At 42.3% G+C, this 242189-nt stretch overlaps 14 protein-coding genes and 3 long non-coding RNA genes across 46 annotated transcripts; 7 read left to right on the top strand and 10 right to left on the bottom strand.

Annotated features, from left to right (window-relative positions):
• Positions 1-10598: 10598 nt before the first annotated feature.
• si:dkey-100n23.5 (cyclic AMP receptor-like protein A) lies at positions 10599-96344 on the bottom strand. Of its 4 annotated transcripts, none has more exons than XM_058081675.1 (13): positions 96189-96344; positions 92698-92750; positions 91941-91995; positions 89535-89591; positions 89359-89419; positions 83433-83520; positions 74876-74965; positions 74384-74422; positions 68914-68992; positions 62391-62438; positions 47687-47769; positions 25067-25214; positions 10599-12035 (listed from the first exon to the last, which is right to left on the bottom strand). In XM_058081675.1, the coding sequence occupies exons 1-13, from the start codon at positions 96267-96269 to the stop codon at positions 11997-11999; spliced, it is 921 nt and encodes a 306-aa protein (XP_057937658.1). In that variant the 5' UTR covers positions 96270-96344; the 3' UTR covers positions 10599-11996. The 4 variants fall into 4 exon arrangements, with proteins under 4 accessions (XP_057937658.1, XP_057937655.1, XP_057937657.1 ...); XM_058081672.1 differs by lacking the exon at positions 10599-12035 and adding an exon at positions 12045-17608; XM_058081674.1 differs by lacking the exon at positions 10599-12035 and adding an exon at positions 12045-17608 and having other exon boundaries at positions 89535-89588.
• A 4582-nt stretch (positions 96345-100926) lies between these two features.
• On the bottom strand, positions 100927-102288 carry LOC131135900 (mid1-interacting protein 1-B-like). Its single transcript, XM_058082318.1, has one exon. The coding sequence runs from the start codon at positions 101900-101902 to the stop codon at positions 101435-101437; it is 468 nt and encodes a 155-aa protein (XP_057938301.1). The 5' UTR covers positions 101903-102288; the 3' UTR covers positions 100927-101434.
• Positions 102289-105272: 2984 nt separating this feature from the next.
• On the top strand, positions 105273-120214 carry LOC131135794 (uncharacterized). The gene is made up of 3 exons (XR_009131653.1): positions 105273-105412; positions 119969-120001; positions 120125-120214. It is a non-coding gene; the product is annotated as an uncharacterized LOC131135794 (long non-coding RNA).
• tspan7b (tetraspanin 7b) lies at positions 110728-122965 on the bottom strand. Its single transcript, XM_058082084.1, has 8 exons — positions 122796-122965; positions 116819-117007; positions 115256-115330; positions 115075-115170; positions 114835-114990; positions 114653-114736; positions 112949-113034; positions 110728-112852 (listed from the first exon to the last, which is right to left on the bottom strand). Exons 1-7 carry the CDS (start codon positions 122859-122861, stop codon positions 112966-112968), a joined length of 735 nt encoding a protein of 244 aa, XP_057938067.1. The 5' UTR covers positions 122862-122965; the 3' UTR covers positions 110728-112852; positions 112949-112965.
• Positions 122966-123511: 546 nt separating this feature from the next.
• LOC131135792 (mid1-interacting protein 1-B-like) lies at positions 123512-126531 on the bottom strand. Its single transcript, XM_058082085.1, has 2 exons — positions 126119-126531; positions 123512-124708 (listed from the first exon to the last, which is right to left on the bottom strand). The coding sequence occupies exon 2, from the start codon at positions 124568-124570 to the stop codon at positions 124139-124141; it is 432 nt and encodes a 143-aa protein (XP_057938068.1). The 5' UTR covers positions 124571-124708; positions 126119-126531; the 3' UTR covers positions 123512-124138.
• On the top strand, positions 125907-130651 carry LOC131135793 (uncharacterized). 2 transcript variants are annotated; one of them, XR_009131651.1, is made up of 3 exons: positions 125907-126061; positions 127251-127991; positions 129220-130651. It is a non-coding gene; the product is annotated as an uncharacterized LOC131135793 (long non-coding RNA). The 2 variants fall into 2 exon arrangements; XR_009131652.1 differs by lacking the exon at positions 125907-126061 and adding an exon at positions 126076-126353.
• On the bottom strand, positions 127087-133120 carry katnal1 (katanin p60 subunit A-like 1). Of its 3 annotated transcripts, none has more exons than XM_058082081.1 (11): positions 132984-133120; positions 132417-132590; positions 132186-132349; positions 131575-131740; positions 131383-131492; positions 131205-131310; positions 129655-129813; positions 129436-129562; positions 129228-129362; positions 128062-128188; positions 127087-127986 (listed from the first exon to the last, which is right to left on the bottom strand). In XM_058082081.1, the coding sequence occupies exons 2-11, from the start codon at positions 132576-132578 to the stop codon at positions 127788-127790; spliced, it is 1455 nt and encodes a 484-aa protein (XP_057938064.1). In that variant the 5' UTR covers positions 132579-132590; positions 132984-133120; the 3' UTR covers positions 127087-127787. The 3 variants fall into 3 exon arrangements, with proteins under 3 accessions (XP_057938064.1, XP_057938066.1, XP_057938063.1); XM_058082083.1 differs by having other exon boundaries at positions 132952-133106; XM_058082080.1 differs by lacking the exon at positions 132984-133120 and adding an exon at positions 132691-132850.
• An 859-nt stretch (positions 133121-133979) lies between these two features.
• Positions 133980-136792, bottom strand: zgc:101559 (Ras-related protein Rab-33B-like). 2 transcript variants are annotated; one of them, XM_058082822.1, is made up of 2 exons: positions 136532-136792; positions 133980-134872 (listed from the first exon to the last, which is right to left on the bottom strand). In XM_058082822.1, exons 1-2 carry the CDS (start codon positions 136778-136780, stop codon positions 134429-134431), a joined length of 693 nt encoding a protein of 230 aa, XP_057938805.1. In that variant the 5' UTR covers positions 136781-136792; the 3' UTR covers positions 133980-134428. The 2 variants fall into 2 exon arrangements, with proteins under 2 accessions (XP_057938805.1, XP_057938804.1); XM_058082821.1 differs by having other exon boundaries at positions 133982-134878.
• A 100-nt stretch (positions 136793-136892) lies between these two features.
• Positions 136893-140816, bottom strand: kbtbd7 (kelch repeat and BTB (POZ) domain containing 7). Its single transcript, XM_058082820.1, has one exon. The coding sequence runs from the start codon at positions 140516-140518 to the stop codon at positions 138629-138631; it is 1890 nt and encodes a 629-aa protein (XP_057938803.1). The 5' UTR covers positions 140519-140816; the 3' UTR covers positions 136893-138628.
• Positions 140817-141387: 571 nt separating this feature from the next.
• Positions 141388-151157, bottom strand: slain1a (SLAIN motif family, member 1a). 5 transcript variants are annotated; one of them, XM_058083144.1, is made up of 10 exons: positions 150450-151150; positions 150133-150374; positions 147645-147784; positions 147037-147153; positions 145810-145947; positions 145531-145680; positions 145124-145456; positions 143812-143997; positions 143397-143733; positions 141390-142825 (listed from the first exon to the last, which is right to left on the bottom strand). In XM_058083144.1, the coding sequence occupies exons 1-10, from the start codon at positions 150600-150602 to the stop codon at positions 142750-142752; spliced, it is 1872 nt and encodes a 623-aa protein (XP_057939127.1). In that variant the 5' UTR covers positions 150603-151150; the 3' UTR covers positions 141390-142749. The 5 variants fall into 5 exon arrangements, with proteins under 5 accessions (XP_057939128.1, XP_057939125.1, XP_057939127.1 ...); XM_058083143.1 differs by having other exon boundaries at positions 150133-150377; positions 150450-151149; XM_058083142.1 differs by having other exon boundaries at positions 141389-142825; positions 150133-151152.
• On the top strand, positions 145197-146398 carry LOC131136357 (uncharacterized). The gene is made up of 3 exons (XR_009131734.1): positions 145197-145467; positions 145580-145700; positions 145817-146398. It is a non-coding gene; the product is annotated as an uncharacterized LOC131136357 (long non-coding RNA).
• A 250-nt stretch (positions 151158-151407) lies between the features above and the next one.
• Positions 151408-166875, bottom strand: scel (sciellin). 6 transcript variants are annotated; one of them, XM_058083149.1, is made up of 24 exons: positions 166656-166875; positions 163427-166385; positions 160893-160927; positions 159566-159674; positions 159384-159446; positions 157785-157847; positions 157659-157691; positions 157534-157563; positions 157407-157439; positions 157267-157332; positions 156697-156753; positions 155832-155903; positions 155733-155762; positions 155538-155600; positions 155389-155442; positions 153899-153967; positions 153773-153820; positions 153647-153697; positions 152641-152709; positions 152470-152571; positions 152318-152392; positions 152135-152243; positions 151839-151941; positions 151408-151730 (listed from the first exon to the last, which is right to left on the bottom strand). In XM_058083149.1, exons 3-24 carry the CDS (start codon positions 160906-160908, stop codon positions 151714-151716), a joined length of 1332 nt encoding a protein of 443 aa, XP_057939132.1. In that variant the 5' UTR covers positions 160909-160927; positions 163427-166385; positions 166656-166875; the 3' UTR covers positions 151408-151713. The 6 variants fall into 6 exon arrangements, with proteins under 6 accessions (XP_057939132.1, XP_057939133.1, XP_057939134.1 ...); XM_058083150.1 differs by lacking the exon at positions 166656-166875 and having other exon boundaries at positions 163427-163500; positions 166026-166476; XM_058083151.1 differs by lacking the exon at positions 163427-166385.
• A 44-nt stretch (positions 166876-166919) lies between these two features.
• Positions 166920-223991, top strand: mycbp2 (MYC binding protein 2). Of its 13 annotated transcripts, none has more exons than XM_058083129.1 (84): positions 166920-167572; positions 169629-169704; positions 174454-174669; positions 175718-175871; positions 175961-176157; positions 177261-177503; positions 177797-177868; positions 177995-178091; positions 178368-178441; positions 180227-180365; positions 180436-180512; positions 181713-181917; positions 182023-182187; positions 182261-182419; positions 183234-183438; positions 183530-183675; positions 184098-184184; positions 185891-185995; positions 187199-187318; positions 187852-187933; positions 188018-188135; positions 188632-188990; positions 189111-189283; positions 189377-189502; positions 189621-189748; positions 189838-189929; positions 191028-191162; positions 191242-191325; positions 191385-191481; positions 191567-191759; positions 192332-192606; positions 192794-193015; positions 193156-193347; positions 193773-193979; positions 194056-194193; positions 194674-194852; positions 194930-195072; positions 195184-195284; positions 195434-195652; positions 196415-196637; positions 196736-196854; positions 196961-197048; positions 197118-197167; positions 197243-197415; positions 198148-198292; positions 198375-198590; positions 198674-198729; positions 198804-198919; positions 199047-199144; positions 200547-200663; positions 201225-201365; positions 203555-203632; positions 205326-205550; positions 206626-206758; positions 206841-206966; positions 208799-209020; positions 210502-210606; positions 211755-213386; positions 213462-213631; positions 213760-214007; positions 214087-214254; positions 215294-215451; positions 215530-215729; positions 216367-216516; positions 216588-216748; positions 216823-216979; positions 217054-217278; positions 217361-217426; positions 217769-218008; positions 218088-218177; positions 218266-218346; positions 218426-218692; positions 218802-219182; positions 219254-219373; positions 219470-219571; positions 220045-220173; positions 220263-220395; positions 220460-220563; positions 220914-221102; positions 221187-221294; positions 221731-221940; positions 222001-222108; positions 222335-222500; positions 222735-223991. In XM_058083129.1, exons 1-84 carry the CDS (start codon positions 167289-167291, stop codon positions 222848-222850), a joined length of 14394 nt encoding a protein of 4797 aa, XP_057939112.1. In that variant the 5' UTR covers positions 166920-167288; the 3' UTR covers positions 222851-223991. The 13 variants fall into 13 exon arrangements, with proteins under 13 accessions (XP_057939112.1, XP_057939117.1, XP_057939111.1 ...); XM_058083134.1 differs by having other exon boundaries at positions 184074-184184; positions 205326-205361; XM_058083128.1 differs by having other exon boundaries at positions 184074-184184.
• A 1430-nt stretch (positions 223992-225421) lies between these two features.
• On the top strand, positions 225422-230983 carry fbxl3a (F-box and leucine-rich repeat protein 3a). Its single transcript, XM_058081172.1, has 5 exons — positions 225422-225714; positions 226878-227249; positions 227349-227471; positions 227708-227879; positions 228075-230983. Exons 2-5 carry the CDS (start codon positions 226878-226880, stop codon positions 228713-228715), a joined length of 1308 nt encoding a protein of 435 aa, XP_057937155.1. The 5' UTR covers positions 225422-225714; the 3' UTR covers positions 228716-230983.
• Positions 230984-231030: 47 nt separating this feature from the next.
• On the bottom strand, positions 231031-233805 carry cln5 (CLN5 intracellular trafficking protein). Its single transcript, XM_058081173.1, has 4 exons — positions 233550-233805; positions 232287-232461; positions 231981-232206; positions 231031-231772 (listed from the first exon to the last, which is right to left on the bottom strand). The coding sequence occupies exons 1-4, from the start codon at positions 233717-233719 to the stop codon at positions 231285-231287; spliced, it is 1059 nt and encodes a 352-aa protein (XP_057937156.1). The 5' UTR covers positions 233720-233805; the 3' UTR covers positions 231031-231284.
• Positions 233806-233894: 89 nt separating this feature from the next.
• zgc:162944 (uncharacterized protein LOC569993 homolog) lies at positions 233895-235519 on the top strand. Its single transcript, XM_058081174.1, has 4 exons — positions 233895-234209; positions 234367-234538; positions 234770-234968; positions 235046-235519. The coding sequence occupies exons 1-4, from the start codon at positions 234015-234017 to the stop codon at positions 235239-235241; spliced, it is 762 nt and encodes a 253-aa protein (XP_057937157.1). The 5' UTR covers positions 233895-234014; the 3' UTR covers positions 235242-235519.
• Positions 235520-236231: 712 nt separating this feature from the next.
• Positions 236232-240700, top strand: uchl3 (ubiquitin carboxyl-terminal esterase L3 (ubiquitin thiolesterase)). 2 transcript variants are annotated; one of them, XM_058081175.1, is made up of 9 exons: positions 236304-236360; positions 236538-236549; positions 237161-237289; positions 238203-238359; positions 239577-239662; positions 239736-239783; positions 239856-239931; positions 240430-240488; positions 240553-240700. In XM_058081175.1, the coding sequence occupies exons 1-9, from the start codon at positions 236319-236321 to the stop codon at positions 240634-240636; spliced, it is 693 nt and encodes a 230-aa protein (XP_057937158.1). In that variant the 5' UTR covers positions 236304-236318; the 3' UTR covers positions 240637-240700. The 2 variants fall into 2 exon arrangements, with proteins under 2 accessions (XP_057937160.1, XP_057937158.1); XM_058081177.1 differs by lacking the exon at positions 236538-236549 and having other exon boundaries at positions 236232-236360.
• The last annotated feature ends 1489 nt before the right edge of the window (positions 240701-242189 follow it).

The following is a 242189-nucleotide window of genomic DNA, read 5'->3' as shown; positions in this document are numbered from 1 at the left end:
GGAACAAGGGGTATAATTGGTGCCGCCATGAACAAGTGTTGGACTAATGGTTCAAAACGTGGCCCCATGTTTGATGACCTGGACTGGCATAGCCAGTGAGCAAGGCTTCCAGATGATCCAGTCGACTTTTTTTTTTTTTTAGCTTTTTTTGGTCCATAATTGAGACCACGGTATCCAAATAAAGTGTCACTTTAGTGTTTTTCCAAGCCGGCAGATCTGTGAAGCATGAGGCAACGGAGACGAGGAGTGGGGGGGTGGGGTGGACGTGGGGTGGTGGGGGGGTGTCCGCTCAAGGCTGGGGCACATCTGTTAAGGCTCCCATGTCAAGTGAAGAAGGAGGAGGAGGAGGAGGATGAAGCCTGAGGTGTGTGCGCATGATGTGGATGCATGTTGGTGGAGCAGAGAGACAGGCTCTCGGAGAGACAGACAGGAGCAGAGTAGGAGTCGGAAAAGAGGAAGACTTGGCAAACGGAGGGCTGTGGCTGCTTTTTTTTTTTGCCACAGCTGTGGAAAGTAGGAGTTGCAGCAGCAGCAGCAGATCCACACAGCGCTCTCCTCTCACGTGTGCAACAAAAGAAAAGAAGAAGGCAGCAAAGCCAAGGGCAAATTGTCCAGAAGTTTATTTTGTAGAAACGTAAAATGATCTGCGCAAGAAGAGACGATTAGCGAACAAAACCCACATTTTGCATTTTAAAAAAACATTTCACATACAGATAACACACATTCTCAAAAATGACACCAAATGTTGTAGTGTGCATGCCAGGCCAGTAGTTGGCAATGTCACATTAGCTCAACTGTGCCATGTTTTTGCTGTTTTTGTTCCAAAGATACTATCCTTTGGGGAAAATCATATTCCAAGATTCCAAAATCATTCATGTGCTTGACAAAGTGTTTCAATGAAACTGAGATTTTCACTGTGAAATGTAACCACTACTGAGAGCAAACGCCCCGGGTTCGAATCTCCATCATTGGTATTCATCAGGAAGGGCATCCGGAAGTGTTCAAGCCAAAATCAGTATGCGGATCAAAAAACTCCGTAATCAGGAAAAAGCCGGAAAAAAACAAAAACTACGTTTTCTTCGTCATTTTAAATACAAACACAGTCAACTTTGTCGGACCGCAAAACTTTAAAATGTCTGATTAAATACGCTAGTAATGAAAACGTGTAGCCTTCTAGCCTTCTACATAAGAACAAGGGAAAAGGAGATCTATGCTAGGCTAGGCTAGCTGGCGTTTCTTTCGCAAACCACATTAATCAGGTTCTTTGAGTGTTGCATTGTGGGAGAACCTTTCTACTTAAGTAACTGTTTGCTATCCGGTGTCTTATCCGAAAACTGTAATGCAAGGGTCTCAAACTTGCGGCCCGCAGGCAAAATGCGGCCCACGGGATGCTAGTTTGAGGCCCCCACTTGGATATGAAAGTTTAACCGCGCAAGTTTGATATGGATGCTGCATGGTATCATGTACCCGGATTTTGACGCGATTTTGCAAGTTACGACGCTGCGCCCAGATGTAATGATGCTAATTTGCTAATTGGGTGAAATGGTTAAGTTTCATTAATGTTCATGTTAAAGGTTAAATAACTGTTAATATTGTTCATTTGAATCTGAAAAAAAAATTGTCTACCCACCAACTATATGTGGTTTCATTTATTTATTTATTTATTACGGATTGATTTATTTTCTTTATTTTGATTTATTTATGTTATCATCTTATTTTATTGAAGACAGTTTTTTATCTTATTTTTTCTGTTTTTAATAAATAAATGCGTTTTTTGTTTGATTTATTGATTTATATTGATTGATTTTCTATATTTTGATGTATTTATTTTTCATCTTATTTTATTGAAGATTGTTTTGTTATCTTAATTTTTTCTGTTTTTAATAAATGCGTTTTTTTTGTTTGATTTATTGATTTTTATTGATTTTCTTTATTTTGATGTATTTATTTTTTCATCTTATTTTATTGAAGAGTTTTTTTATCTTAATTTTTCCTGTTTTTAATAAATAAATGCATTTTTTGTTTGATTTATTGATTTATATTGATTGATTTTCTATATTTTGATGTATTTATTTTTCATCTTATTTTATTGAAGATTGTTTTATCTTAATTTTTTCTGTTTTTAATAAATGCGTTTTTTTGTTTGATTTATTTATTTTCTTTATTTTGATGTATTTATTTTTTCATCTTATTTTATTGAAGACAGTTTTTTTAATCTTATTTTTTTCTGTTTTTAATAAATAAATGCGTTTTTTTTTTGTTGCTGTTTTTTTAAAACCTGATGCGGCCCAGCCTCACCCAGACCTTCGCCCCAGTGGCCCCCCAGGTAAATTGAGTTTGAGACCCCTGCTGTAATGTGTTCATAATTGGACATCATAATAATTTGACGTAAAATATCCAATGTAGCCACTTGACATCAGTACGTACTGTAAGGATAATAGGTGGAAACACAACCAGGAAATCTTTCAGGCGCACAGAACGGTTTTCAGGTCAAAACGGTAAAGTATTTTATAATTTCTGACTTTCATCCAAACGAAAACGTCTTGATTTCTTTGGTTTTCGAATGAATACGAATAACACAATAAGTGTGAAAGTATGAAAGTCACACATTTTATGAATCTACTTTTTTGAAAATAGCAAATCACGTGTCAAAATGAATTATTTTCCCGATAAAATTCAGCAATGAAACACTTACCTCCTTTTCCTCACGTCCGGTCATAAATTGTCCCTCTCGTGCAAGAAGAATAGTCACGTCGTGTGACATTTACAGTCACGGATGGTTAGCAATGTCTGCACAAACAAGTGCTGCACATCTACAGTGTAGCCATGCACACAACAACGTTGTCGTTCACTGTGAAACACAAGATCCGTTTTTTTTTTGTTTATGTTTTTGAGATTTATGGATCCTGGAGGCCATTTTTAGGGGTTGTAAAAATGCTGACCTGGTGTGGACAAAGTGTTGTTTAACAGCGTCATTCCTTTCTTTTTATTTCGCTTTACCGATGGTGACAGTCAGAGTTTTCACTTCAAAAATATGCTTTGATCGGCCAAATAGTCCAAAACTTGGAAGCTCCAAGGAAAGAGTTCAGAAGGATGTTTTTTCTTTCCGTCTAGATACTTGAAGCCAAAGCAGCCCTTCACGCGGTTCAAAGTTTGGCACCATCTTCAGGCCCTTGGCAAGGTGTCTTCACACTCAGTCATGTTGGACCTCGTCCCCGCTTCCCTTTGCACCGACTTTTTACACATGCAAAAACCCTGAGTGTTAATTTGTCACAGGTGTTTGTGGTGTCGTTTTCAGATGCAGTGGTTGCAGCCATGCCACTGAACCTGGATCTTCAGGGTTGGACGTATAATCAAGTCCATGAAAATTATTCTTAGGTGTAGGTCCATTTACATGTTGAGGGTACTACTTGTTCCTTTTGCTACAGGTGGTTCGAAAAGGGGAATGGCTAGCAGGGAGGCTCTGGTCTCGGTAGGGGATCCATGGTGACGAGAAACAACTACCCTCGTTTCTTTGGCACATTCAGTTCATATATGGTGTCAGGAATTTGAGAATCATCTGCAGACCACTTAGAAGAAACCCCAAACATAAGCAGGAAACTGAAATACTGTGGTAGATCTGGGTGAGACTTTTGTTGTTTCCACAGTTAGATCTTTAGGGTTTTATAGTCCGGTCCCCAAGTCCACTCGTGAGACTCGTGGGTAGAAGGGGGGCTCAGGTGTAAGGACCTCTTTTACCACAGTTGTGTGGTTGAATGATCTGGCAACCAAAACCTTGTTGGTACCTCATGTCTTTGGGACTACCTTAAAGAGGGTGGTTGAAGTTCAGGTGAAGGGACCAGCCTCGGACACTAGTTTGAGGCCCCCGCCTTGATATGAAAGTTGAATTTTAGTGCGGCCCGCACAAGTTTGATATGGATGCTGTATGGTATCATGTACCCAGAAAAAAAATTATGTTTGATTAATGTTCATGTTAAAGGTTAAATAATTGTTAATAGTTATCCTCCCTATCCGTGTGGAAGTGGTAAGTTTTTGGCTATTTAAGTTTAAAGGAAATAACTTGAAGGCTAGGTTTAGGTCGCTAGCTCTCCAGTTTGCGAGTTAGCATGTGTCTCAAGACCCTGCAGTTGCGCGATATGTTGTAAATAAAAAAAAAGTATAAATGTGACTATAGTCGTGTTTTGTCATGTCTACAGGGCTCTAATAATGCTTTGTTCATTTTAATCTGAAAAAAATAATTTGTCTACCCACTAACTATATGTGGTTTCTTAAGTTTTTATTATTTGCTGTTTTATTATTATTATATTTATTTATTACTGATTGATTGATTTTCTTTATTCTTGATTGTTTATTTATTTTTCATCTTATTTTGTGCAGAAAAATAAAAATAGTGGAATGTTTTATCAGAGCTTTTATTGTAGAAAATCGGAACCAAAGCACTGAAAAAGTTTGTATATTTTTCTGTTTTTAATAAATGCGTTTGTTTTTTTTTGGAAAACCTGATGCGGCCCAGCCTTGCCCAGACCCTAGCTCCAGTAGCCCCCAGGTAAACTGACTTTGAGACCCCCGGTTTACAGTGTTGTTTCTGTCTGAGTAGATGGTACTAGTATGTTCCGTTATTTTCTCAAAACAGCAAAAAACCATGACGTCACCGATAAAAAGATGTCTTTCTGCTGTCATCACGCTTCCTTTTAGAGCTAAAATCCCAGGAGACTTCTGTTTTCAGCAGATCTTTTTACATTTTGACCTCTGGGCAAAGCCCTCCTGGTCCTGGTTCAGGCCCCCTGGAGAATACTGCACCATAGAGGCAAACCATTACTCACTGGAAAACTGGATTATAGAATGACTGCGGCTTTGTGCGGTGAAACACAAGCAAAAAGACAGAAAAAAGGAAAAAAAAAAACACCTTTGCCGAGAGCTGGACGGAGACGCATCAACAGCTGCGCTTTTTACGACCGTGAGCGACCGTCGGCGGTTTTCAAAAAGCCCGCACGTGTCTTTTGAGCCGGAGAGCGGCGAGGAGGAATGCACTTAAAAACCCACCGTCCGTCCCCATCCCCCCATCCCCCCCCATCATCTCCGCCGCACATGTGTCCTCCTCTCACGGATTCAGGTGTTGTAAAGAGCAATGCACCGTGATATAGACGGGGGAGAAAGAGGGCGGGGGTGCGTGCACCCCGGCGAAGGAGCGGCGCCCTGGGAGGTCGCAGCGATTCCGCCATCTGCTGCTGCAATCAGACTGGAGCGCTGGACTGGCTCGCACAAAAACACCCCTTTGGTAAATATACGCATGCTGTCCTCAAAAACACACACACACACACAAACGCACACAGTCTGACACACATTCAGGAAGGGCTGCCTGCCAACACGACACCACACACACACACACACACACACACAGAGCGAGCCAGGCAGCAGGCTCAGATTGCAGGAAGCTCTTTGCACGCAGGTCAGGCCGCAGCAGCCGGGACTAATCAGCGCCATCCACCTGCAGATTGTTATGGATCGCTTAGTGCAACTCACACGAGCGCAAAAGCGACGCACCAAGGCCTCTCTCTGCGTGGACCGGATCAACAAAGCCTCCTTTGGCTTTCTTCTAACTCACTACAGACGTATGTCACCGAGACGGCGGGACACAGTCTCAGAGGTGACCTTGAACAAGATTTAACATCTGACCTTTATTTTCATTTCATTCTTTACCAATTTGTTTTTATCTTAAAGGGGACCTTTGTTTCTTTGACCTATACATTTTTTTTACAATGAATAGTATTATCGTGTTAAACCAGGGAGCCCTGAAAAATGGCTCTGAATGGCACCTTTTTTCTAACACCGGCTCACTGTGACATCACAGTGAGACAGACGTCCTTATATGGGCGTTCCCGGGTAAAAGCTCTTTGCTGTACAAGCCGAGTGGGACCAATCACAGCAGCGGAAAGTGTGAAATAAACTAAAACAGATTTTCTAGAAATCCAAGGAAATACAGCTGGAATAGGTGTAGATTCTGGAAGATCTATAATAATTCATTCATTCATTCATTCATTTTCTACCGCTTTTTCCTCACGAGGGTCGCGGGGAGTGCTGGAGCCTATCCCAGCTGTCTTTGGGCGAGAGGCGGGGTACACCCTGGACTGGTCGCCAGCCAATCACAGGGCACATATAGACAAACAACCATTCACACTCACATTCATACTTATGGACAATTTGGAGTGGCCAATTAACCTAGCATGTATTTGGAATGTGGGAGGAAACCGGAGTCCCCGGAGAAAACCCACGGGGAGAACTTGCAAACTCCACACAGAGATGGCCGAGGGTGGAATTGAACCCAAGTCTCCTAGCTGTGAGGTCTGCGCGCTAACCACTAGACCGCCGTGCCGCCCATCTATAATAATAATAATAATACATTTTATTTCAAAGCGCCTTTCAGGACACCCAAGGTCGCTGTACAAAAGATATAAAATACAAGATAAAAGATAACAAACAATAAATAAGAACATACAATAAATGGGGGGGGGGCATGTGATGCAGTTAGAGGGAGTAAGCTAGTTTGAACAGATGAGTTTTGAGTTTGGATTTGAAGATGGGAAGGGTGGCAGAGTTACAGATCTAGAAAGCTTTCTGTGCAGGTTATTGTGTGTAGCTGCTCTATAGGAGTCCACAACACAATACAAAGGGCCGGAAATGAGAATAATAGGTCCACTTTACGACCAAGTAACGTTGAAAAGGCGTAACTGATCATTTTTTAACTTGTCTTATGTCTCACTGTGACATCACAGTGACACAGACGTCCTTATATTGGCGTTCCCGGGTAGAAGCTCTTTGCTGTACAAGCTGAGCTGGACCAATCACAGCAGCGGAAAGTGTGAAATAAATTAAAACAGATTTTCTAGAAATCCAAGGAAATACAGCTGGAATGGGTGTAGATTCTGGAAGATCTATAATAATAATAATAATAAAGGTGGCAGAGTTACAGATCTAGAAAGCTTTCTGTGCAGGTTATTGTGTGTAGCTGCTCTATAGTAGTTCACAACACAATACAAAGGGCCGAAAATGAGAATAATAGGTCCACTTTACGACCAAGTAACGTTGAAAAGGCGTAACCGATCATTTTTTAACTTGTCTTATGTCATCTTGTGTGTAATGTAAGTCAAAAACAATAGGGTTCTTGGCAAAGAGAGCACAATAAGAATCAATTGTTAAATATCAGTTAGTGCAATTTGACCTCTGAGCTTAGCTATATTGTGTCCACTATAAGACAGAGGACAATAATCCCTAAATGTTGAAAGACGGGTGAAAAGGAGCATTTACTGACCTTTGACCTTGTCCACTATGTCTTTTGGGAGGTGACATGACTGCTTAGCTTTGCTTTCAAGTCATTAATGGACGTTAATTAGCTTCCCTGGCTCAGCTTGGTGGTTGGTGAAAGGACATGCTGAGGAAAAAACAACAACAGCGACCACTTCCTCTCTTTTTTTTTTTTTTTCTTCTTCATCTCCACACGTGCACACATTAGCGCACCGCCCCCGCATCACCCCACCTTCCTCCGGTGTGAAGCTAAGCGGTCGTTCCCCACAGGCGCGACCACGCTGAGTTAGCGCTGCCTCGCCGGGGATAATTACAGGCAGGCTTGGCGGGGTGAGCGAGGCTCCCAGCCAATGAGAGAGTGAGAGAGAGAGAGCGCGAGAGGGGCCTATAGATTAGGATGTAATCAATAAACTGCTATTGGTTCATCCATGCAATCAATCAAGGAGGACGAACACGCCATTAATCTGCACATCTCCACGTGCAGGGATCATAATTAGTGGCGCTGATGCTGACTTCAGCCGTAAACATGCGGTTGTTTTATCGGAACTTCACTATTTTTTTTTCTCGTAAAATTACGATATTACTCTGAATATTATGAAAAAACATTACGACTTTTTCCAGCGAACACTACAATTTGATCCACCTAATGAAGCTTTTTTCAAGTAACATTACGACTTTTTCCTACCAACATTACGATTTTATTCCGGTAACATAACTTTATTTTTGTGACATCAAGATTTTGATGTAATATTAATTTTTTTTGCTGATAACATTCCGACTTAATTCCTTTGCGATAACGACTTTTTTCTCAGTAAGATTATGACTTTATTCCTGTAACATGACTTTATTCTTGAAAGGTTACGTTCGGAAGAACACTAAGATTTTATTCTCGTAAAGTAACTTTTTTGAGTAACGTGAAATTACGACTTCATTCTCATAACATTATGACTTTTCCCTATGAACATTACGATTTTATTTTCGTAACATAACTTTATTCTTGTGGCATAATGATTTTTATGTAATATTACAGCTTTTTTTTGCTGATAACATGACTAAATTCTCGTGGGATAACGACTTTTTCCATGTTACATTACAACTTTACTCTTGTAACGCGACTATTTTCATCTGACATTTCAGCGTTGTTACTTGTAACAGAACACTTTGATTTAATTCTCGTAAGCTAACTCGTGCGATAACGACTTTTTTTCCCAGTAACATTACGACTTTCCTCTTGTAACGCTACTTTTTTCATCTGACATTTCAACGTTGTTACTTGTAACAGAACACTTTGATTTAATTCTCGTAAGCTAACTCGTGCGATAACGACTTTTTCCCCAGTAACATTATGACTTTCCTCTTGTAACACTATTTTTTTCATCTGACATTTCAGAGTTGTTACCAGTTACAGAACACTTTGATTTAATTCTCGTAAGCTAGCTCGTGCGATAACGACTTTTTTCCCAGTAACATTACGACTTTCCTCTTGGAACGCTACTTTTTTCATCTGACATTTCAGCGTTGTTACTTGTAACAGAACACTTTGATTTAATTCTCGTAAGCTAACTCGTGCGATAACGACTTTTTTCCCAGTAACATTACGACTTTCCTCTTGTAACGATACTTTTTTCATCTGACATTTCAGCGTTGTTACTTGTAACAGAACACTTTGATTTAATTCTCGTAAGCTAACTCGTGCGATAACGACTTTTTTTCCCAGTAACATTACGACTTTCCTCTTGTAACGCTACTTTTTTCATCTGACATTACAGTGTTGTTGCTTGTAACAGTCAGACTTTATTCTCGAAACATTACGTTGCTAAGGACACTGTGGTTTTATTCTTGTAACATAACTTTTCTCGAGTTACATTACAAACACTACAATGCTATTGTCATAATGTAATAATGTCATAATGTTTTTCGGGTATCATTACGACTTAATTCTCGTAAGAGTATGACTTTTTTCTACGAACGTGACGATTTTATTCTCGTAACATAACTTTATTCTTGTCAAATAACATTTTCGATGTAATATTACAGCTTTTTTTTGCTGATAACATTATGACTTAATTCCTGTGCGATAACAACTTTTTTTCCAGTAACATTACGACTTTACTCTTGTAACACGACTCTTTCCGACAATACAGCGTTGTTGCTTGTAGCATTCAGACCTTGTTCTCGAAAACGTTCCAGATTTTCTTGTAATGTAACGGCTTTATTCTCATACAAATAAAGATTTTTCTCGTAAAATACATTATTCAATGAATGTTACATTACAGCTTCTACTCGTTCGTAACATACCGTTTTATTGTCGCAACATTACAGATTCTCACATAAGATAATTCTCCTAACATTACAACTTTTGCGCAATGTTGACTTCTCATAAGATTACATTCTCATTAAGATTCTCGGAGCGTTACAACTGTTACAACTTTATTTTCGTAACATAAGGACTCTCGTAACATTAGCGTTTTCTATTGCAACAACGTGACTTTATTCTCGTGGAATCGTAGTTTATTTTCACATAACATTCCGACTTTATTTTCAGCGCTGCCTTTAACACGCTGTCTTCATCGTAATCAATCATCGCACCTTGACGTGGCACAGTTCGTCGTTCGTAAGCGCCTCCTTAGGATGTCGGAAAAAGCGGCGTCGTGCTTATTTGAAACGCGGCGATAAAAGAGCTTCAAACGAGCGTTATCAGAGAAGGAGCGGCGCGGTGGTGGCGGCGGCGGCGGCTCTCTCAGCGCAGCACAAGAAAGACTCGCTGCACACCACCCCCCCCCCCCCCCCCCCCTCCGTCATCCTCCTCCCCCCTCGCGTCTGTCGGCCTCTGTCGAGTTCCGCTCATAACCTCGCCACCCACCCTCGCAGCTCCCCGCCTCTCCCTGCCTGCTTTCCGCTGCTCTCTCTCTCTCACACACACACACACGCACACACACACACAGCCTCTCTTTAGCGCTCTGCTGCACGCACACACACACACACACACACACCTCACTATAGCGCACACACATTCACGCACAGTATTCCACGTACATACACACCGTCTTTAGCACTCGGCTTACACACACACACCCCTCACACACAAACCTCTTTAGCGCTCTGCTGACGCGTGCACACACACGCGCGCGCGCGTCAATAAAAAAGCCCAGCGATGTGAGGAGAGGCCGCCGGCGCTTCGCTCCCCCCCCGTCCTCCCCACCACCACCACCACCACCCCCCTCCACCATCCCTCCCCCCGCCACTGCGATTAGCGGAGGCAGGCTGGCGAGGCGCCCCTCCGTTATCTGGGGCGGTGGCAGGCTGTGTGTGTGCGTGTGTGATGAATTTAACTCTTTCCAGGATGGAAGTAAAAGAGGCTAGCTCGGTCTTATCACACAGCAAGCAGGACACGCGCTGACGTCACACAACCTCGTGTCCTCATTAGAATGATAATAGGGATAGTGATGTTAATAGGATGGTTGTGATTGGTTGTTGTGTGATGACGTCACCACCCTGAAACCTGTTGCTCCTCGACATTTTCAATCTGTACAATAGCCGCTATTTTTTTAACGTCTTTATGACACTTAAATAGAAGATGTTTTATGATTTTATTTCGACATTTTTCACCACTTTTTAAAACATGTCTTGTATAATAATAAACATTAAAAACATTTTTCTTACAATTACTTCTTAATGTTCCATACAAATATAATTTTATGTCCATAACATTCCGTCAAAATTCTCGCACTTTTAAAAAAAAATATTAGCTACAATAGTTACAAAGATGCAACGTTTTGCCAGAATGTTTACAAGATTAAAGTCGGAACATTTTCTACGCCGCTTGTCCTCACGAGGGTTGCTGAGGTATGCTAGCCTATGCTAGCTGTAACGTCGGAACATAGCTTTATTATTTTCAACTTTTCTTGCTACATAATGACTATATATACTATTATATAACGTTGTCGTTTTTTCGCGTAACTTTACGACTTCATTCGAATGAACTTGTGACTTTTTTCTTGTCGCGTTAAAGCGTTTTTCACGTGATATTACGACTTTTTTCCAAGTTCAACAACATAATATTACAGCTTTCTTCAGATTCTTATTCTTTCTTATGAAAATGAATTCTCGACACGTTATCATAGAACATTTTTTTCGACATGAAAATTTTCTCGTAATATTGCGATGTTTGTCGTCATGGGGACAATTTAGCAGTTTTGTGGCTACTTGTGTGACTACACGTCACATACTGTAAATCATATTGCGTCTGAGGCCGAGTAGTCATGTGACACATGGTACATTTTTGCCCGGCTGATTTAATGCCGTCAGTTTTGTGCGTAACGTCGGAGGTGATTATGCTAGCTTTGCAAAGGGCAGCTCCTCACGGAGTTCAATGCAAACAGCCTGCAGCCAAAGCAGCTAATTGAACTATTTGATGTGAGGGGGCTCCTCTTTGAAGACATCATTGCGTGCGGGCGGTTCGCCTGTGATCTCGCCATTAAAACGAAAGCGGCCGGTGATGAGGGATATACGGGGGCGGTCGTGCTGGCGACCGCACCACTATAAATACGGCGGGGCTGTAATAAACAACAGGTGGCGCTCAAACAGCCGTCAGGCCCGTGACACACACCATGGCTGCGAGGTGACAAAGCTCCACCTTGTTTTGTTGCCGCTGTCGCCGTTCCGCCTGGCCTCCCTCCTCCCTCCTCTGTGCGTCAATGGCCGGACTCCAACAATGGCTGGGGTTTCTGCTGCTACACACACACACACACACACACACACACACACACGCACGCATACAGAAGCACACAAACAGAGATCTGACAAATGATAGGCTGGCGAGTCGAGGACAGCTAATAGTAGGCCGCGTGCCTGCCGACATGCCCGTGGGCCGCGGCTGTTAAATTGTATCCAATTACGAAGCATGCAACGATACCGAGGAGTGGAGGGGACAGGGGTGGGGGGAATAATAATTCTTCCCGCATGACAGGGAAATTCGCTTATTTCCTCGGCTCCAATGGTGCGGGTCTTGAAATGTTTAAGCATCTGTATGGGGTCCTTTTGTTTTGGCTAGAGGGCAAAGCTAAAGTCAGGTTTTCTGCTTTCTTTAATCAAAATCCTGTTTCGCATATGCACAGACCAACGACGACCAGCAGGGTGCAACTGGAATTCATATCCGTCATTTAAAACCAAACACCGAGCAAGCATCTTAATGCCGTCCCCATTCAAATGGCCGTGAGGCATGTTCAAATTAGGACTGCAACTCATGATTATTCAAATCCATTCATCGGTCGATTATTTTTCAGATTAATTGAATTAAAAAAAACACTTAATTTCAGGTTTGTCGCTTGAATATTCTTGAATATTTCCTACTTTTCTGACCTATAAATGTAGAATGTAGAATGTTGTATTTTCGTGTTAAACGATGCCTAAGTTTCAGATGAGGTTTGCGCTTTTGGAAGTGAGCCCTGAAAGATGTTTGGGATGACTTTAAAACACTCTGTTTCAGAGGGCGTTGCAAAACTGTTCTCTTGTGATGTCACAGAGGAGCCGGCTTCCTTAGGCGCGATACGCTCTCTGGTGCAGATTAGGTGCAGATTCTGGAAGATCGAGAAAGTATTCTGTGCGGGCTATTGTGTGTAGCTGCTCTATAGGAGATCATAACTCAATACAAAGGATCAAAAAAAATAATAATAATGAAATAATTAAAAAAAATATATTGAAAATGGCGTCAGCAAGACAATAAATGTACACAAAAATACAATCATGATTATTTTCTTTGTCAATTAATCTGAAGCTTGTTTTAAAATAGTAGAGTGATTGGGTAGGCCATAGATGGTCAAGTTAATATGAAGCTAACGCATACAGTTAGCTTGGGTCCACAACATATCAAAAAAGAGACAAAAATATTGTTCTCTAAAGTTAAAGCTGATATGTGTGAATATTTTGTTTTGGCTAAAATACAAATATGATAGGTCTGCTTTCATGGATGACTAAGGAAATCCCATTTGGAGAGGCTGAAATCAGAGGATATTTACATATTTAAATGTCAAAAAAGATTACTAGATTATGTAAATAGTTGTCAATTAATCGGCAAATTGATTAATACGATTAATTGTCGCAGATCAAGTTAAAATGCAATTGCAACTTCCTCGTAATATGGACTTTCTCTCATGATGTTACGATTTTATTAACATGGTAGTACATAATGTAAAGTTACTACTTGAGTCATGTAATATTCAATTTTTGTCTCATCATCATATGAAAAAACCAGCATGGCCACTTTTCTTAAAAAACATTATGACGTTTCTCATCATATTTTGACGTTTTCCACTGTTTTCTCAAATTACGACTTTTTTCTCCGTACGGGTTTATTGTCACAACTGTACAGCTTTTTTTCCTTAACAACGCCACTCTTAGAATAGAACTTTTTCTTCAGAATTTCGACCGTTTTCTCATGACATTGTCGTAAAATTAATGTTCATTTTGCCTTTCTGGCTCATCTTCGATTTATGACTTTTTCTTGTAATCGTCACATTTTTCTCTTTACTTTTTTCTCGTAACATTGAAACTTTTTTTCATATGAATCATTTTTCTCGTAACTCTACGACTTCATTCTCCTAAACTGATAACTTTTTTCTTCCAAACGGTTGACCATACTTTTCATCGGAAAATTACGACTTAATTTGCATGACGTTATGCTTTTTTTCTCGTGAACAATAACATCCTTTTTAATTTTTTAAAACTAACATTATATATATATTTTTAAACATTGCAACTTTTCCTCAGAATGTTATATCTTTTTCCCAAAACCTTATGACTTTTTTTTTTTTTCGGGGATTTTTGTATTTTCTATTCAATTTTGAAGGTGGCTTGCTGGTACATCACCCACATGCACGGTTGAGCAGCCTTTGCAAAGCAAGCATCAGCGTGCAAGAGAAATAAACACACCCAGGCGCTGCTTTGTTATGAAATGTCTCTGCTGCTCATTTATTTGATGGAGTGCAAGTCAAGTCAAACCAGCGAGGCTGCCAAAAATAAGGGAAGGGATGCACGCCTGCGTGTGTGTTTGTGTAAGATGGTGGCAAAGCGCCGTTAAAGTGCTAACTCAGTCGCACTGTGGTGTCACTGACACCCGGCGGGAAAGTTCAACAGCTCTGGGGGTTGGGGGGGGTGAAAAGGGGGTCAAGTGTCAGGTCATTAGTTCAACTTGTCAAGAGAGGCCACTGACAGCGGTCACTTCACACAGGCCGCTGAAAAAAATGGTAAACAAGAAGAAATTGGGCAAGGCTGAATTTAAATGGACGCTATTATGCTGCCAATCACATCTCATGGCGCCACTGACACGTGCCATGAGATGATGAACTGTCAGAGACTGTTGCTAAGCAGCGCTAGCCCTCTGCCATAATTTACCTGTTTGGACCTTCGGGGGGGAAAAAGTGTGTGTGTGAAATATTTTTGTTGTTCACAAGGCTGTGCAGCAGGTTAGGACCATATAAATATAAAATGTACATTTAAATATACATATTATAAATACAGTACATAAAAGAGCACTAGCATTTTTACATATTAAAACAACACTAAATCTTTCAAAAAGACCCATCGTCTCTGCCCAATAGGAAAAACATACGCCTCCAAATTTTGAGTGATTTTGACCTGAAATCCTTAACAAAAAAAATGTCATAACTTCACTACAATTAATGAGAGCGATACAATTCTCGAGCCACGTTGAGCTCTCACGTACTGTTATAATCACGCAAAATTAGATCGTGATGTGAATAAAACTGTGACCTGTGTTCTGCGAACAAAAAATGTCGGACACAGCAGATGGACAACTTGGTTGGTACAAAAGCAAAAAAACAACAAAATTTCGAGATTCATGCTTTGCATAGGATACTATGCGTCAAGGGAAACAATAATACTGTCATGTACAATAGAAAAAAAAACGTAAACAAGCATCTCCAAATTTTGTACATTGTCAATAAATGATTTTAGCCCATGTTGACTTCTATGAAATTTGGAGATACAGTCGTTCTTCGCAATATCACGGTTTGATCATTGTTCATTTGCTCTATTGTGTTTTTTTTTCCAAAATGAATGACTTAATCATTGATCGCTGTTTTGTGGTTGACTATGGGCTATCAAAGACAAAACATCGTATTCTGGCAACTAGTCATCATTATTGACACATATTACACATATTAGATTACAGTCACACTGCCATGGAATGGCATATCCGACGAAGAAGTTGGTGTGGAAGTGGTACTTTTTGGCTTGATATTCCTTTTACCCCACTCCGCTTTAACCCCCTTCTTAAATTTAGAACACAGTAAATTAATTGGAGGCCAAATAGTTAGCTTGCTAACAGTTAAAGCCATGGCCGTCTCTTGTATCCCTGTAGCGAACGCATAGCCTGAGCATTAAAGTTGAGCAATGTTGTGTAAACAAAGAATATTAGAGTATAAAGTATAGTATATAAAGTATAAAAATGTTTCATTTATTAAAATGGAATTCTACTTCATGGAAATCAGGGTTGGGTCTGGGCCCAATTAACTGCAATAGACGAGAAATGACTGTATAAAGGTGTACAACATTATGTGTAAAAGTAAACAATAATACTTTAGTACGTTACTGTACTATAGAATTTTTTTTTTTTGCAAACTCACTCATGTGCATTCATCTATACGGAAAGCAAAGAAATGAATGACCGTAGAGTTCCACTCCACATCTCACAGGACATTCTACATTATACATAATACTGGATATACAATGTATTTTCAATGTTGCAACTTCATCAAAAATGAAGCATGCGAGAACAATTTTGACCCATGTTGAGATCTCAACGAAAATAGAGATATATCATTTTCACAGAATACTGCATGATTATGCACAAAAGTAAACAATAGTATTGTCCTCTGACTGATAAAAAAACATGCATGTTCATTTTATGACGATTAGTTATCAGCGTCTCCAGATATAAAAATTGCTGATATGACGATACCGTTGGATACAGATTGAACGTTATGGGTTTGTTGCCAATCATAAATAAAGGTCGAATTTGGCCAAGCTGAGTCGGATTGATGCATTCGGGTCAAAACGGGGTTGGCTACGTTAGCCATTAGCCTATAATGACAGTGATTGTATTGTAAAATGTCAATGCCATACTTTGCGAACATGTTGTTTATCCGTGCTATGTCATTTGTTACAAGCCTGAAGGAACATGAACAGAGGAGCTTTCTTTATCGGAATTCGTAAGAAAAAAAACGTTAAAAAAATGACAAAAGTAGCGTAAAATAATGATCGTAAAAATGATTTTTTTAGCGATGTTTTGAAGCAATTGAGGCAAAATGGAGTGTACTACTAGACAGCAACCAGCAGAGGCGCTGTTGATGATGGAGGACATAACATGAGCTTCGGGACGTTAGCTATATAGCAAGTCAGCGTGATGTTGGCATGGAAAGAAGAGTTCAGAATGACAATCAATTAATTTTTTTTCATAGTTAATCACGTATACTTAGTCAAAAAAGAAAAAAAAACATTACGTAGATGTTTTTTATCAGAAAGTGACAATACACAAAAGGCAGAAACAAATACTGTCCAACGCACACATATTTCCTGCTATGCATCACCTCCTTAGTGAAAATAAGCAGGAAGAAGAGTGGTCATGTTCCAGCACACACATAAAAAAGCCCTGCTTTTCTCCTCATCTCCTGCAGAGAGGTGAAAAGGTAATTGCTCTGAATGCTAAACTAGCACCTTGTTATGATTGCCTTTCAGCGGTTCTCTTCTTTTTTTTCCCCCCTCCTCCATCTTGGTGGTATGCCAAAAGTGCAGATTGAAGGAGCCGAGGGGGCAGTGATGAGGAATGTTTTAAGACCTTCGGGATGCAGCGGAAGCCTTTTTAAACACGAGGAGGATCTTTAGCGCTCCGCTTGTAGTATTGCAGCCCTGCTCAGTATGTGCATGTGCGCGTCTTTAGGATATTAAATAGTAAAGGATGGGGATTAATAATGGAACCTGACAGCTCATCTCCGGCTTCTATCTGCCTGACTTTCCCCCCAATCTTCCCTTCCATTCTCTCCCCACCTTCTTTTTCCCTCCCTGCTTTCTAATCCGCCGCATTTTTCTTTGTCAGTCCTCGCCGTCCTTTGTCTCCCCCTCAGGGCCCTCGGTCTTTCAGGGTCATGTGCGGCGCATAGAAGAGAGTGTTGTCCTTATCGTCCTCGTCGTCGCTCATCTCGAGCAGGTCGGCTTGGGTGTAGCGCACGGTGCCGGCATGGTACTCCCCGATGCGGGTCCTGTCGCATAGCCGTGACTGCAGGGCCAGCTGGGGAACAAAAAGTTCACAGTCACTGGAGACAGCAAGTCCCACGTCGCTTTTCCGCTACATAGTACCGACTTGGTGGTACTTAAGGGGGCTCGGCAGCTGTGCATTGGAAAAAAACTGTTGAATTGGACAAATGCGTCGGAACATAATGGCGAATGATGGTCTCCTGTGTTTACTTCTCATTTAGAGACACATTTTATCCATCAGGAGACTGAGGGCAGCAACAAAACGGACTGCAGGTTTGAGTATAGCTTGAAGGACAATGGGATTTTGGTAGTTGCCATGGTGACAATGAACGACAAACAACAGCAATGGAGGAGACTGAGGCTCTGCATTTACTTCTCAGCATGCGGAGGCACAGGGATGACTTTTAAAAAGGAAGAGACTTAGGGCACCAAGAAAACAAGTTCAACTGAACAGAACAAAGTGCAAGAAAATACTGGAGGAGAATGACTGTATCTCCTGTACCTACTTCTCAGTAACATTTTATCCAAGGGGAGATTGAGGGCCAAAAGAAAATGGACTGAACATTCACGTTTAACTTGTACGTGAATAAAGTCAGATGAGAGACACAAACATAAAATGGAAAACAAAGATGTCCTGTATTTAAGTCTCAATAAGGAGACAAATAAGGAGATTGGGGGCAGCAAGAAAACAGACCTCACGTCGAGGAATAGGTTTTTGCTATTGTTGCCATATAGTGACCCCATCAGATGGAACAAGAAATGCCAACAATACAAATTCTCACAATATAACTATTTTATCCAAGAGGGTGGCAAAAATAGTGGAGACTATGGAGTATAATGCTGTGGCCTTCACCCGTAAGGCACGGAAAGCTAATGTTAACAAGTGTCTCATGTGTTTATTATTTTGAACTCAGAAAGGACTGAAGGCAGAACTAAAACAGGAGCGCTGCAGTACTGAAGAGACTATGGGTATGCCTGACAGTTTTCAAGCTGTCTTCAGCTACTTTCATTCATCAAAGAGGAGGCATGAAAATAGGAGTGATTCAGCAAAGTGGACACTGTGGAGTATACAGTAATACTGCTGTGTCCAGAGCTAAGGCAGAGCAAGAGGGTTAGCTATTGTTAGAATTGTGTGGGTCTCATCTTGGAATTTAAGAGACAAATTTCACCCGAGCGGAGACTGAGGGCAGCAAGAAAATGGAACTCTGCAGAAAATGGGAGAAAGTGGAATATAATACTAAGGCAGAGCAAGAAATGTAGTTGTTTAGTATAGTAGTATAGCAGGAATATCAGGAGCTGAATGGAGCAATGTCTGCCACCTTTGGCTTTCCTCCAGCTAGAAGACGATGACAGAAGGCCCAGAAGTGGTGGCTCCTAATTAGACTCCTGATGGACGATGATGTAGTTGTCCAATACTTAAAGTCAAACTTCTTTATGATTGGATTGGGGCAGGAGGGGGGAGCCACTTCATAGCTTTCTACAGAATGGCCAGTGACAACATCGATTTTGTTTTTTTTGACGAAAAAACAAGAGTGAGAGTGAATTTGTATGTTCATCCGAGATGACTCATTGTCTTTTGAAAAAAAGTAAGCTACTGATTTACCGCTGTGTCTTTTTAATTTACCCATCAACGCTACAAAGCAATACCTGTCAGTACCCTTAAAAATGTGTCTTTTCTCATGCAGTTTATTCCTTTTTTTGCCCCCATCCTGAATTTACAGATATATACCTTTAACGGGGACCTATTAAGCATTTTTCCACTTTTCTGACATATAAATGTAGTTAGAATGTTGTATTCTTGTGTTAAACTATGCTGAATGCTGGTTTCAGAGAGTTTTTTCTAACACCTAACACTGTGACATCACAGTGAGCCTTGTGAGAAGACACCAGCTCCATCCAGCTGGTAACTTCCTTATACGGGTGTGCCCGGGGAGGCGGGCTGTGGGTAGAATCAATTAATACAGACAGTTATGAAAGATTCTGGAATATCTAGATACAAGATCTGAATACAAAGGGCCAAAAATTAGCATATTATGCTAGGAGTCCACTGGGCCAGAGCCAGTTGATGCCAGTTCGCTCCAAAGATTATGTGATTGGCGCATAGTGGCTCGCTGTGGCGCCGAATTAATGTTCGCTCGGCATGTTGCCATTATTCGCCGCCACAGCAAGCCACTATGTGCCAATCACATAATCTTTGGTGCGAACTGGCACCAACCGGCGCCGGCCCAGTGGACTCCTAGCATCATTGGCTCAACTTGGCTCGCACCATTACATTCCAGTGGATTCCAACAGGCGGATTGTTTGAGACATTTGGTTCTACTTGGTGGATGAAGATTTTAAACATTTTGAAATTTTCTTGCCGACAAACTAAATTTACGGGCCACCACGAGCCAGTTGGGAGGCAGTTTGAGCCACTGCACGCCACTAGACACCTTATTGCTGACACTAGGCGCCACAGCAAATTCCACTGCCGCCAACTGGCACCAACCCAGCAGACTCTTAGAATTATGTCCCCTTTTAATAAATAGCCAGCTCCCTGACATGAAGTTCTCGAACGCAACACTATTCTTGATGCAGTAGCAATACAACAGGTCTATGAAATTAATGACAATAACCCTCTGTAAAAATCTCAACCAACAGCTGAGCAGCAACATTTTCAATCGCATGCAGAGGTAAATAAGGGTGCTGTATGCTGATCATTCATGATACTTGTAATGAAACTGTTGTAATGCCAATTGGTCCCATCAGAGATCCTGGTAGTTATTTGCTTTAACAGACCACACACCGGTTATACAGGAGACTTTATGGTTAATTGGAGCATTAAGGGCATGTTTTCACAATATGGGAGGAAACTGGAGTAACTGGAGAAAACGGTTAGCCAAGGAGAACATGCTGGTGTCCTTTGTCAAGCTGAGGAAAGCAATAAATGGACTCCTCAAACTCAAATCACAGAGAAGATCTGAGGTCAGCAGCCAGGATTTAGGTCTTCTGAAAGTGACTTGGACTATATCACATTGCAGTAGGATACAATAGTTGGCTGACATTTAGATTTGTGTATAAACTTGGTTTTGGGATAACACCAATGCCTTCCATGTTAGTGCATCACGATCATCACCACAGCAACTGTTTTTTTTTTTTTTTTTTAGACTGGTGCTACAAAACCAGATTGAAAAACAAAAGGGACATTATATTCCCTCTGAGAAAAAAAAGTCATGGTCCAAATAACCGCAGACACGTGGCCGACATTTGGAAGCGAATGACGAGCCAGGGAGATGGCTTGTGGCTGCTATGACGGCAAAGGGTGTTTCGCAATAGCCACCAAATAGCGTGAAAAGGTTGACGCTGACTCCCATGCAGCTTTAAATGAATGAAATTACATTCCTGAGTCAGATTTTTTTTGTCAAACTATTTATAAATTTTTCTCAGAAAATAGGTCATTTTTCCACATACTTTTCCACAATTAGTGAATATGGCTCTGTTTCATGATTATGTATGCAAATGACATTAGATGATTCTGATAATTATTTGAATTTCATGTTGTAATCAATCAATCAATCCACCAAAGGGAACACAAACTGCCATGTTCTTGAACTTGAACACATATGTATAATATATCTATAGTTACATTTTGAGAGCCTCTGTTTTAATCACCATCGCCATCGATCTAACATGTACCAATATTTAACCGTACTGAGCATTTCATTCGTTCATGTTAGCGTTTGTTGTTACCAATTTTCAAACGAGCTGCCAAGATGCGTTGTTTTGATGTGATGTAATAGGTCAACTGGAAAAGCCATACATTTCTGACCGCTGAATGTAGCATAAGTGCCATCAAGCACTTCCGAGGTACACAGTGAATGTATGGAAGACCATCGAATTAGAAACAGTGCATGTAAACAGGGACTTCATAACATAAGTGCCATCTAGCACTTTCGAGGTACACAGTGAATGTATCGCCGACCATAGAATTAGAAATAGTGCATGTAAACAGGGACTTCATACATATATGTGTGAAAATAGAAGAGACTGATTTATTTGGGGAATCCGATAAATTGAGTACATGTAAATATACTGACTGTTGCTTGAAGGGGAGTTCCACCAAGCAGTACAGTCATGTCCAGTATAACAAGAAGAAAAGCTAATTTGATGCCAGACCCCCAAATATAAGACAAACCGTGTTCTTTAGACTTCTCTCCAGGGAAAACCCTTTCCCCACCCTCATGTCTATTTATGATTTGTGTCAGTACAATATTTTCACTGCTGTTAGTTGGTTTGTGTGTTTGTTACACCACCGATTCACTTTCAAATGTATGGAGAGCAAGAACCCATTTAGTTTTGGTGCGCACAGTATACATTTTTGGCCTGCTTCCATTTGTTTGGAAGTGTTTATCGTGTGGAAATGAGACTGTACCATGTGCATTGCTGAGTAAAGGGTTTGTTGGTTGAGAGCATTTTTATGCTGATATTCACCTACACAAAGTTTCATAAGATTGGTGTTGCGTAATCTTGCTAACGAACGAAGAGGTATTGACTTGAACATAAGATTATTTTTACCATACCATACTGACCCAAAATTTAACAAGTATTTTAAGTATTTTTCCCCCAAGAACCATCTTATCCATGTATTCGGCATCTAAAATGTATGCAGAGCATCAGCCAAGAAATATATGTTTTTCATTGATGATTTTCTTTTTAATTCTCTTAATAATATGTGACCAAAAACAAAGGGTCAATATGGTAATACCTTGCACGTTGCCTTTTGTGCCACATGTTTACAGATAACATCAGCATGCACCACCGCTCCGTGTCGTGTTTATCGTCTTTGTTTATGTCTGGGTGCTACTGACGTCATACTATTAACGTAGCTGTAACGGCTATCCCCATCCCCACCTACACTCTAGGTACGATGGAAACACAAACCCGATTAACTGAACTGGTGGAAACGTGGCTCACGTCCCGTGGAACGTGGCAGCCAAGTAGTTTGCTAATGAGAAAGAACCTGCCTGGAAACGGCGAGCATGAAGGAGGCAGACAGAAAGGAAGCGAGCGAGCCAGTGGCTGCTAGGAGGCGGTTGTGATGGGTGAGGTTGGGGGGGGGGGGGGTTTAGTTGGCGATGAGATGTCTGATGAAAGCGCAGATTCGTTGCGCCGAGGCAGGAATGTTTTGACGCTCTCACAAGCGCCCACCCCCGCCGTCACCACCTCCTCTAGTCACCCGCGCTCCCCTCCCCTCCGCCGCCGCTGCTGCCGCCAATCTCGCACCTGATGTGAGGGGGCTGCTGGGAGTCGCATGCCAAGATGAATAACAACCGGCTGTTAGTCACGAACGCACACGGAGCCTGTCTGCCTGGCGCGTGTGTGCATGTGCGTGCACGGAGCTGACGCTGTCGTCGATTCCCGTAGCCTCTCCCCTGGTTCCCTGACACAAACATCATTTCCGCTGTGATTTACGAAGGCGCTGCGATCCTATTTCACTTGTGTTGTCTTCGTTCTCTCTCTTCGTTGCCCTCCCTGCTTGCCACGCCGGAACATTGACATTTGCGTTGAAGGTCATAGCACATATTCCACTCTTCCAGTTTGTGCTCATGGCCCGTCATCAGCCTGGCTGGCCATACTGAGTGGGTGACACGACAAGAGACTATTTTACCCCCAATCTCACTCCCACCCTCGTGGTTCGATATTAGCGGCGGCTCATATCCGCAAGTACTGTCAATGTTGTAGATTGAGACAAATCAGTGGGGGAACTGTATCGATCGTGGTGTTTATCGAAATGCAACTCGGCGGTTCCAATGTGAAAACATCTTCCAGCATCACGCAAAAGCTGAATTTAGGAAGAAGGTGAAAAGTTAAGCTTGTTATTTTTTTTTAACTGACAATAGAATATAATGCCTGAAATTATATCGACATCATGATTTCATGTTGGTGGTATAACTTATAGGAGCGGAGGAGTTCTACAGTTGCCATGGCGACCTAGGAGTACGACTTTGTGAGTCGTGAAAGTGGGAAAACCGTGCCACATGGAACACATCAGTTGGAACGACACGAGCTGAGAAACAACGCCAACAGAGGAGAACATGGGAATGTGGCTGCTGACAAATTTTATCCAAGAGGAGACTGAGGGCAGCAAGAAAATGGAACGCTGCTGCCAAGTGGAGATTGGGACTTCGGTGAAAGATCATACATGACCTTCGAAGGACACTGTGAATCAATTACATGTTAAAACGGCAGCTCCTGTAGTTGCCGTGGTGAGGCATTCAAAATAGTACTGCATTTGCGGTGGTAAACATCCAAAACTATGGTGTGTTTAAAACATCAGTCAGAAGTATAGGTTCTAACAAACAACAAGAATGGAGAATAATGAGGGTCTTGCAATGTAAATAATAGATGGATTTATCCAAGAGGAGACCAAGGACAGCAAAATAAAGTCTGTAGCAAAGGTGGAGACAAAGCAAAACTTCAAAATCAAACTGATGGTTAAGTTTATATCAGAAAAGGAGACCTATAGATGTTGCCATGCCGACCCGTCTTAGTTATGGTAAACTTTGACAAAAGTGTGTTGTAGTGAATGCATCAGTCGGAAAGAGACAAGCTAACATACAACACTAACGGAGGAGAAGGATGCTCTCTGTGTGTTCCTTCTCAAGACAAATTCAATCCAAGAGAAGAGTGAAGGTAGCAAGGAAGCGCAGCGCTACAGCAAAGTGGAGACTGTGGAGTATACCGATACTGCAGTATCCAGAGTAGGCTACAGTTACCATGTGCGTTTATTTTGATCATTCCTAGCTGCGTCCTTTAATGTTACAATAACGTATCTGCTCGACCAATGAGGTTTCGTCACCCTTATGGTATCGGCTAAGTACACTTGGAACCCTGGCTTACCAGACACTAGGACTAGTAGCTAGAAAAAGAGACGTCCAGTGGAAAAATATATCGAGGCCTGCAAAATTATTGTTTGTATTTTTATAAATCGTGCGTTTAATTGATTTATTATCGTGACAGGTGAATGTCACACTGGCTGACCAGCATGCCGTGCGATCAACCAAATAACTCACGGCAAAACAGGAAGGTGGTGTTGTAACATCAACATAACGGGCACCTCTCTAAAAAACCTCTTTGGCCAGCTTGCTGCTTTCATCACTGACTCGATTCATTTTGCCCATGTGCAAACAAATGGCCGCCCCCAAGAAGGATGCCGGCCAGCCATTAACCCTGGCAAAATTATTGTTTGTATTTTTATTAATCGTGCGTTTAATTGATTTATTATCGTGACAGGTGAATGTCAGACTGAGTGCCTAACATGTCAGTGAAGTGAATGCCGTGCGATCAACCAAATAACTCACAGCAAAACAGGAAGGTGGTGTTGTAACATCACCACGATAGACCGGTTGAAAGTGATCTTTTCCCCGCTGTAACATACCATGGCGTGCTCCGGTGGTGCTCGTATGAATGCTTTGTAATACCCTGATACGTGTGTGCAGGTGTATGCTTGTACCTGCATGCCAGTAGGGCTCAGGAGGCTCCACCAGTCCCGATCCAAACCAAAGACAAAAGCATTGGCCAAACCGTGGAGGGGGGCAGTCAGGACGTGCAACAGGGTGAGGGAGAAGGAAGGAGCCTGCGGGTTGAGCGCATTATGGAGCCTGTGGGGAGGGACAAAGTGGTAAATGTACGTTGTAAAAAAAAAAAAAAATAATAAAAAAAAAAAAAAAAAAAAAGAAACAACCTGCTTCAAAGATAAGGATGCAACCATTGAAGTGGCAGACGGAAAAAAAACGTGGGGGAAAGGCGGAGAGGTTGACAGATGAACCGGAAGAGTGAGGAAGAGGACAAGTGAGTGACAGAGCGAGAAGGAAGGGTGAAAACGAGCGGTAATGAGAGCGAGCGTCACAGTCAGGGGGTGGGGGGTTGATTTGGGGGGAAGGGGGAGCGAGGGGGGGGGGGGGGGGGAGCCGTAGGGGGAGGGCGAAAAGGAGCGAGGCGAGCTTTATATCAGCGTTTAAGAGCCCATTAGGCAGCGCGAGACGTCTGGGCTGACACATTCTTGGCTGCCGCTTCGACAGCACGCAGCACTTTACAAGGACGGGGGGGAAAGAAGCGAGGAAGCCGCGTTCGCTCCATTCTGCTCCTCTCATCCACCGTCTCCAAAATTCTCACCATAGCATCCTCCCTTCCGATTGACACATTTCTCCTCTTTGGCCAGCTTGCTGCTTTCATCATTGACTCGATTCATTTTGCCCATGTGCAAACAAATGGCCGCCCCCAAGAAGGATGCCGGCCAGCCATTAACCCTGGATTAACCTTGTATTAAGGGCTCCTCGCAGGGGTTAGCGTGCCGCTAATGTTTTTTTATTGATCTATTAGCCAGGGAATCAAAGCATATGCTGCTCACAGTGACTCCCACGAGCCGGAGCCGAAAATAAGAGGCTGCCACCGCTGCTGCCTCCGTGGTTGACCTCGGCGCTCGGAAAGTCATCCCCAGGCTACTTGTGTGCCACGGGGGAGGAAAACCTGACCGCGCTTGGCAAAGACCAGCGGTTGTAATGTGAGACGCTGGAAAAAAGCAGCACTAACATTTAGACCAGGGGTCTCAAACACGTGGCCTGCAGGACACTAGTTTGAGGCCCCCGCTTTGATATGAAAGTTTAGTGTTAGTGCGGCCCGCGCAAGTTTGATATGGATGCTGTATGGTATCATGTACCCAGAAAAAATTATTACGTTTGATTAATGTTCATGTCAAAGGTTAAATAAGTGTTAATAGTTATCCTCCCTATCCGTGTGGAAGTGGTAAGTTTTTGGCTATTTAAGTTTAAAGGAAATAACTTGAAGGCTACCGTTTAGGTCGCTAGCTCTCGAGTTTGCGAGTTAGCATGTGTCTCAAGACCCTGCAGTTGCGCAATATGTTGTAAATAAAAAGAGTTATAAATGTGACTATAGTCGTGTTTTGTCATGTCTACAGGGCTCTAATAATGCTTTGTTCATTTTAATCTGAAAAAAATAATTTGTCTACCCACCAACTATATGTGGTAAGTTTTTATTATTTGCCGTTTTATTATTATTATCATATTTATGTATTTATTACTGATTGATTTTCTTTATTCTTGATTTATTTATTTATTTTTCATCTTATTTTGTGTAGAAAAATAAAAAGTAAGATATTTGAGAACAGTGGAATGTTTTATCAGAGCTTTTCTTGTAGAAAATCGGAACCAAAGCAAAGTTTATTCATTTTTCTGTTTTTAATAAATGCGTTTTTTTTTGGAAAACCTGATGCGGCCCAGTCTCACCCAGTGGCCCTCAAGTAAATTGAGTTTGAGACCCCTGATTTAGACATTTCTCTCTTATTTTCTGGCATATATTTGCCCCTCTTGTTAAATAAACTACATTGACACTCTAAGACTAAATATATATAAGATTTACGCCAAGTCAGCCTAACCCACGTAAGACTGGACTGGTTGTCAGTCACAGGAAATGTTATACAAATGCTAAGGGGGCTACATCTATTTTTTCTGGACAGAACATTAGGTACAGTATTAAGGCGTAACTGCCTTTGCAATATAGTCACACCTCTACTATGTAAACAAATACAGTGCAGCCCCGCCTTTGGCAAGTGGGAGTCATGGCTAGTGATCGTGCCAACCAGAAGCCAGAAGCCAAAAGTGAATTGTGTGTGTTGAGAATGTCTGTTGACGGTAAAGACGGCCCTGTCATCTTTTTTCACTCAGACCTTGCATGACGTCAGCGGGCATTGTCAAACGATCTCTTACATTAAAGCGGTAAAACACAACACGGTGTAAACAGCCTCAGTCGCACACACTAAAGGGGCTGTCCACAGGGTGGAATGTTTTCAGGGGGAAACGGACAAGTATTTTATCATTTCAGTCTTTCATCCATGCCCTGAAACTGTATTTTTGAAACTGTATTTTTTAAAAATGGCTTCCAGAGTGGGAAAATCTGATGACGGCGGCTTTTTGTTGCCATGTAGACAAGCAAACCGCGATATTCTGAAAACAATGACGTTAACGATGTCAACGAGGATGTTTACCAGAAGTGACCACTGCTGACAAGCCAACTAAATATTTGAATACTTCGACTGGCATGACTCAACCCAATCGACATCCTGATTTTTTTTTTTTTTTGGTCTTACACTCCAAAAAATGACCTGTAGAAGTAATTCAATTTCGGCGTCGGTTTTGACTTGCGGTTCTCAACTGGTTTGGCGGCGGGACCCACCATCAGCCTTCAATGTAAAGCGTCGACCCAAATTGTGGAAATGTTTTAATGTAAAGCTTACACTTACTTATATGGCTGCCATGAGAGCGCTAACCAGTCAGAAAATTAAAATAACCAAAAGTGTTTTATTGTTTTTTAATTTTATCCATCATTAACTATTTTTGTGGTGGATGGAAATGATAGTTTTTATTGACTGTAATGTCTATTGTGCTAATTTTTCACCCTTTGTATGGAGTTGTGGACTCCTATAGAGCAGCTACATATGAAAACCCGCACAGAAAGCTTTCTTGATCTTCCAGAGTCTGTACCTATTCCAGCTGTATTTCCTTGGGTTTCTTGCTTTCCTGCCAAAATAGTCTGATTTAATTTATTCCACCCACAGCCCACCTACATGCATGCCCACTACGCTGCGATTGATACACTGTGACTAAGGGCTCCCAAGGCCTTCTGGACAGCTGCCGAATCTCACTTTCTAATTTGGTCGGTTTGGAGTTGATAATGAATGCGTTGGATATGTAGTGGTCCTGTGTTTAAAAAACTCGGGTAGGCTATGCTAGGCTATTAACAACTCCGCGGGCATCAGCAACAGTTTTGGTGAACAATACAGCTTCATATTGGCCCATGTTCACAAAAAAATCTGAAACCAAATATTTTGAGCAATCCCAAATTTCTTTGGGATGTAAACCTCATTATCTGAAACTTTGGCAGCGTTTAACAGGACAATACAACATTTGAACTACATTTATAGGTCAAAAAAATAGAAAAAGCATAGCAAGTATCCTTTAATGATAACCACCACATTTTGTTGTAGGAATGATTAGAAAAACTGTAATTCCCAACTCAAAGTCCATGGCATATTATGAATGACCTTGTGAGAGTATGGTCTTAAAGTCTGTTTTGCATCTTTTCCATAGGTCAGCCCTAGTTTTACTTTGTCACGCTTGGTTAAAAACAGCTGAGGTTTTTCTCTGTCAAACCCCAAGACAGAACTGCAGGTGTGCGGCTCGGAAGATGATTATGTAGATTTGTTCGCAAATCTGCTTATAATCCTCTCTTATCCTCTTTTGCAGCAGAAGGTTGGAAGGTTTATTTTCTATTAATCTGTCCACACTTAAAAAAAAAGTTGTGATGGTAAAAAGACCTTCTTGCCAGAGGGCTGGCATGACAAAAGTTTGGAAAACGAGGGACCTTACTACTCCATGAACCGACCGAAAGCAGACCTGTCACTTGAAAAGTGTTCTCCCCCATCCCCAAAATAAATGTTACATATATCTACAGACACAGCTATGTCTTATTATGAATAGTTTGAATCAATAATTCCACTTTTTCTCACTATATTATGCTGCAAGTCACAGGCCGCAAATGGCCCCTGTACCTCACTTTGGACACACTTACTTTTATGGCTCTTCATCTGGGAATGTGATATCAAATCTGTGAACAACCACAACTCCATCCATCCATCCATTTTCTATGCCGCTTATTCTGACTAGGGTCGCGGGTATGCTGGAGCCTATCCCAGCTGTCTTTGGGCAAGAGACGGGATATACCCAGGATTGGTCGCTAGCAAACAACTCTCATCAACGATTTAGCTTGTTAGCATCCTTCGTCACCAGTGAACAATTAAAAAAAGAGAAGGCGAATGTTGCAACTGGAGCTAATCAATGCGTTACAACAGTCACAGTTATTGCAAATGTTGATACAAAATTCACAAAGTTCACATAGATCAACTGTTTGCTCTCTAAATCATTTGTATACATTCAGGAAGTAATGTACTGCAAACCAACCAATCAGCAAAAACACAAGCGGGGTTTCAGGGGAAGGTGCAAGCCTGTAGCGTACGCTAGAAGTATAATCCAAGTTTCAGACACTGAACCCAAAACTCAACAAAATGCGTTCCTGGAGAGCAACGATGCATATCATCGTATTCAAGGGTCAAATTGTGTGAGTACAAAAAATGCGTATATGTTGGCAGGTCTGCTTTAGGGGCGAAAGCGTCACAATATAAAGTCTCATTAAATATGGGCGTTGCAACGACGGACGCGGGCCGTCTAACAGCTGTATCTCTGAGGAGCACAGCAGCTGCTGCTCACATTCATTTCACTTCCCATTAAAGGTGAAATAAATCAGAAAGTCCCTGCACGACCTCTTTGGCGCTGCAGGACACACACACGAGTCCACACACACACACCCACACACACACACACAGAAAGGTCTGTGCGTGCGAGGTCACATGCTTCGAGGATGTCAGGTGGAGTGGAAAGGCGGCGAATGTGCATTTTGTGTGTGTGCGCATCTCTTAGCGAGCTGCCGTGTGTGTGCTTGTGTGTGTGTGTGCATGTGTGTGTGAAGGGGGCTATTTCTGGCATCTCATTTTTTTTCCCCCCTCCTGCTGCCGCAAAGAAACGCGATCGGCGTCCGGGAAACGAGAGCTGGCAGCAAGCAATCATCTGCCTGCCACACGCACATTCACACGTGCGCGGACACACACACACACACACACGCAGACACGCACACATGCACACACATGAATGAGCGCGGCACCGAGCAACATGCACCATGGCAACGGAACAGCCGCAATTAGAGGCAAAGAGCCTTTACCCTCCATTGAGGGAGAGCGAAATGAAAGGAAGAAAGCACGGGCAAAGGGAGAGACAGAAAAAGAGAGAGACATGGGTGGGTTTGGAGTGTGGTGGGGGGGCGATTGTGGAAGATGCATGTCAGAGAAACAGCCCTGAACGGGAGGGGGGGCGGGGGAGGGTGGAAGAGGAAGAACACAGTAAAGAGGTGAGAATGTGCAAGAGCGAGGCAGCGAAAAGGAGAACGAGGGCCCTTAGTGAGAGGAGAGGGGGAGGTTAGTGGGGGTGAGGCCCGGTGGGGTGGGGGGTGGGGTGAAAGAGAAGGGTGACGTGGCGAGGGAGGACGAAAGAGGCGAGATATCAAGAAAGACAGATAGCAAGACACGAGCGAGACAAACCGGGAGATTACGGTCGCAATGCGATAGATGGGTAAGGAGGGGAGGTGGTTACGTCGTGTGTGTGTGTGTGTGTCTGGGTGCGCTGCTTCTCTCATGAGCGCTGCGCTAATGAAAGATGAATGAGGGAGGGCGGGAAGTGTGTCTGCGGCCGATGCCTGGCTGGGCTCGAGTGTGTGTGTGTGTGTGTGTGTGTGTGTGTGTGTGTGTGTGCAGTGAAGCGAGCCTCACACTCGGCCTGGCAGGTGTCGGGACAACGAAGACCATGCAGTGCACACCAGAGGTCGGCCTGGCCGGCAGCGATCAACAAATGCCACCTTTTAATCAGGCCCAGAAGTCAAATCGCTGCGACCGTGAGCTACTTATTTGACAAGCGCTCCATCGGTCGTATTCCGTCTCTTGCCACGTCTGTCTGCATCAAATCCAATATCCTGCCCTGCCAGTCTGACCGTCATCCAGTCATTGCTTGCCCCTCTTTTGGATCTGCCTTGAACGCCACCCCCGTTGACAGCAAGCATTTTTTGAATGCATCCCACTTCTGACACCAATTTCAATGTAGCTTTAAAACTTGATTACATACCAAAAAAGGATCAGTATTGGTTTATGATGGTTTCTTTTGATGTTTCCTCGCATCAGTACAGTTTGCTTCATTTTTTGGTGCATTAACGGTAATGCTGGGCGGCACGGTGGTCTAGTGGTTAGCACGCAGACCTCACAGCTAGGAGACCAGGGTTCAATTCCACCCTCGGACATCTCTGTGTGGAGTTTGCATGTTCTCCCCGTGCATGCGTGGGTTTTCTCCGGGTTCTCCGGTTTCCTCCCACATTCCAAAAACATGCTAGGTTAATTAGCGACTCCAAATTGTCCATAGGTATGAATGTGAGTGTGAATGGTTGTTTGTCTATATGTGCCCTGTGATTGGTTGGCGACCAGTCCCGGGTGTACCCCGCCTCTCGCCCATAGACAGCTGGGATAGGCTCCAGCATCCCCCGCGACCCTCGTGAGGAAAAAGCGGTAGAAAATGAATGAATGAATGAATGAATAATCCAAAACTAAAAGATAATTTCAGAAATAAAATAGTAAAATAGATATTAAAATATTAAAAACAAGAAAAAAAGCAATAAAAGTATAAAAAATAAAACCAATTATAATAAAAACGAAGAACTAAAAGACACAGGACCATACGACTCACTCCGAGTTAAAAGCCAGAGAATAAAAGTGAGACTTAAAGCTTTCGATGTTGGGGGCCTTTTTTACTTGGGAGGGGAGAGAGTTCCATAGTTTGGGGCCAACCACAGAAAAGGCTCGGTTCCCCCTTGGTCTTAAGTCTCGTCTTAGGCACCACAAGTTGGAGCTGGCCCTCGGACCTCAGTGACCTCAGCGCTGGAGAGTAAATTCGAATTAGGTCCGAGATGTATTAGGGGGCCAGCCCATTCAACGACTTAAAAACAAACAATAAAATCTTCAGTGCCCTGTTTCGCAAAGGAGCAGGGCTTGCTTCATTATTGGGAGCAATTGCAGATGGTATCACGACTAACTACAGGTATTCCACTTCTGACACCAACTTCATAACGTCTTAAACCCTGAAACCACAATTAGACTTAGTTTCCAAATAGTGTAAGAGGTCCAATTAATACAGATTTGCGTCACTTTTAAGTATCGGTTGACAAAGAATCATCACTTCTACTCAGGATTGGAAAAGGAAGAACAAGATCACATTTTAAATAAATGACACCCACAGTGGTGAGGTATGGTAATGGAAGGATGGTAATTAGACACAATGTAGTCTGTTGATTGGTTGGCAGAATTGTCACTTCTTTGTGACATTAAAACGGGAAGAACATGTAAATTCTATGACAAAAAGACAGCGAATTGAAGGATTTGTCATTACAGATTGCACATTGGTAAGCTGAGCCAAACCTTATTTCTCGATGAAAACACGTATAAAAACGTATTTGCAGCGTCCACTGCAAATGGGGAGGCCGCTTGTTGCATGAGAGGCTCCTTCCTGAGACTCAAAGGCGGCCAAGACAGTCATCCTGACTCTGATTGCACTTCCTCTTCTCATCATCTGACTTGCTTTTTTTTTTCCCTCTTTCACTCCAGGCGAATCACGGTTCAAAGTGCCAAAACAAGGCCCTTGTGGTGCCCGCAGTGCTGCTTTTAAGAGACAACCTGACCTCTGGGAATGAAAGGGTCTTTTCTTCTGCAAGGCATGTCAACTCTTGACTCTCCCTTCCTGACTTCCGTGACTCCCTCACAACACGAATAGAATACGTTTTACAACATGGAAACGAAGATGTAATGTTTCTGAAGAAATATGATTCCCAACCTCTACTTTCGAACAGGACATGTTTATTTTAACAGGACTTCATTTGTTACACCTGATTAACTGCCACAAAAAACGACTCTCTCATCTGCTATGAACCGGTCTGCAAAGAATAGGAAATTGAGACTACAATTAGCTCGAGCTAATAGAAGATTGGAAAAAACAACTTGAGTCAAGGGACAAGATGGGCACATTATTGTCAACAGCGAGCATTGTTAAAACTGGGGGTCTAATTCCAACAAGGTGTATTCAATTCAATAAAGCTTCCAATCGCAGCAAACCACAAATTCAAAAGGTAAACAATCCAAATGGAGCGCTTTTTAAGATATTCAACAATATACAACATGACCTTTGATAATGAGGCTGAGTGCTAAAAAAAACGCCTCAAAGCGACCATGAGACACCATAACATCCGCAAGTATGGGACCTCTGATGAAAGGGAAGACTTGTTTCAGAATAAAAAAAAAAAAGTTATTTTCTTGACGTTCTCTTTTTTTGGTACCAAAGAGGAGAATTCTTTCTGGTCACGTCCTCTTAGGGAACACGTGCAGCCATTCAATAGCCGTGTCCAAATTCAGGATGTGCATCCTTCACAGTGTGAATTTGTGGGACAAATGTGTCCTATCTTGAAGTGTTCATCAAGACTATCCTTCATAGTCACTTCCATATCCCAAGATCCTTTGCATGCCCAGCTTTGATAATTATTTCTACATGGCGGTACTACGTGGACTGAAGAGCTACTTTAACTTTTATTTTTAATAAACTGAAAAAAGTAATAAACTAAAGTAGTCACTAAAGTAATCATTCACAAACAAGCAGATTTTTTTTTACTTGTTTTACCGTTTTTTTTTTACCTGCCACAAAACAATGGACAAATCAAATGCTGTCAGTGTTACCACTAAACCAGAAACCAATTTTCAAAGACATATGGACATGCTTTGTCGCTTACATCACATTTATGGCCACAATTACTGGACTGAGGAATGCCTGACCTGAGCCCTCACTTTCCCTTCTCTTTTTTTTTTGTATGCCATTGTTTTATGAACCCTATTGCATTTCTGTTGTTTGTTATTTCTATGCTATGGGGGTTACTTTTCTGTTCATAGCATTGTACGCCGCTTTAAAACCAATGAAAACATTAATGCGGTTTCATCATCGCTCCATCACTCTCACTCGTTTTTTCAAAAAATTAAGCCGCAAAAACCAACAAAAAAAAAGCCGGCAAGCACAAGTGATACAGAAGTAGCTAAAAAGTTTGGCTTAACTTTAAAACATAAAAAAGAGCAGTCGGAAAAGTCCAAGCGTAATAAAAATGATTCTGGTTTGCACCCTAACTTAAACCAACTTTTATGACCCATCGGAATCCACAATCGTTTGGAAATGGACTTAAAACGAGGAATCAGAATCGTTCATAATATTGTTATGGTGAAAAATATATGGTTTAATGTTGATTCTCTGTGAGCAGAAGATAAAACTGCCAATGGATGGCTTCTCTTCCAGCAACACACAAAACATTTACAAACCCGACGACCATACTGCAAGAAGGATGACGATGTGAGAGTGACGGAACCAAAAACGTTTCCGAAGGATAGACCGTCCCAATTCACATCTGGAGGATTCTCTAAACAAGCTGGGGCTGGGTCCTTTGGAGGCTTCTGACCCTAAGCTGGGACACAGGTAAGACTAGCAGGCTAACATGTTATATTTTCTTGCATATATATATATTTTTTTACATATCAACAATCATGTTGAGGTATTCAGTCTAAGATATGCATGAGCATGTGAAAAACAACACCCACTGGCACACATAGATTGATTTACTGACCAGAGGGTTCACTCACCCTGTTCATTCTGCTATAAAACCAACATGCCCAGGTATTGAGACAGAGGTACAATCCTCTTGTCATCCATACTGTTTGGTAGAGAGAGAGAGAGGAGGTAAACAAACAAGCATGCATGTCAATTTATCAGGCCTGGCAAAATTATTTAGTTTGTTTTTCCATATCGTACATTGAATGGATTTATTGATTATCGCGACAGGCCTAACTGACTATCACACTGTGAGCCTGGAAAACTCGCCATACATATTTGTTATTCAAATACCTTATTAAATTGAAGATACCCCCCGTGAGATATTTGTGTGTCATGTGTTGGTAGATAAGATCCACGTGACAGAGATGTTTGTTTTTGTTTTGGCATGTCTGTGCAGTGTGAAGGAAGGGTAGGCGGGGGACTCTACCTAAGATGTTAGAGCAAGACATTACACTACACGCCGTGATCTTTTCAGGCTTCAATAATACGAGCCACAGGTGAATTTTGGATTCTTCTGGCTTTTGTGGTCGGCTTTGAAAGGGAATTTATCGGCATATGTCGATCACATGCTTCTACTCTGTGATAAATGGCATCATAAGCGGGATGGTGAGAACATATGTGCCACTGGACCCTTTGGACAGATTACCTTGCTGATCCGAAATGGAATTAAGTACTAGGATGAAACCTGGGTGGGACATGCAGCCGCTCCCAGAAGGGGGCGATATCCAGTCAGGGATTTTCCGTGGTGTCAGAAATGGGATGGTCGTAGCTATAAAGTAAGGTCAGTGTATGGGGTTTCAAATCCAAACCACAATATAGTACATGGTGGGTTCAAATAAAACTGTGTGCACTACTTTTTCAGAATTCAGTGACAAATGGTGTCAGAAGTGGGATGGTCAGCTGTGAGATAAGTTTTTTTTTTTATTCCAAGAAACAATAAATTCTAGGTTCTAACTTAGGTTTGAACTACTCCTTATAGTTGAATGGTGTCAGAAGTGGGATAGTTCGCTGTGATGAAAGGTTTGTCAATCCAAAAGACAGTAAATGGTGGGTTCAATATTGAGTTGAGGGCACTTTGAGTTTTGTGAAAATGGGTGGAGGGGAATTGCAACCTAAACAAAAAGATGTCCCGGGTCCCTGAACGCAACACTCATTGTCTACACTGAATCTTTTCAAGGTGCCTGATTTATGTCGAGTTCTTAGCGTGTGTCCAGCCTGTACAACCATGGGCTAGGATTCTGAGTGTTTATGCACGTGAGCGTAGCCTTGTGCCCGTCCGTGCTTCAATATGTCTGCGAGCTGAAATGGGAGAGAGAAAGAGAGAGAGAGGAGGGAGGTAGAGCAGATGATAGAGTAGGCTTTAGCGATTCCCCGGAGTGTGAGGCGGCGTTTACGGCACTCTCAGAGCAGCCAGAGTGATGAATATTTAAAGACGTGCCTGAAAGCGCGGTGGGGAAGGGGTTGGTGGTGGTGGAGTGGATGCTATAGCGGACTGTGTGTGTGTGCGTGTGTGTGCGCGTGCATGTGCACGTTTGCTTGCATCTCACACAAAAGTGTGTGCAAGTCCACAAGGCTATCTCGTCTTTGCATGCATATTCCCTTTACATGTACATGCCTTTATGTACACGTATGTATAGAACATATAGTATATCCATAGTTTATTTTCTGTATAATAATTACCATCATGCATCAGCATGGATGCATTCAAGTGCAATATAAAAGTTTTTATACGTTCATTCTCATTCTGCCCACACAAACTCGCCTATTTGTGTGTGTGCCCAGACTGGGCATGGCCGCCCCCCCTCCCCTTCCATCTCCCCACCACCCCCCCCCTGCCCAGTAGGTGCATGCTTTTTCACTCAGCCCCGCAGGCCAGCTCCGTCTCGCTAAATGGGGATGAATAGCCGAACGTTACCGCCGCTCAACGGGGGGAGACGGATAGCTACAGGGCGCTCCTGTTACACACCAACCGCTACCTGACACGCTACATCAAGCGTACATGCACAGACACTCCACACACAAGGGCTGCAGCTAAAATGTCATTATTATCATTATCTAGGAAATTGGTTGGCATTTTGGGACATTTTTATCCTTTAATTGTCAGATAATTGAGTGTATTCTGAAATGTATGGTTGGAGACGACGGCAATGCATCCCACCAGGCATTCTTCAACAATTTTGATATTATATAGGTTTATGTTTCATAACAGTTGTACAAATAATCATAAAAGAATCTCATTTGTTTTGTTTTCTTGAAAAGTTTTACATCCAGACTCCAAAATTGTCAAAATAATTTCCTGCGGCGCACAAGTTCGATTCCACCCTCGGGCATCTCTCTGTGGAGTTTGCATGTTCTCCCCGTGCATGCGTGGGTTTTCTCCGGGTACTCCGGTTTCCTCCCACATTCCAAAAACATGCTAGGTTAATTGGCGACTCCAAATTGTCGATAGGTATGAATGTGAGTGTGAATGGTTGTTTGTCTATATGTGCCCTGTGATTGGCTGGCAACCAGTCAAGGGTGTACCACGCCTCTCGTCTGTGACCAACCATAGCAGAGTGGGCGTGCCAGGAGGCGGGTGGAATACATTAATACTGTTTTCCAGGAAGCAAAAAAATCCAAAGAAATACAGCTGAATAGGTGCAGATTCTGGAAGAACTAGAAAGCTTTCCGTGTTGGTTATCATGTGTAACTGCTCTACAGGATTCCACAACTCAATAGAAAGGGCTGAACACATAATAGCTCCCCTTTAAATGGCTCCAGTGTTCCGTCAATTTTGTTTTGAATGTGCCATATGGTAGAATGGACACGTTTTCATATCCTAAAATGTTTGTTTTAGATGTTCATTCATTCATTTTCAGTACCGCTTATCCTGAGAGGCGGGGTACACCCTGGACGGGTCACCAGCCAATCACAGGGCGCATATAGACAAACAACCATGGCAACGACATGGCTCTTGGCAGTGGAAAAATAAAACGGCTAATGGAGGCACGCAAGTTAAACTAACCATGTTGTTTTTGGTTGAAAAGGGGTAGACTAATGGTGTGACTAATGGTGTCAGAAGTGGGATCAATAATTGTGTTTTAAGTGTAGGTTAAATGGTGCCTACATTAATAATATGCAGGGGACTCTGACACACGTGCCCCCAACTCCATGATGCCAGATGTGGGATTGTCAATTTTTTGGCATATTTTCAATGACCCCTATATTAATAGGCAGGGAATTCTGACTTTAGTGGCGGATCATTGAAAACCAGAGTTTGGGAATCACAATTGCAGATCAAAGTGTCGCACTGAAGTCCAAAAACAAAACAGCAAAATACATCATTGGGCTTCAAAATGTTTTTTTGTTTTTATCGTTGTTCAATCACTCATTGTGAAATGAATGTAAACAAACATACAAAGACTTGCATCTGACACGCTTGCTCGTTAAAGTAAATACAGAAAATATACCAAAAGAGGCCATAGAATACAAAACCCGCAAAAGTTATTCCGAGAGGCAGCGAAGAGAGCAAAGGAAAAAGAGGGAGAAAAAGAACGAAAGAACACATCCTGGGATGCAAAATACAAAATACAGCCAGATAAGCGTTAATGTATCCCGACTGCTACTACCCCCCACCACCACTACCCCCATCTTCCCTCCAGTTAGGCGCTCTCTTCCTTTCTTCCTCCCTCCATCCTCGCATCCTCCCCTCCTCCTCCTCCTCCCACTCCCCGTTCTCTTTGAGGGATGAATAATAACTGCTGCTCTGAGATTTCCTTCCTCGTTTTTCAAAGTGCCGAACGGAGATGGGGAAGGTCTGCCTGCGCGCAGCATACACACACACACACACACGCGCGCGCAAAAGCACGCACACACACACACACACACACAGTCGCGCCGTCTTGTTTTCGCTGCTTGCCTGGAGCAGGGAAATCAGATCTCCTCCAAAGAACGGCGGGGTGGTGAGGTAGTGGAGGAGGTGATGGAAGGCAAGGGGGGGGTTCAGGCCTTGTAGGGAGCCCATGGAAAAAATCCCCCGCAAGCACATGTGGACCGACACATACACAACAAGACAAAAACAACAAACAAACATCGAGGCACGCCGGGAACAACGAGCAGGATGGCGGATCCATCCTGCGGCGACAGGGTGAACTCAAGGTTATGCAGACACATCGCCAGTTCAAGCTCCCCGCCGCCAGGACCAATCCATCCCCTCTGAAAGAAGGAGCACAACCTCAATCGCTCACAGGCAACGAGTGTGCCTGCATTGTGCCTCGCAAAACTTGCAGACAAAGCCTTACGGGAAAAAGAAAGGAGGGAGGGGGGGGGGAATAGTCACAGTGTGTTTCCGCCACTACGGTACGGTTTTGAACAATAAACCCCGATCTGGGTTGTCTGCGTGGTGTGGGCGGGCTGGTGATAAACGTAGCTGGGTAAACAGCGTGACATCAAAGCCAGCGTATCCTGCCATTGAACTCAATAAAAAGGGGGAATGCAACAATGCAAACGTGAACAGATAAAAACTAGAATGTTGCATAGTCACACGGACACCTACGCTAAGGCTCAACAATCCTAAACAAAATCCTTCTCCTTCGGCATGACTCACATTCCTTGGAAACGTTTTGTTTTCACAAATCTACAAAATTCGCAACAGAAAAAGAAGGCAAGATATTATATTTCAGACAATTTTTGAACACTGCATGTTAAAATTATTTTCCAGTATGTGGCAGTAATGCGTGCTACAAAGTCATTCCTAGTGTAAAAGTTATTTTAAAGCCTATCTGGCTTATAAAAGTAATATATAATGGACAATCTCCTTACGCATTGCTAACTGCATTACCATGACCGGCATATGTAACAATGCCCCTGCTGTTCCGCCATTCTCGTTTTTTGCGGTGTTGAGGTTTAGTATGTAGGAAATTCTCTCTTTTGTGCCTTGCAAACGAGAGTTTGGGAATCGTGATTACGAAACAAAGCTGTTATTGTTCACCACAGCCCCATCTGGCGAATCTGGTGGGGCACTGCCCCATGGTCATTCATTGAATACCTCGACTAGCAATTTATGAATCACATGGTGACTTACTAGTACAGTTCGTCTGGTCGTCTTTTCCAGTTTATTTTGGGTAAGTAGAAAAAAGGTATGTGGGACCCGGCCGGCCAGGCTGAAGAAGCCACACGGGACAGCACATTTAAACATAAGGATGTTCACAAGTGCTCGACACCAGGACACTATAGGCCGCAGGTCTATAATCGACTTTGTTGTTGTATCATCAGACCTGCTCCTGCAGGTGAAGAGAAGGGCTGAGCTGTCAACTGATCAGACGGCGGGAGACTCAAACGTGTAGTGTGCTGGGAACATCTGGCAGAGTCTACCGTCCGTCAAGTATTCAACTCTCACGTCTGGCAGAGCTTCGCCTGCATCCCGGGGGAAAACAAGGATATCAAATCCAAATGGACCGATCAGAACTGCAGCCGCGTGGCTGCAAGCCCCAAACCTTATGTTGGACACCAGAGGTCAGGGCCGCCATCAAGCTGAAGAAGGAGTCCTATTGAGCATGGATGGCTAGTGGGACTCCTACAGCAGCTGACAGGTACCGGCAGGTCCAGCAGCACATGGCTTCAGCGGTGGTTGAGGCAAAAACTTTGGGAGGAGTTTGGCGCGGCCATGGAGCATGACTTTTGGTCGGCGTTCAACAGATTCTGGTAAACCATCCGGCACCTCAGAAAGAGGTAGCAGAGCCTTGTCCACACTGTCTAAAGTGGGGATGGAAGCCTGCCCACCTGGACCAAGGCTATAGTCGGCCGGTGAAAGGAATACTTCCGGATCCTTCTCAATCCCACATATGACCAATCCATATGCTATAACATTCCTTCCATAGAGAAAGGGAGTCTGAGGTCTCGACCGTGCAGTTTTATCACCATGGATGAGGTACTGTATCTGGGGTAGTCAAAACACTTCCCAGACAGGGTTTTGGACCGAGTTCCTCAAGGCTCAAGATGACAAACTGTTTTGGCTAGCACATCTTTGGACCTACCTCTGGATTGGTGGAATGGGTCCCCCTTTTTAAGAAGGGTGACTGGAGATTGAGTTCCAACTACAGAGGCTGGAGAGAAAGGCACGACCGTTTGTTTTAAACCTCAGCTACGTGAGGCGCAAACACTGGACCAGTACTGGAGGGTATATGGGATTTTGCCCAACGGGTCTACATGTGCTTTGTGGACTTGAAAAAGGTTTACTGGGACTAGATTACAGCTGATGGTGAAGCTCCTGGGATGAGACTCAGTACCTCCAAATCAGAGACCATGGTTCTCAATTTGGAAAGGGTGGACTGCACCCTCCGGGTTGCGAGTGAGGTCTTGCCGCTTGTGGGGGAGTTCAAACATCTCGGGGTCTTGTTCACAAGTCAGGGAAAGTTGGGAGCTTGAGGTAAACAGAGTGTCTGCAGTAATGCGGTCACTGTACCAGACCATCATGGTGAAGAGAGAGATAAGCCGGAAGGCGAAGCTCTCAATTTACCCGTTGATCTATGATCCCACCCTCACCTACGACCATGAGCTTTGGGGCGTGGCCGAAAGAAGGACATCAAGCAGCTGAAATTAGTTTCCTCCGTAGGGTGGCTGGATGGTGATACGCTAAGGAGCTTGGTCATCCAGGAGGAGCTCAGAGTAGAGCCGCTGCTCCTTCACATCGAGAGGAAACAGTTGAGGTGGCTCGGGCATCTAGTCCAGAACCCCCCCAGGTGAAGTGTCCTGGGCATGCCGAGCCGGGAAAAGGACATGCTGGAGTCCTTGGGGTCTGGGCTTCCCTACTGACACTGCGACCTGGACCCGGATAAGCAAAAGAAATCCACCAAATGATCTTTCAAAACCTAATGAATCCGGATACTGTTTGTAACTGTGTGTGTGCTTTCACACAGCAACAAAGAATTCTACAATTACAAAATAAGATGTGTGACAAACCAAGTGTGAGTGAGTATCAGGTGTTGAACTTCAAACCCCCGTCCCGGCTTACTGTTATTCCCTTTCACCGCAGTCACCATCCCACCTCTTTTACACCTCTCACTGATTCGGAAGCCCAGCATTCCATGCCGGTGCTATCCAATTGAAACACCAGCCCTTACAGGCAGTGTGAAAGGAACCTTTCTCGTCCCCATTCTGTGTTTTTGCCTTTTACACAGAACAGTGAAAATGAAGAAAATGGTAGCTCTTTTACAAGCTGTGTGAAAGGGGCCGCCGTCGAAGACCGCCGGACAACCGGGTGTCGACCTCGAAAGCCTTCCGTTTCCGGGCCAAGCTGTCTGCACTTGAGGGAACGAAGGCCCGCGAAGGGCCTGCAACAACCCCAGCCGCCGCGGGAGTGTAGGCCACCCTACAAGCTGTGTGAAAGGGGCCGCCATCGAAGACCGCCGGACGACCGGGTGTCGACCTCGAAAGCCTTCCGTTTCCGGGCCAAGCTGTCAGCACTTGAGGGACCGAAGGCCCACGAACGGCCTGCAACAACCCCAGCTGCCGCGGGAGTGTAGGCCACCCTACAAGCTGTGTGAAAGGGGCCGCCGTCGAAGACCGCCGGACGACCGGGTGTCGACCTCGAAAGCCTTCTGCTTCCAGGCCAAGCTGTCTGTACTTGAGGGGACGAAAGCCCGCGAAGGGCCTGCAACAACCCCAGCCGCCGCGGGAGTGTAGGCCGCCCTACAAGCTGTGTGAAAGGGGCCGCCATCGAAGACCGCCGGACAACCAGGTGTCGACCTCGAAAGCCTTCCGTTTCCGGGCCAAGCTGTCAGCACTTGAGGGACCGAAGGCCCACGAACGGCCTGCAACAACCCCAGCTGCCGCGGGAGTGTAGGCCACCCTACAAGCTGTGTGAAAGGGGCCGCCGTCGAAGACCGCCGGACGACCGGGTGTCGACCTCGAAAGCCTTCTGCTTCCAGGCCAAGCTGTCTGCACTTGAGGGGATGAAGGCCCGCGAAGGGCCTGCAACAACCCCAGCCGCCGCGGGAGTGTAGGCCGCCCCGGTGAAAAGGGGCTTTTCTTTGATGTTCTTTGTTGTTATTTCCTTTGATGTAATCTGTCAACCAATCAATCAAGCAACATTGTTTGTGGTACCATACATCAAATAGCGGGGTGCCCCACAAATCTCGGTGCTTATTTTTGTATTGTTGTTATATGTTTGACAAGAGAACCCCCCCCCCAAAAAAAATTGTCAACCACGTCATGTGTACTGTTTGGTAGTGAGGCTCCTTTTGTGAGGAGCAAAGAGTTTCCCAGTGACAAAAAAACACACGAACGCGTTCGTCCGGGAGGAGCACTCACTCGTCAAGCGGCGACGTGCCACCGGAATCGTCGGCAGCGAGGCTTCCGAGGAGAGGGCTTATTTATGCAAACAGGCGTACAGGCGTGCACAGTAGGAATCTAGACAAGCCTTGTAAACAAACACACACCCACACTAAAAAGCACACAGGGGAGGCGATGTGAGAAGCAGACTGTGAAAACTGTAGTCGGCGTGCCCGGGCAGCTCACACACACACATGTACGCACACACACACACAGAGGGGGTGAGCGAGGAGGAAAAGTAGGAGCGCTTTCCCATTTCAATTCGCAACAGCTGGTGTCGAATTAACACATTTACCAGCGTGCATTTGGAACAGATTAAAATTGCTTGTGTGGCGTGTGACTGTCTGCGCATTTTATGTGTATGTGTGTGTGTGTGTGTGTGTGGCGGAAGATGAGGGCCAAAACAACAGTGTGTTTGTGTGTGGGAGTGCCTGCGTATTAACAGGATGGATCAGGCCGGGAGAAAATGGCAAAGCGAGAGAGAGAGAGAGAGAGAGAGAGAGGGGAGGAGAGAGGGAGCGCTCTAGCCGACAGCTTTAGCTGCTGCCCTGGGCCGTCTCTCTAAGCCCTGTTTAGGAGGCTTTGGAGCTCAGATAGAAATAATCCCCCACTCAGACACACACACACACACGCACGTACGCACATGCGCGCGCACACACACACACACACAGGACGGAAAAGCCGTGCGGCCGTCAAGCCAGACAAACAAGTGCACACACACACACGGCAACAAGCGGCGACAGCACATTTGCCTTGACACGAAACCAAGCAGCCGCCTACGCACGCCAGCGGGGGGAGAAAAAAAAAACACACACACACACTGAGGCTGTCTTCCTGTGCGCTTGCTTCCTTCCTTCCTTCCACGCGGCAGCATCGGCACGGCACCGTGACAAACACTTTACACACTCCAGCCCCTCAGCTGAGGGGAGGGGAGGAAGGAGGGGATAGAGGAGGATATGAGCCAGGGGGAGGCAGGCGAGTAAATAGGAGATGGAGGGAGGGAGGGAGATGGAGGGAGGGAGGCACGGAGGGGGAGGCTAACAAATTAATAGGAGCTGGGGAACGGCGGGAGGCGGTGGAAGACGACAACGAGAGAGCAATTCATTCCCGTTTTATCCCCCCGTGCGCTCTCGGGAGAAAGGCAGAGAGTGTTTGCTCAAGACAGGCGGGGAGAGAGACGGAGAGATGGGGGGGGGGGGGGGGGTGGAAGCTTTGTGTGACGGAGGGAGGAAAAGAGATTGGCAAATTAGGACGACAAACCTGGAGCAATTCAGACAAGAGATGCCGGCAAAATTGCCACCTGTGTCTTTCACACAGAACCCAGCAAAAGTGGGATATTCCCATAATTAAATGTGCCCCATTATAAGAAATTGACTTTTTAATGAAGTTCTCAGAGTAATGTGTGTCCCTAGAGCTTGTTTATGAGCACCAAAAAATAATAAAAATATGTCATGTCACTCAGTTGTTTGAGAGATGAAGCACTCAGACGGTCCCTTTAAAGGAAAAAAACCTTCCTTCCTCGTGGATGTGATACCGATTCTGACCCACCCCTAGTTAGACCATCCTGACCCATGTATATGTCCATGTGAAAAAAAGGCTTCACTGCACAGCTTAAAATAAAGCCTGGAGCGCTTCAAACTATCTGTCAGTCAGCTACGGATGTCTGAGCTGCAAAAGCTGGTTTATGCTTCTGTGTCAAGGTGGCAGTAAATGCAACGCTGGCTCATTGCCCCCCCCCCTTCCAAAACTTTAGGGCATGCATTTGTTTGGTATATTATTTCAATAGTTTTTAGCTAGAATTTGCTGTCTGTTTGTTTTTACAACTTTTCCACTTCCGATCCAATACCAATATTCCAGCCTTGAATATCGCCCCATTCCGATATCAGCACAATTCACACATACTTTTATTACTTACTTTGTAATGTGGAATGTCAGAAATGGCTTAATTGCTATAGCTCAAACAGAGAGAGAACAATAATCAGCAACAGTATGAGAAAAAGGGACCCACTTACTTAATATGCCGACATTCGAGGTGCTTAATTAAGCATTTAAATCTGACATCTCATCTGTTGTACTTGTACTTGACAAGTGTTGCACTCAGCTGCAATGTCATTTTCGGACTTCAACAAATAATATAAACGGCTGCACGGTGGGCGAGTGGTTAGCGCGCAGACCTCACAGCTAGGAATCCAGGGTTCAATTCCACCCACGGCCATCTCTGTGTGGAGTTTGCATGTTCTCCCCGTGCATGCGTGGGTTTTTCTCCGGGTACTCCGGTTTCCTCCCACATTCCAAAAACATGCTAGGTTAATTGGCGACTCCAAACTGTCGCCAATTAACTAGGTATGAATGTGAGTGTGAATGGATGTTTGTCTATATGTGCCCTGTGATTGGCTGGCAACCAGTCCAGGGCAACGGATTTCGCCTATTTCGGACAAAATCTCCAGTCCCGTTCCAATGCATTCATTCATTCATTCATTCATTCATTTTCTACCGCTTTTTCCTCACGAGGGTCGCGGGGGTGCTGGAGCCTATCCCAGCTGTCTTTGGGCGAGAGGCGGGGTACACCCTGGACTGGTCGCCAGCCAATCACAGGGCACATATAGACAAACAACCATTCACACTCACATTCATACCTATGGACAATTTGGAGTGGCCAATTAACCTAGCATGTTTTTGGAATGTGGGAGGAAACCGGAGTACCTGGAGAAAACCCACGCATGCACGGGGAGAACATGCAAACTCCACACAGAGATGCCCGAGGGTGGGATTGAACCCTGGTCTCCTAGCTGTGAGGTCTGCGCGCTAACCCCTAGACCACCGTGCCGCCCGTTCCAATGCATTTCCATTAAATTTCCCTCGCATATATCGGATGGCCGCATTGTGGCGCTCCGATTCGCCGAATCGTGACAGGCCGCTATACGACGTCATTTGCAGCGTTTGCAGCGTTGCCTGCGCGTCCAGGTACATTGGAAACATAGTCAAGGAAGGGCCTTTTTATAACGGATAAAATCCGATTTATGCATATACCGGATATAAATCCGATATATGCGTAAAACGGACATTTTCCGGTATACACATATAACGGATTTCGCTTATATCGCACAAAACCAGTGGGAACAATTGAATCCGATATATCCACAAACTGTCGCCAATTAACTAGGTATGAATGTGAGTGTGAATGGTTGTTTGTCTATATGTGCCCTGTGATTGGCTGGCAACCAGTCCAGGGTCTACCCCGCCTCTCGCCCGAAGACAGCTGGAATAGGCTCCAGCATCCCCCGTGACCCTCGTGAGGAAAAGCGGTAGAAAATGAATGAATGAATGAATGAATCCGCTACTCATTTTTTTGCTGATATCAGCCGAATATGCAAAATCAATAAGAGATATGGACAGCCATAGTTTTTACTGTTTTTATTATGTATTGTCTTATGTCATTGTCTACATCGGTTGTTTTAAACGTCCGATAGTTTTGACTTTACTTGACTTTAAAAAAAGCACTTTTAAACCGTTTAAATTCAAGCTTCAAAGAATACCCTTTCACTTAGAACTTGATTTACTGCTGCCAAATTTTTCGTCATTTCACAATTTCACACAGCCGTCGTCCCGCCTCTATACTTTTCACACAGACCAGCGACACAGGAAAAACGCACAATTATGAGGGAGAGAAGGGAAAGTGACATTTCCGAAGGGGAAAAAAAAAGGGGGGGGGGGGTAATTTGGGTTTTCCACAGGATGCAGTTTGTCATCTCCATCAGCCGACAGCTTGGAGAGAGGGGCGGGGGGTGGGGGTGGGGTTCCGTAGCGGACGATTGGAATGGATGGAGAGGTTAAGGAGGGGGAGGAGAAGGGCGAGAAGGGTTGTTGGGGTGGGGTGAGATGTGGCGTCGGAGGGAAGCCTTTGAGAGACTTTGACCCTGTAATTGACCTGCGTCTCTGCCTACATCGCCGTGGCAACAAGCAGAGCCGCCGCAGCTAATCACTTAGTAACCCTGACCTGTCAATCACACCCGCTCTACATGGAAAGAGGAAGGGGGGGTTTGATGGAGGGAGAAAGACAGAGGTAGAGGACGTGAGGGTGGGAAGTGGTGGTGGGGGTGCAGAAGTAATAACAGGGCCGAGGTTATCATTTACTGGACCTCCCGCCTCCTCCCTGCCAACCCTCGCCTGACAAAGCCCCGACTTTAAAAAAGCCAATAAAATGCTCCATGCAGCCAACACACACACACACACACACACACACACACACGCGCACACACACAGAAATTTGCACGCACACAATCTTGCCCGGCCGCTACAGGGAGAGCGGTGCTTCTAAGAGTCCTGATAAGCAAGAACGAGAGAAAAAGAGGAGGCGCCGGCTAAAAGATAAGCCGACATGCAAATAAAACAAGAGAGTTGGGGGTTGGAGGAGTGGGGGTGGTTACTAATATAACACACACGAGCGTGTTTTGCCCTACCTGTTGATGAGCGGGAAGATTGACACCAGCAGGTAAACAGATGGATACCACTTCAGAGGCTTGATCTCTTCAGCCAGGGATACCTGCAAAAGAGACAATGGTTTATGGCAACAGTCTCTTTCAGACAGAAATGTCACAAAATTGCAGTATTAGTGTGGGAAAACAAAGATCTGATGCATGCATTTTACACAAAACACCAGGGAAGTGGGATATGACTGCAACTGCGTGTGCTGTCACACAGGGAAATATCAAATATTAGTTGCAAATCAACAATTTCCATTATTTCCATCCCGCCTCTGTAACTGATACTACCACTAATGCCGGTGACACATTCTGGTGCTTCAACGTTGTCCAAACAAGCTAATTTGGTCCAAAAACGATGCCTTTTGTCATGTATACAAAACTTTGTAACACGAAATTTGAACAGAATAGTACAGTAAACCTCGGATATATCGGAAATTCGCTCACAACGGACAGATAAAAAAGAACCAATTTTTCTGTAATGCATTTCCAATAAAAATTAATTGCATATATCGGATTTTTCATAACGGATTTCACCTATTTCGGACAAAATCTCCAGTCCCGTTCCAATGCATTTCCATTAAATTTCCCTCGCATATATCGGATGGCCGCATCGTGGCGCTCCGATTCGCCGAATCGTGACAGGCCGCTATACGACGTCATTTGCAGCGTTTGCAGCGTTGCCTGCGCGTCCAGGTACATTGGAAACATAGTCAAGGAAGTGCCTTTTTATAACGGATAAAATCCGATTTATGCATATACCGGATATAAATCCGATATATGCGTAAAACGGACATTTTCCGGTATACGCATATAACGGATTTCGCTTATATCAGACAAAACCAGTGGGAACAATTGAATCCGATATATAGGTTTACTGTACATAATAAATTCAGGGTGGCACGGCGGTCTAGTGGTTATCGCACAGACCTCACAGCTAGGAGACCCACCCTCGGCCATCTGTGTGTGGAGTTTGCATGTTCTCCCCGTGCATGTGTGGGTTTTCTCCGGGTACTTCGGTTTCCTCCCACATTCCAAAAACATGCTAGGTTAATTGGCTACTCCAAATTGTCCATGGGTATGAATGTGAGTGTGAATGGTTGTTTGTCTATATGTGCCCTGTGATTGGCTGACGACCAGTCCAGGGTGTACCCTGCCTCTCGCCCGAAGACAGCTGGGATAGGCTCCAGCACCCCCGCGACCCTTGTGAGGAAAAAGCGGCAGAAAATGAATGAATGAATGAATAATAAATTCACCAGAAGGAAACACAATTTACAACAAATGGTCATAATTATCACAACTAAACCATTAATACTAAGGAACACAGAAAATGTACAAAAAAACAACTGGCTTGTGTTCATACTCAAAATTCTGACGTGCGGGAATGCACCTCGCTGACCTTGACAATGATTGGTGGATAATGGGGAAGAAATATGTGAGCGAAATGTGTGACAAAGTTTAGAAAGAGACTGAGGCTCTGGGTGCGTCCATGGATGAGACATGACTTGCAAATCGTTATCACTCACAAAATCACTTGTTACATGTGGCTGAGTCTGTATTAGAAACATCGGGTTGAAGAGTGAAGTCAAAGCAATCTATGACACCAAAAGGTCGCGAATACAAACGTACAAACAAACTCGGCAATGCTCTCATTACACGCCAACATCGTACTATAGCGTGATGGTTATTAAATCAACAAGTTAGCACCAAAATAACCCTTTAAAGCAGGGGCCTCAAACTCAATTTACTTGGGGGCCACTGGAGCTAGGGTCTGGGCGAATCAGGTTTTCCCAAAAAAAAAACAAAAAAAAAACGCATTTATTAAAAACTGAAAAATGAATAAACTTAAATATAACTAAAGCTCTGATTAAACATTCCACTGTTCTCAAATATCTTACTTTTTATTTTTCTACACAAAATAAGATGAAAAATAAATAAACAAATCAAGAATAAAGAAAATCAATCAATCAGTAATAAATAAATAAATGTAATATTACCAATAAAACGGCAAATAATAAAAACTTAAGAAACCACATATAGTTGGTGGGTAGACAAATTATTTTTTTCAGATTAAAATTAACAAAGCATTATTAGACCCCTGTAGACATGACAAAACACGTCTATAGTCACATTTATACTCTTTTTATTTACAACATATTGCGCAACTGCAGGGTCTCGAGACACATGTTAACTCGCAAACTAGAGAGCTAGCGACCTAAAGGGTAGCCTTCAAGTTATTTACTTTAAACTTAAATAGCCAAAAACTTACCACTTCCACACGGATAGGGAGGATAACTATTAACAGTTATTTAACCTTTAACATGAACATTAATCAAACGTAATATTTTTTTCTGGGTACATGATACCATACAGCATCCATATCAAACTTGCGCGGGCCGCACCAACATTAAACTTTCATATCAAGGCGGGGGCCTCAAACTAGTGTCCTGCGGGCCACATTTGGCCCGTGGGCCGCAAGTTTGAGACCCCTGCTTTAAAGCCATAACAGCCACCAATTGGTTTTGAACTGTTAATATGCATTATGATGGATGACATTTGCTGAACGATACAAGCACTACTTTTGAAGCAGCGTGATTCAGGAAGTCTGACACAAGCATCAAGGCTTCAGGCTCATTTCACCATCTCTAATGCCAGCTGATGACAAAGGATGACAAAGGAAGAGAAAAAATAAGATGTTGCTTGAACAAAGCAACATGTGGCCGCTGATGTCAACAACATCCATACATGCATTCCAATGTCTGACAGAAACAACACCACCACACCGCAGCATCATAAAGTTCAGCAATGGCTTTCCTGAGAGAAGCAAGCTGAAAGGAACACACGTCTATATCAGTCAACATCTGACAAACGCTCTGCCGACATTGCCAAGAAAACACACAACTCGACGAAGCAGGGGAAAATTCAACACACTTGGAGTGCTAACTGCAAAATCGACAAGACGAGACCGTAGGAACCCAAGTACTTGTTGTCAGTGACATCAAGAAACTGGACAAATATTGAAGATGACATCAGCGTGACTACAAGGAAAAGAGACACAACTCATAAAGACTTAATGCAGTTTGAAGTCATCAACATTCGACAATATTAAGCAATATAGGTCATACATTGAACGTGACTAGTAAGTTCTAGTAAGTCAGTTCAACATCCAGAAATTACTCATGAATTGAATGTAAGTATGTCAACATTTTTACAAGAGTACTCAATGTCCTCACTTATCATGATTTATTTTAATAATAATAATAATACATTTTATCTGTATAGCGCTTTTCAAAATACTCAAAGACACTTTACAGAAGAATGGAGTTGAATAAAAGCAAGTAAACAGAGTAGAAGACACACCAAAATACAACATTAATTCATTAATACACAGTTAAACATGAGTAAAAGCAGGGCGGGGCAGTTTTTTTGAAACTGGGAAGGTCAGGGCAAGCATGGAGTGAATGGGGGCAGCGATGGAGAAGGCTCTGTCTCCCCAGGTTCGGAGCTTGGTCTGACAGGGGAGTGCCAGGAGGTTAGAGTCTGAGGAGCGAAGGGGACGCGGGGGATTGTGTGGATGGAGCAGGTCTGTGAGATATGAGGGGGGTCAGATCGTGGAGGGCTTTGTGGGTTATGAGAATAATTTTGAAGTGAATGCGTTGGGGAACGGGAAGCCAGTGGAGGTTTTGGAGGACAGGGGTAATGTGTTCACGGGAGCGGGTGGAGGTGAGGAGGCGGGCAGCGGAGTTCTGAATATATTGTAGTTTATTGAGGGTTTTGGATGTTGTACCGTAGAGAATACTGTTGCAGTAGTCGATTCTGGTTGTGATGAATGCATGGATCAGGGATTCAGCGGCAGAGAATGTAAGTGATGGACGGAGTCGGGCTATGTTCTTAAGATGGAAAAATGCAGTCCGGGTTAACTGTTTGATGTGGGGTTCAAATGAAAGGGTGGGGTCCAAGGTTGCGGTTTTAGTTACTTTTGACATTTATTTGAACAATACAATGTATTCCTATTTTATTACTTTCATTACAATTTAATCTTATTTTTAAATTTTTTAAGCTACGCTTCTTTCTACTCCTTTTCGAACATATTGAATTGAACATATGGAACCATGTGATGTTCCTTAATGTAACTTATTAGGCATGTCTGAAACAAATCACACCGTAGCAATCCATACCACTGCCCAGCGCCATAGAAAAAAGGCTTTCCAGTTCCAGAAGGTATCCATTCGCTGGTGCCTTTTACACAGAAACAAAGGGAAGTTACAGCTCTGATACAACCTTGAAAGCTGTCAAATTGGCTGGTTGACACCTGATTATATATCGGTGCTTTTCCCACAGCAATTTACCAGCTTTCAGCTCCACTGTGAAAGGGCTTTTCCTTTGCCTTTTACACAGAACACTATCCTTTTCACACAGGCAGCCTCCTGCCTCTGCTACAGCTCTGATACTACGTCCGAAGCAGGAAAGCCGGGTCCACAGAACAGCGTGACAGGAAAAAAGAATGCTCTCCTTTAAGGGCAGTGTGAAAGGGCCAATTGTTTTGTATTTTCCAAACACAAACACACAAAGGCACACAGGCGGCAGCGGCGGCACGTTCACAGGCGCAGTGGTGCGCTGAGGCAAACAACAAAGGCCAATTAAAATCTAATAAAATATTAACGTGCTGATAATATGCAATATCCACACCGTTATGGGAAGAAACGGGGCGTCCAATTAAAGCGAAAGCCAATACGTAATTGGAAAGGGATGAATTCAATATCTGGTGGACAAGCAAGCAGGGAGGCAGGCCGGGAAAGAGCAGGGAAGAATGGAGGAGGAGGAGGAGGGGATGTGACGGCGGCTGAGTCGAGGAGGGGAGCGTAGCGCCTGGCGGTGGAGGGCTTTTACAAGCTGTTATCTAATTCCCGGGAGAGGAGGACTCTCGCGTCCGGAAAGAGGCTGAGAAGCGAGGCCCCCGGATCGATTTTCTGCGCTCTGCTCGTCAAAACCTCACCCCTCCTCCTTCCCTCCATTCCTTCCCTGCAGGCTGGGGCGCAGCCAGAGCGAAACCTCCCTCCTCCTCCCTCCTCCTCCTCCTCCTCCGCCTCGCAAACATGCAGCCAGTGGCAGGAGGCAGGCCCACGAGCTCTTGGCCTCTAGCCCCACATGCTGGAAATTAATTAGTCACCAGAAAGACCCCGGGGGGTGGGGGCTTTTGAGCTCCCAACGCAGGCTTTGCAAAACAATCCAAACGAAAATCACAAGATCCCCGCCGTGGTGGCGTTTTATCTCTTCACTGGCGTGTGCGCTGGTGCGAAGTATTTCAACGCCAAGTTTCCGCGGAGCAACATATGCGTGCTCGGCAGGGAGGGCCACAGCATGACCCCCACGGGTCCCAACACAAAGCTTAGGCCTGTTAGTGTTGAGCTGTGACATCATCGTGAGCGTGCGTGCGTGCGTGCATGCGTGTGCTTACGTGCACGCCCCGGCAGGAATGTCTCATCGGCTGACTGAAAGGGCAAACCATGAGGCTGACGGATCCAACATGATAGAGGGCATTGCGGGAATGTCAGCACCAGTGAGCCTCCAGTGCAGTGCATGGGGGGGGCGGTGGGGGCGCGGCGGAGGACGAAGCTTCCAGAAATGACACAACGGAGCCAGAATATAACATTTTTGGTGAAGCATAGTTAGAAGCATTTGAGGAATTTTGGTGCGCTACAGACAGGAAGCCAAAGAAAGGAGTAGGAGGAGGAAGGGTTCAACTAAAGAGCCTCGTGTTTTTAATCAAAACGATGCCGTAAGCACGGACCTCGAAGCAAGAGGGGGAACGAAAGCACAAATATGCAAAGAGGGGCGCAGCGGTTCCAACGTTAATGACACACATGACACATGCTAGATTAGAGGCATGAATCAGGGGGTGGAACCATCAACTACGGTGGCTGGGCTGCACAAAACGTTTCCCATGTGTCCACACGTACGCGGTATTTTAACCAATATCAAACATATTCTGATGCTGTTCAAGTTGTAATTAAAAAAAGAGGAATTGTAAAAGGGAAGTATAAAAAATGTCAACAACCGTATAATAAAACAAAAATTAAGTAAAATGACTAACAAGTTCACAAGCAATTCTTTGCAAAACAAATTTTAAGATTTTAATTTTAATGTTCTTTACTGGCCGCATGGTGACCGAGTGGTTAGCGTGCAGACCCTACAGTCAAGAGACCGGGACGATTCCCCGCTCGGGCATCTCTGTGTGGAATTTGCATGTTCTCCCTGTGTGTGTGCACGTGGGTTTTCTCCGGGAACTCTGGTTTCCTCCCTCTCACCCAAAGACATTTGGGATAGGCTCCAGCATACCCCTGCAACACTAGTGAGGATAAGCGGTCTAGAAAATGGATGGATGGATCATTACTTTCATAATGCTGTGAAGTTAAGTGCCATATAATAAAACTACAGTAAACCTCGGATTCAATTGTTCCCAATGGTTTTGTCCGATATAAGCGAAAACCGTTATATGCGTATACCGGAAAATGTCCATTTTACGCATATATCGGATTTATATCCGGTATATACGTAAATCGGATTTTATCCATTATAAAAAGGCACTTCCTTGACTATGTTTCCAATGTACCTGGACGCGCAGGCAACGCTGCAAATGACGTCGTATAGCGGCCTGTCACGATTCGGCGAATCGTAGCGCCACGATGCGGCCATCCGATATATGCGAGGGAAATTTAATGGAAATGCATTGGAACGGGACTGGAGATTTTGTCATAAATAGGCGAAATCCGTTATAAAAAATCTGATATATGCAATGAATTTTTATTGGAAATGCATTACAGAAAAATTTGTTCTTTTTTATCTGTCCGTTGTGAGCGAATTTCCGATGTATCCGAGTCCGATATATCCAAGGTTTACTGTACAATAAAGTAAAATGACTCATGTTTTGAAGATGCCTGAATGGGAAACTTGTTACCAAAGTGATGCTTTTACCTCCTTTTTGGGTTTTTGTTTTTAGATATTGCTAAAATCAATACAGCAGAATGCTAACAGAGTTAAAAAAAAAAAATTTTAATTAAAATGTAGGGACTTTTTCCTCATGCAAGACTCCCAAGTTCAGCTTGACTTTTGAGGAACTTTTTCCCTCCAAAATTTTAATTGAACAAATATATATTATAGGGCTAAGATAATGTGTAGAACGGGGATTAAATTTTAGACTTGAGAGTCGACTCCAGTTCTTTAATTTAAATATCTGCATTTTCAAAAGCAAGACTACATAAGAAATTCAGTTTTATTTTGAAACATGACTACATCATACTACAGTGCAACATAAGCAGAAGGCTGCACAGACTAACAGCAGCCAACATCGGAGCAGATCAACTCAACTCTGAGGTAGCGGCCATAGAGGCAGCGACACCAAAAATTATTTAATTTGGGTTTAAGGATTATCTTGTCGATGACAGTATTAGGATGAGATCCCTGGTGTTGATTTTATCATGGCAGATGCTGCCTCATTACCATAAATTATAAGCCGGACCCATTCAAAAATAGATTTGTGCATATATAAGGCGCACCAGTGTATACTGTAAGCTACACCATGTCCGTGAGGACCAAGTGACTCTTTATTTTAACACAAAGCCAATCATGAGCGATGAAAAAAACTCACAACAAGATTGTCAACCCATTGGAAATCACAGGAGGTCATTACTCAATATAACGCAAACAACATTCAACTCATCGCACAGCAACTTAACAAATGTATCAAGGACATTTACCAACACTATTTAATGTACCAATACAAGTGTGTGTATTTCTGAGGCATACTTTAAGTTAAGTTGTTGTGTGATGAATTTAGTGTTCAGTGAGATGATACCTTGAGCCAGACTGTTATGTTATAATGTTATGTTTAATGACCTCCTCTATTTCCAATGGGTTTCCAAGTTTGTTGTGAGTGAACTCATAGCTTGTGATTGGCTCCTGCCAAAAAGTTACCTTTGAGCGGCACAGTAAACAATTAGGAGTTCTGAACGTACATCTGCGTATCGTTTTATGCGAGTACATACATACATACATACGAGAAAAAGCTTCTTTCACATTAAAAGCATTAGTGCAGCGTCGCGTATTCCCCAGCTCTATCGCTCCTTTGCTCATTTTTGGAATACAGCTGTATTTTACTAATTTGTCTCCTACAACAAAACAAAATAGACATAGCATTCATTGGGTACTTGGTGCGAGCGAAAAACAAAATGACACGCAATTATGTGAAGTTAATTTACTGGCAATATCTAAAGTTGTTGATATTGAGCACCATGCCTGTTCTTTTCTCGGGTGTTTTGAGTCATATGAAAGGTTACATTACTCAATTGTTTAACATTGTCTTTGTTGCAACGATTGCTGGTTACATAATGCAGGGTCTTTCCAGCTTTTATTTTGCGCAAATTTATTTTGACACCAGAAGCTGTTTTCCGGTGTTTTTCCTACTAGTATGCTGCGGAATTTACAAGTCAACGTTGTGTCGTTGACTCGTTGTAAAAACATGACGTGCATCGGACGAGCTTGTGTTGGCCAGCGTGAACTAATTAAAATAGAAGCAATTTGAAAGCGATTTTAGCGTTACTCCCACCTCTGGCAACAGGTGGCGTAATAACGCTGAGACGTGACCATTTTAGCTAACCAATAGGCTCAGGAAACAGATCATTAGGAAAAGAACACCAATTGAAAATCCCAATAAATAAATAAAAATCTTATTTACAATACCCTACATAGGCTCCAGCATACCCACGACCCTCGTGAGGATAAGCGGCATAGAAAACGGATGGATGAATGGATGGATAATGGACAATACCCTACCGATGTCAACATGGCTTCCTCCTTATTCCATCTTAAGTACTTAATATGTCACATGCACATCATTCATATTAATTGGAATAATCTATTGTTGTTTAAATACTAATGAAAAATCTCATGACATCTTTCTGCAATCTGACTGAAAGTTTTGCAGACTGTCTCGTTTCCTTTATAAAGCTGTTTTCGCAGCTGCGGTCTCCAAGGTCTCCTTTCAATGTCAAACATGTCCGACAACAGGGACGAGGACTCTTGCCGAGAAACAACAACAACAACAGCAAGAGCGGCGGTGGTGGCGGCAGCAAATGGAAATTGTCCAAGTGCAACCGCGGAAACAATAAAAGGACACAGCTGAGCGAGCACTAATGCTGATTACATACTAGCTGCAGGGCTGATGCCCGTAAAAAAAGACGTGTGTTGTCAAAACCACTCATCCTGTCTAAGAGGCCCGCCGAGACAAACTGGGCCTGATTTTTAAAACAGACCTGTTCAGACCTGATCACGAGTGGGTAGCTTTGAGGTATTGACATCCATGTCAGCTTCTTGTATGGTAAAAAGTGGAATACGTGGTTTGGATCAAGTTTTTAGATCTGGATAGGGCCACAATAAAGGCCATGTATAAACCTCCTTGCTATTCGGAAAAAAAAAAACGAATTTAAATGTGACAATAACATTTGAATAGCCAATGAAAAACATGACTTCATGGTTTACAAATGCAATAAGAACTTCTTAGTTCTTTAGATGCGGAAAAACCTGGGTCAAAATTATGATTAAGACAAAAAACAACATTGTAGCGCATGAAATGTGTCATGTGCCTGCCAAAGTAACTAGTGGCAAAAAGGTTCTTGGTTCTTGTGAATGGAGATTGTGGACGTCATGTAAACCCTAGATTTTTCCCCAAAATATATTTTCAGTGATCCGATGTGGGCCGAGAAAAAATCTACATAAAAAATAGCAGCATTCCTCTTACTTTAGTGGGACACCAGACTCTCAGACATTAAACACAATGTAAGGGTAACTATGATACAAATGATATGTCATTATGGTTAATCAGTAAACCTTTACAAAATGACATCACCAACTAGTGGCCTGGCATGCATATTACAGCATTTTCGGATGGGGTTTTCTGCATGTCAGTGTGATTTAACAAGTTTAAAGGGATAGTTCTAATTTTTTGACATGAGGTCCGTCAAGAGCGACTCACTCCCCACTTTGTGTCCTCGGCCGAGTTCTGGTCGGACTTTGGTGCTGAGGAAAGTACTTCCAGCTAATTGCTGGAGGCAGTTATGTAAAGAGATTGGCTTCTAAAGACAATATGCGTTCAAAAGAATAAAACATTTGCATCACAAAACTGCCTACTAGGAAAAAAATCAGACCTCACAAATCGCAAAACAAGTGATGACATTCCTTTTAGCATGAAGGGGTATCTTTAAGAACCGGAATACATGGATGCTGAACTTGGTCAGATGGAGTTCGGTGCTAGTGCAATCGAGTTTGTTGACAACAACAAAGTGCTAATGGGCAAAACAAATTAGCTAATTCTTACCTGTGGTACTGAGACTCTTCAAAACACGTCTCAACCCATGTCATGGGCGTGTAGGAACGTAATCGTCCTCGCAAAATTGTACAAACAAAGCTGCCCTAGCCACTCAGGTTTCCACATTATAGCCAATGGGAAGCAGCCAAAGTTGTCTAATAGCAATGTCCGTGACAGGAAAATGATGGAATTTTATAGGGCGAACTGTGAAACACACAACATTGGACAGGCAGGAGCCCAAAGTGATACGACAAAATACGAAATAACGCTTTGTGAGTAGGCATTTTTGTGAAGCAAATGTATTATGCTTTTGAACACATTGTTTTGAGAAGCCCAACTCTTTACTGTCCCCCAGCAACGATCTGGAACTACGTTCCTCAGCACCGAAATCCGACCAGAACTCGCCTCAGTTGACGGATTTGACTGCTTATAGGGTTGTCACACAACTTCATGTAAAAAAAAAAACTATCCCTGTAACTTGGTGTACATAACCCTAACCCTAACCAGTAAATTTTCAATTACCCAAAAATACAGATTGAGTATCAAATTGAAATTTTTGCATTTTGATTGCACATCAGACCCTGACCCTAACCCAGACACTGAACACAGTAACACCGCGTTTTTACAATGGTGAACATGATAAATTATAAAAAATTATGAAACTGACCGTACATCATGTGATATCACCAACTAGTGGTTTGGCATGCATATTACAGTGGAGGTTTTTATTGCATGTCCATGTGGTTTTTCCAAGGTCGTCTTTGTGTAAACTCAGTAATCCCAAAATACAGACGTGGACATAAGGCCAAATCTGAGCAGTACAGGGTGTACCCTGCCTCTCGCCCCAAGTCAACTGGTATAAGCTCCAGCATACCCCTGCGTTCATAATGAGGATAAGTGGTATAGAAAATAAATGCATGGATAAGAAGTGGATGGATGGATAAAAAAAACACTTTAAGAATTACAAGCATTTGAGTGTTACGTTTAAAAAGAATGCATTACGCTGTGTAGCGCGTAGCCACAGTGATGCAGTCCGCGTTTGTGATGTCGCTGAAGGCAAAGTCAGTGCGGATCAGGGAGCAAAATTCTCGGGAAAGACAACGAGCACGACAAACACAAGCGAGACACTCGTTTGCACGGCCAGCTTTTTTCCTGCTAACCCGACGGAGGCTGTGCTGCTGTGTGTGCGCTCACGTAGTGTGTGTGTGACTTAAACAGCCTCCGCTGAATATCCTTTCGCTGGCCTGTCCTGTGTGTGTGTGTGTGTGTGTGTGTGTGTGTGTCTGTGTGTGTGTGTGCGCACACGTGCTCAAGCGTGACCTCAAACAAATCAGTCAAGACACACACAGATGTGCGGCGGCCATGTGACTGACGGCCCAGATAACTGCCGACACTTGTTATGTACGTCATCGCTCCTGCCTGACACACACACACACACACATGCAGAGAGGGGGGGGGGGGGTGAAAAGGGGTGAAGGAGGTGGCAGTCTGACTCAGAGAGAAACAAAAACACGCAAAGCAGCGACGTGGAGGAAGACGTGTTGACGTGAAACGGAAATTGCCAGAGACCGGTGCGCCCAGCCGGAATCACTTTCTCTAGTTTACACCTGCTGGTACACACACACGCAAACGTACATGGAAACACACCGGCACACGCGTGTGCACACACACACACACACACAAACAACACACACACAGCGAGGCCTGCCGTCTTGGCAAGCACAAACGGAGAGGCTGTTGTTGTTTTAAAGCGTCGCAGCGCGTGCATAAATTCTCATAAATATTCATGTGCATGAACCTGGCGTGCTGGTTTATTCATGCCGGGTTGCGAGTACAAGAGTGACAGAAGCGGAGGAAGGAAAGGGGGTGGGGTGTGGGGTTCGCTGTAGGTCGAGTGTGTGTTTGGTGGAGAGGGAGGAGGGGGGGGGGGAGAGAACGAGACACAAAAACCCAGCGCCGTCTTATTTGCACTATGCCCTGTGTGTAGCGTGCGTGTGTGTGTGTGCGTGCGTGCTGTTGACACACAGCACGGTTGAGCGTGCAGTAATTACAACTGCCACTTAGGGGCAGCATTTACATAACCTTAACCCTATACTTGCCCTCACTCCTGCCTTCACCCTGCAGGGCGAGGTGCAAGAGGTAATGAAGCGAGTGAGTGAGAACCGACGGGGCTGCGCTAACCATGGAAAGACGCTTTGGAGTGAGAAGCATTCACCTATTACTAGTTGTTTCATATAGGACAGGGGTGTCCAAACGGAGGGCCGCATCCAGAAAAATTTAAGGATGCAGGGGCCACTTTGAAACATTTTGTTTGATTTTTAAAACAATCCAATGTAGATCACAAAGTCATAATGTCTTGATGGCAAAGGAACGCGGTCAAATTGTTGCACTGCAGAGCAAAGTAAAAAAGCCATTGTAAACTTCTTCAAAGATGCTGGGGGTTATGGAACAAAAAAATAAATAAAAGTGATAGACCGAAAAAAAATGTCACTGGAGGATCCCATTGGCTGGTTGTCAAGACATGGAATGATCCTTGGGGCAAATGAAGGTCATTACCGCAGTACAATAACAATCAGACCGCATCTGCGAGAGAAGGGTTTAGGAACCAAAAAAAAACATTGTCTCCTTCGACGCTATAAGACTGCTCGTTTGGAAATTGCACAAAAGCACCAAAAAAGGTCACTGACCGCTTATCTACTGACTAAACCTTGAGGATATCTGGAATACATATCTTTTTAAAGCCTTTTGACCACAACCCACAAGGGGCATCCATCATCTATCATCATTTTGGGAGGTGGGGGAGGTTTGCTGGAGCCTATTCCAGCTGAATTTGGGCAAGAGACAGGGTACACTCTGGACTGGTCACTAGCCAATTGCAGGACACATATAGACCATTCATACCTATAGAGAATTTAGACTCGCTGATTAACCCCACATGCATGTTTTTGGAAAGTGGCAGGAAACCAGAGTAACCGAGAAAACCCACACAATGACGTATGACTTTGGGGTCCCAAACGAACACACCACATATACAACACATAATTCAGTGGAAAGTCTAAAGCAGGGGTCTCATACACGCGGCCCGGACACTAGTTTGAGGACCGCGCAAGTTTGATATGGATGCTGTATGGTATCATGTACTCAGAAAAAATTATTACGTTTGATTAATGTTCATGTTAAAGGTTAAATAACTGATAATAGTTATCCTCCCTATCCGTGTGGAAGTGGTAAGTTTTTGGCTATTTAAGTTTAAAGGAAATAACTTGAAGGCTACCGTTTAGGTCGCTAGCTCTCTAGTTTGCGAGTTAGCATGTGTCTCAAGACCCTGCAGTTGCGCAATATGTTGTAAATAAAAAAGTATAAATGTGACTATAGTTGTGTTTTGTCATGTCTACAGGGCTCTAATAATGCTTTGTTCATTTTAATCTGAAAAAAATTATTTGTCTACCCACCAACTATATGTGGTTTCTTAAGTTTTTATTATTTGCCGTTTTATTATTATTATATTTATTTATTACTGATTGATTTTCTTTATTCTTGATTTGTTTATTTATTTTTCATCTTATTTTGTGCAGAAAAATCAAAATTAAGATATTTGAGAACAGTGGAATGTTTTATCAGAGCTTTCATTGTAGAAAATCGGAACCAAAGCACTGAAAAAGTTTGTATATTTTTCTGTTTTTAATAAATGGGTTTTCTTTTTTTTGGAAAACCTGATGCGGCCCAGCCTTGCCCAGACCCTAGCCCCAGTGGCCCCCAGGTAAATTGAGTTCGAGACCCCTGGTCTAAAGTCAAACCTCAGATTTGTTCGAATTTTGAATAACATTTTCAGCAATGAAAATAGAATTAATCTGTTCCCGAGTCAAGCTGTCGCTATCCTCGAAGCCTCTGAACTCATTTTAATTGCGTTCAAGGGCTGAGAGGCACGTGTGAATCTTAAAGCGTTAAACTGGAGTGATACGACGCATTTAAACATACCAGCTATTAATTCAAATAATTTTGCCCCTCAGTGGTTCTTCCCGTCTGAATGAATCATTTACGTTATTCACCGTGCCCGCCTCCTACACTGCTAATTCACTGAGGTCAAAATGAAGCCCCACCGACCTCCGATTTTGAACACACGTTTATGTGCACATCCGCATTTATATACATGCAAAAGCACTCTGCGCGGGAGGCGTGTCAAGAGGTCAAATCACTCCCTGCTGCTTTTTTGAAACTGGCTCAGCGTGACTGCAGCAGCTAATCCCGCACACGCTCTGATCCTCACGTTCTCCGTGTGTGTGTCGGGGGAAAGCGGCGGTCAGACGGGTCATTCATTACCTTTCGTCTCTCTCGCTCCGGGTTGAACGTTCCCAGCCACGACTGCATCTGTGCAGGAAGGACACAAAATGGAAAAGGGAGGATTTTAGTTGGACGCCCCCCAAAAAAATTGTACAACAGTCATGTGACACTGGTGGACTACCAAATTTCCAAACAATTTATCTTTTAAGCGTAGGTTCCCAATGTGGGGTACGTCAACTGTAATAAATGCACCAAACATGGTCTCTGCTATTGTGGAGTTGCATCATCACCTCTTTGCTTTTTGCGCCCAAATATGTAAAATACGTCTTTGGGAGCAGGCGGTCGAGTTAACACATTCACTGAAAATCTCAGGTATGTTCATATCATACTAAAGTCTGAGTCAAGTTCCGGGTTGTTGATGTTAAAGTCCAAGTTGAGTTTCAACTTTTGGGTGATACTGTCAAGTCGAATCCAAAGTCATCAATATGATGACTTGAGTCTGACACAAGTCCAAACCGCGTGACTGGAGTCCATATCTCTGCTCTAGGGAATAAATTAATACAATTTCATGGTACAAACACTACAGTTTCAATTTCTTTTGATAGTTTTAAGGCTGGCCCAAACAGCACACCACTGCAGGTTCAACAATAGACCAGTTAACTGTACTGTACTTTCTAATATCGCATTAAGCTCCACGTCTGATTATATGGTTATCGTCCCACATTTCCACTTTTCCATCACATGAAAGCCAAAGAAAAAGCAAAACACACTCCAATTTATATTATATTGATTGACTTCCGGCGGCACGGCAGTCTAGTGGTTAGCGCGCAGACCTCACAGCTAGGAGACCAGGGTTCAATTCCACCCTCAGGCATCTCTGTGTGGAGTTTGCATGTTCTCCCCGTGCATGCGTGGGTTTTCTCCGGGTACTCACATTTCAAAAACATGCTAGGTTAATTGGTGACTCCAAATTGTCCATAGGTATGAATGTGAGTGTGAATGGTTGTTTGTCTATATGTGCCCTGTGATTGGCTGGCGTACCAGGGTGTACCCCGCCTCTCGCTCAAAGACAGCTGGGATAGGCTCCAGCACCCCCCGCGACCCTCGTGAGGAAAAAGCGGTAAAATGAATGAATGATTGACTTCCGGGGCATCCAGTGTGACAAACTGAGACAAAAATAACATTGCTTGTTCATGCAAAAATCCCTCACCCATTCATGAAAAAGCCAACAATTGTGCATCAGAGTATGGAAAAAGATGACGGGAGCGCTTCCCCACCCTGCCGGCATCTCGACTCAAAAGTGTGAAATGATCAGCAGCCGTGCGCACGACATGACACGAAGAAAAAAGGGAGAACATCTTTGAAGAAAAAGGAGAGACGGAGGGGGGAGCAAGAAATTGAAGCAAACATGGCAGACAACTTGAGATCCTCCGGAGAGAATATGGGAATTCTTTTCCTTTTGTCTCCTCTCGGGGAAATACGGGGGTGGGGAAATGGGGGGTGGGGGTGGGGGGATGTCAATATGCAAGTGCATGCCCAAACACATGAGTGGTGAGCTGGAGGAAGGGATGCTGGTGCTGGTGAAGGAGGAAGCAAGAAGTTTTATGTAACACAAGACATCAGAGACATGTCCCCGATGGGGTTCGGGGCGAGGGGCACTGACACACATGCACACACACACACACACACACACAAAAGAGGCAACAAATGACGCGCACAGCTATTCATTTCAGCTATTTATTAAATACAGGTTGCCATGGTTTCTAACCGTCACTGCAAACGCATGTGTGACCGCGGCGTGTTTACGCACGGGGCCAAGCGCTGCTATCCATCAGAATCAACAAACGCCACCATCGTTGAGTCACCAACGCGCCTGCCTGACCTTTGCTGCAATTTCTCTTAAGCCATGACACGGCGAGGCGAGCACATCAGCAGATTAAGTGTCGAGATGTGATGGAGGGGAGGAAACGGGCACGGACAAATCACGTCCGTAAACACTTCACTGCACTATTGGACCACCATGCCAGGCCTGATAATGGCTGCCTTGCTGATTTTCCAGCAATGAAAGGGAAATAAATTAGTGGTACATTTGAAATAAACTGGTGAAAAACTTGAGGACCACCAAAAACAACTGAAAACCGGCTGTAGTATGCATGCCACCCCAAAAGGTGGCAGTCTTGCTTTGTTAGTCGTTATCCAACAAATAATCGTGGAAGACCCGAACTCTGCACTAATATTGCGATTATGTAATAGGAAAAGGTTTAGATATTATTACACAACTAATGAGACTTGACAAGCCGACTGGGCTAATTTAAAGCAGACTGTTCATTCATTCATTCATTTTCTACCGCTTATCCTCATGAGGGTCGCGGGGGTGTTGGAGCCTATCCCAGCTGTCTTCCCAGCTGTCAATCACAGCGCACATATAGACAAACAACCATTCACACTCACATTCATACCTATGGACAATTTGGAGTCGCCAATTAACCTAGCATGTTTTTGGAATGTGGGAGGAAACCGGAGTACCTGGAGAAAACCCACGCATGCACGAGGGGAACATGCAAACATCACACAGAGATGGCCGAGGGTGGAATTGAACTTGGGTCTCCTAGCTCGCCGTGCAGCCCTAGTGCAGACTACTTTTTAACCAAAAAAAAAACATAAAAAATGTGTTGGTCATGTTATATTTTATGGGTGGCACGGTGGTTGAGTGGTTAGGTTCGCCTCTCGCCCGAGGACAGTTGGGATAGGCTCCAGCACCCCCGCGACCCTCGTGAGGAAAAGGGCTAGAAAATGAATGAATGAATGAATGTTACATTTTATGGGTGGCACAGCGGTGGAGTGGTTAGCGCGCAGACCTCACAGCTAGGGGACCCGCGTTCAATTCCACCCTCGGCCGTCTCTGTGTGGAGTTTGCATGTTCTCCCCGTGCATGCGCAGATTTTCTCCGGGTACTCCGGTTTCCTCCCACATTCCAAAAACAGCCTAGGTTAATTGGCGACTCCAAATTGTCCATAGGTATGAATGAGAGTGTGAATGGTTGTTTGTCTATATGTGCCCTGTGATTGGCTGGCGACCAGTCCAGGGTGTACCCCGCCTCTCGCCCGAGGACAGCTGGGATAGGCTCCAGCACCCCCGCGACCCTCGTGAGGAAAAGCGGTCTTTGAAAATGGAGAATGGATCTATCGGGAAGTACGTTGCATTCAAAACAATGGTGGAGTACGTAGTGGTCTCAAATTCCCAAGCCAATACTCCCGCTTTTACTGGGCTGTTCTTGTCGAAATGTATCCCAAGTAAGATAGTAAATAATATTAGCAGTATAGAAAATGGCCGGACATGGACGCATGTTTGACTTCCATCAATCGTAGTGCAAAGTAGAGGTTAAATTCATGCCAAACAACAATCTCAAAAGGCTTGTAGTTTGGAGGTGGCTAAGGAATCCTAAATTACAATCAATTTAGCTCTCCTGCTGCACACAGCCCTTCAATGTTTATTTCTTTAAAGCCACGACCCGCCGTGACGCATGCTTGGAAGACTAATGAGCTACGCTGTAATTATCGCCCGCAATCTCGCTGCCTCGGCCTGTCGAAAACACGCCGCCTTCCTTCCTCCCTCACTCGCTCGCTCGCTCACTCCTCGTCGTTGTCTCTCCGCCGAGCGAGGCGCCACCTACCTACCCCCGCTTTCAAAGCTTTTGGAGATTCTTTCAAGTGAGACAGCCTGCAGCGGAGAGGGAGATAAAGGCGCAGCTCTTCATAAATGTGATAGAGGATGCAAAACGGCGGAGTGAAGGGCGAGACAGGTGGAGCGAGACGGGAGAAGAGCGGAGGAAAAAAAAAATGATTTGCGTATAGCGAGACGGGAGGGGGGTAAGACAGGTGGATACTGAGAGATGATGGCGTTTTTTTGTCATGCCAAGTGGCTATATTCAGATATTAGGACAGGGTGTTAGCTTCCTGCAAAATCTATCAAGTGTCAACATTAAAGATGGCTGCTTAATACAAGTCCTTCATTAAAAGAAGCACACCAAAACATATCCTAAACTCCAGGTAGCTACCAGGCCTTCTTTGCTTGTGCGTGGTGTTGTCATATCGGGGGAATGTCAGCTATGCAGACCTCGCGGAATGCCGCCTCCGGGCTTCTCGACTGCACCCTCGCAGTGGAAAAGCACACAAAATTTATGCGAGCCAAAAGGGACGTCCATCCACTGGAAACAGGCTGTTTTTGTCCAAAGAGCAGATGTATTTTTGTTTATCGAAAAAAGGCAATCGGCAAAATGTCACATTAGTAGTCGTGAGTAAGTGAACAATGGTCAGGAATAAAAGGGGTTTGGATTGTGTGTAAATCTAAAGGGTTATGATCCAAATGTTCTGGAAGACATGTTAGCATCGTGTAACAAATGGTCACTGACTTATAGGTAATTACTTGCCAAGTCCCCTGAAAAGATGTTGTGCTTGTGGCGGCTGTGTTTTTCAACCAATTAAAAAATATATATATATTTACTTGTCACTCCCCAAAATCAGTGTAAAGTTCGTGTTCATTCGGCTTCACACAAGCCACCGTGCAAAACCACAGTGACATCCAAAATCAGTGTGATGTTCATTCATTCATTTTCTACCGCTTTTCCAGGGATACACCCTGGACTGGTCGCCAGCCAATCACAGGGCACATATAGACAAACAACCATTCACACTCACATTCATACCTATGGACAATTTGGAGTCGCCAATTAACCTAGCATGTTTTTGGAATGGGGGAGAAAACCCACGCATGCATGGGGAGAACATGCAAACTCCACACAGAGATGGCCGAGGGTGGATTTGAACCCTGGTCTCCTAGCTTTGAGGTCTGCATGCTAAACACTCGACCGCCGTGCTCAGTGTGATGTATGAAGGCAAAAAGAAAAACAAACGTAAGATTTTCATGGGGGATTTGCCCAACTGTGTTGCTTCACTTTGCGATGATGAACAATGTGTTTAATGTGCCCGCGTACGCCACTGTGATTGATGGATCAGTTTTATGTTATACTATCCGAGCCAAAGGAAAACCACCAAGTTCAGTGTACAATACTTGTATTGCCCAGAAAAGAGTTCTTACTGGTTTTTGATGTGCTAACTTCAGCGCTTCGGCGACAAAAGAGCATAGCAATGTTCTAACCTGGCGTTCACAAGCGGCAGTTGGGACTAATCTCAAATATAGGCAAATGCGTCTGTTCAAGGCTGTTAAAAAGCAACTTTTTTTGTTACACATCAGTCATTTGATCTGCCACAATTATGTGATGCATTTAAATTAAAATACCAAAATCTGAGGGCTTTTATCAGCATTTTCTTGAGGTGAGATTAATTAGATCAATTAATTACAGATCATAATCAATTAATCTCTCCATTTTTTAATTACTTGACAGCATAAGAAAACACGCAGGGTAGCTACAAAAACAGAACTGAATTTGAAGCAGCACAGCCAAATTTAAACCACATACACTAGACAGATGGGTAATGCAACATTTTTAGCTTTTTCATGTGTAGGCGGCACATGGTGGACAACTTTGGCAATCTGCCGTGAAACGCAAAACTGTAAGAAGTCCGCTCCCATATTTCAGAGTTGGAACAGATGATTTTCCTTCAGTAGTCACAGTGCAAAACTGTGGTGAGACCAGCAATGTTGTTTGGTCTAAAGACCGTGCCACTGAGGAAAAAGACAGGAAGCAGAACTAGAGGTAGCAGAGATGAGGATCCTGGGGTTTTCATTGGGAGTGACCAGGATGGATAGGATCAGGAATGAATCCATCAGAGGGACATTACATGTTAGAGACCTTGGAGATAAAGTCAGAGAGGCCAGACTGAGATGGTTCGGACATCCAGAGGAGAGATAGTGAATATATTGGTAGAAGGATGCTGCCAGGTAGGAGGCGTAGAAGACCAAAAGAGGAGGTTTATGGATGTAGTGAAGGAGCACATGGGGGGAGTTGGTGTCAGAGAGACAGATGCAGAAGACAGGGTTGGATGGAGGTGATTGATTTGCTGTGGCGACCCCTGAAGGGAAAAGCCGAAAGAGAAAAGAAGAAGTCACACTGCCACGTAGTGGATGAGAGGAAATACAATGTCCTTCAAACTGTACTCTAGGGTGTATTAATTGCTGCTTGCGGCTTTAATTTAGATTGGAAAAAAATTATTTCCATTCAAGAAGCGCACAAAACCAAGGTTGCAGAAATGAAATGGAATGCAGCAGACTTTGGACAAACACAATGATCTGGGGGAAAGGTTCATTGCCAAGATCTGCAAAGGCTGCAGCTTCGACAGACAAAGCGTCGGATGTTAAAAGCCTTCAGGGCAGGTCAGACAAACCTGTTGGAAGGAGGCAACAAAGGCAAATTATCCAAAATGCCAAGTATTTATAGACAGACTTCCGGACTTTGACCATGGCAAAGTCAGAGTGTTATGAGTGCTCCTGTTTTTCCCACTCGGCAAACTCCCTTACTTATTGTCAACGTTTCACTGTTGATTTGATGCTGCTTAAAAAGGTCACAAACCATATGGATGCAGCCTAATGACCGTGCACTCACGCGGTTATTGGCCACGCAGATGATCCTGGCGTAGCAGCAGATCATCAGCAGGATGAGAGTGAACAGCGGCACGTACCATCTGCGAGGTAACAAAATCAGAAAAGACAATGTGAACAAAGCATTTGAAACACATACTGTGATACATAAAGCTTGAGCCGCATGTCTTAATGCGGTTTATTAATGCACAGCATGCATTTGTTTTCGGCATCATGTTTTGTTTGTGTCCGCAGGACTGAAACTTTGTACCTTTTTTGGTGCCAAGAAAGTGAAACATGCTTGTTCAGTCAAAGCTTTTCAAAAAAATCCAGAAGAAAAACAAAGTGTTCTTAACTGTCTTTTGCCACTTTGTGTCATTTTGAGCTATTTTGACCAATTTAGCCAATTAATTAATTACATTAAAAAAAATCACTTTAACTTGGCTAGGATCCAACAAATTTTAGGCCGGTGCTTTACAAGGCATGACTGAAAAATTCAAGCGCTTTTCAAAAAACCTTTTGAATGCAACGTGACAAATGACGCACTGTCAAGAAATTCAAGCACCCTGCAAAGCGCTCCTTCTGACCACTCACACTTCACTTTTCTAAATTCAGATAGGCGAGAGTCGTGGGTTAATTAAGCTTGCTGACGTGCGACTCCATAGTTCCAGCGAGCCGAGGCGAGGCGAGGCGACTGTCTAAGACAAAAGGTTGCAAAAGTCAGTCACATCAACGGAAAACGCAAGGCCTTCCTGTGTGATGAGGTGCCTGACAATCAAGGGTAGGGTGCTGTGGCGAGGAACATGTCAGGTATTCCTGACCAGATGAAAGAAAGAGAGACGGGCGAGAGAAGCGTGGCGAGGGGAACAGGAAGGGAAAGGGGGGGGAGAGGAAAGAGAAGGGAAGGGAGAGGGAGGTTGGCGGCAGCGGTGATGGCTTTGTTGGAATGGCAGCTTTGTGTTATGCAACCTCTCGGGAGGTGATGTAAGCCCAGAGGTGTTTCAACCTCTCCCTGTAATCACAAAACGGAGGCCTTTGTCTTGCTTTGATAGGCAGGTCTGCGGACGCTGCTCGTTTGTTCTGTAAAAGCAAAGAGTAGCCCCCCCCCCCCAAAAAAAATACTGCTTCCCTAATGAGCCTAGCCTAATGCCGCAGATTATGAACAAACATAAAATTGCAATTGAAATTCAACATATAGTGATATCTCCATGGTCGACGCCATTTTTGTTTTGGGAAACGTTTAGATTTCGACAAAATAATAGCAATACAGAAGCACTACTATGTTTCTGTTTACGTCACGTAACTTCCTGTGTATTTTCTTCTTGTCGTCTTACATTCTTGTCTCTTGTTAAGACACAAAAACCTATAGAAAAATAAGCAAAATGAGCATAGGTACACCATTGATGGCCGTAAAGGATACGTGAGGTCATCCATGACGCAAAAAATAAACTATTGTTACCCCCTTTCACCGCCTTTTTCCCCAAGTATCGCTCTTCAAATTATAGCATATAGAGCAATCCCTATATAAAACCACTTAGCATAGCTATTGTTATTCATTTAGCTATCCAGCATTATGGTCATGTTTTGCTTACTTATGAGACTGACAAGATAATAATCGGTGAAATGGGTGGTTCCCCGTGGTGATATATTTTTGTTAAATATAATCAATAATTACCGTCATTAATTATTAATTGGGCGGGACGGCGGTTGAGTGGTTAGCGCGCAGACCTCACAGCTCGGAGACCAGGGTTCAATTCCACCCTCGGCCATCTCTGTGTGGAGTTTGCATGTTCTCCCCGTGCATGCGTGGGTTTTCTCCGGGTACTCCGGTTTCCTCCCACATTCCAAAAACATGCTAGGTTAATTGGCGACTCCAAATTGTCCATAGGTATGAATGTGAGTGTGAATGGTTGTTTGTCTACCCCGCCTCTCGCCCAAAGACAGTTGGGATAGGCTCCAGCACCCCCCGCGACCCTCGTGAGGAAAAGCGGTACAAAATGAATGAATGATTAATTGCGTCTCATAACCTATTTTGAAATGATTCACCCGCCAAAGGCGAAAAGTTGGCGGCGACACGATTTTGCCACGTCTAATAGATCTAAAAGATAAGCGCTCATGACCAAAAACTGCCTCTTGAAGCAACAACTACAAAGCTAAATCTAATTCTAGTAGCATTAAAATGGAAAAGCGCCTTTCACCAAACAAAACCGAGGGAAGCTGGGATTATCGGCGCTAGTTTCACAGCAGGAAACGTGCCGCAGAGAAGCCACACTGTTTTTATACGCGTTCCCCTCAAGTCTGCTCGGAAATGTCAATAAACAAAGAAGAGCCTCTTTGAACGTGTGTGTGTGCGAACGTGCACATGGGTTCAATAATGGCAAGGGACAATGATGAAAGAATTTCAAGGGGAGGGGGGAGGGGAGGGGGGGCGGGAGGAGGGAGACCTGCACGAGCGTCACCCCGTGTGATTTAATAACCCGTTCTCCGGAATAAACAGCGTCCAATTACGCCTGCGCGCGTCCTGTTAATGATGGAGGGACGGGGTGGGCGGATGGCGGGAGAGGGGAATGGGAGGGAGTGGGGGGGGGGGGTGTAGAGGGGGTGGCATTTTTAACGATAGCGAGCGGAGGGGGAGGAGGTGGCGGCGAGGAGGAGAGAATGACGGGCGGCAGCTACAAAGTGCTCTAATTAGCATGATAATGATCTGCCATTAGAGTCCTGCTCTACAGCTGAGCGCTACCCAGAGTCGGAGCGAGAGCAAGAGCGAGATGGGAAGGGAAACGAAGGCAAATAGAGGCGGGGAGAAAAGAGGATTCGGAACGAGGCAGGGGATGACAAAGATGAGGAATAAAGGTGAAGGGGGACTAGAGAATTGTATGGGTTGGGAACAGAAAGAAGAGAAATTAGAAAGAGGGACAAGGTGATTAAAAATAGAGAGAGAGAACCTGGCAGATACAGGAGATGAATGTCTAAAAAGACGGCGTTGGCAGGAAAGACTACGCCGCTTGGAACTTGGAAAAAAGATCTTCAGAGGCACGCACAGATTGAATCCCCCCCCCCCCCTCCCCGATCACCACCACCACCACCACCCTGTGAAGTGAAGGACGCTGCTTGGATGAAAGAAGCCTTAATGGAAGCGCTCAGCGGAAGATGAGAGTGCAGCAGGGACCTGTCGTTTCTGGTTAGAGCTCCACCGCGGTGACTCAACTTTGACCTGCCGGATCCTGCCTGCACCGACAAAAAGATCACGACCTACCTGTTCAACCACTTGCCGGAAAAAACTAAGAAGCTAAAAAAAACTGTCGCTAGTGCAAAGGTTGGCTGCTATATAAATATCATTCCTTATCCGATGACATGTAGAACGGCACTAACTAATCAACAAATTTCGGAATTTGAGGACCGATAGTGGCAGTAAACAACACTCCACTTTTTTGTGTTGTTGTCATTCTGCAGGGTAAACTTTTGGTGAAGCCTTGATGGAGTTACTTTGCATGGCGTTGCAAACAGTGACAATTCCGGCGACCAATCTACTGACTTGCTGCTCCAAACCGCTACAGACGGCAACAAACATAAGGGTACTTTTAGATCGAAACGTGGCTTTCAGGTGTTTATTGCCATTGTTGCGGAGGAGTCAACAAAGTGCATTTGCGTCTACTGTCTCTAAACCACTACAGTAAATCTCGGATATATCGGACTCGGATATATCGGAAATTCGCTCACAACGGACAGATAAAAAAGAACCGATTTTTCTGTAATGCATTTCCAATAAAAATTCATTGCATATATCGGATTTTTTATAACGGATTTCGCCTATTTCGGACAAAATCTCCAGTCCCGTTCCAATGCATTTCCATTAAATTTCCCTCGCATATATCGGATGGCCGCATTGTTATGCTAATCTTGTTGATGTCACTAGCTATTGTCTTTCTCCTGGCTCCAGATTTAGGACAAATATAAAAGTGAGTGACGTCAATAATACTAGCACAGCAGTGAATGAGATCTTAACCTCACTATTGGAAATAACGTAGGCCTGACGGGCGTAACAGGGCCTAGCTTAATTAACAATTTGTTATGCTCAGAGTCCAATAAAGTTAAATTGTCATTACCTTACGTCTCTTTTCATTGCCCAGTCCAGGTACATTGGAAACATAGTCAAGGAAGGGCCTTTTTATAACGGATAAAATCCGATTTACGCATATACCGGATATAAATCCGATATATGCGTAAAACTGACATTTTCCAGTATACGCATATAACGGATTTCGCTTATATCGAAAAAAATCAATGGGAACATTTGAATCCGATATATCCGAGGTTTACTGTACTTAAACTTCCAGGGTCAATGAATGTTTCATGTCCACAGATAAACGCCTCGCCCATCGTGGTCATTAGCATTCATTCGGGAACACACTTTTCTCATCTCGTAGCACGGCGGGTTCGATGAAAAAGGCGATGAGATCGGTGACTCAGCACAACTCGCGCATACGCTGAGTCAACCCTTGAAAGTCCTCCTTCGTCTCACGAGAGGCCTCATTCCCGCCCATTCCCGCCTCAGCAGCCATTCGCGTCTGCGCGCTTTCAGATGATGAAGACACACTGCGCGGCGTGGGCTACGAGACGAGGGCCATCCATTTCCCTTACGCTCATCTCCATCCCGCTACGCTCCCCTCCCTCTCCCGCTGAGTTACGCCCGGTCGCTCTTGCGCCTTTCCATCTTTCTAATTTTCACCTTTAATGCGGCAACCTTTTGCCCCCTGCTTTCCCCTTCCACCTCCCGCTGTCTCGCTGGCTGGTGAGCGACGGCGTGTTTTTTAACATGTGTGCAGCTTCCTCGTTGACGGGCGCTGCCTTGGCCTCTAATCTCTCATCTGGTTTGATGTAATTAGAGCTAATGATGATTCCCTGATCCTCTGAGCGGCTCGTCCCCCTGGGCCACAACAGCGAGGAAAACTAGAAAGAGCCGGGGAGCAGAAGAGCGCTGATAAAAGAAACACAGGCTCATTTAGCACAGCGGATAGCATGTTGTGTGTGCGCCTGCCTGCTTTCCTGCCTGCTTGCCTGCGTGCGTGTGTGCGCGCTTATTTGTTTAGAAAGATTGATTCCCTGCTGATGCCGCGAGCGGCAACGCAATTACCTTGGCTCGCAGCAAAGCGCTGTCGTGTGTGTGTGTGTGTGTGTGTGTGTGTGTTTAAGTGTCTTGCACAGGGGCGGGGGGGGATTGGCAGACTTAGGACCGGTTGCAGAAAGCGGCAGACAGGAATAATCCTTCATAGCCGTCCTGAACACTTAAATACACAAAAGTAGCGACTCCTGTAAATCTGACAAGCGCACACACACACTAAAAAACACACTTTTTAGCCTTACGCCGAGGGTTGGAAGAGGAGGGGGGGGGGGTGGTGGGGGGCGAATAACCCGCAGGCTCCCCTGATACGCAACCCTTCACATTTCCAACCCTCCACCAGGCTTTGATGGCGGCGCTGAAAGGGTCTACTTACATCCCAAATCTCCAGGCTACGTGATCGTCTGTGATCCAGCTGGAGGAAGAGAGAGAGAGAGAGAGAGAGAGAGAGAGATGAGGGGGGGGGTACAAAAGAGAGAGAGGCTTCTGACTGCGGAGGGGGAAAAAACGGCGCGCAGCTGTGGCTATTAATAAGCCAAGAGTGGAAAAGAGAGCGGCGAGCCTGGGAGATTAAGCCTCCGTTCCAATTTTCATTCCACGTCCGGCTCTCCTTGGCCCCCGTCGTCTTTTCCCTCGGCCCCTTAACGACTCTCCAAACAAACAATGATGCCTCTCCTGCTCGCCCCAGAGAGAGAGCCCAAAGAGCAGGCGCTTCCAAATGTTTAAAGATGAGCTGATAATTGCCTGCTTTTAGTTTTTAAAAATATATATATATATTATGGAGGGAAAAGGAGCCTGCCGGGAGCTGGAAGGGGGCCAAAACTGCATCTCTACTTGATGTGCCGCCTGACAAAGCAAAACAACTCACCACCAGGGCCCTGCAGGGCCATAGGAACCTTTGAGCAGAGGCAGGGAGGCCATGACCAAGGGCACCCCCCACGCCGTCAGATGGTAGATGCTGATAAAAGCACAAAAAAAAGGGAGACAAATGTTTCATTGTGGAAGACAACAAGAAGGAGTATTTTCGGAACTAGATTCGACAAAACTTTGCATTTTTACCACGTCTTTCAATGCTGTGTGTTCATTCACTGAATTATGAAAACTGTTCTGAACCCATTTCAACGAAATTTACTAGTTTCGCCAATGCATTTACTATAGTGAAACTTTGATGAAACTCAATTTTTTTTTGTTTATCATACAAGATTCAGTCATTCATTTCTACTGCTTATCCTCACGAGGGTCACAGGCGTCCTGGAGCCTATCCCAGCTGTCTTTGGGCGAGAGGCGGGATACACCCTGGTCTGGTCGCCAGCCAACCACAGGGCACATATAGACCAGGGATCTCAAACTCAATTTACTTGGGGGCCACTGGAGGTAGGGTCTGGGCGAGACTGAGACGCATCAGGTTTTCCAAAAAAAAACAAAAAAAAACGCATTTATTAAAAACAGAAAAATGAATAAACTTTGCTTTGGTTTCGATTTTCTACAAGAAAAGCTCTGATAAAACATTCCACTGTTCTCAAATATCTTTTTATTTTTCTACACAAAATAAGATCAACAATTTAAAAAAATCAATCAATCAGTAATAAATAAATAAATATAATAACAATAAAACGGCAAATAATAAAAACTGAAGAAACCACATATAGTTGGTGGGTACACAAATTATTTTTTTCAGATTAAAATGAACAAAGCATTATTAGAGCCCTGTAGACATGACAAAACACAACTATAGTCACATTTATACTCTTTTTATTTACAACATATTGCGCAACTGCAGGGTCTTGAGACACATGCTAACTCGCAAACTAGAGAGCTAGCCACCTATACGGTAGCCTTCAAGTTATTTCCTTTAAACTTAAATAGCCAAAAACTTACCACTTCCACACGGATAGGGAGGATAACTATTAACAGTTATTTAACCTTTAACATGAACATTAATCAAACGTAATCATTTTTTCTGGGTACATGATACCATACAGCATCCATATCAAACTTGCGCGGGCCGCACTAACATTAAACTTTCATATCAAGGCGGGGGCCTCTAACTAGTGTCCTGCGGGCCACATTTGGCCCACGGGCCGCGTGTTTGAGACCCCTGATATAGACAATCAACCATTCACACTCACATTCATACCTATGGACAATTTGGTGTCGCCAATTAACCTAGCATGTTTTTGGAATGCGGGAGGAAACCGGAGTACATGCACGGGGAGAACATGCAAACTCCACACAGAGATGCCCAAGGGGGGAATCGAATTTCCAGGAAACTGTGAATTTGCATTGCTGTTTTAATTAGTTGGGTTATGCACAATATTTTCAACAAAACTGAGCATTATTAGCTCAGTCAATGTGTTTACTAAGCTTTTTCATTTGTTGGTGAGCAAGATTACACAAGATTTTCACAACTGATTTCCAAGAAACTATGAGTGAGGTTCTTTGATGTTTGTTCAGCCTAATCATGCTAAATTTCAAAAAGTTTAAAAAAACAACTCCGCTATTATCTCCACCACTGCATTTTTCTTGTATTAGAGCTTGTTTTGAGAAAACTTCTTCAGTTCCGGACATTTTAGACAATTTTGACTGATCATTCAAGGCATAGAGAATATTCTATCATGGAATTTACCAAAAGAAAGATTAGACTCCCGTTTTTCATCAGGAAAAAAAAAAATACCCTTTTCCGTTCTTTAGTAATCAGCAGTAGAATATGGGTAGGTTTCAGGAAAATATCAGTTCCTGACTAGAGAAAGGGAGAAAAACAGCTTTTCGTGACACATTTAAAGCATAACTTTCATTCATTCATTCATTTTCGACCGCTTTTCCTCACAAGGGTCACAGGGGTGCTGGAGCCTATCCCAGCTGTCTTCGGGCGGGGTACACCCTGGACTGGTCGCCAGCCAATCACAGGGCACATATAGACAAACAACCATTCACACTCACATTCATATCTATGGACAATTTGGAGTCGTCAATTAACTTAGTATGTTTTTGGAATGTGGGAGGAAACCGGAGTACCCGGAGAAAACCCACGCATGCACGGGGAGAACATGCAGACTCCACACAGAGATGGCCGAGGGTGGAATTGAACCCTGGTCTCCTAGCTGTGAGGCCGCATAACTTTCAATTTGACGCAAATATTTTTGGATTTAGGGATGGCTCCAATATCGAAACAACTATACCACAATATAAAAACCAAAAAGTTTGCTTTTTTTCTTTTACATAAAAATAATGTATTTACAAATATGACACTTAACTACTTACAATTTTGACATTTGGAACTGAATTATGTATGTGTGCCTGAGTGCAGTATTACCTCCACCAATTGTGTTGCATCGTAAAGAGAGTGAGTATTGTGTCCCATTGCAACTGGTTACTATTTCTCAGTTAGGTTCTCATAGCTCCTGCTACACAAAACTTTCTGTCCATGTGGCACATGGGCCAAGGAAGATCGGATGAAGACTGACAAAACGGACCAAATTTCGGCAATTTGATACCAATCCCAGCTAGGACTGTCCGACTTTGGCATAGGATACCAAGTGCCATTCTAGTTAAATCAATTACATACTTCCTTCCTTTGTTCATGTCTCTGTGCTTGTGCTGGGGCCGTTTCTCACATGCAGGAGAGGCCAGAACAAGGCAATATAAAGCCTAATTACCCCCACTGCAGTGCAAAGGTTGATTTTTAAGATGGGAGAAACACAAACAGGATCTCAGTTTTCCCTCAGCAGGTGTTTGGCATAATTAAATTTGAGAGCTCAGCTGGGTAAATGGTGAGGGAAGAATTTACGTTTATTTTTTTTGCATTAATCAGCTTACCTTCATAGGAACATCTGAAGAAAGCTCAAGGGGCTAAAACAGCTTATCATTCAAAAATTTGGGAGGATCATTGGCTTTGAAGAACCATGTGTGTGTGTGTGTGTGTTTTAGACATGAAGATGGTATGTCTTTTAGGGCTGGCCATCAATACTTTATAGAGCGAACAGCATTGCCCGCTCAATAGAGTGGAAGTCCTACCATGACTTCTTCCGAGCGTGGTCAATCGAGCAGAGGTGACAGGGCTACCGCACATTCTTGGTGCCCCCCCCCCCCCCCCTCACACACACACCGATGTACACACACACACACACACATGCTCTCTCTCTCGTTCTCGCTCTTTTTCCATTTCACTGCATTTCCCGCCTCTGCAGCTGTCTGATGGACACCAGTGTGAATATGTGGGAGGCAATGTGTGGCTGGCTTCTGGTTTAAATAGAAGAGGGCTGGTGAGATTCGGATCCAGCGAGCCCAGAAAGAGCGTGCATGCTTCAATCAAACTCAAGAGGGAGCGTGAGAAGAAGAGGGGAAATCAGGCATGAGAGAGAGAGAGGAAGTCAGGTTCCGACAATCATATCGTATTGTATCGGAAATGGAGTGAATCGTATTGCAAAGGAAAAAAAATCGGAGGGAATCCGATGATACTGCATCGGAATTGTATCGTACTGTATCGGAATTGAATGTGAGTGTGAATGGTTGTTTGTCTATATGTGCCCTGTGATTGGCTGGCGACCAGTCCAGGTTGTACCCCGCCTCTCGCCCGAAGACAGCTGGGATAGGCTCCAGCACCCCGGCAACCCTCGTGAGGAAAAGCGGTAGAAAATGAATGAATGAATGAACGTATTGGAATTGGCTTGAATCTTATTATTGCATGATAATTTGAGTAACTGGCATTACATCATAATGAGTGAATCGTGTCAAGTTGTCATGTGTGAAAGTGTGTGAATAATATTCTAACAGTGTCGGAATCGGAGGGAATCATATCATATCATGCCGTAATTGGACTGAAACGTGTCGTATGACATCGGAATTGTATTCCATCGTATTGTACATTAAGAAAACACGTGGCCTCACACAGTGCATAAACAACACAAGATGAGCGCCGCGTTGTATGCTAACGGTGGCTAAATTCTGTGCAAATTTTCAATGTTTACAGAGGTTTCACTGTGTATGTATGAAATTCTACGCATCGTGCATGTACTATACAGTAAACCTCGGATATATCGGACTCGGATATATCGGAAATTCGCTCACAACGGACAGATAAAAAAGAACCAATTTTTCTGTAATGCATTTCCAATAAAAATTCATTTCATATATCGGATTTTTTAAAACGGATTTCGCCTATTTCGGACAAAATCTCCAGTCCCGTTCCAATGCATTTCCATTAAATTTCCCTCGCATATATCGGATGGCCGCATCGTGGCGCTACGATTCGCCGAATCGTGACAGGCCGCTATACGACGTCATTTGCAACGTTTGCAGCGTTGCCTGCGCGTCCAGGTACATTGGAAACATAGTCAAGGAAGTGCCTTTTTATAACGGATAAAATCCGATTTACGCATATACCGGATATAAATCCGATATATGCGTAAAACTGACATTTTCTGCTATACGCATATAACGGATTTCGCTTATATCGGACAAAACCAGTGGAAACAATTGAATCCGATATATCCGAGGTTTACTGTATATGAATATGGATGGCATGGTTTACGCAATGAGGTGCACATCCCAATTTTCATCCATTTTCATGAGACGGCGTCCCGTCGTGTAAAAGTTATAGCCTAAAGGGAAGAGGAAGTCAGGGGAAGGAAAGAACACGCTCTCCAGTAGGAGGAGAGAAACAAATGGTGAAATCAGCGCCGCCGTTCCCTTGTGTGACGACTGGCGGAGGAGAGGCGGAAGAAAGGGGAGGGGGGGGGGCGCCTTGTCAGGAAATCAATGTCGAGAGCTCGCCGACACACCGGCTGCAGCGCACACACACACACACACACACACACCGCTCGCTCGCAGCGCAGCAAGAGGGAGCTGACGAGGTCCAGAGCGCGGCGCAACATGGGCTTAATGAGGCACAGCAGGGCCACGCCGCGTTCCCTATTACACACACCTGCATGCGCATCTGCGGGCACACGCACGCGCACACACACACACACACACACACACACACACAGGCTCGCCGAGAAACCCCCTGGTTCCATCTTAACCCACCCCCCACTCAGCCTTCCTCCTCCTCCTGCTGCTGACATCTCCCTGCCCTCAGCCTGAATCCGCCCTTCAAACATGCATTAGCATACATGCGCACGCTGCTACCCCCCACGCCCCCCCCCCCCCCCCCACCGCTCCTCTTGCATGCACTTCAATCAGTCTTGGCTCATCCCGACTCGGTTCTCTCTCTCTCTCCTCTGGCAATTTGTTCATTCATAAACCATCACAATGAGCCATCAGTGTGTGTGTGTGTGTGTGTGTGTGTGCGTGTGTGTGTGTGTGTGCACGAGAGGGGGGCGGGTGGGAGTTTTGCTTAGAGAGGCCTGAAGGGTAATTGTGCATGCGTGCAAAGCCACATCCTCACCCTACTAAACACATACAGCTTACGTATGTGCAGTCAATTCACCAAAAGCCCCTCGACGCTAACCGATTAACAGGGTTCGGTTTTGTTTTTTTCTAAACAAAAGCCACACCCCCACATCCCCCCCCCCTTTCTCCTTCCATTTGAGTCCTTGATAAGGATCGGCACAGAGCCCATTCTAGACCTCCAAGCAGGCATCGCCCCTGCGCTCATAAACCCGTCTCTTGCTGAGTTATACCGCCATTATATCCTCCGGCTTATTGCTAATCAATGCATGGGAACTCCCAGGGGGGGGAGGGTGGAACCCAGCCTAACACCCACCGCCCTCCCTCCCACACAGGACAAGTGTGCACACCTAAGCACATCCACAGAACGCGAGCAAGAACAATCGACTTGGCCGGGCGACCACGAGTGGCTGCTAATTTGTTAAAGCCGCTTGTTCTTCCACCCACGGCGTGCATTCATTTTTTAAAATGTCCTACACACAAGCAGACGCTGACGCACACACACACACACACACACGCACGAGCGTAAATAAATTCACGCTGTGGATAAGCGCTCAGGGGAGTTTGAGCGACAGGGACGCCGAGCCACAAAGCGTGAAGATGTGTGTGTGCAGCATGTGTGTGTGTGTGTGTGTGTGTAGGTGCCACACAAGCTCACACTTAGTGGCTGACACTCACTCCCTTTTCAATTAGAGTGGCGGCTGGCTGGAACAGAAAAGGAGGGAGAAGGAGGCAAAGAGGGGGAGATGGCTGTCAGGGCTCTGCGGGGAAACACATGCTTTGGCAGGACGAACACACACATGCACACACACACACACACACACACACACACACACACACACACACAGTCCTGCAGAAGTAGCCACCACAAAATAAGACACATAAGCCGAAAAGCTATTCTGCTATTCCGCCGCCTTGCTTGTTTATGCAGAACTTATCAACGCCAGCAATATGGCACCCCAGCGGGTGAATTTGAATAGCGCCTGAGCATCAGCGTTTTTAATGAGCCGCAACGCCGTTCAAGGCTGTCCCAATTACACAGACATCAGCGCGGGGGTGCACCGTTCTTTTTTACATCGCTAGCCCAGCTTCCCGCCTTCTCCTGTGTCGGTGATGGGAGGTGGAAAGCGCAGCAATACCAACCTGAACCGCAAAACGAGAATAGCACAAAAATCTTTGACTTTGTCAAGGTCATACTGTTAATAAAATACGTAAATGTAAAAAAACGCGGCATATGTGACAAAGTCTGTGCAATTAGCAATATGTGACCTAACACTAAATGAACGGCTTTTGGTTGTAAAGCTGTATTAGCGTAACATAGAATCTTAGTGACACACCAGTAACAAATTAGAAAGTGCTGTATTGTTTTATCCAAACATGTTGTGGTAGCGTACAATCTGTCAAGTATAAGGTGGTGGTTGACCTTAATTCAACAAGTCCTCCATTTGACACACGGCGCCACATAAGATCGTAGTAAACCACAACATAGCAAGGAACCGATGCCAGCAAGTGTCGCTGTACAAAAGTAAGTTGGTAGGCCTGTCACGATAACGATCAAAATAAAAAAACAGGTCGATGATTATGACGCCCTCGACAAATTAACACACAGGCTGGATGACGAGAGGGGTCACTCTGTATCTGTCTGTACGCACGGGTTATATACATGGAATGAACGGCAAAAATGCTATCTCATCTCATTCAGCCTCTTTGTGGAGGTGGAGCTACTAGCTACTAGCTATGGTAGCTAGCAGTTGCAGTTATCTTCCCGAGCCAGTATACGCTAACATGAATTATCACATACTACAGTATTAATTGGCCCTGTACCCTAGAAACCGCCCATGAATGATACGGGAAAAGGCCGAAATGATACTGTGTCAAAGCCCAAGGCAGTGATACTGATAAAATATAGAGTTTAACCATGTCCAGTATCAGCCCCCGTAGCTGTCCACTCAGAGCGCGCTGCTCTGGTATCGTTCCCGTGAAACAACCAATCAGAGAACAGCGCATGAGCGTGAACACACAGTTTACACTGTTTAGATATAATACATGTAATCAGCTGAAAAATTTCTGGAAACAAAATGGTCTTTTGATTAAATAGTATGTGATAATGAGCTCATGATTAAATAGTATATGATAATAAGATCATCACATGGTTTGTCTGGTATCAGGCCAGGTATCATGCCCCCAAGTGTCAGTATCAGCCCAAGACCTATAATGGTAACACGAGTGTGGGAATTTGGGTTGGGTGATAATTTGATATTGTTACAGGCCTATAAATCGGTAAACCTCACTCTGTGATGCCTTAAAGAGCCGTCGTGAAGAATAAGTTAACAGGTCGGGCTTTTAGCATATAGGCTAGCGCTGCTAAACTCTCATATGTGGATCCTGGTTCAAGGCCCAGGCATACGTAGTGGCAGACCAGTTGGGTTACACAAGCCTCACTCTATAATTTAATTACAATATGTGGGACAAGGAGGATGACATAAAATGATGCAAATGTACTATGTTATTATACGTCAACTAGTAAAAAGTGTATATAAATATAAATAAACTGTCTAGCGTCATATTTGGGTTTTTGATCAGAGTGCACTACCTGGTTGTAACCAGCAGAGGCACTGTGTGTGATTGACTCAACTAATTTGTTGTCCAAAGAAGAGGTTGTGCTACACTATGTTATGCCATGGCAAGTCTCCATTATGATGCTTACTGGCTGGGAAGCAAGAGTTCAGAATATTCCAAAACACTTCATACGTGTAGTATAAAAGCGGATGTGTTTGACAGGGGTGTCCAAAATCTCAGGGGTCACAGCTTTACTGTATGGTAGACTGGACTCTTCTCCCACAGGCACCCAAGGAGACAGGGGACAGTCCACTAAAACCTGTGTCTGCACCAAACTGTGTTGTTTTTGTATAATCCTGCCAACACTCAGTTTCCAGCCTTGTGGAAAATGGGGGGCGGGAGGCGGAGCTACAGGAAGTTCATATGAGGGCACCGTGGCAGAAGCACGGTGTTTGTGCAGTTGAGTGACCCTTACTCACATTTCATATTTGCTTGTGCTCATCTCCCGGACCAGGTTAAAGTACAGGTTGAGCGTGATGAGGCAAACCCAGGCCAAGGCACTCCAATCTGCAGAGACGACAAAAAAAAAATGAATGCAACAAAGCTTCCTGCACCACACAAACACGTGTATACATGTACAGTGACTTGAAAAGTGTTTGCCCCCTTCCCACCGATTTATGTCTATGTGTGTGTGTTTTTTTTTACGCATACATATACAAATGTACATTCACTGTTCCATGTTTTTGACATTTTTGGATAATGGCTCTCACTGTGTTTTGCTGGTGTCCCAAAGCTTTAGAAAGGGCTTTCGAACCTTTTGCAGCCGGATAGATCTCAATTAATGTCAGTTATGTTAATTTATTAAAGACTAAAGATGGCGACGAGCAGAGAGGTAGGCAGGGAGGCGAGACAGAGGTTGGAATCCACAAGAAAAACGTCTCAACATTTTTGATGATGTTGACAACATCACTGTTTGTGATGTCTGACCTTGCTAATGATGCGCTAACGGAAGTTTCCTTTAACGGCGGTCATTTTTTGACGCGCGATTAATGTGTCCTGTTTGACCCTTCGCCCACATCGTAGTTTGATTGAAGTATAGTAATTCTGTAGCCACAAGCTGGAACAAATATTGAGCAGAAATGGAGAAAGAACAGAGTATTGTGATTGGTAAAGTTGGCTTCAAAGCCCTGGCAGACGGCTCTTGCTCTTTGTATCTACTGTTGCTGTGTTTGCGTTATCACGGATTACATCGCCTGCCAGAGATTGGGAGCAGGTATTGTTTTTATTGTCATATACAGTGCTACCTTAGCATAAGAGTGTTCCAACTACCCAGTGTTTTTTACATTTGTACATCTCTCTGCTGATTTTTGCATTGAAGTGCCGGCTAAAATTGGAGATACAGCTGATGATCTTGGCTGAGGTCCAGTGTTGTGCTAGCATTAGCCATTTAACATGGAACTAGCTAAGGGAAGATTTTTAATATCTGGGTAAAACATACGTACATTATAGCGATGTGATTGATCCTATTCATGATGTATTGTATAAAACTATGGCAGGAACAACACCAAATGAAAAGCAGAGCCATCATCCCGCTTGGTGGACTTTGTTTTTTCAGAGAGCTTGTGTACCGTAATTATGCACATTAGCACTCAAAGTCATCAAATCATACCTTTATGCATTCCCACATAGTATCAGCATTTGGGAGCAAATATGAAGCGAAAGGAAAAAGTATAAATACATCCAAATACATCCATACATCCCTCTGTGCATCAGAAAATGATGCACGTTTGTGGGCAAGTTTAAGAACTAATATGCTAATAATAAAAAACATAACAATACAAAAATATGCTTGCTGACTGTATTGTTTTGAATAATGGCCCATAGTTATGAAATTGATACCCTTTTACATAAAATTTGATGTAATTATTGTTGTAGTTGCACATCAAATTGTTTACCACAAAGATTTCTCCTGCTTATTATAAATAAAAACTTATTTCTATCTGCGATTAAATGCAATTAATTTTGAGTTAACTTTGGATAAAACTGTGATTAATCGCGATCAAATATTTTAATCGATTGACAGCCCTATATGCCGTGTGTGTGTGTGTGTGTGTATATATATATATATATATATATATGTGTGTGTGTGTGTGTGTGTGTATTCGTATATATGTATATGTGACATTTTTTGATGAATGGATGCCCATTCTGCAGTAATATGAGGGAAACCTGTGGCTTATGGTGATGGATGAGCGGGGGAGCTCAGAGGGAGATAACGATGAACTATGGAAAAAAAGCACAGGGAGATAACGGCGGCGTGGGGGCGCGAGGGAGCTGGGGAGCGAGGAGAAGGTGGGGGGTGCGAAGAAGAGAGACAGCGGCAGTGGGATTCCAACATGGTGGAATTCAAGACACAAAAGAAAGCCTGAAACAAAGTGTCCCCCCCCCTCTTCCTTTACCTCCTTTCTTGTTTGTGTGTGTTTTTCTTGACAGGACAGGCAAGGACGCTCGTCACAATGATGAATTCCCGGAGCTTCACACGCACACACACGCACACACACACACATACGTGCACAAAACAAAGCAGGAACGGCATGCGCTGACTAAGAAAGGAAGGAGGCCGGCTGTCTTTGTCATCTTTCACAACAAATCACCCTCCCCAGGACAAGCAAAAACGCATCTTACATAACGACAACTGGAGCAGATCTTTGCTTTAACTGGCGCACCTTCCAATACATTTCATAACATTTTATTGGCGGGAATTTAAAAGCGCTGCGCAGCGGTGATGTGGTGGCGGCGGCGGCTCCCACCAGGCTTGACGCCACAGAACAAAGTGCCTGTTCAGGTTTATGTACAGCCGTTTGTCCCCAGCGTGAGGATGCTCGTGATAAAGCGAGCTGACTCGCAGCAACCCTGCAGCACTAACTCAACGCCCATTACCCCTGCATCCGCTTCAGCGTGTGTGTTTGCCTGTGAGAGCAATAAAAAAAAAAGAGCAGCATTGTTGAAGAGTAGTATTAACAGCAAGCCTTAACTAAGAATCCCAATGCTAATCCGGGGCTAAAGGGGCCTCATAATTGCGGACGAAAACATCTGGCTTCAATAAACTGCAGGAGGACTAAAGTAGGCTATCCTATCCCACAAAAGTGAGAACACCCCGTCACATTTCACAGTTATATTTATTACAGTATATCTTCAAAGGATAATATCATAGAAAGTAAACTTGGATATATTGAAGTGTCCAGTGTATTTACTATCACCTTGAAAATAAGTCAGCAACTATTGTCTCGATAAGCAAGTAGCAAGTTGCTAGGTGAATTGGCGACTCCAAATTGTCCATAGGTATGAATGTGAGTGTGAATGGTTGTTTGTCTATATGTGCCCTGTGATTGGCTGGTGACCAGTCCAGGGTGTACCCCGCCTCTCGCCCGAAGACAGCTGGGATAGGCTCCAGCACCCCCCGCAACCCTCGTGAGGATAAGCGGTAGAAAATGAAAGAATGAATGAATGAATACAAAAGTAACTGCATCTAGCATGGTGGCGGTAGCATCATGATCTGAGGCTGCAAGAATGCCGCCGGCAACTTGAGTGATTGACGGGAAACATAAATTCCAACACGGACTGTGACATTGTGAAGCAGAGCCTGATCCCCTTCCTTTGGGAAACGAGGCTGCATGGCAGGTTTCAAACATAAGGATCCCAAACACACCACCGAGTTGACCTTGCTGAGGAAGCTGAAGGTAAATGACATGGAGTGCTCTAGACCTGAACCCAATTGAGCACCTGCGGGGGCACCCTCAACCTGGAAGAAGCTGGAGAAGTCCAAGGTGTTAACATCTACCAACTCCACTATTGATGTCATCATAGAGCTAAACGTTGAACTGCACTACCACATTGAGGGCAGCAGTCATGCAGCCCCAGACCATGATGTTTGACTGTAGGCAATTATTTTGGTACTCACTATAATAATGGCTGTATTGACTATCCTGATAATCATTCTGTACACAAACTACTCTGAAGTGTATATACCTTTCATTCCTTTAGCAATGTCCATTGTGAAGATCAAATAAAATGGCTGAAGAAATGTGAAGGGTTTATTGACGTTTGCGAGATCTTATATAATAATGCACATGGAACGTTGGTCTCAGAGCAGAGTGCCATTGGAGGAAAATGATCTCCCCATAGAGAAGGTGGACACCAGGATTCAAAGGGTGATTATGCACTTTGGTATTTGCTTCAGAAGCCAATAATACCACATACACTGTTTCACTCCCATGTGTTACACCACCATCGCCATTGTGGGTGTGGCATTCTTGGAGAGGGTGTGTGAAAAGTGCTGAGTCGTAGCAGAATGCTGCATCATCGCCCTAAGGGCTGCTTTACAGGGCGCGTTATGCAAATAGTTGCTGCTGTTGGTTTGAATGTACCACTTGTTGAGGAACAAAACAGTATGGGTGTTTTTCTCATCATCCCAAAAGTGGCACAACTTGTTCAGATCATCATTTGTGACAAGTACATTTATGAAACATTAAGTATATTTAGATTTTTCTTTGCCTATTTATGTTCTTGTGATGCTACCAGAAAAGGGTACCAAATATAGAATAGGTAAAAAGTGTGACGATAACCACAGAACTGGAAATTGAACTTAAAGCAGCAACAGAAAAGGTCTGGCTGCTTCATCAGTATACTGTAAGCAAGGCAGATGGTAACACAAATACATGTATTTATTTATAAATACACACAACATTGTCAATTGCTTTAACAATGCCATGCCTATAGAAGGCCACTGGGGGACAGTATCACTACGCAAACACCCTCCTGTACCTGGACCTCCATTCACATCTTCAAAAGGTGAATACTGCAGCTGAGAATTTTTTTTCTCCACTTTTGCGTTTGAATATGGACTTTTTTTTTCTATTTTCTTCCATCATGTATGAAAAAAACAAGTAAAACATTACTCACATTATTGCCAAAAGCTAAAGTATACATCACGATTATCGTTTGAGCTTGGAACAGATAAAAACACGTTATATTATTTCCAACGGGGAAAATCGGTTTTGAAAAGCCAACAAATTGGAATCAGCGTCTCTAAACAGAAATGTCTCCCTATTTTGACTCATAACATTCCCCACCAGTTAAACAGCAACAACAACAAAAAGTTTTGTGTACTTGCCAGAGTACTGTCAACATATGATGGCAAGTTCCGTTTAATAGGGAATCTTTCCTATTCAATTAAGTGTGAGTAATAGCGCTACTTGGACACGTGCATCGAGGCCCTCGCTGCCAACTATGTGGGAACAGTTCGGGGAAGGCTCCTGTTCAATTCCAAGCATGACCGCAGGACAGAAAAACCTGAGTAAAAGTTCCCACATACACGCGCCAAAATCTCAAAGAAAATCTTCAGAGGAGAGTGGAAGCGCACCACATCCTTATGATATGTCACTGTACATGCTGGAATACATACTGGGAACTGCAGCTCCCCAGTACCGGCAGCAGTCGTGCAGCCCGAGACCATGACGCTACCACCACCATGCTTGACCACAGATCACTGCTCAAATCATTGCATAAAGCTTCAAAATCATTTGAATATAAGCAATATAAGCTGTTGTTACGGTAACAATTATGTACTTTAATATTAGAATATTACTAGACTGTTGGCCACTTCTGTTGTGTTGCTGCTAACATCTTTGCTGAAATTACAAGTTCGATTTTTTTTGTGTTGCCACAGAAAAACAGGACACACATCAACGTCCTGGCTGCTGAGTACAATATGGCTCACTATGTGAGCAATATTAGAATCATAAAACACATGTAGACCACATTGATGTTCATCACACATCATCAAAAAATTGCATATTAAGAGCTTATTTATACACTTGCATAACAACTGAGGGTGTTGAAATGATGGCAACAGTTTGACCAGGGAACAGATTTGCATTTTCATTATTTTGTATTGAGAAGAATACGTACATTTGCATGTTACCAAAAGTTGACTTTTATGAGAATTTATTGTTTTCATGTGTCGTAATTAAGGACTGTTAATTGACTTTTACACTTGTATTGACACCTGAGGTCATTAGAATGTTGCTTTGAAACATGTACAGTTAATTAGGATTTTATAATCATGATAGATTTACCTGAGAATAGATTATTCCTATCCACTTTTTTATGGGAAAAGTTATGTAGAAATATGAATTTTTGTTTATCACACATCATCACATGCGGACTTAAGTCATCTGATTATTATTATTATTCGTAATTAATTATTATCATTATTAAGGGCCATTAACTCAGTTAAGGGTGTAAAAGTGTTAAGCTTTTTACAGTTTGACCATGGAACTATTTCCATTATTCCTATAGTCAATTTGTTTGCATTTTGTATTGAGCTTTATGAGTCAATCTTACCAAAATATGTTAGCCACCAGGCCTGGAAGTCGCAGAGAGTTCCCTCTGGCTGGGACTCACTCTAAGAAGAGTTAGAGGGGGAAAGAAAAAAATATTACATTGTGTAAGAGGAGAAAACCAGAAACAATTACATGTGTTTGTTTTAAAAAAAGAAAAAATAGACAAAAGAAACTGACCATGACATATGCTAGGCTGTCAAAGAAGGCCGCCACAGTCAAGCTGAGAATCATCTTCTGTGACAAAACAAATGACAAATAAATGAGTCCCCTATGTACTGTATGTTGGTTGCGAGACGTGCCGTCCCCTCTGTCAACACCGCTTTCCAAAGACCAATCAGAGCAAACCTAATTACAGCACAATACTCGGGGACCCGTGCTGTTATCTGGCGCTCTAAATAGATTACCAATTGGCAGGAGTTGAAAGGGGAGACAGAGCCGACCCCCGAGCTCGGGGGGCTTCCGGTCCCCTAAGAATTTGGCAAGGGAAAAAAGGGAGACATACAAGACACACGGCGGAGGAGAATAGAAAAGCAGGATATGTTGTCATTCCCTCTCCGCCGCACGCTGAACTCATTTGGTTGTGTGATTGCAATAATCGACAGCTTTAAAGCAGGCTTTGTAGGAAGCAGGCACGGGAAAAAGAGGTGCAAATAAACACAACCTTTCATCAATACATGTCAGACGACGACCTTCGCCAAGGCTGTGGGATGGGGGGGGTTGGGAGGGAGGAAGGAAACGAGCTCAGCAGGGCCATGCAGGGAAAGCACTAAAGACTATTGACTGACGGATAACCTTTGCAAGGAGATGGAGGTGGGTGGGGGGAGGGGGACGGGAGGATGAAGAGGAGGAGGAGGAGGAGACAGTGACTGGCGGCGACCTGGTCCGAAGGTAAGAGGATCCATCCTGAGCTCCATGCTAAAGCTGTCATTTTACCGCAGATTATGAGGATAACTTTGGGAGAGCGGCTCAACCTGACAAACCTGCTGGACTTACTAGCCGCACCGCACGCAACCTATGGGAAACTTAAAAAATGTTCAACTCGTTATCAACAACTGGCGCCTCCGCTCCAACAACTGTCATCGTGTCTCTAATAGTCCGTTAAAAACACCGTCTCCTCAAAGAAATACTATGTGCAGCCACTAGTTAGCAGCACATCAGGTGCAGAGGAACACGCTTATGTCGACATCAGCCAGCTAGTTAGCGTTGTTGTCATAATCAAAATTTATTGTTCTACCTCTTTTTCCTTTTTGCTCTTTGTTTTACCCTCACAGAGGTGAGTTTGTAACCAGCTTTCATCGTGTCGATGAGCCGCACTCTTTGTTGATTTTGTTGTTTTTTTTATGTCTTTACAGGATGCATTTAACATTTTACGTACATACAGTCGTCCCTCACGACATCACGGTTTGGATATCGCGGCCTCACTCTGTGGCGTTTTTTTTTAAATTATTCATTAATAAACGGTCGCTATTTCGTAGATGAATGCGATCTATTAGTAAAAAATATATGCATATTTAAGCAAATTGTAAATATTAATGCCCTCAATTAAGTATTTTCAAGCATAAAGGCATTCAAATGACGTGATATGAAGTATAATACAGTATCTGTGAGTGACATGTGTAATGTCCGCTAGTGTTTACTGTTAGCTGAGTGCCAGCAGGTTAGCAGGGAAGAGAGTGGCCGACAGCAGCTCCTGTGTGAACGTTCACTGCATGTATTTTATGCTTGTTAAAAAAGCCATAGAAGTACATCCCGAGTCTCTCCTTAACCATAAACCGTGGCAGTTTAGTAGTATATTGCATTGGTCTCTAGATGTCAGTAACGTTACATTGATAGCGACCGGGAAGTACGCTGTCAATTCTGACGTGTGAGTCTCTCTTATCTAATTTATGTCAAGGCTTATTTTCCACTATTATGTATACTGTATTGTGTAATACAAGTGTAAAAAGGACTATGGGGTGTTATTTCATATCCAAAAGAGCTGTAATAATGGTGAAAACCATATTACAATTACAATTAGTGAAAAGATACGACAACCAAACTAGTCATCTGCATGGTCTTACAGATGTGGAGCAAGTGCAAATCTCCATTGATGGAATTTGCTTGAGCATTAGCTCCGCCTCCAAATTCACTTGACTAACAGTAGTATGCAAGAACAAAGAAAAACACATAAATAAACACTGATCATGGATGGCAGTTATATTCCTATTGCTATCAAAATATGCAAAAATCTGTAGATCAAAGCTCAGCAACGACAAAGGTCGATACTCTCTGCGGTTCACTAAACAGACACCCCTTAGCCGCTAGTTAAAGAAAATACATTATCTAATCAAGTCAATTTAACACACATGCATTACTAAGTCGAATGGGAAACGGCGCATCGGAGAAAGACACGGGAGGGCTACAGGTCATTATCTCAGCACAATGGACGAGTCCATTAACCTCACAGGTGTGATTAATATCATCCCTTAACTGGCCTTCAATCATATCAAAAATTTGCCAGCACTAATTGAGCGCATCTGCTGTGGAACTGAAGACAAACCGGAAACTTGAAAAAAACCAGGCTGGACAAGATGTCAGGCTTACCTGCGCCAATGAGTGGTAGCGCCGAAGAAGCCAGATCACAAAGAGCATGAAGATGCTATGAAGAGAGGAGATGACATCATCAACACAATATTATTTGTTAGTCAGAAGAAACATGTGAAATAAATGCTTTATGGGTATGTGGGTTTTCTCCGGGTACTCCGGTTTCCAAAAACATGCTAGGTTAATTGGCGACTCCAAAATGTCCATAGGTATGAATGTGAGTGTGAATGGTTGTTTGTCTATATGTGCCCTGTGATTGGCTGGCGACCAATCCAGGGTGTACACCACCTCTCACCCAAAGTCAGCTGGGATAGGCTCCAGCTTATACCGTGAAGATATGAAGCATAGAAAATGGATGTTTCTCATTGGGCAAGACATATAGACAAATAGGGCACATATAGACAAACAACCATTCACACTCACATTCATACCTATGGACAATTTGGAATCGCCAATTAACCTAGCATGTTTTTGGAATGTGGGAGGAAACCGGGAGAAAACCCATGCACGTTTGGACACCCCTGTTCTATACCAATTAAATAATAAAACTGAGCATTATTATCCATGTCAAGGTAGAATTCTGACAAGAATGCCGCTTCTGTTCAGGCCATGTATTGCAATCCGCAAGCCAACAACTCACATAAACAGATTTTCTTAATAAATACTGCTAATTAAAATAACTAACACAGGGGTCACAGTTTCCCAAATAGCAATAATGATCATCATCGACTATGAGAGATCATAAAGTAATATTCACCATCCGGCCAAAGAGAAAGTTCCCGTGGCTCTTTTTACTGTTAATATCACCACCTGGAAATGAGAGGCAATTAGTTATTATGAGGTTCTTACTATAAATAAAGTGTGCAAGCTTGCGCTGTTGTGATCACAATGAGGTTGCAAATGAGGAGGATGTTTGTCCATAGAATGCAAATGGCCTGCAATACGAATGCTGACGTGATCTATTTGACATGTCGGGAAATTCAGGCCGAAACTAATCTGATAGCGACTTGGGAAGAATGTTCAGCATACACAAGCCAAGAAATGAAGTAAGGGAATGAAAAATATGCATGTCATGCCACAAATGCAATGTGCCAGTGGCATTGCTGCGTTTAAAGTAGGCGTGTCAGCACAATCACCTATACAGCATCGTGGCCTTTTGCACACATAAACTGGCAGCCTATAGCCTACAACGTTCTTTTTTACCTCTACGAAACTAAGCCCAGGGCGAATTTGGAAAGAATGTCCTTTTCCAAAAGACTGCGCTCTTCATTTAAAACTTTGTTTTATGTAATGATTCATGGAATTTTGTTTGATTTTAGAATGAGTCTATATTTTTATGGGATGATTTTATGAAGTGATTTTACCCTTCTTTTCTGTAAAGGACTATGAATTACCTTGTGTATGAATTCTGTTCTATGAATAAACTTGCCTTGCCACAAATAGGATATTTGGCCTCAGCTCAAATAGACGCCAAACCCGAAATAACAGGTGGTTTCACTACATTGCTCTCTTACCTTTAATATGACAACTATGATTCCACAGTGTGTCACTTTAGACATCTATCTATACCCAAATATGCGCCCCTTGCTGAGTAAATGTGCCATCTGTAAAGCTGAAGTTTAAAAAGGAATTCCTACTACAGGCATGCAGTACAGACAACAGATTCCAGGGGGGAAAGGTGTAGCAATTAATTTAAAAAATCATTAATTTTACAAATTATGATACAAGTAAAGAACCAAATATTATTGTAAAAATGCATTCATAGAAATAATAATGTGCAATGGTAGACATTTTTATCTGTAAGGCTGATCTTTACATTGGCGTTTAAAGATGCTGCTAAACATTAACATTAACCTGAAAAAAGTTAAAAGGACACTTTGACGATAGGCTGTACTCCAGCATAAAAATAATGTAAAAAGAGCATATTAAAGTAGGATATTTTAAGCTATTTATGTAAATAATAGAGATGCCCTGATAAGGGTTTTATACAGTACTGATCATCCAGGACTGAAATTGCCCGATACTGATCACACTGATTTGTGATACATTTTCCAATGTATTTATGATGAGTGCTGTTGGCCAGAGGTGGCGTATAAAGAGGAAAGGTCAGAACAATTCCAAGGTCCCAAAAAAAGGTAATTACTAATAGAATGAGTAATTAATCAATTTAATGGGGGGTGGGGGAAATGTGATTTTTTTTTTCATGAAATCCCAGAATCCCTGGTTGAAGCAATATGAAAAAAGGAACCATGAAATAACCCTAATTTAGACAAAACCATACTTTAATTACTTTCTGAAGAGAACATACAGTATATCACAGGTAAACCTTAAAAGGTATATTATGCTTTCCGCAATCCATGCGGACAAATGACGTCTTTTTCGCACCAACGCCCCCTCAAGCGGCCCCTTTCATGCGGAAATTTTCCGCTCTGCACACGTCCACATTTTTCTAACCATGCGGACGGGCACGCGCAGAAAATAAAATGGCAGAAAAGCAAGAGATCCTTGCAGCTAAAAAACAGAAATACCGGCAGTGGCTACATGGCTCGGTGACTGTGCTAGCTGTCGTTTGACTGATGAAAACGTGTTTGTTTTTCAAATGTTGTATTAAAGCTTTTTAACGTGCTACCCGAGCTAACCGAGTGGTTAGCAAGCAGGCCACACAGCTAGAAAACCTGGGTTCGATTCCCCCTTTGGTGTGGCGTTTGCATGTTCTTCCAGTGCATAAGTGGGTTTTCGCCGGGTACTCCGGTTTCCTCCCACATTCCAAAAACATGCTAATTGTAACATGTTAATTAGCGACTCCAAATTGGCTGGCGATCATTATCCAATCATGTGATTCTTCCTGGACATCAGCCAATAATGACCGTGGCGGATTGATCGGAGCATTTCTAGTAAATATTACAGAAAAATAACATACTGCAGTAGGGCTGCACGTTGAAGTAGTGGTTAGCGCACAGGCCACACAAATAGGAGACCCGAGTTTGATTCCACCCTTGGGCACCTCTGTGTGGACTTTGCATGTTCTCCCCGTGTATGCGTTTTCTCCGGGTACTCGGGTTCCCTCCCACATTCCAAAGAAAACATACAGGCACTTTTCTTGCAAATGTTGGTCAGAAATCGGAGGAGAACATCAACGTCCAGGGATCAGCAGGGTTTGGGGGAGAGAAGCGAGCCATGTGTCAAAAATAAACATTTTTAGCAGGGATCTACTGTATTATTCTAAAAATGCTTTTGTACAAAATCTACTAATTAAGACAACATTGGATTTTTGTCATGACTGTATGTGTTTTACGTAAGCCAGTTATATCCACAGTGCAGCCTGAGGGCAATTTCCGTTCTAGCTCATTTTTTTTTTCACCTTGGTTTATTCTAAAAATGTTCATTCATGTTCAATTCATTATTAATTAGATATACTGTATTATTAGATGTTATACTAGTAACTATTTGCTTTGTCACATATAACAAAAAAATTATCTAAATCTTTGCAAAAGAAACAAATTCTCCTCCTAAAAAAAGGTAAAGAAATTGGCAAATCATACTCTCTGCAGTTGAGAAAATAAGTAACTATATATGAAATAGACATTCGATGAGATATGATTTTAATACAGACTATAAACACGCGTGAAAAGCTCAAGGTAGCGACAAGTTTACCTGTTGACTATTTGTCTTGGGCCTGCATAGCGCTCCTGACATTTTTTCATGTGTTTTTCTTTTTACTCTCTTTAAACGAGGACTTTGTATTTTGTAGATAACCTGAATGTTATTAAAGGGTATAACCGTGGGCAAATAAAGCACCGTGTGTATTAATGCTTCCAGCATTTGAGTCCTCACGTTTCCCTCATTCAATACACATAGCTGAGTTGACTTACTTTATCTTTCCGAGAAGATAAGGCGATATTAGCGCTTTCCAAACTCTTTTCCTGCCAAAACAAATAACGTCGCTCAATCCCGGAGGGGGGAAAACGTGTTGCCATTCAAACATGAGCCGGTAACACACGATGATGTTTGTTTTGCTTCGAGGCTAATGTTAGCATCGGTGGCTGCTAGCATATGCTGCTAGCTTTAGCGGCGTGTTTTACATGTGCCAATAACATTATAAGGGGAATCCCTTACTAGGTCAAATTTGGTCAAATAAAGCTTAATTAATGACAATTAATAGTTAACGCTAGTAGTGCCACCGTCAGTGCATTCATTATATTGAGCCAACAAGCTAACTGTGAAAGTGTACCGACGTGAGCTACTTACGCATCTGTGATCCTCAGAATGGGTGTTAAAAAATACACAGCGTGAGTCGTTAGTGCCGGGTTTTATATCTTCACTTTCCATTTCAATTCACTGCGTTTATTGACTAAATAAATCTGCTTCGGTTTGTTTGGGGTTTTTTTCCTGCATGTCACTTCCGGTTGTACGGCGAGCGAGCAAGACCAAATAAAGTACACACAAATGCATATTGATGTTTAACAATTATGCTGCTTTTTAAATCGATTACGTTATTCGTAATGAATTACTTTATTTTAGACCGTGGCAGCAGAAGCAAGCAGTGCAATTCCGTTTTATCTAATATTAATAATTGTATTTTTTAAATAGTAGGCCTGTAGCCTTTTTGTAAAAACTCCTTAACCTCCTGCTGGTGTTATCTTCAGATGAAACTCTTTTGCAGCCAAATGCAGCAAGGCGTGTGACCTTTGTCCCAAATGCAGACAGCGGCTGTGGCATCTGTGAAAAAGCATCCAGAATCAGAGCAAAGAAGAATGAAATGTCAGGGTGTGTCTGTTGGAAATGTCTGGAGGGCTGTTGCTCTCTCTTCAACATTACTATCCTCCAAATGTCAGTTTTTCGGGGTTTTAGACTTTTTTGGACTTTTTTTTTTTGCATGTGCTGCGCTCGTTGTTTGTTGTGTTGCATTTGGGGTAGCTTGGCAACGGGTGTGTTGAATGTTACAGCACAAAAGAACTGAGCTGCACCCTTTTTTGTCCTCGATAGTTTAACAGCACAGGTATCAAACTGTGTCAGAAAGAATCACTCCCATGTTGTTGAATATGTCAAAATGGAGTACGGAGTTTGCATGTTCTCCCTGGGCATTTGTGGGTTTTCTCCAGGTACTCCGGTTTCCTTGCAGATTCCAAAATTATGTGTGTTAAGTTAATTTGCGACTCTAAATTGTCCATATGTGTGAATAGTTGTTTATTATTGTTGTTATTGTTATTATTATTGTTGTCTATATGTGTCCTGCGATTGACTGGCAACCAGTCCAGGGTGTACCCCGCCTCTTTCCCAAAGTCAGCTGGGATAGGCCTCAGAATACCCCTGCAACCATCGTGACGACAAGTGGCATAGAAAATGGATGGATGGAAAAATAAGCTAAACACATAGCAAATATATATATATATATATATATATATATATATATATATATATATATATATATATATATATATATATATATTAATGCGACAATAATAAATAATGTATGTTAGTGGTTAGTTATACATTAGTGCTATCGAAAAGCAGTATGTAGAACTGTGGCCATCATAACACCTTTAACATTCTGTCATACAAGTGTAAAAAGAAGATAAGCGCTGGATAACAATACCATAGTGTTTAAGGAAGTTGAGAAGGTGCTAACCACCATAAATATTTAAGAGTACAAACAACAAATGGCATACTCACGCTTAAATTGTCATACTCCCTCTTAATTCCAATGCTGAGCAGCCAAGACAGAGACGTGTGTACATTTGGTTTCTATTCTGGTCATCATCCTGTTTCTTTGTTGATGTCATTGGAATGGAATCTCAGGTAGCATCCACCAAAGTTAGCGTGTTTATGGGTAACCTGCCAAAATGTTGCCCGTTTGCATACTTTTTTCCAGTTAGCATACAATATGGATCGTCTAGCAAAAAAACTTTTACAATTATAGTTTTAAATGCATGAAACAATTATAAATGCATATAAATGATGAATGAAAGGGATACCTTCATTTACGTACCTTCAAGATGTGACTGTTCCCAAAGACAGTGTGATCAACCCCCACCGCTTCAACACCACCTTACTGTTTATTTTTAAACTATTTTAACTTGTGTTAACTGTTAACAATTGACCAAAACTCCAAAAACTTAGCTTTATTATGAACTGCACTGAAAATGAGCATAATAGGTCTCCTTTAGGTCCCCTTCAAAGTAGTTCAAACCTTTGTTTGACTTTTAATCATCAACCTCCAGGTCGGATACAAAAAAATATTAGGTCACACATGCATATTTCACTCCTGTGACCATGCCTTTTTGTCCTGACGCTGTTCCGCTGTACTGTTGTGTTTTTGTATCCTTGTTAAAACATATTGTTGCGATACTCCTCCTTTGAACCAAAGATTCATGCGATAACGCAAAGATATCATGAAGGATATTGATTGACAATGGTCTGCAGCCAAACAGCTTGCAGAAAACAATGGGCGGTGCATACAGACAACAGAGGGAAGAGAGAGAGTGAGACACTCAACAATGCAATGATTCTTAAAGGGCCAAGCACAGCCTTAAAAAAAGCAATACAAAATTCCGCAAAAAAGCGAATCTGTGAAAGGTAAATCTCAATAGAACGAGGGAATACTGTATTAATATTGAATCTTACTTTGCGGAAATTCACTCTCGCAGACACTAACCAAGGTCTCACTGTATATAAAACAAGATGCGGAGCGCAAATGACCTGGGGGTTCCATTTTGGACACCATCGCTTTAAATGCTAACTGAGCTGACCTATCTAACAATATGGTGACATCTTATTGTCTGACTTTTAAGGTCATTGCATCATGTCGAGCTAGAAATCAGAAACAAATGTGACAAACATCAGTAAAAATCAGTGTGCATTTGTGGTGGAAATAAAAGCCGAATCGAATAAGGAGAAGATTACAGGGGTTAGCGTAGCAGACAATGGCGACGCGAACAATCGGACTCACAGGTTGTGACAATGATTGAAAGAACGCAATTAGCTAAGTACAACAGAGCTAATGGCACAACAAAGACACAGGTGGGTGAACACAAGGGATGGCAGGGAGTCGATTGGACAAAACGGGCCTGATTAAACTGACGAGGAGAGAGAGGTCAAATGCGGACACAGGCGGGCGGAGTGATATATTCCGATAGATCATATAGCATAACACCTCAAAGGGGAATTTTGCAAGGCACGAAACGTGACAAGGTGTTGCCGTGTGAACTTGAAGTGACACTTAGCATTCCATCAACAATTTAGAATCCACTCATCCAGTTCAGCACGTTTTGCCATAGCTAATAATCACCACGATGAAAACGAATGAGGGGAGCATCCACATTCATTTCAGGCTGTCAGTTTGCTAAACCGGTGTAATAAAAACATATTTTGCCATCAGAAAGAAAACAAACATGGAATGACAAATTAGTGTGGATAGGAAATAAAACATCTCTGAATGGCTGTTATTTCAATTGATTAAGGCAGGTGGTCCTCGTGTTATGAGTTCCCTTCCGAGACTGTGATGCAAGTCGAAGAAGTCGCTCACACTCTACTCAGAACACATGAAGGACATCAAAAATACAGTCATAAAAAGATTAATACTCATACATTAAGGTAAAATATGCATACAGTGTTGGAGCTGAGGAGCACTACTGTTCATCACTTAGAAACTTTGCACCAAGCTATTAATGAAATAAAACTGAAACTCAGTGGAGTGGTTAGCGCGCAGGCCACACAGCTAGGAGACCCGAGTTCGATTCCACGAGTTTGCATGTTCTCCCCGTGCATGCGTGGGTTTTCTCCGGGTATTCCACATTCCAAAAACATGCTAGGTTATTTGGCGACTCCAAATTGTCCATAGGTATGAATGTGAGTGTGAATGGTTGTTTGTCTATATGTGCCCTGTGATTGGCTGGCCACCAGTCCAGGGTGTACCCCGCCCAAGACAGCTGGGATAGGCTCCAGCATGCCCGCGACCCTTGTGAGGATAAGCGGTAGAAAATGAATGAATGAAACTCACCAAATAATTAACAGGATGTTGATGGATGTAGAAGAGTTGATCTAGCATGTGTATGTGCTGGGGAAATTTCCCACAATGCAACAAATTCTGTAAGGTAATATATTTTGATCTATTTCGGAATTTCGACGTAGGCTTTAATAAAAAATAAATGGAATATGTTGGTAGTTTGAGGATAGAAAACTAGTTTTGACCATCTAAATACAGAGGTTATCATTATTAGAGCCCTGTAGACATGAAATAACACCCCTATGGCTGTACCAAGCTAGAGAATCACTGGACACACTCGATGGATGCCGGTTTTCAAAGTATTTCAAATTTAAGGAGTGGTGAAGAATGACAAAGTAAGAAGCCAAAAAACGTACCACTTCCACATCGAATGGAAGGAAAAAATTTTGCGAAATCATGTTTCCAATTAATGAACCGTAGTTCACAAGTGAAGTCAGCATTCATGGACACGACTGCCAACAGTCAGTGCATAGTAAACCTCTACTGCCACTACTCGAGTATGTCCAAGTTTACTTTCTATTGTTCATTCATTCATTCATTTTCTACCACTTTTCCTCACAAGGGTCGCGGGGGTGCTGGAGCCTATCCCAGCTCTCTTCAGGGTACACCCTGGACTGGTCGCCAGCCAATCACAGGGCACATATAGACAAACAACCATTCACACTCACATTCATACCTATGGACAATTTGGAGTCGCCAATTAACCTAGCATGTTTTTGGAATGTGGGAGGAAACTGGAGTACCCGGAGAAAACGCACCCACGCATGCACGGGGAGAACATGCAAACTCCACACAGAGATGGCTGAGGGTGGAATCAAACCCTGGTCTCCTAGCTGTGAGGTCTGCGCGCTAACCACTCAACCGCCGTGCCGCCACTTTCTATTGTATTGTACTTATATTATATTATACTTATATTGAATATATTGTAAAAAAGGCTTGCTGAAATTCTGAGGCCCGATAACTTGTATGAAAATAAAGGTCAACACAACTGAAATGCGTTCATACAAAAAGTTTTATTTCCAAATGAAATTCAGTGGAAAAATTGGTGCAAACAAAAGCACCGAAAGCACATGAATTAAAAGATGATCTCGTGGAATCTGTCATCATTCTCCAGGAGAACAATCAAGTTCATTCCAATCATTGACCAAAGAGGAGATCAATGGCAGCTTATTTCATGAAGCAGCTGCCTCCTTCCTTCTTTTCTTTTCTATCTTTTTCAATTAAATGGTCATGAGTGGGGAAAGATGCGTGGTCATACACACACACACTTCAGTGGATTATTCCTAAACATCCACATCTCTCGTTTGATATCACTAACAAACGCCTGAGGTAATAAATTATGTATTAAATAAAAAACTTTTAAATATGTTTCACCTGCGTATCACATTGAATGCTTTTTGAGTGCAAAAAATAGTTAGCATTCAATGTCAACACATCTTACAAGACCTGTAATGTCCGTCAAATAGCAGCTTTTTTCAAAATGTCTGTTTTAGAGTCCAATCTCCTGCTTGTAGCGCCTGGTGAGGGTGTTGGCCTGCATGGTCAGCTTACCCAGCACCCCCTGCAACCCGGTTAGGTGGTACTGGAACTGCTTCTCCAGGTCTTCCTCCTCGTCCTCTTCGTCTTCCTCGGAGGAGCCGGATAATGAGGAGGCGAAAGAGGCGGTGGAGTTCATGCGGGTGAACATCGGCGGTGCCAGAGCCGGGGAGACCCGCACCCCCCATTCGATGTCTCGCCGGATGGACTTGAGCAGCTGGTAGTAGCTGTACATGTCCGCCTCGTCCACATCCGGCTGCTTCGGACAGGCTAGCTCGGTCTCCTCACCCAGAGGCACGTCCCGAAGCAAACTGGGCACCATGACGGTCTGGTCCATGTCGTTCACCGCGCCGATGAAGCGGTTCATGGCGTTGAAGAGAGAGTTCTTCGGGTTGGGGGTTTCTGGGAGATGTCGCAGCATTTTGAGAGTTAGTTTCCTTAACGTAAAACGAATAAAAAAAGTGTCCGTGTTCTGTGTAGTCACTCCGTTTGAAAGTTGCTGCTTCTTTTGCTGTGGACTTCCTGCTCCATTGCTTTAAATAGAGACGTGTTGCAAAGCTGTCCCTCTACCTGTTTGTCCAGTTCTTCAACTTAAGCTGGATCCGTATTGACCTGGAATAGCACCCGCTTAACAAGCACAACAACGAATGACGCGTTCAATGACATAGACGTGCTCCACAAGAAGCAAAACTGCCTCTGTTCAATAATAAACTTTTTAAGTTACCTTTTGAAAGTTCAAAAAGTATAAAATATCCCAGCTTTATAGATGACATCACCACATACTGCAACCATGACACATGCATGCAACGAGAAAGTACGGGGGACGTCTACATGAATATTCATGAACCACAGCCATCAGGCCACCTTACTTTACGGATACACCCCAGCCAATCACACGCCACAATTGCTACTCTAGGAGGTGGGGCTAGTGAGAGACGAACCAATGAGGATCTAGGTCTCCATATAAGTAAACACAACACGTGGGATGAACCCTGTAGAAGCCTTTGTGTTGCTAAAACAAATGTTAAAACATCTAAAAAGAAATAAGGGTGGATGAAGTCACAAGTAGGCTACCAATTCAATGTGTATTGCCACGCCTCACTGAAATGACAGCATAGAAGTGGTGCTTCAAGGCAAGAAAGAATATGCACAATTATGGTAAAAACTTAGGATGGTTTGGTCTCAGTGGAGGTTTGGCCTAGATTGTAGAATTTATCTCTTTTTTTTTAATTAGGAAATTGGTTCAACTCCCAGAATTTGGAATTAGTGAAATATGTCACATGTTGACTTTACATTATAGAAAAATGTTTTTGAGGAAAAAGTTTAGTTTTCAAGAAAAAAAAATTAAAAAGTAGTATATTATCAAGATAAAAGTAGTATATTTTTTGAAATATTTTTCTTTTGCAAACAAAAGTTTAATTTTCAAGAAAAAAGTTTAGTTTTCAGGATTTTTTTAAAAATTAAAAAGTAGTATATTATCAAGATAAAAGAGAAAATCTAGAATGTTTTTGCAAACAAAAGTTGAATTTTCAAGAAAAAAGTACTATAATATATTTTTGAGGAAGGAGTGGTATATTTTCAAGAAAAATGTATATTTTTCGAGCACATCTAGTTTGTTTTCAAGCAAAACGGTAGTATGACGCAAAAGTAGTATATTTTTGAACAGTTGTGTATTTGAGAAAGGTCATATTTCCAAGAAAGGTAGTATATTTGAGAAATACAAATGTATATTTTAGAAGAAAACTTGATGTTCATGAAAAGCAGATGTAAAATTGGCAGAAAAAGTTATATGTTTTCAAGAAAAATGTATATACTGTATAAGAAAAATGCATATTTGAGAGTTTGAGAGGAAAATGTCGTATATTCTAAGGGAAAAGTTTTAAAACAAAGACAGTTTTTCGATAAAAGCATTGTATATTTTCCTGAAAACTTGTATACAGTATTAAAAAAGTAATATTTTTGATATTCAAATTCCGAAATTCAAGTGTGACGCATACATGTATGAACTGTGTGGTTTAGATGTCTGTCAAACAATTCAGTTTCGGACACTAATGTTGATGTGCCAAAACATATGTCAGTTATGTAATTGTGAATCCTATACTTAAGTTTAGTTTCACAAGATTTTTTTGAAAATATTGCACGATATTACGTACTGCATATATACTGTGTTGGTGTAGTCAGCATATTCATGTCATGGCTCCAGATACATATCTATAGGAAACACAGGTTTCAAGCAACTAGCTTGCCATACGAGTTGAATAGTCTCTTTCAACTGCACAATGCAGCCTGAAAGCCTGTTCTGGTTTCACTTGGGTTGTTTTGACTGTCAAAAGGTGATCTGAATCATGATCTTTCCCAAAAGTCAACAAAGGTTTGATACGTTTACACAACAAAACGGGAAAGCTTTTTTTTTACGTACAGATTGCAAGGTTGCCGCAACAATCTGGCTCAGAGTTGAGTTTCAGCTTTGCGTGGGTAATGCCTGTTGTTCCGGCGATCAAGTCTGATCCTTATACGTCAACACATTCTTGTATGTAGTTGAAAATCTTGATAAGAGTGAAACTACAAAATTCAAACTGGAAACAATTCAATTCAAACAATTGTTGTTTTTCGTACTTGTGTTAGCAGTGAAGAATTAACCTTCGCTATAGCTTAGCGTAATGACTTTCAATATTCAGACTTTTGTGTTTTTAGCCTGTTGTCGGTTGGTCACGTGTCGAGTAAACAGCTCAGAGACCAACTTTTGCAGGTATAGGGGCTTTTGTGTCGATAACGGGAAAAAAATTACCCAAAAAAATCAATGACAATGAAAAAAAAATTGGTATCCAACTGAAATTTTGTTGTTTTGTTTGCGCATATGTTATTAATGGCGGCACGGCGGTCGAGTGGTTAGCGCGCAGACCTCACAGCTAGGAGACCAGGGTTCAATTCCACCCTCGGCCATCTCTGTGTAGAGTTTGCATGTTCTTCCCGTGCATGCGTGGGTTTTAACGGGTACTCCGGTTTCCTCCAACATTCCAAAAACATGCTAGGTTAATTGGCCACTCCAAATTGTCCATAGGTATGAATGTGAGTGTGAATGGTTGTTTGTCTATATGTGCCCTGTGATATGTACCCCGCCTCTCGCCCGAAGACAGCTGGGATAGGCTCCAGCACCCCCTGCGACCCTCGTGAGGAAAAGCGGTAGAAAATGAATGAATGAATATGTTATTAATAGCCATATTATGCCGGCCGTACAAAATCAAAAATTTATAAATATATGTAGGTATATTAATTCGATGAGGTGTATCAATCTATTTAACAGAGTTATGTAAACATTAATAGTGTCAAGTTTTTGCACTTTGTGATGTTTTTCCTCACCACATCGTAGTCACTAAATCGCTAAAATAAAAATTTCCAAATAATTCATTAAAAACCTGTGTAGAAAACATTTATTCATTTCCCTACAGAATACTTTTATGTCTTACTAACATTTTGTTTGTGCAGATGTTAGCATTTAATCCTAACATAAAAATATACATTCTCAGAAGGTACACTTAAATGAGTTTCTGATTAAAAAAAAGGACTGTTCCCACTGACTGGTGTGTCAGAAATAGGCCACAATCACTCTTTCACAATGTAGTAGTACAAGTCGTACATGCAGTATCAGTGTGTAATCGGAGCTGTTGTTCATATTCCATACATGAAAACATGTTTTCATGCACAGACAGCGTCCACTTAGTAAGTTTAAAATAGTGCCAGTTATATAAATGCAGCAAGGTGGGGGTGATGCAAGGGGAGATGACTGGCATTGCGAGACGGCGTGGTGGATATGACGATCCCTGGAACAGAATGGGCACAGCGTGTTCTTGGTGCTTGTGAATGAATCAGCCGGACAAAATTGTTGCTCAACAAGAAACGAGAGAATGTGAAAAAAATGGAAACTCGCCGGGTGAGTTTCTCCTCCCGGTACTCGAGTGCACAACATGGCACGCTATCATATTACCTGCTTGTTACCTGCTAACCCTGGGAGGCTCGATATTAGCATGGTTTCTGTCGATTAGCATCGCACTGATAGCTAGCTGCTACGCTAGCAACAGAACTTCTTATTTTATTGTTTTTTTACTGCAAGGAGTAATCAACAATGAGGAAAAATAGCCCCTCCATACTTTATTCCACACATAATATATCTTATTGTTTACTGTTGTATTAATAAAACAAATAGCAAAGTCATTCACAGCTGCTACTTGGCGGCCATCTTGAAAATAGCAGCAGTCAGGGCAAATGAGTCATAAATACCAAGAACATGTTTGGTGAATTTCACATACAGTGCAGTTTGAAAGCAGTTTTGGAAACTTATCTTATTAAAGTTGACGTCAGTCGTTGATTAATTGATACACAAGAATTCGGACAATAGTGCACTACTTGGCTGTGACCAGCAGAGGCATGCTAGCTATTAGCTATAGCCAAACTAAGGCATCAATATTCAGGTGAGTTTGTTTTTTTTTCATATTACCATAACGTAATATAATTTTTCTAACAGGAAATTTAGATATATATTGTTCCGGATGTTTTTGTTGTATTTGGAAATAGTTTTAACGCAATGGTTTACGAAAAATTCTGACAGTTTTCATGCAAGTGAACATGTTAACTAGTGTCTAAACGGAATATTTAACAATATTACCGCTTGTCTACTTCAACTGCCTATGCCGTGACTAGCGAAGCTAAATATACAGCTGTCCCTCGCGATATTACAATTCACATTTTGCTGCTTTACTCTATCAAGGTTTTCCAAAAAAATATAAATTCATACATGACGCTATTTTCGTGTATTTTTGTCTAAAATTAAGCATTTTCAAGCATAAAAATGGCTCAATTAAGTAAAATTCAAATATAAGCAATTTTTGAAAATGCATTTATGTATGTATGTAGCTACATTGGCCACTAGGTGTCAGCAATGTTACATTATGTCACATTGATGACAGAATAGTAACGGCAGGAAGAGCGTTTCGGAACTCGGAGGTAAAGGAACGACAACAATGAACTGTTCCAATGCTATGTGAGTTTTCTGATTATGTTGACTATATTGGATATTATGATTGTAAAGGTGACTGTAGGGGTGTTATTTTATGTTTCGAGGGCTCTAATAATGTTTAGAAGGCCGAAACAGGTTTTGTATACTCTAGCTATAAAAATTCATTCATTCATTCATTTTCTACCGCTTTTCCTCACAAGGGTCACGGGGGTGCTGGAGCCTATCCCAGCTGTCTTCGGGCGTGAGGCGGGGTACACCCTGGACTGGTCGCCAGCCAATCACAGGGCACATATAGACAAACAACCATTCACACTCACATTCATACCTATGGACAATTTGGAGTCGGCAATTAACCTAGCATGTTTTTGGAATGTGGGAGGAAACCGGAGTACTGGAGAAAACCTAGCTGTGAGGTCTGCGTGCTAACCACTAGACCACTGTGCCGCCCAGCTATAAAAATATTTCATTTAAAAACCAAAGAACCCTACTTTGGGGAAATTCACTTATCATGGTTGGGTTTGAGACCAATTAATCATGATAAACGAGGGATTATTGTGTATCAAAAAAGGGTATTTTTAAAAGCGCTTTCATACAGCAGGAAAAGTAGTACCCCCAAACCCTCGACAAAAACCAGATGACCTAGGATCCATACAGTCAGGAAAAGCCAGCGTGAAGCGCACATCATCAAGACATGAGCCTGCACTCCTGTCAACAGGCCTGTCAATCACAAACACCAGGTTGCAGGACGACCCTTTGCACTTGTCAGAAGGGATGCACGCTAGCATGAAACCCAGGAACGCGTTCCAAAAGCCTTTCTCAATCGCGTGTCATGTCAAGAGAGCTCGGCGCGCAGCGATTACAGCGGGTGTCATCATCATCATCCCGCAGGCTTCAAAGAGGCGGGAGGAAGTAGCGGAGGCGGAGAGGAGGAGTAGCGCGACGGCGAGGCGCAAGCGGCAGACAGCTTGAGTAAGGAGCTCTGGCTCGTGTCATCACCAGCGCACGTTTTGCGCAAAGTGCGAGGGAGGCCGGAGGCTGCGAGCGGCAATTAAGATGTGACGACGCATGTACAGCATAAACACACAATGAGATATAATGCGTGTTAGAATATTCGTTTTTTTTTTTAAATTAACAAAAAGACTGTCATCATCTACATCGCAGTCATCCATCCATGTTGTGTTTGGGGTAAGTAGAACAAAAAAAATCATCATATAAGTGCGGTTTTGCAATAATTTTAATGTGTCTGCCCACTTTCCCTGTCCTTTCTCTGACGTGTGGGGCAGGTCGACCCTTTCCTTTAAACTTATGTCCATCGCTTATGTCTTATGTCCAGACCTGACCGTGAATTTCCGCAAAGTAGGGTTCAATACTATTCATTCATTCATTCATTCATTTTCTGGTCGCTGTTCACCAGCCAATCACAGGGCATATATAGACAAACAACCATTCACACTCACATTCATACCTATGGACAATTTGGAGTCGCCAATTAACCTAGCATAGTAAATTTAAACGGGACCTGTTATGCTCATTTTTCAGCCCTTTGAATTGAGTTGTTGACTCCTATAGAGCAGCTACACACAATAACCAGCATAGAAAGCATTTTAGATCTTCCAGAATCTGCACCTATTCAGTTGTATTATTTTGGATTTCGTGCCTTCCGCAAAAACGGTCTGTTTTAATTTATTCCACCCACGACCATCCTCAAGGCACGCGAATGTTTGAGTGTGAATGGTTGTTTGTCTATATGTGCCCCGTGATTGGCTGGCGACCAGTACAGGGTGTACCCCGCCTCTCGCCTGAAGACAGCTGGGATAGGCTCCAACACACTCGCGACCCTCATGAGGATAAGCGATAGAAAATGAATGAATGAATGTTTGTTCTAAGGGCTGCACGGTGATTGAGACCCGAGTTCGATTCCACCCTCGTCCATCTCCGAGTACTCCGGTTTCCTCCCACATTCCAAAAACATGCTAGGTTAATTGGCGACTCCAAATTGTCCATAGGTATGAATGTGAGTGTGAATGGTTGTTTGTCTATATGTGCCCTGTGATTGGCTGGCGACCAGTCCAGGGTGTACCCCGCCTCTAGCCTGAAGACAGCTGGGATAGACTCCAACACGCTTGCGACCTTTGTGAGGATAAGCGGTAGAAAATGAATGAATGAATGAATGCCTCGTTTCAGTTGTATGAACTCTGCCTAGCAACAGAAAATGCTAGCCAATGAAACACACGTATCTCTAATTATTAGTTTTTAATAACAGGAAATCACAAAATCACAAACTATATTAATTTTTTTTATCCACTGATCCAAAATGATGCTTGTTGTGAGTCTGGTTAATAATGTCTTGTGCAATCAAGATTTTTTAAAAAGGCATCTTTGACGTATGTACTGTAGTTGGTGCCATAGCATAAAAGGAAAATAAATAATTATGTTGTCATTGTAACGCTGATGATGACGAGCTGTTGCGCTGGATGTGCGTGTGTGTGTGTGTATGTGTGTGTGTGTGTATGTGTGTGTGTGGGTGCGTGCGCGCGCTAGAGAGACATTAAAAGACAGACTAATAGCGCTTCCCCAGCGGATGTCTCCCTCTGGCTTCTGGAAGGGAGGAGGGGAGAGGAGAGAGATGGGAGGGGGGGCATTGAGCGGAAGCCAGCGGCACTCACGCTCCATTAGCGGACCCACTGCCGCGCCGCTCCGCCGGTAATTTGTGTAACGAGGTTGCAGCGAACCCGGGCAGCTCGGGCTCGCCGAGTAATAGCCTCTCCTTCCCATCATCTCGCCGCTTGCCGACCTTATTAGGGATGCAGGCCGCGTGGCTTCACTCGGTCTCGTGTTTCCTCCCTCTCTCACGCGCTCGCTGGCTCTCTCTCTCTTTTTCTCTCTCTCGCTCTCTCTCTCTCCCTGGCTGTCGAGCGTTACGTTTTCCCTCGGAACGTCAGCGCCTCCAAGCGGAAAAAAGTGGTACTGTATGTATTTTTCCCGCTTTTACTCCCGTTTTTACCGCCACTGACAGGACACAACATTAGGCACACTCATATAATGATATCCAATATAAGATGTTGTGCCACCAATTCTGTTATTACAAAAACAATACTATGTGATACATTTCAAGCATAACTTTCAATTTGATGCATTTTTTTTTGCTTTTGTGACCGCTCAAATCTATAAACAACTTATATAAAGAACTATACCACAAAAAGGGTGGTTTTACATTAAAATAATTTATATTTATTTTCCCGCTTTTACCGCCACTGACAGCACACAACATTAGGCACACTCATATAATGATATCCAATATAAGAGGTTATGCCACCAATTCTGTTATTACAAAAACAATACTATGTGATACATTTCAAGCATAACTTTCACTTTGATGCAATTTTTTTTTGCTTTTGTGACCGCTCAAATATATAAACAACTATACCACAAAAAGGGTGGTTTTACATTAAAATAATTTATATTCAAAAAACTATTTACAATTGTCACATGAGACGTAAACTGTGTGTGTGTGTGTTAAAACTTGCCTTCCTTTCAATCAGTGTGTTTTTACATGCACAAGATCCATGCCCAGCGCCTATCAAATGCACTTCTGCCATCTTGTGGCCGTTTTTATAGCTTAAAACTGGCCTCTTTTGAATGCGTAGTTGTGTCATCCCCTCTTTTTGCTTCTCAAGTTAAAAAAAGCTAAAAGACGTATAAATAAGCACTTTTTCAGTGTGCAACTTACAAATCAAAATGATTAAGCTCATACTATAAGACATACACAGTGGTGTGAAAGCGTTCTGATTTTTTGCACGTTTGTCACACTTAAATGTTTCAGGTCATCAAATTTCAAAAGATAACACAACTGAACAAAAAATGCACTTTTTAAATGAAAGGGAGAACAAAATCCAAATTTACATGGCGCTGTATGAAAAAGTGATTAAAACATAATTGAGATTAGTTGAGCTCCATCAATCTGTAATAGTTTATAAAGCCATTTCTAATGCTTTGGGACTCCAGCAAAACACAGTGAGAGCCATTATCCACAAATGGCAAAAACATGGAACAGTAGTGAACTTTCCCAAGAGTGCAGCGATTGCAACACATCCAAGAGGTCACAAAAGACCCCACAACAACATCGAAAGTACTGCAGGCGTCACTGCAGTTATACATATTAATACATGTAATCAACTGTGATTACTAGCAGCAGTGTTTATACCAGCAATGAAGAAACTCCGACAAAGACGTTCCATTTTGTCAATTTATTGATAATAATAATAATAATAATAAGACCACTGATGGTGACTTTGTCAATTAATAGTAGACATTATGGTGTAGTTTTTGAGTGTCTGGTGACCCCATGTGCAAGCTGGATGGCATTACAGTTTAGTATTTACAAGTCAACAACATTAAAATCACTAAAATAAACACAGCTTCAGTGGCGAGTTGCGGTATTTCCCACCAAAAAAAAAAAAAAAAAAAGCCACCACCAAATACTGACCAAAAAACAAAATAAAACACAATATATTAACTCCGGTACATCACAAGGAAAATAGTGAAATGCAGGGGCGGGAAAGAAATCTATGTAACACATACTGAGGGGGGGAAAAGAATCACTTGGTAAAGCTGTAATGCCAAACTCTACTAGTAGTCTACTTCATAACATCATCGGCCACAACTATTGATCAGTGCAAACAAATACAGCTAAACGGCAGATTCACCAATTAGCATATTAGAATGAGAAACATTACATCAGTATTATAAATTACATTTACAGTACATATCTACAGATATGATGACATAATGATAATGGAAGCGGCGTGTTGATGCACCACACAGAACACTGTGCACTTATTGACCATATCTGGCGACAGTAACATTGAGTCAAACAACTTTAAAGAATAAAATTCGGCAAAATATTATTTTTTTTTAAATAATAAGTAATTGAACAAAAATATTGCGAGAAGGATAATCTTATGGGATGATAAAGTCCAAATAGTAGGAGGATAAATTCATAATTTCAGGGGGAAAAGTCGTAATTTTACTTCATAACGTCCTCACTGTCATAAGAAAAAATATTAAATATAGTCGTGACATGACAAGAAAAAAAGTTCATTCAAAAAGCAACCAGCAACTAAGAGAAAATAAGTAAAAATATTAAGAGAAAGAGTGGGAACGTTGAGAATAACGTAATAACATTAAAAGAAACTCATAATTTTTTCAGAATAAATCTGTCTTTATACTAAAAAGGCCATTTTGAAAGAATTATTTCATATGAGAAGTCATAATTTTCGCAAATTCTCGTCATATTTTGATAAAAACAATACATGTTACGATAGAACTCATCAGTAGAATAAATTACTTACTTAAAAAACAAAGTCATATATTACGAAAGGGTGGGGAAAGCTCTGCGTTTTCCACCTTTTTATTATAAAGTTGTAATATTGCAAGACACCAACTTGTAATTTTTTTGGGATAATAAAGTTGTAATGATGAAAAAAGGCCATTATATGGCCAAATATGTTGTATATCGTCCTCCTTTTGACAATTAAATCCTACTGTTATGAGCTGGAATTTTTCACAAATAAAGTCATATTTGGAGCAAAGTCGTATATTACTATTACTTATATATTTTGTAATTTTTAAAATAAAATTAAAAAAAAGTTGTGCATTTTCCGCCTTTCTAGTATAATGTAATATTGCCAGTGGGGAAAAAATGGTAATGTTACTTTATATAGAGTCATAATACTAAAATTATTACATAATTAAGTCATTCATTTTTTTTTAAAAAGGTTGTGTCTTGGAAAGAGGCACATTTTTAAGAATTAATATAATGAGTAAAAAGTCGTAATCTAAGTGCCAATTTCATACCAAAACTAAGAATTTTCCGTGTTTCACCGCTGTGCTGATTTGTCTTTGTACTCTTCCGGTAAATCCCATACGGTATATTAGTAAATATATTTAATTATAAGCAAAATAAACAGTCCAACAGCACCCCCTGGTGTCTCTGAGCAGAATGACCAAATCCTATATTGGGTGAACTGAAGTAAACCATTGCTTTGTCTTTGTAAACACACAATGCGACAGGTGCAGCACTAATCTACCAAAGCACTACCGCTACAAGCAGCTTCACTAATGTCGTGGTGTACAAAAAACGAGCCAACGAGTGCCGTCCGTCACAGTGAGGTGACAGTGTGGTGTGTGGCACAAAGCTTTGTGAGCGGGGGAATGATGCTTTACAGTCAGGTGGCTATAAACATGATGGGATGTCAGGCAGGCAGCGAGACGGAGAGAGATGCGTGATTAGTATTAGTGGGAAGGAAAGAAAGTACTGTCGTGTGTCGCTGTCTTTGTTATCTTCTCTTCATCTCACTGAAAAGACAAGATAATCAATGGAGCGGGGGCCCCAAATGCGCCGCCATTGTTTATTATAGCATATGATGTATAGCTTTTAAAAATGTCCCCCACCTGCCGTGTGACGTCAGCTACACCATCTCGTACTGATTGGCTGTGATGATCCTGGACAGACAGCAGGCCAGCAACATGCCAATCAACTGGAACACACACACACCATATAACATTATATACAGTGATTTTACTGTCGTCTGTGTTCAAAATTACTTCAAAAGTTCTGAATTAATTTGGATTACATTTTCAGGAATTGTCAGGAAATGGGATATGGAAAAACTGATTACATTTTGGGGGTGATCCGGAACCCCGTCTGGATCCAGGAATGTTTTAAAGGACCATTTTTGGCATTTGTGCATATAACTGCACAAAAATGGTCAGTGCACTTGGAAAAGGGACACGTTTTTCAACAGGTTCTACAAAATATCAAAGATTGATCTACAAAATGTAGGATTTTGTGTGAATCACAACATGGGGAGGAACTATTATTGTGAAGTATTATGAATCCTGACCCTTCTGACCCTTTTTTCTCAAATCTAATCAAACTATTATTATACAATTTGCTGATCTGGTAAACCTTCAAACAGCTAAAATTATGGCTAAAGCCAACAATAACATAGACAACCCAAAAAATGCAATCAATGTCATATTCAATAAATATACATAACTTAAAAGCTTCATTAAAAGATGTGGAAAAGGTAAAAGAATGTAAGAAAACATCAAGTAAAAAGGACTTGAATAACAATTATGAATAGAGAAATAATATTTAAATGAGAAATACACATAAAAGTTAGCAGAAAAAATTCTTAAAAGATAAGAAACGTATAAGATAAAATACAGAATTTAAAAAAGTATGTCAATGTTATATAAAAGCTTTAGTAAAAGTAAAATAATAAATACAATAAGCTAAATGGAGGTAAGTGAACACATTACACCATAAATGTAATGTACGGGATTGTAGTTATGTGAATTATTGAATAGTAAGAATGAATATACATTAACTAAAAAAACTAAAATATATTTAAAAATATAGATTTAAAAAAGTAAGTTAAAAAAAGAAGATATTATGAGGAAATACATGAATGGATTTAAGAAGGTAAATTGTAAGTAAAAAATAGTACTTTAGGTAGTATCGGAAAACTCCAAAAAACATCCATTAAAAATACAGTTTTTGTGATTCGATTACCACTTCCTCACTACATCGCAACTTCCCAGAAATGAATTAATTCATGAATTATTGCTGGTTTGTGATAGACTATGGTCTATTATTAGTGAAAACATATTGAAATACAAGTGATATGTAATATTCTGGTCACTAGGGGGCAATAATGACAAATAACATTGAGACATTACCTTACATCAGATTACCTTAACACTGCATGTAGTCATGAAGTTAGCCATAGCATGTCCGACAAGGTAAGAGTGAAAAGAAGTTCTCCTATTTCATGTGATAGTGGTAGGTTTTTGGCTTCTTAGGTTTAAATAAATTCAAGGCTAACGGTTTAGTTTGCTAGCTTGTTAGCTCGCTAGCTAGCGGTAGTCTTGAGTCCCTGGAGCAATAACATTTGCACAATGTGTTGTTAACAGTGAATAATGTTAAAAATTGTATTTAGAAAGTCATAAAAAATATAAATAATATTATAAATATTATATAATTTAGGTAAGTTAGATAGAAGCTTTACAGAAAAGGCGAGGAAATAAGTAGAAAAGACAAAGCTAGCAGATTTCCTTGAAAGATCTAACAAAGGAGGTCAACTTCTTTACCTGAGAGAATGCGATGCCAAACGTCACTCCTGCGATGATGGCCATGTTGGTCTCCATGAAGGAAGTGACCAGCTCGTAGCATCCCTGCAAATGACACATACAACCGTCATACATACGTCCGGTATGTACAACATGCAGTGGATAACACGGGTGAGCCGGTTCAATAGAACACTGCCGCTGACCTGGTGGTAAACTTTGTTGGGGGCCACGGTTGAGTTCCGGAGGTCGACTGGGTTGCAGTCGGAGCTGTTCATGCAGCAGCTGGCTGGGATTCCATTGGGCGGGTAATAGACGCTGGCGAACCAACTGGTGTAGTTGTACACGCCGCAACAGCGCAGCTAGGAGAAAAAAAACAACCAAATATGGCTCCTTGCCCTACAAAGAGATATGTCATACATTATAAATCACACATGTTGACTTACCCTGTGCTGCAGGTTGTCAACAGCGCGGCTCGCCTCGTCCTCGGAGTTGTAGTTGAGCACCGCGTCGGTGTACGTCCTGCGGAAGGTTCCCTTTATCTACGACAGTGATGGCAATGTTATCATCACCAGCTCTTTAGAATTACATTTTTTTTTTTAGTTTGGGACCAAAATGCGCACTGACCTCATGGCGGAACACAAATCCGCTAATCCCCGCCACCAATTCAGCGAGGAAGACCAGCGACAGAAACATGGCGTACTATACAGAGAGAAAGAAATCAATATAATGTAGCGCAGAGCAACCTACAACAAATACAATAAACAATGTAATGATAGAAATGCACGACCATAATGAACCCCATTGGACATCTTATGGATTATGTTTGGTAAATTACCCTTATAGTATACACTTAGCTCAGCATTATCAGCATTTTGACTGCCATTAGTGACTAGACTGCCTCTAAAAGACGCTACTTTTGTGCCTTTTTTCCATGTCAGTCTTTAGTATTAACAGCAAACAAACAGAATGGAAGGAACAACGACAAGCAACCTGGGATTCGACCCTCATGTGTAGGTTTGGGCATTGAGTCTAAATCAGGGGTCTCAAACTCAATTTACTTGGGGGCCACTGGAGCTAGGGTCTGGGTGAGACAAAAAACGCATTTATTAAAAACAAAAAAATTAAAAAAAACTTCGCTTTGGTTACAATTTTCTACAATAAAAGCTCTGATAAAACATTCCACTGTTCTCAAATATCATACTTTTTATTTTTCTACACAAAATAAGATGAAAAATAAATAAACAAATCAAGAATAAAGAAAATCAATCAATCAGTAATAAATAAATATAATAATAATAAAACGGCAAATAATAAAAACTTAAGAAACCACATATAGTTGGTGGGTAGACAAATTATTTTTTTCAGATTAAAATGAACAAAGCATTATTAGAGCCCTGTAGACATGACAAAACACGACTATAGTCACATTTATACTCTTTTTATTTACAACATATTGCGCAACTGCAGGGTCTTGAGACACATGCTAACTCGCAAACTAGAGAGCTAGCGACCTAAACGGTAGCCTTCAAGTTATTTACTTTAAACTTAAATAGCCAAAAACTTACCACTTCCACACGGATAGGGAGGATAACTATTAACAGTTATTTAACCTTTAACATGAACATTAATCAAACGTAATATTTTTTTTCTGGGTACATGATACCATACAGCATCCATATCAAACTTGCGTAGGCAGCACTAACATTAAACTTTCATATCAAGGCGAGGGCCTCAAACTAGTGTCCTGCGGGCCACATTTGCCTGCAGGCCGCGTGTTTGAGACCCCTGGTCTAAATCATCAATGGGAACCGTAACTAATGGTCGGATTCTCCTGCAATGGCACAAATCTTTAAAGAAGAAGCGACTCAAAAGTTTCGTACAAAACACGGTCGCTCAATGCAACATCTGCCACACAATACCACGACCCAAAGTAGGGTAGATGAATCCAAATTAAAACTGGCTTGACTACATTTGCATTTTTCCAACTTTTTTCAATGTCTCTGCTCTGTGTAAATGGCACAGAATGGGGAAGAGAATTAACAGATGCAGATTCTGTATAAAAGGCACAGGAAGAAATATTCCGGATCTTTTGTTATGGCTTTGATGCAGCAATTTTGCTGAATCTGTGTGTAAAAGAGGTTCTGTGTAAAAGGCATAGGCGTTCAAATGATGGATCTTCTGTCTTACCAGTTTGAGCATCCATGGACTTCCTCTGCAGGTGGCAAAGCATCCAAACAGGCCAAACACAACGATGACGGTCCCGGTGCCGATGAGGACATAAGGGGCGTTGGTGGAGTTGTCGGCTATGAGCGAGATATAAGGGCCCAGCATCAACTTGCCCCATACTCCCACCGCCAGCAAGATGGCCCCCGTTATCTGAAGTAGGATTGGAAAAAATGCAATGTTAGAGAGCAGAATGCAAAGCGGAAGTGGCTTTTTATTCCTGCCATATTCCTTCTCCCGACACGCAGAGGAGGATCAAGGTAGAACGCAAACGTGGGAACAATTAGAGATGGAAGATGTATTTATCTGGAGTATAGGATAGCAATCACCTGGCTTATGAATACGCCTGGCACAAAAGGAACAGTGGGGGGGGGGGGGGGGGGGTGAGAGGAGACAAAGGCAGAAACTCAAAGACGCTCCTTTGATTCGACGCGAGACGCTTTCTCCTGTTGCGCCGCTCTTAGCATTTCAAATGAAGGCAGGCGGATAAAAGAGCGCCGTTGTACGAGGAAGCAGCAGCAGCAGCGCTCGTGTGTATGTGTGTGTGTGTGTGTGTCTCGACTGGGAACGTCTTTCCTGGCATGCCAAAAAGAGCTGGGCGCCGGGCCGCCTGCTGATGATCCGCCTCCGAGCGACAGCGGGCCATGATCCTCTAACCCCTCATCGCTTCCAAGCGGAGGCAGCCTGCCTTCCTCGTTGTCAACTTGACAGGGAGACATCTGCACAAAATGTCTCCCTCAAACCTTCAAGTGTGTGTATGTGTGTGTGTGTGTAGGGAGGGGGGGGGCACACGAGGCTCTGACAAGGAAAGACAGCAGGTCCATTCCACTGTTGGCTGTAGGTCTTTAAAACCTGATCTTATGCACTAATACATTATTCACACCCACGCTAGTTTGTGCAGGTCACCGCTTGCTGACACCATTTACACTTCTGCCCCCTTTGGCAGGGAATGAACACGAGGTTGTTTGGAACGCCAGCCTTTCCGACCGACCGCCATGCTGGGATCCTAAAAAAAGGGATCATTGCACTTCAGTCTCAGAAGTGTTTGCACAGCTGTTAAATGCACACATGCGTTTTCTTATCAAGGCACGTGCGCAGACAAGGACAATGAGTTCCAGATGAGGCGTGAGATGATAACACGATGAAGGCAACAAGCCAGACCAAGCAAAGTGCAAATACACTGTTGCAATAGGGCAACGATTTAAGGTAGTGCACAGCATTTTTCATACTATGGACTTAACTACGGTCTATTTGTGGTCAACCACTAGGTGGCCTAAGGTGTTTATTTACTCCTTTTGCAGAGAGTACCAGGCATTTATTAGGGGTTACTGAAACATTCAATAATATACACTACGTACTTACTGTATATGTAGCTTTTGGGTGGACCTTTTTCACGATGGACCTTAAATGCATTATACTGTAAGCTATACAGGTGAACTTCATTTAACCTTTACTATGCTACTTCCTGCTGCAGGGCCTTACAGCTAGAGTTTGCATGTTCTCCCCGTGCATGTGTGGGTTTTCTCCGGGTACTCCGGTTTCCTCCCACATTCCCCCAAAAAACATGCTAGGTTAATTGGTGACTCCAAATTGTCCATAGGTATGAATGTGAGTGTGAATGGTTGTTTGTCGATATGTGCCCTGTGATTGGCTGGCAACCAGTCCAGGGTGTACCCCGCCTCTCTCTTGAAGACAGCTGGGATAGGCTACAGCATGCCCGCAACCCTTGTGAGGATAAGCGGTAGAAAATGAATGAATGAAACTCACCAAATAGTTAACAGGATCTTGGTGGATGTAGAAGAGCTGATCTAGCATGTGTATGTGCTGGGGAAATTTCCCACAATGCAACAAATTCTGTAAGGTAATATATTTTGATCTATTTTGGAATTTTGACATAGGCTTTAATAAAAATAAATGGAATATGTTGGTAGTTTGAGGATAGAAAACTGGTTTTGACCATCTAAATACAGAGTTTATCATTATTAGAGCCCTGTAGACATGAAATAACACCCCTATGACTGTACCAAGCTAGAGAATCACTTGATGGATGCCGGTTTTGAAAGTATTTCAAATGGATTGGTGAAGAATGACAAAGTAAGAAGCCAAAAAACGTACCACTTCCACATCAAATGGGAGGGACATTTTTTTTTGTGCCCTGTGATTGGTTGGCGACCAGTCCAGGGTGTACCCCGCTCAAAGACAACTGGGATAGGCTACAGTCCCCACCCCCGCGACCCTCGTGAGGATAAGCGGTAGAAAATGAATGAATGAATATACTACTTCCTGTTCACTAACAAGGAGCTGAACGGCAAAATTCACAAGTGTGTGATCAATGAAACAACCGAAAGCTTTTTGTGAGTCGTGTATACTACAGTTTAACACATTTTGAATATCATCCTATAATACAGTGGAACCCTAGTTAGCGTCAATAATCTGTTCTGGAAGCCAAAAACATACTCTAATTGAATACATTTTTCCTGTAGAAAATAATGTACATCCCGATAATCTGTTCCAGAAATGTAAACGAAAAACATTCATTCATTCATTCATTTTCTACCGCTTACCCTCACGAAAGGCCGCGGGGGTGCTGGAGCCTATCCCAGCTGTCTTCGGGCGAGAGGCGGGGTACACCCTGGACTGGTCGCCAGCCAATCACAGGGCACATATAGACAAACAACCACGAAGGCTACCGTTTAGGTCGCTAGCTCTCTAGTTTGCGAGTTAGCATGTGTCTCAAGACCTTGCAGTTGCGCAATATGTTGTAGATAAAAAGAGTATAAATGTGACTATAGTCGTGTTTTGTCATGTCTACAGGGCTCTAATAATGCTTTGTTAATTTTAATCTGAAAAAAATAATTTGTCTACCCACCAACTATATGTGGTTTCTTAAGTTTTTATTATTTGCCGTTTTATTATTATTATTATATTTATTTATTACTGATTGATTGATTTTCTTTATTCTGGATTTGTTTATTTATTTTTCATCTTATTTTGTGCAGAAAAATCAGAGCTTTTATTGTAGAAAATTGGAACCAAAGCACTGAAAAAGTTTGTATATTTTTCTGTTTTTAATAAATGTGTTTTTTTTTTTTTGGAAAACCTGATGCGGCCCAGCCTTGCCCAGACCCTAGCCCCAGTGGCCCCCAGGTAAATTGAGTTCAAGACCCCTGGTCTTAATGGTGTTTTGCCGATCTCTTGATAATGATGCAGTCACTGTTTATGGCCGACATGATTGGCTATAAATTGTTTCCTCCATTTCTTTCTCCCCAGTGTGTGGAGGATTGCCCTTGTTGGCGTGTTCATTTGGAAGAACCCAAGGATAATCAAATCCATGAGGATACAAAGGCTTCTCAACTCATGTTGGTTTCTGAATTCCAAACAGCCTCACCCCCCCCCTCCTCCTGACTTTTGTTTGTAATTCAACACCATGCGGCCATCGTGGTCAGGGTGTAGAGTTTAAATGAGGTCAACTCTCTTCGTCTCTTTCCCAGGCCTCCTAATAAAGAAGCAGAAGGTGCGATGACAAAATGTGCTGGCGAGGACACAACGCACCACCTGCTCCATCCACGCGAAGGTGCACGACGACCAACCAGCTATTCACGCTGGAGATGTTATCTGCCACGACAAGCTGATGACAGTGAAAAGCGAGGCCCGGCGACAAGGCCGCAATGCTCGCCAACTCTCCACCTCCCGGGGGTCAGAAAAACGAGCCACTGACAGTGAGATCTCCGCATACACGAAACCCGAAGCTGCCGCAGACGTCTCGGAACACTAATACCGACTAAATATAAAAGGTTAGGGTCTTGGTGACAGTGACACATGCCTTGTGTGGAAGTCCAGCACGTCTTTGTCAAGCCAAACTATGCCCGCTCACATTTAGGAGACTCAGTACTGCGGTTGTCACATTGTTGCCTCACATGTGTGATGACAAAAGAACTCCAAACACTGACATTGTAACAGGTAAAATGTCAAATCTATGGCTAAAATCTTACTATCACAAGCCGAGTTAATGATTATAATCTTGTAAACTACTGTTTTATATATGGTAGTACATACTACAGTCACACATACATGCTTTTTCATCTATAGCTATATTTACATATGCATGCATCTATCACATGTCATATGTAGTATTACAAAAACATGTACAGAAAAATGCAACAAATGCAACAAAATGGAGAGCAGTGACGCACACAAGTGTATTCAGGAGTCAAATAGCATACATGTTGTTGTATGTATATCTGCATATAGTAACAATTAGTGAGCTGAGAAGAAAGTCCCATGTCATTAATCAACCAAATGTTCCTTTTCGACAAATAAAAACCTGGTTTGCTGCTCTGCACACGTCTTAATGTTGTTGTTTTGCTGTCAAATGTTACATTTTAGCTGTAAAAGAAAGTTGCTACTTAGCTATAATTACAATAATAGTAATTCAGACTGCATCTCCTGGATCTCTGTGTCTTGCACTGGAATGAATGTATATTTTTAACCATTATTAGAGCCATGTAGGCATTAAATAACACCGTTATAGTCCCTTTTACGCTCCTATTATTCCTTGTTTACGCCATATTGCTAAGGCATGGGGTTCACTGCAAGGACACACGAGACAGCCATGGCTGCATAGCATGCTAGCGAGCTAACTGGTTAGCCTCCAACTTATATTTATTCTAAACTTAAAGGGGACCTGTTGTTCTTTTTGCACTTTTCTGACCTATAAATGTAGTTAGAATGTTTGATTCACGTGTTAAACGCTGCCAAAAATTACAGATAATGAGGTTTGCGAATTTGAAAGTGAGCCCTGAAAGATGTTTGGGATGGCTCAAAACGCTCGGTTTCAAAAGGCGTGGTAAAACTGTCCCTTTGAGATGTCACAACGGGGCAGACGTCCCTTATATGGGCATGTCTTTTAGCAGATGAGCTCCCACAAAGCTGTGCTTCCTCCGCCCTCTCCCAAGCGCTGTTCCTGTTTACTTGCTAGCAAAGCTGCATTTGTTTACAATTCTTAACGACAACACCAACAGGCACAAGTGGTTCGAGTTCCTGATTCCGTACCAGTAGAAGAAATGTATTTTAGTCTTACAACGGCATTTCACACCAGATTGTTGTTGTGGTTGACAGACTGCTGCTGAAGCCTCAGCGTTTATTATCAACTCCTGTACTTTATTAGCTAGCGGCAAGTAATCCTTAGTGTGACCAACCACAGCAGAGTGGGCATACCTAGACGTGGGCTGTGGGTGGAATACATTAAAACGGACCGTTTTTGCGGTAACCATGAAATCCAAAGATGTACAGCTGAATAGGTGCAGATTCTGGAAGATCTATAAAGCTTTGTGTGCTGGTTATTGTGTGTAGCTGCTCTATAGGAGTAGACAACTCAATACCAAGGGTCAAAAAATGAGCATTATGTATATGTATATGATTTTCTCCCACATACACATGCGCTATATAGCCTGGGGGCTAAGCCCCCCCCTTTTCAAAAAAATAGCGACGCCCCTGGTTCATACGTGCATGTTACGATACTTTGCGTCATAATACAAGTATAGTACCACAATAACGCTAAATACATATGTATGTAAAACACCGTACCGTTGCTAAAGTGCGACTGAAGCTGAAAGCATCAGGCCTGCCAGTCTTGCCTGCCCCGTTACAAACGTCATGTGTCGACTTGCACGGCTGCGGTGATAAAAGTCTCCCTTTGGTTGGGGCCGTGTGAACAGACCCGTTGTGGTTCGAGCCACACTTGACGCCCAAATTATTGCGAGCCTCCATTAAAGGAGATGGTCGCTCATTTTAACATCCAAACAATCGCTGATGCTGCTACTGGCCGTCCCCTTCATCACACGCATCCTCCTCATCACCACCACCATTATACACACGCACATTAAAAACAGCACCGCCACCATCGTCATACATCAACGGCCATTAAAGGTCGTTCACTCACCCAGAAAACGAAGGAATAGACGATGAGGAGTGTTTTAAGGCAGGTGATAACAGGTTTAGTCTCCATGATGTCTCTACAGACGTCGGCTGAAACAAACACTCGCAAATAAAACGTCGCAGCCACGCGCTGCAGCAGCCTTCACAGCGTCACGAATGCAGTGCCTTAATGCAGCCAGCAGGGGGAGCCCGCCACCGTACCAGTGTACACTGGACACTGCAGTTTCCGTGAGCATATGAGAGACAATATAAATATTAAACATGATCGAAAAGATTAAAAAAAGATCGCTGTAGCGACTCCATAAAGAAAAAGAAACAAACAAAACATGTCAGATAAAATAGTATAACATGTTAAATACAGCTTTTCAATTTATTCGCCACAAAATTACATTTTATTTTATGTAAAAAACGCATTGTGGACATTTGAGTTATATAGTTGAAGACAAACTGTTCTGCAAGAAAAACGTTTGAATACTATTTTAAAGTTAGTGGAAAAGTAACAAAATGTGGTAATTTTAAGAGAATAAAGTTAGAATTTTATGTTTCACGAGTCGGGCAAGCCAACTGATGAAGTTATTTATAAGGAAAGCTGCAGGAATGAAGACCTATTATAAGAATCCCATTTAAAACAAATAATTTCAAGTGAATAAAGTCAACCACATTGTACTGAGCAGCCAAGACGAGGCATGTACGGGTTCCCAAACACTGCATATCCATTAATCAAGGTAAAGTTTATTCATAAAGAACATTTTAAAACAACCACTACTGCCCCAAAGTGCTGTACATGAGCGACAAAAAATACAAACAAAAACATAAAAGGCTAAAATACAAAGTACATGAAAGTACAAAGAACAGACATTGATTTGAAAGTCTCGACTGAAGTAGCAGGTCTAAGATTTAGGGGGAGAGGAGACGGTTCCCAAGTTTGGGGTCTGCTACTGCAAATGCCATCACCTCTGGTTTTAAGCATAAACGTGGGACACTGACAGAAGCTGATCATTTGACCTCAGGGCTGCCAATGAAGAGATTTCAAAACAAATAAGATCTTAAATTAAATTCTAAAAATAACTGACAGTCAGTGCAAAGAGGCCAGTATTGGAGTGATGTGTTTGAGTCCTTCTGAAGCTGTGATCAGGTGAGCAAGTGGCGGGCTGTATGGCTTAACCTTCCATGGAGATCAGTGACATAATTTCTTTTATATGAGCATTTTAAATGTGTCCCCCTACATGTGTCAATGAGTGTAAAATGTGACCAATATGTGTGAGTTCCAAACATAGAAGACATCAGTGCAAGACATTTATGAGTGGACCAGTGGCAATGTAAAAACAAAAAAAGTCCTCATTATCCTCATATGCCAACTCTCTGCTTGTAGCACCTTGTGAGAGAGTTTGCCTTCAACGTGAGCTTGGACAGCACCCCCTGCAGGCCAGCGAGGTGGTACAGGAACTGCTTCTCCAAGTCGTCTTCATCCTCCTCAGACGAGGACACCAAGGAGGAGGAGGATACGGTGCGCCTCAAGCCCTCCATTCGCCTCCGCTTTTCACTGCTCACCCCCAACTCCATGTCCCAGCGGAGGGACTTGAGCAGCTGGTAGTGGCTGTACATGTTGTCCACGTCTGACTTCATGTAGGCCATCTCCGTGTACTCATCCGTGGGGATGTCCCTCAGCAGGCTGGGAACCATGATAGTTTGGTCCATGTCGTTGACGGCACCGATGAAATGGTTCATGGAGCTGAGGAGGGAGTTTTTCTGTTTGGGTGCTTCGGTGAGTTGCATCATAATTTTGGACAGTCTTGGTTGTCCTTCTAGTTAAGAACAGCTTGTTCCTGCTGTGTGGAACCAGCTGAAAAAAATGCTTTGAAAAACCCAAATTTTCCTTCAAGGTTTGAATCAAAGTTGTCCCTGGCCCCAAACGACCTGAAATAGTCCAGATAGAATGAATCATAAATTGATTTTATAAATATGAAGGTCAGTAATTTCCTTCGGCAAGAAAAAAAATAGACTACCAAAACGCTAAAATAACAAAAACATGCATCAAACGCAACAAGACATGTACTCTGGAAGGGGTGGGCAAACTTTATGAATTGTGGACCTATATAGGTGATCAACAAACACAATGATACACTTGCTCACGGTGCAACAAAAAACAAAAACACATCCACAGCAAGCTTAAATCTACTACTTCTACATGGGTGATGAACAACAAACCGCGGCACAAAACACATAACTTACAAATGTTATTTTGAAATACCCACAATGCATGCTGGGTAGACTATTCAGCAGCAACAATGTGATCTATGAACATTAAAACATTGGATATCAAGAGTATCAAATGTTGCTTTGTTTACTTCTCTGTCAACCTCCTCAACATCTTTTAAAAATGTGACAAACATGAAAAAATGAGTACCACAAGCTCCCCAGCATACCTTGTGGAGGGAATATAGAGGTGTTTTTTGGCATGGGTATAGCTAACAGCACAAGCAGGGGGAAGACCTGTTGTAACTAAATGAAATGCTATCTTGCAAGCCTATGCTAGCCAAATAGGGTATGATAGAAAAAAGTTAGGTTGCCTGTAAGCCTGCCATAATCAATAAATCACTGAATAAATAAACAAACTCGATAATTTTGCCGGTCTCAATATGTTGACATGCACATGCATGTTTGTTTTCTGCCTCTCTCTCTCCACCAAACAGGCTGGATGACTATGTGCATCTCTCAACACCTGGGCATGTTGGTTCTATAGCAGAATGAACAAAGTGAATGAACCCTCCAGTCAGTCATTCAGTCTTTTTGTCTCAGTGGAGAGCAGCCATGTGCACTCGCAAGCTGTGTATGTTGTGTTGTACGCAAGCAAATACTTTTTTGTGCCGATAGTGTATAAAACATGATCTAATGTCAATTTCAGCTTGTTTGCACAACAGTCTGTTGATCCATTCATCCATTTTCTAGACATCGACATCATTATGGTCGCTGGGGCATGCTGGAGCCTATTCCAGGTGACTTTAGGCGAGAGGCCAGGTACAAGCTGGACTGGTCAACATCAGTTTGGGATCAAGTATATATAATGTCCGTTTCAGCTGCCGCAATTCCTTAAATATAACCCCTCATTGTACACCACACACATTTTTCTACATCCAAAACATGTACTTTGACCAAACTCTGACAAAACATTCCAGCTCATGTAAACAATGTGAACTTTCAGGGTTATTTCTCAATTTTGTGTCAAACCTCATAATTTGGTAGGGATGTCAATAGTCCAGCATGTTTAAGGTAAGTAAATATTCAAAATTACCACTAATATAATGTATAATGAGAGTAGCAACATACCTGCTAACCAAGGGTGACGGACGGAATCGTACCTTCACCCTGGTCAACCCAGGCTCGGTTGAGTCCAGTCGAAGATAACAGACTTGAAATTAAACTTGGGACCTTAACGGACGATTGCTTTCTATCATGGATATTTATATACATTATCGTCACGTCTTGTTATAAAGCCAAGAACGTCACGTTTAATGCGGCAAGACGTTGTCATAGAGCGGATGATTCGGAGGGAGAATTCAAAGTAAGACTGAATGAATGATTAGCTTAATTGTTGCGTTGCACGAGCACACAGAGATCGATTTATCCATAAAAATCACTTAAAATGGATGCAGTTGAAAATAAAATGGTAGCTATGTATGGATATGACACCACGTTACAATACACTATTAAATGTACAAGAATGTAACACTATCTTTCCTAGCTGATGCTCGTAGTTGGGATTTTACAATTTCAGTTGATACAAAATGTCGGACATTTTTGTTGTCGAATGGATACACTTACCGGCAAAAGTTTACCCTGGAAGTCAAAGGAACTCGACAGGCTCCGAGTATTCCTGCAGGGACGCCATTTTTTTTTAAAAACTGCTGTTAGTGGTTGTCGGAGTTTTATCCAGTTTAAGTCCCAAAAATATCTAAATACACTCCCCTTGTATGTTTGTACACATTCAGACCTCTCAACTTTCCACACAGCCTGCCCTGGAAATCAATTAAAACAAAAACAGGCATTCTCCGATGTCACCTACAGGAGCACCATTTTAGCTTTGATAGCTAGCCTGTTATGCTAGTTTTATGTGCTTGTGTTGTGTTTACTAGTTAGCTATGAACTCGAAACGGAGAAGATAACTTTGTTTTTGTTTGTTCTGGACATATTTCAACAACCAAATAGGGGCAATGTTAAGATAAAGAACAGTGAATCAGTTCAATGAAGATTTTCTTATCTGTGAGAATTGATAGCCAGCTCAAAAGCAGTGCAACAAAATATATATTTCTTATACAACAGAATTGTAGTCATTTGTTCTGTTGTAAGAGATCTAGAAAACATAAGCAGACACTTTTAAAGCTTATATTAATAGACGGTGGACATTCGTATATTCATTCAGTATATTCATTCATTCATTCATTTTCTACTGCTGTCGCAGGGGGTGCTGGAGCCTATCCCAGCTGTCTTCGGGCGAGAGGCGGGACTGGACTGGTCCATTCGCCATGATAACATCAAGAACATATCGAATTTGGTTCCGTTTCATTGAGCAAATGAGGCAAAAAAAGTGCATTTCTAGGCGGCAACCAGCAGAGGTGCTGTTGATTCAAGTTGAACTACTACATAACATAGCAACAGCCACACTATGGAAACTAACAAACAGCATTTTTCTCTGCTCATTGTGATGTTGGCATGACAACAGGAGTTCAGAACATTCTAACAAACATTCCAAGAAATACAGTTAGAATTAATCAATTGATTGTGCCACCTATCAAGGAAACATAATCAAATGTCTATTGTTGGTATCCAACACATGATAAGTTACACCATCATTGTTAATTTTTTTTAAATGTATTTTTGATATTTTTTAATAAATGTTTTGAGATGTAAACACGGTTACTGTCAGCCAGTTAGAAATAGAAGACATCATTAAGATGAAGACTCAGGAGGACATGGGAATTGAGTTCTTCTCCTTTCACTACCCCGAACCAAACTCCGACATCCAGGCTTTGTATCTTTCCAGGTCTGCAGCGGAGACGGATTTAGAAATCTTCTTGAGCGTGAGGGTGAAGTCCTCCATCTTCACCGGCATCTGCAGCTCTTCCTTGGACAGCGCTCGGATCTCCTCAGGGCTCAGGCCTTGAATGCGCCGACGCATAGCCATCATGGATGCGTCCCTGAAGTAAACATCACAAGAAATGTCTTAACCTACAATTAATCTGTGCTTTCTTAAAAAAACAAAAAAAACACACCTGCAGACATTGGTGATGTCTGCCCCAGAGTAGCCCTCGGTTTTCTCAGCAATGTGGTCCAAGTCAACGTCAGCAGCCAACTCCACCTCCCGCAAGTTGATCTTCAGAAGCTCAGCACGACCCACAGCTAAACACAGGAAACACACAATGGTACACAACCAATATGGTGAAAAAAAAGAGTACTGTGTTGCCTTTGCCATTATTTCTCTGACAAAATCCATACATTTGGAAGAATCATGACCAAATTTGGTACACACCAGTATGGGACTGACAACCAAATGTATGTTAGAGATGCCATCAAGTAAAGAGCACGTTTAGGACTGAACAAATAATATTTTTTCACAACTGTACGAGCTAGTTTGACTTGAATTAGGACTTCATTCATTCATTTTCTACCGCTTTTTCCTCACGAGGGTCACAGAGGTTGCTGGAGCCGATCCCAGCTGTCTTCGGGCGAGAGGCGGAGTACACCCTGGACTGGTCGCACATATAGACAAACAACCATTCACACTCACATTCATACCTATGGACAATTTGGAGTCTCCAATTAACCTAGCATGTTTTTGGAATGTGGGAGGAAACCGGAGTACCCGGAGAAAACCCACGCATGCACGGGGAGAACATGCAAACTCCACACAGAGATAGCCGAGGGTGGAATTGAACTCGGGTCTCCTAGCTGTGAGGTCTGCGCGCTAACCACTTGACCGCCTTCCATTCTATAAAAGATGTATGGTAGACATGATAAAGGAATCACTGAGCGAGCTAATCATGATGCACTCACTCAGTGATGGACAGTGATGATCATGATGGACAATTAATAGGATTATACCAAATATTATCAATCACAATGTTTAAGTTCATATCATGTAGTTATGACTGAATGAACACAGAACATAGTATAGTGCGGTACAGTATTCGTTTTGGGGGTTGCTGTAGAACTGGTTGAGAATTAACATTTCCATGTTACAATGGAAGGTAAAAAATGAATTGTGTCACTTGTTTTCAGGAATATGAGAGCGCAACACTTTTTGTCGTTTTATTCGCTGTATATGTTATATTCTTAACAAACCAAACTACAGTACTTTCATTTGGAACTAACTTTGTAACTGTATTACTCTAACTTTCCACTGTAATGTGCTTTAAATGTGTCCAACTAAGGACGTCACCTGTTGGGAGAGGGATGTAGATCCGCTTCTCCAAGCGTCGCCGCAGTGCTTCATCAATGTCCCAGGGGAAGTTTGTGGCAGCAAGCACCATCACCATCTTTGAAGGGTCATCGTTGTCCTGGGCGCCACCCACACCTACAGAAGAAAAACATCAGAACCCATAATAAGTCATGGAATGAAAAGATAACATAATGGTTCCCTTGCATACCATCCATTTGAATCAGAAGCTCAGATTTGACCCTGCGGCTCGCTTCGTGTTCATTCGATGTTCCTCTCCGACTGCAGATAGAGTCGATCTCATCTATAAAGATGGTGGTGGGCGCATAGAAGCGTGCCTGTATAAATAACACACTTTTAATGACATTACAGTTTATCAGTTGTGTTTTATCGCAGTTGAAACCTATGCATAATAATTCATATTAATTACCATTTCAAAGAGCAAGCGCACCAGTTTCTCGGACTCGCCCCGGTATTTGGATGTGAGTGTGGAGGAAGACATGTTAAAGAATGTCGTCCCACATTCTGTCGCCACGGCTTTGGCTAACATGGTCTTTCCTGTACCTGGGGGGCCCACCATTAACACACCCTGTGATGAAAGAAAGTGATTTTTACTGAGTTTTACTGAAATATCTAGTATGAAAGTAAGTTGAATATTTAGGAGAATAACATTTGCATAGTTAATAAATGTTTTTTTAGGGAAAACATATTATAAATTATTATTCATTCATTTTCTAACACTTATCCTCACGAGGGTCGCCTGGTCGCCAGCCAATCACAGGGCACATATAGACAAACAACCATTCACACTCACATTCATACCTATTGAATTAACAATTTGGAGTCGCCAATTAACCTAGCATGTTTTTGGAATGTGGGAGGAAACCGGAGTACCCGGAAAAAACCCACGCATGCACGGGGAGAACATGCAAACTCAACACAGAGGTGGCTCAGGGTGGGATTGAACCCGGTTCTCCTAGCTGTGAGATCTGCACGCTAACCACTCAACCGCCGTGCAGCCTAAATTCTCATTATTATTACTATTATTATTATTATCATAAATATTATAAATACAGATATACTGTAATATCATAGTATTACAGATTTTTTGGGGGGGAAAATGTGTTTAAGGAAAATGTATTATTTTGTATTAAAAAAACATTGTAATATTATTAGCATATCACAACTGTATTATTTCTTTAAATGACTGAAATCACAATAAAGGTGTGTGTGAAAATTTTGGAATTTCGTATGGTATAATATGACTTTAGTCTTGTTAAAATTCCACTTTAATGTCATAAGTATGGCCGAAGGGCCATTTGAGCCTCCCAGCTCGTTTTTTATTAGCCTGCAGTAGACTGTAGAAGTAAAATTACACACAAAAAATGCAGAATATTTAATTTATTTATGCGTCTTTTTGGACAACTCTGTCGTAATGTGTTGAAAAAAAATTAATTTATTCTGTTTTTTTTTTTTTCCAAGACAATTTCCATATGACCCTCGGCCATCTCTGTGTGGAGTTTGCATGTTCTCCCCGTGCAAGCGTGGGTTTTCTCCGGGTACTCCGGTTTCCTCCCACATTCCAAAAACATGCTAGGTTAATTGGCGACTCCAAATTGTCCATAGGTATGAATGTGAGTGTGAATGGTTGTTTGTCCCTGTGACTGGCTGGCGACCAGTCTAGGGTGTACCTCGCTTCTCGCCTGCAGACAGTTGGGATAGGCTACAGCACCCCCGCGACAAGCAGTAGAAATTGAATGAATTAATGAATTTCAATATGACTTTCTCACAAATATACAACTTTTTACCCCAAAAATACTACTGATAAAATGATTTTCTATAAATACAAGGGGTTACTGTAAAAGCCAACTGTCTATAAATGTGTATATGGGACACACATAATGAACATAATACTGTAAGTAAGTGGCCGTGTCGTCAAGTTAAGTAAAATCAACACTGACGTGTGTATATAATGTGTACCTTCCAGGGCCGTCGAATCCCCTTGAAGAAGTCAGGCATCCACATGGGCAGCACCACAGCTTCTCTCAGCAGCTTCTTGGCGTCTTCCAGATCAGCGATGTCATTCCTTGCCAAGGAATTCCATCAGCAGTGCAAGTAAAAACATTGCGTGCGTGTGTGTGTGTGTGCGCTGTCATACCAGTGTACGTTCAAGTTGCGGGACACAATGTCTCGCTCTAGTGACTCCACTAGGTCGCTGTCATGTCCCCCGCCATCGAACTTTTTATGGTCTTTTTCACCCTTCTTTCCCTAATGAAGAAAAAAAAACATGTTTGTTCGATCATATTTCCAATAGGTTTCATACCGATACTATTCATTACATAAAACTAACCTCATCATGAGATTTTGTGCTGCGAGTGTCTCTGATTCCCGGCCTGTCTCCTTTAGACTTAGCCTGGCCACGGCTTTCCTGACTGTCCCCTCTGTGCTGCAGACCGGGTGAGTCTTTCTTCTGTTGCTTCACTCCGCTGTTGGGACGTTTCCCTACAATAGGATTCCTCAAGGGACCACACATACTGTATTAACCGGAATCAAACCATGCACCATTGACAGAATGTTGATCACAAGTTAAAACTACAGCCTAGTCTTGTGATGATGCCTTTAGTCTAGTCTACTGGTCTGTTGTTCCCTTGTTGTAGGAGTCATTAGATTACAAAAGTCTTGGGACACCACATTTTAAATGATATATAATGATATATAATATGTTTTGTTGTTTTTTTATTTGTAATTGGTCTGCTTCAACAATATTTACTTTGTATGTTATAAATGGAAGAAAAATCATAATGACACACTAAATGGCTACACTAAAGTTAATCACAACTACTTGTGATCTATTGTATCTATTGTAAGGCACAACATCTATTAGAATAGAGGCGATGGTATAAGATTATTAAAATATTGTCAAAGCCAAATGGTGGCCTTTGTTTCATTGCTGCTACTCACTTGTGTTCCGCAGGCGTGGGGGGCGGCCATGCCGCCGGATCCTCTGCACTACTACCCCCAGACTGAGGGACTGGTACTGTTACAGGTTTTTCTGACTTGAAGGCTTCAAGTAGTCCTATGATGCTTTTAATCTGCTCCCACTCCTCAGTCAGCTCCTGTCTCACCTGAAGATAAATGTCCAAAAATGATGAGCTCATATTCAGCATTGACAGAAAGAAGCAACGCACCCACCTGCTGCCATCTGACTTTAAGTGCCGGGTCTCTGAGGGTCTGGCAGTGTTTGTGGATCTGCTGGAGTACACCCTGGTAGTATACTGTGGAGGAGTCGTAGTTGCCCAGCAAAGCGTACTCACGACCCTTTTTGGCGTTGTCATATATCTCGGATAGATTCATGGTGCATGACAGCTGTGTGATAAAACACAAGACACTTCATTAGGTACACCTACACTATGTCATAAGATTCCATATAAAGAGAATCTGCCTTAACACGGCTAATGATGCTCACTTTTATTATTATTGTACTAAGGGTGGAGGACTGCAAAGTTGTGCCCCGCTCATGCAGCCAAATAAGGTACCACACGAATGCACCTGTTAGCCCCATCCATGTATGCTAATGTAGCTAGCTGCTGTTGCTATTGGCATCGATAGCGTCTAGGCCTACGAACAAAACAAGCCGACTGGTGAATAATAACGAAAACGCCCATAAAGCCACTCCCTCATATCGTCTGTAAAAATGAACAAAGACAAGAACTAGACGTGTAATTACCGTTTCTGACTAAATGAAAATAGTCGTCATACCGGCGTGAAAAAGCATTTGTGGTGTCTTTTTGAATCCCACTCAATGGAGTGTTACCATGGCCGCACAGAGACGCTTCGTCAGGAATACAGATGGCTCCAGTCGTGTGTTGCCTTCAGGAGCTTTTACTAAACGTTGGTCAATATGGCGATACTCGTCGATAGATAGTCACAGATGTTACTGTTAAACGTGTCAGAAATAGCAACTTCGATGGATGTTTCATATGTGCGTTCCTTATTTTTTCTGGTGTAATTATTGTGTTAAAATACATACATGATAAGGATAATCCGTGTTTGACCTCGTTCTCATGTTAAACTCCGAGGCTATTTGAACATAGCAATAGTAATTCCAGCGTTGGCCACTGTGGGGCACTATTCGCTTACTCAAGTAAAATGTTTTTTATGGTATATAACATTATGCATTGGAAACAATATGAAATTGTAATATAAATGTTTAAATAAATATGAAATTACTCATTTTATGATCTCTGTTCTTTCATAGTTACAAGATGGAGAAGGGTTTTTCTGTGTATTTTCTGTGTATGAAAATTAGTATATACTGAATCATGATTAATTCTAAAATAAATTTTAGAAAAATATTTATATTGGGGCTTTAAAAGCAGCAAAGTAAAAAATATATATATTTGGAAAAATATATACAATGTGAGTTACATAAAAAGTAAAATTATATATTAATTCTAATTCTAACAATATTTTGCAATACAAATTAGGTACAAGAAACAACTATCCATTGATTATTTTCTATTCCGCTTAACCTCACTAGGGTCGCAAGGTATGCTGTAGCCTATGCCAGCTGTCTTTGGACAAGAGGCGGCGTGCACCCTGGACTGGTCGCCTGCCAATCGCAGGGAAAGAAACAAACTATTGAAACATAAGTATTATGTTTAAATCAAGTCATTTAACAGCAAAACATCAACAACAACGACAAAAAACAGCCCAAATCTTCTGGATCAAACCACTTTATTTAGCTGGCGATGTGTATGCAAGAGAAGAATCACTTGCACAGAAAATCCACATCATGTCACTTTGTGGCATTTGATGAATTTCAAAGAAATGTCTGTAATTCAAGGTTATTGGGTTTTTTTGTCCATTAATCACAGTGAGTAATTGACAAATATAGCTATCATCCTATATGTTTGGATGAAAAATGTATATTGATGGAAATGACATTGAAAAACGTAAAAAAAAATAATTTTTTAACGATTTGCAGCATACTTTATGTCTGCATATCAGATCTTTACATAATAAAAAATAAAGTGCACCCAACAGTATATATTTTTTGACAAAATATCTAAAAACATACTGTATATTTGCTACACTTGTATATGTGGCCATGCATTTCAATTGAAATATAGTGCAAACTTGCCAGCCTGTGCCTAACAGCAGACTGATTAAGGTATATAGTATTGTTGTGGAGGCGGGGCTTATCAGCATTGACAAGTTCCCGCCTCCTGCTTTTTGGGCCTCCACCGATACCTGACGTCACCCTCAGCAGTGGGCTGCTTCAGTCTTAGAGGTTTGTGGCTCTTCAGTCTGTAGGCCAAAGTCAGGAAAATGGCATCCACATTTTCCTCCTCGGTGGGGTCCTTGGCAGAGGTCTCAAACAGGGGCATGTTGTGTGTGTCCGCGAGGCACTGGGCCGCCGATGTGGGAACCTCACGGCGGTCCCTCAGGTCGCATTTGTTCCCCACCACTACGCGGGGCACCAGGGGCCCCACAGAGTGACGCCCACACTCCTCGATCCACTCGGGGAGGCTCTGGAAGGTGACCAGACTGGTTACGTCATACACGAAGATGACGGCGTGGGTGCTGCGATAGTAGTGGTCCACCATGCTCTTCCGGAAACGCTCTTGGCCCGCCGTGTCCCATATCTGCAACTGGCCCCAAAGAAATAAATATTAAAACCTAATGTGGGAACAGTATTAACAATATAATATTGTGTAACTGAAGAAAGACGTTGCAACCACTGCTACTTGTCTTGTCTCTTTTTGTCTAAAGGGGCGTAAGTGTTATTTAGTCCAGTTAGTGGTTCTCAACTGGTTTGACTGCGGGATCCAGCATCACCCGTTTATGACATCCAGTGTCCCAAATCACAGAAATGTTTCAACTGAAACATCTTGTAGGCTTGTTTGTAACAATTATGCAGCTTATTTGAACAAAAACTGTGGGTAAAGTTTCTCAATATATAGTATACCTGAGGAGTTGTTGTTTTGTCTTATGTAAGATTCTGTGATTATATGTGTGGAAAAAATCACTTATTGAATTGGTAACTGCTATGGTGTGGAGAAGGGGTAGGATTTAATAAGCTTTGCTTCTTCCTGCTCCTTTTCAGACATGTGTAGTAATGAGGTGTTATGTGTGTGTATGTATGTATGTATATGTCTCTCTCTCTCTCTCTATATATATATATATATATATAAATAGATATTGTAAGTGTATTGTATTGTAAGTGTATATGTGAGAAACAATAATGTAACATAGTATGCATGTTTGAAATAAATTAAGAAGAAGAAGCTAGTATTAAAGGGGTTGTCTTTTGAAAAATGGCTGGGATTAAATGAGAAAAGACATGACATGTCTGACACTTGAGACTTGGCTTAGACCAGGGGTCTCAAACACGCGGCCTGCGGGCCACACTAGTTTGAGGCCCCCGCCTTGATATGAAAGTTTAATGTTAGTGCGGCCCGCGCAAGTTTGATATGGATTCTGTATGGTATCATGTACCCAGAAAAAATTATTACGTTTGATTAATGTTCATGTTAAAGGTTAAATAACTGTTAATAGTTATCCTCCCTATCCGTGTGGAAGTGGTAAGTTTTTGGCTTTTGAAGTTTAAAGTAAATAACTTGGAGGCTACCGTTTAGGTCGCTAGCTCTCTAGTTTGCGAGTTAGCATGTGTCTCAAGACCCTGCAGTTGCGCAATATGTTGTAAAAAAAAAAAAAAAAGTATAAATGTGACTATAGTTGTGTTTTGTCATGTCTACAGGGCTCTAACAATGCTTTGTTCATTTTAATCTGAAAAAAATAATTTGTCTACCCACCAACTATATGTGGTTTCTTAAGTTTTTATTATTTGCCGTTTTATTATTATTATTATATTTATTTATTACTGATTGATTGATTGACCCCACAAGGAATTGCGACTTGACTTGGACTTGTGACCAAAGACTTGAGACATGACTTGGACTTGCGAAAAAAATATCTGTTAACATCTCTGTAAACACCCCCCCCCCCCCCCCCCAAAATTAAATTCACTAAAAAAAATAATAAATTGCTTCCCAATATAAATAGTCAGTGCCCCATTTTCTATGTCGCTTGTCTTCACTTGGTATGCTGGAGCCTATCCTAGCTGACTTTGGGCGAGAGGTGGGGTACACCCTGTACTTTTCGCTAGTCTATCTGCAAGTCAAAGTGTTTGTTTTGTCGCCATTGTAATAGCCCTCATACCCCCCTCTCAGTCTCAGTCTTTCCACGCTATTATTATATATTTCATACATGTGTGTTTTTGTGTGCTAGCATGGCTGTCTCACCTTGATGACCTCCCCGTCGAGCTCGAGCGTCTTCTCCCTGAAGTCAACGCCAATGGTCGCCTCGGGGTTCTTCAGAAAAGAACCGCCACAGAACCTGTAAGTCAGACACGTCTTCCCCACGCTGGTGTCACCTATGACTATGATTTTGAACACACGACAGTTACGGTCATGGTATGACGACGACAGCTCCACGGAGTCGACAAAAACGGTGTCAAAGTCCTCACTGCCGGCTTTGTGTTCTATTGCCATCGCTCATCTTCTCGCTCCTGTGTGTGAAGCCGATGCAGCTGAAATGACTGGGGAGGAAATATCGCGAGAACTAACGAGAACGGAGATAGAAAATGAAACGTCAACAACTCTCTATCCTTGGGACTGCATGGTTTATTTGAGAGGTACAATAAAAATTATTTTGTTTCGCACACACACACACACACACACACACACATGAGGAATATGTATTAAAATTGCATCATTATACTATAAAGTCGTAAATCTAACAATAACAACACAATTGTTACAGGGAAGTGAATGAGTGGAAACTATTGTAGTTTTCGCCAACAACTACATTATTAAGACAGAATCAATAACTCAGTCAGCTAATAACTTTTAAGAAAATGTAAATGAAATAATTTAAATCTTGAGGGTGTCAATGGCAAATAATGAAAACAAAAACACTGATATAAACCCTTATACGTAACAAAAACACTGATAAAAATCCACATACATCATTCATTTAATTTAAGGTAAGGATACCCTGAGTCGGCATAATACACTCACTGGCCACAATATTAGGTACACATACACTGCTTAATGAGATGCTATACAACAATGTGGGGTTTCACTTCATAATACCAAGAGCTGTTTCTGAGCTAAATATGGCTCTTTATGGGGGTTGGGAGTGTACTTAATATTTTGGCCCGGTGAGCACAGCGCATGATGGCTACAATTCAAACACAACACGCATGTGCATCAGAAAATATTTCACACTTTTAAGAAATTGGCCAAAGAAAGTGCAAAAAACAGATGGCAGCAATCATCACCTGTCTGTCTCTGTCACCTTTGTGCCCAGGCTGCTACCTGAAGAAACATCTTAAAAAGCTATGTGCTCCCTTTGCAGGCCTTATAAAATACAACCCAGCAGTATTAGCAGCTTCCTTTTTGACATCATTGCAACCACTTTGTCCAAAAATTGTCTTTGAAATCCAAAAGGAAAGCATTGTTATTGTCTCCATTTGGGGGTGTCTGTGTTTCACATTAGAAGTCTCCTTAAATGAGGTCTAATATGTGTGGACGTCGCATCTACTCGGGTTTCAGCCCTTTATGAACCCACCAGCTGTTTCTCTGACACAGGCTGAAAATCAAGCTCGAAGAGGCCTTGGCGAGACGGTGGCTTTAATGTCTTGTTTGGGTGTGTGAATGCTGCTTTCAATACGAGACATTTGTATGCAAAATCCATCCAAAAACATAAAAAGCTATTACAGTTGAACCACTAAATTAGTCTTCGCAGCGATATTTTCATTCCTAAAAATTCTGACATCATGCACCATGTGAGACCTCAGGTCAGTGTAATTGTGGAGTAATTGCGCATGCATTTCCCTTTTTCTTTGGCTTTTTGACGAGAGGAAAGAGAAGAACATAGACAGCATGTTATGTTATGGACAAACCATGTTATTGATTTGGTTTTTTTTAGGCCTTCAAACAAACAAAACAAAACATAGCATCAAATCAACACAATGACATCAAAAGGTTGACGTATGGAAGATTTTACTACCAAGCTTCATGACCATTCTGCAAGTTTAGGAACAGCAGCCCAAAAACTGTAAACTTAAGACTCCATAGGAAGACTCATGGTCCTTACATGGCCCACTAGGAGATTTTATCCAGCTCGGCTTGCTAATCTTAAAAGAATAAATACAATCTCAGAAGAACTGTAATTTAACAAGCTCCTCAAAACATTTAACTGAGCCAAAGTCAGCTGGGGTAGGCTCCAGCTCACCATGAACACAATAAGCGCTAAAGAATACCAGCTGTGTTTAGCTTGTGCTTCTGCATGGGGGACCAGTAACCCTGTCAAAGTAGAATAGATCCAAGTCTCCACTACCAGTTCTCGTCAGAGAACGAACTGGAGCTGCCCGAGTCAGAATCTGCGTCCGTCAAGCCGTCCAAGTCCCAGTCGGCACTGGAACCGCTGTCGTCATCCTCCTCCATGGAGAAACTGTGCGCCGAACCGAGACACGCCGGGTAGACTCGAGTGGAAACGCACACGGGCCCCAGCGTGGACACGTAGACAGCCATGACGGTCTTCCAGCTCTCCTGCACCAGGTCGTACTCGTGCATGAGGACACGGTTCTTGTTGTGCTGAAGGAGCGTTTGTGTGAGGAGGAGGAGCTTGCCACCGTGCTGGATCACCTGATAATTAAGGGCGCGGCTGTCGATGGGGATGTCGCCCAGCCGCCGCCACTCCCCCCTAGCCGGGCTGTAGGCCTTCACTACGGGGATATCGCACACGCAGATGATCTGGTCCTGGTACACGCACGCCTTGTGCAGCTTATCGCGGCGCAGCGAGCCACAGTGGCGCCAGCGGTTGCGGCGAGGGTCGTAGCACAGCATGCGCCTCTTGTTGACCACGTACAGGTGATCGTTCAATGCCACCACTTGCATTTTACCTAACGAATGAGGCAAAGGCGCCACAAAGGTCCACTGGTTTCTCTGGACGCTATAGCACTCCACTTCCTTCAGGCGGGCATCCGTGACTGGGTTCCTCCCTCCGAGGAGGTAAACATGACCATTGAGGTACCCCATCCCCGAGTGGATCCTCCCTAGCGGTCTCTCTGCTAGCTCCTTCCAGGTGTTGAGCACCGGGTTGTACTGCCAGAAGTGTTTGGACAGGTGGGATGCCAGATAGAGGTTGTTTTCTGGAGTGGAACATGCGATGAGGGACTCCATGGTGGAGTGTTTGTAATCCTGGCTGCTGAGGTCCACAAGAGGAGGAGAGATGAAGTAGAGATCCTCAGAGTACGGGTCGCAGCATATAATGTGGTCGTTGGGTAAACCAAAGAAGAGGATCATTTCCTTGGCACTGACACCTATCCTGTGTTTGGGGACATCCAGGGACGCAGACAAGGCACAGCAGCCGGCCCCGGCAGGCCCGTTGAAGAACGACTCCAAGTACTTCTCGATGAAAGGGCTCGCCACCAGCCCTTCGAGGTAGCGCTTGTCCTTGTCAGTGAACAGGTTCCAGCGTACGCATCTCAGCGCCTGCAAAGCATCTTCCTTCTTCTGCGGAGCGTTGACCTCGATCCACTGAAGAGCAGCCGAGCACACCTTCCGCTCAGAGTCCACGTCCAGCGTGTCCAAGGAGAGAAGCTCCTTAAGCTGGACAAGATCTAGCTCGCACAGCTCCCCTCCACCACACAGCTGGCCAAAGTTCATAGCGATGAAGGCCTGAGCGCTAGCTTTTAACTCTGGGTTGTCGTAGGTGTCCGCAAATTTTAGTACTCCTACGCAGTTGGAGAGGTCAAGGCGGCGGGTCATGAAGCTGGAGCAAGCGTCCTTGATGTACTCCAACTGCAGCATGTTGGCAGCGGCGTACAACCTCTGCACGTTGCCCTCCGTGATGGTCACCGTTCCTGTGTAGCAGTAGTCCACGATGACTGACATGGACTCAACGTCCACTCCACGGATAACGACCTTCTCCTGGACACTCTCATTCATGCCACCGGTGAACATGCTCTTGAAGTAGGGGCTGGCGGCGGCGAGGACGTTGCGACTGCACAGGAACAGCTCCATGGAGCTGTCACCCCGTGGCCTCTCATCATAACCACCACCACCAGGCTCCAGGGGCTCTCCAGCGGGGTCAACCTCGATGGTGACGTCCGAGAGAAGACGACTATCATACAATGCCTTCAACTCCCTCATCAGACCCCCGGCGTGATTGACGTCCTCCAACACCTCGGGGCCATTGAAGCAACCCAAAAAGGAAGCCATTTTTTGGGGTCTATTTTTGCGAAATTATGTCGCGGTAGGTCTCAGATAAAAAGCCGCCTCACGCTCCACCCGTTCCGCCAACCAACAAGAACACATCCGCTCCGGAGAAGATGTCAAAGTTATGTTTTAAAATACATTACCAGTGACCTGTTACCTCTCGCTTGAGATCTGCGTACCTCAAAGCCTGTTTTAAGCCGCGGAATCACCATAATGTCCACTTTAGGTCCGCCATTAATGCGTCGTTCGATGCGTAACGCTTAATGCTTCGAGACAAATAGACAGTTCTAGCCGGGGGTCGAATAAACATTCGAGTATCAAAATAAAATCTGTATGTATGTATATATGTTTGTTTGTCAAAGACTGCGCTATCCAGTAGCACAAATAAAACTTGTAAACATTTTAAACAAACCTAATTACATTTTATACACCATATTTCATACTTGAAGTGGATCTGGAATTGCTATTCTCTTATTGTGAAGTCCGTACACAAAACTTCCGTTCTCCGCCACAAACTTGGCACGTCAGAGAGAAAGTACGAGTGTGATTGGCTGTCATAACTGGGTCAATTTCTCATGGAAAGCTGTTGAAAAGCCATGTTGTTTAATGTTTAAAAACGAGTGTTTAACTCCAGCAAAAAAAATATTCAATATTTCCCTCCACATATTTGTATGAAAACAAGGTTAAACAACTCAATGACGTCAATGAAATATTGTCTTTTAAATAGTTATCTAATTAACATTTAAATGTAATGTAGATTTTGGAAACTCTATCATTTTTATTTGTTCCATATGCATATAAGTCCAATTGAATAAATTATAAAATATTAATATATAATAATCGTCTTAAAATGTCCATTTGTTCCACTGTAAAAAAATGTGAATTCATTTAGTGCACCACATGCCATATTTTTTGCTATTTTGCAGTACGGCGATCCTGTTGCTGGATGGTCTTGTGGATGGTGATAAGGAAGGAGAAGGCAGAGGGCAGCTCCACACTGCGGCTCAACTTCTGGCGAGTGGAGACAACGCAGCCTCTCAGACAGGTCCCGTCTGCCCATGACATTTCATACATTTCAGACATTTTTCGGCAAGTGTTGCCATATATTGTGATATTGTGAAAAGGAGGTGAAGAAGCGTGTGCAGGCAGCATGGAATGGGTGGAGAAAAGTGTCAGGCGTGACGTGTGATAGAAGAGTTTCAGCTAAAATGAAAGGAAATGTATACAAATCTGTGGTGGGACCAGCCATGTTGTTTGGTCTAGAGACAGTGCCACTGAGGAAAAGACAGGAAGCAGAACTGGATGTAGCAGAGATGAGGATGTTGAGGTTCTCATTGGGAGTGACCAGGATGGATAGGATCAGGAAGGAGTACATCAGAGGGACATTACATGTTAGAGACCTTGGAGATAAAGTCGAAGAGGCCAGACTGAGATGGTTCTGACATGTCCAGAGGAGAGATAGTGAATATATTTATAGAAGGATGCTGCGTTTAGAGCTGCCAGGTAGGAGGTGTAGAATATTATATTTTCAAAACTTTTTTAATTTGACTTTAAAAATTCCTATGGTACATAAAACTCGGCAGAGTTGATGTGCAATATCATTGCAGCAGTCACATTAATCAAAGTATTACTTTACTAAAAAGCACTCAAAAACAAAACTTAATAAAAACACACACCAAAAAAACTAACATCACACGTTAAAGAATTGCGATAATTTAAGCAACCCTCCAAAAAAGATTTCTCATAATTGCGATAAAAGTGCTGCAGGTGCGGCCAGTACATAGAAGCGGATATGAAATATGACACAGTACTTCCAAACAGGCACACGATGGAACAAAAACTGATTTTTCATCATCATATTTTACACCACAGTGAGAAAAGTTTGCAAAGTGAGCCATGTGAGATATATATAAAAAAAGCATATTATAGAAAAAGCGTGACGTTTTCAGTTTGCAGAGAAACCACAACAAGAAAAGAGTTGACATTTAAGTAAGTAATAAGCTGAATATTGCAAGTAACGTATGAGAGCCAGCCTCATACAGCTCTTTACTTCATTCAGAAGAAGAGTTAAAAAACAAAAAAAACAAAACACTTAACAGTCTCTCTTGGGTAGCAGCTCATGACTGCCTCCTCTGGACAGATGCTGTTACTGCAGTAATGCAGCATGACCCTGTTTGTCATAATAATCAGTATTAATAATCGTATTATTACCATACATCTGGAATTATTGGGAGTTAATAGCAGCCGTCTTTCCAGCTGGCATCCCTCAGGGTGGTCAGGGAAGCCAGGCTCTTTGGCGGAGTCAGCATACTGCAAGGCAAGTAAGGAGAATAATGGTAATGGTAATGGTTTTATTTCATTTGAACATGCATCAGATTACAATTGAATGCATCACATAATCAGTTCACAATTCCACATGTCCAAGAGGAGTAGGAAGAAGCAAAGCTTATTAAAACCTACCCCTCCATCTGGTACTTTTACAATCAGTAACTATTACATTTGTTCACTTCCTGCTTTCCATAATACAGTTTTGTTTTTTTTTTTAAATTTTTTAATTATTTGTCCCGTACCGAAGTACGAGGTGATATGACCATACAATGACATTATGACGTCTATATTTGAAATTCTGTTACAATGAATAACAACACATAACATAACATGTTATATACATTTCATTGTCAAGGCACTAAAATAAATTGAATTCATAATAAATAATATAAATAAAATATTCCATTGTAATGGAAAACTGATGTACAAATATAAATCACAAGGTACTGCAAGTCTTTACTGGTCGCAGCATCACTTATTAGTAGTTTTTAATGACCTTGGTTTGACATGTTAAAGTGACTAACTAGTGGATGTATACTGTATTTGGTCTTACCTGCGTGTTGGTTGGGAGATCTTGCTCGAGCGTGAAACTCCGCTGATGCCCACAAAAGAGGCTGGACGGGGCAGCGAGCTGCGGGGAAAAGCAGACTGGCCAGGTGCGGCGGTGGTGGTCTTTACAGGCAGCGGTACTGAACTTCCGGCGGGCTTGAGGGTCTGAGGCAGGGCAGTGCTGCTGGGGATGGAGTGCAGGCTGGTAGAGGTGGACAAGGAGGCGGGCCCCTGCAGGACGGTGGGGCTCACGTAGGCCGTGGCTTTAAAGAGTTGGCGAGGGGCGGCGGGGAAGTTGCCCACACTCTGGACGCGTTGACTCAGCTGGCCTGGAGGGGGAACTTGAGCACATAGAGGAGACGACACATTTACACGGACATCTTACAGAACTCCAAAACGCAAAAACAAGAACATCTTACTGGACGACTGGAGACGTGCAAGGCCGCTGGATGAATCAAAGCTCTGGCTGCTTCGGAGGGACGACATCGTAGGGAGAGAAGAGGGGCCGTGGGAGGGTGGGACCATGGAAGAGGGGGCCAAACAGGGAACACTGGGCATGCTTGGAGCTCGGATCAGGTTGGGCATGCTTCTCCGGAGTTTCATATCTATCCAACAAAAATATCAAACCCTAGTAGTCTGAAATAAGAGTATTTGATAAGACAAAAAAATCATAACTCCGCTGAATAATTGAATAATATAATAATAATATAAGCGAATAATATAATTCGCCTGTAAATAATATAATATAAGCTAAGATAAGTGATCGGATTAACTCAGCAATTATTAAGTAAAAGTAAGCTTGGTAAGGATAAATTAAAAGTATTAGGATCTCAACTCCGCTATAATTAGCTAAGCTACAGCAAGTTCTGCTAAAGTAAGATAAAATAAAATATGTTAGGACACTCAAAACAATATAAAAATATGCTAAAATAAAATAAGCCATGCTAGGAAATTGTAAACAAAGTTCAGCTAAATTAAGCTAAAGTAAGATATGATAGGATATAAAATATAATGTTAAGCTAAGTTAAGATAAGCTAAAGCTCAAATTGATATGCTAAGGTAATAAAGTTAAACTCCCAGTTAGGACAAGTGGCATAGAAAATGAATGAATGAATAATTTAAACAAGTTATGCTCGGATACTCAAAACAAAGTTGAGCTAAGCTAAGCTAAGTGAGAATGAGCTACATTAAAAAAAGACATGCTAGGATACTGGAAAAGTCGAGCTAAGCTAAGCTAATATGAGCTAAGCTGAAATATGATATATGTTAAGATACGATACATTTAACTTACTTAAATGAGCTAAGATGAGGTAAAATAACATTCAAGCTAAAGATGCTAAAATACACATTAGAAATCTCAATTAAACATAAGATACGCTAAGATAAGATAGACCTAGATACAAATAAGCTAAGTCAAGCAACAATTAACTAAGACACCATAACACAGCCAGGCTGAAATAAATTATGCTGAGATATAGAAACAAAGCTAAGAAAGGATAAAAATAAGACAAATAAGAATCTAAGAAATCTATATATGATAAGCTAAAACAACACAGTGCTGGGCTAAACTAAGCTAATGTAGACTACGCTATGAAAAGCTAAGCTAGGCAGCCATCTTATTGTTATTTATTGCGACTTTGAGACATATACTGCATATATGCATACCCCCTGACTGGTCTTGGTAAGTATTACCTTAATAATAGTATATATAGTATATATATATAGTTGTACCTGTGCTATTTCTGTAGTGAGTGTCTGTGCTCAGACCCGATGTCCCTGCATTGTACGGCACGAGTGCAGCCAGTGAGAAGGTTGAGGCGTTGGAGCTTCGTCTGCAGTCTCTGAAGCTGGAGAAGGTGTGTGAGTGAGGTAGACCCCCTCCACTGCGCTGCATGGATCCCGTACGGAACAGTCGAGGCTGCGGTGGAGGCAGCTGGTCGTAGCCCTCGTCTTCCTCATCATCCTCCTCCAAGTCCACCTCGCTGCGTCTCAGAGAGTTCAAGGAGAAGCTGGAGCAGCGACGACTGGCCGTGGCCGAGGTGGACGCGTAGTCCTGACGCAGACCTATGTAGCAGGTGGATAGAGGTTATTAAGACGTTTATGGGGATGAAGTAGAAGATCTGGACCAGGCAACTCACTCTCCTCCTGAAGTCGAGCCATGACCTCCACGTCTGTCATATCCTGCAGTTTGTAGCCCATGGAAATGGAGTCGTCCTCCAGCTCGGAGATGCCCGCCTCGCTGTCTACGGAAGACTGGGGGCTGATGGCCGCACGTTGCCGACCCACATCTAAAACACAAACATACAAGGTGAATATATGATTCATGTGTGTATGCAAAACCTAATCATGATTTTAATAGTCCATAAAAAATGATTTCTCTTAAAAATCACATACTCTATGTAATAAGAATGCCTTACTGTGCAGGGCAGAGTTTGACAGGAAGGTGGGGGCTCTGTCATTGAGGCTGCAGCTGGTCCTGAGAGGGAGGGTGGACTGGACTAAAGGAGGCCCGGGTGATGAGGATGGAGATGCTGCTATCGGCGCTGATGACAGAGCTTGGATGTAGGGAGAGGATGGAAAAAAAGCAGGCTTTAATTCCGATGGAATAACATGCAAATCCATTACTGGCATGGAACCAGGAGTTCACAACATTCAGAGATAGATACCTGGAAATAACTCATTGATTCATTGGTCATTACATTTCCCTTCTGTCAATCAAGAAAAGTTGCCAAATGCCCATAAAAAACATATCCAGGCTTCCTTTAGCGTAGCATAAATTAGCTTAGCAGATTTTAAAATTTAAAAAGTTATTTTTTGTTTTTCTCAAGCTGCTGTACCTATCTTGGAGTCATTGTGTGTCCAATGTTTGATGCTAAAATCTATTTTGCCTTTTAACATAACTAAGGTTAGCTTAACAAGTTTAAAAAAAACAAATTTTCTTCATTTTTCCAAAGCTGCTGTGCCTTCTGCCTTGGCTTGTTGTAATTCACTAAACTAAACTAAACTAAACTAAACTAAACTAAACTAAACTAAACTAAACTAAACTAAACTAAACTAAACTAAACTAAACTAAACTAAACTAAACTAAACTAAACTAAACTAAACTAAACTAAACTAAACTAAACTAAACTAAACTAAACTAAACTAAACTAAACTAAACTAAACTAAACTAAACTAAACTAAACTAAACTAAACTAAACTAAACTAAACTAAACTAAACTAAACTAAACTAAACCAAACCAAAGCTAAAGTAAAGCTAAGCTAAGCTGACCTACTAACATCACATCCATTTTGCCTTTACCACAGCCAAAGTTAGCTTAGCAAGTTTTAAAAAACATTTTCTTCATTTTCTCAAGCTGCTGCACCTTCCTTACGTCCCAAGGGAATCCAGAAACTGACCTAAATTGCTAAAAACCTATCCATTTTGCCTGAAATGTAGCTCAAGTTAGCTTAGCAGGTTTAAAAATAATTATTCTTTGTTTTTTTCATGCTGCTGCACCTTATGGACCCTGGGCGTCTCGTAACTGATACTAAACTACACTACTATTATACTATCCTATTCATTTTGCCTGCAACATATACGACGTTAGCTAAGCAGGTTTTTAAAACCAAAGTATATTATTTATGTGTCGCCATTGCGTTACCTGTGGACTCGGTTAGCACAGCAGGTTTAGTGTAAGGCTGGACCGGGCAGCTGAGGGTGGACAGCCCGTCTATACAGCTGTAAGGACGGACGGAAGACGTTCCTCGCCACCGCTTGGCTAAAAACACACAGAAAAATAGCGTCGGGTTGGCAAATTGATTATATTGTAAGCCGGTCAAGTATTAATCTGCCGCCGACATTGCACTATTGATGTTGTACATGTCCACATGAGTTAGATTAACGACAACAGATTATTGGACTAAACTACAGATTTTTTTGGGATAAGCAGGGATTGCACATGTAGGTTACGTCCCGCTCTCCAAATCAGAAGTAAACAGACCCAACTTTACATTTAGGCTGTTTTATCTTTTATATAATGCAGACATTTTATTACCCCCATCAAAGCCTACAAGCTCATATTTGTTTTTATTCTAGGCATTAAGTCCATAATTGATATGCATTTTTACTATATATTATGTTCTATATATTATTTTGTAGCACGTGGAGACATGTAGAGCAACATGTGTCCCAGCTTAGCGTCACATGTCCACAGCCAGAGAAAGACAGATGTCCACATGTTGTAGGATGTTAATCCTTGTTGCAGTTTACCTTGGTCCAATCTGTGGCACAGCGTCATCCTGGCCAGCTCCACTTCTGGTCCCGGGTGGTCCAGGACCTGCCTGCACCACTGTAGAGGGCTGAGGCCGCTGTCGCTGCCCTGCAGCTTGGCTCTGGGACTTACGTAGAGCCTGAGACACACACCGGGACACGTTTATAAGGGACGCGTTAACAGTGCTGTTTTTATTGCCATAGCAACCATTGGCTGCACAAGACTGAAAATAATTTTCTAGCAACACCTTCATACCCACGCATACAGCTAAGACATATAAAACCTTGGTATGCTTATTTGGGGTAAGGTAGAGCAGATTAATGTAGAAGACAAAGGAATTTTTCTACTCAATTTGAGTGAGGCATTTACTCAAGAGGAGGTGTTTATTTCTGTTAGCGGTAAAGCATTGCATTTGTATAAACATGTTTTTAATAATATCACATTTTCTCATAGTGAGAGGCTGGCATTTATTTACTTAACTGCAGAGACTACCAGGCGTCTATTGGGGTAAGGTGTTCATTTGTATGGATTTTCACAATAATACAGCCATTATATTTCCTCTTCCTTTCCTTTATTCTTTTTCTTTAGTAAACTGCAGAGAGTACTAGGCATATATTAGGGGAAAGGTGTTTATTACACGTGCAGCCTTACAGATGCCATTACAGTGTACTGTAATAAATACATTATGGTAAAGATGTTATTTTTCCTAAAGGGAAAATAAGAAGGATTTTGAGGTATTAAGTAGTTCCGTAGTAAAACTACATGGACAACATACCCGGCATCTATTAGACTGGAGGTGACGATTTGAGGAAATAAGGAAGCTCAGTGGAAACTATGGCAACACTACAAATATGCTTAGCACCACATGAGACATCTCAACTGGAGTCTGACCCCTTATTTAGCAACTAGGTCACAGTTAGATGTCTACTCGGGGTCGATGGCTTGTCTCGACTCAATGGGAGAATGGCGATGACATAAAAAAAAAAAACATCTCAATGTTGGATCCGATCATGGCTGCATTCATCCGTGTGCTCCACTTTCCACATCATCACATCATCACACAAGCAGCAGTCATCCCAGATATGAAGCGGTGGACACTGACCTGCTTGGAAATACAGTACATTTCCTCTCCATGATGTCACCATGCATGGCCTACTCTGTATTATTCTATTTTAGAGGCATTTGGGAGTTTCTTTTGCCTTATTATAAGCATTCCTTCATTCATTTTCTACCGCTTATCCTCACAAGGGTCGTGGGGGTGCTGTCTTCGGGCGGGAGGCAGGGTACACCCTGGACTGGTGGCCAGCCAATCACAGGGCACATATAGACAAACAACCATTCACACTCACATTCATACCTATGGACAATTTGGAGTCGCCAATTAACCTAGCATGTTTTTGGAATGTGGGAGGAAACCGGAGTACCCGGAGAAAACCTACACATGCATGGGGAGAACATACAAACTCCACACAGAGATGGACGAGGGTGGAATTGAACTCGGGTCTCCGAGCTGTGTGGCCTGTGTGGTAACCACTAGTTCCTTGTTATAAGCATTCCTATAAAATTAGATTTTTTTGTGTAAATGTGCATTGCGGCCCGCATCAGATTTTCTTGCAGGACATACATGGCCCATGTGCCGCAGGTTGCCCACCCATGAATTACACACACAAAAGCTTTTGTTACATGTAGTCTTTTTTTTTTTGTCTTTCCACCCATCCATCTTCTATGCCGCTTATCCTCACGAGTGTCACAGGGGTATGCTGGAGCCTATCCCAGCTGTCTTTGGGCGAGTGACGGGGTACACCCTGGACTGGTCGCCAGCCAATCACAGGGCACATACAGACAAACAACCATTCACACTCACATTCATACCTATGGACAATTTGGAGTCGCCAATTAACCTAGCATGTTTTTGGAATGTGGGAGGAAACCGGAGTACCCGGAGAAAACCCACGCATGCACGGGGAGAACATGCAAACTCCACACAGAGATACACAACAGAGATTCAAACCCAGATCTTCCACATCTCTTGACTGTGTGGCCAACATGCTAACCACTACATAAACTGATCATGTTTTTTTTTTTTTTTACGGAAATTGATCTGTGGCCAATCAATTAGAGCATCCATATAGTTTTATTAACCATGTTTGTGCGTAATTTAATTACAATTTTTACAAGTTTTTTCACTATTAGCATTAGCACCTACTGTAATCAGTGTAGTACCAAATATGATTCCTTGCACTACAAAAGGCTAAAAAAAAACAAGTCACCAAGCACTGAATTAAAGCTTTACACAGGACATTTTGAATCATTTAGTGCTTACTCATGCACAGTTTAACACCATTTGTGGGCCTACTTTGATCGATAGAATCCTTTTGTTGCACTCAGGTGCTAAATTGTTGCATCTGGCCTACAAAGCATTGCTTCGGGTTTAAATGCATTCATGCAAAGTAGAGTAGATATGGTTAGAAAATAAAGTAATATTACCAGCTATCGGGCTGTGTTGCAGGGAGCACGGTGCTAAGATCCAGTATGTCAACCTCATCCAGAACCGTCGTGTTTCCATCCTTATCCTCATCTTCCACTTCCTCCTCGGCTGCATCAGGAGACGACGACGACGAGCTCGGCTGAAAATAAGCGAAGGGCTCCCGGGCGCACGGCTCACACTTGACCGAGAAATGGTCCCTAGCTGCGGGTAGACAAGCAACCAGCGAGCCCGGGAGCTGCTGCTGCTGCGGAGGAGGAGGAGGAGTAAGAGGAGGATGGTGGTGGTGATGATGGGAGGCGATGGGACAATTGTTTACCGCGTTGGCCCTCGTCCTCAGCTGCTCGTTCTGCTTCTCCAGCTTGCGGACCAGCTCTTGGAGCTTCAGCACCTCCAACTCGGCGCTGGCCAGCTTATTGTTGCCGTTGACGTCCGCCATCACGGGGGGGGACAGCAGCACCTCGGCTTCCATTTGCAGCCGCCAAGCACATGGAGCAAGGCGGTGTTGGTGGAGAGAGAGGCTCGACCTGGATGCGCCTTCTTGCACGGACTGGATTCTGTTTTAATTCCGAGGAGGCTGCAACGACATGCAACACACGCATGCACGCTCACGCACACACTCTGCTGATGCTGATGCTGGCATGATTTCCACGCTGCCTTCTGATTGGTCAACAGCTTCCACATGTCCAGGAAGTTGTTTTTAGTACACTGTGTGGGCATTTTCAAGGGGAGTCACACACTCATCTGATCTGAGACATTATATGATTTTACAGTTCCTGTGTGTCTGTAAGGGATATGGTGTTTATTAGAGGGCAGGTCTTTATTTGCACTAATGCATTTTTTTAATAATAACACCTCATAGTATAGTAGGCAAAGATGTTTACTCATCTCCAGAGTGTACTAGGTGCTGTAGTACTAGTGTACTAGTACTCTCTGTAGTTGAGTAACTAAACACCCATCCATCCATTTTCTATGCCGCTTATCCTCTCCAGGGTCACAGGTCTTCTGGAGCCTATCCCAGCTGTCTTCAGGTGAGAGGCGGGGTACACCCTGGACTGGTCGCCAGCCAATCACAGGGCACCTATAGACAAACAACCATTCACACTCACATTCATACCTATGGATTAAAACAACTGTGTAAGACAAACAATAATTTTAAAGCTACACATTTTTTTTTACGGTGAATTGTTAATGTTTGTGTTTAACATTTGTATTCGTGTTGTGGTTTATGTTAATGTATTAGAATAACCAACAAAAAAAACAACGTTTAAAGCCAATAAGCTGATATCAATACAGTGATTGTTTTTATTGCACACAGGACAAAACACCCGGCCATCCACGTCACAGTATTGTTATCATATTATTAAGAAGAGTCCCTTTAAAGCCTTCAGATAATAACAAGAGCTAAAAATAATAACATATTCCATCTGACACTATACGAAACACCTGAATTAAAAAATCTAAATACGACATTACCCATATTGTATATGACCCCCTTACAAATTGATCAACCACATTTATATTTTTTGTACGATTTTCCCTCAATCACTTGCTTTTCTCCATCGAAGCCAAGAAGGGGTAACTCAGTGTCGCCATTTCTCTGCAGGACAAAAATTGTAATAATTTACATTTTAAATGTATAATCAACCAAGCCCCTTTTGCACAACGTTCTACTCATCTGAATGAAACAATTTAAAACATGTTTTACCTCTTGTTTTGTCAAAGCAGGTCTCGCAGTGTACCAAGCGGTTGTACACCCACATGCAGTCGCCCGCTTTCAGGTGGCCAAGCGTGCCGTTACACACCTCGCACTGCAAAAAACAACGGCAAAACAAATCCATCATCCATCAACCGAAGCCTTGAGCATGTAAGAAATATCAGAATGTGCATCACAAGTGTGACGTACGAAAATTGCTCACTTATTGCTCTGATAACTTTTGGGTGTTTAGTCGAATCACTGCAGAAAATAAATTCACCTAAAGATTTGTGTGAAAGGAGAGCTACCTTAAAGCAGAATGCATGGCAGTTGATTTTCATGTCATCCAGGACCATCTTGGCATCGCCATTGAAGGGCTTATGGCAGGAGGTGCACAGCTCCCTATCAAGCACAGTCCTGTGTTTGGGAAGACATCATTGTCACGTATACACTTTTTTTGTTTTTAATTCATATGTTTTGCATTCTATTACCTCTCAGGAGACGTATACACGGTCTTAATGGAAGACTTGGAGGAGATGGGCGTTGACAGGATTTCGCTGCTGCTGCTGTGACAGTTAGACGTACAATATTAGTTTAGTGGATATTCAGGTGTGTTTGTCACGAGCGTGGCATTGTGCGGTACCTCCTGTAGATGGTGGAGCTGTACTCAGAGGGGTTACTGATGCTGCTGTACTCATAACTGGGTTTGGATGAGGAGTAGTAGTAGCTTTTGTTGTAGTCGTCACTGTGTGCATGGAAAACACATTGATGTAACATAGTATTTGTGTATTTGAGTGTGTGTGTGTGTGTGTACCTGGGCAGGCTGCTGCTGACAGTGTAGGAGGTGATGCGGGTGGTGGGGCTATCCTCAGTGTAGGTGCGGCTACAGCGATGTTAATAATAAAAAGGACAAATTTAAAATTCAACAAAAACAAGCTAGAATGTATTATATATATATATATATATATTACACTGTACTGACTGTTATTACATAAAAATAACATTTCATTTTCTACCGCTTTTCCTCACGAGGGTCGCGGGCGGTGCTGGAGCCCATCCCAGCTGTCCTTGGGCGAGAAGCAGGGTACACCCAGGACCGGTCGCCAGCCAACCACATGGCACATATAGTAGACAAACAACCATTCATACTCACACCCATGGAGTCACCAATTAACCTAGCATGTTTTTGGAATGTGGGAGGAAACCGGAGTACCCGGAGAAAACCCACACATGCACGGGGAGAACATTCAAACTCCACACAAAGGATGGAATTGAACCGTGGTCTCCTAACTGTGAGGTCTGTGTGCTAACCACTTGACCGCCGTGCCGCCCATAAAAATAACAACAACAACATTCATTCATTCATTCATTCATTCATTCATTCATTCATTTTCTACCGCTTTTTCCTCACGAGGGTCGCGGGGGTTGCTGGAGCCCATCCCAGCTGTCTTCGGGCGAGAGGCGGGGTACACCCTGGACTGGTCGCCAGCCAATCACAGGGCACATATAGACAAACAACCATTCACACTCACATTCATACCTATGGACAATTTGGAGTCACCAATTAACCTAGCATGTTTTTGGAATGTGGGAGGAAACCGGAGTACCCGGAGAAAACCCACGCATGCACGGGGAGAACATGCAAACTCCACACAGAGATGGCCGAGGGTGGAATTGAACCCTGGTCTCCTAGCTGTGAGGTCTGTGCGCTAACCACTCGTCCATGTGCCGCCCATAAAAATAACAACAACAACAACAACAACAAAATATATATATATATAAAATCTACGGTACTGCCAATTCAAGTGCCGCACGTTTACCTGGTGGAACGGAGGGAGGATGATGAGGAAAGTGGAGTGGGGCTGTCTCCTCTAGCATGGACCACAAACACAGTCAGGATCCATAAAAAAAAGAAGAAAAATATGTCCTTTTTCACTAGGACTCACCCTCTGTTGCTCTCCAATGTCACAGTCTCTCTTTTTGTAACGCTGGAGCTGGGGACACCAAGACAACATGAGATTTCCGCATCCCATAAGACCATTATGGGATGTTTGCCGCAGGGCTCAGCTCACCTGTAACCTGAAGACTGAGCGGAAGTGATGCTCTTTGGCAGGAGGGTGTCGTACAGGTCATCTTCAGCCCTGCCAGGAGCGTAATAGTAACATTCAGAGTTGGAATTTCAGAGCAAAACCTGTTTATGTCACCTAGCAGACTGATGTTGACATAAGCAGTTGTCAACATAATCTAGCCATTGCTTGCATAATTGTAATAATAAAGGATTTTTCAACATATGGCTGTTTGTTGACATACTCTAAGAGAGCTGCTGCGGTCATACTGTTGTATGTTTTGGCAACAATGACAAAGCTTCTGTACACGCACAAAGTGCATGGATGTACATACAACTCGCTTTTGATACTGTAAACCACTCAGTCCTCATCTCATACCTGGAACATGTACTTAATGTACTTAAATGGTTTATGTCATATCTCACTAACAGGACTTTCTAAGTAACGATCAATGAGTTTTCCTCTAAGCCGTGCCACTCTCTCCTCTGGCGTGCCCCAAGGTTCCATCCTTGGGCCTATCTTATTTTCACTATACTATATGCTACCATTAGGATCAGTCATCTCCAGGGCACTGGAGGTTGTGCCTGCACAACATCAAACCATTCTGGTCTCAGAATGGTCTTCATTTAAATGAAGGAAAAACGCACTCGGCGCCCTCCTGTCGTTAAAAAACTCAGTGTTTTATTTGACAACAGTCTTACATTTGATAAGCAAATGACTTCTATGTTCAGAGCAGGTTTTTCCCACTTAAGACTGCTTTTTATCCAAAGCAGATCGTTTTGTCACGGTCGGTCTCGAGAGCTTTAAGGTTTGACCAATATGTAAATAATATTTATTGCGTGCAAAAAAATTGCAGCAGCAGGAAAAAGCAACTCAGGGAGCAGACATACAAACGATAATGATCCCACAAAGGGAGAAGCACATACCTGAACTAAATACACGCTGAAATTAGGGACAGGTGTGGGTGATTAGGGCAACCAAGGCAGACACGGGAAAACAGGAAGTCATATACAAAATCGGAGCATGCAAAACGGAAACCAAAGCCCAAGAAGGTAACTCAAACTCAAACTGTCACGTGGGAACCCACACAAGGCGTGACAAGTTTTGATTGTTGTAATGCCCTCTACATTGGAGTGAATCAGTCCCTCCTCCACCTGCTCTGGTTGGTTCAAAATGCACCTGTTTGGATCCTTTACAAATGCACCAAAACACACCCATATCACTCCAGTTCTGTTCTCTCCATTGGCTACCGGTATAGTTTAGAATCAGTTTTAAAGTCTGTTTGTTTGTGTTCAATAGCCATGTCATACATACTGAGCTCCTAAATGTCCGCCACCACTCCAGACCACATCACTTCAAGACGATGGGTGCATGTTTTCATGCTGTTACTAGACAGTAATTATGTCGCTGTTACATGTTTCAAATTTTTAATTTTTAATGACTTTTTAATAACACGGTGGAGCAGGACTTAATGAGTTGGTAGTCATGAGACTCACCCGTTGATGCTTCTTTTCACCGTCACAGTCTCGGTGCTGGTCAGACTTGTTCTGCTGTAGGATTACAATATTATGTTTTCACTTGAGTTCATTCATGCTATTTAAAAACATTAAAAAAGACAATTCTTAAGCTTAATAAGTGGTATCACCTGTCTCCAATGTCATCCTTGATAGCGCTGGGGAGGAGTGTATTATACAGCTTGTCCTCAGCACTGTGGTCATATACAAAAAACAGTCAATAGTTGCCACACATAAAGCAGAAGTAAGGGATGATGGAGGGGCCCTATGGGTCCCGCTAAAGGTGTAGAAGTTCTAATGACTTCTAAAGATTAAAAGTCAAATACCTGACTGAAGAGGAACTGAGGTCGCTCCCACTGCACAGAAAAACAAGCTTAATTGTATCAGCCGCACAGATGGTGTTTGAGGAGAAGACAAAATCTTACTCTTTTTGGCTGCTGACATAGGTCTCTGTCACTTTTGTGGTCCTGCTTGGTGAAAAGTTTGAGTAGAGTGTCCTGTGAGAGGCAATGAGAAAATTTAAAAAAGTTAAAAATTAAATCACATAGTAATGTGATTCCCGATGGTAATGCAATCATTGGAATAGTTCACCCTTGTATGTTCTTAGCATCAAAATCGACATGTTGTGTGTTTATAAATAAAGAAAAAATATCTTATTCATTGATTCATTCATATCTTGAAAACATATTACTTTTTTCTAATGTAAGCAAAACTAGTTTGTGCAATGTTATAATAAATAAAAACAAAAAAACAAAAAACAAAGCATCATTATTATTTGTATACATTATATTTAAATATATATTATGAAATTCATTTACAAGTTTTTATACTACTAATAATAATACATATAAATATTACATTATTATTCAGACTCAGCAATAATATGATGAGTATTAGTATATTTAAAAAAAATTAATGTGTTGCCATACAAACTAATGAAATGCACTTTTTTTTACTTTGAACCGGAAAACATTTTTATAATATGTATGAAAAATGCCAGATACTTCATGTAAAATAATTTTTGGGCAACTGCGGGAACTATCAAATAAGTTGTTTCCTATAGAACCTTTTCTTTAATCATTTTCTTAATATATGCACTTTGTATTTAAATATATTTTCAGTGTTAAGATTTCCCCCAAAAAACACAACAAATTGCATGTCAAATCTGAGAAATGGTGTTTCAGAGCATCTCTGAAACAGACTCACGGCAATCCCCCATAGCAAAATGCAAATACGCCCCCTTGTGGCTGTGTTTAATCAAATTAATCTTGAGCCTCTTAATCGTTTTACCCCTTGCTGGAAGATTGGACGCGCTCCGTGAAGGTCTCAGTCTTGGTGGGAGTTTTTCTGTAGAAAAAAACGTTATTAATTATTACTTAAAACTTTTGTATTAGGCTTATAATTCATTCATTTATTCATTTTCTACCGCTTATCCTCATGAGGGTTGCGGGTGTGCTGGAGCCTATCCCAGCTGTCTTTGGGCGAGAGGCGGGGTACACCCTGGACTGGTCGCCAGCCAATCACAGGGCACATGTAGACAAACAACCATTCACACTCACATTCATATCTATGGACAATTTGGAGTCACCAATTAACCTAGCATGATTTTGGAATGTGGGAGGAAACCGGAGTAACCGGAAAAAACCCATGCATGCACGGGGAGAATTGAACCCTGGTCTCCTAGCTGTGAGGTCTGCGCGCTAACCACTCGACCGCAAACTCCACACAGATATGGCTGAGGGTGGAATCGAACTTTGGATCTTTTGGTCTCCTAGCTGTGTGGCCGACCTGTTAACCACTCACCCGCCGTGCAGCCGTTTATAATAATAATACTAATAATAATGTTCATGTGATGTGTACCGGTGACTCGTGGTGACCGTGGTCTCAGTTGTGTTCCCATCCTTGGTGACTGTGGTGGTCGTGGTACTGAAAATAAAACACAACATATTTTTAAAAAGGACTTTTAGATTGTTGTGGATGCATGAAAACTGTTTGTGTACCTTGTAGCTGGTTCCGTGTATGCTGGGGGAGAGCTAAAAGAGAAATTATGACAAGTATTATTTACTTTTGCCCGACAACACTGAGCTGCTACTCACCGTGTTTTTTTTTTTTTTTATGAAAATCTACCTGGCAGTGAAGGAGCCCCTCTTGTAGGTGCTGCAGGTGACAAGGCAGTGAATCAATTAAAAGGCATTCATTCCTTAGTCCTTAATCCCTTAAGGCATCTGCAGAGCCATAAATTGAACACTAACCTGCTAGTCAGCTCGTCCTGACTGCCACTGAATCTGCCATGAAAGAAATGACAATCGTTAGTGCTTCTCTTACCTGAAGATGAAAAAAAAAACCTTAAGAACTTGTGGCACCACAAAGACTTTTACCTCTTGGTGAGAGCCTGCACAGATGTTGACTTGCTTTTGGTAATTTGTGTTTCTGCACCCACGCTATTAAGTGTTAAGAGAATGAGTAAAGAGTGTTAATGTTGAGTGTTAATATTGTATGTAAGATTAATTATAGAACAGAGAAAAAAAAGTGACCTCAGAGACACAAAAGGCTATAAAAATAAATCAGTGTTTTCCAAACTATACTGTCAGCAGTCAAAATGGGTTGCGAGTCAATTTTTTTTAAAAATTGGGTTGCCAATTTTTATTTTGAAGGTCCCTTATTATGCAAAAAGTGATTTTAAATACAGTAATGTGTGTCCCTATAGCCTTGTTATGAGCATCACATTTAAGAAAAATCTATTATCTCATTTTTTTTGCTCCATTTTTAAAGGTTACTGTATGCTTTTTATGACATCATATGAGCTTATACAGTTTATACAGCTACCAGTAATGGAAGACAAGTTTGTAAAAATAATTTTCAAAAACGTACAGGTTTCGCTACACATCATAAAGGGGGACCTATTATGTTTTTTTTTTTTGCTTTTCTGACCAATAAATGTAGTTAGAATGTTGTATTGTCATGTTAAACGATGCCAAAGTTTCAGATAATGAGGTTTGCTCATCTGTATACACCAGTCATTATTGCACTATGACTCATTTATCATTGCACTAAAATTAATATATCTGCAATATGTCTGCTCCTGCATATGCTCCTGTGCAATACTACATGTGTGTATATTTTGGATATCTTGTATATAGCTTGTATATATCTTGTTAAATTGTCTTTTTTGAATCTACTTTTGTATACTTTTTTTAAACTGGACTACTGCACTGAAAGGAGAAGCTCTCCAATCTCGTTGTACATCTTGTATAATGACAATAAACGCCATTCCATTCCGTTCCATTCCGTTTGCGCATTTGGAAGTGAGCCCTGAAAGAAATTTAGGATGGCTCAAAACGCTTGGTTTCAGAAGGCGTGGTAAAACTGCCCCTTTGTGATGTCACAGAGGGGCAGACTTCCTTATATGGGTTTGGCTGTAAGTCAGATAAGGTCGCTGCCCTCATTGAAGCTCTCCTTCTGTTTACGTTGCTAGCAATGGCACGTAAGGGAAAGCCACATTTGTTTACACTTCCGAAAGACGCCACCATCAGGTACAAGTGGTTGGAGTTCCTGATTCCCTACCAACAAAAGACATGCATTTTCAGGCATTTCACGCTGGACTGTTTTGTGAACATGGGCTAGTATGCAGTTGGATGAGCCGACAAACTTGCTGAAACAATAATGTAGTAATATGGGGCCTTTTTTATATTTTGTATTTTTTCATTTTGGTCTTGAGTTGTAAACATTTGGAAAACCCTGATCTCATACAAAGCAATCAATTAGGAAACTGTACAACGATTGTCAGCCTAAGCAACAACATTGTGACAATGGCACACACTTGAGCTATAAATGCAAACGTTTTTTGCTTTAAAGATGTAATATTGTTATAGGTAGAGATGATTTAGTCAAACAAAATGTTGTCTACTTTGTATTTGAGCACAAAGTCCTAATACAATCTAAATAAGGATAGAATGAATGACTGGCTGTTTGGTTACCTGCTTATAGTTTCGCTGGATTTGTAGTGACCAAGAAGAGATTTGCCAAAGTTTGGGTCACGGCTTCAGAAAAAGGAAAAGAGAGCAGATGAACCAAAAAAAAGTGAGATAATGAAGTCACACCCAAACATGAGGACTTCTTTTGGATGCATCCCATTTTTCATTGAATAAATTGTGCTTACTCGACAGGTTCGAACTCATCCTCATCAGGTCTGATCCAGCTGTCATCTTTCATCCGAGGAGATTTCAGGCTGCTGCTGCTGCTGGTGGTGGTGGTACGGGAGTTCTTGGCTAAAAATGTAAGAACGTGAATGTAAGAATAAGAATTATAGAGAGAATTATTCCCATAATAATATAATTTTATTATATTATTATATAATTTTATTATATTCTTATATAATTTTATTAAATTATTATATATGTATAAATATTAAAACAAATAAAAATTAATGATTTTGAAAAAAAAATCACCTATGTATAAGTAACAAAAAAATTAAACACAATTTAGTTCTAATGAGCAACCATACATATTAATATATTTTATATGACTGTAGATTGTTAATTGTGATGATTATGATGATTACGATATATTATTCTTTGGATGCATTATACAATTATACATAATTTATTTTTTATTTTAATTTTACGCAGGGGTGCTGGAGCCTATCCCAGCTGTCTTTGGGCAAAAGGCGGGGTACACTCTGGACTGGTGGCCAGCCAATCACAGGGCACATATAGACAAACAACCATTCACACTCACATTCATACCTATGGACAATTTGGAGTCGTCAATTAACCTAGCATGTTTTTGGAATGTGGGAGGAAACTGGAGCAAACTCACGCACAGGGTTGACTGAGGGTGGAATTGAACTTGGGTGTCTTAGCTGTGAGGCCTGCATGCTAACCACTCGACCGCCATGCAGCCACTGTATTTTATAGTATTGTATAATTTATAAATATCAACAAATATTTTAGGGCGGCACAGCGGTCTAGTGGTTAGCGTGCAGACCTCACAGCTAGGAGACCAAGGTTCAATTCCACCCTCGGGCATCTCTGTGTGGAATTTGCATATTATCCCCGTGCATGCGTGGGTTTTCTCCGGGTACTCCGGTTTCCTCCCACATTCCAAAAACATGCTAGGTTAATTGACGACTCCAAATTGTCCATAGGTATGAATGTGAGTGTGAATGGTTGTTTGTCTATAAGTGCCCTGTGATTGGCTGGCGACTGTGATTGGCCAGGGCCTCTCGCCCGAAGACAGCTGGGATAGGCTCCAGCACCCCCGCGACCCTTGTGAGGAAAAGCAGTAGAAAATGAATGAATGAATGAACAAATATTTTATCATAACGGTTAATTACTTTACTACTATTAAACAATTAATAGTCAATATACAGTACTGTATATGCAAAATAGTGTACTGTATTTTGTATACATAGAAAAAAACATTTAAAAACACATTTTGACAAGCTTTTGAGCCTTAAATTTATCGGTGCAGTTATGAATACTTACAAATTTGAAACGACATGCCGCCTTTTTATCACCTCCTGCGTGTTCAAAGAGAGCAAAAAACAAGGAAATATTACCGCTTTGAAACATGCACTACACCTTCAAAACCACCAGGTGTCCCTGTGGCCTGGCTGTATCTATTATTTCTATACAACACCTAAGGTATTCTGTTTCTTTTAACAACTCCCACCCCACCACCACCCCTGACCTTGCCTTCTTTTTTTTTTTTTTTAAACTGGTTTATCTGGATGGGAGCCCGCACGAAGACACACCTACGTTCCATCCCCCAGTCCCCACACACCCTATCCAAACACTCCACTGACAGCAATATAGGCGGAACATATGAGTGACAAGCCATATTAGCGACTTATGGCCACTGCCATGCATGTACTGCATAACTGTTATTAAGTTGAGGGTGAGTGTCCCTATCTGTCAATTCAACTACATTGGGACTCATTTCCATTCATAATACTCAATATTTACTTCATATTTTTGTGTCTCAGAGGCCTTTCATGTGTAGTAAAATTAAACCAAAAAAGGTAAAAAAAAATAAAGCAAAAACTTTTGATATTCATAATAAACAAAAACTCTACAAAACTTGTGCCTTTAAATATATATGCAATATAAACATTTTTTAGCATTCTTATACAAAATGTAAAAATATATATTTATAAAACATCAAAGTGGACACCGCCCACTTCTTTGATTTTACAGTGTGAAAGTTAGGGTCATTATACATACAAACATATTAGTGGAGGTGTATCGTAGTATACCGAGTACAACATCAGGGGAAAAAACTACATACCTTCACAGAAGAACTCCAGGCAGGGCAGACAAACCAAAATAGGGTAAACTCTTGCCTGTTTATTACCATGCAATGTGCAATTACAGCCTTGTCAGAGCCTTTTAACTTACAAGGGAGGGGCCTGAAAAAAGGTCAACCTGTGGGCGTGGCCTTCTCAGGGGAGACAATCACAGGAGAAAACTCTTGCTTGTTTTTTTTTTTTTTTTAACTCTTCTCAAAGCAAGCCAGTTTATCGACAGCCTTGCCCGCACAGACACGGGTGGAATGAAGGTGGAGTGCAGCAGACGGACCTGCACGTCAACTTGAGGTGTCAAAGGAAGCATTGCAGAGAACGTGGGTGTGGGTGGCTTTCGTCACTAAGAATGGAGTAGAATTCCCATGCAGTTGGGTGTGTAGTTAAAGTCCATATGCCGTGACTTGTGTCTTTAAATGCAACTTGTTTCTTTCTAAACGTTACCATGCAGTGTCACTTTAATAAATCACAGAGCTGAAAGGGAACTTTGCACTCGGGGTGGGCGAATTGAGCCACGTATCGATAGCGAGAGTAGAAAGAGTAGCATCAGTATTGGTTCTTAGCTAGTGTGACATGAGCGAATAAGTCTCTGGACACAGGAAGACTTTAGGGGCAAAAATCCAAAGGATTTTTCCAAAGGAGAGCCAATCATATTTGTTTTTGATTAGTCATTTTGTACTTTGAATTTATTTTGCTCATGCAAGTGATTAATCATTTTGATTTTCTGTTGTTACAGTGTTACAGTGCAACCTTGTCACATATAGACAAACAACCATTCACACTCACATTCATACCTATGGACAATTTGGAGTTGCCAATTAACCTAGCATGTTTTTGGAATGTGGGAGGAAACCGGAGTACCCGGAGAAAAACCATGCATGCACGGGGAGAACATGCAAACTCCACACAGAGATAGGTGGAATTGAACTCGGGTCTCCTAGCTGTGTGGCCTGTGTGGTAACCACTCATTCCTTATTATAAGCATTCCTATAAAATTTATTTTTTTTTTGTAAATGTGCATTGCGGCCCGCATCAGATTCTCTTGCGGGACATAAATGGCCCATGTGCCGCAGGTTGCACACCCATGAATTACACACACAAAAGCTTATTTTGTTACATGCAGTCTTTTTTTCTTTCCATCCATTTTCTATGCCGCTTATCACAGCTTATCACAAGGGTCACAGGGGTCTGCTGGAGCCTATCCCAGCTGTCTTCGGTCGAGAGGCGAGGTACACCCTGGACTGGTCGCCTGCCAATCACAGGCCACATATAGACAACCAATTACTCACACTCACATTCATACCTATGGACAATTTGGACTCGCCAAATAACCTAGCATGTTTTTGGAATGTGGGAGAGAGTGGAATTGAACCCTGGTCTCCTAGCTGTGAGGTCTGAGCGCTAACCACTCAACCGCCGTGCCGCCCCTCCACCTGTATTCTTAATTTTTTAAATAAAAGAAAATGTCCTCCCTTGTGAGCATCCTATTAGCTAGCAAACAAAATGGCAACCAAAACCAGATATTACGTCACCTGTCTATGATGGCAGCAGTGGTTGACGCTCACATTTTTGTAGTTTTATATGCATAAAACTAAATGCATATAAAATACGACTGACAGGGCTAAATGAACATTTAAGGTTACCTTTACCTTCATTGAACCACACAGACACTTCCTGTTTTGTCGTGTGTTCTTTATTGAATTAATTAGTGTTTCTCACCTTCTTTATGAAGATGCTGGCACTTGCAACTTCCTTTGGCTCCCTTTTGGGTTCCAGTATTGAGGTGAGAAACACTATGGAATTCAAGAAAGAAGTCATGTCAAAACAGGAAGTTGAGCTTGCTGCCACATCATATCTTCAATGTAGGCAAAAGTAACCTTAAATGTTCATTTATCCCTTTCATTCCACATTTGTAGGCCTATGTATTTATATGCATTTTCAAGTGTTTTTCTACATGTCAAACTATAATTGTAAAACTAGAAAAAACATGCTTTGGCTTTCTAGAATGGATTGAATGGATTTACATTATCTCTAAAGGGGAAATATTGATTCGGTTAGCGTCTGTTTCGGGTCGTGTCAGACCTTTTGGAATGCAAAGCAAGATTCCACTACATTGTTGTTTATTGCAGTAGTTAGATACTGTTGGGTTCACAGATAAAAGGCACAAACTCATTCAATGATCTTGAAAAGTTTGAAGTAAAAGCTGTCGGTATCAGTATCAGTATCTGCAGTACTGGCCCTGCGTTTACTTGGTATTGGGTTGTTACAAAAACGTGCAGTATCGCCCACCAGTAATTTACACATGCAGTAACAGGGCCAGGTAATCTATATAGAACCTTCATAAATGGACACTTGAAGGACCAATAAATCATAACTAAATGAATTACTCAAGCATTAAGTTTTGCTTTTTCATTGGCTTTTTTTTTTTGCTACAATTTTTCAAATACTGGATCACCGCCACGGAAAATGTCAGCCAACTGCACAAGACCTCAGTTCAGCGAGCATAAACCGATTCGTTTTATGAGGTTTGCTTTTTCTTTGGCATTTTGTGTTCTTTTGCAATACTTATTCCATTTGAGGTATAGCTCCCATGCATACAATTGTATGACAATTAACAATGTCAAAATATTGTTTTCCAGCATTGCTTCTATCGGGGATAAAGGTCTTGCGATGGCCACATCTTGACCGACCATTATTGCCTATGGGAGAAATGAATGAACACATGATCATGCCTTAGTAGTAATACAACATCTCAGTCATTCACAGTTGCATCACATGACCACATGTCACCAGAACAGCCTATTGATTCATAATACTGTAGTAACTTTTGAAATAAACTATAAAAACAATCACATTAAACTGTTGCACCCCCTAAAGGCCGGAATTAATTTATTCCACGGGAACAGGTTAGTGTAGAAGTAAGAGCTTCCTGACTGCCATGGGAGTGCCACTATTATTTGACTTATGTCACATATTAAAAGTATGAAAGGCTCATAGCACGCCAGGGTGTGACAAACATGATGCTGATCTGCATGCCTGTCTCTTGCGATGACGGGAATGTAGACGACCCGGTAATGTGTTGTTATTTTGTTGCATTGTGCTAAAACACATAGAAAGAACATACAACATAACTGTATCGGCTTTAAGAAGTAAATTTTGACTGCCGGGGGCATCAAAGTGAGAGTTTAAAATAATTAATAAAAGAAACTTGTGTTTAATACACCATTGAGTTCAAAAGCACTACAAATATTATAGAGCAGAGAAGTGCCTCCTCCTCTACAGCTAACCCTATAATTACTGTATTATACTGGAATACACTAGGAGGTGCTAGTGTTGCATTTTAAGACACAACAAAAGCAGTTGAGCACCTTTTGCCTACAAAACACAATTAAAAGAGGAAATATCTTCACATAGCCATCTGCCGTTTGACACCCCTGCACAACCTGAAGCTCCACTGTTCCATTGAACCAAAAACTGAAAAAACTAATGGCGCCCCCTGTACTGTGTATTGAAAACATCTCAGGTCATGCCAGTAACTTTGGAATCCATCAGGCCCATCAGAGAATAAACATTTCTTCCACCTTTCAATGTTCCATTTTTGGTGATCTCATGCAAATTCCAAACGGGCAATATTGTGGCACTGAAAGAGACGAGGCCCTTGAAGATAGACAGCCAATCGGATCCTCTAGCTCAGGTCCTGTTATATTTTTTTGGGTCTACCACTTGACTTTTCTGTTCCATAACACTCTTTGAAGAACTTTCATATGACTCAACCTCAACAGTAATGATGTGCTTGCTGCGTGACGCCTTGCTTATGCAGCTTAACAATCTGACCATGTTCAAGTGCCATCAAGAGATCATGACAGTGTGAATACAGAAAACACTGAAAATGATATTTTTGCCAGGATTTTGGCTTTTAAAGGCTGTGGTCTAAAACTTTTAATCAGCTGATGAACGGACCATTTCACTTTAATGCTTGTTTGCAATAAATTGCTAATCTGTGTGATGACTTTTCATTTTAGCACTGTCTGATCAGTGCTAGCACAATACCACATTACTGTCTCACCTGGAAAAGGTAATGAGATCCAAAATGTAAAAAAAATCTTCCTTTACAAAGATAATATGCTCAGTGTTGATTGACACTACTGTTTATTTTTGTGGATGTCGTTTGTGCTGTAAAATATGCTGAAAACTGGTTATAAAATATTATTTATCTTTTTGGGGTAATATAAAACGTCAGAATTGAATGAACAACTGGCGCAGCCACAATAATAAACCTGACTTTGATAACCATAATGAATAACTTTTAAATGGATACCTTTGTGACAGTGTTTATCTCTGCCAAACACACCAGAATATACAGGATAGTTTTCTTCAGGAAGGGAGAACTGTGCTACCTGGAAGGTCATCCGAAGTGCACGCGTGATACATTGATTACACCTGAGCTTGAGAAAAATAATTCAGATTAAATTGCATATAGACAAGGTCATGATGCAAATGATCCACTTGAGTCATTACTGCAAACAGTGGCGGAGAAAGAAATTTATATTGGGGTGGCCAAAGTGAGACCATTACTCACATGGCAATTAGTTGATACCTGAATTGTCAAGATGGCCAGTAGGATGGCTGGAGAGTGATCACTGGCCATCCTGTAGCTCCACCACTGCTTTTGGACCACCTATTAGAGCAATTAATAGCTGAGCACTATGCCGATAATGTGTTTTCAATGCATAGTTTCTGGATTCTGCTCCCCATCATGGCGGCCAAACCTACACAGTGCGTAATACAGAAGGGGATGTCGATTTACATGGCCACTCATGCTGCTATGGAGGACCTTTGGAGAACAGATTTATGTGCTTAATCATGCTTCAAAATTTAAGGCAAAGTCAAAATAGTGACAAAACCTTACCAGAACTGACTAAAGTATAATCATGGAAAACTTACTTACTGCTTGCAGTTAATGCAAGATGTGCATTGACAGCTCCTCCACGCCGAAGGTTGTGTGTTCAAGTGCGACCAAGGGTGGCCACAGCCACCCTGTATCTCTGCCCCAGCTGCAATACAAATATTACATTTATATGCATCTCCAAGTAGCCATATTTAAATTAATAACGGGGTTTTACTGGCATGGCGAAGCCTAAAAGCTAATAATAATAATGACACTGAAGTGTTCAGGCTCACATGCTACGCAGCACGGTACAGGGAGGAGGGGGAGGGAGGATGATGATGATGATGATGATGGAGCTAAGATGGCAGACCATCTGAGGGTGCTGCCTCTCGGGGGTCAACACATTTCCAAGGGACAAATAGAAGCGATCGCGTTATTTTTGCCATTATATTGCAAATGTCCTTGTAGCGTAGAAGAAGAAGCTTGTGCCAATCGGACGACCGGTCGCTGATTTAGCCCAGATAACAAGCTTCGATCCCGGACATATTCGTGCAATTTCCTGCAGCATTAAACGGACACAGTATAGAGGTGCGGTGGATTTAACAATTCGTTGATTTTTTTGTACCCGATGGCCGGATGTGATCTATCTGTTTTATATTTCGCCGCCCGGTTTATGCATTGTGCTCCAAAACGATGATGTGTGCCGCTGCGGCAGCGGCAGCCGCGGCCGCCGCCTGTGGGGGGATTGTGCCTTCCTCGTCGCCGTCGATGGGGCTGGGTGTCCGGGTCATGTACGGACTAGGAGCCGATCTCTCCACCATTGGGCCGGGCATGGGTCCCTGTCCGACGCCCGGAGCCCAGTCTGACTGTCGGACTCGGTACCAGCTTTTGCTCTCAGGGAGAGCCCTGGCGGAAAGGTACAGGAGGATTTACACGACTGCCATCAACGATAAAGAGCAAGGGATAAATCAAGGAAGGTGAGTAGGGCAATATTTGGATGTTAATGGATAGCTTAGGCTAAGCTAATATTACCACACACAGCTGTCGTTAGCCGAAGGTAGCTAGCTGCTATGTATGTTATCATAAGCCATACTAGCTTGCATTATATGAGACACTGTCGCATTAGCTAAGAAAATAAATAAATAAAGCATCCAGGAGGTGCACTGTTTTGAGGAGGGGGGCTACACTCCCGGTGGGGTCAGAGTGCTAGGTAGCATTTCATCCAGCACTTCCTTAGCCTCCTCGAAGTCGTGACGTCCCCCCGGTTCGGTTACATTCCCAATGATCCCTTCTTGCTTTGAACAATTGCTATTTTATTTAATTGTCCAGTAAATATCACCACCCGCTCGGGCTGTGACAATGTAATTAACAAAGCGCACCTTTGGGTTTACGTTGAAGCTAGGTGGCTAAGCTTCAGCTGTCACGGCAGCACCGTTAGGCATTTTATTCGCCAGTTGTCTGCAACGACACAACCTCATCCCACTGAATATATACGGTGATTCTCAACATATACTATAAAGTTATTTTTTTTACAAGAGTCGTGTCCATTGTTGTTGGTTTGGGCCCAACGGCGTCACTATTTCGTTAGCCGCTGGCTGGCTAGCCAGCTAGCATAGCTTTTCCTCATCTAAAGTGGCTATTGTGGAGACCCACGACTGTGACAGTGACACAAGTGGGGCGTCAACGCACTAGGACATTGTATAGTGAACCATGCTGCGTGTTTTGAGTGAATATAAAGATGGTGGGTGATCTGAACTGGCTGGCTTTTTTTTGCCAAGAGGCTATTAGACTTACGTCATTTATTGTCAGTCAGGTTGGAGAGGAGCTGGGTCATTGCAGCATCCCTCCCTCACTCTGCTCTTGTTGTTATTGTTATCAACCACCCTTCAATGTCACAAGCTATTATGACTTATTTGTAGCAATATAGCATAGAATCTGAAATGGAAAAACATGCTGGATGAACTGAAATGAACTTTAGCTCTGTTTTATCAGGATGATGGGACATGTTCTGCGATGTTCTCTTAATCACTGTAATGTTTTCATCCCTTAAGGCTGGTTTCACAATTGTCATTTTTGGTCCAGTTAAAATTGAGTCCAGTGTACGTACAAGTGTCACCAGGCGATGTATTATTACGGCCAACAAACTGCTGAGTGAAAATCAGCAAAAATACAGTTAAAGCATCCTATCCTACTAATTAATTTTTAAAAATGATACTGGATTAGAGTTGGAGTAAGGTTCTTTTGAATTCTTTTAAATTGGGGAAATTGTACATGGACAGCCGTGGTCTCATATGACGTTTCCATTGACCAAGGCACAAGAAGCGTGTTATACATGCTTGTGTTGCAAAGGTCACTCAAACAGAAAGTAAAGTCATATTTTTATCACCACACAGAAAAAATGGCAATGAACCAGTACTTTCATTTACTAACACTGGAAATCAGGCATGTGTGTTTGACTACATTTCCTTTATCAACAATGGAGTAAATTATTTCATGAATATATATTTAATCCTTAAAATCCTTATGCATGTTAAATGCAGAAATGTAATGTTATTTGTATTGTTTTAAATTGTGAAAGCACAAAGATAAGTGAGATATATCAGTATTTAAATAATTTTCTGTAGTTTTAAATTCAGACAGGACACTAGTTAAGACTGACTCAACAACGCCTCCGCAGGTTGCAGCCAAGTAGTACACTCATTCTGCCTCAACAATACTTCCGGAAGGTGTCAATCAATTGAGAAAGCAGTAATTATGTTGTACTCTTTCATTAAGTCATTCAGTTTTATTATTTGACAATTGTGTGTGTTTTTTTACATTTATTTATTGAGCATATATTGTTACATACCATAGTTAATATTTGTTGTGGACAACAAAGATGATTCTAAGGCTGAGAGTTTTATGTTAACATTCAATAATGTTGCCATACGACAAAATAAGCATAATCACTTTGTGGCTCATAGCGCGCTTGTACATATGTTGTTTAAACACATGCCTCTATGATTAAACTGTTTTGACTCTGATTTATTTCAGGGGGAAGAAGGCTTTAAGTAAGAAAAAGCTGAAAAGACGACAAAAAGTCAAGTCCAAAGTCAAATCGAGGACAAAGGTAAGAGAGATTTGATTGTTACTCCGTGTACGGCAGCCACTGATTGTGTCAGACTATAGGTGTGAGTTTGCACAGTGGTATAGATGAAGGACTACAGAATGATTAAAAAAAAAAAGAATGTCTGTCTGGTTTTGGCCCACCATCTCATCCTCAGGTGATGCTGAAAAGCACGATCCAAAAACACAGTCTGTTGCTGGGCGACTTGATGTGTTGCTCATCTCCACGGCAACAGTTGCCTGGCTCCACTGCCTCCATCCAAAGGGGACACTTTGTCTGAGTGAATGAGGGAGACAATGGCTTGCTGCCTCTGCTTGTAGATTGAACGTTAATACGTTGATTCTAAGTCTTGATAATAATGTAAACAAGCCTAATATTGCACTGTATTATTAGTTTCATTCTTGACAGTGATTTGTTTATAATTCCAGCATTTTCATTCCCACAGGAAGTCATGGAAATGGAAAAAATATTTTCCAGGGTCAAGATGTCCGCATTGTAAAACCTCTTTAAGTAGCATCTGAACATTTTAACTGTCCTACAAGTGTAAAGTGGAATACTCGTAGAAAAAATAGATAGGAATCCTTTCTTTGACAAGTCGTCCGAGGTCATGCATGAGGTGGCTCATGGCATTTTACATTCCACTATACTGGAGGGAGAGAAGTGTCAGGTATGCGTACACGTGTAGACTCTTTCAGTAAATGCCAACATTTTTCCACCTTATCATCTTATTTTGGTGTTGCTGTTCTGTATAAAAGACACCAGCTTGGAACATTGGCAATGTAGTTTATTTTTCACCCTATGAAATTATATTCGAGCTCCAACTGAGGCGGGATGACACCTGTATGAATTAGTATTCAACGCCAGATTGTCTTCGGAGTGTCTGATGCACCTATTTGTGGTTAGCACGCAAGCCACACAGGTAGGGTTAGATTCCCTGCTCGGCATGTCTGTGAGGAGTTTGCATGTTCTGTCTCGTTGTGGGTTTTCTCGTCCCACAGTCCATAAACATGCACAACAGGTTCATTGGTGACTCCAAATTGTATGAATGTGAGTGTGAATGGTTGTTTGTCTATATGTGCCCTGTGATTGGCTGGTGACCATGGTGTACAGCTGGGATAGGCTCCAGCATGAGGATAAGCGGTATAGAAGATGGATGGATGGAGGCAGGCAAGTAGACTTTAAAATGTGGGTCGTGTAATGGTCATCATGTTGCATTTGTATGTCCTGTGCCCTGCTTTCAGTCTGCCAGGGAACTCTCACTGACATTGTCTCAGCAGTTTCCCCCCTTTCTTTGACAGTCTCTTTAATAATGCAGACATGTGGTGGAGTCAGAACAAGAGCATCTGTATCCCTGATGAATGCTGCTCTCATGTCTAGTGATCTGTTGTTCAGTGTAATGTAATTGTTAGCAGTGCAAACATGACAAAAATCTATGCAGTTTCTATATTAAGTGCAGAGTTACGGTATGTTTGAATTATAGCCGGGACATTTATTTACCTATAGTGCAAAGGCTGTTATTTCTGGAATTTGAAAAGTCATTATATACAGTATAACAACTTTGGAACTTTAATAATGATTTGTAGTGCATTAGAGGAAAAGGGATATTTAGCTTTCTTCTACCACATGGTAATTTGGTTTTACTTTGGTAGATGGTGTTCCCATTGACTCGATGAGACTATTAATTTCAGCATTCATGGTAAGATCCAAGCATTTGCATAGAGGTCAGATAACCTCTTCCAGGTTGCTCCTTGCCCCCGTCGTCAAAGTGCTCGCTCACATTTTCATTTCTCTTCAGGTTTTTTTTTTCCTTTAAAACATTGGCCAAATATTTTACTTTATTTAGAAACTAACTATTGATTAAATTAATGTGTAATTATAATGCTATCCATTGTTATCAGGGCTCCAGGCTGCAAAATGGTTGCCTTTTGAGACTAAAATCTTAAGCTAGACACCACGGGACGTAACAGAAACGTACACTTAAACCTCTACAATTGTGTGCAACAGGAAACAAGGAAAATACGGCCACATTTCTGACATCGTTCCTACTCCTTGCGTAACTGGTTAGCACAAGCAGTTGTTGTGATCTCGTGGGTTCTGCATCATGAATAGAAGGGCTGCTGATGGATGGAAGTGTTGGAGTGGAATCTGGAATGGACGGCTTGAATCGGACCTAATATGCTTTTTTCCACTTTTCTGACCTATAAATGTTGTTAGAATGTTGTACAATCGTGTTAAACGATGGCAAAGTTTCAGTTAATGAGGTTTGCGCATTTGAAAGTGAGCCCTGAAAGAAGTCTCTGACTCTGAACGCTTGGTTTCATAGAGTGACGTCACAGTGAGCCTTGTGAGAAGTCAGTGACTTCCTCATATGGGTGTGCCTGGGTACAAGTTGTAGTCCTTTGCTGTAGTGCTTGGGAGCGGAACCAATCACAGAGGAATGGGCTTGCATATGGGTAGAATAAATTAAAAGTTTTGGAAATCCAAGGAAGTACAGCTGGAATAGGTGGAGATTCTGGAAGATCGAGAAAGCTTTCTTTGTTGGTTATCGTGTGTAAGCTGCTCTAAAGGAGTCCACAACACAATACAAAGGGTAGAAAATGAGCATATAGGCCCGCTTTAGTAGTACTGCAGGCTTGATTAATAATGCTGTGTTATCCATTAGAAACCGTTTCAGACTAAATAAGTAGCTGTTGCAGCATCCTTTTACCATAAAAGCTACTAGAGCTGCTCAAATAGCTGGAAAATGACTTTTCAAGCACTTTGTCTTAGGAAGTCCAGTACATTTCCGTAAAAAATCGCCATTTCAGAGAATCCCGACATCACTGTGCTGAGTGCCGGGCAGATAAACACAATGTCCCACAGGGCTGCATTCAAACTCTGACAAGGTGGGGGAGTTTCATGATGACATCCATGAATTTTGCATAATTGCTCATTATACATGTCTTGGTAATTTTTATGGATTCACACACTAAACCAGAGGTGTCTAAATACGCATTTGTTGTACTCTGCATGCATTTTGACCCTTGAATACACTCCACATGCTCCAGGTACATATATTGTTGCATTTTGACGGTTTAAGTTCTGAGGTCAGTCTCTGAAGCCTGTATTATGCTCACAGCATAAATACTGCCAGCTCGCCCCCCCTGCAAACCTCCTGCATACTGTGATGTAAACTGCCCACCTTTTGAAACACCTTCTCCTTTGATTTCAGATCAATATTTGCAATATATGTGACACATCAATTAGTTCCAGCGCCAATAACACAGCCTCTCTTTAATTACCGTCATTCGCTCCCCACAAAGGAGGTTAACCGTCGAAATTGTGGTTGCTGAATAAGTTGACATCAGGTCATGTGCTCAACCTTGACATAGAACAGTAAAGGAGGGGTCTCCAAAGTGCTGCCTCAAGACCATTCATAACATGTTTGTTTGTTTGTTTCCTATTGGCCTGCGGCACAAGATGCCCCGCCCTGCTTTTTCTCATGTTTTAACTGTGTATTAACGAATGAATGTTGTATTTTGGTGTGTCTTCTACTCTGTTTACTTGCTTTTATTCAACTCCATTCTTCTGTAAAGTGTCTTTGAGTATTTTGAAAAGCGCTAAACAAATAAAATGTATTATTATTATTTATTGTTAAGATGTGGAAAGAAAAGGATGAAAGAAACAGTAAAGAGCAGGTTGTGTAGTAGTGAGAAAGTAGTGCACTTCCACAATGAAAGCTAATATCATGTTTTGAAGTCATATGCGGCGATTGTTGTTTGGTTTGACAAATCTTCAGTAAATTTGATGAAGTGTAGAATTACTACAGCTTCTGCTGGGACTGCTTGGACAGTGGCTGTTGTTGAATAATGATGGGACGGGGGCAAAACTCACCATAACTCATTATATCAACCAGTAAACCAGGGCCTGCCTGTTATTGCAACAGTGACTGCTATAACTCAATATATGAACCAATGAGAATACTGGTACCTTTTTTTTTCTTTTTTTTTTTTTTTACCAATGTCCATTTCAAGAGGTAAAAGAGGTATGAAAATATATATAGGTCTATTTCCATTCCTTCCTGTGATAAAAAAAATGGAAATGTAAACCGATGTAAAGTTGAACCACATCCTACACGGTGTCTGGACCTTCATTCCTCGTTCTTCCTATTCTTTAACAAATGTCCTTGTGTTTCATGCCTTCCAAAGCTCTTTAAGTGTACACTAACTGCTTCAGGCGTAACACCCTGCTAGATGGGAGGGGAACTAATATTCCCCCTGTTTCTTTGAAGAGAGCATGAATGACCTCTTTCCAACCCTCTCCCAAGCAGCTGACATCACCCCCTGTGATGGTAATACCCAAAGGGCAACAAGAGGTGGTCGTGAACAATGAATCTCCCTACCGGAGGACTGTGGTTAAAATTGCTGCCTCAGTGGAGAAAGCTAACCATTCAGTTCGCTCATCTTAATTATTATTTAATGGCCACTCCACTGTAAAAGTGCTTCGTTTAATTCTCAATGCCTCATCATTCATGTCTCCAAGCCAAAAGGGGGCAGCATTCTGGAAATGTGACCGTAATCTTAACAGTAAGGTCAACCAGACTGTGAGCTGTGGCATCACCACTGTGAATGATAATACACATAATATGGAAATGGCAGTGCGCCAGGCAGGTTTGGAGCCACACATTAAGTGTGTTGTTTAGCTAATGTTGCTAGAAATGACAATGCAATTTTTCTTGACCCGACTGACCACTTCCTCATGTCGCTTCTACAGACCGAGGGTTTTGATGGTGCCCTCTGCATACCTGACATCAAGCTGCACAGTAACCCGTCAGCATTCAACGTCTACTGCAACGTGCGCCACTGTGTGCTCGAATGGCAGCAGCGGGAGACCTCGCTGGCGCTGGCCTCCAGGAGCTCGGTGCAGAGCGGCGACTCCGACAGCGAGGAGGAGGAGGAATACCGCGAGCCGGCCATCAAACTGCCAAAGGTAGGATGCTCTTATCGTTATACATGACTGAACCCGAGCTCTTTATCTTGGAGCTTTATCATCCTCATGGGCCTTACCTTTTTTTATTACCTTACTGTTATTGTATGACTTCATATCACCACACTTGATGTTTTTAAGCCCCATCAGGAGGATTAACAACCTTTCCTGTCCCACAATTTGCTTTGAATGCTCTTGATTTCTATTCACTAGGAGCTACCAGTCTAATGTGGGTGGGTGGAGATGCTGTCAGTTGCTAGCTATGGCCCACTAATTTTTATGCCTGCAATTCACACAGAATGTAACTTCCTGTATTTCATCCCACTGCCATTCATTTGTTTAAATCCTGTATTACCTAAAAGCTAGTTCTAACCGGGCATGCAGAACGTCACTGCCTTCTGTAGCCCCCACTCTAACAACAGCCCAGAACTACACAACACACCAATACTCTTGTCTTTAAATGTGCCTCCTGAATGACTTATATGTGTATTTTTGTTCATTTAGCCATCTCTATGTTCAAAAATTCCTCCCACATTCCAAAAACATGCTAGGCTAAATGGCGACTCCAAATTGTCCATAGGTATGAATGTGAGTGTGAATGGTTGTTTGTCTATATGTGCCTTGTGATTGGCTGGCGACCAGTCCGGGGTGTACCCCGCCTCTCGCCCGAGGACAGCTGGGATAGGCTCCAGCACCCCCGCGACCCTTGTGAGGAAAAAGCGGTAGAAAATGAATGAATGAATGAATGAATGAATGTTCAAAAATGCTTAACCCAGTCTTGTTTATCATCTGGTTTTGTGACAGTGCCCCCTACTGTATTCATAACTTCAGCACTCTTTTTCTCTTGTAGATAGCGCCATGAAAACAGCTTTATATTTTACGTTATCATTAAAATGACAAAAAAATTACAATTTAAAACAGAGAAAAGGAATCCATGAATATGCAGCGGAGCGAATGCCGAACCGCAATCTAGTCTATAAATAGGACCTGCTCTCTTTGTGACTCACCCACCTTGACAGATTTAATCTCCAATTTATTTTCTCCTGCACAGATAATTGGCATCGGCCTGTGCGGCGTCTTCGAGCTGATAAAGGAGACTCGCTTCTCGCACCCCTCGCTATGCCTGCGTAGTCTGCAGGCCTTGTTGGACATGCTTCAGGGGCAACAGCCTGAGGGATTCCAGACTGAGCCTCCCGACGTGCTAGGTAAGGAAGAGCCTCGCACAAATCAGATGTTGTCTACTGGATGATTTAGGTTTCTGTACGTAAACCTGTGTTATGTTGTTCCCCCGCAGAGTCCCTTTTCCAGCTGCTCTTGGAGACCACAGTCCGAAGCACTGGGCCAAACGACCCAACAGGACAGGCCATCACTGCTCTGTCTTGCGCCTGCCTCTTCAGCCTGGTCGTGTCCTGGGGGGACACCGGCAAAATCCTGCAGGCTGTCTCCGCCATCCTCACCAACAACGGCAGCCATGCTTGCCAGACGATACAGGTGACTGACAGCTCTGGTGCACTCATACTGAAAGCATAATGTTGTGATATGTTTTACCAAGCAGCAGCTGCAAAGTAACGTAGGTTTGGTTACACGTCGTTATATAGCGGCAGGAAAGGATCTGTCGCTGCTTCATGCGTTTCTTCAGAGCAATTTGGTCAGGACAGTCCAAATTGCGTTTTGCTAAATGTCAGACCTCTCCAAGTCTCCTCCCTAATTAGTTTACCATGCCTGATGAGCTTTTCTGCCAAATCTCCGGTCCTTTGTTTGTCTCTCTTCTGCCTGCTTTGTTTTCCATATGTACACTCACCGGCTGCAATATTAGGCACATTTGCACAAAGATAACTACAATTGCGCTTGTCTTCTTAGATTATTGCAGGTGTACCTAATTTATTGTCACCCACTCACAATAACACAACTTTAAAGCCCTGACCAGACTATGAGTCATCACAGAATGAGGCAGGCAAGAGGGCGGGAAGTGTTTTCTTATGCATTCTACATTTCTCTGTGTGTTGGTGTGTGTGTGTGTGTGTGTGTGTGTGTGTGCAATAACTGCTGTGGTAATGTTGTTGAGCGCAGTGAGGGGAAACTCGTAGTCCACGTCAGATCTTATAGTGAGAAGTTTTATTTCCTTTAACGAATGACATCCCATAATGCAACAAAATACGATATCTCACAAAACCTAATTTTTTCCGGGAATTAGGATTCCTTATTTATAAATCGAATGTTGTATAGAAAACTTGTTCATGATAATATACATTATTAGGTATTATTAAGACCCCTATAGTCAGCTTTACGCTTGTATTACACAATATTGTAGACATAATAAGAGAAAATAGGTCATTTAAGACATATTTAGTAGAGATTGTTATTGGCGTTCTTGTGCCTAACGTTTCAAACCTGTAATAAAGGCCTGTTGTTCCGGGATCAAGTCTAGCACTTTTGTGTCAAAAATGTAATAGTACTGACACCGACTGACCAGTCTAGAATACATGTCGAACATCATTGATTGCCTCATATTTGTATTTTAGTTCACTTTGCCATTTTATTCGTGAAAGTACACATATGGTATATAACCTTTACAAATGTGTCCCCACCCCTAGGTGCCCACAATACTGAACGCCCTGCAGAGAAGTGTGCAGGCCGTTCTGGTGGGAAAGATCCAAATCCAGGAATGGTTCGGAAATGGCATCAAGCGCGCGGCCTTGATGAACAAATGGGTGCTGAAAGGTGTCACCATCGACGAGGATGAGCGCTGCCTCCTGCAGACCGACGGCTCATTTCTCTACTTGCTCTGCAAGGATGGAATCTACAAAGTGGGCTCCGGCTACAGCGGCACTGTCAGGGTATGTAGGAAAACCATTTTCCGACGTCGCAATAGCTTCCATTTTGTGTTCTATGGTTGCCATCACATTTTTGTCTTTGGTTATCACTCTTGTGGCATCACAGAAACATGGCAAAATCCCTCCAGAACACGGAAAAATATAGTTCATTAGTTAATTACTTGGATACTGTACGATTTTATATGCATGTTATTTCCAGAAAGATTAGTTTGAATTGTGATTCTGAATCATCAAATGCTTGCTAGTGTTTGCTGGTTGATGTGTGATTTTTATTTTTATTTTTTTTTGCACTGTAGGGTCATGTTTACAACTCCACGTCTCGCATCAGGAATCGAACAGAAAAGAGGTCGTGGCTGGGCTTTGCTCAGGTAACCTTGGCAGACCTTTATTGATTTAAGATCATACAGTTTGATGCAATAGAAATTATTCATAAGCTGCAGGTGGACTCCTTAAAAAAATCATAAATATGAGACATGTTTGTCCTGTCTCCGTAGGGCTACTTGCTGTATAGGGACACGAGTAACCACAGTATGTCGGCCATCAAGATCAACCCTGAGACACTGGAACCTGAAGGGGCGGTCACCATGCCAGGTACGGAGATAATGTTCATTTTATGCTCAATTTATTTCACTGAAAGTCTGCCATGCACACTGCTTTTGTGGAATTTTTACTGCCAGCACTCCATCAGACTCCATTCTTTACTAATGTTCAAAGAATTATTGCAATTCTCACAGCAAGAAGCACATTTTTATTGCTTTTCAATCTGAGATATTTAAGAAAGCTAGGGTCATATTGAATTAGATTCTTATAACATTTGTTCAGCAATACATTGCATGTATTGACAGTCACCTTCCTCTCTCCGCACAGGTCAACACTCAGATGGACAGAATATACTCTTCACGGACGGAGAGCACATTAACCAAATAGCAGCCTGCAAAGATGTGAGTGTAGGGCACACTAAACCACTGCCCTAGTTCCTTTACATTTGTAATGAATACTAACCGAGCTGGGACTCCTGTAGAGTCTTACTTTATTATGACTGAAACTAAATTACATGGATTTTAATTCCCCGGCAGTGCAAAGCCTCTCCTCGTCTATAATGCCGTCATTTATAATCCAGAGAAAGCTGTTCTATTGTGTTGCACGAGGGATAGCGACAATGCATGTCGAGTAGTCGCCAATTTTAATGTCACAAGCTATCTATGTAAGCACATGAGCCATCCGCGTTGGGAGGAGGGGGACACGTGAAATCCATATAACTGCCACTGTAGCTGGCTGCCTCCATGGTTGAAGATTAGTTTTAAGCAAATCAAGAGGGTTGCTTTGCATATATATATATATATATATATATATATTTTTTTTTAATACCCGTTTTGCCTGCCAAATATTGAATGGTGATACCTCGTCTAAAACAGACTTCATAAAGATTGAAATTCTATAACATTTCTAAATGCATTTTAAAAGATACATATGAATAAGGTGCATACTGGAAAAATAGTGTCTCTATATGATTTTTTTTGGTTAAGTTTCAGGAACAGCAAACCGAAAACTAAAATTAAGTAAAACCACTCACCTTTTGAAAAATGAACAGCATGATGTTTGCTGAGTGAAACTGTCACCTAGCTTTGTGATGTTTAGTTAATTAGTTGCACTTCTTGGACACACCCATTCTTATTAGATAGACAGATAGATAGACTTTCTTTATTGTCATTGCACAATAACAATAACACAGCAGTGAAATTACCAACGAAACGTTGTTTCCTGGCTCCCGTATAATAATAAATAATAATGTGGATAATAAATAGATGACATCAAATATGAACAATGTACAGCGAAACAGTAATCTGTACATATTATATAATTTAGAATAAATAATAATTTAAAGTTGTGCATGTGGGCAGGTAGAGGGGCTTATTTGGCATTGAGCAGTCTGATGGCCAGGGGGAAGTAGCTGTCTCTAAACCTGGTTGTTCTACAGCGGACAATATGTCTTTCTGGTGCTATGGTTGTCATCACATTTATCCCATTTGTTGTTTTTATAATCAGCCACTTAAATAGTGGCTCTCTGTATATTCACAAATCAGCATTCTCAAACCCACATTTGCAGATGTTTGTAAAAAAAAAATCATTTTACTCCAAAAAATTCTGCAGAAAACAAATATCATTCACAATAAGTTGTTAATAATTGATAAATACATAATAATAAAGCATAATGCAGTGCAAGATGGCAGCGTCTTGTGTGACAATGGAAACGCCTACCTTCTAGTGTCAACTTGTTACAATCTGGCCTCAAAACTTGCAGCGGGGTGAACACGAGTTAATATATGATTGTAAGTCATTACTGGAATTAAAACAGGCAAGCAGTCTGGATTATGGAGACACTGCTTGGAGAATCAGCTATACTCGGCGGCCTGCGTACGACCGCTAGCTGCTTGTGGTTGTAGCACTAGCCTGACTAGCATGTTTAGGTTAGACTGCGACTCACTTTCCATCTATTCTATTGCTCATCTTTTATTATCATTCAGTAGTGAGGAGCGCATCAACATCAGACTAAGTTCGGAGGGGGAGGAGTGAGTGGATGTAGTGTGTCATGGTGTCTTTACACAGCAGTATAATCCAAGATTTATTAGTGTAAAAAAAAATGTATGTGTGTCTCAAGTACTCATTTATTTGTTATTCATGATCTACTGTATACAATGTTGTGTTTTGCAATTGCCATCTTACAGGATGGCTTTGTGGTGCGCATCTACACCATGAGCTCAGACCCGAGTCTGCAGCAGGAACTGCAGCTGAAGCTGGCCAGGAAGTGTCTCCATGCTTGCGGCATCTCCCTCTTTGACCTCGAGAAGGATCTTCACATCATCAGTGAGTGTTTTTTTTTTTTTTTTAATACTGTATGCATCATGTTTTCACATGCTCTATATTGATTCCTCAGGCACAGGCTTTGATGAGGAGGCGGCATTGCTCGGAGCTGGCAGGGAGTTTGCGTTGATGAAGACTGCTTCCGGGAAGGTGAGCGTGTATTCTAGTCTGAGGCAATGCCAGTGAAAAGCTTGAACATCCTCTCATTCAATGGCTTGAGGAAGTGTGTCCAAAATGTGACTGCCACTGTATATAAACTCGCCACAACAATATGTACAAAATATAATTAGAGAAATCTACCTTTACAAGGGCAGTAATGCTTAATTTATGTTGCCACTGTCGGGGATATATTCATTTCACAATATGTTCATTATGGTGTTTATAGTTTGCTCCACTGCACGGTGTTGTAGTTTTAGTAGCTTAGAGTGAGAAATGCCCCACTCACACCATGCTAAATATGTAGTCGCCAGGAGTATGTGAAGGGCGTGTTTCACTGCTTCTGTGTGGCGGGTGTGGTGCAATGTGCGGCTTGGCCAGATAAAAAGATGAGGGCCAGTTTGCATGTTGATCATTTCTTTGTCCTTACGGAGGCCCATCATTTTGCTAACACTCATCTTATCTGTAAAGACACCTTAGCAGAAGAAATACCATAAATGCTCAGATTGTAGTCGGGGCTGTTAATTACATAAACAGAAAAGAGGACTGGGTGCTAATTATTAGTTAATTAATAAGTATGACAACTTCTTTTAACTTTATTCATGATTTGGAGTACATGAGAACATAGACAGAGCTGCACGGCGATCGAGTGGTTAGCATGCAGACCTCACAGCTAGGAGACCAGGGTTCAATTCCACCCTCGGCCATCTCTATGTGGAGTTTGCATGTTCTCCCCGTGCATGCGTGGATTTTTCTCCGGGTATTCCGGTTTCCTCCCACATTCCAAAAACATGCTAGGTTAATTGGCGACTCCAAATTGTCCATAGGTATGAATGTGAGTGTGAATGGTTGTTTGTCTATATGTGCCCTGTGATTGGCTGGCGACCAGTCCAGGGTGTACCCCGCCTCTCGCCCAAAGACAACTGGAATAGGCTCCAGCAACCCCCGCGACCCTCGTGAGGAAAAAGCGGTAGAAAACGGAATGAATGAATGAATGAGAACATAGACTGCAGGTCTTTGATTACAAGTACTGTATGACTGTATTGCACAATATACATTTTGCAAATATACCTGTACCAATATAAATATGCTTATTCTTGCTTTTGACGTGAAACCCTTGTGAGGATAAGTGGTAGAAAATGAATGAATGTTTAAGCAAAAGATTAATAACAACATGTTTCATTGTCATCACAGATCTACTACACAGGAAAGTATCAAAGCCTCGGTATAAAGCAGGGAGGACCTTCGGCGGGCAAATGGGTGGAACTTCCTGTCACAAAATCTCCCAAGATCCTTCAGTTCTCCGTTGGCCATGATGGTTCCCACGCACTTTTAGTGGCTGAAGATGGAAGCGTCTTCTTCACCGGCTCAGCGAGCAAAGGAGAGGACGGAGAGTCCAGTATGAGAGATTTCATCCTCACATTTATAGGCTGTGACAAATCAGATGAGACGAGATAACAGAATTAAAGTGATGATGTGTCATTCTCCCTCCCACCACTTCCAGCTAAAAGCCGCCGGCAACCCAAACCCTACAAGCCCAAGAAGATGATCAAATTAGAGACCAAGACAGCAGTGTACACGGCGTGCAACAACGGCAGCAGCAGCATCATCACCAAGGATGGCGAGCTCTACATGTTTGGAAAGGACGCCATTTACAGCGACAGCACTTGTATGTCTTTACGAGGTTCCCCTTGCTGTTGTTGTAGAGTTGCAGCGTTCAAACATCCTTTGCTTTTCCACAGGTCAAGTGACGGACCTGAAAGGCCACTTTGTGACTCAGGTTGCCATGGGAAAGGCCCACACATGTGTCCTGACCAAGAGTGGGGAAGTGTGGACTTTTGGGGTGAACAACAAGGGCCAGTGTGGCAGAGACACAGGGGCCATGAGCCAGGCAGGCAAAGGTGAGCAAACGTTAGGCCTGGTTTTCAACTCGATACTCGATTCTCTTTTTAACAGAACCGATAAGAGAGACATTTGACTGTATTTTTGATAAACCATGGCTGAAATTAATCATCCAGTATTATTTTCAGTGAGAATCTCTCTGTGAATGTTCAGAACTCCTGTTTCCCAACCATTGTTATATTGAAAAAATTTAGCATTATGTTGCTCGTTAGACAACTAATTAAGACTGAATCAACAGTGACTCGGCTAGTTTCTTTCATTCATTCATTCATTTTCTACCGCTTTTTCCTGGAGCCTATCCCAGCTGTCTTTGCGCGAGAGGCGGGGTACACCCTGGACTGGTCGCCAGCCAATCACAGGGCACATATAGACAAACAACCATTCACACTCACATTCATACCTATGGACAATTTGGAGTCACCAATTAACCTAGCATGTTTTTGGAATGTGGGAGGAAACCGGAGTACCCGGAGAAAACCCACGCATGCACGGGGAGATGGCCACACAGAGATGGCAGAGGGTGGAATTGAACCCTGGTCTCCTAGCTGTGAGGTCTGCGAGCTAACCACTTGGCCACCGCAGCCAGTTTCAAATAATTTCAATTTTGTAGTAATCAATTCTGCCCAGTCCAGACCAAATTCCAATGATCAAGGACAAGAGGGTGATTGAAAAACTTGCTTATTATAGAACAAATTGTCTCGTATGCGGTCAATGTCAAGTGAAAATGCTGTACCGTCTCAAAGTGCTTGATGGATACATGGCATTATACACTTAAATAAAACTCGCTTGCATCATTGGCGTGCGCATTTGCAGCGTTCGGCGTGGAGAACATGGCCACAGCTATGGATGAGGACCTGGAGGACGAGCTGGAGGAGAAGGAAGAGAAGAGCATGATGTGTCAGCCTGGCATGCACAAATGGAAGCTGGACCAGTGTATGGTTTGCACCGTGTGCGGGGACTGCACGGGCTACGGTGCCAGCTGTGTCAGCAGTGGACGGCCTGATAGAGTACCAGGAGGGTAAGAGGACACACAGATAGGCAATTTTTTTTCTTTCAAGTTATCTTGTTCCTTTTTGGTAAACTTTCCAAAAAAAAAAATTCTGCACTAGTATCTGTGGTTGTGGGTCTGGAGAGTCCGGGTGCTCGGCATGTGGATGTTGCAAGGCGTGTGCCAGGGAGCTGGATGGTCAGGAGGCCAGACAAAGAGGCATATTTGATGCAGTCAAGGAGATGATCCCGTTGGACCTCTTGCTAGGTAAGGCAAAATCTCTCTAAACTTTGTCCTATCATTCACAAAAGAAGTCCTTCTCACTTGTACCATCACTTGCATTACTGTAGTATTCACACATTGCTAACATACATGCATCTCTAAGCCAACAAGAGGAAATGTACATTATTTGAACACTATTTTGTGTCTAAGCAGCTGCCTTTGCTCTATGCTTGTTGCTTTTATTCTGCATTTTACGTGGCTGTGTCACCTATGTTTGTATTTTGTTATCCATGTTGTGCGGAGTCATTGCTTGTCTCTCCATCGTCATTCATTCATTGATGTGTGTCTTGTCTTGTTTTGCTCCTCCTCTGCCCCCCCACCTGCATCTGTCTGGCCTGCCTGCCTGCCTGCTGCATCCCCTCCCTTTTTGTTTTTGTTATCAGCTGTACCTGTCCCTCCCCCTCCAGGAGTGAACATCGAGGAGCACATTCAGATCCGTCAAGAGGAGAAACGACAAAGAATCAACCGCCGACACAGGCTGGAGGAGGGACGAGGTAGGAATCTGATCTAGACAGATGGAGACCACTGTTCACGTCAGGTTGTTATTTGTCCATTCTGTGTTGGTTAGACGCATTTGACACCTGTTGCAGTTCATAAAGTGGATCTTGTTGGTTTTAATTCATATGCCCTGAAAGGACTATTGTTTGTCCCACAGTCAAAACTATTGTAACAAGGCGCCACACTGAAAAGGTAATATATAGAGAATAATGTATATGTATAATGTATATAGAGAAAAAGTAATATTTAGAGTATAAAAAGTATAATTAAATTATAATTAAAGTATATTTTAAAAGTATAATTATTATTCTAATTTTGGCTATACATTCAATAATAACATTGAAATATTGTGAGAATAAAGTTGTATAACTATCACAATAATGTTAGTATACTAAAATCATAATTTTGAGAAAAATTGAGTCCTAATATTACAGGGGAAACAATTGCAAATTTACAGAATTAAAGTTGACAGATTGCGAGAATACAAAAGATATAAAAAACATAGAAGTCCAAATCCTACAAAATAAACCTGTAACTTTGTGAGACTAAGATTGGAATGTTAAAAGATTGGATTCCAAATATGACAAGAATCAACTTGTATGTTTACTAGAATAACGTTAACGACTATCAAAGGAATAATGTCAAAGTATTCCAAAACATAATAAAAATAATTTCACAGTAATATGCATAATAATGTTTCACAGGTTCATTCATGGTGTATTACAGTGATTTATTGGTGCTCTGTTGTATGTAGTATATGTGTCCTTTTATTGTATTTACTACTGCTACCAGTAGACAGTGTTATATACTCATGTGAGATATCGTCCCTCCACCTCATCTCAGTATGTGTAGCAGCTAAATATAGAGCCACAACAGTCCTGATTAGCTAAGGGCATTGTCAGTCTCCTTTGTGCGGTGCTGCTATGTTTTCTGTTGTATGATCATACATGAAAGAAGGAAGGTAGAAGTAATGTGACTGTAGGGCACCACTACGAAATACTATAAGAGAATCTTTGGTTCATGGAGGATAAGTAGGAGGAGTAAAATGCTAGTACATGTTTTTAACAAGGACACATAAATGCTACAGCCGAATGGTGCCAGGACGTGGCACGGTCAGCAGAGTGAAATACATATGAATTATCAAAATATTACAGTTTAATATTCATCAAATTGTATGCTATAGGAAAAAAAGCTGTGATTTATTAAATATATTACACAGTATGTGCATAGAATACTTTTTGGTACATTTGAGTTTATGCTGCTCTGGTGTAATATGTGCATAACCTTATAATTTCTTTGATCTATACTATATTTTTTCTTTTCAGTGTGGCTCCAACACTGTCGTACTGTAGTCCATACCCACTAATACACATGCCCCCCCTCAACAGTGCTTGTTGAGTATTTGTAGAGAGTTGCTAGAGGGTTAGGGTCGGGAAGCACGAGGAGGAGGTGGTAGTGACATAACCATCAAACACAATACATTCATTCCTTATACATTCATTTTCCAAATCTTTAAGGTGCTGCGCTTAAGCTTGCGTGTTGTGCCTTGGTGACTTCCCCCATGCTTTTTTGCTTTTTTATCATTCTCTCCTTTGTGCATTGTGGTGGTGGTGGTAGTCTGGTATTATTGTTATTATCCTGTGTTGTTTCCCATTGATTTGTGAGCATTGTGCATGCATGTGAAAGTTTCTTTCTCTCTCAGGCCCCATTGTTTTCCCCGGTACCATTTTAATGAACCAGCGTGAGCAGGCCCTAGCCAGAATAAGACCCCTTCAGGCACTAAGGCATAAACGGGACAAGCACAAAGGTACTATGGTCTTCACTAACTCAACGGGCGCAGAGATGCCGCCTTTTTTTTTTTTAACTATCCCGCCCACCTCCTCTCTGTCACTCTTTGATGGGGGGCACTTTTGTGGCAACAAACATTCACTGGAAAAAGCTGGTTCTATAGTATTTATATCTATAGACACTGGACAGGACTGAGGATTAAATCAAATCATTCTTTTTCTGGGTTTAAACCTCAGGATGGTTTAAATTTAGAGTTTACTTTTTTTGTCAGTGGGAGAAGGAAACATCTTGGGCATTTTTTGTCGAAAAATATCAAATGTTTCATAAAAAAAGTACACTGGACCCTGGGAAGTCAAGCACAATCCACTAATCTGTAATATTATTACTTAATTAATAATAACGTGCATTTTTCTTTTTTTTGCCAAAATGTATATAACGGTATATACAAATATCAATGTAGCAAAGCGTGAAGGGAGAATTACTGGTAAATTCCTTCAAGGTTGCTAATGTAAAGCTTGAAAATTCTAAAATACTTAATAATTACCCACAGCAGCTAGCCAGGATTTTGTCTTGACTTTTGGGCTGCTTGTTATGTAAATTAGTTATAATTCCAAGTTGTTTATATGCTGATTCATTCTGAGAGTCCACTGTACTGTACATTGCATACTTGACCAATATCCACTTTAGCATCCTTCCCCTCCCAGAAGCAGCAGCAGCAGCCTCGGTGTTGTCTTGTTGGTGTTAATGTCTTGAACAGCCACAGCAGCTTGGGTGTTCTTTGTTCTCACTCAGTTGTCTATTTGAGCTGAACTTTCAACCCTACTTGATAAATCTTTTGGGCCATGAGCCAGTCAATATTTACCATACTTTTAAAGTTGGTGCCATTCAGGGTCCTCTGACAGAACTTGCTGGCTTGTGGTCCTAAAGATAGCAGACATGGTATTCATTGTGATTCATGGCCGTACTACTGCAACTCTTGCACCCGCAAATCAGGCTCAAAGTAAACCAGATTGCTCACAAAATGTGTTCTGTTATGCTCTTCTTTCATTCTCAGCATGTCCATCTGCTTCTCTTACTTTCCCCTCCAGCAGTGTAGTTTTCCCCCCAGGATTGTACCAGACGTCTTCTTGGTCTTCCTGTCAGAGCTGAGCATCACTCGTCTCCCAAGCCCTTTTCAACTCAAAACATAACCTTTGTGATTTATTCTTTTCATTTATTTTAGACGGAAGCAGCGAGCGTGGTGAGAAAGATGCCAGTAAGATAACCACTTACCCGCCCGGGGCAGTCAGGTTTGACTGTGAGGTGCGAGCTGTACAGGTCAGCTGCGGTTTTCACCACTCAGGTAGGAGGTTAAGGGTCAACTTGAGTACAATTGATTGCGAAAGTCCACTTTGTTTGACTGGTGTGAGTACTGCCCTGGTCCTGGAACGTGTGTTCATACACAAGCACAAAGTAGATGAGTCATATAAATAAAATAACTGCCACAATATAAAACTAATAGTAGAACTAAACAGAAAGAATGTGATATTTCAGAAATCCATACGGGTAAAGTAAATGCTTGCTGTTTGCTGATTGGTTGAGTAGTTTCGTAATCATTGCATCATTTTAGGATAAACATCTAGGAATGACAAACAATAGCTTTTCTCCGACGGCATGTTTTCTCACTGCCCTCAGAAATAAAATTTTAGGACGCATGTACCTTTGGCTCAGCCTCTTAAACTGCAGTATTTAACTCCACACTCTCCACTTTGCAGCAGCAACATATTTTCTCACTGCCCGTAGTCTCCTCTCAAATAACATTTGAGGATGTGTGGCGAGTACAGGTTATTAAAGCCCATAATGTGCATAAAATTCAATGACTGCCTTGTCTTGCAGTGGTGCTGATGGAGAATGGAGATGTCTACACATTTGGCTATGGTCAACATGGCCAACTTGGACATGGGGACGTTAACTCCAGGTAGCGTTTCAGTTGCTTTTGCAGACATAAATGTATAAACTAACACAAACTGTACTAATGACCAAAAACCTTCTACCTTGAAAGGGGTTCCCCGACTCTGGTCCAGGCTCTCCCTGGTGCCAGTGTCCAAGTGACAGCAGGCAGCAACCACACAGTTGTTCTTCTTGTGGATGGCCAGGTCTTCACCTTTGGTAGTTTCTCGGTAAGAATGAAAAGATTTTCTCCATTAGAAACTCAGTGGATTAGCGTTAAATCCTTAAAACAGTGATTTTCAACAACTGTGCCGCGGCACACAAGTGTGTCAGGTGTGCCGTGAGGAATTATTCAATATCACTTTTTTAATTAACATGTATTAATAATTTTCTGCAAATATTATGTCATTGTCGCGTGTCATTGGTGTAAAGACTGGCAGAGCAATGCAATATTCGTCCGTGTGGCAACACGTAGCTGATTGCCTCGTTCCTCTAATAGACTTAGTGATGCACGTGAGAGGTAGTGGTGACATTTTGTAACATGGTTGTTTAAATTTGTATGCGGATCAAAAGGATCTGCTGTGGCGAGTCCATAATCAGGAAAAAGCTGAAAGAAGCAAATAATGTTGGTTATTGGTGTGCCGCAAAATTTTTCCAAAGTAAAAAACGTGGCGTAGCTCAAAAAAGGTTGAAAAACACTGCCTTAAAACACAAATCATCTTTCAGAAAGGACAACTTGGGCGTCCCATTCTCGACATGCCCTACTGGAATGCCAAGCCGTCCCCCATGCCTAACATCGGTGCCAAATATGGACGCAAGGCCACCTGGATCGGTGCCAGTGGAGACCAGACGTTCCTGCGGATTGACGAGGCCCTCATCAACTCCCACGTGCTGGCCACGTCTGAGATCTTTGCTAGCAAACACATTATCGGGCTGGTGCCCTCCTCTGTGTCCGAGCCACCGCCTTTCAAATGCTTGCTCATCAACAAAATGGACGGAAGCTGCCGCACCTTCAATGATTCAGAGCAGGAAGACCTGCAGGGATTTGGACTGTGTCTGGACCCTGTGTATGATGTCATATGGAGGTCAGTACCTTTTTATTTAATCAGTATGCAATCACTCCAGTTTTAAGCCAAAGAACAACCAAAGGCAATTATAGATTCTTATAGTCCTTAAACCTGTCATTCCCCCTGCATGCCATTTAGGTTCTTACCAGCTTCAAGAGAGATGTGGTGTTACAACGCAGTGATAGCCGACGCCAGGATGCCCTCTGCTACAGACATACAGGCTCGCTGCAGTATCCTCAGCCCGGAGCTGGCCTTGCCTGCAGGGTCGCACGCCACCACCACCCGCTCCCACGGCGCGCTACATATTCTCGGTAATGCACAATAACTTCTCCATTATGCAAAAGAAGAGCTTATGCAAAGTTAGGTCGTAATTGTATGTGATGCTACATTGCTGCCGCTGACAGGTTGCTTGGACACACTGGCAGCCATGCAAGATTTGAAGATGGGCGTGGCCAGCACAGAGGAAGAGACGCAGGCGGTGATGAAGGTCTATTCCAAAGAGGACTACAGCGTAGTGAACCGCTTTGAGAGTAGGTGTACTTTTTTTGATTTATGGCATGTAGTCACAGAACACTTGCCGGCACTTACATGAAATATGACAGAGCACTCAGCACACTGTTCAGACTTAACAATGTGGGGATGTTGCAGGTCATGGTGGCGGTTGGGGCTACTCTGCTCACTCTGTGGAGGCCATCCGCTTTTGTTCTGACGCAGACATCTTGCTAGGCGGGCTGGGCCTGTTTGGTGGACGAGGAGAGTATACCGCTAAGATCAAGGTGAGTAGCCTTCCTACACTTTCCCCCTTATTTTCACATTGAGACCTCTCATATAGAATACATTTCAGTCAAGTGTGTTGTTTTAACAGCTGTTTGAACTGGGTCCTGATGGTGGCGACCATGAGACCGATGGGGATCTGCTGGCTGAGACTGATGTACTCGCATATGATTGTGCTGCCAGGTAGAGTTGATAGCATATTTTGCTGTATTAAACACAGTACATTAATTAATTCACGACATTTGAGTGCAACATTTGCAACACAATAATATCATGCAAAGGAGGTTGCACGACTAAACACCGGTCATGGTGTATAAATAACAGTGCCCCGTCTTTGATGGCCCATTTCAGACTTCTTCTAAGCCAGTGGTTCACAAACGTTTCCGTCGTGTATCCCTTGCACACTTAAGATACATAAACCTTTTTTTTAATCTTCTAACTTGAAATATTGAACATGATTAATTGGTTAATTAATTAAAAAGTATTTGTTTCATGCCAGTGTAATCAAGGGTTTCAGGATGTTCACTGATGTGGAAGTTTGACGTAAATAAAGGACTTGAGCTACAGCCAGTGTTACCGAGTTGGCGACTTTGTCACTAAATATGGTGACATTCCATACCATCTTGGAGACATATTTTCTCATAAGCTACAAATAGAGGGAGTGACTTTTTCTGGTATTGTTGGATAGTTTTCTGGTATTTGGGGACTTGAATGGGATGATTAAAAAATTCAGACTATGGTTAGTCCCCTCATTTAACCCATAGAAACTTTTTTGACTTGCCCCTCCCCCTTTCAAAAAGCATTTGAATCGAGAATCGTTGGTAATGTGAATCGAAACTTGGAATCTGAATCAAAACCGCAATCAAATCAAATTCAAACCATGCCCAAGTGATAGATACCAAGTGATAGACGCGTTTGCCACAACACACAATTTGCAGAGCAGACCTGGCATCTGTAAAGCTGACATGGTGCAAATATTCAACACCAAAAATAAAAATCATTTTTAAAAAGTAATTATTGATTATAATAAGTATTGTACAGTATTGTCATATACATTATTTACTATTTATTATTTTATTATTTGCACAATTAAAATCATCTCCTCTTATGAATGCTTGACCTCTAACAGATGCTTCAATTTCTACAGTTTCGTACATAAGCTCCTGGCTACCAAAGAAGAAATTATGTTAAAAATGATAAAATAGTTTTGTATGTATTAAAATTGTTATACAGTATATACAACCTTATTTTGATGTTATTGTATCGTATTTTTATTTTCAGGGAGAAATATGCCATGATGTTTGACGAGCCAGTGCTGCTGCAGTCAGGCTGGTGGTACGTGGCCTGGGCTCGAGTGTCTGGTCCTAGCAGTGATTGTGGATCCCATGGACAAGCCACCATCACCACTGACGATGGGTACGACGCACTCCGTTCAAACCCCAAATACATGTCGTCTTTCTCTTAGATATCTTACTAGTGTTTTTTTTCATTTTAGTGTGGTATTCCAGTTCAAAAGTTCAAAGAAGTCAAACAACGGTACAGACGTCAATGCGGGTCAAATACCTCAGCTACTTTACAGGCAAGTAACAGTGTTTAAAACTTCATTTTATGTCTTATTAATGGCCTACTTTACATTAGGCTTCCTTCAAACGACGGCAATGCATCTAAGGGGAAACAGCAGACCAGTGAGCCGGTCCATATTCTTAAACGCTCGTTTGCTCGGACAGTTTCTGTGGTAACTAACATCCTGATGTTGTCGTTTTTTTTTTAATACTGTCTCGGCACTGTACTCAAGATGTAACACTTATCTGTCTCCATAGGAATGTTTTGAGTCCCTGCTCAGCATCCTCCACTGGAGCTGGACCACCTTGGTGCTGGGTGTGGAGGAGCTGCGGGGCTTGAAGGGCTTCCAATTCACTGCCACTCTGTTGGACCTGGAGAGGCTGCGCTTTGTGGGCACTTGCTGCCTCCGCCTGCTCAGGGTCTACATTTGTGAGATTTTCCCTATCGCTGGTAAGTGCATGTGGAGGGTAATAGAGTGCAACATCACGTAGTTAATATATACTATACACAGGTTTACAATAACATTTTCCATAACAGAAATCATTGAAATGTTCTAGAATCAAACTCTCACCATCTTTAAGGCTCTTATTAACGATACTGCAAATATTACGTTATTATATTATGTCATTAGATGATTACTAAAAGACTTGATGTAACGTTATGTATCATGGTCAATGGTACAACATGCAATGTGGTCCAATTGAAAGGTTCCACTGCACAGGAAATGTTATGTGATTTCAAACAGTATGTCTTAATCGACCACCTATAATCGGTGCATTACACTTCCCTGGCACCCTCATGGTTGCAAAAGGTGTGCCTGGGTACAGCATCATTGCACATGTACCAGTATACAGATTAGTGCCCACTCCAGATGTGTCATATAATCAGTATGAATGCATGCCAATTATTTGTGATACCTGCCATCTTACATTGTCATTCTTCCCGCTATTTATTAACAATAACCCCCACTTTAGCATGATTGACAAGCAGACTTGACATACTGTTTGTGATCCGCTTTCTAGCAAGCACCAAAGCCGTGGTCGAGGAGTCGAGCAAGCTGGCCGAGTGCGTAGGCAAGACGCGCAGTCTCCTCAAGAAGATCCTGTCAGAGAGCATGGACAACTGCTTGACCAAGCTGGACAACGACCCGCAGGGCTACTTGTCTCAGCCCCTCACCCTGCTGGAGGCCGTTCTGCAGGAGTGCCACAACACCTTCACCGCCTGCTTCCACTCCTTCTACCCGACTCCAGCGCTGCAGTGGGCCTGCCTCTGTGACCTGCTCAACTGCCTAGATCAGGTTTGCCGCTAATTTGTAGTCTTTCTTTTTATGGGTCCCACAAAGATAATTTCTCCTCAAGGAACAACAAAGTATATTAAAAAGGAGTCATCATTTAAAATATGCAGTGTGGCTAATTCAGTACTAGCTAAATGGACACTTGAGGAATATAAAACAGGAGCAATAAAAGCCTTTGGTGATTTTCCAGGACATTGCAGAAGCCAACTTTCGCACATCCAGCAGTCGTCTGCTGGCAGCGGTGATGTCGGCTCTGTGCAACACATCTGTGAAGCTGACGTCCATCCTGCCCATTGCGTATGACGGTGAAGTTCTGCTGCGTTCACTGGTCAAGCAAGTCAGCACAGAGAATGACTCTACTCTTGCTCACCGCTTCCCCCTGCTGGTGGCCCACATGGAGAAACTCAGCCATGTGAGTGTAAACGTCCTGTACTTAAGATCCATCTATCCATTTTCTTGGCCTATCCCAGCTGCCTTTGAGCAAAAGGTAGGGTCTGTACTAAACAATGACAATAACAAAATAATAATTATTGTATCTTCATTCTTCTATAGACCGAGGAGAACTTGATGGGAATGACTAGCTTCCGGGAGGTGCTGGAGAAGATGCTGGTGATCGTGGTGCTTCCAGTGAGGAAGAGTTTGAGAAAAGAGGTGGAGCTCTTCTCACCACACCTGGTGTCCAACACATGTGGACTGCTGGCCTCCATTGTCTCTGAGCTCACCGCCTCTGCCCTTGGCTCTGAGGTAGGCCTCTACATTTATTTAGGAGAACTTTGGAGAACTTAAATGGGATGCATGTCTGTCTATGATTTTTAAATGAGCGGTAACAGGAAATAGGACAGTGTGTCCTTCGCCATGTATTGAAGTCAGAACTCATCGCCATAGTAACATCTTGTCACCTGTTGTTAAAGAGACAAGCATTGTTTTTTGTGTTGAATGAAAGTGTGATCTGTTGTTAGACTTGCACCAGTCTACGGAATTCGAAATTTGTCTATCCGGCCGCTGCTGGATAGACGTGCTAGGGTGCAGACGGGAATTGATTGCATATGTCAGTGTCAATATAGGAGATTTTAGCTGTAGGCCGATATAATGTGATGCTCGTTTATTTTTTTAAATAACAGGAAACCCTTAATTTCTAACTCATTTTTTTTCCTTGCTTGCTTTTTTAGGTCGACGGTCTCAACTCACTCCACTCTGTCAAAGCATCCCCTAACCGCTTCACCAAAACGAGCCAGGGCCGCAGCTGGAACACGGGCAACGGTTCTCCGGATGCCATCTGCCTGACGGTGGATAAGCCTGGTGTAGTCTTGGTGGGTGTCTGCGTGTACGGAGGGGGCGGCATCCACGAGTATGAGTTGGAGGTGCTTGCTGACGACGTAAGGGGATAGCAGATTTTCAAGTGGATTTTTCATGTGTCACTTTCGTGAACCGTTTCTGTGTTTTGGCACCCAGGCACAGACAGAGCACCCTGGGGACTCTGCTCATTCTCACAGGTGGACATCGCTCGAGCTTGTGAAGGGGACTTACAGCACTGATGATTCTCCTAGTGATATTGCCGAGATTCGCCTTGACAAGGCTGTGCCTCTCAAGGTACGTGGGTGCATTATTTGCTCATATTTTATCACGTAGTAGTATGCCAAATATATCGAACCAAGATGACATCTGCTGGGTTGAATATGTATATGTATTTATCAGCTTAGATTTCAACTGAAAGTTTTGAAATATACTATTAAAAAGGGGTGCAGAAGGAGAGAGCAGAGCATGGAGATGGCACTGCCAATACATTTTCTTTTATATATTATATATATTTCCAAGTGCTTTTTGCTGTCATTTTAAAACTGGTAGCATTCATGTTTGAGCTCAAGTGAACCGAACTGCACCAAATTCACTTTCCATCATCGATCATTGAATTGTAAATGCAATCAGCTGAGCCCTGGGGTGCTGGTGGTCGCTTCTTTGGTGCACATCAGGGTTCAGAAGATCGCGTTTATACTTGACCAAAGAAAATGCACCAACTGAACAAAATACTGCAAGTGGGAACGGAGCCTCAGATAATATATTGTCTTGTAGGAAGGGGTCAAGTATGCTGTCAGGTTGCGTAACTATGGCAGCCGCACCGCGAACGGGGATGGCGGGATGACCACGGTGCAGTGCTCCGATGGTGTGTCCTTCACTTTTAGCACCTGTAGCTTGAGCAGCAATGGCACGAACCAGACACGAGGACAGATCCCTCAGATTCTCTACTACCGGTACACGTCACTTTAAGACATCTCGTCTTTAGAGTGTTTATGTCCGTAACCCCCAACATTTGTCTTTTTTGCTTCAGGAGTGAGTACGACGGGGATCTTCAGTCCCAGCTACTGAGCAAAGCCAATGAAGAGGACAAAAACTGCAGTCGAGCGTTGTCTGTGGTGAGCACTGTGGTCAGAGCAGCCAAGGACTTGCTTCACAGGGCTTTTGCTGTTGATGGTAAGCCGGGTAATCATAGACCTCATTTGGAAATGCCACTAGAATAGATTTGTTTTTCTTCCTAATCTAATTTGTTGTTCTCAGCTGTATTGATATCCATTGTCTCTCTAGTGGATGACATCCCCGAGCTGCTAAGCTCCTCCAGTCTCTTCTCCATGCTGCTCCCTCTTATCCTGGCCTACATAGGACCCGTAGCGGCATCCGTACCAAAGGTAAGAGGCCGACTTGGAACATTGCATTGTCTCTCTTCATTCATTCATTCATTTTCTACCGCTTTTTCCTCACGAGGGTTGCGGGGGTGCTGGAGCCTATCTCAGCTGTCTCTCTCTATTTTTTAAAATTGCTCTTCTAAAAATCCCAGGCTGCAGTTGAGGTCTTCGGATTGGTCCAAGAATTGCTCCCCGCTGTCTCAGCCCTCAACCAAAAGTACGCCCCGCCCACGTTCAACCCCAACCAATCAACCGACAGCACCACCGGCAACCAGCTTGAGCAGGGCCTGTCGGCTTGCACCACCTCCAATCACTACTCGGTGATCGAGAGCGACCACCCTTACAAGCAAGCTGGGGTCACACAATACAGGGTACGTGAATGACCTTTGGTGCATTGAGACAAACGGAGAAATGTAAACTTTTTCAGTTAGAAAAGGGACACTCATTCATTCATTTTCTACCGCTTATCCTCACGAGGGTCGCAGGGGGTGCTGGAGCCTATCCCAGCTGTCTTCGGGCGACAGGCGGGGTACACCCTGGACTGGTTGCCAGCCAATCACAGGGCACATATAGACAAACAACCATCCACACTCACATTCATAACTATGGACAATTTGGAGTCGCCAATTAACCTAGCATGTTTTTGGAATGTGGGAGGAAACCGGAGTACCCGGAGAAAACCCACACATGCACGGGGAGAACATGCAAACTCCACACAGAGATGGCCAAGGGTGGAATTGAACCATGGTCTCATAGCTGTGAGGTCTGCGCGCTAACCACTAGACCGCCTTGCTGCCCGAAAAGGAACACTGAGAAAGGCAATTCAGTGTGTTCCAACTTTACAATGATTCATTAATATGTCACACAAGAATGGTGGCTACGGTATCACATTAAGACTTTATAAACAATAGTAGTTGTCTGTTGTAGTAGTACAGTAGTAGTAATAGAAGTATAGGTCTAGTAATAGTTGTCTGTTCTAGGTATCACTACTTAACAAGTAGTTAATTTTTTTATTTTTTTATTTTGAGACCAGTTGAAACATTACAAACACTTCTTTTTGTACTGACCAATACGCAGTAGCCCTGAATACATCATCTGCACCTATCACTAGTTAAACTCTCCTATTTTGACAGGTCTCCTTCCCCGACTGTGTACGTTGGACCAGCATTGAGTTTGATCCACAGTGCGGCACCGCGCAACCCGAGGATGTCCTCCGCCTGCTCATCCCCAGCCGCACCCTCCACCTGTCCTCCCTGGGGGGCAAACCACTTGTCCATGACACCATCAACACATGGACTGAGCTCAAGAAGTTCTCCGGCTCCATGGGCTGGCCCACTTCGGTTCTCGTCTTGCCAGGTAAGACTATTCTCACAAAGCCTATTTTCACACCTCTGTAATGCCTTTTGACGATTCTAATTCATGATGTTTGGGGGGGGGCTTTTATGTTTGTGCAGGAAATGAAGTTCTCTTTTCACTGGAAACCGCCTCAGATTATGTGAAGGATGAGAAGGCGTGCTTCTATGGCTTTAAGTGTGTGGCTGTGGGATATGAATTCAACCCAGGTCCTGATGAGGTAATGTCTGCTCCTCTTTATATTTCTGCATAATAGTTCTTTTTTTTAATCTCGGAATAAAAGCTGAAAGTCACAGCGCCCGTCTAAGCCCTTCTTGACATTTCAGGGCATCATCCAGCTGGAGAAAGAGTTGGCTTACTTGGGCAGTGTGTGTGCTGCAGCACTTATGAAGAAAGACCTGGCTCTCCCGATAGGTATAGTAATAGTGCTAGTGATGAATTGTGAGAATTAATACTTTTTTTAATTCATTGTTTTAACTTCAGGCAGTGAATTGGAGGAGGACCTTGAGATCCTAGAGGAGGCCTCCCTTCAGGTGAGCTACATAAATTAAATTAATAGTTCCCTTTTTTGCAGTCTTACTTTATTTTTTCCCTTCACCTTTGTTTAGGTGTGTAAAGCCCATGCAGGGATCTTGGGGAAGGGTCTGGCCCTGTCCCACCCTCCCATCATCCTGGAGGCCTTGGAGGGGAACCTGCCTTTGCATCTCCAAACCAATGAGCACTCATTCCTGGAGGACTTCATCACATGCGTACAGAACTCGAGTGGAGGACGTTTAGCAAGGTCAAGCATGTGCAACTTTCATTTTGAGGCATTTCAGTCTTGTTTTCTGTGTACTAAAACGGGACCTCTTAAACTCCTTTTCTGCTGTACATTGAATTTAATTGTCTCTATCTGCTATTGTCACAATCCCGCTGGAAAATGAGGTACTACGAGTACTACTTTTAGTACTCAAGTAGGTTTGTCTTTGCCTTGTCAATTAGAAAAATAAACACACATCAGCTTACCCCCAGAATCTTACTACTCCAAAGTCTCCACAGTCAGTTTTTTGCTGCCCTCAGTCTCCTCTTGAATAAAGTTTGAGGACACCTTCAAACATTACCGTTACCTTATCTTGTTGTTGTGCCCTAGTCCTTCACACTGCAGTATTATACTCCCTACTTTCGACTTTGCCGCAGCCCTCCATTTTCTCACTGCCCTCAGTCTCCTCTTGGATATAATTTGAGAACATTTGCTAAAATTATCTTACCCTGTTTCTGAGACTTAGTTAGTTACTTCTGGATGCTACAGTACTATACTCCACAGTCTCCATTTTGCCGCTGCCCTCCGTCTCCTCATGGATAAAATACATCTCCTTAGAGTAATATACCAAGAAGTAAATACATTGTTGTGTAGCGTGTCTTGTCTAAAGCTGAGGCAAGCTGAGATGCTCCTGTGCAGTGGAAAAGCAACCATCAAAGAACCCCACAGTGAGACCGCAGGTATTGATTGTTGTTTTGTGTCTTTTCATTGAAGGTGGCTGCAACCAGACTCCTACGCAGACCCCCAGAAGACATCTCTGATTCTGAACAAAGACGATATTCGCTGCGGATGGCCGGCGACCATCGTCGTGCAGACCAAAGACCAGTATGGGGATGTGGTGCATGTACCCAACATGAAGGTCGGTAAAACAAGTATCTGAGTGCGCATTTGAGATTCTCAAAACAGAACTAAAAATCCCGCTGTATCTGCTTGATGTCCAGGTGGAGGTAAAGGCGGTGCCTGTTTCTCAGAAGAAATCAATGCAGCCTGATAATGTGAAAAAGCTGCAGCGACTACCCGGAACCTCCTCTGCCGCTGCCTCCTCATCTCCTGGACCCGACCTCACTTTTGGAGGTTTGCCAGCACCCAAGCTGGAGGCCACATACGAGCCCATGATCGTGAAAGAAGCTCGTTACATCGCCATCACCATGATGAAGGTCAGCGTCACGCCATTGACTGGAAAATATCTTTCAATCTCACCTGATCAGATTGTTATTCATTGTGACTTTTTATATTGCAGGCATATGAAAGCTACTCTTTTGAGGAATTACGCTTTGCTTCCCCTACTCCAAAGAGGTGCCTGAGATCATGAAGAACCAATCAAAGATACAGTCAAGTACATTGTTTCTTACATTTTCTATCCTATTCAGACCGAGTGAGAACATGTTGATACGTGCCAACACTGACGGAACCTACAGTGCCAACTGGACCCCGGGATCAGTCGGCCTCTACACAATCCACGTCACTATTGATGGAATTGAAATAGGTGTGTTCCATTTACCACTTTCATTTTATATTAGCCTCATATACAATTGGCGGGATATGTAGTGGTTGTCGACATCCATGAGTTTCTATTTTTTGTTTAAATTTAATTGAAACAATGCACGTTATAGACGCTGGTTTGGAGGTTGAAGTCAAAGACCCTCCCAAAGGCATGATTCCACCTGGCACGCAGATGGTCAAACCTAAGGCGGAGCCTCAGCCTAGCAAGGTGAGCTTCTTAAAAGTGTCATAATGCTAGACATCTCCATGACAGCAATCAACACAAATAATCTTTTGGCCTATTGTCAAACGGCCAAAACACTCCATACTGGTAGCATACGATATACCACTAACCTTGAAAACAGTTCTGGCTTCATCATTAAGGTGACAGCAACCACATTTATAGCAAATTTGAATGTCATCGTGCAGCTCTTACTTCTATACATATCTCAGCAACTTCCTTTTGAGGCCACACCTTCTACATGCGCTATGCATTCGTCCATCAGGAGCATGGGACACTACCGCATTTATTTAATAATTTATTTATTTAATAATTGATGAAGGAAAGAAATTGATTTAATACTGCACTTTTTTTAGGTATGGTATATAGGTATGTTCGTTTGTGTGTATGTCTGCTAATCATCTAATATTTACTACTGCTTTTACATTAAAAAGTACACATTATTGGATATTTCTGAATATTCTATTGTAAACGTTTTAAAGTTGTTTTATATTTTTCATATACAGGAAGAAAAATAATCATCAAATTTTGTGGGGGGAGTTTAGCTATACAGTTTATAATATATATATTTACAAAAACTTACATCTGCATACTGTACTATTCATACAATTTATATTGGTTTGTTTGCATGTATACTTATCACAACAAAATGTTATACATTTTTTCCCATACAAACATGACAATACTGCACTATTATGTATTTGCAATACAGTGTAGTTACATTCAGTACATATAAAAATATACTTTGGCAATACTTGAGGAAAATCTGTTATTACAAATACCTCATATAAATTAGCTAATAGCACAAAGCCTTAAATAGCACCATATTATTTATTTTTATTTTTATTTTTTGGTTTGTTTATCAACGGAAAATGCTCTTTTATTTTCTTTCATTTTTTAAATATATTCAAATTCCCTTGCTAAACTTCCCATAAAAGTGTCTGGGAAATTTTTCAGGAAATGTACTGAAAACATTCCACTTCCTTGCAGCCCAAGCAGGAGATTTGAAGACATTTTTTTGTCCTTCAAATATACTATGGTGTGATACTACTGACCCATAATAGAAAGTCTCATGCATTGAGGCCTTGTGGGCTGTCATCATTGTACCATGAAACTTTTTTTTTAAATGGGGAAACAAGCAACAGTGTACACCCACTGTATATTTATTTTTCTTCTCTGGGTGAGATTGTGGTTTGTCATGATGTGAGAGAGAAAGAAAGAAAGAAAGCAGGACTGACCAAGCAGACTTGACCCCACTGTTGTTTGTCCTTCGGTGCATGCGTCCTCCTCCTGCTTCCTCTGCCTCTGCCTCAGTAACTGTCCTTCTTTCTATGGGTTCTCTTACTTGCCTCCTGTAGCTCACACACAGTCTCCCCTCTGCTTCTCTCAGGTTCGCAAATTTGTGTCCAAGGATAGCGCAGGCCTGCGTGTGCGCAGTCACCCCTCCCTGCAGAGCGAACAAATAGGCATAGTGCATGTCAATGGCACCATCACTTTCATTGACGAGGTAATTGACGTAAAGTCCTGGAAAGATGATGATGATGACATGTCATCTTATTTGCATGCTTTTTTTTTCCTTTGAAGACCTCAAAATGTGAATGCCCCTAAGGCAGGGGTCTCCAAAGTATGCCCCCAGGCAGCTTGCTTGTTTTTGTTCCTCGGCATATTCCAAAAATACAATTAATACATTTTTATTGCCAATTTGTTTTGTCACCAGTAACACAAAGCTTATATGTCGATGTTTTGCTCAGATATTAGTTACTAAAATGTACACAATTTGAAATTATTGATAATGATTTAGAAATATGATACAATACAGGTAAAATGTTAGAATTACAACAGGCAGGCAAGCAGTGTGGGAGTGGAATGAGTGGAATCCTCAATTATGGAGTCCATAATGAGTGTATGTAAACAATATGTCATTTGAGCCAAAACTTCACTCTTAAGATATTATTTTGATAAAAACCCTGTATGTGTATGTGTGGTTCGCGCCTCACCTGTTTCCATAGTAACGGGACGGCCTGGCTGTGCTCTGCTCTGTTGCTTGTTCCCCCATCTTTTTTTTTAGATCCACAATGATGATGGCGTCTGGCTCAAGCTCAATGACGAAACCGTAAAGAAGTATGTTCCCAGCATGAATGGTTACACTGAGGCGTGGTGCCTCTCTTTTAACCAGCACCTGGGCAGGAGCCTTCTGGTCCCAGCCGACGTAAGTAAAGATGCGGCAACACTCAGGCTGTGGTCATTGAGGGGGCGGTTTGTGTTTTTTTAGCGGCCTCTCCCCCCCCAATGTATCTCATGCATGTTTATTTGGACGGGGTGTCTAATCAATGCGGTGTTCTTGCATGTGGTAACACTTGGAATAACATTGTACGGAAGCACCGCAAAAGCTGGCTGCATGCAGTGAGGGGATGCTTAAAGGTGGAAGGTTCACCAAAATGAGCCATATTTCCTCATTTAATGACACAAGATGTTTCTATACTCAAAGTACCAGGTGACTTAGATTTATATAGTGACTTTTAAATGACCCAAAGTGCCTTACAGTTACTAATTCATTTTTTCAGAAACAAAAATAACAAAAATATTCAATTTAATTTATTTAGATTTTATTAATTTTTTCCCCAAATAAAGACAATTAATTAAAATAATATTTACATATAATACTTTGTGCCAATAAAATCTAGAAATATATAATATCCAGTATTCATGCTAATAAAAGACACATTTTTCCGCATTATTGGGGTGTTTTTTTTTTTTTGGTAGGTATCTGTTTTCTTTTGTTCTTTGTGGAAAACAAAGGTGGGAACAATGCTTCACTAATTATTTCTACAGTTTCTGTGTGCTCACAGCATAAAAAAGTGTCTAAACTTTTTCGCTTCAACTCCTTGTCAACTCAACTTACTCCCAGCGCTCAGCTAAGCAGATTTTGTCAGCAGCTTTACAGATGCCATGTCTACAATATGGCATGTTAAGCGTTGAGGCCACTATTTGAGGAAATACTGTCTGTGTGGAAATGGAAATAGCTTTTTGCTCAAACAGCACAGAGAGTAACATTGAGAAGGGGAGTGAAGTGGCAACTTTAATCCTGTTGATCAGGGATGTCCAAACCTTGGGGTGGAGTAGATGTGTGTGTGTGTGTGTGGGGGGGGGGGGTATATTTACATTTGGTACATTAAAGATACTAAAATCAACGCGGGTCATTATATAAGTTATCTAAATAAAACATTTTAGCTTTAGGATTTAGATAATAAAGCAAAATTGTGTAATATCTAAAAATGATATCTCATTAATAATTGAACTTTAATTGTAGAATATGCTGAGGGCCAATAAAAACGAGCTGCGGACTCAAAATGACTCCTGGGCTGTACTTTGGACATCCCTGCGGTAGACAGTAAATAAGCTTAGTCAGCTTTTCCTCCATTCCCTCCACCTCACGGTCCATTAACAGCAATGATGCATTAGGGCATGCCGCAATAGTGTGTTCTTTTTTTTTTTTTTTTTGCTTTTACTGACACAAAACCCAGCCATGACAGGTAACGCTATTAGGGGAGGTATTGGAAAAATTAGATACACTCCTGATTCAAATTTTAAGAAGGGTTGAAAATTTGCAAGGAATTTCATTTTGCACTGTTGGATCTTAAGGAGGTTGGCCGAGTGGCTAGCGCACAGGAGATCTGTGTTTGATTCCCAGCTCGGGCATCTCTGTGTGGAGTTTGCATGTTCTCCCCATGTGTGCGTGGGTTTTCTCCGGGTACTCCGGTTTGCTCCCACATTCCAAAAACATGCTAGGTTAATTGGTGATTCATGTGAGTGTGAATGGTTGTTTGTCTATATGTGCCCTGTGATCGGCTGCCAACCAGTCCAGGGTGTACCCCGCCTCTCACCCGAAGACAGCTGGGATAGGCTCCAGCATACCCGCGACTCTCTAAAGGATAAGCAGTAAAAAATGAAATAATTTTCATTTCTTCTTTTTGCATTTTGAAGCTGTACTTAGAACCTCCTTAAGTTCCAACAGTGCAAAATGTAAATGCTTGTAATTTTTCAACAGATCTTAAAATTTAGATCAGGAGTGTGTCATGTGTAAGTGGCACCTTTGCATCGGGATGCTTTAGTGGCTCAGAGGCTTCCATGTAAGGTCTCTGCTGAACAGCATGACACACCGTATCATCCAATTTTTTTGGAAGTTTTCCCCCTAAATGTTCCCTTTTTTCTCTCTTCTGATCCTGGGCATTCGCCAAAGAGCCAAACTGAAAAATCATCTTCTTCCAAAAAAATATTTCAGTGCCCCCCCCCCCCCCCCCCCCCCCCCCCAACATCCTGTATTTCTCCTTTCTCTCTCTTTCTCTTTGTCAATTCTGTCTACTGTGTGTCTTGACTGTCTCACGATCTGTTGCTCAGAGTGTCTTTAACGCTAGCCATGGAGTCAGGGATATCGGAATTTTCTCGTGGACCCCCTTAACTATATTCCCACCGCAGGTGAGTTGTGTGAAGGCGAGGGATAAATAAATAGTTTGTCTGACCCACCCCAAGTCCAAACACCCATAGCTTGTCATCTGTTTGTCACTTGTTAAAATGCCTTAAGGTGGAGCATGGGTGTCTTGTTTTGTATCATTTTGGTAGCAGACGATGCTCATAATGCCCCCCACAGAGTCCTCAAGTGGCTAGTGCATGGGAAATGATTGAATGATTGACTACTTCTGTGGTCCGTTGCATGAGCTTTTCAAAGAATTGGATTAGTACTGTACTGTAACTTTTGGCTGTCTTAGCATGCCCCAACCTCCCCCGCCCCACCTGACTATGAATTTGAGTGGAACATTGTCTTTATCAGTCATTCAAGTTATTTCAAGTTTGTTTTTGATGGAGTGACTTTATTTTCTCCTGAAATGATGTGAAAGCAAGTACACTGGACAAAAGTATTGAGACATACCTTTTCATCGGTTTAGCTTAGTCCCTTAGAAACAGAATTTTTCATTTTATAAACATCCTGGACAGTAGTAGTAGTGCAATTCAAACACCTCTCTAAGGTCCAACATTGGTGTTTTTTTTTTACCCCAAAAAATTGTGTTGGAAGTCTTCTACCATTCTGCACGAACCACCTCTGCATGTTATCACAGGTGTCCCAATACTTCTGTCCATACTGTGTATCGTAAAATCTTAATGTTAAATATTCAGAAAACTGATCGATCATATATCCTTGGAAAGTGGCAAGCAGGCGCATTTTCTGTATTTACTCAACTGCAGAAAGTACCAGGCTCCATTAGTGCATTGTTCATTAGGGCATACTATATATAAAAACATGTTATAGTCATATATTATATGCAATGTATAGTCCCCCCCCCCACACAAATATAAATTATACTTAAAGGGGACCTATTTTTCCACTTTTCTGACCTATACATGTAGTTAGAATGTTGTATTCTCGTGTTAAACGATGCCAAAGTTTCACATAATGAGGTTTAGGATGGCTCATAACCTGTGGTAAAACTGCCCCTTTGTGATGTCACAGAGGTGGACTCCCTTATATGGTTCATAGTTAGGAAGCCGTGGGTGGAATAAATGAAAACAGACCGTTTTGGCAGGAAGCACAAATCAAAGGAAATACACCTGGAATAGGTGAGGATTCTGCAAAATCTAAAAAGTTTTCTATTCAGGTTATTGTGTGTAGCTGCTCTATAGGAGACCACAACTCAATACAAAGGGTAGAAAAATTAGCATAATAAGTCCCCTTTAATATTTTACAGGGCAATACTCTATCTATATTACAGTGTAGCTCCTTTGCTGATTTTTTTTTAACAAATACAGTCTGAAAATCTACTTTAGTAAAAGTATCAAATGATATATTACTGGTTATGTTAACTCTTAATCGTATCATTTTCTTTCTGGACAGTACTCAGCTTGACAGATGCCATGTCGGAGGCGGCTTTTGTTTATATTTTAGGGCATGTCGTCTAATGGAATGAAGGCCACTATTTGAGGAAATAGATTATAAAGAGACTAAAAGGAGGGGAATAATCAAAATTGTATTTTATGACTTAGGATCAGAAGGGAGTGTATAAAAACTACAGTTTTTGTTCAATAGTGTATACATATGTGCAGCGCATCTACAATGTATTTCAATTAGAGTTTGTGCTTTCATGTTCACCCTAATACCTGCTTTCAACTCTTGCAGGAGGTCAGGGGCCAGTCGGAGGACGCCATAAAGGAGGTGAGCAGCTGCCCTTCCCACGAAGCTCCCACTCAGGTGCGGTGCAGGGCAGGGCAGGGCAGCGGACCCGGGCTTTATAAGGTAGTGAAGACCGGCCCCTCCGGTCACAACATCAGAAGCTGCCCAAACCTTAGGGGTATCCCCATTGGAATGTTAGTACTTGGCAACATGGTCAAGGCCATAGGCGAGGTACGCACTCATCCCAAATATGCAATCTTAACTGTGTGGATAGGCTTGGATGAATTCATCTTTTTTCCGAAATGTATGTTTTCTTGACTACAGCAATACTCCCCTCACAAACTCTTAATAATGAGTGCCTGTTGGGTATTTTCCACTGATCTTGCTTTCTTAACCACTAATAACTGCCGATATCTTTCCAAATTGTTGCGGTGTTGATTGGAGAACCCCCCCTTTTTTTCTCACTCTTATGGTTTCGACCTGGTTGCTGTGGTGTGTCATGCTGTTCACCGGCCCGTCCTGATCCGCAAAGTACAGCCTTCACTTACTAATACTTCCATCTTTTATCTATAGTTTGTTTTCCTTCTTCCTAAAACAAGTGTTTCAGGGATTTGAGAGAGAGAGAACAAACAAAACAAAAAAAAACAGCCTTGTGCCTTTTACTTTCAATAAGTGACCTCATTTTGATGTGGCAGGATGACCACGCAAATCCACATGCATTATGTATTAGAATTGATCAGTTTTAAATGTTGCATGTGTAATATCTAGTCTACTGTCCTTGATTTTATGTGTGTTATTACATGGGCTTAATAAAGAAATGTCCATAGACTGTATAAAATGTGGATGTGGCCACTGTGATTGTGTGGAGTTGGGTATTTTTTACCATATTGACCAAGATTGTTGAGCCAAGATAGTGGAACCTCTGAAGTCAAACAATACATTTGTATTGGGAAACATTTTTCTTGTAAATCAATCAGTTATGTTGGAAATAATCTGTTCCATGATAACACCTTTATGAAGTAAACAGACCGTTCCTGTTATACAAGTGTAAAAGGAAGTAATCACTGTTAATATTACAATGTAAGAATGATCATTTTATCACTTCAACCTGTTCTGTATTTCTTTCAAATTGTGCGACATCTTGAATCTATAAGTCAGCTGCTTAAGTTACCCCATGATGGTGGCCGAAATGAACACAATGTCAAAGCTACATCCATTTTCATACAGTCTACGGCTTTATTTGATTGATTATATAAGACTGAGACTAGCAAGAGAATTTGGATAAAGAGTGTTGTTTGTGTAACAGGTGGTTAACTCGGAGGGAACCTGGGTCCAGCTGGATAAAAACAGTGTGGTTGAATTCTGCGAGAGTGACGAGGGAGAGGCCTGGTCGCTGGCCAGAGACCGTGGCGGAAACCAGTACCTTCGCCACAACGACGGTAAAGCCATGTCCTCCCATCTCACCCTCCTCGCTTGTACGGTCAATTCCCGGATAATAACCAAAAATATTTCCAACCGCAGAACAAGCGCTGCTCGAGCACGGGGCTCAGACTCCGCCGCCCAGCCCTTTCTCCGTGCAGGCCTTTAACAGAGCAGCAACCGCCAATGGAGCTCAGGGCTTTGACTATGGCATCTCCAATAACAAAGGTCAGTTAAAATGATGGAATGGGGGTCACGTCACACATCCCTTATGCAGGGTTCATACGCAACTATGGAAAGGTATGGAATTGGATTTTAAAAATGTTCAGGTCTGCAAAAGTATGACAAATTTGATACTTTTATGTAATTTCCATTTTGTAAGTAGGCTGAAAGATAAAGCTTTGTTTTATTATTAGTTATTCGTATCAACATTTAATCTAATTATTTTTTTCCTTTTGTTCTACTTTTCCCAATTTGCTGGGTTATTTGGTTTAATTTTATTTCTGTAAAGTACCGCAGACCAATAAAAAAAAAAATGGGCCAAAAAATGGCCCCTGCTCTGCACTTTGGACACCTCTGTCCGAGCCAGACCATTTTTACATGAACCAAACACAAACACTTAGTAGTAACATATCAGAAAAGAGGCAAAATGTCACTTTTTTTGTAACCTCAAAGCCGATGTGTGTGAATACTTTCTTTGCCTATACAAAGACAGTAGGTCTACTTTCATGGATGACTGAGGCTGAGGATGTTTACATTTTAAAATAAAAACATTATTAATTGAATACCTAAATAGTTAATTAACTGATATTCAAACATTGATTCATTGTTGCAACTCAAATGATACACATCTATTTACCGAGTCTGGTACTTTGAAATGTCAAACCCATAGGAACCCTGCCTATGAGCTTTTACCCACATTCACTTTTTTTCTGTACACTCACAAGCCACAGCATTAAGTACATTGTGCAAATGTACTTCCTTTGCAAAGATAAGTAGTGCTCAATTTTGATTGATGTTCTCGTTCTGCTGGTCAACAGTTGCTTGCAAAATGCTATAAATGCTATCTATTCAGCTGCGTCACTGAGGACCGCCAGCCACATGTGCTGGGTCTAAAATAATTGGCAGCTATGGCTGTAGGCGACCTCCTGATGTAGTTAAAGACAAGATAGCGGTAGCTGCATTTGAAATACTATTAGTCTGCGTTATACTTGTTATACTGTAGTTTACTATTCGTTCTTCAGTGGTCTTAAAGGGATAGCGCCAAAGTGTCAACTGGAACTGTACATATTGTTCGAATCACATACTGTACATATTGAACCACGACCCCTGTATCGAATCGTCCGATACAGATACATGTATTGTAGCACACCTTTAAATATTTAAACATTTCTTTTATTGGATATGTTTCTTAGATTTCAGTTTTATAGTGTAGTTTACTGTCAGGTCTTCCAAAACTAAATGTAAATTTCCCTCTGCTGTATATTTGTATTGCATGCAACACAGCACCCGTTATCACTTCTTAAACCAATAAGACGAGCGGGCTTATCTGCCTGCAGTAATTTGCATTCGGTTGCATTAGTTTGCTAATATAATGAAAAACAAATACACTCATTATGATGCAGTGCAGATCTACACCACTGCAAACCACAATAATAAAGTCTTTAACTGAGCGCTATTATGTTTGTAAAGGTGACATTACATTGTTTGGGTGTACCTAATAATAAAGTGTAACCTCAAATTTCTGCTCTTGCGATTCACCATCACAATTTTTATTTATTGCACTTCCACAATATACGTTCAAATCACTTATCCATTCTAACATTTGCTTTTAATTTGTTTGTGCATGTTGTGGTTGTACAGTAGCTAATCAATGCCTATCATCGCTGCAATGCCAAGCGTATGATTTGTGTTTGTGTACATGCTTTTTCTTCAGTCTGTAATCGAGCTAGGCCGCTCCACTCCATACATAAGACTGAATTACACCCCCGACCATCCCCTACCCAAGTCCCCTAGTTGAAGCTGTAGTTTCTCCACCTCCTCTGTCTCCATTTTTGCAGGTGACCGGCTGAGCGCCATACTGAATTCCATTCAGTCTGGGCCTTTCCACTCAGCAGCTCCTTCCTCAGTGTTTGAGCAAGCCGCACAACCTCCCTCCTCCTCCTTATCCTCCTCTTCCTCCTCCTCCTCCTCCTCCTCTTCTTCCTCCTCCCTTGTCCACAGTCCATTTGTGTTTGGACAGTCCTCCTCCCAACTGTCTCAGCCGCAACCACAGCTTCTGAGTAAGTGTGTCCAATGATTAGACAGCTCCTGCTCCGACAGATGCTGAGATTTTATTTATTCCCCCCCTCCCCCCTCCCTCGTTGCCCTCATTCACTCTCTTTCCATCGTCACTGCTTGTTCCTCTGAAGGGCAATATTTTGCAACAGAGTTGCTCCTTCAGGTGGAATGTCCTTCATTGTCTTGTTTTAAGTACTAAAAGGTGACAATGGATTGAAATATACATACCATAATTCCTCAATTGGTTGCTTCCGCTCGAATAGATACCATGCCTCATTTAATCTCTTATAATCGGTTTAAATAAATGTCACACCTCTTCCATGGAAAACATCAAATATCTAATATTTATTGCAAACACATTTTATATTAAAATACAGTATTTCAATTATAATTATTTATTTGAATAAAATATACAGTAGATCCTTGCTCTTCACAGGGGTCATGTTCCAAGGCTGCACAAATGGCAAAACAACGTGAATAAATGGCGCACCCATACTACTCTTAAAACCTATATTATGTGTAATCATAGTTATGAAACATATTGTGAATTCTGTTTTTAAACATTAAGAAATAATTACAGGCATACATACATACCACCTTCCATTTAAGTTACCATTTAAAAAAACATCACTATTTATCATCAATTAAAGCAGCAAAAGGAACCTAGAACATAAGAACACAAATGCCGAACCACAATGGCGAATGACTATTATAATTTAACGTTTTTATTTTTAGAAATGCAATAAATATTTACCGCTAATAAACACCTGTAGAATACGTTTTGTATTTTAATAGAATATTTTAGTGATAATTTATTGGCCTTTAAAATGACTTTGCTTCATGCTTTTTTAAATGTACAAAATCTTTACACTAATAAATGCTTACTGATTGAGTAAATAGACACCCTAGGCCACTATATGAGGAAATATGGTACTCCACCTTTTTGAAAACAAGAGTTGGACTCTTTTTTAAGCTAAATGTCTTGTTAAAATTGATTTACATCGGCATGTGCTGAGTTGGGTTCTTTTTTATTGACTTTTTATTTGCTTGCTCTGATGATTGTTGCGACATTTCCTGCATTTGGCATCCATTGTGGATTTACCTTCGCTACCATCTGAGTCATTGCACACCCAAATAAGCCAAGGGCCTTGCTGCAGTTGCACACAAAAGTAGCTTGAGCTATCATATAAGTTGTTCGTCAGTGGGAAATTTCGTTAGACAATGACGCAGTGTAGGCTTTTATCAACTTCAGCTGCTCAATTTTTTTTGTCAGGCATTTCTTGTCATGCTACTACTTATTTTCTGCCTGTTGTTTTTTTCTCTCTCTAATAATTTCTGTTATCATTTTCTACTTTAACACTTGAATGCATTGCCTTCTCGAGCCCATTGCCTCTTTTGTGCTTTCTCTCTTTATCTCTCGCTCTGGTGGCCTTGTTCGCATTCCATGCCTTGTTTGTTTACCTGCCATTGTTTTCCGCTGTAGATGGTTCAACGCGCAGCCTTGCTTCTCGCGAGCGTGTGCACAAAAGCAGCGTGTCCGCGGCTGGGCATGGTACTGCTCTGTCATCTCTTGCTCTGAAGCAAAAGGGTGGGTAATCAAAAAGATCATGCATGCGTCCCTCAGACAAATCAGAGGGTGGGTCGACGATTGCGGGTTTAATATCTCTGTTATTAACACTTGCGATTTGGCTTAAGCTTTTGACACTTCCAAAAAGCTGGTCTTGACTTAATGCAGGGATCTAATCATGACAAAACCATTCACGACATACTCATATGCATCCTTCATTTTTCCAGATATAACATGTTCATCTTCCTTCTGTTTATAGTCGTGTACAACATATTTTGTATATCACATCTAAGAGTATAATCTTGTCGGTGAACTATTAAAAGGGAATCTACGGTGCTTGTTTATTTCTCAGATGTAGGGAAGCTTCTTTTAGAAAAGACAGTGGTTGGGTAATATTACTTGCAAAATAGAAATAAAAATAAAGACTAGATATGACACAAAATCCCACAGTACACTTGTTCATTCACGAGACGCTAGATTCTTAGAACAACTGCATTCGATAGAATAATGGCATGAATGGAGTGAGCCCTCTTGTCAATTATACAGTCACTTTGTCCCTATGGGGGAGGTATTGTACTTTCCTTAAAAGTTTTTTAAAATTAATGTTAAAATCTTGTATCATCTCATTCTCGTGGACCCAATTCGTCTATTGTCTTGTCTCTTGAACTGGGTGTCTCGTGACACCTTTAGTGCACACGACATAGATGTGCTTTTATTGTAATCAGGTAAATGGTAACTGCCACCTTGCATAAAATAAATGAACAGAAAGATTCAAAATAGCCCACATAGTTGCTTGCTCACTCACAGTCACATGCAAGCATTTAAAACTCACTTAGAACTTAGATGTTTCATTCATTTGATTTATTTTGAATGTTATTAATTATGCTAACTGCCACTTTCCATAATAGAAATCAACACAAATATTCAAAATAATCAGCAAGGTGAAAGCCCAAGATGTGCTTGCTCACGCACATCTGAAGAAGCCACATAGTAACCACCTTGCATACTAAATATAAACAAGCACATAGACATGCCATATATATAGACAATGCCATAAAAATGGCCTGCATGGATCGTAACATCTGGGAATGAGCATCATATATTCCCTTTAAATGTGTAGTGTTTCATATAATGTTTTGTGTTTTGATGTATGAATTGTTGACATCTAGGTGAGCGAGGGAACCTGATGCCTGGTGCGCGGTCCATGTCCCCGGCCTCTAAACACCGCCAGGAGAACCGTTCCCCCAAACAGGAGAGTCGAGGGAGCCGCACATCCGAACACGCTAGAGCCAAGATGGGCGAAGGGCCACTCTCGGGAGGCGACGCCCTCATCCTGCGGTCTGACACGGCCAAACTGCGCTCTGACTCACATGGTCGCTCTCACTCGCCCAATCACAACACTCTCCAGGCGTTGAAGTCAGACGTAAGAACATCAGGCTATCGGGCTGAGTCCCCCAATGGCAGCTCTCGATCGTCGTCTCCGAAACAAAAAGGAATATCCTCATCAGGGAGGTCGAGTCCATCCAGCACTTCCACACAGAATTCCTCTTCCCATGACAAGAACCTCCCACCGAAGGTTAGCCCCTCGTCCAAAGTGCGGCTAGAACCGCCCAGGGAGAGATCCAAGTCAGATTCATACACTCTGGATCCAGACACCCTTCGAAAGAAGAAGATTCCTCTTACAGAGCCATTAAGGGGCCGCTCCACCTCCCCGAAACTAAAACTTTCTCCCAAAGATCCAAATCAAGATGCAGTTGGTAACGTGGAAAATCGCATTCCTTCCCCCCATGTGACCCAAGAAAACCTGCACAGTGAAGTTGTGGAGGTGTGTTCCTCCAGTGCTCTTCTCTCCAATGATGACGTTAATGATGAAAACCTGGAGGTCCAGGACACTGAAGAGGCCTCATGCAAGGTGCACTTCAGCATTGGCAAAGCACCAGTCAAGGAGGAGCTAGAGAGCAGATCTTCGCCGAAGGTCGGCCGCAAAACCTCCAATAGGCATGCACGTCCAAAGAAGGACAAATCGGGTCCGCTTTTTAAAGGTGAGAGCATGCAGAGGATCAGCGAGCCCGCCAAGCAGGCCATGTCACCATCTGTGGCCGAATGTGCAAGGGCAGTATTTGCTGCGTTCCTGTGGCATGAAGGCATTGTTCATGACGCCATGGCTTGCTCGTCCTTCCTCAAGTTCAACCCTGACCTAACCAAAGAACACGCCCCCATACGCAGTTCCCTCGGAGGGCAGGGCGCTGAGGAGAAGGAGAGCAAGCTCAAGAACCGCCACTCTTTGGAGATTTCCTCCGCGCTTAACATGTTTAACATCGCTCCGCATGGTCCTGACATCTCCAAAATGGGCAGCATCAACAAAAACAAGGTGTTGTCTATGCTGAAGGAGCCTCCGCTGCCAGAAAAGTGTGAGGACGGCAAAGCGGATGCTGTTTCATATGAGATGACGTCTCATCCCTCCATGAGGACAAAATCCATCCTGCCTCTCACACTGCAGCATCTGGTGGCATTCTGGGAGGACATTTCTTTAGCCACCATCAAGGCTGCCACCCAGAACATGATCTTTCCCAGCCCGGGTTCGAGCGCCATACTGAAGAAGAAGGAGCATGAAAAAGACAGTAAAAAGTCCAAGAAGGAGAAGAAGAAACGGGAGAAGACGGAGGTGCGCCCCAGGGGGAATCTCTTTGGAGAGATGGCACAGCTCGCAATGGGCGGCCCGGAGAAGGACACCATCTGTGAGCTGTGTGGAGAATCTCATCCTTACCCTGTCACCTACCACATGAGACAGGCTCATCCAGGTAAGAAAACCTGTTGAACAATTAAAGTGACTCGAAATCTACAAGGGTTAACATCCTGTTGCTTTGTTCTTTAAGGCTGTGGCCGCTACGCTGGAGGCCAGGGGTACAACAGCATTGGGCACTTCTGTGGGGGTTGGGCTGGCAACTGTGGGGACGGAGGCATAGGGGGCAGCACCTGGTACCTGGTGTGTGATCGCTGCAGAGAAAAATACTTAAGGGAGAAGCAGACCGCAGCCCGGGAGAAGGTAGCTTATAATTGAACCTCTATTTCTAACCATGCATTTCCTGTACAATGGAAAATATTTATACATCGTTAGGTTTTCAAATGGCAAAGCTGTATTAGATCATCTATCCTGATTCTGTTTCTTGCCAGGTGAAACAATCGAGGAAAAAACCTCTCCAGGTGAAGACACCACGGGCGCTACCCACGATGGAGGCCCACCAGGTGATCCGGGCAAACGCATTGTTTCTACTGTCCCTCAGCAGCGCTGCTGAGCCCAGCATGCTGTGCCACCACCCTCCTCGACCGTTGCACTCCCAGCTGCTTCCCAGCCTCAAGGAGGGCGTGTCGGCTGAGCTGCCCAATAAGATGAGCTGCCTTTACCTGCAGACACTCGCCAGGTAGCACTTAAGTTATAATCCAAATGCAATTATTGATAACACTATGCTATATTTAAACATCTCCTATCTGTTCCTCAAGGCAACACACAGAGAACTTTGGTGCCTATCAAGACGACAATCTTTTCCAAGATGAGATGAGGTATTTGAGATCCACATCTGTTCCCGCGCCTTATATTTCGGTCACCCCGGACGCCTGCCCTAATGTGTTTGAGGAGCCAGAGAGCAACATGAAATCCATGCCACCCAGGTAAAACATCTACAGGCTCAATTTCAATTGAATTCAATATATTATGTTTTTTTCTGTAATGCCTGGAAAATATATTTATTGTTTATATTTTTTGGTAAAAGCATGTGGGACATTTTCCGGCTTCCCAGCATTCTTTGCTGTACTTGTTTTGTAAAAAGTCACTAAAGTAATAGCAGTTGCCCTGCGTATATGTTATCTACCTGTTGTCTGTGAACTTGCTGTGTGAAGGTTGTGTTATTTCTTTTGACATTGTGAGACTGTTGTGTTGTTTGCTGACAAGTTAGTTGCTTGAGTTGGGTTTGAGATCACTAGTCTAGAGATTTATACAGTAAACCTCGGATATATCGGATTCAATTGTTCCCACTGGTTTTGTCCGATATAAGTGAAATCCGTTATATGCGTATACCGGAAAATGTCCGTTTTACGCATATATCGGATTTATATCCAGTATATGCATAAATCGGATTTTATTCGTTATAAAAAGGCACTTCCTTGACTATGTTTCCAATGTAACTAGACGCGCAGGCAACGCTGCAAACGCTGCAAATGACGTCGTATAGCGGCCTGTCACGATTCGGCGAATCGGAGCGCCACGATGCGGCCATCCGATATATGCGAGGGAAATTTAATGGAAATGCATTGGAACGGGACTGGAGATTTTGTCCGAAATAGGCGAAATCCGTTACAAAAAATCCGATATATGCAATGAATTTTTATTGGAAATGCATTACAGAAAAATCAGTTCTTTTTTATCTGTCCGTTGTGAGCGAATTTCCGATATATCCGAGTCCGATATATCCGAGGTTTACTGTATATAAAAGCCAACAGGTGGCACCAAATAACTTCTTCCCAAGAGAACCTGTCATATACCAGCTGATGGGTCTTAAAGACTAGTAAAAAAAATCAAGAGGTAGCGTTCTGAAGACAAAAACATTGGTCGTGTTATATTTGCGTCAATACTATACATACTTCATATTCTTTTATTTTAGCTCCCAAAATTGACTGTATATGTCTGATGATATTCTGTCTGTCCTCGTAGCCTGGAGACCAGCCCCATCACAGACAGCGACACGGCCAAGCGCACTGTTTTCCAGAGGTCGTACTCTGTCGTAGCCTCTGAGTACGACAAACAGCACTCGCCCTCTCCCGCCCGAGTCAAAGCCGTGCCAAGACGCAGAGTCCACAGCGGTGATGCGGGTAATCAGTTTGCATACATTCAATATTTGCAGGCGATGTTAGCGCATCATTTCTTAATGACCCTTTCTCCTTTTCCAGAGGTTGGTTCTTCACTGTTGCGGCACCCATCTCCAGAGCTGTCCAGGTTGATCTCCGCCCACGGTTCCCTCAGCAAAGGGGAGAGGAACTTCCAGTGGCCTGTGCTGGCATTTGTCATCCAGCATCACGATCTGGAAGGACTGGAGGTGGCTATGAGGCATGCGCTGAGGAAATCGGCCTGCAGGGTGTTTGCCATGGAGGTACAGCAGCTATTGGAGACAGAGCAGCATTTGTCACTGTAAAAAATCTCTGGCGTCATCATTTGCAGCTGTTGTAGCATTTGTTGTCAAACGTGATGTGCAAAGGTCTGTGCCTGTACTGTAATCGTAAACGTGTACCATATTATATGGTGCCAATCAGTGGCTCTGGCTCTCGAACATCGAGATCAACCACCACCACCACATTCTTGTTTTGACATGAGTTGTAAAATGGAGCCAAGGAAAGTTGAAAGTGCCAACATTTTGATAAAGAAGGTGATGGATAAAGAAAGATGGCGTTCTCGCTGCCACCATGTGTCTTTGGGAACAGTAGCCTTCAATTAAATTAAAAGTAACCTTAAATATTCCTTTATCTCTTTCATTTTGTTGTTTACAATTATAATTGTTTTTTTTTTTTCATGTTAAACTATAATTATATAGCCGAGGTTAAATTTGGGCATACATTTTTGACGTTAATTGAAGAATCACACCGGGCCAGACAGTAACCGAAGTGCCATTGTACAATATAATATCCATTGGAAAGTTTTTGCTGTTAATTTTCTTTTTCCAGCATATGTAATGTATTTATATTTGCATAATAATGCTATAGTGTTAATTTTGCCTTCTGTGTTACCACCAGGCTTTCAACTGGCTTCTCTGCAATGTGATCCAGACCACTTCCCTGCATGACATCCTCTGGCATTTTGTAGCATCCCTCACTCCATCTCCTTTTGAACCCGAGGATGAGGAAGAGGATGAGAACAAGGGAAACAAGGAGAACCTTGAACAGGTGATGAGTTGCATAAACTATGGACTTTTAAAAAATGTTATTTTATTGTCTTATTGTATGTCCTGTTACAGGAACGAGACCTTGGCGTATGCGAGCACCCTCTGTCAGACATTGTCATCGCCGGGGAGGCGGCTCACCCACTCCCCCATACCTTTCACCGCCTCCTCCAGACCATCTCAGACCTCATGATGTCACTTCCTAGTGGAAGCTCACTCCAGCAGATGGCACTCAGGTACAATTACTTATTCTAGGAGCTACTTTGACGCTGGACAGGTTGTGATGCCATCTTGTCTCTTGCTCTTGTAGGTGCTGGAGTCTCAAGTTCAAGCAGTCCGATCATCAGTTCTTGCATCAGAGCAACGTTTTCCATCACATCAACAACATACTGTCCAAGTCAGATGATGGAGACAGCGAGGAGAGCTTCAACATCAGCGTTCAGTCAGGCTATGAAGCCATTAGCCAGGCAAGAACATACTGTAGCTTTAAACGTTCATATTGGTCACAACGTATACTAACCTGATGCGTCTTCCCCGACAGGACCTTTGCTTGGTGACCTGCCTGAAAGACCTGACCAGCGTGGTGGACATGAAGACATCCAGTCGTCCTGCCATGATCGGCAGCCTCACGGACGGTTCCACTGAGACTTTCTGGGAATCCGGGGACGAGGACAAGAACAAGACAAAGAGCATCACCATCAGCTGTGTGAAAGGCATCAACGCTTCCAATGTGTCTGTTCATGTGGACAACTCCAGAGACATCGGGGTAAGGAGACACAACAGCACAAACTCACAACGATGTGTTGAAGAAACCTAGGGTGATTTTGTTTTTCTTCTGCCCAACACAGAACAAAGTGACATCTGTGACATTCCTGTGTGGAAAATCTTTGGAAGACCTCTGCAGAATTAAACAGGTGACATGACTTATAAACTACAAGGACCTTTTACGAGATGAGGCATTTGTACAAAGCATTTTGGCATTATTTACACCACATTTATTTAGTAGGTGAGGCCATCACTGGTATACTTGGGACAAATCGTTTTAATATGATACACAAGACAATTTGTAGCTGTGAGGCAGTTTGAAAGACGCTTGGTACAGGCAGTTTACGGTCAATTTACATGTTTTCAACACAAAAGGCTTGCGTTCAAATCAGAGTTGAGGGTGCTCCTTTTCATGACAAATGGTTTCAGAAAATAATTTAAGCTATTAAGCCATCTTCAAAGTGAAAGCCCTAAACTTCTTGTGGTTCCAGGTTGACCTCGACTCGCGTCACATGGGCTGGGTGACGAGTGAGCTACCCGGCGGGGATCACCACGTGATTAAGGTGGAGCTAAAAGGACCAGAGAACACCTTGAGGGTGCGGCAGGTGAAGGTGCTGGGCTGGAAGGAAGGCGACAGCATCAAGATCGTGGGACAGATCTCGGCTAGCATGGCACAGCAGAGGAATTGTGAGGCTGAAACTCTGCGTGTGTTTCGCCTCATCACCTCGCAGGTTTGTCTTACTTTTAGGCACTCATGGCTCAGTCTGTGATCTGTGGTACAAAGAAGTCTTTTTTTGTGTGTACACTTAGGTTTTTGGGAAACTAATTTGTGGGGATGCAGAGCCCACTCCTGAGCAGGAAGAGAAAAATCTGCTTTCATCTCCAGAAGGAGAGGAGAAGGTTTGCACTGATATGTTCAGCCATATACTTCTCAAATGATTAAAGTCACCTAATTTGATGGATTTTGCATTTTATTATTTTTTAAAAGGTTCCGTCAGACGCAGACCTCAAAGAGCACATGGTTGGCATCATTTTCAGCAGGAGTAAACTGACCAACCTGCAGAAACAGGTCAGCTTCAAGACAGTTGAAGTTTGCATTTCCTCCTAAGGAATAATACCTGTGTGTAACGTGTCTTTTTTTTTTCCAGGTGTGTGCACATATTGTTCAAGCCATCCGCATGGAGGCCACACGCGTCCGGGAAGAGTGGGAGCACGCCATCTCGAGCAAAGAGAACGCCAACTCACAGCCCAGCGATGACGACGCTTCCTCGGACGCCTACTGCTTTGAGCTGCTGTCCATGGTCCTGGCACTGAGTGGCTCCAACGTGGGCCGCCAGTACCTCGCGCAGCAGCTAACACTTATGCAGGACCTGTTCTCGCTCCTGCACACGGCATCCCCGCGAGTGCAGCGACAGGTGGGCAACTGCCGTGTTCAAAATACAACATTGTGCTGAAGGATGGTGCAATACACAATCAATTGTTATTATCGCCTTATTATGACTGCTTGTATGCTCCTTATCCCAGGTGACATCGTTGCTCCGCCGCGTCCTTCCTGAGGTGACGCCGGTGCGACTGGCCAGCATCATCGGTGTTAAGTCCCTACCGCCGGCGGACATCAGCGACATCATCCACTCCACGGAGAAAGGTGACTGGAACAAGCTCTGCATCCTGGACATGTTCCTGGGCTGCATTGCCAAAGCCCTCACCGTGCAGCTGAAGGCTAAAGGCACCACCATCTCGGGAACGGCCGGCATGGCCGCGGGTAAAGGGGTCACCACCGTCACGCTGCCCATGATCTTCAACTCCAGTTATATCCGGCGGGGCGAGAGCCACTGGTGGATGAAAGGATCCACTCCTCCTCAGATTGCAGAGATCATCATCAAACTGGTCAAAGACATGGCAGGAGTAAGCTACTTCCTTTCTAATAATTCACTAATTGTGACCACACTCATAAGACATGTCATGTTTGTTTGCAGGGCCAGCTTTCAGACGCGTGGTCACGTGTCACCAAAAACGCTATAGCTGAGACTATCATAGCTCTCACCAAAATGGAGGAGGAGCACCGCTCGCCTGTACGCTGCATCGCTACCACAAGGGTATGAAACACTGATTTAACATGTAAGGGAATCCTATTCCTCTCTCGATGGTATTATCTTATCAGTATGTTATTCCCTTTTTAATGTCTGTGCTAGCTCTGGCTAGCCTTAGCTTCCCTGTGTGTGCTGGACCAAGACCACGTAGACAGGCTGTCCTCTGGTCGCTGGATGGGCAAAGATGGACAGCAGAAGCAGATGGTGAGATGACCAACATTTTAAAGTGCCTGCAGAGGTAGATAAAGCTAGGGACTATGAAAAATTAAATAGAGGTAAATGCAGCATCTACTGTAGATAGATATGTAAAACATGAATAAAACAAGTAGGTGAACACGAAGACGAGGCAGAATTCATGGACAAAAAAACAAAACTGCTCTATTAATTAGAATTATGACACCTGCTACTCTGTATTGATTATAAAATACAAAGTAGAAAAAAAATTAAAACAGCACCCTCATCCTTAATGCAGTCTTTGCTAAATAGGATGTTAGCATTCTGAACTGGGATTATGCAGGTGAGCTTTAAATTGCTGCTAAATTGAGCAAGATCCAGATGTTGAGAAGAAGTGACACATTATAATTGTGGAGATTATCAACTAAATTGAATGACAGGATCCTCTGTAGGACATACCCATCATTGCCACAACAATAAATGCTTTTCTTCTTGTTCCACAGCCCATGTGTGATAACCACGACGACGGCGAGACGGCGGCCATCATCCTGTGCAACATGTGTGGCAACCTTTGCACCGACTGTGACCGCTTCCTACATCTGCACCGGCGCACTCGCTCTCACCAGAGACAGGTCAGCATAATGCTGTACTATATCATGTATTATTGCATTAGAAAATTAGTGTTCAGTGCTATAATTTTTTTTAATACTGTCATTCTCAGGTGTTCAAGGAGGAAGAGGAGGCCATCAAGGTGGACCTCCATGAAGGCTGCGGTCGGACCAAGCTCTTCTGGCTCATGGCTCTGGCCGACTCAAAAACAATGAAGGCCATGGTGGAGTTTAGGGAGCACACAGGTAAAGACATAAAACACAACACAGTAAGATTCCCAATTAACCTTCTCTGGCATGTTTTTTCTAGGTAAGCCTACTTCCAGCAGCTCGGATGCATGCAGGTTCTGCGGAACAAGGAATGGAACCGAGCTATCGGCGGTGGGAAGTGTCTGCTCGGACCCTGACTGTCAGGTGAATTGACACAGATTGCCCTTTATGCTGCAAAAAGTGACATTTAAGCAAGATTATAGTACTGACCCAAATAAAAGACTAAACATTTTTTTATTAAATTAAAATTAAAGATAGTAATAAAATACTGAATAAAAAATTAAAAAATGCAAATAATTTTTTTTTATTTATTGTATATTTTAGCATGGGTTTTCCGCATTGATGGCTGACTTTAGTTAATGTCAATTCTTGTTTTTTTTTATAAATAACTCGCCCAAAGACAGCTGGGATAGGCTCCAGCTCCCCTGCGACCCTTGTAAGAATAAGCGCTAGAAAATGAATGAATGAATGAATTCTCCATTGCCTGCCCTCAGGAATACTCCAAATTGGCATGCAGTAAGACCCACCCTTGCGGACACCCATGCGGTGGCGTCAAGAACGAGGAGTCCTGCCTGCCCTGTCTGCATGGCTGTGACAAGAACACAGGCTGCTTGAAACAAGACGCAGACGACATGTGCATGATCTGCTTCACCGAGGCGCTCTCTGCTGCCCCCGCAGTACAGGTCAGCTACACACAAGAATCTTTTTTTTTTTTTTATCTTTATATTGGTTTCTCAATATTTGTCTTTTTTTATTATTATTCCCAGCTGGACTGCACTCATGTATTCCATCTTCAGTGCACCCGTCGTGTTCTCGAGAACCGCTGGCTTGGGCCCAGGATAACTTTTGGTTTCATGTTGTGTCCAATTTGCAAGGTGAGCTTACCGGACACGATTAAATATCTCATCTAAGTGTGTTGCCCAAAATCTAGCTTTGATGCTGGAATTTAGACAGTTTAAGTGCTTTGATTAAGCCCGACCGGAAACACGCTGTTTTGTGTGTCTGTAGCTTTAATGCTAATGAGTTGTTTTGAGTTTGTTTCCAAGAAGCACTAGTGTACACTTTATCCACTTTGGACATAACCCCCTGAAACCACAGAGCCTTCATCTGTGATATAGTTGGAAGAATTTTAAGATGTGTAGTGAAGCCTGATTTATTCTTTCTTTCTTCAAATAAAAAAAAATAGTTTACACATTTAGTGCTCATAAACAGGCTGATGCAAGTGACTGTTAGAACATCATTAACAGATACTATAGAGAGGATGTTATATTTCAGCCTCTGTGCTTGTGTCATTTTTACGCCGCCCCACAGAACAAAATCAACCACTCTGTGATCAAAGACCTGTTGGACCCCATCAAAGAGCTCTACGAGGACGTGAAGAGGAAGGCGCTGATGAGACTGGAGTACGAGGGTCTGCATAAGAGCGAGGCCATCACCACTCCAGGCGCACGTTTCCATAACGACCCTGCGGGCTTTGCCATGAACAGATACGCGTACTACGTCTGCTATAAGTGCAAAAAGGTACCACATAAACTAAATGGCATTTAAATGCATCTTTAGTGACACTGTTTTATTTTGAAGGCCTATTTTGGAGGAGAGGCCCGTTGTGACGCAGAGGCAGGACAAGGTGACGACTACGACCCCAGCGAGCTGATATGTGGAGCATGCTCAGATGTCTCCAGGGCTCAGGTGGGTTAAATTATACCCGCAACCACACCCCTAATGATTTATAGCGTGTGTGTAATTGGAGTCCCCGTGTCCTCACGTAACGTAGCACTGGATTAATAGATGGGTACTCACAGGACTTAAGTTCTCAAGGACCAAAGATGGCATCATGTCTAAATGATAAATGACAATTTTAATTTGATCCGAGCCAAGTTGTTGTTGTAATGTATCGGTACTATCCTCTGACCAGATGTGTTCCAAACACGGCACGGACTTTCTGGAGTACAAATGTCGATACTGCTGCTCCGTGGCCGTGTTCTTCTGCTTTGGCACCACACACTTCTGCAACGCCTGTCATGATGACTTCCAGAGGATGACAAGCGTCCCCAAAGAGGAGCTACCACATTGTCCCGCAGGTAAAGACCAACTCAGCTGTCCTACTTGCTCATACGGTCGTACAAGTCAGCAGTTTGGGAGGCACCATCCGTCACAGTGCCAATGTCAATCTTATGTGTTTATTTTTTTACTCCAAAATATTTGATCTTTAAAAAAACGTCTGATTTGTTTTCATGTTTTCACCCCAGCTTTAGAGGTTCCACGTTTAACTCCTCTAACTAACTTTCCCGCTGCCCTTTTTTTTTCGCCCCCAGGTCCCAAAGGCAAGCAGCTGGAGGGGACAGAATGTCCTCTCCATGTGGTCCACCCGCCAACAGGGGAGGAGTTCGCTTTGGGCTGTGGGGTGTGCAGGAATGCTCACACCTTCTAAAAACCCAAGACCTTCTACCTTTGGCGAACCACTTTATCCACTGTGATTTCTGGCTAGATCGCAAGCTGTCAGCTGCTGTGAAGCTCAGCACGTGAAGCTTGGCGTCGTCCTGCGTCTCCAGCCCCTCTTGGGATAAAACGGGTCCAGGTTCCTAAGGCTAGCCCAGAGTCCTCAGGTGTGCTCTCCTATACCAGTCAGTGATCCAGAGTAACCTGAAAAAACAAGCAATGATTTATTTAAAGAAACAAAAAGAAAACCTGTGGTGTGTTTGCATGCGGCCGTTGTATTCCCTCGGCTTCTATAGACGTTGCACACCTCCTCATCACCCGGATTTAAAGACTTTTGTCCAAAAAAAAAAAAAGGAAAAGAAGAAACAGGCAGTATTTCCAGCTTCCTAATTATCTTACATTTATTGTTGTACGTAAACACTTTTGGTAACCTTGTACAGTATTCTCAACTGTCAAGTGCATCGTGAATTGGCAACAAACATCATTGGGGGTAATAAGACTGTTATTGTTTGGAAGGAAAGTAGTGTATGTAATCTTGTGTATATATAATACTCTTCAAAAATGGGCTGTATTGCTACTTCTCACTTTCTTTCATCATTCTGGTATTATGTTGGAGCCAGAACTTTTAATGAAGTGCAATACTGGGTGTGCCTCCTATTTTGCAGCTGTTTAAAAAAACAAAAACAAACAAAAAAAAACTATGGAATGTATGTCAATAAAGCCACTGTACATTTTTATACAGTAGAAGCTCCCTGCTCTTCGAATTATCCTCTTCTATTGTCACAGCAACAAGCAGCCAACGATGATGTACATCTTATTTATAGTACCTACCAAATCTTAACAACAAACCTCAGCAAGACATCACATTGAAGGCGTCGCACTTCACACCAAATGATGATAATGTACATTTGTAACACTTTTCCCCAATATGAAAGAGGCCTGATGTTTGGTTGTTTTTTTTTGTTGGAGGGGGAAAACAGCTGCTATTATATATATATTTACATATATATATATGGATAAATATATATATATAAAGCTTAATAACTTGTCAATCTGCTCTGTAATAACTGTGGTGGATGGAGTGGAATGGTAATAATAAACCAGGTTGTCTGTTTGGCAACGTTTACACATTGTCTTTTATCTCAAGGACTCTTAACATCAACCCAACGGGACAAATGTGGGTTTCTTTCGGCTTTTTCCCTGACTAGGGGGTCGCCACACCGGATCTTTTTGATCAGCATACTGGTTTGCGTACAGGCCCGCCCACGAGTTCAGCTCAAAACTTGGGAGACACTGGTTTTACAGCAACATTGCCTGTCCTATCGGTTCTAAACCGGTTTTGTTCCGGGACTCACCATCACCCCACAATGACAAGCAGTGACCCAAGTTGTGAACATTTTTCAACTCAACTAATTTCAACACATTTTCAACTAACAAACAAGACCGTGTGATGCATTCAAGGACACTGGGTAATTGGTGCTTTTGTTTTGTTTGTATTTGTGTTGTTTTTTTTTTTTTTTGCTTCAGCAAAGACCTGCAATCCACCAGTTGAAAATCACTGCTATAGGATATTGGACTAGTGTTGTTGTGGAACGTCCTTAAAAATGTCACACGGAGGATGTTTGACTAGCAATAGGTTCTTAAAAATAGCAAAGAGCTGCTGTCACATTAACATGATCTTTTACTTGGGTAGACACTTTTTTGCTTACATTGGAATGTTTTCTGATTTACTTTACGGCTGCACGGTGCATGAGTGGGTGGCACGCAGGACTCATGGCTAGGAGACAGAGTTCAATTCCAGCCTCTGCCATCTCCTTGCGGAGTTTGCATGTTCTCCCTGTGCATGCGTGGGTTTTCTCCGGGTACTCCGGTTTCCTCCCACATTCCAAAAACATGCTAGGTTAATTGGTGACTCCAAATTGTCCATAGGTATGAATGTGAGTGTGAATGGTTGTTTGTCTATATGTGCCCTGTGATTGGCTGGCGACCAGTCCAGGGTGTACCCCTGTAGAAAATTGTCACATTACAAAATACTACAGTATATATATCCAAAGACAAAAATCCAAAAGGAAGGTTAAAAAAATGGCACAGAAATTATTCCAAAAACAAAGACACAGGAACCATAGGTCAAATGCTTAAGCTTTGAAATGTGGGAGTTTTACAAGACTTCAACTTGACAAGTACCAATAATCGTGTTAATCGCATCTTTCTCTTATGACTAACATTGTGTGGACCCAGGAATAGCACTTATTTAAAATTACGAAATTGTCTAATTATTTTTTTTTTCAATAGTGGGCTTGCTTTAGCCGAGGGGCCATATGTTGTTGACACCCCTGGTCTAAAGGTTAATTATAATAATGTAGATATAATAACATCGTAGATTGACAAACTAGGGGGATATTGGGTATGGCTTGATAAGGAATAGGAATAGTGAGTGATTGGGAAATTTACATGGCTTTGCAAGCCGTTTAGAGCAAAAAGTGGCGTGCTGTAAACTGCCATACATGCGTGACTGGGCTGCTCGTGCGTGCTGCCATTTTGCTTTATTCCCACAATGCACCGCACGTCTCAAAAACAACACTTCGCCATTTCAGGCTGAAGGGGGCCGCTTGCTTGCCTGAGACACCAGTTACGGATTTAGGTCAACCCCATCCGAGGCGACTCCGTGGCCGCGGAACTTCATTTGAAAACACCCCTGACTTGCGTGTGTGTTTTTTGTCACTTAACACTTGCCAACTGTTCTCCGATGCGTATTTTTTTGCTGGGCCGAATGGTCTTTTCAAGCGTGGGCCCGGGCTGAGGTGTCAACTCGGTTGTCGGATTTTGCTGCTAGCACGCTAGCTGAGTGTAAACAAGGTAGGTTTGTGGCGCCGAAGCGGACATTCGACTTGACTGGGAAACAAATTAAGTAGTACAAATAGCGACAATATAGTACATTAATTATATGTGTATCTGTTTTATTGGTCAACATTTCTTTGGAGGCATATTTGCACTGCTGAATAACTAAGAAGCTAACTAAACATAATATTGCCATTTCACTTGGAGGTGGTTCACATAATTAAAATAATTGTCAGTGTGTTGCTTATATTTGTCAGCATAACGTTGTGTTAAAATTTAAAAACATACATTACATATCAGGCCATCTGCTAACGCGTGGCCTCAGTCGGGTTCGTGAACGTTACAAGCTACTTTTTAAATATAATATGGCCAACTTTTTAACTCTCAGTATATTCTGTTCTTGCCAATTCATAAAAAAATACTTTATATATCACAAATAAATAAACTGTTACAGAATCCAAAATTAACTATGCTTGCCTGAACTGACTGACCCAAAACATGGGTAGACTACACTCAGTCAGGAGCTCTAGAAAGTGTAAGTTAACACTGTTTGGTTTTGTAGTGCAGGATACTAACTGTGTCAGCTTTGCTTTTTCTCCTGTAGTTGAACGAGAGAGACAAAATATAAGATTATTAGGCACTAAACTAACATGAATGATGACCATCTATATCAAATTCGTAATGGTAACATTGATATGTGGCAATAAATGCCAAGAAAATGCTGGCTGCCCACAGTCTCTTCTCGGATGACGTTTAAAGACACATGCTAAGACCAATAATTTCCATTTTGCACTGTTGGATCTTGGAGTTTTAAGTAGAGATTCAAAATACAAAAGGAAGAAATGTCTCTTTTTGGGTAAAATTTGAGATTATTTTATTTTGCTGCCCTCAGTCTTCTCTTGGATAATATTTGCAGACAATCCCTAACACACATTTGCTTCTCTCAATCTCTTTTTGGATAAAATTTGAGGACATTATTTTATCTGGCTGCTGCGTCTTAGTTCTTTATATTATATTAAACTCCTCAGTCTCCATTTTGCTGGAGCTGCTTTGTTTTTGTGCGCCCTTTCCCTCTTGAGTAAAAACGGTCCACATTTTCAGTGTGCGCTTGGTTTACTTTTTTCACTGCAGCACCAAATCTGGACTTGAGTGACAGTGACTTAAATGTAATCATGTTTTAGATGAAGCGGATGAAAGGCGCCAAGGAGGACAGCAATGGCTCCCCAAACAAGAGCCCGCCCGAGGCTCGTAAGAAGATCCGTAAGCAGTCAATGGCGGCATCAGAGACTGGCACCTTGCCGGACTCTAACTGGGCTCGCCTACCCCAGGAGCTCCTCCTCCACATTTTCCAGTATCTGCCACTGCTGGACCGTGCCTATGCCTCTCAGGTGTGCCGTGGGTGGAACCAGGCCTTCCACATGCCTGAACTGTGGAGATGCTTTGAGTTTGAGCTCAACCAGCCCGCAAGCTCCTACCTGAAGGCAACGCATCCAGACCTCATCAAGCAGATCATCAAAAGGCACTCCAACCATCTGCAGTATGTCAGCTTCAAGGTGGGAGCACACTGTGTTAACAATTTTTTACAAGGCTAAAAAAAGACCTCAAAACATCTGTTCTTAATAACCTTTTTATGTTGCATTGGTGCTCACCAGGTGGACAGCAGCACCGAGTCTGCTGAGGCAGCCTGTGACATTCTTTCCCAGTTGGTCAACTGCTCATTGAAGACCTTGGGGCTCATCTCGACAGCCAGGCCCAGTTTTATGGAAGTCCCAAAGGTATGGTTAACATAATCTGTCTACTGGGTAATCCTGTATGTCTTCTTTCCCAATTGCGGGATGTTGTTTTTATGGTCGGCTTATGTTCCTTCTTTCCCAATTACAGGATGTTTTTTATGGGTGAACAATTAAAGAAAAAAAAAACATCTTCATATGTGTTTTGTCTTAACCTATTCAACATTGTTAGTTGTGTACTACCAAGAATAGTAACCTTGGTTTGTGTTCCTTCTGTCCAGTCTCACTTCATCTCCGCCCTGACGGTGGTCTTTGTCAACTCCAAGTCGCTGTCGTCACTGAAGATTGACGACACGCCAGTGGACGACCCCTCCCTCAAGGTGCTGGTGGCCAACAACAGCGACACGCTCAAACTGCTCAAGATGAGCAGCTGCCCTCACGTTTCGCCAGCGGGTATGTGACAATATTGAGAACGCGACACAGGGATGCTTGACAAATGGCTTCCTGAGAGCAGAGGATCTGGCATTTTACTCGCATGGGCCTTTTATACAGAAACATTGCTAAATCAGTTTTTGAACTTCAGCTTGCTCTTGCTTGCAGTTATGTATAGTGGTTTAGAAACACTTCAAAGGTCTTTTGTGTTTTCAGGTATTCTGTGCGTGGCGGATCAGTGTCATGGCCTGAGAGAGCTGGCGTTGAACTACCACCTCTTGAGCGATGAGCTCCTGCTCGCCCTGTCCTCGGAGAAACACGTCCACCTGGAGCACCTACGTATTGATGTGGTGAGCGAGAACCCGGGCCAGCACTTCCACACCATCAAGAAGAGCAGTTGGGACGCCATGGTGCGCCACTCGCCCAAGTTCAACCTGGTCATGTACTTCTTCCTCTACGAGGACGAGTTTGGGCCATTCTTCAACGAGGAGATCCCCGTCACACATCTCTACTTCGGCCGCTCCGTCAGCAAAGAGGTGCTAGGCCGCGTGGGACTCCACTGCCCCCGTTTGGTGGAGCTGGTGGTGTGTGCCAATGGCCTGCGCCCCTTGGATGAGGAGCTCATCCGCATCGCTAAGCACTGCACCCAGCTGTCAGCTATCGGCCTGGGCGAGTGCGAGGTCTCCTGCAGCGCCTTTGTGGAATTTGTCAAGATGTGCGGCCGCCGCCTCTCTCAGCTTTCCATCATGGAGGAAGTGCTCATCCCGGATCACAAGTACTCTCTGGACGAAATCCACTGGGAGGTATCCAAGCACCTTGGCCGGGTTTGGTTTCCGGACATGATGCCCACATGGTAAAAGAATGACTCGGGTGTGGCAGAGCCAGCGCCAGCCGGGCAGGGGTGGAAACTTAGCAAACTCCTGTGGAGTGAAGTGCAGGAAGAATAACGCAGATCCCAAGTCACAGAAACATGACAGATTCTGTGCCTGTTGTCTTGAATATGGAAAAATGCTGATGAAGCAAACATCCAGCCACGGAACTCATCATCAGGCTTCTTCCCAAGAGGAAACCTTTTTATAAAGAGTTCAGGAAAGTGATGACTCAGCACATAATTAGTTGCACTACCACTTAAATTGCAGGTCTGCAGCACAGTATGGCATTGAGGGGCAGTTTTACAAATAAAGCCTATTATGCTTCTGCTTCATGACGTCCCCGCCGATGCCACCTTATCTTTTTATCTCTTTGTGGCGGTGGAGTGAGGGACTGTCAACTCTTCCGAAAAACGCCCGGGGTCGTATTTTCGGGAGACTTAACACTGTGAGCATCCACAATTCTCATCGACCATTTAGCTTTTTAGCTTTGTCGCAAACAAGCAACGCCACTTAATGACAAGTGTTATTGGATCTGGAACTAATTGATGCTTTATATCAATCACTGTTATTGGTAATATTGATCGCAAATAGAAGGTTTTTGCAAAGGTGGGCTGTATGCCATCTGAACGAGTCATATACGCACAGGAAATGATGTCCTATAAGTGGACCAACCACAGCCTTTACGGCCTCCGGGTTAGATTTTTTGTGAGGTTCATGTCAAGCTACGCTGGAGGGTTTGGAGCCAGGGGAGTGGTCCTCAATACGGGCATAATCCAGGCTTTAAGTGGAAGAGTGGATCTTTAATGTAAAAAAAGCTGACACCGTAATGACAAACATGGCCATAGGAGATGTAGGAAGTCAGAAATGTGTAAATATACGCCCATATTTGTCATGTGAAAGTGTACAGTGTTGCTCCTTGCCATGGAGATTTTCTTTGCTCGTTTTGATGTTTTCTTTTTTTTCCTTGGCTTTCCAGGCGAATGTCATTTAAGTTTTTTTGTAGTAGAGGCAGCGTTTCCCTAAGCACTTTACGTGAATACCAAATGACGCTAATTCCTCTAAAGCATATGATCTGATAAATGTATAGAAATCTACAATTTTCTGTGCGAGATTGCTTATAATTAGCCAGGTTATTGGCTATTTGCTTTTGATGCACAAGTTTCGCCCCGTGCTTTCGGGACGCTCGGGTGCATTTGAATTTCATCTGTACATTCTGCTTTTTGCATCTTCCCGCCCGAAAGCTTTTCTATCGCCAACATCGCAGATAACGGCTAGCAGTGCAAGTTCAGATGAGGGGTTTTTGTTTTTTTTCCTTTTAAGAAGGAAATCTCAAATGTATAAACACGCTGTGTTTGCTTGCAATGATATAGAAATGTACTTATTTCTTTATTTCACCCTGTCAGGATTCATTCACTTCACAACTTGTGCTTTTCTACAAAGTAAGAGCTCTCTAACTTGCTGATGCCAATTTCCCACCGCACAGTACCGGCTTGGCTTGATGTGAATGGAGGAAAATGTGGACCTCAATGGTTAATTTTATCGAAGAGGAGACTGAGAGTAGCTGCAGCCAAGTGGAGACTATGGAGTATAATTCTGTAACGCTAAGGCAGCACAGTGACAGGATAGGATAACGTTAGCATGTACGACCTGTGTCTGCTTTTGGCGAGGAGTAGGTACTATGCGGTGGAAAATAACCATCTTTACCATACTAGTTTAACTGTAACTTACTGATCTTTTGGAATTCAAAAACAGTTCAACAAACATTTTTTTTGTGGGGAAATTACTGTATTTTGTTTTTAAATACATGAAGTCCTTTAATGCATCATATAATCAACAGTGGAATATTATATTATTTTTTAAGAACTAGGTGACCAAAGTGCTCCTGTTCCTGCACTGGCCTGTAATAACTAAGGGGAGGTATACAAAACACAATTTTAAATGAGCAGAATTTAATTGAAAAACTTTATTTTTTAATATTTAAGTGTTTTGCTAACCTTCAGGACAAAACTGTTTAAGGAGTGGTAGACGGGCCTTTTAGCAAATGACGTGAGTAATACAGGTGATGAAGTCTAACAGTAATACATCTTGATAGTACAGTACAGTTTTGCAAATATGTCACTAAACGTCTCACAGATCAATCAAAATTGCTTTGCTTTGGAGCAAAACCTGTGTTGACATGACTCTTAATGCTTTTTGTCTACTTTTGCTTTTACTGGTCACTTGGAAAAAATTGGGGGGGGGGGGGGGTAGTGTTGGCCATGTGATCGACTGGTAATAAATAAACGTTTGTGAATGTACGCTCTGCTTCATCTAAGTTTTATTCATTCAAACATTGTCAATTGGGTATTGTTTCAAATTAAGAGGGTTCTTGCTTTTGTAACAGCTTTAAAAAAAACATGGGGTTGTCCAAGCTAAGGTTCGGGGCCTAAAATGAGCTATTTTTTTGCTTTTTCAGTCATATTTAGTATTGATTGTTCTCATTGTATATAAATGCTGTAAAATGGTAATACATGATGTATTTTATTAAGCCTAGTATGTAGAAATTAGCACTGCATTAAGGCAAAGGCACCTCCTCGTAAGTAATACGTACATAAGGAGGCTTCATGGGCAGCCGCCAGTATTCAAAGTTATAGTAGAAGTAGAAGTTCTTGTCCAACACCACCTTTTTGTAAGCCTCTAACATGCTGAGTGCAAATTCCATCATAGACTGGTGTGGTCGGAATGTGTGATAAAAATCCCGAATGTCTGCTGCCAGGTTCTTGAGTGCCGGCTGTCCAAATATGGCAGTGTCGTTGCCCAGATAGGTAGGCTCTCCGCTGTACAGGTAGATTTTGGTGTAGTTGTTCTGTGAGCGGCTGGACAGTTTAGCGCCCAGTTGGGCAAGTTTGCGGTACGTGCGGTGGACAAACTGTGAACAATCGTACGACTCGAACCACACGGTGGCGTTGGGGCCAGGGTCGGAGTGGACAGTCCACGTCTCGTAGTAGATCCCTGTGGAGTTGTCGTCCTGCACCCACTTGGCCATTTCATTAAACTGATTACCTAGAGATTGTTAGTGGGGGTGGGACAAAATGAGTATTATCTTTTATTGTACAGTAATATAAAGTTTATCAACATACAATCATCAAATAGATATCTCAATATTTTTTTCAGTATCGCGATATCGTAGTTGTCATGCCATTGTCAGCCTTCACGATGCTAGGTGCTACCATTCCAAACATGATGTATTTGGAATAGGTGTTTTACTTACCGCTGATCTCCGCTATTTTCTCCAAGGTTCCGTTCTGCGACCAGTGAGAGTCGTCGATGCCGTCAAAGAAGCAGGCCGCTCCTTGGTTGCACCAGAAGGGGGCGTACACCTCAGGTCTCAGGTGTGGGAAAGTACAATTGCCAAGCTGGAAGAGTTCGTACCATTCCATGGTGTAGTTGGCCCCCGTCTCGGCACTACTGAAGCCTATGGCATCGTGCATGATGTGCTAAAAAAAAAGAGGTTATTTGCTTAATCTTATTCACTTATATACTAATAACTTACATATATCTGTCACATTGGACTTACGAGTTTGCCAAGCAGGTCTCCATATTTGAATTCCCACACAGGAGTCTGCAGTCGATACACTGAAATGACGTCGCTGTCCCTCAGGTAGGGAATGCGGCCGTCACGGTCCCCCGTGGGACAGAACGGGTAGAGAGCCTCACAATAAGAGTCCACGTCAGGACGACTGTCAAAGCGTCTGAAGAGGACGTGAGGAGAGGACATGGTATATGGGAATATTTTCATTAACAAAGAAGTAGTTCTGGTTTTGGGGTGCACGACGGATGAGTGGTTAGCACGCAGGCCTCACAGCTAGCAGACCAATCAATTCCACCCCATTTCTGTATAGAGTTTGCATGTTCTTCCCTTGCGTGCATGGGTTTTCTCCGGGTACTACGGTTTCCTCCCACATTTTCCATTCCATAAACATGCTAGGCTAATTGGCGAACAATCCAAATTGTCCATAGGTATGAATGTGAGTGTGAATGTTTTTTTTGTCTATATGTGCCCTGTGATTGGCTGGCGACCAGTCCAGGGTGTACCCCGCCTCTCGCCCAAAGACAGCTGGGATAGGCTCCAGCACCCCCCGCGATAAGCGGTAGAAAATGAATGAATGAATAGTTCTGGTTTCTTTACTATTTCGGTGATCCTGGTCAAAAATGGACACTGTGTTTTAACTGATTAGAGAGAGGACATTTCCTTGATTAAGCTGTATTTTTATGATGTTTGTTGTTTATTCTTGCAATAGTACAACTTTTTTCTTGTAATGTTACAACAGCAACCCTTTTCCAGCAATATTAAGACAACTTTCCTTCAAAAAAATATTACTTCATATTTAGTACAATTACAATTGTTTCCTTTTTCAGTGTGGCTCTTTTGTACATATCGATGCTCAACAAAACACGTATATATTAGAAAAAATCGAATGATTGTTCTCCACAAATAAATGTAATTATCACATTCCGTTTAAAATTCCAAGAATCCCATGAGAATGAATGTGTCTAAAGGAGCTACTCGTGAGTCTAACAGTGGGACATTGTTCGTTTAAATTAAATAAAAATTAATTATGGAGGAACAAGTATTTGTTGTACGTCACTTTTAAAATGTATACTTCAACACTTATATTCAACACTATAACTCTCATTATATACAGATAGTTTGTCGTAAACTGAATTTTTAATTTAAAAAATTATAAAGTTCACTTCAATTTACTGAAGCGATTTCCGGTTACGGTCACATTACTTGAAAGTGCCGTTTTAAGAGAAAAAGTTATGTAATATTTCCTACCTGTAAGGCACCGGCCATATTTGCTTCTTGAATGCAGTGACAACATGAAGAAACACAATAAAGATGAAAAGGAAACAGAGACGAATCTCTTTTCGGGTCATGGCTCGATGCTCACAACATCGACGACAAATGACAGCACCCTCTCTTTTTTTTTCAACGCACTTCCGCATTGTAGGTCACGTGGTTTTGTTGACGAGTTGAAATCACGAGATTGATATTCGCAGACAAAAATAAAACAAAAACACATAATAAAAAGCAATCCCTGACAGATACGCGTATTTAGTTTTAATACATTAGAACCATTCACTGAAATTGGCTTAGTTTTTTTATGCCAATAAGGCACTAAAACAATGGTTGGTCTGTTATACCTTTATGGTCAGTAGAGGTCGCAGGTGTACAAAACGGCAGTTTGGCGACCGCAAAGAAAAACGAAGATGTGTCCTCCTGTCCTGTTGACAGTCCGCCATGCTTAGTCTACTTCAAGTCTGTGGTCGTAACTTACTCACACGCAGCGCCGTTCAGGCAGTAAATAAAAGGTTTTATTCGGCACAGATGAGCAAAAAAGTAGCAGTGGTTTTGGCGGGCTGCGGGGTCTATGATGGCAGCGAGATCCACGAAGCTTCCGCCATTTTGGTGCATTTGAGCCGAGGAGGCGCAAGTGTAGGTCACAAATCCCGTCTATTGTGCTGTGTCGTCAGTTAATGTCATTCTTCTCACGTTTTATCCAATGGATACATTTCCTATCGCTATCTTACATTGGCACAAGACATTTATTGGACCACTCATTTTGACCATGTTCATCATTGGTATTGTATAGGTTAACATGTTCGCCCCCAACGTGGACCAGATGCATGTGGTGGATCACCTCAAAGGGGAACCCTCTCAGGAGAAGAGAAACGTGCTGGTGGAGAGCGCCAGGCTGGCCCGTGGAAACATCCAAGACCTTTCCAAACTTAGTGTCAAAGACCATGACGCCATCATTTTTCCAGGTGACACCAGGGTTAGAGTTTCAAATTAGGAATTGTTGGATTGTGTATTGGTATTCTTGTCTACATTTACACAACAAAAAGAATAAAAAGCTGAAATAAGGAGGAAAAAAAGCTGGTAAATAACAATAAATTAAGATGATAAAATATAGGAATTCCATCCATGTTTGTAATAATACATTTATTTGTTTGAGAAAAGCACTTTTAACTTTTGTTAACCTGATGTCTTCCCAGGTGGTTTTGGGGCGGCAAAGAACCTGTGCACCTGGGCGGTGCAGGGCAAGGACTGCTCTGTCAACGCTGAGGTCAAGGCCGTGCTGGAGGCATTCCGCAGCGAGGGAAAACCCATCGGCCTCTGCTGCATCTCGCCCGTCATCGCCGCCAAAGTGTTCCCCGGTTGTGAGGTCACGGTTGGCTTAGAGAACAACGACAAGTCTGTGGAAACTCTTGTTTGACGTCAATCAATGACATGACAAAAATCTGACTTGAATCTCTGTTTTTTGCTTTTAGGTACCCCAACACAACAGACACAGCCACCGCAATCAACCAGCTGGGCTGCAAGCACGTGAGCACGGCTGTGGGCCAGAGCCACGTGGACCAGAAGAACAAGCTGATTACCACCTGTGCTTTCATGTGTGATGCGCCCATCCATGAAGTTTTTGACGGAATTGGCTCCATGGTGCAGGGTGTGCTCAAGCTGGCTTGATCGATTCTGCTAAAGTAACTGCATGCTGGTGTTTCAGCTAGCTTTCTTGGAAATGCTAAACATATAGTTTCCAAACACAATAAAATAGCACTTTTTTTTGCTCTAATTGTATAGCTGTTGCTCTCTAGAATGGATTGTATGTCTGTGGATTTGAATGTTAGATGCAGAGTGGCTGTATTTACCTGGCAATTGGCTATTTTCATAGCACGGTGTGGCTATATTTATACCCAACTACCACACAAACAGAAATTTAGGATAATAAAAGTTGTGATTGGTCAGTTTTTTGGACATTTCCTGTGTGTATACAACTGTTCAGAGAAAGGCTTATGCCTTTTCCTTTGATTTCTGATCATTTGCATTAAAAGTGATTGTGGTAAGACGATTAGTTCCAACTCCAATAACATCCATAATCCTTTGTCTTTTTTCCCTAAACTCTTTCTGTGTCCAAGGACTTATTTCCTGAATTTGGAAACAATTTATCAATATAGCACAACTAGGTAGAAGTATCAATCCAAACACGCTACTACCAATCCGATACTTAGACGACCCTTGTTATCGATAGATCAATATTTGGATCGATCCCTGCAACTTATACATGATGAATCCATACCTGGTAACTATTTAAGTTATGTGTGTGATTAACTTTACAATTTTATAGTTTCTAATAAGACGGAGAAAGTCTATCATTATCTAAACGTGCGCAATAATACGAAAGTAAAAGAAACATCTTGACACAAAAACCCACCCTCGATTCTGGAATGTTCCATTATTTGGAGGGTGGAGTGTGTTTCGAAAGTTATACACAATTTCTTTGACGTTTAAATGACACTTTAAATTCCTGTAAGGTTTGAAGTGACACACAGAGACTTTATTGTTTCGACAGGTTACAATCATTAACACTAAAGTAATCTACCTTTCTATCATCGGATTGATTACAGAACCAGACTCCCCTTCGTCGTGGTAAAATGGCGACTACGGTGTGCCGACGCGGAAGCGATACAGACTAAAGACCAGCTGTTTAAATCTAGCTGCTTCTCTCACATTCTCACAGTAAAATCAACTTAAATTGTTCCGAAAATGAGTTCCCCGCGTTGGCTGCCATTGGAGTCCAACCCTGAAGTAAGTGTCGTTCTTTTATTGGTTTTAATTAAGTTATAATTCGTATAGAAAATACACAGCATGTGCAGGCTAGCTAAAGTGACGTTAGCATTTAGCACAAGCGGATACCGTTATTGTGGTTTTAATAGCATATAAACAATGCCAGCTAAAACGTTCTATTGTCATTTGTCGTTTCAGGTTATGACGAAGGTGAGTGTATTTTTTTTATTGCATTTATTAATTGACAAGCAAGTAACAAAACAAATCTACAGTGTTGTGACGTGCATAATAATTTTAACGTGTTTATGATCCAAAATAAACTATGTTTTTGCTCATTTTGGCAGACAGTGGATGGTTTCCTATACGGTGGCCCATAGGGTAAACACAGAAATGGTCCAAGACACACAAACACAATTAAACAGATGCAACAGGAATATGCTGCAAATAATAATGCGGCCACATTAAAAGCAAATGCTGTAAATGCCCAAAAGTGCAGCAAGTTCACGGTTCCAAGGGGACCTACCTCTTCTGGGCGTCCTGCTCATGGCTACTCTTTGCTTGTGGGTCCCTGGTCGCTTGGCAAGCTTTCATTTTCTTCTATGAACTTGCACCATTTCTCTCATGCAGTTGTGTTGAGGGATTTGGCCTTTGTAGCATTTCTCTGTTGTATTTGTCGTTGATCTTGCAGCATTTTCAATTTGAAGACTCCCTGTTGCTTGGCATTTACGTTTTGGATCATTTCTGTTCAGAGTTTGGATGTTGCTATCCCTGTTGGCCACTTTAGTTTCCGGTTAACTAAACATTGCTAATTTTGTGCCTAGTTCGTCAATTCTTTGGGCATGAAGCTCAGCTGGCAGTTTGGAGATGTGTATGGGTTGGATCCAGAACTTCTCGGCATGGTGCCGAGACCTGTGTGTGCTGTGCTGCTTCTCTTTCCTGTCACAGAGAAAGTACGTATTACTTGGATAATACAGTAGATCCCTGTCTAACCATGACTTGGCATTAACTCATTTTTCACAGCAGGAAGATGATTTGATAAGATCTAATGTTGTGTAACTGCATGTTTAAGTACAACACTGTATACTGCACGACTGAAATTGTTAGTTTATGTGTAAAGCTTTTTCATAGGTTTGAGAGCAGGGATCACTAACTCCAGACACCATCCAATGCGGACCTTGTTTTACAGTCGTCCCTCCTTATATCACAATTGGATTGGATATCACCTCCTAATATTTTTCAAAAGTTAATATTACATTCATGAGACAGCACCCAACATTACATTACCTTAATTTGCACTGTATGGAGTCAGCAATGGTGGGACATGACATTGTAAAGAAAGGTTCTCCTCCCGTTTAATGTGGAAGTGGTATGATTTTGGCTTCTTACTTTGTCCTTCTTCGCCACTCAGTTTCAAACCCATTGCATGCTCCCAATGCTTTGACTATGAAAATATTAAATTTATTGTGAGGATAAGCGGTAGAAAAGGAATGATGAATGAATATTGATTCCTACTTGGTGGAAAATCACTTACTGTGGTCAGGTCTGGAACCAATTAACCTCAATAAATGAGAGATGACTTTATAGTCAATGAGTTATTATGTATTTTAAGCTTTGACACGGCGCTTCTATTTTTACATTCCACATAATGCTACTCGGCCAATTGAATCTGTGCATTGGCTCTAAATGTTGCTGCCTAAAATGCAACAGAGACAGATGAAAGAGTGAGACAGACAGTATATTGATACAGGGAAAGGAGTGATGGGTACAGATAATAATGGGTGTGTTTATTATTTTTGCCATTCACGGTACTCCTGTTTGTGTACACAAAGCTTCATGGCCTTTTTATCCCCCTGAATGAACCAGTATGAAGCCTATAAACAAGAGGAAGAAGACAGGCTGAGAAAGCAGCCACAGGAAGTCTCTCAGGACGTCTTCTTCATGAGGCAAACCATCGGCAATGCATGCGGAACAATTGGATTGATCCACGCTGTGGCCAACAACCTGCCACACCTGGAATTTGGTGAGTTGTTTTTACAATCAGTCATTAATTATTGGGTAGTGTACAAAACACAGTGTCACAATTACTTGGAAAGGATATCTCTTGTGCTTGTGTTCGTATTGTGTTTTTTGTCATGTTAATTCATACTAGCGCACAAGCCGTCACTTACTAAACAAACAATGGACCTGTTTGTGTACGCATAAAGGTTGGGGATCACTGGAATAAAATACTTTTTGGATAGCAATATTTGCTTTCACCACAACAGGGCGGCAGAAGTGATTGGTTGAGTGTTAAATTTCAAACTACTCTCCTTTAGTTGCACTGAGACAAAATAGTTGTTAAATAAATTAATTACTTGATAAATGAAAATGAACTCGATCATTTTGCCGTACTCCATATATTGCTATACGCAGTGCAACACTGTCTGTTTTCCTCTTCTCTCGCTTCCAAGCAGGCAGGAAAAAAAGTCCCTCTGTATTGGTTCAGCACCATCAACACAAACAAGCCAGTATACCGGATTTATTAGACAATGATAGCAATATAAAAGACAGCTAACTAAACAAACGTCCCACCTCAAACATATCCACCAGACCGAGTTTTTACCATCGAGATGCAGAGCCTTTGTCCTGATGAACACTTATTTAGACATTTGGTCGTCAAAGTAAATAAAAATGGAACAGTGCACAGAAAGTCACCAAATAAAAGTTGCTCTTTAACGCAGTTGAAAAGTCAGTCTTCCGAGAGATGCTGCAAAACGTTTAACAGACAATATGAATTGCCTGTGAGAAAATGCATGTCACAAATGACAATTTATAACTTTACAGAGAGAAAGATGACCTATTAAAGGAAATATTGCATCATTATGATACAGTATTTTAAACACACACATGTGAACATTTCAAAATGTACCTGCATTGTTTTGTGGCTCAAAGTTAATAAATCAAATGCTGATTGCACAATCCGGAAAAAAAGCCTCACATGTCAATTTTAAACGGTATAGGGACTCACAACTAATGAGTAATTAGTGAACAGATGGAATCTGAGCCATACACATGTAACTGTTGGTACATATTGTATATCCTGTACATTTTACCTGTGTTATTAGAAAATAGATACATTTAAAAAATGTGTGTGTATGTGTGTATATATATATATATATACATACACTTAGCCAAATGTTTGTGTTCTAAACTGACACGATATAAGCTTTTAAAAATGATGTATTTTTTTCTTTTTAGAGTCCGACTCTCCTCTCAGGAAGTTCGTAGAAGTCACCTGTAAAATGACTCCGCAGGAACGAGGTGCCTTCTTGGAGAGAGATGAGGTGTGCTTTGTGACACACACACACAAAGTGGTATAGGCATTCAGCTAACAAGTCATCTTTGTGTTTGTCCCAGAGTATTCGTGTCACACATGAATCCAGTGCACAGGAGGGACAGACTGAGGTGTGTGTGTGTGTTTTTTAAATAATCAGAATAGATTGAAAGCATACTATTATTTTGTTTTGTCTTTTGCAGGCGCCGAGCTTAGATGAAAAAGTCAACCTTCACTTTATAGCTTTCGTGAACGTCGGCGGGCAATTGTATGAGCTAGGTGAGCTAATGACTTTTATTGTTTTTTTGTACAGTGGAACCTCAGAAGTCATCGATTTTTGAATAAAGCCATGTTCAAATCACAGTGATATCATGTTCAGGAAGTGTATGTCTGAGGATTAACTCTGGGTGTGTTTGGCTTTTTTAAGGCTCTCCTAAGCACAATTTTTGTTTTTACAATTGTTAGCTTTTTTTAACACTCGTATTACAGATAAAAATGTGAAAAAATATTTGTAATGTAATTCATGTTTACATTAGGTTACGTATTACACATTACTTGTATGACTATGAGCTGTTCGCTTAATACAGATTTTATTATTGTGACAATTAGTTAGTTAATTAGTAGTCAGTCCCTTGGGGGCGCTATTGAGCAGGATTTTCTTTTACTTTTTTTTTTTTCAAGATTTGTAATTTTTTTAATCTACCAATTGTCTTGAAATGTAGAGGTTCCACTTCTGACTTCACATTTCCCAAAAATAACGTGTTTCTTCTCATTTAGATGGCAGGAAACCTTTCCCTATTTGTCACGGAAAAACATCGGGGGATACTCTCCTCGAGGTAAGGAGATGTCAAAACTGAAAAGAAAATTGTTGAAAACTAAACTTTTTTTCATCAAATGCAGGATGCCGTGGAGGTTTGTAAGATCTTCATGGCTCGCGATCCACAGGAGGTCCGTTTCACAATCATCGCCCTCTCCAAAGATTAGTACTGAGGTGTGCCGTGAGCGGAGAAAACACTTCACTGCCAAACATTCTCAAGTGCTGACTTTATCTGCATCATAGCACTGATTTGGAGCAAGCTAACAAAACATTTTTTCAATTGAAACAAATGATTTCCACTAATTACTTGTACGAGTTGGATGAGATTCTTCATGAATCGGAGATGTGCTAGCTTGATATTGCACTAAAATGTTTACATAGCATGTTTTGGCTTTCGGCAAAGGAGAGAAATTGAGCGCACTTTTCACGCCATAGCAGCAAGGAATTGGTTTGTTGTCATTCATAGACAAATGACGGTGTTGCGAAGCGCTTACTAATTAAAGCATGTCTCCACTTTCTCCTCCTCCTGTGTGTCAGGCCAAGTCAAGACCGTATGTCCTTGTGAACGGTGCCTACATTTTTTGTAATAATTAAAAAAAAACAAAAAACTAAATTAAACGCTGAATGTGACATCTCATTGTGTTGACATATGTAAGATGTTGAGCAACAAGTATTCCTTGTGATGTCATTGAAGCGAAATCAACTAAAGCTAAATTGGCTTACAGTGATGATTACATTCATGAAGAACTTTCATAGTCTGGCAATCACTCAGTTTTTAAATGCTATGTATGCTATACAGTCTTTATAATACATACTTAACATAAAAATACATGTAAAAAAGGACACTTTTCAGAGAAGTACATTTTTTGGATTCTTTAGGACCATTTGGGAAATGTCTCTCTTTTTTTTTCAGGTTGCTTCAGTGGCACTATTCCGGCCTGGGGTGTGTGAGCGAACTCACAAACCCTCATTGTAGTCTTAATAGCTGGACCCAAAAATTACTGTAAAGACAACTCTTTCGAGTGTCTATTTTCAGGTCATCAAATCTCATATTTTCATATTTTCTGGTCAGGGAGGTGAGGGAAACCTACCAAACTCTCATCAGGGGTCCCGGCAGGACCCACAAATGGCAGTAAAGGAAAACTATTCCAAGGGTCCCATTTAAAAAGAAACAAACAAAAAAAATAACTGAAACATTTAAAAATAAATAGAAAATCAGGAGTCATATTGTCCTTTGAAAATAATGCATTTCCATAAAATTTTTTGGGGGGGAGTTCTCGAGGTACTCCGGTTTCCTCCCACATTCCAAAAACATGCTAGGTTAATTAGCGACTCCAAATTGTTCATAGGTATGAATGTGAGTGTGAATGGTTGTTTGTCTATATGTGCCCTGTGATTGGCTGGCGACCAGTCCCGAAGACAGCTGGGATAGGCTCCAGCATGCCCGCGTCCCTGGTGAGTATAAGCGGTATAGAAAGTGGATGGATAGTTATGGTGACATTTTCTACAAAAACAATATATTTATCTGTTGTCTATTGATAAGCTTGTTTTTTTTTCCAGAAATTTTCAAGTTGCTTCATTTTATCAAAAAAAAAAAAAAACCCAAAGGTTTTTCTGGTAATTAGACAAACAAATGTGGAGATACAGGTTTGAAGCCAGATAAATACACTTGCATTTTGTTGTTTTTCAGCAAAAACTCAATGCATTAAACTATTATGTT

Source organism: Doryrhamphus excisus, chromosome 9 (genome assembly GCF_030265055.1).
Source record: "Doryrhamphus excisus isolate RoL2022-K1 chromosome 9, RoL_Dexc_1.0, whole genome shotgun sequence".
Classification (NCBI taxonomy): domain Eukaryota; kingdom Metazoa; phylum Chordata; class Actinopteri; order Syngnathiformes; family Syngnathidae; genus Doryrhamphus; species Doryrhamphus excisus.
This window is presented reverse-complemented; position numbering and strand designations above follow the sequence as displayed.

Excerpts from the sequence above, each read along its gene's own strand:
- slain1a (XM_058083142.1), bottom strand. The coding sequence starts at position 150,602 with ATGGAAGCCGAGGTGCTGCTGTCCCCCCCCGTGATGGCGGACGTCAAC. Across the intron at positions 143,998-145,123 it reads TCACTACAGAAATAGCACAG|ATATGAAACTCCGGAGAAGC; the intron begins GTACAACTATAT and ends TTTGTTGGATAG. Across the intron at positions 143,734-143,811 it reads TGCACGTCTCCAGTCGTCCA|TTCCCCCTCCAGGCCAGCTG; the intron begins GTAAGATGTTCT and ends TATGTGCTCAAG.
- si:dkey-100n23.5 (XM_058081672.1), bottom strand. The coding sequence starts at position 96,269 with ATGGAAAGTGAAGATATAAAACCCGGCACTAACGACTCACGCTGTGTA. Across the intron at positions 74,423-74,875 it reads GGCCCTGCAGGGCCCTGGTG|CTGGATCACAGACGATCACG; the intron begins GTGAGTTGTTTT and ends CTCTTCCTCCAG. Across the intron at positions 17,609-25,066 it reads TGAGCCCTACTGGCATGCAG|CTGGCCCTGCAGTCACGGCT; the intron begins GTACAAGCATAC and ends TTTGTTCCCCAG.
- tspan7b (XM_058082084.1), bottom strand. The coding sequence starts at position 122,861 with ATGGAGACTAAACCTGTTATCACCTGCCTTAAAACACTCCTCATCGTC. Across the intron at positions 117,008-122,795 it reads TCTATTCCTTCGTTTTCTGG|ATAACGGGGGCCATCTTGCT; the intron begins GTGAGTGAACGA and ends ATCCTACTTCAG. Across the intron at positions 114,991-115,074 it reads TTGACAACCTGCAGCACAGG|CTGCGCTGTTGCGGCGTGTA; the intron begins GTAAGTCAACAT and ends TTTTTCTCCTAG.
- katnal1 (XM_058082080.1), bottom strand. The coding sequence starts at position 132,786 with ATGGGGCTAACAGGTGCATTCGTGTGGTACCTTATTTGGCTGCATGAG. Across the intron at positions 131,741-132,185 it reads CCCACGCCTGCGGAACACAA|GAATCCTATTGTAGGGAAAC; the intron begins GTGAGTAGCAGC and ends TGGTCCCTTGAG. Across the intron at positions 129,563-129,654 it reads TGCGCTTGCTCTTTGAAATG|GCACGCTTCTATGCGCCCAC; the intron begins GTAATTAATATG and ends TTATTTATACAG.
- kbtbd7 (XM_058082820.1), bottom strand. The coding sequence starts at position 140,518 with ATGGCTTCCTTTTTGGGTTGCTTCAATGGCCCCGAGGTGTTGGAGGAC.
- mycbp2 (XM_058083128.1), top strand. The coding sequence starts at position 167,289 with ATGATGTGTGCCGCTGCGGCAGCGGCAGCCGCGGCCGCCGCCTGTGGG. Across the intron at positions 191,326-191,384 it reads ATACCTCAGCTACTTTACAG|GCTTCCTTCAAACGACGGCA; the intron begins GCAAGTAACAGT and ends ACTTTACATTAG. Across the intron at positions 215,730-216,366 it reads GCAGGGTGTTTGCCATGGAG|GCTTTCAACTGGCTTCTCTG; the intron begins GTACAGCAGCTA and ends TGTTACCACCAG.
- fbxl3a (XM_058081172.1), top strand. The coding sequence starts at position 226,878 with ATGAAGCGGATGAAAGGCGCCAAGGAGGACAGCAATGGCTCCCCAAAC. Across the intron at positions 227,472-227,707 it reads GTTTTATGGAAGTCCCAAAG|TCTCACTTCATCTCCGCCCT; the intron begins GTATGGTTAACA and ends CCTTCTGTCCAG. Across the intron at positions 227,880-228,074 it reads CCCTCACGTTTCGCCAGCGG|GTATTCTGTGCGTGGCGGAT; the intron begins GTATGTGACAAT and ends TTGTGTTTTCAG.
- LOC131135900 (XM_058082318.1), bottom strand. The coding sequence starts at position 101,902 with ATGCTGCGACATCTCCCAGAAACCCCCAACCCGAAGAACTCTCTCTTC.
- LOC131135792 (XM_058082085.1), bottom strand. The coding sequence starts at position 124,570 with ATGATGCAACTCACCGAAGCACCCAAACAGAAAAACTCCCTCCTCAGC.
- zgc:162944 (XM_058081174.1), top strand. The coding sequence starts at position 234,015 with ATGCTTAGTCTACTTCAAGTCTGTGGTCGTAACTTACTCACACGCAGC. Across the intron at positions 234,210-234,366 it reads TGAGCCGAGGAGGCGCAAGT|GTTAACATGTTCGCCCCCAA; the intron begins GTAGGTCACAAA and ends GGTATTGTATAG. Across the intron at positions 234,969-235,045 it reads GGCTTAGAGAACAACGACAA|GTACCCCAACACAACAGACA; the intron begins GTCTGTGGAAAC and ends TTTTGCTTTTAG.
- uchl3 (XM_058081175.1), top strand. The coding sequence starts at position 236,319 with ATGAGTTCCCCGCGTTGGCTGCCATTGGAGTCCAACCCTGAA. Across the intron at positions 238,360-239,576 it reads CCTGCCACACCTGGAATTTG|AGTCCGACTCTCCTCTCAGG; the intron begins GTGAGTTGTTTT and ends TTTTCTTTTTAG. Across the intron at positions 239,784-239,855 it reads CACAGGAGGGACAGACTGAG|GCGCCGAGCTTAGATGAAAA; the intron begins GTGTGTGTGTGT and ends TGTCTTTTGCAG.
- scel (XM_058083149.1), bottom strand. Across the intron at positions 153,968-155,388 it reads GTGAAAAGAAGCATCAACGG|GGCTGAAGATGACCTGTACG; the intron begins GTGAGTCTCATG and ends CGCTCCTGGCAG. Across the intron at positions 151,942-152,134 it reads GCCATGCATTCTGCTTTAAG|TGCGAGGTGTGTAACGGCAC; the intron begins GTAGCTCTCCTT and ends TGTTTTTTGCAG.
- cln5 (XM_058081173.1), bottom strand. The coding sequence starts at position 233,719 with ATGCGGAAGTGCGTTGAAAAAAAAAGAGAGGGTGCTGTCATTTGTCGT. Across the intron at positions 232,462-233,549 it reads ATATGGCCGGTGCCTTACAG|ACGCTTTGACAGTCGTCCTG; the intron begins GTAGGAAATATT and ends CGTCCTCTTCAG. Across the intron at positions 232,207-232,286 it reads GAGACCTGCTTGGCAAACTC|CACATCATGCACGATGCCAT; the intron begins GTAAGTCCAATG and ends CTTTTTTTTTAG.
- zgc:101559 (XM_058082821.1), bottom strand. The coding sequence starts at position 136,780 with ATGGCAATAGAACACAAAGCCGGCAGTGAGGACTTTGACACCGTTTTT. Across the intron at positions 134,879-136,531 it reads TCGACGGGGAGGTCATCAAG|TTGCAGATATGGGACACGGC; the intron begins GTGAGACAGCCA and ends CTTTGGGGCCAG.